Here is a 234,715-nt window from a genome sequence, read left to right as displayed (position 1 = left end):
ACTTCAATTAAATCATATCATGAATTGATACGCATAGTTACTGCACTTACGGAGTGATCACAATGAAGAAATAAACGGGCGCCGCCTGAGGCAACTCGAAAATGAAGTGAGAGAAATGAAAATGCCGTTGTTTATGAAAAAGTGATTGATTGCGCATGCTCATCAGCCTTTGTTGGTAGTACTAATAAACAACTTAAAGTTATTATTTGTTCCAACTTTCAATATCAATTTGGTCAAACAAATTGATCTTACATTTCTATTTTACTTACTTTTCTGTGTTATCTCAACTTTTTTAATGTTAAGTAGTTGAATTTACTTAAAAAACTGAGTTTGTAATACAAATTGTAAGTTGGATATTTTACAGTGTAGTAGTAGTAATAATAATAATAATAATAATAATAATAAATGTTTTCTCAAACAGCCAAAAGATCAGATATCAGATCAGATTAATTTGAGATATGATACATTTGCTTTGAACTATTTTTACTGTTATATCAGTTTGATTATTTTGATGGTACCCTTAGACAGCTGTTGAGTAACTCTTCCAACTATATCAACTAGTGGTCATTACAATATTAGTATGTCTGCAACTGTAAATATATGCTAACACTTTATTTTGATGGTCAACCAACAGATAAATTGACATAGGTGTCTTTGCAAGTACGTCATCTTATTCTACCATAATAGATTATACCATTCTTGAGCATACTGATACTCTAATGAGAGTTAGTTGGGATGTAGTGGCAAAGTTGCTTATAATTGATTGTAAGTGGACCATCAAAATAAAACCTAACCATGTAAAAGTTTGCTTTTTTTTTCAGTTGGAGTATTAATCTCACATTAATTAACATTATCTCCAAAGGAAACACTCAAGTATCACTCAACATCTAACCACTCACAAGCTTCGGGTTCTGGTTCCGATTCTGCCTAACGATTCCTGTTCCATTAAAATTATTTAACAACTAATAAACAAATAGTGGTAAGTAAAAATGCACAATACTTAAACAATCTTTTTTGTGTTTATTACTTACTGTCAAATGAATTTGCAGTTGGCAATTAAAAAAAATTAATTACATTCTGCTTTTCAGTGTCATAACCAAGCAGGAATAAGCTGGTTGGCTAAACAGTCCTTAGAGGGTGGGTGGTATTTGGGGTTAAGAAAAATTTGTATTAGTATGTAGTAGTATATAGTAGTATTAGTTATATTTATAGTATATTAATTTACAAGTAATAAATAGTAATTCAGTTAACTTTGTAATAAATGGTAGTTCAGCTGCATGTATGTACCTTAAAACACTTTCCTAAACCATGGGGACTCAAAGGTGGAAAAAGGATGTAAACATTTTACTACATTTTGGGGAAGTCGTGGCCTAATGGTTAGAAGGTTGGACTCCCAATCGAAGGGTTGTGAGTTCTAGTCTCGGGCCGGATGGAATTGTGGGTGGGGGGAGTGCATGTACAGTTCTCTTTCCCCACCTTCAATACCACGACTTAGGTGCCCTTGAGCAAGGCATCGAACCCCCAACTGCTCCCCGGGCGCCGCAGCATAAATGGCTGCCCACTGCTCCGGGTGTGTGCTCACAGTGTGTGTGTGTTCACTGCTCTGTGTGTGTGCATTTCGGATGGGTTAAATGCAGAGCACAAATTCTGAGTATGGGTCACCATACTTGGCTGAATGTCACTTCACTTCACTACTATAAATCGTGTAACAGCCCTGTGGCATTCATTTATTCTCTCTGTCATCATTTTCCCTTTACTCGCTAAAGTAAACAGAGTTACATTCTCTGACGTTCCAGGACCAGGTGTGTTTGCATTGCGTGGTTATCCGCGCTTGGCGCACTATGTTTAACATCTGGCAAAAAAAGTAAATAAAAGTAAATAATATTGATATGGTATAGTTTATTACTACTGAAATAATACATTTACCCATGTATGAATTCCTACCTGGCCATGGGGACATGCAAGGTGCAGTTGTCTTCCTTAAACAGTCGAAACATTGCATGTTTAGTCATATTGCTAGTCAATGTTAGGAAGGTTACTTTGGAAATGTAATAGGTTACAGATTACAAGTTACCTGATTTAAAATGTAATAGTAGTGTAACTTTTTAAATTACTTTAATAAAGTAATGTAACTAATTACTTTTGAGTACTTTTTGATTACTTTTCTAAATTTCTAATGAATGTTAATTTGCAACTGTTAATAATTATGTCTTAGTGCAATTTGGGAAAGAAATAAGCTGAATGTGGTTGTGAGTCAATATTCAAATGTAATCCCCTTTGTAATTGTTAAAATTTTCACAAGTAACTGTAATTTAATTACTAATTTTTTCTTCGCAATTGTAACTGATTACAGTTACATTTATTTTGTAATTAAACACGTAATGCCGTTACATGTAACTAGTTACTCCCCAACACTGTTGCTAGTACAGCCTGCATTGCATGTAATTAGCTTGTCACATGTGTACATTTTGCTTCATCATCATTTAACCTTTCGAAATGAAGCCAGACTTTTGACTTTCTCTTTGCCATGCTAGTCAACATCAACAAGAAAATATCTCACGCAAGAAGTAAATGAGTACACAGCAAAAAAATCGGAGTGAAATTAACTCTGCTAGGAGTACATGTGAGACCACACTCAAGAGTGTGAAAGTGTTAAAATAGGAGTGTTAAATTAACACTGAAGCAGAGTTAGAGTTAATTAGATAATTAAGTGATTAATTGAGTGATGATTGACCATTATTGATGAGACCTGATGTTAACATGCAGAATCACAAAGACGAAAATCACTATTTTTAATGGTGTCACCATTATAGTGGTCAGTGTTTGCTTTAGTTGGGCTCTTGACCCCTAAAATGTTAAAGTCAGATTTAACTGACAGTTATAACTAAGTTATAAATCTGATGGACAAGCAAAGACTCCTTATTCCTGAATTGCTGAGTTACAGTTACAGCGTTGATTATTGCAGCCCTGTGATTCTTCAACAACGTATTTCCAGCATTTTAAACACAATCTGAGAAATTTTTTTAAAGTTGTTTGCTCAAAAATCTTTCAAAAGAGTCACTTAGTTAGACATGCAAACATCAAGAATCAACCTGTGAATCTCAACAATGGTGAAAATCCAAAAAGCACGTTGTAGTGCATTCTGGGTGCCACCTATCAATATTCATCCATGACTCCCATGATGCATTGCGGCATGAATAAATTATTAGCAGAATTGTTTCAGTAATTTTCTTTATTCTTACTATTCTATTTTTGTTTTTATGTTACTTTTAGTAGTTTGTTTTCTAATGTTTAGAGTTGTTTCTGTTTTTCTGAATATGCTGTTTGTCACCGTTGTTGAGATTCCTACACTAATCTTTGATGTATGTCTGTGCCTAAAACAAGATTTTTTTTTAAATTATCAGAACAACTTTCAAGAAATCATTTTAATTAGCGCATACTGTACAATCACAGGGTTGTTATAATCAATGAAGTCAATTAAATCTGTTTAGGCTTTAGGTGAGTTTTGTGATTCAGGTCAAATGCCCATGTTTAGATTTTTTTTTTCTTGTCTGTTTGTTACAATTCAGTTGTAACAGCCAAACCAAATCTCACTTTAAAATTGTAAGGCTCAAGAGCCCAACTAAACCAAACACTGACCACTATAATGGTGACATAAAAAATAGTGATTTTCATCTTTGTTGATTCTGCATGTTAACATCAGGTCTCGTCAATAATGGTCAATCATCACTCAATTAATCACTTAATTATCTCATTAACTTTAACTCAGCTTCAGTGTTAATTGAACACTCCTATTTTAACACTTTAACACTCCCGCGTGTGGTCTCACATGTACTCCCAGCAGAGTTAATTTCACTCAGGATTTTTTGCTGTGTAGTGTTATGTTTGAGTGAGCGTTGTGAGTTTGTTTGTGTGTGTGTGAGTGTTTGTTTGAGTGAGTGCGTGCATTAATTGGTTGTGCTTCTGGAAGCGGCGGACAACATAATTAATATTCATGAGGTGAGACATCGCTATTAAAGGATACACTCCCAGTGGTTCGCAGTTCGCACACACATCGCACAAGAATCGTTTTCAATTCAATAAATTCAAGTTTATTTGTATAGCGCTTTTTACAATACAAATCGTTACAAAGCAACTTTACAGAAATTATGTTTCTACAATATTTAGTAATAGCTTATAAGTGGTGACTGTCAGTTTGTAGACGTATGACAGGATTTGTAGAAAAATGTATACAAGTAGTCAGATGATGAACATTATTAATATTATTAATAATTAATATATGATTCAGTCACACTTGTAGCAATATTTGTTAGTTCTGTTGTTGATTCAGGTTAGCATCATCTGGGGTCCTCTGAGGGTCAGCATCATCTCTTCTCAGGTGTTCTGGATCCAGACTGGACCTTGTGTAAATCCCGTGGCAAACATAGAAACAAATAGAGACATCATTAGCATAGCTGCTGTTCCAACAAAGTAAAATTTATTATTTTAACCCAAGCTAAAGAATAAGAATCCAAGATGGCAGCCGAGCCACACCTATGTGTTGACCTCAGTGTTTGAGATCTCAAGGTTTTAGTTTTTTTTGTGATGTTTTATGTCTTTTTTATGTCTTTTAAACTCAAATGAGTATACTCTTGAGAAACAGGACATTCTCTTCCATACTGGGATTATTTTAATAGCGGATAAGGCTGAATTTTGAACTTAAAACCTGGACATTGACCACCTGGTAGCCCTGTTTGCTAGCCACCACCTGGATGCCCTGCTAGCAGCCTGCTACAGGTAGCCCTGCTTGTTAGCCTGCTGCAACTAGCCCTGCAGCTAGTTACCACCTGCATGATCTATTGCTACCTTGCTGCTGGAATTACTGCTGCTTGCTTGCTAGCCGGTTCTTGGATGCCCTGCTGCTACCCTGCTACTGGTAGCTCTGCTGCTAGCCTGCTGTTGGTGGCCTTGCTTCATAGCCTGCTGCTGGTGGCTTTGTCTGCTAGCCATCACCTGGATGCTCTGTTGTTAGCCTGTTGCTGGTAGCTACCACCTGGATGCCTTGCTGCTAGCTGCCCTTGCTAGCTACCACCAGGATTCTGCTACTAGCTCCACTTGCTAGCCACCTTTCGGATGCCTTGTTGCTGGCCCCACTAGCTAGCCACCACCTGGATGCCCTGCTGCTAGCTTTGTTGCTGATAACCCTACTCCTAGCCTGCTACCTATTAGCCTTGCTTGCGAGCTATCACTTGGAAGCTTCCCTGCTAGCCTCCATCCTATAGCCCTGACTTTTTGACTCCAAGCTACTGTTCACCCATTAAAATGCTATATCAATGTTGGAATGCTTAAAAAAAGACAGATTAGAGAACAGATTCACTATTAACTAACAGTTTTACTGTTTACTGGCAATAATAAACAGCCAATATGCTAGTAATATTATGTTTATAAACAGCTAGTTAACAGTGAATATGGGTTCCCTACATTCTTTCAAAAAATATATATATCGATCACTGTTATTTTAGTATTATTTATATACTTTTATAGAATTTATTAATATTTATTTTTCATTTTTCATTTTAAGTCTAGGTTTTTGTCAATCTTTACATGCTTTTTTCTATTTAACTGCAATTTTTATATTTCTTTTATTATTCTTTAAGTTTAGCATTTTCATCTTATGTTTATATTTTATTTAATTTCAGATTTAATTGAAATAAAAATGACACTTAACAGTTTGTGTGTGTGTGTGTGTGTGTGTGTGTGTGTGTATGTGTGTATGTGTGTGTTTAAGAGAAAGACTGATGAAATTCAGTTCTCACCACCTTACAGTCTTTTTTCAAAAATAAAAAATAAAAACTTCTTAACAGGTTGAAACAAAAAACTAAATCACTCAGCAAACCTTGTGGGTATTTTGACTGGGCTGCTTTTGAGTTTCGTTTCAGTTGTAAGAGGTGTGTTTTTAAAGAGGTTGTTCTGAAATATGGTCCCCAACACAACACAGGATATCTAAAACTCGGATTCATGTGCCAGAATGAGTGTGTGCGGACTTGAGATCATCTGATGAATAGAAACAACTAGAAACATTCCTCCCTTCACTCCTGTCCCATTCCCTGTATCCCTCTCTTTCCCTGACCACAGCCATTTCCTCAGGAAGACCTGAGGGTGACCATACAATTGTGAGACTTTCTCACCAACACAATTCATTTTCTCTCGCTCTTTCTCCAACACTCAGTGACTTAAAAGTCAAAGTTCAGAAAAAAAAAACAAAAAAAAAAACATGTAGGCTATTGCCAAGTTTTGAGAGCCGAACAGATTTTCCTGGATACTCATCTTGGTGGGAATGTCCTGAGCTAGGAAAAGTTACAGATAGTGATATAAACCTACCCAGTGTTCTGGGTCCCAGAGATGTCAAAGGAGAACGATTCAACCCTGGGACTGTCAGAGGGAAGACTCTTCACAAATTCAGTGTAACAGAGACCTGGTTCGTACAGTTTAGCACTCTCGCATAGCGACTGGAAATTGACAGGCAGGGAAACCACCTGCGCCTGCTGCATCTGAAACCAGTTCACCGTCACCTGCGAACAAGAAATCAGACCTATGACACAAACACCTCATCCTAACTGCACAAAATATGAGCAGCTTAAAAGATATGGGATTTATTGCTTGAACACTGCATACATTGTGTAATATAATCTGTAGCCTGAGGTCAAAAGTGAGGTCAACCAATTACACTCCACCCTGAGGAGTTCAGGTGTGCCTGTTTTCTCTGAATGACCAGTAATAAGTTAGATTCTATCTATACATTATTACTCACTGCTTTCAGGGTCAGGTCGCACTGAAACACAAGCTCTCGTATCTGAGTGAGAATCTCACTCTTGGGGTTGGCCAAAGTCCACTCTTTTGACCCCGACATCTGTGATGCACTGCTTATAATGTTCTTGGGCTTCCTCTGCCTAGAAACAGACGAACACATTTATAATTAGACCAGGATACTTCCAGTTCCTCTCATTTCTGGAGCTTTTTTTTTGGTTTCATTTTTTTTCATATATAAAACAACATAATATTTATTGCAGACTTGGGGAAAGGTGTATTAGAAACTAGTATGTTTACTAAGAGATTCATTTATAGTTAAATTTATAGTTGTGACTAAAGTAGCATAGTTTAGGAAAAGTAGCTATACTTACTACAAAAGATAAAAAAAATGGCAGTACTTAATACTATATGTAAATTATATTACCAACCATTTTTAGAATTTTTTTTTAATAGAGCTGTATCTAATAACAAGAAAAAAAAATCTTAATGTTACCAAAAAGGTGAAAACATAAATGAGATTCAGCATTTTTATACATTTGAAGACTATTAAATTAAAAAGCTATATAAATATACAAACAAAAAGTGCTGATAACTAAATAAAATTGTGATTTATTTCATTTAACTAAAACATTTAAATTGCATTACTAAAGTACTGAAAATGAAAAAAAAAACTAAAGCTATATAGAAATAAACTAATAAAAATGACAAAAGCATAACAAAATTACTATAATTAAAATACAATAAATGTACAACTCCCTAATTCACATAAATTAATTAAACTTATCATTAAAGCAGAGCTACAACAAAAAAAAAAAAAGTTTCAAACTTCTTTCATGCAATCACTAAATATTTCGGAAGCAACTGTAAAAATGGTTTATTTCAGTTAAATGATTCACTCAATAAAATGAACTGGACTTCCCAGTAATACAACGTGGCACATTACACCACTATTCGATGAAAAAATGGCTTGTAAGTGGAAGAGTTAAGCTATTTTCAGAACAGCCAAGACACTTCTACACTTCTGAAGCAGAAATTCAATTGCATCATACTTTTATCAAGTTACTCCTTAACACAGATTTAGATATGCATGACAGTAAAATGTGCAATACAGTATCCATCCATTTTGCAATCATCGAGTCTTGAATAAAGTAACGATTGTGTTGAGGAATGTGCTGTGCGTCTCATCGGTGTCTGACCTTCTGCAGAGCCTCCTCCTCCAGTTTGCGTCTCTTCTCCAGCTGTTTTCCTCCCGCCGTTCCGATCTGTTCCTCCTCAACTCGACTGGTGGAGCAGCGGGCTTTCTCGTACTCTTCCTGCCTCTGTGCCTGCAGAAGCCGGGCCTTCTTCAGCGCACTGTCTGCTTCATTCTGGAAATACCCAACATAAACACATCCGCATGAGCAGCCAATCATAACAAGCAGTTCTTTAACAGGGAACTCTTAAAAGAATGTCTGTTTAATGTTAGAAAACCATCAAGCTAAATCCATAAAATGAAATATTTGTTACCTGGATTATAACAAAATATGAAAAAATTACATGTATTTTATTTCAGATAGTTCGCGTCACACTTAAAAATCTGCAAATCTGTAAATCATACAAATACACACTAGAGAAGTCATGCTTTGGTGCTAAACGGCTGCTTATAAATACCTCACACAAAGACACGTCTGTAAACCAACAGAATAAGTCCCTATTAGATTAGCAGAGGACTCTGAACAACAAACAGCTCAGCCAGTTCGGAGACCTTTTGGTGAACGACATATTTAGCAAATACTGCTTTTGACAGACTGCATTCAAAACCACCCACCATTTTCTTCTGCTCTCTCTGCCATTGTTCCTTTACCTCCTTCCTCAACTTATCCAGCTCATTCTTTCGAGTTTGCAGAGGCTAGAAAGCAAACACGGAAAGCAGACACACTTTTAAAGAAGTACTACATTTCCTCTTGATCAGTTACACAAAGAACGCTTAAGTTTAGAATCAAAACGTGGAATAGTGGTCATACCTGCATGAATTTGTTGGCCTGTAGAGCGGCTGTGGTTTGCATGATCAACTGGCTGTATTCGATATCGTTCTTGAAGGCAGAAAAGTAAATATCCCGGAATGGCATGTGCTCCTGAAATAAACCACATGGCATTGAATACACAGATAAAAAGCTATGAAAGCACAACAAATTTTACAGCCTGAGAATGGAAATGTGTGGGTTGCATTGTACTTTTATGAAGTGCATGTCATAGCAGAAATGTTCACCTGTTGAGACGCCAGCGCCTTTGCGGATTCAGCCATCTTAGTGTAGCTCTTTGCACACTCAATGTCTTGGAATTAAAGTGAAGAATATGATTAATATGGAGCTGTCAGGGCAATTATACAGTCATCCAACCAACAAAGTATTTAATATTTTAAGTTTCTAATTATGAATGGATATAACATTTTGTGTAAAATATATCTCAGTAATTTGTGTATGTTATATATGTCTGCATTTTATACAGTGGTTACTTTTCATTGGCTGAAAGAACTTCATATTGCTATTTGGGGTCTGGGGCAAATAATATTTAGTTTTTTTTACAGGAATTAAAAACTTTTATTCAGCCTGGATGCATAACATTGATTATAATAGACAGTAAAGACTTAAACATTGTTACAAAGATATTTCATTTCAAATAAATGCTGCTTTTGAAAGATTAAAATAATTTTTTAAAAATCACAGTTTTCATAAAATTAGTAAGCAGCAGAACTATTTTTAACATTGATAATAATAAGAAATTTCTTGAGCACCAGATCAGCATATTTTTATGAATTCTGAAGGATCACATGACACTGATGACTGTACTGCAGAGCCTGATTGCAGAGCTTATACCCAACTCAAATATTCAATTATACATTTTATACCACATTTTCAACAGTCACTGAAAAGCCCATAACTTGACCACTAAAACTGAAAAATAAAATAAAAAATAAAAACACGAATCGAATTTGAAGGCAACTAAATGCAATTCCCTCAACAAGCTCTAGTCACCCATATTAAGTCGTTTGTCCACCCAGGCCAGGAGTTCCTTGGTGTATTTTGACCAGGCTTTGGCATAGAGCAGCGCCGACTCCACCCCGCTGTCACTGCGGAGCAAAGCTCCGTCCATCTCCTCCACCCGGGCGGGTGGAGAGGGACCTGCAAAGAGGACAGACACACAGCCAAACACATCAGTAAGGGTGAGCGGCAGGGGCTGGCGAATGGATCCCAGCAAGCCCACCCCAGACATGAGTGTTTTTACACCAAGGGAGGGGTGCTTGCGTATGTGTGAGTGTGTGTATGAGTGACAGAAGGAAAGTGTTTACTGACCTTGGGGCTGTATTAGAGTGGATTGGCATTAAGCAGCCCTGCCAGGATTTAAAGTGACAGTGAATGTGTGAGCCGAGAGCTTATTCACACATGCTGAGAACGACCAATGATCTGATCTAAGAACGGCTGTTTGATATGTGTATCTATGTGGGTGTGATCTGTATAAAAAGTGCCGATAAAATCACTTTTTTCATTTTTTTTGTTTTCCTGTAATGTGACATTTTCCCAATATAAAGAGGATACTGAATTAAAAAAAAAATAATAATAATAATTTTATCCATCAGAAATCAATTGGACAATGAAAAGTGGGCTGGACAGGAGGTGTTCAAGAAAACTTGGTAACGTCAGTTTAAAAATGATTTTGTTTTGTGGCAGAGAAATAATAAATAAAATAAAATAAAATAGTTTTAAAGGAAGGCAAGTAAAGGAAGGTTTAGTGTAACTTGTGTATAAATACTCAAAGTAAAATGGATTGACTCTCACCTGGAGGGTCATCTTTTTCCGGTCCACATCCACTGGACTCCACTGTCAGATTTTCAAAAGACTAAAATAAAAGACACAGAAGACAATTGAAAGACGGTCGAACGGAAAAACAATCCAAGACAGTAAAGGAAACACGTTTTATCTTCCACATCTGCTTTATCTGAGAGCACTCAGTCAAATCACAATGGCAAAATGTCACTGGCTTTTTCCATGAGACATATCACACGGGTGGTCCAAACAGGAAGAGCGCTCTTCTCCAAAACAGACCTTTCTTTACTGAGCTTCGCACTCTTTGACCCCCATCTCTACAGCACAGAAACAGGCCACAGCCTTCAGATTCTGACATGGATTTCAACCACCTGTTTATCAAACTAATTTAAAGTGTATGAGGAGGAGGAAATGGCGGGAAATCTCACCCTGCTCCTGCGGGCCTGAGGAAGCCCCGAGGCTGAGCCGCTCTCTACATCTCCCATAAGGAAGTCAGACACTCTGAGGAAGACAAGACAAAAACGTACTCAGCATTAAAACAACACATACGCAGCAAAAACAGCTCAGTTCCAAAATCTATTGGGATACTCTGCTAACTTCTGCTCACATAGGTTACAGTACATAGCTGCCTTCTAATGAAGCATCCTAACAGTCAAGGAACCTTGTAAGTGAGTGATTTGTAACATTCTTCAAAAGCAGCAGCTTAATACAATTAGCATTTGTTTTGATATTAGCATGTAGCTAAGCTAACACTGCAATAGTCTTACTCTTCAATACAGACCTACTAAAATATTCAGAAAAAAAAACAGCAGATATGTGTTTTATAATAGTCAAGCTACTTTTAACTTGAGTGCCGTGTTTTAGAATGCTTTGATATGCACAAGACACTGCAAAAGAAGAGTATTGTGAACAGAACTAACCATCATGAAACCTCACAAATATTTTGGAATTTGGATTTGGAATACTTTACATACACAGCGATTTAGCAATAAAATTGGTACATAACTTAATTCTAACAGGGTTTGCTTGTTAGCATGTTGCTAAGCTAACAGTACAGTACTTCTATTGCCATAAAAATACATAGTAAACAAATACTCTGCACAACAATAAATTTTTTTTGACCCTGAATTATTTGCGGGAATCTTTTCAGTGCTGAATGAAATAATAAGCAACATTAATAATCACTTTGCAAACAATGCAATGCTCTCTTGGATTTAAAAAAAAGTTATCTTGGAGGTTGTGTCATTAAGTTTCCATTTGAAACAGCTTTTGTCTATGATGCATTAAATGCTGAAGTTCAGGGTTTGGAACAATGCTTATGACTCACACACCTTCATGCACACTCCTGATGTTAAAAACAACAAGCAACACCTAAAACACATTGAGTCGGTGTTATCTTATAAAACAGACATGAGCTATACACACATTCAGCTTGCTGACTCAGGGAGGTCACTATCCTGTGTGCAGATGTTTCAGATGTTTTTTTTTAATGACTAATCCGATTATGTTTCATGACAAAGAAATTAATTTACAATGACATAATGAAACGACTGTACCACACTTACACATTGCCAAATGTGAAGGCCAATGTATCTATGGAGGTGTAGATCTCGGAGAATAGTGTCTGCTTATTGTCTTCATTCACTTCCTTGAAGTTCACACCTGTAAAAATTTGAGAACATAAGAAAAAAAAGGTTTAATATGAAAATATTAAAATACATTTTCTTGCTTATTACAGGATTGCTACAACAAATTCATATACATTGATTATATAATGTATTGATTGTATTATGTATAACCTCTATATGCATGTAGTTACTATTTATTACAGATGCTGCAATTATAATAATATAAACAAAATTAATCATATTCATTAATAAACCCTTAAACATTCAACAATTATTAGCTAAATTATACTCTGTTTCCATCAACTTTTCAGGCACTTTCTACACAAAAATATAAAAATCAAATTCTACTTAAAGACTGGTAGTAAGAGTGAAGTTCAGTCTGCAATCTAAAGAAAACATGGCTTCCTGAGTCTAAACACTGGACTGGTAAAGATGGGGCGGAACTAAACAGTAGTGTAAATAAGCTACAATCAGCTCCAATAATAAACATTGTGAAAATAAACAAGTATCAGACCTCGCCAAAACCACTGACGCCATTCCTATTTCAACACCCTGCCCCCTCGACTCCAAATCCACCCCAACTCCCTCCAAAAGTAGGAGAACAAAGATTTATGAAGAGAAAGAAGGCCAGGAGATGTCCAGGTACCTTGTTCAAGCAGATTTCAACCGGATATTTACCTCGTTTTCCTTATTATCTGGTCACCACTGGTTTAAACTCTACTAACTTACCACTCGCCGAATCATAACAGTCTTAGTTTGACATTCTGGTCCCATACAACTGAAAAGCTTCAGGAACTTTCGAAAACCATTAATAGAATCGCAGTGTGGCTAAAAAGCAAATGAAGAACCTCTCTTTAAAGACACAGTTCCTCGAAGCGAACACTTACCGACCACCACACTTCCCATCCAGTTAGCACACACCAGGAAAAGACAGATGAAAAGTCAAGATCTAATAGTTTCCGGGAAACTTTTTAGGGTCTTTCCTCAAAATTCTCCAACAAACTTTGCTTGAAGACAATCCTGGACCAAATGGAAAAACCGAGGCAGTCAAGTCGACCTTCTTGATTTTTGAGATCTTCCAAAAACGGTTTTAGTTTCCCAAGCGTACATGTCGTGATGCGGATCAGAAGCTCCTTCTACCACCGTTTACGAAGTTCTGTCTGGTCCTCACGTCCTCTTGTCCCTCCACATACCCCTCCCCAACAGGACATCCTGAAGCTCGCAAGAACACAATGGCAGCCCTCGCCATCCACACACAATCCAAACGTGGAAGTTACATCATCAAGCAAAAATGGCATTGTTTTTTTACGTTTTTTCCCCCTTCTCTCTGGGAAATCAGGCACCAGTGAGGCTTGCTAATCAATTTTGCCTCTAAATCTAGAGGGAGGAACTGATAAAACATGGATGAGACCAAACATTTGAGCCCCTGGAGACCCAGTTTGGATGTTTCCCACAGAAGATACCAGACCTATCTGTTCAGATAAGGATGACACTGACACGTCCTCACATTAGAGGTGGTTAAAATGCACCTAACTGGGTGTGAAGAAGAATTCGATGGATTCATCTCTGTAGGGTCTGGGAAGTAGGAGAGCAGCACTTAGTCAAAAGCTCCCAATGGAGGGGGTTTAAAGCTTCCCTGAGGGATGTAGGTGATGAAAGGTAAAGAAGCACAGGGCTGATGGGAACAAACACACCCCCTTTCCAATACGTGCTTGAGAAAGCCTGAAAGTTCTTGCGTAACAGCGATGCGGGGCGAAAAGAGGAAGGCGGCAAACCTCCTCGTGGCTGTTGTTCAAGAAAACAAGCTTTATTTTTATTCCTCAGAACAGGACGGTATGCTGAGTGCTAAGATCGTCAAGGACACGATGCACAAGGATTGTCAACATCAGCACATATCTTCGCATCAGGATATTCGGCTGGGGAGTTTGTATTGCGATATTCACATAACATTCTGGACCGCAGTCCTCCCTGGAGTCTCTGTGAAGGTTTGCCTAAACTCCTGCTGGTCCCTATCTAATCCTGAGGCCCAGCCAGGAGGATCAGTGTCACATTTCTGCAGCGGACGCATGTGCCGGGCTGAACATGAGAGACTCAGGCCTGTTCAAACTCCACAAGTGAAGTTCTTATCATGCTTGGAGCTCCCCGATCCGGATATTCAACTTTCTCTTATTCTAATCTCCGAGCCACAGAGCTAGAACACTGATTATTCAAGCGTCACATTACAAAGGTTTCAGTGTATGAGTGTGTGTGCGTGTGTGTGTGTGTGTGTGTCTGTGTCTGAGAGAGAGAGACGGGAAAGAGAAAGCAATATTATAAGCATTTTGCCCCTCTAGTGGTAGAAGCTGGATTTGTGCATTGATTTAGAAAAGTATTTTTCTCAGTATTTTATGTGAATAAATAAAGAAACATAAAATATGAATGTGTACAAAAAATATAATATAATATAATATAATATAATATAATATAATATAATATAATATAATATAATATAATAATATAATATAATATAATATAATATAATATAATATAATATAATATAGACCGGATTTTCAAAAACAAACTTCCACAACATTTTTATATCAGTAAATTTTATCCGTGAAATACTGAGACTGAGGGTTATAATTTATAATATAATATAATATAATATAATATAATATAATATAATATAATATAATATAATATAATATAACATTTTAACTCTTATAATTTATTATACCACATACAAAATGTGTGTATGCTAGACCTAACAAAACTTAAGTGAAATTCAACTACACAGAGAAAACTCTCTAGCTGCACAGAAAGAGGAACCCAAAAGGTACGCATAGCAACATAACTTTTTAGAAATAGGAAACCAAAAGGTTTGGAGATGTTTATACAGAAACATCACATGACCCGCTATGAGCCCAACTGTCAAAACAAAGCTAGGCATTTAGCTTCAGTTCCCAATAACAGCGCAAGTAAAGTGACCACATAATAAACCAAGACCCGTCATTTACCAAGTCCTGCTTCTGTTTGTGTTAACAAGTGGGAACCTGCAGCCAATTCAACACTGAAAATATTGACATCTCTGACGCTACACATACCACAAATTATGGTTAGATGAATATTTGTCTATGAAATTAATACTGACACATATGCATGTGCTCAAAAAGTACTCGAACACTTAAGCAACACTTAAAGTGTCTTTGATTTGGATAATAAAATATCCAACTAAGTAGCTTCTAAGACAGCACAATCAAAACACTTACACAAAAAAAGTTAAAATAATCTGCAGATACTTCTGATTTTCTTGTCCACAAGCCAAGTGAATCATCGCCATGCATGGAGGTGCTAATCTTTTACCATGGAACCAAGTGAAACGGGATTCCTCTATCATTACTAATAACATTTTTGATTTAATCTGGAGTACAAAATGAGGGTGGGAGGTTTGTGAGTGGGAGTCTGAGGAACAAGATTTCAAACGAATAAGTGTCTATCCCTCATTCTTCTATGCTGTGTCATATTAAAGTCAAAGGTGGCGAGTGAGACAATACTTTACCTTTGACCTTTGCGATGAGGGTCCCGGCTGCGCTGAGGATCTCCACTGAATTCAGGGAGTGATGTTTGGAAATCACCGCTTTTAATAAACGCAACAGCTCTCCTAGACGCTCATGAACCACTTGGTGCAGACATTCCTGGTGCTCTGAAACACAAAGATGGATGGACCAGAGTCAGGAAAAAACAAAACAAAAATCACACTAAACTTTTACTTTTTTTTTATTCACACAATTTGTGGCATTGGTCATGTCTGCAAGCGTAGGACGATTACCTACTATAGTTTCATATTTGAAAGCCATTTGGAGAGTATCCATTGAACGTAAACAACGTACGCTGTTCTGTGTCAGCAGCCCCATGTGGATACATTGTTTATGTTGTTTATGCTTCGATCTGAACGAAAACAACGTATCCTTCAAAATGCCACCAGGGTGACGCGGAGGAGACAAATTGCTGAATAAAGTCGTTATTTTTATTTGCTTTGCACACAAAAAGTATTCTCATAGCTTTGTAAAATTACGGTTGACACATGGAATATTTGAATGAAGTCTTTGCTACATTTCTGGACCTTGACCGTGGTAGTATCCTTTCTGTCTATGGGAGGGTCAGAGAGCTCTCGGAATTCATAAAAAATATCTTAATTTGTGTTCCGAAGATGAATGGAGGTCTTAAAGGTTTAAAACAAAACAAGGGTGAGTAATTAATAACAGGATTTTCATTATAGGGTGAACTAGCCCTTTAAAGTTTGTTCGGTAACACTTTAGATAAGAGAACACTATTCGCCATCAACTAGTTGCTTATTGGCATGCATATTACAAGCATATTGGCTGTTTATTAGAACTTATAAAGCACATATTAATGCCTTATTCTGCACAACCATATTCTAAATCCATCAAAGGGATATTTCACCAAATAATTTTCATTTTTGTCATAATTTACTCACTCTCATTTTGTTCCAAACCTGTATGAGTGTCTTTTTCTGCTGAACATAAAAGAAGATATTTTGAAAAATGTTGGTAGCTAAACAGTTGCTAGTAGCTACTGACATTCATAGCACTGAAAAACAAATAGTATGCAAGTCAGTGGCTATCAGCAACTGTTTCTTCAAATTATCTTTTTGTGTTCAACAGAAGAAAGAAACTCATACAGGTTGGGCAAGACATGAGAGTATATGATGACAGAAATTAAATTTTTTGGTGAGCAATTCCTTTAAACCCCTACTTATTAATATTTTAGCTACCGTAAATTGAGGGAAACTCTTAGTTAATAGTAAATGTGTTCCCTACAGACTTACTATTTGTTCAAATTCATAACTTTTAAATATGAACGATACTAATAATAATGTTTTTTAGCTAACAAAATGCTCTGAAAGGACACACTAGTCAAACAAATGCAAAGCCAAATAATAGACATCTAAGTTCAGCTTAAGTAACACAACAGTCATTATCGTACCATTTCACACCTGATGCCAACAAACACGTCATCAAACACTGAACATGACCTGACAGAGGAAGAGCTTAAACTCATTCTGAATGAATCTTTTGTTTAGATTAGGAACCTGCGGTCTGCATCAACACAATAGCATGAACCTGTCTGATCACTACATCAATGTCACCACATCTCATTTCCTCAGACTTAATCGGGGCTTGAAATATAACCATTTCTGATTCATCTGCTTTCATTATGTCATTTCGGCTTGCTGTCTGGTCAGTCCAAGCACTCACAGGACAACCAAACCCGAGTGCTGTCTACTTTCCAGACACATTGAAACTGAACTTCCCACATGGGGCCTTCTTTCGATACAGCATCTTTTGACCCGTTTCCCCCTAGATTTGCAACTATACACAAACACAAACACACACACTCGCTTACCCATAAACACATTCAGGGGCACCGTGTTCAGTCGCACCCTCTCCCAGCTCTCAAAGCCACATTTGTGCTGACGGAGGCCTCTGGATTACCCGGCGCATGGAAAAGGGGATCAGGGAGACTTTACCCCCTCTACCCTCTTTTTTCGCTCCATCTCTTTTCGGTAAAGCAACAAAAAGAGCCCGCGGTGGAACTAATGCTGCCGTGGATGGTGACTACCATGGAAATGACAGCTGCTTTCTGGCCTCAGAGACCCAACACTGTCTGACCACATTATAGTTATGCAAGGGGAGTCACAGGAAAACTATTTTATCATCATACATTAGTGATGCACTGCTATTGAAATAAGGGGTGAACCTTTTCCTGTTACAGCCAACAATCATCGAATGGTCAGTAATATCTGCTATTTCTACAACATCATGTAAAAGAAACACAAATAAATAAAAAAAAAGAAGCTACAAGACAGGTTAGGCAGCACAACATGATAATATACATAGTGAAGGACTGAAGAATCTTTTAAAAATATATATAAATCTGCTAAAGAAAAGAGAATACAGTTTAAAATACCCCCCCCCCCCTCAAAAAAAAACAACAACAACACTAATAATTTCCTAACATTAGTTACTAGGATAGTTTTATATATATATATATATATATATATATATATATATATATATATATATATATATATATTTTTTTTTTTTTTTTTTACTATTAACTATACTATACTATTATATGTTTATATGATAGCATAGTATGTACTATTATATACTAGTATATATTAGTATATACTATACTATTATACATTTTACAGTTCCTCATACTGTAAATGTGAACCATGAAGTAGTGTAACAAAAAATAAACGAATCATAGGTTTTCAAACAAAACAAACAAACAAACAAACAAAAAAATAAATAAATAAATAAATAAAAAACAACAACAAAAAAACAAAAAAAACAAAAACAAAACAAAACAAAATAATTTGTTAATGTTTAGCAGCCAATATATTTCATTTAGGGGGGTCTTTGGCATCAAAGCATTTGAAAAACCCCTTTTCTCAATAACTAATCACTCCACAAGTCAATATACCAAGCTCATAAAGTGGCATATCTACATAGCACTGACATTCACCCCTGCTGCTCTTACCAGCATGAACAGCAGGTCTGCCACTGTCATGTTGCTTTTGCAGTCATTCATCTTCATCATGTGTCATGCATAACCACTTCCTGATGAGATAACCCGGTGCTCTCTTATGAGAACTCAACCAAGCTTTTGTTTCAGTCTTCTGCAGCCAATCTTCACCAGCTCCCCTCCTGTTTGAGAGAGGCCAACACTGCGCTCCTGACCCAGAGACCCCTCGCCGTGAGTGCTATTACACATCTGATGAGGTTATTGCATGTGGGAGTGTGCAGGATGTGTTCTGTTACAGCTATATGTCTTACTCCGAGCTGTGGGAGAGCGGTTACTCTAGGCGATGCTGAAGTCACCATGCTTTCCGAGTTAAATCATCTACAGTTCAATGAGTCAATGAGGTCTCTATAGAGACGCTTTTATGTGTGTATCTGAAGAACAATAATATTTATACTGAAAATGTCTGAAGACATTTTTGGAATTTTATAAATTTAGATAATTTTGACCTCAGGAAATTGAATTAAAATGACAGAAAGCTGAATTGACCTAATTTCAGTCAGAGATTCAGAGAAATCTATTGATCTATCTATAAAAATCTATCTATCCATATAAAATGTAAATGACACTTCTAGACATTGTACATCCCTGTTTTGATCAAGAGCGAAAACTCAAGACTTCAGAGTTAAGTATGGGACGAACTAGCCGACTAAGTATAATCTTAATCATAATCACCACAATGCTGTAACAGCTCTACTAGTCTGCAAAATTTGTGACCCTGAAAGTTCCTTGCTATATAAGGCTTGCGGTCAGACTGAGAACATTAACCAATAGAAATCCTCCATCAGTTTGTCGACAATGATCTTTTTTGCTCAACTATCAAGAGAAACAATCTTGTGAAGAGAGAATGAGAGCGGACAGGGAGATATATACGGAGAAAGAGAAGGAGCACGAGAGGATTTCACACCATGATGTGAAGACGCAGAGTATAAAAAGCAGGTGGGTCAAAGGTGACCGCCGGCCAGCCCAAGCCTAAATCTCTTAATTGGTGGGGGTCAAATTAAAAATCCTCTTTTTTAAAGACATTTCATTTTGAATGACAATAACACAAACACAAAGCACGGCCCCATCCCCACACAGTGCTCCCATTCACATGCACACACGGTCACGTATCCTGAATGGACGGGGGGTTCAGTTCTGCTCGGTTTGGCTGAACAGAGAGAATAGAGGCCACAAGACCCAGGGCCATCAAACACTTTAAATGGCTCCCTGCTCGTTTGGGCCGGTCCTAAAAAACAACCAATTAGCACAACTGAGCGCTGGAACAGTGGGAAGGATGGGAAGTTGATCATTTTAACCGTGTGCGTCCCTGTTTGGGATGGTTACAATAGCACTGAGTTGGTTTTCACCAGGGCCAAACACGATCACTCACCAACAGATTGATACAGCAGGGAAAAGACCCCTCACCGGTGATGACGGGAAACCTTGTTTAACCAAGAGTGAGCTTTCAGCGGGACAAGAAAAGCCCTTCTGATTGGGGGAACTTCCTTTTGTCTCCGGGGCCCATTTGCAAACAGTGGAGCTGTCTTCTTTGGGGCCTGTGGCATGAGGCATTCTTGGAACAATAAATCTGTGAGGCTTATAGAAGCGAAAGATGGGACTATGGACCCTACAGGGCACAGAAGAGCGAAGGAAGAGGGAAGTTGGGAATGTTTTCCTGGATCTAAACACCTTGGTTAAGACCTGGACGATGTGTGTTTTGCAGAATAAAACCACCCTGCAAACTCACGCTGGACACACTGGCACATTTTGATCCCGTTTGCGTCATGGAAACCCAGCATTCCAGGATCAAGTGTAGGAGTGGGAAAAGAGGGGCCACACATGTAAACACATGAACACACATAAAAACTACCAAATAAGTACAGCAGCCAAGGATACTTCCTGAGAAGGCGAATGTGATGACGAATATGTTCTTCAAAACCTACTAGGAAGCCTAATAAAAAGCACATAATGAATAGCATGGACATTTTACAATTAGGTTCTTGCTGTTAATTAAAAATTTTAATTCTGGCTGTTACTGATAATTATTTACATTTTATGGCCAATAACTGATGAATGGTTTATATATATAAAAAAAATGAAATCTTGACATTTACCGGCATCTTTGGTTGCCAGAACTTAAGCTATACATATTTATGTCAATGAATAAACATCAAATGTAAATGTGAAGTGTCATGCAGGGAATACTAAGAATGTCAATTTATGTTTTTTCACTGTAAATTATACAATGACTTGTTCTTTTGCACTTCCAGAAAGCCTTTCGAATTTTAAAAGTATTTTACTGTAAAGTTACATTAAATGCAATAACTTATATTTTACATACTGTTAACATACTATTAATCAGTTAACATGTTTCTACTGTAGCATGTTTACCCTTTTTTCTTATAAAATCATGTTTTTTTTGTTTTTTTGTTTGTTTGTTTTTTTATTTAAAAAAAATTCATTAAAAAAATCATTGAAAACTGAAATTACCGGTAATTGCTTTAAAAATCTACAATTGCATTTAGCATTATGAAAATGTAATATAAAATATAAAGAAGCAAATTTTATTATTTTAAGATTTGCTAAGAATTTTATGGAACATTTTTTTTTATTAATTTATTTATTTTAAAAACTGATTATTAAATTACGGCAAATTAAATCCAAATGTTTAAATTAATTTTTTACAGTTAATTATTTTTTAATTAAAGTATAATAATATATTTTAATGTAAAATATAATCAAACAAAAATCAATAATCTGATAAAACATACTGAATATTAGCCAATATTGAATGATAAATGTAAAAATCTAAATGTGCATGCACAATTAAATTAAAAATTTCATATTAAAAAAATAATGTATTAACCAATACTGATAATCGAATGATAGTAACAATAATGTAAAAAAAAAAGTGCATTACAATGCTGAAATGAATAAAAAAAGAAAAATAGATGAAGAAAATATGAACTTGCAACATTCTTGTGACCCTAACCCTGCTCAATCATGCATGACTTATTGTGAGAACACCGTAATAATAAAGCTTCAGAATATAAGAGATGGCTGGCAGGGCTTTCTGGTCCAGGTCCCGTGTAAAATCACTAAACATGTCACAATTGAGTCTGCTGAGGCCCAATCAAATGATAAAGAGCTTATAGTCTTTCACAAAAGATTATAAAATAAAGACTAGCAAGAAGACTCATTATGGCAATAGTCTGCATCATCTGATCAGGGGTCAACAGCATTACAACCAGAGTGTAAGAGTCAATAATTTGGTGATCAACATCTTTGGTTACGTGCCTTCTTTATGTCTTAAAGTCAAAGGACTTGGTAAAAATCTGACTACTTAGCCTTTAACATGCCCTTTTGACCAGAACTGCCAGGGTGGATGGTCTAAATGCGTTCCTCAGCGCTTACGGCCCACCCCGGGGCACTTTCTGTTGATGTAGGTGGGCCAGGTCCTCCCCTGTGACAGGGAAGCTCCTGGGATCAGGATATTACATGCTCCACGGTAAAGGGGCTTTTTGCGTTTTGCATCTCCCCCTGCCTCAAAGTACCCTGCTGATCCACCTTTCATCCACTCTTTCTCACTGCACACAAAGGGCCAACGTTAAAAAGAGCCACTTGCATGCACACACACATAGACATGCCACGGAGGTTTGCTCTGCAGGTAGACCATTCGCCATTGTGAATGAAATATCTCACAAATTAATAAGCAAATAAATCAGCCTTAATCTCGTCAAGAAAATTACTGGTGATTTTGTTGAGGATAATGAGTCGAAAAATGTGCATCATATATATTAAGAAAAAAGATAATGATAATTCAATTAAGTTTTATGAATAAGAAAAAGCTATAAATAGTGTAATTGTTCAAATAATCTAATCATAGTTTATAATGTCAAGAACTGACCTAATTAAGCTGCGTGAGCTGAAGATAAACGGTCAGTGATAACCGATAAACCGATAACCGAACAAAAATACAAATATAAATATACACACACACAAATGTTAGAACATTTGTTCTAATTTTGCACACTTACACACTAAAAAGTTATTTTTATTGATTAAAAGTACAATACAACTGACTAAAATGAATGCATACAACATGACAGAGTCATATGGACTAAATTTAAAGGATGATTTTGTCAAAACACAAAAACTATGACTAAAACAAAAAGCTGTGTAAAAATGTACACGGTCTTGCATCAATGTGATGGTAAGGTCACATTATTCATCAAGGGTCATTAGTAATCAGGGAACAGATATGTCTTGATTGTTGAGGAGCCTTACACACTCCACTTTGAGATTTTGAATCTCAACAGCTGATTCTGAATCACTTATAGAAGGACTGAAGGATAGCTGATTGGGTAAAAGGAAAATGTTATTTGCTAAATCCATTCATTTTGGCAACCCATAATATCTTTGCTCCTATTAAATATTCCAAGTAGTTATCCTCCAAAGTTTCCTGGTGCATATAAATCAGGAGCTTCGCTGGAGACAGGAATGCGCTTGTTTCTTTCATTCGTCCACACAGCTGTCGATCACTCAGAGAGCGGGAAAAAAAAAACAGCCACCACTCACTCCCTCCTGTTCCCCACATTTAAGAGAAGAACTGAACCCCAGCATTCCAGCTATGCATCATTCAATATGACTAAAAATCTCCCACAGAGCAACGCTGACCAGAACACAGAGAGAGTCCAGCGCTCTACACGTGGATTCCCACGACCAGCTCATCTCAGGCCGGTCAAACCTGACATCCCGAAGGTAGAGAACAGAAAAAATGAAGGAGACCGGGCTTTATCAAAAGTCAAGCAGAGTAAAAAAAGCTTCACAGAAGTCCTTATTAACATAATCTATAGAAATCTGCCAGAAAAAAAACCTAATAAAAATAATAGTTTGCATACTTCATCCTCTAAAAATGGCACATAATAAGTACAACTGCTTGAGGTTTAGAGTGTACAGACAGAATGTTTACAGTGTATATGAACCTTGTGTTTGCTATCAATTGGCGATTTATATCTGGAATGACAGGTCTGGAAGGTCATAGTAGTAGATCATCCGGCAAATTTGAATTCGCATTACTTTTTCATGTTTTTAACAGGTTCCAAGTGCACATTATGGAAATATTATTTGCATCTTGCTGTATTCATCCAGCATTTTTATGCAATGAGCCAGATTTGGCTAGAAAGCTAGACAAGGATATTAAATGCCATTTCTGTTATGTGTCTATTACCTAAATGTGCACTATATGTGTGCGCAAACATCAATGCATTTAAAGTGATAGTTCACCCAAAAATGAATTTTCTGTCACCATTTACTCCTCTCATGACATTTTATGCATTTTCTTTTTTCTGTCTCAACACCAATGGTGCAATTAGCCATCAAGTTCGTGAGAAAAACCAGACAGCCGTTGCTCGGCCAAGGATAAGCCTTGGACAGGGTTTCCCCTCTCAACATGAAGCTGTGTCTCTTTGATGGGCTTTCTAGAGCTCAGGCCTCAGATGCAAAAGAGGGGCCAATTAATCTTCAACCACTCATCTTGTACCAGGAACCCATTGCTCGAAAACAGGATTTGAGTCAGATCAAGTGGACTGGCCTATATGGTCTTGCAAAGCTATGCTAGAACCCCTCACGATGTGTGTGCGCTTGTGTAGGAGAGCGGAGGAGAATAATCCAATCCTGACGTTATTGAGGATAAGGAGTTGAGGGGCACATTAAATCTACCGCTTTCCAGACTATTTTAATCCAGGGCCACTTTAATCTAATCTACAGGATGAATTTGCCATTTTGGATAGAAGCTGCTTATCCTGAGTGGTGGGCTTGATTGGGGGTTGCATAGTATTAAGGTTAATCTGTAGAGCATATTTGCTAAATTGGTTTGAAGATAAAAGACAAAGCTACTGGGACCCTCAGGTGTGGTGTCTTTTTACCACTGACCAACATTACAATTGTCTTACATTCTTTTGTGCCCTATGTTTGACTAGGTTACAGTTCTCTCCAAACGTGACTTCCTGTTGTAAACTTCCCTCATTTTAGAGCTCCTTATGTTTAAGACTTTGGGGTTGCACTTTATTTTACAGTACGTGTACTAGCATGTACTTATAGTGTACTTACAATGTATATATCTAAGAAAGTTCCCTAACTACATGGGGTAGGGTTAGGTTTAGGGGTAGGTTCAGGGTTAGTACCTAGTTATTACATAGTTATTGTAATTACTATAATAAGTACATAGTATGTACATGAGAAACAGGACTGTAAAATAAAGTGCTACCGACTTTGGATTAATCGAACACCTCAGCGGTTAACTGTCTCAGGAGCTTCTGTTTTAAGACTACTTTAACTACAAAAACGCATTTAGCCTGGAGACTACTGGTTTTTAGTTTTTACTGTGTTTTTCATTCCTTAAATTGTGTTGACGGTTTGGTTAATGAATTATTCATTTTGAGAAATTTACATCGTTATGATGAGGAAGTGGTCATAAGTGGAAGTGGCCAATGGAGGCCGACAAATAGGTTAAAAATAATAATAATTATCTTAAAATGCCAAAATATGTGCTGTATTTGAATGCAATGCCTAAAATAAAATAAAATAAACCAGCTCAGGCAGGAGCAGATATCACAGAATAGGCAGTAAGCAGCTATCCGCAGCTCACACATGTAGACTGGTACAGCCAGCTCTGAAAACGCACACTTGTGTCTTATCTATTACTCTCTGTGTTTTGCTCAGGGTAGGAATGAATATGTCACCTTGCCCTACATTCAACTCTCCTTACAGGCCGTAATCTCTACTCCATGCCCACATTCTGAACGGGATCCACTATAGATAAGCATTGAAGTCTAGAAGAAACTGAACAAAAGAGTTGGGACTAATGTTTTAAACGGTTGTATGTGTATGTATATGGAATGGAACATCTTCTAAACATGATTCCTAGCACTAACTCTACTTTTAATGAAACAAGAAAGTGTAATGTGATCTTCAAAGATGATCTGGACTAATTTACGAGTGCCTTTGAAGAAGAATTTCTTCAAAGCGACCCTTAAAGGGATTCTTTATTAGAGAACTGACTGGTGGCTACAGGATCACAGCTGCATTAAAATGCCAGAACGAGCCACTGAAATGAGGCTGGGCGGCTAAATTTAGGCTGGAATTTCACAATGGATGATCTCTGAACAGCATATTGGTTTTCTCAGAGGCCCTGGTGCATGGCCATTTTCCCATAAAACTTCACAGAGGGACATAGAGAAGTTTTATTTCTCATTGTTTTTAAAAAAAAAACATGGATGAAATGGATGCAACTTAAGTGTAGCTGTAAGAAAGAAAGTGTAATCCATGGCTCGATACCAAGAATTACTCAGGGTGACGTCTGACAAATGATTGGTGCTGTGAAACACCTGGTGAGAAGCTCTCAGCACCCAACAAGTTACACATTACCAAACACAGCACAGGGATACTGTGAAAATGACCATTTTGCTCACCTTTTAATGTTCAGCCAAGCAATAAAGTCAACCCATACCAATGACTCATTGAGAATACTGAAAGATTTATGCAGCCAAACACTTAAAATGCAGATATGACTCACTTTAAATGTAAAAAGCACTCACTCTCGTGACTCACGACATAAAAACAGCTGTGCTATAATAACTAATCATCATTGACTCTGACTGTATGAAGGGTTGAGCTATGTCTCCTAGAACTACTCTTCATATCTATAAAAATCTGAAATCTCTTTTGGATCAAAGCAGCACATGTGTATAATGCATATGGACCATACCCATGTGTTTGAAGGTCGACGTTCACAGGGCAAACGGTGTCGGCCACCAGCCCACAAATCACCTCACAACAGGGGCCAGAAAATCAGTTTTAGCCGATCAGAGGAAGCCCCCCATTGCACAGCAGGCTGGAGCACAATGTGGTGCTGCTGGGGATGAAGAGGGGTCTAATCCCACTCCCGCATCCCACTGCGAGGGCAGCTTGGACCCTCCACAAACTCCACAGCAACAATTTGAGACCTTTCCAAGCCATTTTGAACAAATTTAGTGTTAAAAATTAAATTACTTCCCTTTTTCCATTACAATAAAAACATTTGGGGACTTTGATCTTACATTGATGGTGTGATAAAAATCCTACTGATTCTATGTATATTAAATAAATAAAAAGTTATTATAAAACACATCAATGTAAAGTCACTGTATAGGAAAGGACAGTAGCACTGTCAATGTTTCACGCCGGTTCTTTTTGTCCAAAGTGTCCGACATTCAGCAACTGTTGATCTAAGGCACTAAAGCAACAAGTGAGCGTTTGTTCTGGAGGAATGCAGAGTATGTGGGGGGGATGGGAGAGGACAGGACTGCGTTTCCCATCCCTATCAAAGTGATGAGCCCAGACTGCGGTAATGGCCGACCTGGAGAGGGTCAATATTGATGTAACAGTTAAAAAAATACACCGGGCTGCTCCTCTCAAGGTTACACCAGCACAATCAAACAGGAACCACACAACACTGTCCTAAAGTTGAGATAACTGTTTACGTTTGGGGAAAACCGGAACAGTTTTAAGACTAAGAAACATCTGTGAGCTATACGGCAACCCAAAGCATTTGAAATATGAGGGAAATTAAATAAGTGACCACTTGATTATTTACCCATCCTGCACTTGGGGGCAATAGAAACAATTTAAGTCCCTTGAGAGCTGCTAATAAACAAATCTCCGCTCTGAGGAGCATTGAGTTCACATAGACATTTGGGCAACTAAAGCAGTTTGTGGATTGATAAACATGTAGTCTATTTTGTGCTTCGGAATAACAGGTTTCACCCGTCAGCCAGCGGATTCTGGTCTGTGTGAGGGTGGCTGTGTCAATTTCCCAGCACACCAGACAGTTGTGTATTATTGAAATATAAGCGGCGCCTTCTAAACCAGTGTCTCAGAGAAATGAAACTTGAAATTGTGTATTCACACAGCGCTTTCAAAGTGATTATCCAAAAGGCAAAAAGCTCGCTGTGGTTCCCGTCAGAAATGAGCAAACGTGAATGGAGGGTCTCTAAAACATCATAAAGAGAGCAGTGAACCTTACACACTTTATTTCCCTCAGTGAATAGGGCCAGTATTCATTACAGGCCATCTTGTTTTTCATCTACCAAATAGCTGACACATGCCAACCATCCTGCTGCTTGAATGAGTTGCCCGTGGGACAAACGCAACACCTGATCACCTCAGCAAATCAAAGACACCGGTCTCAAAATGTAAGACAAGAGGTCAATGCAACAATGGACGCTCTCTCTGTAAATGCCACCTGCCATGCTTTTATAGTTATAGTATACGATGTTTGACACAAATAAACTGTGAAATCCAAAATAGTCCAACTGAGAAGTTTGCCATATTTTAAAAGATGTGTATGGTTTATTTCTAAAATCATGTCAAATAAACAGTCTGTCGGAAACCGATAAACCACTAATTATTTAATTTTGAGGGCTGATAAATGGACAAAATTCAAATGTAATATTTTGTTTTAAATAAATAAGAAATTTTTAAATACATAAAATGCTAAAATATTGGCTATATTTTTGAATTTGCATTTAAATATTATCTGTTAATAATGTTTTGTAATAATTTATTATCAAAGCTCACAGGCACTTCCTTAATTGCGGTCACACACACAAAATAAAAATAAAAAAATAAATTAAAAAAACATATCAACACATCAAGTCAGTATCTAGTTTCTTCATCTTTAAAATAGGTTTTAAAGAAAAAAAAAACTATCCATCACACAATAATCTACATACTTCAATACTGACCTCTGAGATCAGAGCCCAAACTGCCAGTTATGTCCCAGGCCAGCGCAGACCCCAAAATAATCCAATCCAATTACCAACATGTCCATCATGTGTGGCCCCTGGGCAAGGTCATGATCTTTTCAAGATATTCAAAAATCTCTCTCATTGTGAAGACATCTTTACGGAAGCTGTCTAGACATCATAACTGGAAACGATGTGAAAACAAGCCATGTTTGATGTTTCATGTCAAGATGTTTTTCCTTGATTTAAATCCATTAAAACTATTAAAAGCTGATCATAAAATAGAGTGGCAAGCCTCGGTTGAGTAACTGCGCTGTCTATGAGAGCTGCTGCTCAATAATTGCCATTTAAGGTGACATGTTTGATTTCAGATAGAGAAAAAATGAATTCTAGAGCAGACCGCAACTCCCTAAGGAGGGATCTCAAGGTTCTTGCTATTCTTGCATGGGAAAGTCGACTCATTGCCAGAAGCTGCCAGTTTGCTCGAAGAACAAATCTAAGGATGAGAGACAAAGGAATTTGTCCTCACGTCAGCGCATGTGAATGAAGCAGATGTTTTGTAATTGGCCAAAATATTGCACTGCGATAATGGCTCCACGGTTTCTCTTTGAGAAACAAGGGGTGTCTTTCTGCAGCCACGCACTGCGGAGACAATACGGCCATAAACTGAAAGGAACTAAATCACTTTCAATCACACCAGAGCAACTGATTCCCAGCTAGCTCTTTTATGCTCCGCGTCAGCCCCACCCAGTTCACCAGCAACAATTACCACTTTGAAGATGTGTGCTGATGCAAAACACTAATCACCAAGATACCAGCCACATAATGTTCATTTCCTACACACACACCAGTGTAAACAAGGCTCAAGAGCCACTTGTCAATGCAAACTTGGGTATTTCTTTAAAATGGCATCTGATGTGCGATTTTGGAGAAATCAGTGGCTGTGGAAGAAATATGATGAATTGTGAAGATATGTGCTGCTTTTATATGAAAGTAAAGCAGGGTGATGTACAGTATGGATTAGTTACATTATATTCAAAATGATTTTGTTGGTGAATTTCACAGTGATTTGAATGCTTTTGATTCAATAAATATTTGCAAAATAATGATTTACAAGTTTGTTATATTATATTTATCTTTATTATTGCTTTAAAAATTATATATAGTATTAATATATTCATAAATATATATGTGTGTGTGTGTGTGTGTGCTGTAAATATACACATTTGAATATACATATTTATCAAAAGGCTGAAAACATTATGTTATATTATATAATATGATGAAAAAAGGAGGCTGGAGTTCTCAGCACTCTCTCAAATTCAGCTTCCTGTCCAATTACTCTTCTTTCCTGCATTTAGCTGAATGTCAGCCGATTACAGCAAAAGTGCTGCACCATGACTCATATGTTAGTGTGTTACTAAGCGTATTTACATCATTTGGACCGATATGTACCACCAAGGCGGACACACAAAAGGATCTATTCAGAAATGTTGCACACGTGGTTAACCGTTAACATTTCCTCTCTAAAAGTGCAACTGTTTTGGCGGTGGTCTTTTTCTGATCTTTAACAAGGTCACCCACCAGAAAGATTCCACACCCGAGACAGATTTGTAAAGCGCCACACTTTCAGAACTATGACTACAATGTAAGACTGACACATAGTTTGTAAGTCTTGAGGGATTGGGAGAGTAACACCCCCGCTCAGATCTGGTGTTCCTACTGTTCAAGGTCCAAAACTGCGGGAAGGAGAGACCTGGAGGCCAAAAGCACCAGTCACACACTGGCAACTCTTAGAGTAACTCTCCAACCTAGCTGGGGTCAAGGACCCTCCATCACCCCGTCGAACAAAAGCAGAGATTCCTACAGACCCTGGACAACATGGCACAGACACAATGGGAGGCTGGAAACACCCCCAGCCCCCCCTCCATCCCCTCCTTATTAAGGAACTCTCAAGCAAAGGCAAGGATTAGCGCACTGGATCCGATCCAAACGGAACCGATTGACATTGCCTTGGGAATGCAGTAAGCACACATGCAAGAGCAATCATCCCCTTAATCTTCATTCATTCCTCTATTATAAAAACATTTCTTGCTGTTATAAAACACTTCACTTAAGATTACAGAGTACTCCCACAATCAAGGATGTTATGATTTTCAAATTTATTATTTCACAGCCAAGTAGCCCTTTTAATACTTTAAGAAGCCATTATCGATTTCCCCACAACGTTTACAGTATATATTATAAATATTTTTAAATGAAATTTTATTTTTGTGGTTATAACACACTTGGCAACTAATGGCATGAGTTTGGGGGTGGGGCTTATCTGTTTGTCTACAGACACTAATATACGAAACATATATATATATTTCTAAATAAAGAGAAAGTCATTTTCGGCTGTGAATTTATGTTTGTTTAAGCTTGTTGGCATAGTTGAATGAATTCACAGTATTGATGGCAAATAAACTTTCCCTTGCCATTGTCCAAAAAAGATAACGAGAAGTTAGTGACCGTGAGACCAAGGCTAACGCTGACCCCCAACAGGTTGAAACTCTTGACAGCAACAACAAGCTCTTTTCACCAATCCTGTGCGCTCTCATTCTTACCTTTGGTGTTAAAAGCTTCCTTGAGGTGGAGCAGCACATCTGCAAACCTCCGCACATCGTTGACCAGCTGCATGATACAGTCGGGATCGGCACCTGCCATGTCCATGCTGTCCGACCCCGAGCTGACAGAGCTCAAAGAGCCGCTCTTTGCTGATCGGCCCAAACCCCACGACCCTGAGCCCGAAGAGAGGGGGAAAAAGTGGGAGTTGGGAAGCAGTGCCATTCCCAGCGATCGCTTGTTCAGTCCTCCGCTGCTCTGCTGCAGCATCCCGGCAGCAAACATCCCAGCTGCAGCCAGTTTGAATGGATCCCAGCGCAACGTTCCCTGGAGACTCTCAGATTCCAAGAGTTTCCTCACCACTTACAGTTGGTCCTGTGTGCACAGTGCAATCAACGTATGGTTAAACCTCTAATGTTTAAAGACAAGAACAATTCTATTTGCTGGACTTTACTGCACATACACACAGGGGGAAATTTAAGCTGTGCTCTAATAGGGATGTCTTACACACCATATTGGTTTAGCCTTCACTAAGCCTCAACAGAGATATACATCGCAAATAAAGAAACCTTGAAATAGACTTAAAGGGATATGGATATACTTTGTAATGGGGATATTAGTTACAAGCAAACCAGGAATTCAAAGCAATAATTTGACTGTGACCTGAGGCTTAGAAAAAGCTTGGGAAAGTCTTCATGTCACTTTAAACCTCTAACCTCTAACTATCATCTCTCCCTCAGACAGTATTGTTTCACATATAAGACTTGTGTTGTTCATATCAAGTGCTTGTTTTATGACTTAAAAATGCAGGTAAACAAAACTAATTTTTTTTTTAGGAAAGCCAAGATACTAAACTCAGATTAAAGATGAAATAATTTTTCAAAGAACTCACTGTGGATTGTAAATAAAGCTGTCCCTTGTTGTTATTCATAAGAAAAGAGAGCTAAAATAAAGCTTGTAGAACAAGTTATCCAAATATCTATTTTTTTCCATCAAACCACAAGTTCAGCCGAGCAATGACAAGTCATTCTATATTAAGAAAGTCCAATATCAAAAACATTCCTATACATATATAATGAAAATAAAGTTAGAACTTCGCAGAGACATAGTAACTGTGGCATTTACCCAGACAAAAGAAAACTTAATTACCTCACATCAGTGATGGAAATGAGAATTCAAAGAGTAGAATGACCTTTTAAAGATCAGAAAAGTCATTAATATTAAGTTGATTCATGTCATTGCCAAAAGCAGTTTGAGAATTTATATTTATAAACAATATATTTATTTTAAGAGAAACATTAATTGACTGGTAGATAACTTGCTGTTATAACAAGCCTGAAGCATCTTCTCCATGACATCAAACACAGAATGACAAATCCACATCACCACAATTTGTACCAAATCCACCCCTTAAGTAAAATAATAATAATAATACGAATAAAAAACACTGAAGTTGAAATACCACAGTCTAAGTGAAATAATGATGAAAGAGTAAAGCAAACACCTCAAACGAGTGTTAATTCTTCCACAGACTGAACCCAATGTCAAATGGCTCATATTAAGTTCATTCCCAAACAAAACATTTCTTAAATAGACCTGAAATAAATGTTGGGTGGAAACGTTTATAAAACTAACCACAAACTATCTCGTAAAACGAAACTTTACGTTTGTAGAACTTTTTCTGAGATGTTTTAATGCGACGTCGCGTCATTTTCTATTTAAATTCGCCGTGAAGTAATTCACCAACAGAAGTAGGCTTGTTCTTCAAACAAATGGAGATTTAGCCCACAATCCCACCAGTTAAGCAGTTCAGCCATAGATCAAATATGAAATTAAAACATGCAAACTCACTTGAGGAGCATATCTCGCTCATTGCACAGAGATGCATGTACACTGGAAACCACAATATATCCGAAATACCGTTAAATCCCAGGTCCGTTCTACCATTTCTGTCCCGTAAACCGAAATAATGCCGTGTATGTTCGCTTCACGTTCCGCTTGGCTTCGCCCCGCCCTCTAGTGGGTATCTAACTTCCGATTGGCCCCGGTGGGAAGAGAGGAGGGGCCTCCGTCTCCACCCACTAACAACAGGTGTACGGCCACTTTGGGTGATATATTAATATATACGTCTTCTATTCTTTTAGAATATATTAAATAATGCATTAAAATTAATTTTCCCGAACTTACTTGTCATATTCAGTTCATTTCATGCCATCACGAATCACTAGCGAACTTAAAATCTGATTTGGAAAGGGATTGTGTGTGTGTCTGTGTGTGTGTGTGTTAGTTCAAGTTTTAATTTTTTGTGTGTTTTTGTCATTTTTATTATCTTAATGTCTATTTAGTTTTGGTTCATTTATTTTTTGTTATTTTAGAAACCAACTTTATATTTTAAGTTAATGTTTATATAATTGAAACAAATGAAAATGTTTTTATGGTTTTAGTTTTAGTTAACATTAATAAATAATGAAATGAACCATGCTTAAATACAAGAATAAGAAGAAGAAATAGAAGCAATGCAGGAGACAGAAAAGTTTAAATGGTTTTTCCTGCTCACAACTCAAGTAGAAGTATAATAATATTTACTCCCTTATTTATAGTCAATATAGTTACACTAATGATGTAATTCCCCCAAGCATTAGTGGTGGTGGTTTACATAAAGCATCACACATCATATCCAGTCAACCAGTCAATCCGGCCTGACAGCCAGTTTCACAGAACATAACAAAAACCATGGAATTTATAAGTTCATAATATATAAACTTTTATGCAGAAATAAACCCACTGTACTAGATGTTGGGCAATTCAGAGGATGTGGCACAGTAATGCTGAGCCATACTGCCTGATCTAATTTTCTTCCTCTGGGAAAATATATGCATTCACAACCTTCCTGTTAGAGCTAATGATCCATCAGGCCTGACAGCACTCAAGCAACAGCAGTAAATCATGCAGAAAACAGAATGAAAGATGCATAACCAAGATAAAACATATTCTATAGGCCTACAACATCAGAGAATTTCAGTAAATCTTATCTTTTTTAAAATGTAAAAAATAAATTACATCATTAAACCTTGCCATCTAAAGCCACTAAATAACCCTGAAGGTTTAATAATAGTTAATAATTAATAATGGGCCATTTGGGAAGTAAAATAATTACAAATCCCAACTGCTGTTTTTCTGAGAAATAGGATGAAGGCATGTATTACATAAGCCATGAATGTGGATTTTTTTTTTTTTTCTAATAAACTGAACCTCAGCTATTATGTTTATGTGAGTTGAACTCTCTTTTATTCATTTGACATATTAAATCAGGCCATACTAGTATAATAGATCAAACGGCGCTCTCTGGTGGTCTTTCCTGTAACGTCGTATTTCCCCTCCCTTGCATACGTAGTCAACTGCCGAGGTCCTTGAAGAAGTGTAGAATTCAAAATAAGAATGGTATTGATTCATTTCCGCGTTTTTTTTTTTAAACAAATCGTTTCAACGAACAGTTAAAAAAATTAACTATAACTTCAAATAATTTAAAACTTAAGTAAAATTTGAAAGTTATAGTCATATAATTTTTTTAAATAAAATTTCATATAAAACATTTCCTGCTAACCTTATTAATTTTTTTTTTTTTTTTTTTTTTTGGCTAAATTACCTTTCCATCCATTGGTCAAATCCTCGGTTCACTCCAAGTGGTTCTCTCATCGGTTCATGTTAACCTGGAACGCTACGAGTCGAACATGTTCAAAAGAGTCAAATCAACGAATCATAGAGGCGAGAAGCGCTCGCACCCATAGATATATGGCTCGCACCAATGAATCATTCAGACCGGATTTGTGGACCAGTTCAATCCGACTCACAAGAACGATTCATTCACGAACCATCATTAATGTGAAACAGAAACAGAAAGAGTAGCACGTTTGCTGCTTTACAACGTGTTATATATTATATTTAATTTATTATATATTTATTTATAAAGCGAGTCAATTAAATGATATACTTTCATACAATCCATTCTGATTACCGAGCTCGGATTTGTTCGCCGCACGCCGTCCAGGACCTTTACAATAGTCACATAGCTTGGATTTTGATCCATTTGGCCGCAACGGCAATAACATCGGGAGATGTGTCAGACGAACGCGCTTCACAGGGCCGCGGTGGGGTTCTGACCCGCTGTGCGATCAGGCTGTGCAGTTGTAAAAACGGTTGCGTTCAGCGGAGGAGTTTGACATGTCTGGCGCAGGGGCCGGTGGAGGGGCGCAGTCTGCGGGGCTGGGCGCTGCCGCCGCGGGCTGCTGCTCCTCCTCGTCTGGCGCCGGTTCTGCCGCATTATCAGGCGGAGGGTCGGGCATCGCAGGCCGGTTACCCAGCCGAGTTCTCGAGCATATATTCTCCTATCTGGAGCTGGCGGACCTCATGAACTGCTCGCACGTTTGCTGGCACTGGTACAACTGTCTGGCGGATGAAAACAGCGAGGTGTGGCGGAGTCTGTGCGCCCGCTTGCTCAGTGAAGAGGCGATGCGCTCTGATATCCTCTGCAATCTGTCTTCGTATAAAGGAAAAGTAAGATTATTAAAAATAGTTAATGTTAATACGTTATCCATTTAACTACTATAATCGACAATGCAGTTACAATCATGCATCGTTGTCATATTAAAATGTTTATTATTATTCAATAGGCTAGATTTTGAACTGGAATTATTCGCTTTTATGTTTCGAGTAATAAACACAACACATTTCTTTTATTAATCGTATTTTTTAAAACAGTCATGTGAGTAGGTGACCGTCAGAATAGTGCTAATGGGCTCCCTTGTATGACGTCATTTGTAAATACTGGACCTAAATACTGCTTGCCTGCAATTTCTGGACACAAAGATACAGAAAATTGCTCTTTTCAAATACAAATTACTGACTTATTAAAGTCCTGTATTGACTGGTCGTAACAAAATTAAAGATTTATCATCACACTTGCAAAAACTATCAAGGTACTACAGTGTTTTCTTGAACATTTCCAGTGCGATCACCATGGTGTTTTGAACATGTAACACGGTAATGTTAAATGTGTTTAATATTTATTTACATATGTTTATGTCGTTTTACCCTGTTTGTGATACTATAGATACGGATATGGCACAAAACAACCAAATAATTTGTGGACCACAAAATCAGTCATAAAGGGTCCATTTTTTGAAAATCTGAGATTCATACATCTGAAAGCTGATTAAATAAGCTTTACATTTATGTGTGGTTTGTTAGGATAGTACAATATTTGGCCTGAGGGACAACTAATTGAAAATCGCAAATCTAAATGCTGAGAAAATTGCCTTTAAAATTGTCAGAATGAAGTCCTTAACAATGCATATTATTAATCAAAAATTAAGTTTTAATATATTCATGGTAGGAAATTTTCTAAAATATCTTCATGTAACATGACCTTTACTGAATATCCTAATGATTTTTGGCATAAAAGAAAAATCTTTAATTTTGACTGGTTAAGACTGGTTTTGTGGCCCAAGGTCACATATGTATGTGTTTTGTATGTACATCAAAGAAAGAAAGTTATTGGAAATTGTAAACATATTGGAAAAAAAATATGTTATTTAAATTTAAGTTCTTAAGTTGAGTGTATTGTTGAACCCCAGTGTGTGTGTGTGTGTGTGTGTGTGTATATATATATATATATATATATATATAATATTACCATCTCATGCTAAATGAAATTTTGTTAGACGTAAGTTTGGGGTAACTTTAATTTTCTTTCTGTCCTCAGCTGAAGTCTTTCCAGCATGCTCTGAGCTCCCATGACTGCTCCAGGAATGTATACATCAAGAAAAACGGGTTCACTCTGCACCGCAACCCCATCGCCCAAAGCACCGATGGTGCCCGTGGGAAGATCGGCTTCTCTGAGGGCCGGCATGCCTGGGAGATCTGGTGGGAAGGTCCTCTTGGCACGGTGGCGGTGATTGGCATCGCGACCAAGAGGGCTCCCATGCAGTGCCAAGGCTATGTGGGGCTTCTAGGCAGCGATGACCAGAGCTGGGGATGGAATCTAGTAGACAACAACCTGCTTCACAACGGAGAGGTCAATGGCAACTTCCCACAGTGCAACAACGCACCAAAATACCAGGTAGCAGACCTTGAGAATGTACTATATGTAAAAATCTTGCCATTCCAAACTTATTAAGAGACCTTCATGTAATTTCTAACCTGTATGACTGACTTTTTTTCTGTAAAACACAAAAGAAAATGCTTTAGGGTTATCGCCTTTTTCATATAGCCTTTAGGTAGATCCTAATTTGCCTGTTTATGCACTATTCCAATGGTGTAATTGTTCTTACTGAAACTTTTTACAAGAAACAGGCATTTAAAAAAACTGAAAAGACTAAATGAGAAATGTTGGACACTCAGCTGTCAAAGTTTCAAACCTCACAATATCAGACTCTTATGATCAATGACAAAATGTCCTTGGAAAATCCATACACTACAATAGAAAACACATAGTCTATAGTGTCACAATTTTACTTGAAATTGATAAAAGGCTTACAATTCTGTTTATCATACAAAGTGACTTACAATATGTCAGCCAAGTCATATAGCCATATTAATTAGCCTAGTTTCACGCTACCTTTATAGATTATTTTTGGATTATTTTTGTCCCAAGTAGATCGAAAACAGCAGAAACGTTTTTACATTTCAAAGAAGAAAGTGCGATGACATGAAGCTGAGTAACTTGGTGTTTGACTTACATTTTTAAGGGGGAACTATTCATTTAAAGAACAAATTTTCCTCAAAAATTTGATTTGTTCTCACTCTCATTTTCTAAACCTGTTATTTTTGCTCTTATCTTTTTAGTTAAAGGAGACATTTTTCATCATCTTGGTGCAGCTCTATGTGCATTCCATACAATATTTATAGTGACCACAGTTTTCAAGCTCCAAAAAAAAAACCACACCATAAAAGCAGTTGTAATATGACTCATGCACTATATTCCAAGTTTTTCAAAGCTGTTCTTTAAATGTATGTCAGAAACAGAAAATTATGAAATGACAATTATTATGGCTGAAAAATTCATGATTTGCTGAGAATCTCCACCAAAGCTCTAATCTAAAATGACAAATTGTTGTTTGTACAAAGGTATTGTGCTGCAGAAGATTTAGAAAAAAACCTATAAAGGCTAGAATTCACCACACTACTTAAATTCAAAATAGATTTTAAAACACTGGGTATCACTTACCAACTTTGTATATGGTTACAGAGATGAACTAGATATACACTTAATCTCACACAACATTTTATATGACTTTTCAAGTCATTCCGAAAATGACACATTCACACAGAAACGGGAAAAGATGTGTTCTAAAATTGACTCATAATTGTAAATCATGTTTGATTTCCATCTGTGTGTGTGTGTGTGTGTGTGTGTGTGTGTGTGGTTTAAAATCTTGTTTGGGGAAAAACAGTTTGAAGACTCAAAATAATTCCTTTTGTGTCTGCTTTTCTCATCTCCTTCTGATGGAAAAATACTAGCATGTAAGTTTGGAACGACAGGGGGAAAGGGTAAATGATGACGTTTTCCTTAAAAAAAGATGTAGCTGTGATATGTTTGTATTTGTTTTCCAGATCGGGGAGAGAATCCGTGTAATCCTGGACATGGATGATAAGACTCTAGCCTTCGAGCGAGGTTTTGAGTTCCTTGGAGTGGCGTTCCGAGGGCTGCCCAAAGCATGCCTGTTTCCAGCTGTGTCAGCCGTCTATGGGAACACTGAAGTGACTATGGTCTATCTGGGAAGACCCCTGGATGGATAAGTAGGATCTTGATGCCACTATTAGAACCAGAGAGCATCATGGGCACTGCTGCTTGACATAGATAAGACTCTTGGCTTTTCACATCTGGACTAAAAAATGGCGAAACTGGTGGTTGGTTGCGGGCTCGTTGATGGATGTCCAACACACATCTCCGGATTTCAGTTGAACATCAATTTGCTTTTAATCCTTTACGAAGACCTGGGACATTTTTTTAAAATCTGGTTTTAATCTAATTTATGAAATCGCACAGGGAGCAGCTGTTCTATTTTATGAAATGCTAAAACATGAAGCCAAACTAGAAGAGACGAGTGGCAAAGTTTTCTAATTCATTACCAACATTTTATAGCACAACGCATGGGATGAGAAGCTAATGTATGAGTACGAGGAAGGCTCAAGCTTCCACACACAAAAACAAATGTATGTGTAGGTAAATGACATGAAGTAAACATGCCAAAATGATGTACTGATATCTTACCGTTGCTTTCTCCAGAGCAGTTATCCGCATGCAGTATACAAGTCTCTTCCTCTGTTTTTATTTTTATTTTTCAGGACAGGCAAAGGTAGTATGTCGTTATTCCGTTTGTTACTGTACATCTTAACTGTGATGTAGAAGTGTATAGTATTTATTTATTGAGGTCTATCTTTGCTATACCTGAGGTTATGGAGACTCCAAATAAACTCTAAATTGTGCCAGACTGTGAACGTATCTCAGCCTGTTCTATTGTTGACCTTAATGTGGATTCATTTAGTCTGGTGATGTAATGGTCTATCATATTGGGATCTAGAAATTCATGAAAAGCCCGTAGTTGTTCTTATTTCACCACAAGGTGGCATCCGTCATCATAAGTTCCTCCAGTGGTTGACATCACTCGCCCTGTGGGTGTTTATTTTGTGCACTGCAATTTCTTTATTTAGATAGCTTAAATTCTTTTAAAATTAGATAATACAAATAAAAATGAAGAATTGTTTTTATTTATTTTTTTTGAAGAACCAGAGTTCCCACTGTCTTTCAAGAATATGTTAAGTAGCATAATTATAAAATTGAGATTGACAGACCTGGAAAAGTAAATTAAAAAAACGTATATAAATATATATAATATACATACATACATACATTTTATGAATAAAACAATTTCCTAGTCATTTTAAGTTGGAAAACATTTATTCATGTAGAAATTCTGGGTTAAAAATATGAAATATTAAAAAGGAATTCTTGTCCTTAAGCCTTATCCAGTAAATCATGAACAATTGGATGCATCATTGGGCCTTTGATGATCACTGTCGACAATACTGTGGCCATGGAGTCCAATCCAAATCCATGGTGTCCAAACCTGCTCCTGGAGGGCCACTGTCCTGCAGAGTTGTGCTCCAACCCCAACACACCTGAACCAGCTAGTCTAACGGTGCGTTCCAAACGGGATATATCGCCCTCCGAAGGGTACTTTGGAGTGAAAACGATCATGGCTGCCATATTGAAGGGTCGTTTCAAACCAAAGTTGTCCAAACTGTCCACTTCAAAGAGCCCTTCGGAATGAAGGATTTCGAAGGGTACAACTGATGGACAGTTCGTGCTCCCATGATCCTTTTTCTCAGATTATTTGCACGATGACGGCGCCTCCATGTGGGCAGGTGATGATGACACAGAAGGGCGTTTCAAGAAACAGTTTTTTGGTCCCCTACACGCTTCAACCCTTCAATGCTCTCACTCCGGAGGGTAAACCCTTTGAAGGGATTAGGGCATAGGGATGAACCCTTCTGCATGGAACGCAAGGAAGGTCTTACTTAGGGTGTATTCACACCAGGAAAATCAACTAGTTCACTTGCTTTGGTCCGGAAGAAAATCAATGTTGAATTTTGTTTTTTGTTAGCTTCATATTGAAGATTATTTGTCACATACAACGTTATATAACATACAACAAGCAGTGAAATGTAGGTCTGGCATACTCCTTTTCTGGGGGTGGTTCACTTTCACACTCCCCTTTTTGCAAGTGAACCAGAAACTAAACAAAACCACACGTGTGATTTAGGTCATCCATTCATTGGTTCATGCATTCAACCGTACCAGAATTCGATTGGAGGTGGATCGAGAACACTTCAGCAGGGTCTCGTTACAGTTGTTTGGTCTGCACCAGAGTGCGATTGCTGTATTCACACCTGTCCAAATGATCTGCACCAAAGGGGAAAATTAACTTGACAGATGTGAAACCAAACAAGACAGGTGTGAATGCACCCTTATTCTCAGCCTCAGACATCATGCCCACTGACTGAACATCTCCTGCATATGGCAGTACTCACAATTGGAAACACTTCAGGAGATTCAAAGTCGTCATCGGATTGGTAGAAGTATACAGTATTTCCGGGAAATGTGTGTATTGCATTTTTAACATTCCAGCTGGAAACAAAGATGCCCGACTGCCGCCAAACCCCCTCATGGAAGAAGAAATTTGGCTTGTTTACACCTGTGTCAATGAGTGCTTATCGGGATCAACTAAAAAATGGATTTTCAAAAGTAAAGTTCTTGCGGCATAGTCAATTTAAGATTCATCCAAGAATTGTACACACCGTCGTGTTATTGTGGCAACATTTCCATGCCCCTAAACATGATGAAATGCACAAGATGAAACACGATTGGTTGCTTTACCTTTCAGTCACATGGCCTCTTGAGCAGTCCTTGGCCATTCAAAGCAGCCAAGGTTCCCAGACTTCTGCCGTCAGTCTGAAGGTCTGGCTACACGAGACATAATAAAAAGCTTCCAGAAAGGTTTGTCGAAGCAACTGGAGCTAAACTCTGCAGTATAGTAGCCCTCTAGGTCCAAGTTTAGACACTCCAGACCTAGATAATCCCTAGCAACTGCATAGACCCACATAATGAAACTTGAAACACTTTAGCAACTGTGAAAATGACCAGGATCACCTCAGCAACACACGAAAAACACAACTGCACTAAGAAAGGTGCAACACCTTAGCAATCACGTAGAAATGCACTAAAAACCACCTGGAAATCGCCATGGTGTGGGAACCACGTACAGCACGCTAGCATCTAGTTTTGCACGAGCAAAATGTCATTATTTTCAGCTCTTGCTATGTCTTATGTATGTGAACCTAAGGTTTTAGTGCATGCAGCACTAAACATCTGTAAAACAGGTCACAAAATATTTGTTTTCGTGCACAAACCGGATCACTTTCAGGTAGCTGAATATCAGCAGACATGCTTGTAAATGCAGCAATGTGGTACGGATGAACGTTTTCACACCTTTCACAATAGCACGGCTTGTGAGAAGAATGCGACAGTTTCAACGAGCAGAAGTGATGGGCCTGCATCTTTCTAGCAGGAAGGGTGTGAGCTCTTGGTGGTTTCCTCTCGAATAGTATCTGATGAGTGAAACCAGTAGTGGGTACTTTGGGTGTGTTCACTTGGTAGGTTTGTGGTCTACTGAACAAGACAGAAATAAGGTCGAAATGTATGTTGCACAAACATTTACATGAACCTCAGGTGCGACGGTTATCATGTCAATAATTTCCCCCATGTTTTTTTGTTGTTGTTGTTTGTTTGTTTTTATGTAAGAACCATTAGATGTCCTTTATACGCATTCTCCTTCTCTGCTAGTGTACTGAAACTGAAATACTTTTGCTGTTGTGGGATGTGGTAGATTTTTACATATTTAATGTGCATATTTCTGACCCTGCAGCGTGCGTGTGAAAATGTATGATCTTGGCTGCCTTCATGTGACTGCGTTTCCGTTGCTTGCTTGCTTCCGCAATTACTAAAGACATTGCAGAGATGCAGATGTCAAGCACTTTGCATCTCCGGAGAGACCAAGCCAGCAGAACCTCCCCGCAAACCGATGTAATGGTCTTCTGTGAACTTCACAGAGGAGTGGAGGGCGCGATCCTGGCCACTGGGGTAAGTGTGCACGCTTTATACCCATGTGAGATTGTGTGTAAATATGAAACGGACAGGGTGAACGTTTAATAGCAGCTTGTCTTTTGTCATTTATCTTTCATTCAAGATGACTTTCAGTACTGTACACTCATTTACAAGGATAATCACCTGTGCTATCTTACTCAAGGGTGTAATATCAATTTTGTGGTGATCAAACTTTAAAGTTCTTGCAAGATTTTGATGCATTTGTCTACACAGTGGATCCAAAAGTATTTTGACTTGTAGGTTACAAAAAAAAAAGAAAAAAAAAGCTAATTAGGTATCAAACCAACTTGCACCTACAAGCAAATCTCTTTTTAGATCTCGCAAATGATGACCTTTTAGACTTAACTTCAGTTCTGTGCTCTATATACTGTTTTTTATATTATTAAAAACTTATATTTGGAAAAAGTATTTACTATTTTTTTTACTATTAAAATACATAATTATTATCAAATTCTTGAATTTAAGTTCAAAGGGAATTTTTATTTTTGATAAATGCCATTTGGTTTTGGTATTTTGGTAATGCAGTGACAATTAATAAATTGTTTAAGTTTGCTATAAGTGTCCAAATGTTTTTGGGGCCAGAGTGTATAGATTATATAGATTTGGCGGCCTTATGTCCCACGTGGGATGAAGAGGATTAAGATAAAATAAGAAGATATAGATATAGATTCATGACTTTTGCAGGATCTGATTTCTAACCTTTATCACAGTTGGCACAAGTAGATTCATTTTAGAAGCAGCCAAATTTCCGCTGTCCCTGCCACACGTAGACCGCTTGGTGTCAAAGTTATATATATTTCATAACAGATATTTATGAAACTTGTAAACAGGAAAAGTGTGAAGAAGTGAAGAAGTGTCTTAAGGAACAATTTTAGTGTCTAAAAGATTTGAGATTAACTTTATATTCCATATATGTAAACTCATATGTTACAAAAATGAAATGAAACTGCAAAAGCAATGTGTGATTGCGAGTGGAGCTACAAAATAATTTTTTAAGAACTTCAAAAAATAATTATATAAATACATACACCTTTACATGGACACTGTAATTGTTCTTTTAACAGTGCATTTATAGAAAAAGTAAACATAAATAAAAAGTGATTATATATATATATATATATATATATATATATATATATATATATATATATATATATATATATATATATATATATATATTATATATATACATACATACATAAAATATCTAAATATTAATTTACATTTGTTTGATTACTTCATCACAGTGATCATGTTAAGATGCTGGTGTTCGATCGCCTGTCCATCGTGCTCAGTCACGCAGTGGTGCCGCTACTGGTGGTCCTGCTTTCAGTCTCAGGACATCCGCAGATCTTCCCCTGCAGGCTGGTATGTGAGAAAAAGGAAGATCGTACAAATACATCTAGATGAACACTGATGCGTATGATAATTCTCTGAAAGGGAAATAAGAATATTGCTTAAGCATATTACATTACACCAAATCTCAAAGTATGATGTTACAGTTGTTACCTTAGTAAGCTGATGTATTCAGATAGATTACGTTATTTTAAATAAAATAAAAGTATTTCATTTAGATGTTACCATATGAAGGACATTTTTAAGTTACTTAACATTTTTACCAATACTATTATGAAGTTTAATCAGCAAACGACATGGGCTAAATTTGCTTGTTTGTCTATTTTTGTTGTTCTCCGTGGGCTTTGCAAGTGAAACGGCATTTAGTGGAAATTATTAAGCGCATTATGATACTATTTATACAAAATTTCCATGGTGTGTAAGAATAATCTAAATCAGTCTTTCCTTCTCTTTTTTTTTGTCTCTCTCCACATCTCAAGATCCAAAGCACGGCTCTGTGCAACAGCTGTCAGCTCTCTGCCGTACCAGATCATTTACCACATCAAATTGAGGAGATCTTCTTAGACAAGAACCGTCTGTTAAATCTGCAAGATGGTTGTCTCTCCAGATACCCTCTTCTGAGGACGTTCAGCTGTGCAAACAATCGGCTGAAGATGGTGGAAGAGAGGGTGTTCTCTGAATTGCCTCTTTTAGAAAACCTTAATTTAGCTAACAATGAGCTTTACTATGGACACAAGCAGGTGGCCCAGTCCTTGAGCACTCTGTCCCAACTAAAGACCCTTGATCTTTCAGGTAATGGCCTCTCGGAGGACATGGTGTCTCTGCTGGTACAGAATCTGTCCTCACTTGAGTCCCTATACTTGTCCCAGAATGCCATGCTGAGGCTGGATGAGTCAACATTCAGAAACCTTCATCAGCTTAGGGAGTTGAACGTCGAGAGAAACTTGCTGTTTGAGATCGATGGAGCGTTCGATCATATGAAAAGACTCCAGAGGTTAAACCTGGCCTTAAACTGCCTACCATGTTTGGTCAACTTTGAAATGACCCAACTGCTGGTCCTAAACGCCAGCCACAATTCCATTGAATGGTTCATTACCAATCAAAATATGACTGAGACTTTTCAGCTGGAGACGTTGGATCTGTCTGACAACCATTTGATCTTCTTTCCATTCCTTCCAACAAATAACCGAATACGAACTTTGCTGTTATCCAATAATCGAGTCGGTTTTTATCAACACTTGTCAAATGACACATCTTTAAACTGGACCACTAGTGTTGAGTACTACAACTTGGGGCAAAATGTAAGCAGCATCACAGTAGAGCTCTGGAATGAGAACCTTCACGGTGATCTTTCCTCAGTAGAGCTCCTGGACCTGAGTGAAAACAAGGTGAACTACTTCCCCAAGGGATTCATTCAACAGATGCCGTCTCTTTACTGGCTGAGGCTGAGAAGTAACTGTTTACAGTCCTTCAGTTTGACGCCTGAAGATCTACCAGTCACCCTTTATGAACTGGACGTTAGTCGAAACAGGTTAACTGAGCTGAAAGCAAGCCAACGCTCCATTAGCGAGCTGAACAATCTCACGCATCTCAATCTGAGTACAAATGACCTTCAGAACCTTCCAACTAGGATTTTTGCTAGTCTACCGAAACTCCGCACACTAGATCTCAGTCACAACACTGTGGATGTGTGTTACTTGCCAAGTTCGTCAGGATGTGTTGTGTGGTCCGACATCGTTTCCCTAAAACAACTCTATCTTGACGGCTGTAGCATTCAGAACATCCCGTCTTTAGCGTTCAAGGGCACACCTCTAACCCATCTCGAACTTTCAAACAATCCAGACCTAAACCTCAAACAGGAATCTCTGGATGGTCTCGCAAACACTTTGCAGCATTTGGGACTTGGTAATACTGGTCTTCAAGCTTTTGACTTCTCTCCGTATAGCCATTTGAAGTCTTTAAACATCTGTAGAAACTCACTACCAAATGTTCCCGAATCTCTAGTGGCATTAAACCTAAAGCTTCTGGACTTGAGGGATAACATGTTGACAACCATCCCGTCCCAACATGCTGGCATGTTAGCTCAAAGACTGCAGACTGTTTATATGAATGGAAATGCCTTCAACTGTTGCCATTTGGACTGGTACAAGACCTTCGTGGAGAATAAAGGCATCAGTATTGTAGATCTCTCAGAAATTACATGTTTGGACTTAAACCACAGGCGTCACAAAGTTGTGCTTTTTGACGCCATCCACTGTGGTGGTTCCAGCAATGAGGAGTCTGTTGTTTGGTACATTCTTCTCTTTGTAACAGTCAGTGTTTCTATCATGGGTATATCCATAATTTACATGCTCACATTTAAGCCAAGAATGTTGCCTCGTGCTATTAAAAAGAGATGCTGGAGACCAGCTCCTTATTGAGAAGCATGCTATTGTAAATCTAATTAATACCTCTGTAATATAAGGGGCAAACATGGTAAATATGCTTTTAAAGGTTGCTACTTTACATACCGGAAGATAATTATGATATTAATGTGAAAAATTTAGGCCACATTGGTCTGTAAACATGAATGTATTTAATTCTATCATCATTAAACTGCATAAAAAGTGTTTGGCTGCTGGATGGTTTGTAAATGTGAAAGATATGCTCCCTTTCTGAACAAAAGTTGCAATTATACTTTCAGTCTTGCGTTAATTCATTTGGCAAAAGCTTGATCCAAAGCAATTTCAATATCATAGGTAATTAAAAGTTAACCTAATTAAGTTAGGTTATAAAAATATTGAGGGGACATAATATTTTTAATGTTTCTAAAACGTCGAAATATCCAGTTACAGAAATGCTTCAGAACATACAAGTACGAAAAACATCATAAGAACATTTAGAGAATGTTGTTCTCTGACCCTCCCATAGACCGCAAGGTTACTACTATGATCAAGTTCCAGAAACGTAGTGAGGACATCATTAAAATAGTCAATATGACATCAGCGGTTCAACCATAATTTTACACCATTGTAGAGAGTATAATGATGCATGTGCTTATTTCCGCTTCATGTAAACAACATGCATATTGCGCTGCTGATTACATGCATTGTTTACATGAACCGGAAACAAGCGTCAACTATGCGTCATGATACTCTTATCTACACTGGCGCACCACTGCTGGCGGAAAGAGCAGGAGAAGAATTATTGAATAAAGTTATTATTTTTGTTTTCTTTTCATACAAAAAGTATTTTCATAGTTTCGTAAAAATTACAGTTAAACCACTGATGTCACATGGACTATTTTAACAATGTCCTTGCTACGACCTTGATCATGGTAGTTCCCTTGCTGTCTATGCAGGGTCTTAAGAGTTCCTGAGCTCAATTGGTAGAGCATTGCGCTATCAAGTGCAAGGTTGGGGGTTCAATTCCCCGGGAACACATCAAAGGTAAAAATTGATAGCCTGAATGCACTGTAAGTCACTTTGGATAAAAGCATCTGCTAAATGCATAAATTTAATTTAATTTAATTTAATTTTAGAGCTCATGGATTTGATCAAAAATATTGTAATTTGTGTTCCGAAACTGAACAGAGGTCTTATGGGTTTGGAACGACATTAGGCTGAGTAATTAATAACAGGATTTGTATTTTTGGGTGAACTAACCCTTTAGTATGACTTAAAAAAAATAAAAAAAATTGTGAGAATATTCCATTTTAGCTGGGTTAGTGGTTTTATGGGGGAAGTCGTGGCCTAATGGTTAGAGAGTCGCACTCGCAATCGAAAGGTTGTGAGTTCGAGTCTCGGGCCGGAAGGGATTGTGGGAGTGCATGTACAGTTCTCTCTCCACCTTCAACACCATGACTGAGGTGCCCTTGAGCAAGACATTGAACCCCCAACTGCTCTTTGGGTGCCACAGCATAAATGGCTGCCCACTGCATGAATTCTAAGTATGGGTAACCATACTTGGCAGAATGTCACTTCACTTCACTTTTATTTGTTATATTTTACCCTGGACCACAAAACCAGTCATAAGGGTAGATTTTTTTAAATTATGATTTATGCACCATCTGAAAGCTGAATGAATAAACTTTCCATTGATGTATGGGTTGTTATGATAGGGTAATATCTGGACTGAGATGCAACTATTTGAAAATCGGGAATCTAAGGGCGCAAAAAAATCGAAATATTTAGAAAATCACCTTTAAATTTGTCCAAATTAAGTTCTTAGCAACACATATCACTAATCAAAAATTGATTTTTTATATATTTACAGTAGAAAATTTACAAACATAATCTTTACTTAATATCCTAATGATTTTTGGCATTAAAGAAAAATCGATAATTTTGACCCATAACAATATTTTTGGCTATTGCTATACCCATGCTACTTATAGTATGACTGGTTTTGTGCTCCAGGATCAAATATGTGTTCCTTGACATTCAAACTCATGTGCTTATTCTTTAATTTAGTATTTGTTGGCTTGTTGCAGAGCTTTTTAAATCAAATATATATATATTATTTGACAAAACAAGTTCCCCAGTCAAATATGTGTGAGATGAGGTTAAAATACAAATCAGTAACCAGATTATTATCAACAAAGAAATTGTTGGTGGCCAGTGAACATTGGTTTTCCCTGCCAGATCATCAAACGTTTAAATTTGGTTATCCTGAATATTTTATTACATCCAAAATACATAAACCTTTCACCTAAAATGCCTTTAAAATGGCCATACTGGACTACTGACAAGAATTTAACATGGTCATATTGATTGAATTGGGGTTCACCTGCTACAAGTGTTTTTATTATCTTCATATATTGAATTGAATGTCAGTCCCAGTCAGTCGTTTACTTGCGTGATTGCTTTTCTGTAGCTTCACAGAAGTTGTGCGTTAAAAGCAGTCACTAAAAGTAGCAAAGGAAACATGAAATTTCCTGTTTTGCTAAGACCTGTAGCAACTGCCCAGCTCTCGGTATCATAGAGGGGGGTGGAGGTGGTGTGGTTTTGCTCCATGCCGAGTTCTCAGAGGCAGTTGCGGCAGGACGTAAAGGATTGCTATCATATTTATCTTTCATCTGAAAAATGCTTGAGCAGTTCACAACCAGTATTTATGCGATTAGGTTATTCCAATGAAACTCTAAATCCATGTGTGTGTATGTACTTAAATGTCTCTACATATTGATTTATTATTGTATTTAATATCAGTATTGAATTATGAATATTATCCTTTCAAATGCACAATATACAACATTAATTGCATAACCCTAATATATGAATCTTAAGTACAAAGGTGATTATGTGGACACAGTAAGCATCCACACTGACCAATGCAAGGATTCATTGACAGACCTCTCACTGTAGGGATCATCAGGGTTAGACCACTAAACCTAAACCACGCTGACTAGCACCTCAGCCTACGTGGGATTTCTCATGATTTTGTGGCACAAAGTGTGTGACAAGAAGACAAAAGGAAAGCTTCATGTCTGTGAGGCAGTGAGTGAGGATGGGAACCTGGCAGTGTGTGTCAAGTGTACGAGTGTGTTGTTTACACTGAGAGCCAAGTGTGCATGTTAAACCATAGTGTAACCAGAATACCGCTGTGGTGTTTCTCTAGGTCATGGCGGTTTGAACAGAGAAAGAGAGAGAAATAGAGAAGCTAGGGAGTGCAGTCACAGGCGTGGGCTCAGAGGCACATGTGACATAGTTTGGAACATATTCAGTGCTGAAAAGACTGTTTAAAACGGGTTGGGGATGTAGGGGTTTTATGGGTAGGCCTTCAGATAACTCTCAGTATTCAAGCTTCAACTGAACCATGAGAATGACATTGAGAAGTAGGAATAAAAGTTGAATTATTGTCAACAACATTCTCCTAAGAAGAAATGTGCTTTTAAAAACACTTAAAGCAGAGTTATGTCCAACCAAAATCATATTTTTTATCTTTATGACAGGAAAAAAGAAAAATAAATTAACCAGTGTGCAGTTTTCTTCTTTGAGAATTTGTGACTACTTGGATTGTAGTTTATATGCGAAAACAGACGTATGTTATTGCTTCATTTAATTTTTTTTCCATTTTTCCATTTTTAGCAAGCACTGGTTTTGTATTTACTTTTCATTATGAATCATTTTATTTATACCATGGGAAATCTCGTGATGTGGTTAAATGTGTGGTATGGTGATGTGTCCAATAAAACCAACACTGAAAGAACTTTGAATGATTTGATATTTGAGTGAGGAACTAGATTGTGAATTAAAATCAGGTGGAAAAACAATATCCACATTTGTTAACACTTTCACTATCTTGTTAACACTATCTATCTATCTATCTATCTATCTATCTATCTATCTATCTATCTATCTATCTATCTATCTTTCTATCTATCTATCTATCTATCTATCATGGTAGCATTGTAATACTGCATTTTACATTTATAAATAATATAATATGAGGTATGTTGGAGTACAATCGAAATATTTTAATGATAATTAGGCTATTCACACTCATGTCAAGTTTTGAGCCCAAAGACTAATTATTAAAACTATATATAAGTATTTTCAAATTATAGTTAGAAATGTAATTAATTTTTATTTAAATGTTTAAAATGAATGATATTTTGAACTGACGTTTTTATTAAAATTTTAATGTCTACATGTATTTTTAATTTTATTGTGTATTTTACGAATGTGTAGTTTAAATGTTAAAATTAAAATGAATGACATTTAGAAAATGACGTGTATGTGTGTGTGTTGGCTATACTGTGTATATATATATATATATATATATATATATATATATATATATATATATATATATACACACACACACACACACACACACACACACACACACACACAAGTATATATATATAAATATTTTTTTTAGTGTAGATTTTTTAGATTTAGAATCATAGATATTTGTGTAGTCTTCAGAGCTATATAAACATTTTAAAGTCTCACTGTTCATCAGTGTGAGTTTTTTTGCAGAAGCAGAAAGGAGCAGTTCGCAGGTCGGTTCTCACATTGCTGTTTTCGGGAAGGAACTGAGCATTGCCCTCTCGGCATGTGAGGCTGAGTAACGGACAGCAAGATTGAACGTCAGTGCCACAACAGCACAGGAAGTCAACAGCCTGTTGAGCACAACTTCCTCTTAACCCTCCCCTCACTGACCGTCCACGCACTGTTTACACAAGAGTAACAGCAACACGAGCCTGTCACCTGCACCGTGCATAAACAACAGCATGTTACATTGAACGCATGATTCATATTTAACAATGAAGGGGAATCAGTGACTCTTAATCTGTTCAATGAAGAGAGGTAGGCTATGTTCGTGAAATGACCTATATTTCATAATACTAATATACGAATTATTGCATATTATGTGTAACTTTAAGGTACTTTCCGATTCCACGATTAATTTAGAAACCAAAAATGACTAACAAGTGAAACGCCTGACCTCTGCTGACATTTGAGAGAACAATCAGGTTTATTCATATTTCGACAACGATGTTGAGTGCAAAATACTAACACACTGCTTACCGTTTTTACAGAAAATAGTATGGGAAACAGTACTCATTATGCAACTCTATAGTAGTATTCTATTTGGTTTCCAATTTACCTAATATTTAATAAAATGGTGTCCAGTCGTGGTCTTTGAAATGAAACGGTTTTATTTAGTTAGTGCCTTAAATTTCTTAAAGGAATAGTTCATCCAAAAATGAGTTTCTTTCTTCCTCAGAACAGATTTGGGGAAATTTGGCATTTAATTAAACCAATGGGCCCCTGCAGTGAATGGGTGCCGTCAGAATGGGAGTTCAAACAGTGGATAAAAACATCACAAGTACTCAACACGACTCCGGTCCATCAATTAATGACTTGTGAAGTGATAATCTGTGTATTTGTAAGAAAAAAATAAAAATCCATCAGGGTATTTTAACTTTAAACTCAGACTGGGGAAAGTAATGTTATGGACCAGGGACCTGTATTTTAGCCAGAGCCAGTATAGTATACTGCAGAAATAATTAAGTATATATTCTGAACAGCGGATGAAATAAGACGAGAGAGTTCAAAATCAAAGCTCAAGGGTAAAACCTCAAAATTTTTATTATGTAAAAAAAACACTGTTTATAAATCTATGGCAGTTATCACAGAATTTAAGCAGTTAGATAACCTGTGCTTTCGTAGTTATACTGTAAATATCAGTTTTGTTTTTTTTTACTAGAGGATGGCACAATATGCATAAAATCATCACTCATCTCTCTACAATGTCTTTCTTTTTTAACAGTTTAAAAAACAAACTCCAAGACAAATGTAAGGCACATAGGTATATAAAAAAGTACAGTTATCTGTAAAATGGAATTTGTTTTTATCATGATATGAATAACTGGATGTATGCTTAATGTGGTTTATGAAGACTGCATGTATATAAAAGGGTTTCATCATGCATAAGAGGAAAGGTTGTTTGCGTGCAAATAAAGCATTTTCTTTGTGTGCTCAACCTTTTAACGCAATAAAGAGAAATTTAGAGATACGAAGAAAATAGTTGAGGCACATGTCAGCTATGATGGGGCCGTATATGAGACCCTGAAAATAATTTATGGCATATTTACGTCTCCACCTATTCAGAAATTCCTCTGAAATGTTCTAGAACCTGAAGTGAGTTAAATGTGCAGAATGGAAACCAATCTAAAATTTATAAAAATGACAATCAGTCTTAACACTTGCTTGTTGTAAACACATACTCAATGCTTGGTTTTTGCTTGGCATGTCACATCAAAAGCACAAAAAAAAATTCATTTTAAAAATTCATTTGTAAACTCGTCCGGTTAGAACCTCTTCCCATTCTGGGACTGCAAGACGTCACATCCGATAAAATACTGTTGCATGCGAGCAGCACTAGATGTCAAGGTTGCATATACGGTATGCAGCACAGCTGGACTACACTTTACGTTTCACTTTTGGTTCCAACAACACTTGTTTTTTTCTCTTAATTTAGCAGCTCCAAATAAGTAATAGGCACTTTTCCCTTCTGATTCCCACGTTCACCCATCAGCCAATCAGAGTCCATGCCTGGGATGCTGCTCACCATTATCACCTGAAATAAAAGACAAGTTGGTTTGTGCATTCAAACCAAGAGACGGTTTTACAAATTAAATATGGGCCACTCACCTCATCAGCCAATAAAGAGAGCTCGTTGCTCCCCGCGGCATCGTAATCATACAGCACCTGAGCTTTACGGCTCCCGCTGAAGTTTTGCAGCTCGGTGAAACCTGAAGACGCATTGGCTGTGCTGGCAGGAAGAGGGCCTGAGAGTGGCAGGATGGGTACAGAGATGCTGGCCGCACCGCTGGCCGTCGACTGGTTGTTGTTGGAAGAGAAAGCTGAAGGGAAGCTGGAGGGGAAAAGAAAGTCAGAATGAGTTATATAATCATATTAATTATAAATATATAAAATGTCTTACTTTCCCAATTTCCTATAAAAATGTCTTACTTTCCCAACTGCTTTTGGAGGTCGACCATGTACTGGTAACACTGGGCGTAATATGTCATCTGAGCCTCCACAAAGTCATTTAGACAGTGGAGATGATGGGCCTGGGACAAAAAGAGATGATATGGTTTGTTATGGATCAGATCTTGGGATCGCAGAGGAAAACTGAAGGGTTGTGTGGTTCAATGGGCAGCAGGTTTTCAGATGTGCTCACATGCGTACTGTTGATTCCTTCCAGAAGAAGCCTGGTGATCTCTGCCTGTCTGTCAAACTCGCTCTGCGTCATCTTCAGGTCCTGCTCGGCCTGAAAGAGAGAGAGAGAGAGAGAGAGATGGTCAGGGAAGATTCATCACAACTAGTGCACTTAAAAGGCCTCACACTGTTCAAAAGGGACAAAGCAACTGGGGACTGAAAAAATAGTCTGTGTGTTTTCAAAGAGATATTGTTGACGGGTTTAAAAGAGAAAAGTCTTCAGGAGTCTGCTAATGATGTGCAAAAACGACACATTTCAAAATCAACTAGTTGACAGATGAGCAGTCAGCATTTAGGTATTAAGGAAGCTCTGTATAAATCCTCTTAGAGAAGTTATATTTCTAACCCGTGTCCAAATATGTGTACTTCCTTAGTATGTGAAGAAGCAGTGTGTCAAAATGAGTAGTAGTTAAATACGCATTTTAAGTAAGTGGAAAATGCGTGGATGATGCGTTGCTTTCGCTGAGATGATTAATTGAATGCAGTATAAGGGAAATGTTTGGATGTTGGATGCAGTATGTTGTTAACTAAAAGAAAGTAATAAAGTAAAGCTGAAAAAAATATTAGATAAAAACTAAAACAACAACAACAACAAAAACAATGAAAATCAGAAATGCTGAATGACAACTAAATGAAATAAGTTATAACTTCAGTACTAAAGTCATTAAAATGGAAAACATAACAAATACTCATCAAATACTAAAAAAACGAATTAAAATGACCTCAAAAATTACTGAAAACATACAGACACTCTAATTAAAAATATATATATTAAATAAGAGACTACTAAAATAATACTGTTAAAAGTAATTAAATAATAAACTAATAAAAATGACAGAAGAAATATGAACAAATTACAATAAAAACCAAAAGATATAGAAAAGCAAATAAAATTAATACTTCTAATTTGAATTATTATGAATTAAAATAATACTGGTGTGGTATTTAAAGCTAAGATTAATTTAAAAAAATCTAATAAAAAATGTACAAAAAAAAAATGAAAAAGAAAACCGAAACTATACATAAAACCTGTAAGGACTGCTCTAATTTCGCTGACTTGTACAGCTTAGCACATTGCAATTTTTTTAAACAAATGTTCTTTTGATCAGCTAGAATAGGAAATTTTGCTGTTTTTGATCATGCACTGAGGAATCTTGTATGACACCAGAAAATTAAAATGATGTTGGAAATTACAGACACAGAAGTAAACAAAACGTTGAAACAGAAACATAAGGCAATGAAGTCCAACTGTTCTATTTCCAATTTTCCACTGAAGAGAGAAACTAATCATGTCCCAGTTATTAGTTTTCACATAAGCGCCAAGATTCACAGCTGATCCAAAATGGCAGAACATTCTTCTTACCTTTGTCACTTCCTCTGCCCACATCTGCACAGCATTTGAAAACAGCGATAGTACATTAAGAGAAAGGCCTGAGTGTTAACACTAAACATCCAATAGCAGCTAACATCAAGGTAACCCATGTTTCTAACAAAATACCATGTTATTGTGATAAAAAAAATAATGTGATGTCTTTCAAAAAGACACTTTCTGCATCATTTAAATTTCTTATTTTTATAACAGTGATGCTAATGCCAAGTTAACCCAATTTTGTCACAGTAATAATAATTCAAATATGGTATTTTGTCAAAAACTGTGGTTGGCATGATTAGGGATTCAAAACATGGATTATTTCTAATTTACTTGCACAACTCACAGCGAATAAAAGCAAACTAAACACTTCCCATTTTGGGAGAGGGCAGCTGTTTGTTATGGTACTGATGTGTTTAAGTGGTGTATATATGTGTGTGTGTGTGTGTGTGTGTGTGTGTGTGTGTGTGTGCGCGTAGGTTTAGTGCTGCTCATGAGGAGATCTTGAAGCACTTCTTTACTTCTCTTCTGAAACTGGGGCCAAGGGCGAAGAGCAGTTTTGAAATGTCATCACGATGTTGAGCAAACATAGATATCCTCTTTCCAAACTCTATATCCACAACAAAAAAAAGGAACCTTGGAACACACACACTGCTAATATCCGGGACAAAAGAGCTTAATCAACAGCTTAAAGAGGAACTAGCGTGTCTTAAAGGAGGCTCTTCTAAAGCAGAACACTGCTTGGCACTCGACTGAAAGACACACAGACCAACCTTCAGCCACTTCACATGGAGGAAATTCACCATGAAGGAGAAATTGGCAACATAGCCAGCGTCCCCTGGTGGAGGGGTAGTTCTGAGGGGCTTCCGTTTGCCGACGCAAAAACAAGAGACAGTGAAGAGCTGCATTTAGGCAAGATGGCCAGTGCTTGTTGTCTAGGCTGTAGCTTATATTTGGAAAGACGTTCCAATAGGAAACTCATTGACGTTAAGACATACTTAAGGTGAAATTATAATTCTAAATCACATAAAAAAATCATAACTCACCAGAGCTCTGGCATCAGCCATTTTGGCTTTCTTTAGCTTGGTCTTTGCAGCATCAAGGTCCAGTCGTTTGTTCTGAAGCAGTTTGCGCTCTTTCTGTAGAGGAGCAGACGAGTTTGGTTTGTTCAGTTTTTCATTGTTAAAAACTCTCTTTTTAAAGTTAAACTTGTTGCAGCTTCACACACGTTTGAATGGAATGGACCATAGGTTTTATTCAGACAGATTGCAAAATTGGTCTCGTCTTTTTCAGTGTATCTGATACAAATTAATTTAGTTTAGCTTGAATGCCAAAAAAAACCCCACTCATTAAATCATATATTTACAAAACTGATCCATGTGGTTTAAAATCGAATCAAAATCTGATTTTTTTGTCAGTTTAAATTTAACAAGTTTAATTTCAGTATGACTTGTGATTTTAAAAAGTCTCTTATGCAGAAAAAAAACAGTCATGTTGTGAAATATTAGTTTAAAATTACAATTTTATTATTTTCAAGTATTTCAAAATGTAATTTATTCCAGGGATGGCAGAGCTGAATCTTCATTGTCACATGATCCTTAAAAAAATCATTTTTATGTACTTTTTTTGGTACTGAAAAACATTTATCATTAAAGTTTAAAACAGTTGTACTACTTTTTTAGTAAAAACAAAACAGTATTCGTTTAAAATAGATGCTTATAACAATGTCCTTTTTTTATTTATGCACTGTTGCTGAATAAATTTTTTTTTTTTTACTCCATGACTTTTGAAAGCAAGCTTACATGGCAACATTAGGGCAGGGTATTGTACAAAATCTTTCGATCCGATGCCAATTTCGATACATCAGTTTCGATACCGATTCCTAACGATACTTTTTATCGATACCATATGTTTTAAAATCCATTTCAACATCAACACAAATACATTAAACACAAAACCTATTTTTCACCTTATTTAAAACAAATTCTGGTAACACTTCACACTCAGGATAACATTCTTAATACAACTGGTTGTGCTTTTTGGATAGGGGTGCGCCATTCAGGGGCGGACTGGTACCAAAAAGTGGCCCTGGACTTTCTGGCCCACAGCAGCCCACCACATCATAACGCAAACGCCCCTGTTTGATGTCATTTATTAATTTAATATTTAAGTAAACAGTTTGGGGATTTTAACCAATAGGGCAACTGATCCTCTGTAAAAATAAAAATAAAAAGAACAGCAGCTGTTCATTTAGCGACTCCTAGTGAGCGATACATGCTCATCAAGACACAAACATTCTTCTAGAACGCACACTTTGCATTCAGTTAGCAGATCCATACGAATCATGCATGAAATAGAAGTTTATAAACTCAAACGATAGCTTTATGTGTTTTACAGATGAACTTGAAGTCTTTATTCATTCGAGATGTTCAATAATAGATAATCTTTGGCTCGGTAAAACAAGTTCATGATCCGATTAGTGAACCGATGATTCTTTTGAGTCAATCTTTTAAAATAATTATTTATTTTGTTTATCGAAACCAGTGTGGAAACCAGTGTTTCACAAACTGGATAGATCTGAGCTGCTTGGCTCGTCCACGTCCCGGGGCTATTGTGTTTTCCAGTCTGATGGGCTATTGTGAATAGTGATGTAAAATTCCTAACTTGATTCGCGTTGTTCACTCGCTTGAAGGGGTGAAACGGATCGTAGCTGATTGATTGCACTTGTTTCTAAATATTGCTGATTATATAAATAAAAATGGCTGATTCAATCATTTTAAACAATTCGCATGTGTTTGGAGCTTGCGCTCACTCATTCCAAGCACGCACTGCAAGCAGCATTTCAGACAATGCGGGTACAGAGAATGAATTCATCTTTCGCGTATCGTAACTTCTGAATGAACACATACACACAAAATTATATCAAAATAATTGTCTCTGCAAGTATTCTCGTAAACACAGTCGGTTATGTTTTAAGTGAATGTATACAGTGGCCTGCTGCTCAGAGAAATTCACTGTACCGGATAAATCTGTCTCTCTCTCTCTGTTTTTAAATGACGTGAAAGGGGGCGTGTTTCAAGATACGCAATAGAGTAGACCAAACTAAACAGGGAAGGAGGGCAAAACACTAATCCAAACAAATGCTTCATTAAATTGTTGGTATTGCCGGCTTTGGTTGCAATACTCTTATCGCATATGTTGCACTTTGCTGACTCAGCATCCACTTTTATAAAGTGTAGCCACACTTTAGACCTCTTTGGCATTGCAAAACGGAAACGTTTTGAGAAAAAACCACTACACTTGTGTTGTGTGACTGCGAGTATCTTCAGAAATCCTCCCAGTCACATGGTGGTGGACAGCCAATCAGTGAATTTAGGTCCTTACATGCACGTATGCTACAAGCTCACACAGACACAGCCGCTTGGCAAAAAAATAAAAATAAAATGGCCACTTGGCTTTTGGAACTGAAATTTGGCACCGAAAGATAAATAATTTTTCAATACTCATAGTATCGAAGTTTTTCATTCGATACCATAAAGGCATCAAAGTTCAGTACCCAGCCCTAGGCAACATTTCCGAATAATTTTTCACAAAAAAACACAAATAACATTATTTATTAAGGTTGCCTCTCACCAATATAGTCTTGAAGTCTCCTTCTAAAAAGTTGCGGAAAGGTGTGAGGAAATTGATGGCAGAGCTTTGAATTAATTCTCGCTCTGCTCCTCCGATCTGCTGTTCCGTCTCGCCGCACTTTATTAGAGCGTTTCCTGTGAAAAGACACAGACTGAATCAATATTTTAACAATTTTATTTTTATTTTATTTTAAATGTCTAGAAGCTGTTCTCTTAAAAGGGTTATATAATGAAATGCATATTAGCAGTGTGTGTACACAACCACCCTATAATGATAAAAATCCATCACGTGTTTCTTTTGTAATCTCGTTAAATGTTTTCTTCTTTCTCAAATCGAGCCGTCTGACCGTGTGACGTCACACGGTCGGAGGCCCCTCCCACGACTGTTTGATTGACAGCAGCGTTTCAGCACAGACTGGACTTGTGTCTTACCTCAGACCCGCAGTGAGCCATCATCAGTCCGTGACGCAGACAAGCATGACTCCTTCATAATTGAGGTGTTTTGTTATTGGATGTAATAATGAACATAGCAGTAGTCATTTAGTCCAGACATCTGAGTGACTGAAATCGCAGAGGATTAACTTGGATCTAAAAGAAATGCACCCTTGATCTACTAAGATGCGTTTATTACCAAATCATTCATGATCCAGCCTCACCTACAGAAGCAGTGAGTATAATGTATTTTAATGAATCATTGCAAATTGCCTTTCCTAATAATGTGCTAATTAGCAAGTTTCATTATGAATGTGGCTAAAGTAAACACTCTCTCAGAGAACAGATCAGAAGAGGAGGCGGAGTCAGCAGAGCTCATTAGCATTAAAGGAGAGAACACAAACCAGGGTGTTTTGAAAAGAGCTGTTTTTAAAAGGGTAAAAAAATTGTTTTTTACACTACCATTGAGGAATTTTAAACAAACTATGTTACAGACTTTTCATCAAGACCATAAATAATCATATCAACTTGTGGAAAATTGGCATTATATGACCCGATTTGGTCCGAACCAAGGGCAAACAATAATACATTGTAGTATTTTTCAGCTTTTTTTGGTTCCTTTTCACACCACACTGATTGCTTTGGTCCGAACCAGTTTAAACAAACCAAAATGCAGTCACATGACAACATCCACATCACTCATTGGCCATGGCCTATTACCCCTATTAACTGCTTTTCGATTGGTCAGAATTTACGTGCGGGAAAATGCCAACATAAGAGGAAAAGCCAGCAAACAACACGGAGAAAACACAACTATGGAGAGACGTCTGTGCGGGCTGGTTTTGTCCCTAGCCATATTCTAGTACATTGTTTGTATACACCACAATATGCAAACAATACATTTCTATAAGGACGCGCAGATGCGGCTTGAAAACAACGTTCTAATGCACTGCAAACGGCGAGCGGGCATCGCTTGTAACTTCAAGCGGAGGTGTGCATTAATTCTTCTTAACTCTGACATGCTCATGGTCATCAGACCAAATTTCTGAGGCTCCGCACCTCCTCACTACTCCAAGTTTGTCCACGGGCTGCCATGCTAAAGTGCAAACTGTCAAGAAACACTTCCACATTCCATAATGCAAAGCGCTGCTGATTACGGCAGCTTGTTTAGTCCAAAAATGATCAGTACTTTTTGCAGTTGGGTCTGTTCGAGGTCGGATCACGTTCTCACCACAAACGAACCGCTCCAGAGTTTGTTTGAAAACTTTGTTTGGACCAAACAAGCGTACTGAGACCTGCTTGAAGAGGTGGTCTCAGCACGCTTGTTTGGTCCACCTTTGGTGCGCACCCGAGTGCGATTGCTGCTTTCATACCTGCCCAAACGAACTGCACCAAAGGGGGAAACTAACTCTGGTATGATTCAACCGAACTAAATGAGGCAGGTGTGAAAGCACTCTAGGACACTATGCTGCCCTTGTATTTGATGCTCACCGTAGGCTGTTCCAGGCCCAAACTCAGTCCCAGAGTCAATCATGGACAGACCCAGAAGCTCATGGTTGTTCATCCGTGTGGGCACCTTTTTGTCCAGTTTTTCATACAGGAATTCTTCTATTCTGACATCTGAAATTGCAGATAGTAACAATAACATTACAATGCAAACCTATGTTTGTACAACTATGGATCAATGCCATATACAGTAAAACTCCTTAAATCTTTAATTTTGTTCATATATGAAGCTTTTGGTGTTCCAAAAGTATAAGTATTTAGACAGATTCGGTGTTGTTCAATAATAATATTAATTTATTTTTATTCAAATTTTTTTTCAATAGTTAAAATACTCAAAGCATCATGGTGTCGTCTTTGCAAAGCAATTTCTAAACGCAAAAAGAAGAGACAAGGAACATGATTTTTTTGGGATGTGATTGAGTAGACCAGTGTATGTGCTTGTTATGTGTTTTAATCAGCTGTTTGTTCGCTCCTGTTCAGTTTGTTCTCCATCCTGCAGTTTTTTGTTTTGTTTTTTAAGTGTTGTGGCACCATAGTGAGGATAGCAGCTGTAGTTATAGTTACACACATTTCTGTGAGATTTGAACACCATGAGGACAAGAAAAAACTAATGAATGTCCAAGGAAGAGAGAGGAAAAAAAGCTAATTAAACCATACCATCAAAACATACAAATACCACTAAGCCCTGGAAACTTAACTAATTAGATCCAGATGTAGACAGTAATGAATCATTTAGCCACTGAATGAATCTTACTTGGGTTTGGTTGCAGTAACACTTCTGTCTGCTTCAAAATCTTCTCTGTCCAGTGTTTAGTGGTTTCAGCTCTGGTGAGGAGAGTCTCCAAATGTGCGTCCAACTCGGTCTTCTCAGCCTGGCCCAATTTTTCTTCTGTGAACTGTTTTATAAAGAAGTCAGAACATACATTTACATTTGGGGCTGTAATATTAGCACACTTATGCTCCTCAAATTCTATATAATTTGAGGAGCATAAGTGTGCTAATATTACAGCCCCAAATCTTAAAGAAGGTAAATTCAGAGAACTTTATAGTGTTGTCAGAGTCTAACATGTTCTAATGTTCAGATGAAGTTACATACAAAATAAAAGTATCTAGAAAAACATTAAAGTATTCCTGACAGATTTAAGTGAAGGGAAATGTCCAACCATTTAACCAATTAAAAAAAAATACTCTTTCAATAGCATGCATATGAGCTGTTTGACCCTTGATAAACACATAAAGGCGTTTGTTTGTTTTGCAGTGTTATGTGGGTGGTTGTGTCTCAATTTCCTTGTGAGCAGCGTTTTGGGGCATCATATCCGCATTTATTTCTTTATTATTTCCACGTCGTCAGCAAATATGACCGTTTCTGTGCCGATGGCTAAAAATACTGTCTAGCTAGACAGCTCGGTAGGTATTAGCACATAGCCTTGATGTGTTGAGTAATTACGTGAACAGATTAAACTCCGCTTTAGCTAGTTAGCGTTAGCCCCACAAACCTGGACAAAAAGTGAAAATGTCATTGTATTTTGGCCACATAACAAAGTTTACAATGCTTAAAGACATAACCGAACGTTTAATGTTTGCTGTTGAAGTAAAAAAATAGAAAAGAAAGAAAGAAACTATGTACTGCGAAGTCACTGAACGAAACAGATTTACAGCACGAGAAAGAGAGGCCCTGAATAATAGAAAGAAAAAGATACGTGACAGAAATGACGGCATATGATGTAAGTTACATTACAATTCGTTAGAAGCGCCTTAAAGGCCAAAAATGCAGGCGTTTAGGATAAATGTGTGAAAATAAAACTTGTTTATAGCGAATCTGAATGTACACTTACTTGCACAGCCCGACTGAATAAAGTACCAGCGTCTGCTGCCAGTCTCTTCACGTTAAAATCCATCTTGAACTTTTCTATATAGGACTAATTATTAAATATAAGTGCGAACGACTAAATGGTGTAAATAAATGTGATGGCATCAATTTTATCTTTACGACGGACGGATTTTTTTTTTCTTCTTTTTTTTGTGTGAAAGTATGACTGAAGCAACAGCCGGCGGAGAAGAGGAAGATCCTCCCACAGATCTGATTACTGCGAGCATAGAACCGGACCTGGACCACGACAAGTGTCCGGAATCAACATGTGGGGTCTAATATCATTAAAATGCTTTCGGCACTTTCCACTGAACCATTTTCATGAATATTCTGTCGCGCTGAACAGAGATGCAGGGTATTACTTAGTGTTTTAAGGTCTAGACTTTCACAGCAAATCAGACTTGTTGCTTCAATTTGTAGCATGTTTTTAATTTTGTTAACTTTCATGCTGAGCCTTTTTTGTCTTAATAGTTTGTTAAATTTGAATCAGTGTGTATGTGTCTCATACACTCATTGTGTCTTTGTTTTTATGTGTATAGCGCCCTCTACATGCCAACAGAGGAGAATGCAAGAGGATCATTGGTTGTTTACATCTATCTATCTATCTATCTATCTATCTATCTATCTATCTATCTATCTATCTATCTATCTATCTATCTATCTATCTATCTATCTATCTATCTATCTATCTATCTATCTATCTATCTATCTATCTATCTATCTGACATCAACTACTTTTATTAACATGAATGGCGTGAAGCAACAAAAACAAACAAACAAACAAACAAACAAAAAAAAAATAGAAAAATTGTGTACTAATACTTAAATACTGACTTTTAAATGAACTTGTATTTTGTTGTGAAAAGCAATATTTCCTATGTGGGATAAATTTCATCTCACAGCATAGTTATCATCGCTAGATGGCAGCATGTGACAGCAGCACTGTTCCTAATGTGTCTGAATTCTGCCCACCTGCCTGTCATTTAGAGATAAGAGTTTACTAAGAGGAGACATGAAAAGATCAGGGAGGGTTCTGACTTTGGGCATACTTCAAAGAAAACAAATCACACCATAATGTCAAATGTATTTATAGGTGTTAATATTCAACCAAACATTTGTTGTTTAAATAAGCGTTTCATATATATATATATATATATATAATTTTTTTTTTTTTTTTTACCCCTCCGCGCTTGTAACCGTAGTAACTGAATATATTAATCCTAGCCCTGCCCCCTGGGTGCACCGTCATTTGATTGACAGGAGGATGCGGCGCGGGTTTTGCCAAGCTCGATACACACGCGCACTGATGCTTCCACACAGAGAACTGGAGAGCATCTCATCCTCTTCACCTTTTCTTTTCGGGCGAAAGTGTTTTTTTCAGACACCAACAGAAATTAATCCAATATTATTTTGTACGACAGCCTGATTAAATAAAAATAAATATATATATATTTTTAATACCATTTAAAAATAAAATTATGTTGCTCTCATAAAGGAGCAATGGATATTGTTCTCGTTGCCAGCGCTAAATAAGCTTTTGCCAAAGAGCGACACATTATTTTTGGGAAATGGGCAGCACTGCAATGGATCCTAAGAAGAAAGATGAGAAGAAAAATTCAAGAAAAAGGAGATCGCTTCGGATAAACATGCCTGTAAGTTCATATCTGACGATACTGATGTTCTTCTCCCACAGATTCAAAGCCAGAAGTTGTGGACATGGACCAGTTCATGATCAAAATCGTATTGTCTTTGCTCACTCGAATTTTACCGAATTGTTTAATGAATATATTCGTATTTAAAGGTGTTTGCAAAAAATGTAATATTATGAGATCCTGCAAAAGTGTATTTACATTTTATTTATATTTATTAAATTAAGGTTTCATTATTATTATTATTATTATTATTGCTACAGTCCCAGATATTTACCTTCATAAGTCCATGATATCATAGACCAGGTATACAGTAGTCAACATATGAAGTGGATCAATACCTTTTATCAAAGTTATCCTAAAAACTTAAACCAAAATGCCATCTTGTCCTGGGCAACTTTGATTAACAAACTTTTGTTTGTTGACCACTGGCATGTGTGGCTGCAGCCATATCACCCTGCAGCCCAAAACTGGTCACCCACTGAAGGTAAGCAGGGTTGAGCTGGTGAGGACCTGGATGGGCGACCTCCTCAGACAACTTCAGAACCGGATTTTACCAAGTGAGACATGTTGCTGGGACAACATCTTTGTTGTCCCTGGAACAACATTGTGATTAACCAATCAGATTTGAAGAACCAGTTTATAGATTTTGGGAAGTTTATGCTTAAAATCAGTGTTTGGTGCTTGTACATCAGTGTCATTCATCTATAATTTCCTCTGATTTTAGGGATTACTCATGGTTAAGGTTAGGTGTAGGTGTAGGGATATGGTCAAGAATATATTTTTGGAGTAAAATGTTGTTCCAGGGTCAACAAAATATGTTGACCTAGGAACACATCTAACTCAGCAAAATCAGGATGTGTTGGGAAAACTATAGGTTGCTGCTGGAAGAGGTGTTAGTGATGCCAGCAGGGGGTGCTCTCCCTATGGTCCGTGTGGGTTCTAACACCCCAGTGTACTGATGGGGCTCTATACTGACAAAAAGCACCGTCTTTCGGATGAGACATTACAACTTCGGTCCTGAATCTCTGTGGTCCCAGGAGGTTGTCCTTCGAAAAATAGTAGGGGTGTAACCCCAGAATCCTTGACAAATTCGCCCATTGGCGTCTGACCATCATGGCCTCTTAATCATCCCCATAGTCTGATTGGCTAAAAATAGCAAACAATGAGGTCACATGACACAATCCAACCAATGAGGAACAAGACACATGAATGATTAGGAAAACCAATCAGAATATGACACATACACTAGGCTGGGGCAAGTTCAAACTCAAACCAGTGTGAAACATTTTGCTACGGTTTCCAGTTTGAACAGGGGTGCAGGGTTTCATATTTTATTGAAGCATCCCTGGGCGCCGCCATTGGCTAGCGGACCCCCTTCTGCTGTTAGCATTCCATTGACTTCTATTCATTTTGGCGTCACTTTGACAGCGAATAAATTTACATCTGAGGCGTTTAAAGACTCCATTTGTCAATTCATAATTTCTAAAGATACATGAAAATGTATAAAAGGCCCCATTACCTTGTATCTTATACGTTGTGGCCCCGTAGAAGCAGTTTTTGTAAAAATAGGCTAACGATTGAGTCATAACCTGCGACTCCCCGTCGCACAGTAGAGAAATTACAATATGGACAGGAGGAGAAGCTCGCAGACAATCTTTTAATGTCTATGAGGCTATCGGGGAGACGTGGAGGCATAAAGTCAAGGGAGAAGTCCATAGAGAGTCCATAAAACCAACAAGGAAAAAAATATTCAACAACGTCTGCAAGATTCGGTTGGTGATTCAGATTTCTCTTGGCACAGCGATTAGAAGACTTACAATTGTCAGACAGGTTGCTCACGTGACATCTATGTCATCAAGCTCAGTTTGAGTCTGCGCAGTACGCTCGACCCCCAGGAAGTGAGTGCTTCTAATTGACTTTATTTGTCTCTGTTGAATCCAATGGGGTCGCTGTGTCCATTTCTTTTACTGTCTATGGGTTTGAACAACATGTTTCCTGGAAACGTGTGCAACAGAGTTTCTTGTTTGGTGGGTGTGTCAAAAATGTCAGCCCAATAAGCACATGTATATAAACCATGCAATGTTAAAGAGACAGCTCACACAATGTAATTAACATCAAAATAAATTCACATGAGCAAGTACAGTATTGTTCAAAATAATAGCAGTACAATGTGACTAACCAGAATAATCAAGGTTTTTAGTATATTTTTTTTTGCTACGTGGCAAACAAGTTACCAGTAGGTTCAGTAGATTCTCAGAAAACAAACAAGACCCAGCATTCATGATATGACGCTCTTAAGGCTGTGCAATTGGGCAATTAGTTGAAAGGGGTGTGTTCAAAAAATAGCAGTGTCTACCTTTGACTGTACAAACTCAAAACTATTTTGTACAAACATTTTTTTTTCTGGGATTTAGCAATCCTGTGAATCACTAAACTAATATTTAGTTGTATGACCACAGTTTTTTAAAACTGCTTGACATCTGTGTGGCATGGAGTCAACCAACTTGTGGCACCTCTCAGCTGTTATTCCACTCCATGATTCTTTAACAACATTCCACAATTCATTCACATTTCTTGGTTTTGCTTCAGAAACAGCATTTTTGATATCACCCCACAAGTTCTCAATTGGATTAAGGTCTGGAGATTGGGCTGGCCACTCCATAACATTAATTTTGTTGGTTTGGAACCAAGACTTTGCCCGTTTACTAGTGTGTTTTGGATCATTGTCTTGTTGAAACAACCATTTCAAGGGCATGTCCTCTTCAGCATAGGGCAACATGACCTCTTCAAGTATTTTAACATATGCAAACTGATCCATGATCCCTGGTATGCGATAAATAGGCCCAACACCATAGGAGGAGAAACATGCCCATATCATGATGCTTGCACCTCCATGCTTCACTGTCTTCACTGTGTACTGTGGCTTGAATTCAGAGTTTGGGGGTCGTCTCACAAACTGCCTGTGGCCCTTGGACCCAAAAATAACAATTTTACTCTCATCAGTCCACAAAATGTTCCTCCATTTCTCTTTAGGCCAGTTGATGTGTTCTTTGGCAAATTGTAACCTCTTCTGCACATGCCTTTTTTTTAACAGAGGGACTTTGCGGGGGATTCTTGAAAATAGATTAGCTTCACACAGACGTCTTCTAACTGTCACAGTACTTACAGGTAACTCCAGACTGTCTTTGATCATCCTGGAGGTGATCATTGGCTGAGCCTTTGCCATTCTGGTTATTCTTCTATCCATTTTGATGGTTGTCTTCCGTTTTCTTCCACGTCTCTCTGGTTTTGCTCTCCATTTTAAGGCATTGGAGATCATTTTAGCTGAACAGCCTATCATTTTTTGCACCTCTTTATAGGTTTTCCCCTCTCTAATCAACTTTTTAATCAAAGTACGCTGTTCTTCTGAACAATGTCTTGAACGACCCATTTTCCTCAGCTTTCAAATGCATGTTCAACAAGTGTTGGCTTCATCCTTAAATAGGGGCCACCTGATTCACACCTGTTTCTTCACAAAATTGATGACCTCAGTGATTGAATGCCACACTGCTATTTTTTTGAACACACCCCTTTCAACTAATTCAACTAATTGCCCAATTGCACAGCCTTAAGAGCGTGCATATCATGAATGCTGGGTCTTGTTTGTTTTCTGAGAATCTACTGAACCTACTGGTAACTTGTTTGCCACGTAGCAATAAAAAAATATACGAAAAACCTTGATTATTCTGGTTAGTCACATTGTACTGCTATTATTTTGAACAATACTGTATATTGTTTGCACATTTATTTACATTAAAAGCAAAATAACTGAAATAATAAGAGCACAAGTATAGATCTGTAACTTCTTTACGTCTGTCATAAAATAAATATCATTTATTTAACGCTAAATATCATTTAGGAAATGCAATGTCCTCTGGTCCTTTCCTAAGGAAGGTGTGCGTTAGACACTGATTAATGTAACATAAAAATACTATATTTATTTATATATTTTGCTATATTTTATATATAAACAAGTTACATTTTATAAACATTTCATAAATGTTTCTACACTCCTCTTTATAATGGTAAATTGATAAGTAATCATAAGCCTAATACTCAGAATAAAAATAATAAGGTCATATAGATCATAACAGGTCTCGGAGGTAAGAAGTGGATTATCCTTCACTGAAATGGTTGACTTTTCATCCTGAAATGCCAGGCACATGTTGAATCACAATAATTAGGAACCACAGTTTCCACAAATCCCTTAACTCGATTGGGATGTTCTCTTTTATTCTGGACGGCAAGGGCAGTGAGTGTAACATCAAGTGTATTTTGCAGTTTTAATCACATATTTATTCAATTTATACATTTCATCAGGCTCTGAAAATTCTTCAAAAAGAAGTGTTCAACGCTCCACCGTTTCCATAAAAAAAAAAGAAAAGAAATCCATTTAAATCCATTCCCTCCTCCGGCACTACAGGTGTGCCCCAGGGCTCTGTCCCCTACTTTTCATAATTTACCTTCTTCCACTCTGCAATATCTCCCGCAAATTGAACAGTGACTTCCACTGTTATGCTGATGACACCCAGCTCTACCTCTCCACTAGACCCTCGTCCACTCTCTCACCCACTTATCTTATTGATTGCATCTCTGAAATAAAAATCTGGTTCACCCAAAACTCTAAAATATTAGCCGCATTAATGAATAAAGCTTCCTGGTTTTGGGGAGAATTAATGTTAGCACTTGCGACTCCTAATCAGCATTATCATATTCAAATCAACCACCTCCTCCTCACATAATAGCACTGAAGGTTTTGACCAGGTGTGGACCATATTTCAATTGGCCACACCTGACTGAGTTAAACATGGAGTCAGTCGTCCTCTCGAATGGCTTGAAGAACCACAGATGACAGTCAGTTAATGTGTGGTTTTCCTAAATGAATGTTTAGAGAGACACAAATGCTTTTAATGAACTAATGATGCTTAGTACTGATCCTGTATAGACACAGGTATATAGTGAGAGTGACAGATGATACATTTTTCACAATGTCAGGTTTCTAGCTTATTATTTTGCTAATAAAATACTCAAAAGTAAGTATAATTATTATGTAAAAAAGTAATCCCTTTACAGTAAGCAGTGTTTTGGTTCAGGCAGCTCAAGCTATAATGAAATTGTAAGTCTCTGTTTCTTCCAGTGCTGAAGCCACTGAGTAATCACCGGCTAATTAGCTGTTTACTGTCATTATAAGATCAGTGTCATTACTGAGTAATCCTATGAATATATAAACAATATTTATCAGTAGGGAATACAGGCTCTGCAACGGACCTTCAAGCATAATTTGTTACACTGTGGCATTTTTGCCAGTTTCCTGACATTTTAACAGGTTTATGTGAAATATGCATGATGGTAAACAATCTTGAGCCATGGAGATGAACACTTTGAAAAAAATGTCCAGATGTTGATAAAGCTCTTTATAATATGCATTCGTGAACAGAATTTAGGTTGTAATGTTTTATGAATCTTGTATCAAGGATTAATTTGAAAATTAGGGTTGGGACTTCTGATCACTCATCCAGAATTAACTAACATTTTTGGACATTCAAGTTTAAATCAGTAAACTATTTAGAGTATAAAACCACATTTACTGCTTAAAATGTTGGTAAATAAATGATTGAAGTAAAGGTCAGAAAGCCAGCATTGTTACTATGTAAACACATACTTTTGCATGTAATCAACCCGGATGAACCCGCACGCACTTTTGTGTACATAAGCAATAGGTTCAGTGATTTCCCTATATTTTGAATTAATACAAAAATAGACACAAATATATCTTTATATATTTAAATATAGTGCTTTTAAATATAGTGCTTTTTGAAGTTTAATTTGTTTGTGACACTTTCAGTGTTGTAAACTGAGATTCTTGCAATGATCGACTATACAGGTTTGTTAAAAAGAAGTGTGCATTATATTGAATGTGCACTTATTCAATCTTAAAGTATATTTACTGATTGCAGATAATATATTATTAATGAAATAAAAGACCACTCAAGTGTACTTAGAGTACACTATTTAACACTTTAGTATTTTTAAAAAGTACATTTTGTATTAATGTTGAATTAAATAAAAAGTACTAAATCCTTTGTGGTACTTTAAAGTTAACATTATAAATTGTAATTATGTTTTTTTTTTTTTTGCTTATTTTAATTTACAGTGTAGACATATTTACGTAATATCTACATTAAATTTACAGTAAAAAAACAACAGCTGTGGTTGCCAGAATTCTACCATTAAAAAAATACAGTAATAACATTTTAGGTTTTACAGTTTTACCTTAAATTTACAGTTGAATACCATAATTTATAATGATATTCATATTGATATAACTGATATAATGTTAATATACCAACCTATTAAAGTACTGAAATCTGTTTTGTACCTTTGTGATGAGAAAGTAACATGTGAACCAAAGCCCATCATAAGCAGCTTTTAAATGATAACATCTTTTCAAGTGGGTCCGAAAGCACTAATTGAATCTAATACATTTAAACTAACACTTTTTTATGTAATTCTAAATAATAGAAATTAAGCATCTGAAAACATTCAGTTAATTTTTTTTTATATGTTATTTATAACAAAGTATTATATAATAAGTGCTCTTTCATGCTAAATAGTGTAGGTCTACCACATTTTCACAATGGTTCCCACGTTTTGGAGACCACATGGTTGAATTATGATCCTTTGCTGTGCACTTTGACCTTTGAAGGGCCCCAGAGTTTGCTGATCTTGACTTCCAAAGGTAAAAAAAACTTTTTTTTGGAAAAGTTAAGTCTCAAATATTGTACTTCAATCTGTGCACAAACTGCTGTCAGTTTAAACATTACCATTTTATGTCTATGATTCACGTATGCTGTTACATTGTGTCTTTTGTGACTCATGGCAACAGTGAGATGCTGAATGATTGCCTTGGACATGCCTGATGTCATTTGTTCAAGTTTTGAAATGCTTTGCCGACCCCTGCAAGGCTGAATGAAGCTCTCCCTCAGTCATTATCTGTCCTGTATTTTTCTCTGTTTATCCATACACAAACAGACAGAGCTGCAAGCCAGCTTGTTACCTTCCTGTATTTAAGTTTCTTTAGGTATAAACACACGAATCCCCAGACCTGCCCCACTGACCTCCATGTTACTGAAGGGAGGCGCTGTATCATGTCGGTGAGTTATGACTGTCCTTGCTCCTTTGAGCAAACTTGCATTCGTCTAATGGGATTTCCGAATGCTCGTACCTCGATGCAAGAATGCTACTGCTGTAACTCTGTGAATCTGAGGGGGTGTTGTTTTATTTGATCGCTCTCCAGTGCTTGTTTACAGAGGTAATGTTTTGTACTGATCTCTAGCCTGCAAATATGGGTTTGTAATTGGGTTTTGGGATCCAAAAATATGGAGGCGGGGTGCCTTGAGCTCCCCGTCTACAGGACAGATGGCTTTTCCACTTTGGCTGTGGTCCTTCTTTTCTAGATAAGGAAACTGACTCGGATCTTTGTTTTTATTATTGATCGGTTTGTACATTAGGAGATGAGATATGATGAATGGTATGTGGCGATTGACAATACATCTGGCCAACTTGCTGAGAAAATAAAGCAGTTTTAGTACGTGTACTTGTTGATTCTCATGTTGCAAACAAATCTTGTGAAACATTTTCAAGGACGTTGATTTGAATTCTAACTCATGGGTTTGATTTTTCTTGGCTTTTTCTCACGTTTCTATCAGTTGGGAGCTGAACAGCTGTCTCAGGCTTTGAAAGTCAATCCTGTTTCCATGGATATGATTGACCCCTTGTGAAATGAGAAGATTTGCATGTGGAGAGTAACATGAGTCAGGCCGTAATGGATGGTTGTAATGAAGGAATAACAAATACATCGAATATAGGAATAAAAGCAGGTTCTAGGTACAGTATCATTGGCTGTGGTTGACATAAATTATATCATTCACTTATTAAATTAATTAAATGCTTCATAATTATCACTTTTCTTCAGCTTTGTTACTATATTCAGTGTGTTTTACTGTATGCTAGTGAACCGCACTGAATATAGTAACAAATCTGGATAAAACTGATAATTCAGCATTTAATAAATATAGTGACTCATACAGTTGTTTTTAATACAGTTTTATTAACTGATTTATAGAAGCAAGTTTATTGTAATTAGCATACTAACTAGGATGCACAGATACAATATTTAAAATCTATACTATTTTGTCCAAATCCATTGAACCTACTATTAAAACCTACTGTTTAGTTTCGACCCCTAATGCTTATATTAGTATTGATTTCATTAAGAAAAGTGCATTCGAAAAATGTCACGAACAGTGGTGCCTTTTAATGTGTCACCGGTTACAGTAATTCTCTGTAAAGTGGGTAACAGGTCAGGCCAGCAAAGAGTTTTTAAACTGCATGGTACAGATCACACTAATGCATCTCAAATAGGCTATATGGAGGGACTGCTAAACAATCACACCCTCTGTGTAGCTACAATAGCGGATTGTGTAATGAGGATAAAGTTAATGCACTTCAGTGACTCTGTGGTTTGTGCTGTTGTTTGAAATGTCACTGCGTCACATTTTCAGATTCTGAGCATTTTAGTGTGATCTAGGTTGCTGAGTGTAGTGACTAGTCTTTGTAGGTGCAAGGTCCTAGCAAACAGAAGCAAAATGGATGAAGAATCGAAGAACCTGTGTGTAAGTTTGCAAGCTGCTGTACTGTGCTTAGTTACTTCATTTAGCTGTGAAAATGTTTTTAATATTGTTCGAGAATTTTCCCAGCTGGGAAGGTCCTCTCAAAATTATAAACAAATGTTCTTTAATTAACATTAAGAGAATGTTCGCTCAAAGTTATCTAATCATGTTACTAAAACATTTGAGTCCAGGATTCTTGTATGTGTTTTGTTTGTCCTATCAAAATGCTTGCGAAGGATGCATAAAACTGAACCTAATCCGAATTTTTAAAGACAGTTTGTAAATGTGATTGACACGAGAGCTTGTATTTATTTTTTAACGTTTAAAAATTTCATTGCGTTAAGAATTTCAGAATCAAGTGTTCAAAAACTTTTAGTCTAATGATTTAAAAAAAACAATGCTACCACTTACTAATGGTTTCAGATGGTTCAGAGAAAGTAACATTCCCATAAAGCTTGCAAAATGCAAAAATTAGATATACAGTACCTTATGCATTTTTCGAATGTTCATATCAAGTTCAGTTCAGAAAGCATATAACTTTTTCAAAACTTAATGAGAATGTTAGTAAAATGTTTTTAGAATATATTGTGCTCAGAAGGGATAATGGTTGTACAATTTTTTATAAACTGACCACGTTTATCTCATTTCAACCCCCACGCAATGCATCATGCTGGTTTTGAGCATTTTTCTTAAAACTTGCCTGGTAAAATAGAACAAACATTTAATGAGATCCCATTGGAGATTCTTGGAAAATTATCGTCCGATATCCAGCAGTGAAAGTCTATTGTGAAGTTACGTGATGCCTGATTTACCAGGTTTTACATGCATTCGCACAAACCAGGAAAAAATTGCTGGGCGGTCACATGAGATCATGTTACTTTAAAAACCGGTTTAAATGACAGACGCGGTGTGTCAGTGTTTTTAGTTATCATTTCATGGCGGTGATTATGTGTTGTGTGTAAGAAGTAGAGACAAAGCTGCAGTGACTGATGTTGATAAAAGTCGGTGGCTTTTTGAGAAGGAGAACAGTGGAGACGTTTTGGATCTGCTTGTGAGTTCTTCCAAATTGTTCTTGTATAACTGGCTGCGCAGTTAGACGGATCACCCACCGAGTGTCCATCTGTCTTATGTGATGTGCTTCTGTTTAACTGTCCAAACCGTTTATACTTTTTCCTCTGTGCCTGTTATTTGTATAATGCCTTGTGATTTGGGTATAGAGCTTAACCTCTGATCCATTTAGAAGAAAGCCACAGTAGATCTGTGAATTGTTCATTATGGTATTTTTCTGGAGTAAATGAGAGGTGCCACAGTCATGAAAGTGATTTAATGAGCTCAATCATTGTGTTTGTTTGTTCTCCGCAGGACTTGAGCTCCTTCGCCATGCCGTTCCTAGAAGGAGATGCAGAAAATGCCAAGGACGGCGTGTGCAAGGTAACACAACCCAAACACACACAAGGCTGTGCCAAACCAACTGTTTTAGTTGGTTGTGAAAAAAAGCATTAGAGTGTGTTCTGAGTGACTAACAAATAATTGGTTTTTGTGTTATCAGATATTATGTAATGTTGTAATGAAAAAAGTCATTTAAAAAGCTGTTGACAGTAGCATATTCTTCCAAAGAATGTGTATATCACACATTTATTTTGTTTGAATTATGCAATTTCCTTAGTCATCACTGGCCCTGTGATATATATTCCACCCCAAAAAACTACACATTTGGTTCAACTTTAGTTACGATTAAAAGCTAACAATCCCATTACTTTATGACAGTTATTTCGAAATGTTCTCTGAATGTTCAAACTATTTATGTTTTCAAAATATTATGTTATGTGGACATTATGGGAACATCTGAACATTCTGAAACAAGTAATAACTCGTCAAAAATGTTAAACTAAAACTTTTCAGCAAACATGAAGAATGTATAAAGGTTTTGGTGCCGCTGTTTTGAGAACGTTATTAAACACTTGGAACGAACATTCCATAAATGTTTTTAGAACAACTTTTGTTTGTTCATAACCTTGAACCAAATGTCAAGAACGTTCCGTTTGCTGGATGCATCAATTCAAGGAAAGAGGAGTGTGAAACTGAAATCAAATCAGTAGATATTTGTAGATCAGTATTATTCTGAGTCATTCAAATACAAAAGGTTGTTAAAATTTGAATAGCAGTGTAAAATGCAGATTAATTCCATTTGTGTCGGCAGTCTGAAAGTTGCCATATCCTCAATACCCTCAATCTCTGCTGTCACTCTCATGGGATATGACATGAGTCTGCTCTAATAACCTGATTTGTAATTATGTCTACCATGGTACTTTTTGCATGTACTCACCTCTCATTTGATGCACAATTAACCACAGCTGTGCAGCTTAATATTTTTGTGGAAATTCTTATAAAACATTTTTTTTCCAGGATTCTTTGGTGAATAGAAAGTTCAAAAGAACAGCATTTATTTTAAATAGACATGTAACATAAATGTCTAACTGTCAATTTTAATGCTTTTTGTTTAATAAAAGTATTAATTCCTTAAAAAAGCCGGACAGACATGCTTTCAGAAATTGAATTTAGCTTACGTTTCCAAATACCTTTCGGTGCCACTGTTATTGTAGTCATTGAGCTTAACTCATATTGTTAGAAGCTCAGGATCTGCTCTTCAGTTGTTACCTTTGTAAACATTCCCGAGGAATTCTGGGAAATCATCATATCTGACGACTAATCACTCATAGAGGCCAGCAAGGCAAGGGTAGAGAGCAGATAAATCACCTGATAGCTGTCAGGGTGGTGTTTCTGTGGAAGGTGAAGGAGAGTCACTGAATCTGAAGGGCTCTTTTGATGCTTTAGGAGGTTTTGGAGGATACATATTATGACCAGATGTAATCTTATCTTGCTAGGGCTCAGGATTTTAGCTTATATATCTCCTTGTTGAACAGATGTTTTATTAACCCTTGACAAGGTCAATGCAGAAGCTCCGGTGTGAATGAACATTTGTGTGCAAATGAAATGCATGCTTGCCAGATGAATGGCTTAGATTCTGGATCAGAACCAAAATAAGGGCAGTGTGAATTGGAAGGTTGTAAATTGCTGCGTCAGTGTGTTTCACTTATCTCATGATCAGAGGTGCAGGACGGTGAAAACTCAGTGTCAGTGTAGACTTTTTTCCATCAGCTCTACAACACAGAAACAGTCAAATGCTTCCATGGCAACTGAGGGACTCAGAATAATAAAATATGCCATTGCTTCTTTTGTTTAGTGTACAAAGGAAAGGGTTTCTTTCATCTTAGTCTTTTCAGACTTGTGAAGGGATAGATATAAAAAATTATTTACTCACCTTCATGTCTTTCTAAACTGGTAGGACATTGTGGTTGTGTGTGTGTGTGTGTGTGTGAGAGAGAGAGAGAGAGAGAGAGAATGAGTGAGTGTGGTTGTGTTTTTGTGACATATCTGGACACAACTTTGTATAATGACATGGGTATGACTCAGGTATTACAAGGAGAGGGTGACTTATGAGGACATAACCCATGTCCCCATTTTTCAAAACGTTTATAAACCATACAGAATTATATATATATATATATTTTTTTTTTTTTGGAGAAATTAATAATGCACAGAGTTTTCTGTGAGGGTTAGGGTTAGGTGTAGGGTTGGTGAAGGGCGATAGAATATATAGTTTCTACAATATAAAAACCATTACGCCTATTGGATGTCCCCACTTTTCACAAAAACAAACATTAAGTTAAACTTAAAGATTATGAAATGTCTGTGTTTGGAGCAAACAAGGAGTGAGCTATCCCTTTAACTTCAGTCATAAATCCCACTTTGTATTCTGAGAGTAAGTGAGTGAGATAGATGGGATAGTAATGTAGTGTTTTTAGGTATACACTGAGGTATTTATGCCACTGTGTGAGCCTCTCTGGTTTAACAAAAGCCTCTTGACAAAACGAGGCCATCTGTTCTTTTGGCTTTCTAAACAGTTTTCGGTGGCTTTGTCTGGTTGTTTTGCTGTGTGAAATTCCCATGTGACTGAGCGGTGGAAACATCAAGGACTTCCTGAATTATCTGAATGTTATGACGTCTCTTCATTCAGTATCTCAGTGTCTGTCTGTCCGTGTCCTTCAAACATGCGGTCAATGGTCAGCTTCATGTAACAGCAACAGAAAATATGCTTCGTCTGTAAGATTATTAATTGTATACATTTCTGACATTGCTGTATGTATTAAAATCTCAAGGATCAATATTTCTATCGATATATACTCAAAAGTGCAATGTTTCATTCATTATATTGTGCATATACTATTTTATTTTTCGGACTATAAGTCGCACATGGGTTTTTTTAGAACAAAGAATCAAGAGAAAACATTACCGTTTACAGCCGCGAGAGGGCGCTCTATGCTGCTCAGTGTAGGTTACAGGAACACTGAGCAGCATCTCTGGCAGTATAGAGCGCCCTCTCGCGGCTGTAAACGGTAATGTTTTCTCTTGGTTCATGCAGGCGGCAAGGAAGTCGACCGGAAGTTGAAGTCGGCTGCGTGCTGCCATCTTGTAGCAGAACTTCACTTGCGTTAGCATTCCCATTGACTCCCATTCATTTTGGCGTCACTTTGACAGCGAATAACTTTACATCTGAGGCGTTTAAAGACTCCGTTTGTCCATTATTTATTTCTAAAGATACACGACAATGTATAAAGGGCTCCATTACCTTCTATGTTACATTATGGCCCCGTAGAAACAGTTTTCGTAAAAAATAGGCTAACGATTGCGTCATAACCACTCGACTCTCTGTCGCATTACCGTACAGACAGGAGGAGAAGCTCGCAGGCAATTAACTTAATATGGCGTACTGGTGTTTCATTTTAAAATACTATACAAAATAATTTATCAGAATACTTACTCCTGCTCACTCACGACAAAGAACTCCCCGCTCAAGCTCGCCGTCTCTGCAAGATTAACGATGGCAGTTTTCACGCACAGCCACTTAGAAGATTTACTTCTGTCAGACAGGTTGCTGACGTCGTCAAGCTTCGTTTGAGTCTGCGCGTCAGAAACGGAAGTGCTAAAAAAATGCTAAAAATGGGCTTCAATTGTCTCAGTTGAGTTCCAATGGGGTCGCTGTGTCCATTTCTTTTACTGTCTATGGGTTCATGTCTCTTAGTTCATTTCTCTTGGTTCATGTCAAATTAATTTTGATAAATAAGTCACACCTGACTATAAAAGTCGCAGGACCAGCCAAACTATGAAAAAAAGTGCGACTTAAAGTCCGGAAAATATGGTAATATAATATAATATAGTATTGTATGTGATTGTATTTTCTCTTCAGGGGGAGCTTAGCTGCCGTTCAGCCAGCCCGAGCAAAAACTTCTTCAGCCGGGGGCCGTTTAGTCGGCCCTCTAGCCCCATGTCCGCTCCGGCCCGATTCCGAAACAGCCCTGGATCTCCCAAACCCATCTTCCCCTACTCCTCCACCCACGACTCGTCGCCCAAGTGTTCACGTCGCCGCAGCTTCACCGGAATCTTTCGCTCGTCCTCCAAAGACTCCACGAATCCCTCCACGTCTCCTGTCAGCATCAAACTTTTCTCTCGGGCCAGGAAAGGTAAGAGACATTGTATCCTCAATCTCCTAAACAGCTGCCAGGATGCTTTACAATCTGAAAAAGCAGGAAAAGCTCAACATTTCAATGGGTCATCATGACTAATCACATCTCCCTTCCTCTTTTGGAAATACTTTTGATAACTGACTTTTACAGTAGAACTTAAAAATCCTTATACCAAGATTATTTATCGAAACTACTAAAAGTACACTACCATTCAAAAATCAATCAGTAAAAAAGAAAGAAAGAAAGTAAAAATAAATTAATTAATTAATACTTTATTTAGCATGGGTGCATTAAATTGATCAAAAGTGGTGGTAGAGATTTTTACATTGTTACAAAATATTTTTATTTAAAATGAATGCTGTTCTTTTAAACTTTCTATTAATCAAAAAATGCTGAAAAAATATTAAGTATCATGTGACATTGAAAACTGACGTAATAATTCTGAAAATTCAGCTTTGCCATTACAGAAATTAATTAAATTTTAAAATATACAAAAGTAGGAAACGGCTAATTTAAATTGTAATAATATTCCATAAAATTACTGTGTGTTTGTTCAAATAAATGCAGCCTTGGTGAGCAAGAGAGACTTCTTTCAAAAAGTTTGACCCCAAACTTTTGAATGGTAAATGTGTCAATTTGGCCAATTTTTTACATTTTAATTACATTTTTAAAATACATTTTAAAGCAAAAACCCTAACCAACTGTATCATTGGACTAGGAAAATATTTTAATTATTAAAAAATATGCAGGAGATGGATGTGAACAATTACTATTTTAGGTATGTTTTATGTGTACTGCTCTTCAATTAGTTATGGTTAATGGGTCAGTGATCATCTGTAAATGTAGTCTTGATTTCTTGTGATATTAATTCTATGACTTAACTTATACTTAACCTCTTATTTTGAGTATGAACCTAACATTCAGTCAGACTAAAACACTGTTTAATGTTATATATTATACCAGTATCCAGATACAAGCAGCCATAGTCTCTAAAATATGCAGTAAAAGATCAGCAAGCTTCAGAATATGAATTGGCTTTGCTGAGATGAGATGCTATGAATGCCATTATCACATCAGTGTGTGGAGTGAGTCAGCGTTTAGTGAAACCTTTCACAGGTTTTCTGGGTCCAGCTCAGCCCGGGGTGTGCAGTGATTTGGATAATTGCGCTGTGTGCTGATTTAATGGAAGCGTGGGTGTTTCTTAATGCATAAGACCCTGATAATGAATTCAGCTGTTACATATGTTATCCACAGGAGTCTCATTTAACTATCAGGACCAAGAAGAGGGAGAGTGGTCTATAAAGGCTGCTTTTTATACTTTTTGATGTTTACTCGGTTTATATTTTTATATTATTATATACATTTAATTAGTTACATTTAATATATAGGGTTGGGTTTTTATGAGATATGGTTACTGGATGCTATAGGTTTGTGGTCATATTTCTAGATTAAAGTATGTTATTGAAATGCAGCGTCGATGACTAATCACTTTGTGTTTTCTGGACTCCTGACAATTTCAACTTTCTTGGTTTTGGTTAAAATGGCACTGAGAGACAAAGATGTTGAAGCATAGTGAAGATATTTAAGAAAGCATGCAGTTATTTTACTGCAGCAGTTTTTTTAATCTATCCATGTGAGGTGACATTTTAAATGACTGTTATTTAAAAGGAAAACAATAACACTGTAGAGACGTAGAATTCGGCTGTTGTCTTTGGGTAATCTGTTTAACAAGGAAAATATAAATCAGCTGAATTCTCCGTCGTTCCCACACACTGAAAGTGCAATCAATAATTATCAAATTAAAGCCTGTCTTGGAAGACGCATGAGAACAGAGTGACCTATAATTAGATGATTAAGAGTAATGTAAGTGTTTGCTTGAGTTTGGATATGTAGGTGGAATTGGTCTCTCTGTTGTACTACTGTATACTGGTGAAAGTAGGTTAAAGGTCATGGGTCTTATATTCAAAAATAAAATTTATACTTCAGATAATAAATAAATAAAATTATATAGAAAATAAAAACAAAAATATATTATTTGATAATATATATATTTTTTTATTTAATTATACATACATACATATATATATATATATATATATATACAGTATAATTTTTATTAAAACAAAATTATTGCTTTATTGAAAATTTTCAAATAATAATACATATTTTTATTATTTATCTATAATTTAAAATTATATATGAAATCATATAAAATAATTATTATTAAAAGTATTTTTATAAATTATTATTTTTTAAATAAGTCTATGACTGTGCAAATAAGTTTATGAATGTGTGTGTGTGTGTGTGTGTGTGTATCCTTTGTAAAAAAAACAAATAACATTAAAAAAATAAAAAAATAGAAATAAAAAAAATTAAAACACCCCTGAAAAGACAAACCCAGTAGGAATTTTTTATTTTTTACCAATCGATTTTTTTAATACCAAACTTTGAATAAAGATTATTTTCAACTATGTTGTGAAAGATATCACAGATTAATTTGATTTAACGTGTTTAAAATCGCATAAACTACATAAATAGGTTTACGATGATATATAACGTATCTGTTTACTGTATCTAATTTGCATATTCATGAATTTTAGGAAACTTTTTTTGTGCAGCTGACAGTAGTAAGAAATGTCTTACTGAAAAAAGTTCTGATCTAAATGCAGCGAAAACAAAATGTAGTGCAAATGTGTATTTTGTAGTGTGTGGGCGAGTGTTATGTGTGTGTGTTTGACCCACAGCTTCAATACACACAGTTGGGAATGTTTTTCTTCATACACATACACACTTATATAACAGCACTACTATGCTTCTCTGACAATCCATTAGTTGCTCTGGCTGGCAGACTTTCCTGTCAGCCGAAAACAACACTATTGATTTATTATTCAATACAGAATTGGAGCAGTGATTTGGACGCCTCTGTCTGATCATAAGGCAGAGCTGGAAAGATTAAAACACATCGAGGGAGACAATTAAACATTAGAGACATCTGAGAGAAAAGGAAGATGTGTTTCTCAGCAATTTTTTTAATACTTAATTATATTGATCGTTATAATGCGGTTTTTATCTACTGAGTGCATCTGGTGCCTTTGCACACAAATACACACTTCTCTACAAGTGCATAGATATGAGTTGTAGATCCATTTCTGTATTGATACAATCCTGGTTATTCACCAGTCTGAGGGCCAGACGATGTGATTCTGTGGTGTTTTCTGGGATGGATGTGGTTGTGGCAGTGACACTGAGCTTGATGAACACTGATGGACAGCAGGTTCTGTTCAAGCAGTGTTTATCCTTCAGGAAATGACACTCAGAACTTGCCGGAGAAATTCGAAATCATATTATGTCCGGGAATTGGGTTGCACCCAGACAGTGACATCAGAATGCAGAAAGCCCATAATTCAATCACGCTTGCTTCCATGCAAATGATATTAACTGAAATGAATCCTTGGCTCTAAGACGTCCTCCGAGCTCCTCAGCACAGGCAGCCGGAGAAGAGGACGCTCGTATGTCTCTAATATTACAGATATTCAGTTTTCACCTCAAGAAAACTGTGAGGAGGAAGAACTGATGCTGTGTCATCCTTCTGTGTTCCAAAATATGATTCTTTGGTTGCATTGCCACCTACTGGACGAAATATATATGTTTCATTATTGATGAATTGATAGCAAGATGAGAATTTAATTTGAACCGTCTGGTATTTACATGTTATTTTGCTGTCTGGATATATTATATTATATTATATTATATTATATTATATTATATTATATTATATTATATTATATTATATTATATTATATTATATTATATTATATTATATTATTCAAATCCTTTCAGTTTATAAAATTAATAATTTATGTTCAATAAGTCTTCATTTATGTGACAATAGTGTTTATACTATTACAAAGTATTGTTTATATAATAAAAAAATCATACAATTTTATTGCAATTTATAATTTAAAAAAGGTTTTAATATATTTTGTAATATAATTAATCAACTCATCTTTACTGTCACATGATCCTTTAGATATTATATTAATATGAACTGATTAAAAAAAATCATTAGTATTTATTATTCTGAAAACAGTTAATATTTAAGTGGAAATTGTAATCTTTTTTCTTTTCAAAGAACAACATATAGAAATCTTTTTTTACAATATGAATGTTTTACTGTCACTTTTGATCAATTTAATGTGTCCTTTCTGAATATTATTATTATTGTTATTATTATTTTTAAATACATTTTTAATGATCCCAAAATTTTTCAACGTTAAAGTGGTTTTTAATTTCACAATCCTCTGTGACCACTAGATGGAGATAAAGTAAAAACAATTATTGAAATTATTATTTTCGAACGTCTGTATTCACCATTGGTTTTGCAGCAGTAGGTCTATTATAAATGTTTTATAAATGTTATATATTATTCTAAATATATTTTAAAATATTTGAAATATACAAGTGTGACCCTGGAGCACAAAACCAGTCATAAGAGTACATTTGATGAAATTGAGGTTTATACATCATCTGAAAGCTGAATAAATAAGCTTTCCATTGATGTATGGTTTGAAAGACAATACTTGACTGAGATACATCTATTTGAAAATCTGGAATCTGATGGTGCAAAAACACACACACACACACACACACACACACACACACACACACACACACACACTATATATGTGTGTGTGTGTGTATATATATGTATATATATATATATATATATATATATAGAGAGAGAGAGAGAGAGAGAGAGAGAGAGAGAGAGAGAGAGAGATTGCATTTAAAGTTGTCCAAATGAAGTTCTAAGTAATGTAATTACAATTTTACAGTATATTTAGGGTAGGAAATTTAAAAAATATCTTCATGTAACATGATCTTTACTTAATATCCTAATGATTTTTGGCATAAAAGAAAAATCTATAATTTTGACCCATAAATAGTATTGTTGGCTATTGCTACAAATATACATGTGCAATTTATGACTGGTTTTGTGCTCCAGGGTCACATGTTTAATTGAAAGCCACAGTCAGCCTGTGTTCTCAGGAGGAAAAGAAAAAGACAATGAGAATGATATCAAGCATTTAGTCCTTGAGGGAAAGGTGGCTCTTTTCTCCTCGATGCATCTTCACTATCTTCACCTCATGAGCTCTGAGCCCCTGGAGCTCATGCTTAGACTCACAGCTCTTTTTCCATGCAACGGTTAAATGTGTTCAGCAGCTGACAGGTGACCGCGATGAAGCACAGTGTGGCGGCACGCAGAGGCCTTATCTCAGCAGTGACTGACTATATATACGGTCACACACACGTTTGTGTTCATCTGTGGGACAGTGCTCTATATAGTGACCAAATAAGGTTATTTCCTTTTTTATCACCATCTATGGGGCAAAACAGGAAGTGCATGTTATGAATATCTGTGACCAGAATTTTTTGTTTAATATTTCATATAAACTGAAAAAAAATGATACTAATTGTTTTTAGATTATACTTTTTATTTAGGTAAGTGGTTGCAACAATTTATTTTAGCTACTTTTACATTCAACATATATATATGAGTGTATATATATATATATATATATATATGTGTGTGTGTGAGTGTGTGTGTGTGTGTTGAACGTTAATCAACTAAATTTGTTTATTATACTTTATTTAAGCTATTTCCCCCATCTTTGCTTTCAGTAAATCAATTAAAATGATAACAATAATAGTTTTACTTTTAGCTTCCAAGAATAAAAATACATGATACACTATGATAGGCCTATATATTAAAATCCCGGTATAACCATTTGATTCTTTAAAGTACATTATAATACCATGCATGGAATATTATTATGGTTATCATAAAATACCATGCTATTATCTGATACCATCACTGGAATATATATTTGCGTAGGAAAGTTATATATAATTAGGTAATATTCTCCTTATATACTGTAAATGGCTGGCCACTGTCGTGTAGTTTAGATGTTTTTAAAGCAGCACATAACCCACAGGTTTCAGCAGCAGCTCCTGTGATGATATGAACACAGCTCTGCAGTTATGTAATCTTAGTCTGTGAGAGACAAGAGTTTATTTTAGTTCGGGATGTGTGGAGTGCAGGGTTTGGTCCTGTCAGCGCAGAGAGAGTGATAAGAACCCTTTAACAATCATCTGACCCTGCTGAAATATTCAGGCTCCTGCCTTTGTGTCTCTTTTTTCCATCTACACACACACACACACACACACACACACACACACACACACACACACACACACACACACACACACAGAGAATCTTCCGTAGGCCTTCCTGTACTAATGCATTTCTAGTATTTGTATTTGTAAATGAAAAAATAAAAAAATATTAGTCAAAAATACCCTTACATATATTATGTAAAAAAATTGTTTTTTATTTTGGATGCAATTAATCGTGAATAATCATTTGACAGCTCTAATATATATATATATATATATATATATATATATATATATATATATATATATATATATATATGTGTGTGTGTGTGTGTGTGTGTGTGTATTATAATAATTTTGCATGTGAATTTATATATTTTTAATATTAAATTAAAACTTTAAACACATTTTAATTAAGGTACTACCCTACAGACAGCTGATTAAAAAGTCAATTATGGTTGTCAAAAGCACAATGTGGCATTTTTAGCTTTCTAACATTTCCCCAAACATCTGCAATGTTGCAGTGCATTCCTCACCCTCATCCAGGCCTTATCTGGGAATATTGTCCATCACTGGATCTGTGGTTGCAGAGAGCCCCTGTGTATTTAAAGAAAACTGCCATGTTTGCACATCATTTCATGTCAAAAGATATAGCATGGGCATATCCTTATTAGGGAAGAGTCTACAGACTGGCCGTGAACGTGTCTTTTCTGTGGCAATATTTCTAGAACATTCTCAATGAGAGAAACAGCGAAAAAGCATCTCTGATGCATTTACTCACTCTCAAGTCCTGTAAAACTTTCAATCAGGACCCTAAATGTGGTCTATATGACCACTGATTTTCTCTGCCATTCATAGGGCGCCACCTTCTTTTTTCTAAGAGACTGACTGAAAAAGTAAACCTGGCTTGACTCCAAAAGTACAAGGTGACCTGCAGTAGAAAGCGGCCCACTCTTAGATATCCAGTGACTTGGCACGGCTCACTCTCACATGAAAGCTTATTAAATCAGGCAAATGGAATAGGAAGGCTTTTCCAGCTCTGACACCAGAAGAGCAGGTCAGTACTTGTGAGCGGCCTTGCTGTCTCCTGACTACACAAGCAGCCTGTCGCAGCTGATACAGAACCTCAGAAGTGACGGATTTGGAACGCTCTACATACGCAGCAGCTCACAATGAATTCTAATGTTAGCGTGTTGCTAAGCTACATGGGTTGAGTTCTGAATTGTATTGGATTTTCCACAGAAGTCCACAAAAGTTCATTTATTAAATATGATGCACAACTGTGATTAATAGTTTGTGTTTCTGTCAACAACATGGATGTATTTGTCACTGAGAGTGTTGCAAAGCATTCTGGGATTGCTACCTAGGATTTGGCAAAAACAAAGTATTCTGTTTTGCAGCATAGGCCAACGTTCCCAACTAATTTTAAGAACAGTTTTAAAATGTAGTCTTGGTAGACAGCTCACTAAGTTTAAGGACACACAACACCTAAAAACTATGACTTTTACATGACTGTCCAAACAAAGAAAGTTTCATTTGTGGTTCCTGGCTGCATTTTTGTCCTAAAAACCGACCCTGTCCTTTCTAGTGTTTTGTGGACCCTGGGCCTTTGAAAATGTCCGGAAGCACATTGGATTTGGAAGGGATTAGCTGTTCACTTATCACCAAAGATACTTTTTGATCCCAAATGAGCGTCTTTAGAAGTGCCCCTGACAAGGAATGAAAGCAGAGAGTTTGGAAAATGAGAGGTGATTACTCAAAGCCCATCTAATTCTGCTTACACTCCTACAGTCTCTTGGCGTGGAGCCTGGCAGTGTGACTTTACCCATTATTAAGTGATTTAATTTGGTGCCTTGAGTGCACAGACAGAGAATGATTTGTTTATGCATTCATGCATTCATGAATCATGCATTCATTAGCTAAAGAGATTGTCACCGAGATTGTTTTTCCTCCTTGAACGGAATACCCTTCATGACCCAGATATTGGATTTAACCAGGGTATTATTTTTGAGACTTCCAGATTTGCTGTGTTACAGGGCAAGATACAGATTTGTGCATTGATTCTAAGCTATGTCAGTTTATAATACTGCCAGAGTAAAGCAGACAAACTTACAAAGCAGATAAATAATGCAGGAACATGTTCAAAGCTTAATGAAGTTTCATTACTTACAAGTGTAAGTGCCAGCAACAGTGAGCCATTAATAAAACACAAACACACACACACACACACACACACACACACACACACACACACACACACACACACACACACACACACACACACACACACACACACACACACACACACACACACACACACATTATGGTTTAAAAAATAGTTTTCTTTGTATTATATATATACATATATAAGCCTGGCACTATTTTTCAACAATTTTTTAAATGGATGCAATTATTATTATTAATGTAATACATGTAATTGTTATTTTTTAGTGAAAAAAAAAAACTAAATTGTATTGCAATTTAGAACACATGTTTTTGTAAGCTGCAATATACATTATTACATATATTAAAATATATTTTATTTAAGTATAATTTAAAATTTATTTCATTTTCTGCATCATTACTGCAGTTTTCAGTGTCACCTGATCCTTGAGAAATCATTCTAATATGCTGATTTGGTGCATTATTTCTAATTATCATAAATGTTGAAACCAGCTGTGCTGCCTAATATTTTTGTGGAAACTGAATGAAATTATTAATTTCTTTATAATAGTAGTAATACTTGTCTTGTCTAGCACCACTAATAAGAAAAAATAAATTAGATTTCACCTGGCATTAAACTGGAATGTTCTCCCATGGTGCTGCATTCATTTCAGTTTGGCAAGGTATTTGGAAAGGTTAAATCCTATTTTATGGTTCCCTGATTATTTTTTGTATTCTCCTTAATGAGATTTTTTGACGAGGTCAGAGACTACAAGAAATTAGAGGTTTCTTTCATATTAACAAAGTTCAGTTGCACACTGGATGGTGAATTATCTTTCTAACTCACACAGAGAGACTTTATAGAGAATATATGTGAAAGGACTTGAAATATTAATGAGAGGGCGGAGTTAACTGCTGTTTGGCCACTCACCAGCAATTCCAAAGCAAGCATGGGTTGGTTTCCTTTTACAGTCTCCCTGTTACACATGCTGTTTTGAAGGCATGAATTCACACACATACACACACACACACACACACACACGCTGGCATACACACAGCTGCACTTGACAATCTGCTGCAGGCTTGACAGCCAGCCGTCCGGCCACTGATTCAGAGCTGTAAAACAGAAACAAGAGTCTGTGAGAGAAAGGAGCTTGAAAAAGAAGCTGAAGAACTCTGAAGGAAGCAACTTTGGTTAAAGAGCATGGAATAATCCTTGAAGAGCATCTGTCACTGGCTCAATGATTGGGTGATACGCATCCAAAGCCTGGAAGTAACTGAAGAGATCCAACTTCTTCCAGCACTGTCTATGGGTACGGAATGACCTGTTGCACCGTCCACAGCTACTCCGAACTTCCTCACCACCCATGAAACGCTTTAGCAGCCTGAGAGGGATCAAAAAACGCAAGGACCAAGAGGGGCGGACAGGGAGACGACAGTCAGAGCCCCATGGCCTCCTGGGAACCAGTAAGATGACAGTTAAGGCTTAATCTGCAGCATTGTTTTTTTTTACATGACTTTGTTATATATAATGTATGTTAAATATCAACCAAGCAGTGAGCAGTTTCTTTAGTAAAACTTTTAAAAGTATATATATTTTTTTTATTAACATTTTAAGTTTTTACATTTAGGTAACAACCCTGATATTACCCATAAAATCATCTTCAAACATGAATGAGAAAAGTTTATTTGTTTGCATACAGTAAAATGGTTTTATTTTGTTATCTAATTTTTAAGAGTATAAGGCCACTGAATTTCAGGAACTTTCAGTCTTACACTTTACACTCAAACATAAGTAGACGGATGCATTCAGATCTCAGACCTTGAAGAGTCTCGTTTTTTTCTTGTGTGTTGATAGATTCTCACAATAAGAGTGTGAGCAGAAGAACCCGTTACCTGTACATTTTTTACAACCTCTAAAAGTAATTTCTCAGTGCATCCTGCCAATTAAACATCCTGCAAGATGATTCCCAGAACCCTGAAAACTAGACTTCGTTGTCTCAAGATTTGTATTATGTAATGCTTCCAAATAGGTGATTTTGGTCACAATGCGCCAAGTTTTAAAAATTAAGCTGGTCTGCAATGTGGATTAAAAAAAGCTGTTAAGATTTGCATGACTTTTTCTAAATGGGATGTTTTCTCTGGGTATTATGATTGTGAAGGGCTAATCCTGTGATGGGAGATGTTATTTATAGTCTACTGAGAGTGAGTTTCAGTGGGACTCATTAAAATATAAAAATGACATCGTAATACTGGGAGGAAATAACAAGGGCTAACAGGGGTTTGCCGCTGCCAATTGGGTTTCACGTACAAAACATACAAATTAAATGACATTTTTTTTGTGTCAACCTCAAACAGCCTGTCGAAATAGTGTCTGCTGCAGTGAACATCTGTAATGTTTTAATTGTGTCATGTTCATATTTTGTCTCCTATGGAAGCCAATTTCTGCCTCAGAGAAAAGGGTACAGTAAATGTGAGACAAAGTTTAAAATAATAATCAATCAAATATAAATTGACACATGAGATATCGTGAGGTTGACGTATAAGGCTTCTAGTCTCTCCATCACTTAAGACTTTCTGTATTTTATGTGAGCATGCATTATCTTTTAACCATCTGTGCTTTAGTGAAACAATAATTAAGAGATGTCAAAATGACTGATTGTTTGGCCACCCAGATTTAATTATACCTATTAATAGAGATTTCATAAAATTTTGCCATTAACCCAACCCATTAGAAAGAAAGTGCTTATAAATTCTTATATCACATTCTGAATAATATTATACAAATATATCTACCATTGTATAAATCAAATCTTGCTTCTGTAAAAGCAGTAGTGTGCTGAAAATGAGAGCAGCAAGCGTTAAAGTGTTGTGAATGTCACACACACTGCATTAGAAAATGCAGTCCTATTGGTCGGTTGAATGGATTTTGACAGGCATCACTATGACATGGAGATGGTGCCTGCTGGGAGAACATCCTGGACTTTGAGACACATGGATGCATGTCACCAGGCAGAGACACAATCCAAAGCAACGGTTATTGTAGCTTGTGTTCTCATCGGCCATATTTAAACTGAGTATGCACTTTAATTCACAAGACATATTACCGATGTTCAGAATTAAACACTCCTGTAGCATACTGTGAATATGTTGTAGTATACAGTTATAATAGTAGTATATGTGCATTTAATTAATTATTTAATAAAATCTGGATTCATTACGTAAAATTGTATATTTAAAATATCTTTAGATTAATAAATGTAAAAAAAAAAGTGTGAAATGCATTCTACAACATTGTACTTTATTTGATTTATTCATTGGGTTTATTATTTATCTAAAAATGCATTCATATCCAAAAATCACAGGTGATTTTGAGTCTGGCAGAAATGGAAAAGGAAAGTCAAAATATCTTTGAATGCGGTGCAATTTTTCCAAGCGATATTCTGAAAAATTGCTATCCACTGCCATGCAAACTGCATATTGCACAAATGTGCTATTCTGAACTTAGCCATCTTCGTGTTCTCAAGCCAGATGCCTAGAAAAAAAAAAAAGCTTGATGGCCTGCTTATACATTACGAAAACAGGCTATATTTATATTCATGTCTACCATAAAGCTGTCCCAGTTTTTAATCATATGCAATTCAGCATAAATAGCTTTAGGGGGCGCTGCTCAGCTTACTGTGTCTTTATAGATCCAGAAATGCCCTTGGAATTTTGATAAGATTCACATCTCTGTCTTTATTATGTTTTAAAGAAAGCTTTACTATCCTTTCCTTAGAGGATTTTAAGCTATTTTTACCTTTAGAGAACGTGCTTTTTCTATCTTCTCATAGACAGCCATACCCACATGTGAAATCAACACATATAAATACATAGCACAACGTTCTTATGAAAGATTTTATCTAGTTTTATGCCATTAAAAGCACATCAGTTCCAAATGGCACATAATGCATGTGCATTTAATCAGCTGACACATGTAAAATACTTTGGCTGCTCATCAATCAGTCAGAGCAAAAGAGAGACAGACAGACGAAAAGGCAAATGAAGAGGTCAGTGTTGGTTGATTTGACTGAGCTGAGGCCTTTTGTGAAGTTAGTTGTGTTGTTACTTTTATATAACAAAATATGAGCATATAGCTGCATAACGCTGAAAATTTAATCATGGAGGGTTTATTTTTGGATTATTGGTTTGCCTGTCATGGCTCATTGAATAGTAAGTGTTCTGCCTGTGAGCGGGGTTAATAGCATGTGGCTTTGGGTTAACTTATCTTACACTGGGTCAAGGGTCATCTGTCGCTGAAGATGAAGTTTGTTAACCTCTGTCTGCAAGGTAAACATCAAAAGACGTCATGATGACAGGAAGCTGTATTTACAGAGTGAAGTTCACTGCACAGAGTTCAAACAACATCAAAAACAATAATGTATAATACACACTCTTGGTCTATTTAATTATCAATCAATTATTAATAATTATTATTTAATTATTACAAAGAAATGCAGACCATTTTATATGGGAGAAATGTTATGTTTCAGTCTTTTTTAAATGGGTTTTCCCAACATGAACTGTATGGATGTATTCCTTTTTATTCAGACTTTAATGTGTAAACTCAAAGCAGTATTTATTAAATAAAGTGTAAATGTGTTTTGTAGGACGATGAATGGCTGGGATTCCACTAGCTAAGCTAAAAGCCGGCACGCATTTCTCAAAATGAATTTCTTCCTCAATTTAGCCATTAAAGAGCCTCAGAGGCTTTAAATGTGATTTGAAATCCTGGCAATTTATGAAAAGCGTACGTCAGCCTAATGATACAATGGAGACAACGCGTCTATAATGAGCAATCACCTTTGAGGAACATCACCTTTTACCCGCTTAAATGTGTTTGAATTGAACACAACAAGGCTTTGGATGTCTTACATTACACAATATCAAAGATACATGGAGCCTTTGGACTAGACTGGAGCCTGGTTTTGATTTGATTATGTTCTGTAATTATATTAAAATGATTTGATAGTAATATGGCTTCATAAATATGCCACTTGTATTGCTCATTGAGGACAGTTTAATTTGATAAGCACTGCAAGTATGGCCTGTGGGTGTGTTCTGTTCAGCTCTGAATTACGTATGTCTGGGATGTGTCATTTATATCCAGGACTGCTGCAATGATCATGTGACTCCGTGGTCCTGATGGTAGATGATCCCTGGGAAATAGAGTGAAAGATGAGAATATAAACTCCCTGTGGAATGATTCGGTGGGGTGAGGGGCTATTGCCATCCTGATGACATCATCACAGAGAGCCGCTTTTTCAGCTCCCTCTAAGTTCCTCCTTCCCTGCTGTCTATTTTCTTTTATGTGCAGTGTTTACTGGGCCGATGGCTGACTGCTGTAAAAGAAGCTCTTTCAGCAGCCATTGTCATGCAGTCTCGGCTGAGGGAAGATGGCTAGGTGCAGTGAGCTGAGGTAGTGGGAATGCCCACCTGTAATGGATAACTTGGTCGCTCTTTCACACTTGATAAATGCTTATGATTATTGTCAAATATGCTCATCAGCCAACTTTGCCTGCCATCTTTGCACCCACAACATAGATAGATAGATAGATAGATAGATAGATAGATAGATAGATAGATAGATAGATAGATAGATAGATAGATAGATAGATGGATGGATGGATGGATGGATGGACGGACGGATAGATAGATAGATAGAAAGGCAGACAGACAGACAGATAGATAGAAAGACAGAAAGGCAGACAGACAGACAGACAGACAGACAGAAAGATAGATGACAGACAGAAAGATAGATGACACATACAGACAGACAGACAGACAGACAGACAGACAGACAGATAGATAGATAGATAGATAGATAGATAGATAGATAGATAGATAGATAGATAGATAGATAGATAGATAGATAGATAGATAGATAGATAGACACACAGACAGATGAAAGACAGACAGACAGACCGACAGACCGACAGATAGATAGATAGATAGATAGATAGATAGATAGATAGACACACAGACAGACAGACAGACCGATGGACGAATGATAAATAGATAGATATAGACAGACAGACAGACAGACAGACAGATAGATAGATAGATAGATAGATACACAGACAGACAGATGGACGAATGATAGATAGATAGATAGATAGACAGACAGACAGACAGACAGACAGACAGATAGATAGATAGATAGATAGATAGATAGATAGATAGATAGATAGATAGATAGATAGATAGATACAGAGACAGGTGAATGGATGGATGGATGGAAGGACAAATAAATAGACGGAGAGAAAGAGAGAGAGAGACAGAGAGAGAGAGAGAGAGAGAGAGAGAGAGAGAGATGGATGGATGGATGGAATCTTGGCTGTTCTCTTGGAAATATATTCTTACCTCATTGGCTTGCTGATGGTATCTTGGACTCTGCAGGCAGTGCTACATTTCACTCTCCTCTTATCGACTCATCAAAGCAGAAACTCAATAAGTTTCCTCCACAAACCACTCTGGGAGAGCAAGCTGCTTCCTTAAGGCTTTGCAACCGAATCTAGCCAGGGTAGAGGACGGCACTCAGAAGTGGGTCACGTTCAAACAACAGGGAGCTGAAGCGATCACAAAAATGCAATTAGAGGGCCCACAATGAGATTGATTTTCTCATTTAACGGGCAACTAATGTGCAGCACGAATCCAAAACGGACAGGCCAATTACTAAGGCGATTGGCGTGATAAACACTTAGGGGAAATTTGACAAATGTGGCACGTTTGGGCCTTTGCCATGTATTGGAAGAATCGTGTAGCCTCAGTAACTGAATAAACACATCCAGAGCGGTGTTGTTTATGCTGGTCTTTTACTGTGATCTGACTGCAGTATGGAGGGCAGAGCCTGGAGGAATCACAGCATGAAATCTGCAGCCTGCAACAGTAGATGAAGTGTAAAATGAGGTGATAAAACTCTGCTCTCCACACTGCCTGCGGTTCAGACCTTATGGCCCCTTCTATTTCTGTAGGCATGGATCAGAATTACGACAGGTACAGCCTATAACCTTTAAGTGACAGGTGGATCTAAATCTTCCTTCGTGGGCAGAGAATGGAATACAGTAAGACACTGTGGCACAGTACACGGTCATAAAGTCTTAAAGGCACAGTGTATCAGTTCTGTATTAGTAACTACATTTGAATTCCATATAGATAGATAGAAAGATAGACAATATCTGATGTGTCTTATCTTCTGTCTTTTTTTATAGCCTCTGGTATCTCCTCATCACCCACCACTCCAACACAAGTGACCAAGCAGACTTCGGCGTTTATTCTGGAAGCCAGTCGGAATGACACTGTGCATCGTTCCTCCTCCTCCCCCCTCGACACGGGACAGCACCACAGCCCGCCTGCTACAAAACCACCACCCTGTCCCTGCTCAGCACCTATATCTACCTCACATATGGTAAGTGATCTGCCGCGAGACATTGATGCATCAGAGTCATTTTTGGCATCATCCATTTTCAAGTGATGATCCAATTAATGTTTTGATTACCAAATACAAGCAAAAATGTTTTTATTTTTTCTGTACAAGAAAAAGCTCATGATCCTTGAAAATATGTTTTAGGCAAAAGAAAAATAAAATAAAATAAACGCTGCTTGTAATGGCTTTAGACATTGTATTACTTGCATAATATATATATATGTATTATGTAATAATAGATTAAGATTAACAATTTAAATTTTAGAAGAAATATAATGTGTATATATATATATAATATATATATATATATATATATATATATATATATATATATATATATATATATATATATATATATATATAAAAATTGCTAAATTATTAATTATGAAGTTTTAAATTATATTTACACACACATATATAATTTATTTATCTAAAGAGTCACATGAGTCCTTAATGTCTTTACACATATTTATTCTTAAAAAACTGTCAAAAACGTTGACCAAAAAATATTGACAGTATATGTACTTATTTATATTGAAATATATATTTAAAAATTTAATATATATTCAACATTCCTAAATCTACAGGACTCCTTCAGGCACACAATACTGTCACAACTCACCAGTTCCTGTCAGTGGATCTAATCTGATTTTTACGATTCAGCCCACTGACCGTTCATCACGTTCACAAGCCAAAATCAATACAGCAGTCACCATCTGCAATGCTGTTGTCCTTGCCTCCCGCCTGGTAATCTAAGCAGAGGTCCAAGGATGCACTCAGCAGATGTGTAATCAACTTCACGTGCATTTCCTTTACTCCTTCTCTCACACTTTGAGTCTCATTCACCTACGGCACATACAGTGTCTGTTCATGAAGTTTTAATACAAATATAATAATGGATCAATAAGGTCCTATAATCAGCCATATTTAAATACTCACTTTGCTGTAGTGTTTCAGCAGTATAGAAAAAAATACAAAAGTAGCGCAAGTTTTGTGAATTTGTCCCTAAAATTCTGCTACTCAATGCAGTGCAGTAATGTCTCTTTATCTTTAACAACCCCTGAAAATCCACTCTCAGCGATTCTCATTTTATGAACTATTGATCCACTGACGTGCTGAGTGCAGGTCTCAAATGGGTCAATGCGGATGGACAGAATCACTGCTGCTCGGACACCTTCACTGTTCACTGCCGTCTTAAAATAAACCCAATGCCTCTCGCTCTCTGTCAATGTCTGACACTTTCCCAGTACTTGTAATTCCCCAGATTTGTGAACTAACATTTTTCTCGTGGCCGCCCCTTATGTGTTTGTTTACTTCTGTTGTATATTCATGGGGTTTTTCTCACAAGGGCTCAGATTCGTTCAGACAGCCACACCCACTGATTCATCAGGCAGGAATTTGGGTACAGTTCATTTTAATTACCCTCCATGCCAGATGTTTCCCTGGGAAAGGCCAAAAACAGTTGTGTGAAATATCTTAGGAGCCGGATGACCTCTATAGTTTTTCGTTAAATTGATTCTGTCCTATATAGGTCTAAGGAGGGCCATTAAGGGGAGAGAGATGGAAAAAGACACAGGAGGTCAAGAAAGAGTTTCACGGCCAGATGGGCATGACATAAACAGCAGCGCCGCACTAACAGCTTTATTTGCACAGGCTTTCTGTACATTGCAGATAAAACTCATTTAAATTTGGACGCATATATGTGCAAATGTATTTTTAAGACATGAAAGAGTAAGAACTTCATCTTGGAAAACCACTAAGTTCAACCAAGGAGAGAAAATCACAAATTTCCACTAATAAGACACAATGTTCAGAATCTGAACAATCCTGGCAACATTTTAAGGTTAATCTTTCACATACAAACACATCACACATTTTGTCTATGTAAATAAGTCATACGAATAAGTCATATGAATAAGAAAAAAAGGGGGATTCCCTATTATGATTAAAAAAGATTTGGTAGTGAGGAAAAGGAGGGAAACTCTACATATGTATTTTGACGTTTATTGATGTTGAGCCCTTGCATCTTTTGTTGTCTATTGTGTAATGTAAAGTACTTACAAATTCCCTGCAGGTTTAAGCAACTAGAGTTTCATTTATGAGTGAATCACTGTTGTTGAACAAATCTTTTATTTCAGTGAATCATTCTTCTGTGCACTGACTCATATTAGATGTCCACTGATTACAAGTCTGCAACTGACTGATTATATCAAGAACAAATAGCTTTTAAGAACCAGTTGTGACAGGGCGTTTCCTTGGTTGGACGTATTGAACAAATTTAGCCGCTGCTGTACTGAACAAATCAATGTTTTTAGAACTTGTGTGTAAACTGAATCCAGTTCTACAACAAAATGAATTAAACAAGACATCTGATTTGAGAAAACTGAATTAATTAGAACTTTTCGGCATGGTGTGTTGCCCTAGGGAATGCAATTATATTTGTAGCCACAGCAGTTATGTCGTCTGTATCTTTAAATACTCAGATTCAGGTGGATTATGATTGGCTCCCAGTGTTTTAATTGTTTATCAGAAAATAATCGCTCTGAAAGTGATTCCAACTACATAATCCCCTCTGCAGTTATTGTCATAGATTTGATGTGGACGTATTCTCATGGAATTATAACAAAATTTCGATGATGAAATCCAGTAATTCCAATAGGAATCCACTATCAGTCATCTCACAAATTCAATATCAGTCATCAGTCACCGTTATCAGTCTCTCACAATTTTTTTTTATTCAATTGGATTGAAAGTCGTCATAACACTACAATGGAGTTTTTATTTTGCTATTTGAGCAAATGGGAATGTAAAAAAATGTACAGCCTATGGTAGGTTTACACTAAATTTAACCAATTATGACGACTTCCGCTGATAAGAATCCAGGAAATGTGAAAAGGTGTATATATATATATATATATATATATATATATATATATATATATATATATATATATTGCTGTAATTTCGCTACTGTGAACGCACCTCTTACCTGCAGAAAGAGTCATTGAATCAGTGAACGATTCATTTTGTGAACAGATTCAAAGATTCGATTCACCGGGATGAATCAAAATCCCCACCCACCTCCGGCCAGTTTCGACAAGCTGACTCCGCTCTCTTTTATGTATTCGCAGATTGACTCATACTAAGAAAAATAAATTAGTTAGCGGAATAGTTGATTTAAAACACTCCATATCAGACCGTTGACGGCTCGCGACTGCAGCAAACTGGAACAGTCCATTTGCAAAAAGCCGGTGGGGGAAGGTCTCTCATGACTGACTTCACATTGGATGCAAGGGTACACAACCGGAGCACGCCTGCAAACACTGACTGTCCCTACAAGGACCGATGGACATAAAATCATGAGCACTTAGTCCGTTGGTTTTTTTCTGCTCCGAACCAGTTCCAGTTGCGCTACCGCCGCTTAGTCTACTGTTTCTTTATTAAACTCTGTCAGCCAACTTCCGATCTAACCGGTCTCCTCACCGCCTGTCTCTCTCTCTCTCTCTCTCTGTCTGTGTGTGTGTGTGTGTGTTGTGTGGACGGCGAGGGGAGGGCAGCCTGAGATCGCTTCCTCTGTGCTTGACACTGTCCACTCTGTCCCCAGGTCCACGGTTTTTCTGAAGACATGCTGGAGAAACTCGATCTCGAGGATGAAGGTAAGCCTCTTTTGGAAATTACGTTATATGTCTCTCACGTCGTGATTGTAACGATTTTTCTCGTCTTCTGCACCGGCTGCCTCAGCAGCTTCGCTGTCTTGACATTGTGATGTTCTTTGCTGATTTATTTAGTCCACACAGGGATAGTCTTATTTTAATCTCTTTCATAATCTAACCAGGGTATAATCACACGATGCGGCTTTTCCTCGGTCGTTTTGGGGCACAGTGGCATGACGTTTTTATTCAACGTGTCGATTTCACATCAAGCTGTTTGGTAGGAATCACTGGATATCCCAGTAATGGATCGGGATCCCCATTCTCTTTTCGTCATTTCTAACCTGTTGGGTGTACAGTATATGCGTCAGATGATGCTATTGGCTGGAGAGCGTCTCACCCACGTCAAGGAGTCCCTCAGGGGTGAGGGTAATGCCCAATTATCTTTAATCTGTTTGCAGTTGTAGATATTGATCCCATATTGATCACTTAAACGATGAACAATGAAAATGTTTATAGTGGGGAACTCAGTCAGTGTTAAATTATGTATAACTTTTAATCTGATGCAGGATATGATATGAAATTAGCTTTTTATGTTTTTTGCTCACCAGTCAATATTTTTGTAACCAAACATTTTGTTTAATTCTGAACTACAAAAAAAAATACAAATTAAAAAAATAATTATATACACACACACACACACACACACACACACACACACACAGATATATATGTATATATATGTATATATACTTTCACAATATTTAATAAGTTTACAAAGTTTTTGCATTTAACATAAAATATAGTAGAACAGTAAAACTGATATATTATTAAAAAGGATTAAAAAATAAATATATATATATATATATATATATATATATATATATATATATATATATATATATATATATATATATATTTAATGAGTTAAAAGTTTATTTAAATAGATACCTGCTGTAAGAATATAAAAGTTCATGTAAAAGTATATTTATATTCCTTTTGGTTTAATTTAAAGCATTAATGCAGAATATGGTTTATTAATATCCCATAATTATAACTAGACTAAACAAGGAATGTTGTGCGACAGAGTAAGACCCAGCCCTCAAATGGTTTTCAGTGCGGACATTTTCCTCTGAAGTGCTTTCGCCTCCGGCAAGGTTTTCCCAGCAATTTGAGGCGAGCATACCACACTGATCTGGCAGTACAAGTCTTGCCATTATTAATAAAGGCTTTTGCTGCTTCTGCTCTAACTGTTGTACCTTTAAGGGGAAACAGAGAGCAGGTCATGCAGTCTGCAGATCTGCACTCTCATGCTGAGGTGGAGGGTTTTCCCCAAGGCACCGGTGATGGTGAAGTCCTCAAAACCCTCTCTCACACTTCTGAAAAGATATCTATCTCTGAACCGTAAGACCACAGCCTGGTGTTTTAGGATAGGCTGACAGTGGCTGGTTGGAAGAGACCTAAAATATTCTCTCAGTAAAATGATAAATGTTGAGTGATTTTTAGATAAATTTGTGTTGGCTGGCATGCTCTATTCTTTACTGACACACCGACTTAAAGGAATAATTCACAGACCAACATATTTTAAGATATCATACATTGAAAATTTGTGAATGGTGCAGGCTAATGTAATAATGAATAATATCCTACAATTTGCAACCAATCTGATGTAATGTGAAGAGCAGAGCAGTGCGCTTTCTGAAGTATTAATAGCATGTGCTAGTTTTTGAAGCTCCATCATTAAATGATGTCTGAAGGCATTGGTTTGAAGTATGCGGTTGTGAAGCATTCCAGCGCGGCTTGGTTTGTCGATCTAATAGCATTTGAAAACCAACAAACAAAAGATTCATTCTGCTGTAATTCAGTTCTTTGAATAGCCACGGTGGACATCGGCCAAAATGTCATGCCTCTGGTTGTGGTAGATCCAAACATCCAGACTTTCTGAGTGGCTTTCTTTTGTCATTTGTTTGGGCTTATTTGAAGATTATATATATATATGTATATATTAGCGCAAATCCCACACTAGAATGGGTGTATTGTTGCTCTCATAGTGAAGTGTGGAAAAAAGAATGACCATTTTCAACAGCCCATATCAATTGTATGCTTCTGTTGAAGCCATCAGCCCACATTATTTCAAACTTATTTTTTTAAATAATCGTAATTAACAGTGAAATTGCTAGTGAAAAAAATACATTACCCATGATTCTACAAAAATCTCGGCCAATCAGAGAATCTAAACAAATAACGGCTAAATAACTCTTTATCCCACTAAAGGGGTTGTGAACTGCCTTTTTAAAAATTCATTTGTACTGTTCTCTGAGGTAACCCTTATAATGTTATCAAGATTTAAAAACAAAACAAACAAACATTAAAATTATATGAAGTAATAGGCTATTTTCTTTCCTATTTTGACCCACTTAATCAGACCACTCTGTTTGAATAGACGTGGCGGATTGCAGACTCAAAAGTAAACTCACTGCTATGATTTGCTAACAGTTGTGTATGTTTGACAGGCTACATCCGACACAGATGGACACTGCTGTGCTAGATTTAAAATGCATAAATACTCCGTACATATCAAACGATCTGTAATAAGAGACATAGCAATAGTGACCATGTAATTTAAACAGCTGCTCACACTTGTGTGTTGCGACATTCAGGGTTCGAGCTTTCAATCGCATTTGTGACTAAAAATAGATGTGTACGAACTGGAAAATGTATTTAGGAGCATGAGTGCGAATACAATTTCTTAAACAGCCCAACAAGTAGCCTATAATTTCTTCAATTTATTTATGGGAAAACAGCGATACAGCCTTGTATGATTATTGAACTTAAAAAAAAAAGCAATGATTTAATTTAAAATAGCACAGATGAGAAGAAAAGCGGAATGAGGGAAGGCGATGCGCTGAATGAAAACGCAGATTAAGCAGTATAGGGCGCTGACACCCTTGTGAACATGTGAATGTTTCAAACAGTCATTGAGATATTTATATCTGCTTTAGTCTTCACCATAGCACCACATAATTCATACTTAAAGATAGGGCTCTACGATTAATTGAAATGGAATCGAAATCGCGATTCTACAGAAGTTGCTATTGTCATGCGTATCTTTCTGTGAAGCACGATTCTGTGATCAGCAGTAAATCTCCATCTGAAGGCCAGAGGACTACAACAATGTCTGGTTTATCTGAGGTCTTTTTATTATTATTTTATATAAAAATAAAGTATATTTATAATGCAATGCCGTTATCACTACTTAGATTACTATGAAATATGTTCCTTGCCTTATTCTGTGTAAGAAGTCACATCATCGCACAGAAAAATTTATTTCAAACACTCGACTGACGTTATGAAGTAAGTTTGGAGTAAAAATACGTTATTAAATGTGGTATTTAGTTCACTGACGTAGTTCACTGACAAGCTACACAAACAGTTGTCATTATTGCAAATGATTTCTTCGATTTCATCGATTTCAAAATCGAAATTAAACCATAGGCTATCTATATACTGACTGATTTGTCATTGTTTGGTAACACTTACCAGGTTCCATTAACATTAGTTAACTACATTAGTTAACATGAAATAACAATGACTGCATTTATTAGTTCATGTTCATTTCAAACTTTAATACATTATAAAATCAAAAGTTGTGACTGCTAATATTATTCGATATAGCTAACATTAATTAACAATAAATGGTTGCATTTTGATTAATCAACATTAACAAATAATATTAGCTACTGCAACAATTAGCTATTGCTCATTGATAGTTAATGTTAACCTGCTTTAACTAATGTTAACTAATGGGACATTATTGTAGTGTTACCTATTGTTCTTTCGTTCATTCGAAATAAAATTTCTTCAAACACTTGTTTACTTTATATTTTTGTGTATTTAAAAAAAAAACAAGTATTTCTTTAGTAAAAGATTTTTAATAAAGTTATTTAACCTTTTAGGAGGAAAACACTTTTTTTTACTTACTAAATTATATAATGTGATAAAAACCATATACAGGGACAAAAGCTTCAACGACTATTGTGAAAATTTGATAGTGTCACTAATGTAAGTATAATTTAATAGGACTATAAATAATTACATAATTTGTTAATTAAATAGAGTCTGAAACCTTTCTGTACATTCTGTATTCTGATAAATTAAATAATTGTGCTTGTAAATGTCTTCTTATATCCCCTTATTAAGCTGAAACACATAATTAGAAAAATTTGCATTGTGCCCCTAAATTTTTTCAACTTAGGAGCACATGTGCTAATTGGGTGAAAAAAGGGAAGCGTCAAGCCCTGACATCACAAGTGAACAAAGGATCGAGTTCTTACTGATGACGCGGTCTGGACCTTATTTATAAAATAAAATAAAAATAAAGTTAATCCACTCTTTCCTAACGTCGGGTTCAGAAGAAAGGGGTTGCAAAAACCACAACTTGGCACTGTAGTTGTTTTCAGAGCCAACTTTATAGTTTGGTTTCTGCATAGAACTTTGTTCGCCTCTCTCATTATTTAAACTAGACATGCGAATCGGTGGGCGGGGCTAAACAGGCAGTGATGTAAAAGCAGGCATTTATCTTCTTCTGTAGAGGTGGTGCTTATCCACAGTATTTCATCATAGAGCCATGTTTTGGAAAATTGGCTTCAATATGCTGTTTTTAGACTAACAAGAAAGATTTGAGTTCTGAAACCTACAAGATGCTTTTATAGTACAATGAGCTCTTATAGGTCAAAAGATCAAGAGAATTTTGATTTCTCAGTTCATGACCCCTTTAAGCACTTTGAATTACATACATGGTCCCGCCCACAAGCTCATGTCATTGGTTGAGCCTGTTGCTATGCCAGACAAGTCTGGATGTTCAAAGACTTTTTGTTATTTTAAAGCACCACAGTGTTTTCACTCTTTGCAGAGTTGTTTTGCATACACTTTACATTGTTTTAGCATATTAAAAGTATGCTAACTTCTCACAAAGTACATATTGTTTCAGCTGCAAGCTTTTCAGCGTCTATTTTTTTGAAACCCCTCAGTAAATGATCCTCGAGCAACAGCAGCTGGACTGTCCTATTTTAATCGTTTCCATGAGCTAATACTAGACCTACTGCAGGACTATTCTTTGACAATAGCCAGTAGTGTTAAACAGCGCTGAGCTGAAGCAATGGTGAGAAATACTTTGAACACCAGGCTTTTATTAACCTCATCGCACTGAATGCTTTTTGTGGCCTAGCATAATAAAATAAATTTTATGGTCAATCACTTACTGAAAATTCATTGTAGTGTGGACAGGGTTGTGAGTCAGATGTTAAGTTTCTCAAAGCAGTGGTTCAACACAGATTCTGAGTAGAAACTGTCAATCAAGTGTGTATGAACACAAAGCAGTGCATTTTGCTGTCAGTAAGAGCTGCTTTCTCCACTAGGTCTTTTGATCAATGTTTGTGGAAACAAACATTGGGGAGATGCACCGGAGTCCTAGACTGCACATTCAGCCATGCGACAAAAGATTTCAGTGGTGTTTTCAGTCTAGACAGCTTCTGAAGAAGCAGTTCAGTGTCTAAGAATACTACTGTAAGAATTACCATGGCAACTGGGGACATTAGGCAGGATGCTGCTGAAAGGAACAACAAAAGAGACATCAGAGTTCACAGTTCAGTGAGTTTGTGTCACCCATTTGTGTCATGCTGCCAGATCTACTAGAGTGGGGTTTTATTATAAAAAAAAAATTTCTTGATTGCTAGGGATTTTCTAGATAGTATTTTAATAATTTGTTTTTGTTTTTAGTACACAATGGAAAAGCCCCGATAAATTTATAATATTTATAAATAATATTTTTTCTTAATATTTCTAAATATTTATATATATTTTTATTATATTTGTTTCACTTTATATTTTTTTACATTATATAAGTTGATTAAATATAAGTATCATATTATAAGATAATTTACATAAAAGAATGAAATTATTATTATTATTATTGTTATAAACTTATACTGTAGTACGTTATATTTTAACATGACTCATATTATCATACAATCATAATCATATTAATAATAATAATATCTATAATAAATTATATTATTTTTAATACAAGTACAATAATGTATATAGAGTGATTAATATAAAATAGTCTTAATATTTAGACTATAAATGTATTAAGAATGATCAATTATCGTTGTGTAACAATATTTCATGTACATGTTAAAATCTGACTTAACATTTATCTACACAGTATAAATGTATTATATTATCAAATTAATATGAAAATTGATAATAAGAATAATACTTTATTATTACTATTATTATACATTATTATTATTACATTATTATTATATTTAATGTACTTTTTATAATATTACAGTTAATATTTTCTTCACACAGTATAAATCTTTACACATTTTACACATTAAATTCTATAGCTGCTAGGATAGGGCCGAAAGACGATGCCATCATCCATCGCCTATGGCTGGCATTGTGACCCCCCCCCCCCCATTCCGTTTTTGAATGCACAAAAAAAAAATCGCTTTTTAATTTCACTTTCACTCTCGATATTTGCGATCGCACATTCTCCATTTATACGGAGCCCCGGCGGCAGTACTTACCACACATTTTATAATATTAGGGGCCCTATCTTGCACCCAGCGCAATTGACTTTGTACACCGACGCATGTGTCATTCCTATTTTGCACCCGCGCAAAGCGCGCTTTTCCCTCCACAGAAGCACGTCGCTAAACTAGTGAATGAACTTGCGCTCCCTGGGCAGTTCAGCGCAAAAAAGTAGGCGTGTTCCGGCGCAAACAATCCCTGGTGCTATTTTGCTGTTCCATTAAACAATTGCGCAACTGACCAGAAAAAACCTAGTCTAAAGTCAGTGGCGCGTTGCGCGTTGTTCATTATGCTATTTTAAGGGCGCATGCTTGACCATAATGTATAGCGTGCACAACGCGCATACACTTTGCTCATGTTATCTACACAGATGCAACAGTTATTTTTGCAAATCATAAATTGTTACACTAAAAAAATATTAACACATGAGATGACGGAAATCATTGTGGTGTGACACGAAGATGTGAAAAAATAGGCATAAATCTAGCTTACAAATTATTCAGGCTAATTATTCTCCCATCCCCATACAACACAACTTCTCTGTCTTTCACTGCTCTTACAAAAACATCAGTCTTCTAGGCTGTGAACCGCTCCTGGCGTGCGCCTGGTAAATACGCCATTATAATAGCAATCCATAATGGAACTTGCGCACCTGCTTTTAAAGGGAATGTTGGATGACGCTCTGATTGGTTTATTTCACGTTACGCCCAAACCACACCTATGAATAATGAAGCTACTTCAGACCAACCCATTTTAGATTTGCGCCGGGCGCAAGAGCCATTTATCCCGCCGGGAAAATAGCAACAGCGCCGAGACCCGCCCACAAAGTTACTTGCGCTTCGCGCTTTGACACTTGCGTTTCAGATCGTTAAAATAGTGCCCCAGATGTTTGTCAGTGGTACTGAGGATCTGCAATTTGCCATCGGTTCTCAATTCCAGTCCTCGCGACCCCCTGCTCTGCACATATTGTATGTTTCTTTGTTAACACACCTGATTCCGATAATCTGCTCGTTAGAAGTGAGCTCCGTGCATGAACTGTGTTCTGATTGGCATGGTCTCTACACAGTGTTCATTGCTCCCTACCTACTCCCTGAGCATGGGAAATCTGAAGAAGCATACTTCACTGCAACATCTTTACACACGGAAAAGTGTGACATCGTATACCTCCGTAAATAAATACAATTTAAATTGATGTCTCGCACACTTCAAAGCACTTTGAATGGAACATATCAAACATATCCTGTAGCTCAAGTGGTAGAGCATTGCGTCAGCAAGCGCAAGGTTGGGGGTTCCATTCCCAGGGAACACATGTAAGGAGAAAAAAATTGTTAGCTTGAATACAATGTAAGTCGCTTTGGATAAAAGCGTCTGCTAAATGCATTCATTAATTTACGTTAAACATACAATATGTGCAGAGCAGAGGGTGCGTGGACTGGAATTGACAAACGCTGCACACCATGTCTGCTCCACATCAGCTAAAGACTATCTACACCAGACGTGACAAAGCGACCATTGAAAATCATTTGAAATCTGTGTCAGCATGTTATGAATAAAACACGGCAGCAGTTTATTTTCAGGGAATTTGTCGCGCCGCATCCAGTGTAGACAGCATCACTGATTATAATGAGTTCTATTGACTGATCTATACATAAATCTGTATTATAGATCAGTGATTCTATAGTATTTTGTTGCGCCACGCCACTTGCATTCGGTTTAGACAGGGAGTAAGGATTCCTTGTTTTTCCTTATAATTTACGCTTCGGGCACCATCCCCCCGACCCAGCCTTCTAGCAGGCAGTGTGCTGTTTATGCTTAACAACTTATTGACTTGTACTTATGTCTCACTTTACTTTTTATATTGACTTGTTTTCGTTTATTGCTGTCTTTACAGCTGTCGAACAATCTGAGAGTGACATTTACATGCGGTTTATGAAGTCACATAAGTGCTATGACATCGTCCCTACCAGCTCCAAGCTCGTGGTCTTTGACACAACGCTGCAGGTAAGAGCTGTGTTGATGAGTTTATGTCACTGATAACAAATCTGTGTCAGACATGTTTACCATGACTTACAAAATACTCGCTCTGCAAAATTAGTAAATGAAAAACCATGTTTTGTGTGTGTGTGTGTGTGTGTGCTGGGGGGGTTATTGATTAAAGTTCATTGTGTTTTACAAAAAATACAGTTTCATTTTTTCTGCTTAAATTTTTTTAATTTAATGTTATTGGCATTTTTTTTATTTTATTTTTTATTTACTAGCAATTTCTGAGTTTCTACACCAGTGTATTACACTTCTGTAACATGTCCCTTTTTTATCTAAATAAATAAACAAAAAAAATTCTACAAGTGATTTTAGACAATTATATTATAATTAACAGTATATTGTGGTATGAAAATAAGTATTCATTTTGAAATTTTATGAAGATTATATTTAATAATTGTATTAAATGTATTCATTTTTATTAAGTGTATTATAGTGAATTAGTATATTAAAGTGAATGTTAGATGACGGCAAAGGTTAAATAAATGTAAAACTAGGGAAAAATGAGCATGCACTGTTAAATATTCCAAATAAATAAATATATTAAAAATAAATGTAAAACACTCTATTATACACAGAAAACCAATATGATATGAATATATTGTGCATAACTACTTAGTATCTTTTTCATTTGTAAGTGTATTAATGTTTACAAAATCATCCATATGCTGTTATCTTCAGCTGATCACATGACTTCTCAGTCAGAATGCTGCAGTTTTTAGAAAGGAGGCAGTTTCATAACCTCTCATCTATATTCACTTGTCCCGTTTGTCTCTTACGGTCTCTTCATCTGTATCTTTTCCTGGTGGCTTGTTATACCACATATTGATGTTTTCATCTGCTGTTCTCACGTAACACATATCACATACTGTGTGATCAGCATATGTTTCCAGTCTAATCCGGTATTGCACGTTCAATACTCGGGCTCGGGAACCCGCGAAGTCACTGCTCCAATGTTGATACGTGTAAATATTTGATAAATCCTAGATGAATGGTCTTCTTGCTGCCGGCGGGATTGTTTTGGACAGAAGATCCAAGCCTGTGTTCCTGATCACTGACTCACAGCAGTGATGTACTAGCCGTCAGTCTCATCGCCCAGTTCACAACAGCTTCTATACAGCAGAAAGGCCAACCTTTGCGTCAGCATTATGTCCCATCATGTTCCTTGCTATGACTCGATTAATGTTTAATAATCTCAGATTGGGCTGGAACATCACCCAAGAAAAGAGGCTTGCATGATTTATTTAAGACGCCATGATTAATGCTTTGTTTGGCTCCATGGCAGTATTGACGGTGTTTGAAGGATCGGCTTGCCCAAATCCTCCTTGGTGGAATTTATTCCAAGACGATGAATGCTTTGTGCTCAACTTTAGCTGGTACTAACAATTACAACATTTTAAGAATTCCACAAGATTATGCATGGTTTCCATTAATTGGATTTGCATTTGTGCCTGTTGTAACCAATGACATGCCAGCCAAAGTGAAGAACAGAGTTTTTTAAAGGCTTGGGAAGATATACTCATTCTACAGGTTCATACAGGCCCACCTCAGGTTATTTGCTTGCTTTGAGTGAGTCATCATAGAAGCACTTTGTGAGGAGATATTTATGCTTAAAGATAATGGAATTCCTTGTTTTTGTCTTCCTTTTTTTTTCTTTCTTTTTTTTCTAAATTTTTTTTTTATTTGCTTTTCATAGAGGTAATCGGTTAAGCTATATATTTATATTCGTGCTGGGCAACGATTTACATTTTAAATCGTGATTAATCGCATCATTGTTTGCGTTTAATTGCAATTAATCACATTGTTATGCGCAAAACTAATAATGCATTCAAAAGTAGAGTATTGTGCACTTTTTTCATTTAAAAGTAGGCCTATTTGGGATTTTCTTTAGTTGTCAGTTATAATCATCGAAATAAACATTTAAAATATATCAGTCTATGTGCAATGAATGAATATAATATACAAGTTTGACTTTTTGAATGGAATTAGTGAAATCAACTTTTTGATGATATTTTAATGATATGATATTTTGAAATGAAATGAAAAAATATATTTTTTATATGACCAGCACCTGTGTGTGTGTGTGTGTGTGTGTGTGTGTGTGTGTGTGTATATATATATATATATATATATATATAATATATATATATATATATATATATATATATATATATTTTTTACAGATATGCCTATTTTTTTCAAGTAACAGTTAATGATTTATTTACATATATATATATATATATATATATATATATATATATATATATATATATATATATATATATAATATATATTATGCATATAAATGCATAATTAAAATTGTCTAATTATTTCCCATGGTAAAGGTATTTTGCTTGTGACAGAATGCTTAAACAAGTGTGGACATGGGTTTTGTTGTAATTATGTAATTATACTTCATATTTGTATACATACCGTATATTTGGATACACCTTTTTGGCTGTAAAGAATAATAATTTCATGTAATCTTAGATGCTTGGAGTAAACAACGCCCTCTTCCTGTCACTGATGGTGCAAAAAAATTGGTGTGAAATGTGACATGACATAAATATTTTTGTCCTTTTCTTTTTAGGTAAAAAAGGCCTTTTTTGCCTTGGTGGCCAATGGGGTCCGAGCTGCCCCTCTGTGGGAGACCAAGAAACAGAGTTTTGTGGGTGAGTATGTTCTGATAATGAATACAAAATCAGGTACTGTTTGAGATGTGTGACAAGGACCCATTTTTAAAGTACAAGCACCTCATCGTTGACAGTAGAAGTTGTTATAAGTATTGAAATACTTCGTACCCTTTGGTCACCGACGTCTTATCAGTTTCCAAGAAAGTTTTACTTATCTGATGCTTTTTAAACCAAGGCTTGTAAGTGGAGCTGCTCTTTGGCAGGCTCTTGAAGAGAGCGTAACATATACGTCCAGATCTCTGTGGCCTAGAAGAGATTCAGACTGGAGATGATACTTCCTGTCACCCTCTACAGCACTCAGCAGTCCTCTGATACAGAGTCTTATCTGTTACCATGACAAAACCTGCTTAAAATAGAAGCGTGTGCTGACTGGAGTCGCATCATTTGCCTTAGGCTCCACTACAGTTGGAGTAAAGATTTCTGTAAAGTTAAGCAAATTTAGCTTTATTTTTTTTTTTTTATAATAAATAACAAAAAAGAAAGCAGACAGAATAGAGCAAGCTAGTGTTAGAGGCCTTTTTGCTTTTGTTAAAGGGATAGTTCACTTTGAAATTAAATTTTGGTATGTTTAAGCTTACCTCAAGGGCATCCAAGATGTAGGTGTCTTTGTTTCCACAGTAGTTTCAATTTTGATATTTTTAGGTCAAACCGTTCTTTCTTGTCTGTCAGTCATACAATGCAGGTCTATGGTCACCACCTCAAAGAACATGCACAGAGAAGTACAAATTAAACAATTCCCCATCGTAACAACACATTTATGGCCTAAGACATGAAACGAGCGGTTTGTGTGAGAAAACGAACAGTATTTCTATAGTTTTTACTGAATGTACTGAATAACAGAGCCTAGTGATACCATGTAAACAGAGAAGAGAAGTGGTCCAGGAACTGAACCCTGAGGCACTCCAGTAGTTAGATGTTGTGACTTGGACACCTCACTTCTCCAAGATACCTTGAAAGACCTATCTGAGAGGTAAGACTCAAACCAATGGAGTGTGGCTCCTGAGATGCCCTTTGCCAATAGGGTTGACAGGAGCATCTGGTGGTTAACCATGTCAATGGGTATTTGTTTTTAAATCTTATAATAATATTAAGTGGCTTCACCTTATAAAACTCGTCCTTTCATTATGAAGGTGCCATGCTGGGGTACCCTTTCAACACCAACCACAGAGACCGAATGAGTCCCCGGAGAGAAAACTCATGAGCGTCCTGAGAGAGTGACTCAGAGACTGATCCACTGAATATCAAATATCTAACTGTAAATAGACGTCCTCTGAGGCATCCAGACACAGTATCTGTCCTCTCAAGAGAGATAATAAAATTATAACTGACAATCTACAGGATACAGTCTTTAACAAGCCCCTGTAAACACTGTGTCACATATCTGATCAATAAAATGCAGTTATAAATGTAATATCACCCTCATAAAGCCTCCTATTTCCTGCTTTATGTGGACAGCTGTGGCTGTTTTGGTAGATTTGCTTGTTCTCCCCAGGCTGCTGATCTGAGCTGGTCTACCATAAGCCTCTCAGCGTTGATAAAGGTCCATATGAGTGTGTCTGAAGTGCTGAGTCACTCAGACCCAAATAAAGCACTTATTAAAGAGATAGTTCACTAAAAATAAAATTCTGTCATCGTTTACTCCCCCTCATGCCATTAGTAGAAGTTTTTAATGTTAAATGGAGCTTTGTGTGTTTGTCAGAGGGAAGGAGAGCAGGTGGAGGTGTGGGTGGTGATATTAATTAGCGGGTTTTGAAACCTCTCACCTTTGAGAGCTCCGTTAGGAGTCTCTGTCAGTTTAACTCTTAAATCACCACGACGGGTCCAGTACTTGCTTATTAATAGCTTTTCAGCTGAAAAATTTATAATTTGCTGTTTGATCGGGGCATGTGATGCTGTTCTGTACATTTACACTGTCAAAATATATATATTTATATAATATAATAAATATATATAAAATATAATTTTTTTTTCAAATAAATTAAACCAAATGTTGAAATTAAATTAACCCAATGTTTAATATATAGTTAAATTATATGTGTATATATTTTTAAAATAAATATTAGATATAATATTTAAATATGATTAATAACAAATATTTATTATTTTCAAATAAGGTATGTAACAATATTGTTAAATAAGCTAAATAAACATTTACTTAAATATATTTAAATTAGTTAACACCTGATTATGATAGAGTTCTGTAAAATATATTATGAACTGTAAAACTAAAAGGTTGGTGAAATGCTAAAATCATAAACAATATTTCATATAATCTATTGGTCAGAAACGTAAGAAAAACACTATTCATAGTATATAAATTAAGTAATTTAGTAATTTATTATTATCATGTATTAATAATTAGACATAAAATATTAACTAATATATTTATAATTTAAAATTAAATTAATTATAATATATAAATAATATAAAAATACTTATTTTGTAAATAAAATAAAATTGTATACCTATAGTATGAACATAAATTGACATAAAATGTAATTATATCATTATTGTATGTTATCATAATCATATTATATATCCTAATATATCAATAATAAATGGTCACATAAATTAAAAATAATAGTGATAGTAACAGTAATATTATTGAAGCAAAATAAACATTTCCTTAAATATTTTAAATAAGTTACTTTTTTGTAAAATACATTATGATCTTATGAAGGATCTTACAAGTGACTAATTTGAATTTGAATTTTGAAATCAATTTGTTTACCAATCAAACAACACTAAATAATTCAGCAAGTTTAAAAATGGAGTATGTTTTTGTAGACTGAGACCATCTAAACCATGTCTGAAGCACCACACCACAGTCCCTCATTTCTCCTCTTGCTGATTAAGACTGAGGCCATAATGTCGGTCTGCTTGAGGAACAGATATAAATACGCCTGCACCCTTCATCACTTTTTAATCAAGCGAGTGATTACGCCGTGGCAGTAACTCTGTCTGCTTTCCTCCGGCACTGATTTAGACTGTCCACTAGACTGCTGCCAGGCTTTATGTAATGTTGTAAATACTGCCCTCTCAGATAACACTCATCGCTCCTGTGAGTCTCCTCTAGGACACTGCAGTGATGCTGACCTACTGTCTCTAACCAGTATCATGTTCATCTGTGTGGTTGAAGTCTGTTAAGATTATATATTGAGATCAGTTTTGATTTTCTTTAGATCACGGCTGGCAAAGCGCCACATCCCGTAAAAACCTCCCTTCTCAAAGAGATCCATTGTACTAGGAGAAGGAAAACTGTTATCTGAGACCCATGTTCTTTCACTGATTTTTTTTTTTTTCTGGTTTACAGGTGGTCCAAGAAAGACTTAAGAGTTAATGTGTGTTTCTTGTTTCTCTGCAGGCATGCTAACCATCACAGACTTCATCAACATACTTCACAGATACTACAAATCACCCATGGTATGTAATGGATTCTCCTTTTTCTAGTTTTCAGAAGAAATGCTGTACTCCTTGGCCAGAAACTTACTCTCAATTTCAGACTCTATTGTGTTAAATGTCATATTATTTTTATTTGTTCATTTAGTCATTGATTATTTTATTATTAGTTTATTTATTTTCCAGTTTTTTATATAACAGAGGATTTTTTATGGCATTTCTTATGATATTTTTTCTCGTTTAAGCAGAAATGTCCTAGGTCTGAAACATAATCTTGATTTCATGCACCATTTTTTTAGAAATTTAATTTAATTGTATATATGTATATATATATATATATATATATATATATATATATATATATATATATATATATATATATATATATATATATATATATATATATATCTGTGTGTGTGTGTGTGTGTGTGTATAAATATATATATATATATATCTATATCAGCAGAAATTTCATTGTTTTTAGTACATTTTATAGTATTTTTATTCATGTAAATAGCTATATATATTTATTATTTTTCACTTTTTTTTATTTATTTTTTCGTATTGTTTTTTTTTTCTTATTTTATTAAAGTTAAAAGTTATGGCCATTTCTTTTGTTTATTTTTTTCCCCTAGTTTTCAGCCAAAATTCTGAACTTTTAGGCCTGAAACAGTTACGTTTAGTTTAGTTTAGTTTTGTCACTGGTAGTGAATGTAGATGTATACAGTGAAAGTGCTGTGTTTAGCTTTGCTGCCTGGCAGACGGACGGTTTATAGCCATGAGTCTTTCTTGAACCTCATGTCCTTTATAATAACATACAGCGCTCTGCAATTACTGTGTTCAGATCACACTGAGCTCAGGAATCAAACGTTCCAGAAACACTACAGCATCTGTTGTGTTTTGTGCCAATGATTGCTCCTGCAAAACAATTAAATTGGTGTGGATTGTAAATAAAGTGCTTGTTTTCTCACAAGGGCTATGAAGTTATACTGCTGTAATTTAATATTATCTTTAATTTTCAATATAGAGTTGCTAGTTATTATATAATTCACACCCTCAAATTCACTGTCAAAACTTCTCTTCCTGCTCATCATTATTTATAAGCTCGTATCCTTGTTTTTGCACTTTGTTCTTAAATACGGATTCATGTGAATTTATCTATGCAATAGAAAAGAAACCACTAATCACTCTGAGTAAAAGCAACATCCTCTAATTTTTTCACACCCCACTATTTCTTTTATGCAGACACAGGAAGTAGTTGAAAATGCTGTAAAGCTTCTACCTGCGTTTAGGGGAAAGGCACAGCTGTGGCTTACTTATTTATATTCATACGCGTATACAACATACTGACAATAATCTCCACTAGACTAACACAAAAACTTCAGAAATCATTCTAACATGATGAACAGAATTTGATTAAAATGGTAATCTTTTGTAATATTATAAATGTATTTAGCATCACTTTTGATTATTTAATGCATTCTCTCTGGATAAAAATATCGCCCTAAACTTTTATATCCTTTATGTTTTGCATAAAAAGAAAGAGAGCTGCAAAATAGCTCATGATTTAGATATCAACACCTGTACAGTTTTTAGAAATTTAGCCTGACCTAATAAATGATCCAGCAAACTATAAAACTATTCGAAAGGAGTAACCAGTTCTTACAGAAATCATTTACACCCAGAAGTCTTAAATGTACAACATTCTGTGTAAGTGGACTTCATATCTACTGAATCTTTATATAGAATTTGGTAACACTTTAGAATAAGGTTCCATTAGTTAATGTTAGTTAATGTATTAATTAACATGAACAAACAATGAATAATACATTTATTACTGTATTTATTCATCTTCGTTAATGTTAGTTAATGAAAATAGAGTTATTCATTGTTAGTTCATGGTAATTCACAGTGCATTAACTAATGTTAACAAGCACAACTTTTGATTTGAATAATGCATTAGTAAATGTTGAAATTAACATGAACTAAGACTTATAAATGCTGTAGAAGGATTGTTCTTGCTTAGTTCATGTTAACGAAAGTAGTTAAGTAACATTAACTAATGGAACCTTATTCTAAAGTGTTACCTAGAATTTATATCTCCAATAAAGCATATGTCCCCTTTAAGCTCTGTCACACGCTCCCAAGCGCTCTCTTCCCATCATTCCCCTCCAGAGCCTTCAAGAAATCATGAGCTTCAGCATTAACCCATTTTCCTATCCCATCGGTCTTATCACGCACTGAAAGGCGCACACACGCATGCAAGTGCTCATGTCCACAGTAATCATTAGCTAACATATGGAAGCAGGAGGCTGTGCATCCTCTGATCAGCCGTGCTTTTATGATAAGTCATGTGGGTTTAGACGTTAGCCTGCATCAGTAGTGCAGTGCGGCTCTTTAATTGGTGCCGCTGTGGGATGTGCGTCTCACTTTCCCTCAGTCAGCATTACCGTTTCCAAGGGTCGGGACTACAATCCTGCATCACTTTTTACTAGTTCCAGAAATCAGTGCTTAAAGCTGTTCTTAGTTTTTTAACACACACCTGCACCACGTCTGTCTTAAATTCTCACTACTCAACAGATGCTTGTGTCGCATTGTGTTGCAGGAAGTCTTTATTTATTTATTTATTTTAAATACACCGAACAAAATTATAAATGCAACACTTTTGTTTTTGCCCCCATTTTTCATGAGCTGAACTCAAAGATCTAGGACTTTTATCTATGTACACAAAAAGCCTATTTCTCTCAAATATTGTTCACAAATCTGTCTAAATCTGTGTTAGTGAGCACTTCTCCTTTGCCGAGAAAATCCATCCACCTCACAGGTGTGGCATATCAAGATGCCGATTAGACAGCATGATTATTGTGCCTGACGCCATCGAATGCAGGAATGCTTATATTAAATTAAGTTCAATAAAAAATTCGTACAAAATTATTTTATATTATTCTATTACTGTATTGTATTTATAGTATTTCATAATATTATTGTATTGATTTTGATTCATAAAATTATTATTGATTATTGAAAAGCATTTTCGGTTTCGTTTTTTGGCCCAGAATTTTCATTCTGGTGTATCACTAATAAAATATGTTAATTTACATAAGTCACATACAGTTACATAAGTTTAAACTTGTTATTATAAACATAAATGTCTATTTATAATGCTAACAACAACTAATAATAATAATAATATATAATAATTATTATAGTTACTATAAATAAATGTGGATTTTCAATAAGTTACAAATTGCTTTTAAGTTACATAATATTGTAAATGTATTTTTATATAATGATAATGATCATAATCATAGTCTTATAATATTTTTATTAGTATGATGATAATTATTGTTAATATTATAAGTGTGATTTGTTAATAAGTTGCATATTGCTATTTTGTTACATAATTTCGATTTTCATTTTTTTATATTTAAAACAATATAATTGATCACAATAACTTTATTATAATAAAAATATATAAATTATACTAATATTATATATATATTTATACTTGCATATAAATGTAATTATACTACTACTAACTTCTACCATTACAACTATACTACTACTAATAATAATAATAAACTACTACTACTTATTATTATTATTATTCTAAGTATTATTATTATTACTGTATACTTTGAGAATTTCATTAAAATGTGAATATGTTTGCAATCTGAGTAACAATCTCTTGTTTTGTTTTAGGTACAAATCTATGAGCTTGAGGAGCATAAAATTGAGACGTGGAGAGGTAAGAAATCCTCACAGGTGGTTCTTTCTAGTGCTTTGTGTTTTGTGCTTTTCTAGACGTTTTTCATGTATCTTGTTTTTTTTTTTTTTTTTTTTTTTTTTTTTTTTTTTTTTTTTTTTTTTTACAACAGAGCTCTATCTACAGGAAACATTTAAGCCTTTAGTGAACATATTTCCAGATGCAAGGTAAGAACAATTCATTTCTGTGTTGGCATGTATGTCATATATTGCCTTACTATAGAAAGTTGCATGCTGTAGGGTGATCTTATACATAGAGGACATGAGTGTAGTTAACCACTAGAGTTCCTTTAGTAAACCACAAACTCTTTCCCTCTCACATATTGCCTCACACATAAGTCACCCGTCTGTTCCTCAGGTCACCGCAGTGAAATTGACTTTCTCTGTCTCTGTATGTTTTGTGTTGCAGCATATTTGATGCGGTGTATTCACTGATCAAAAACAAGATCCACCGGTTACCCGTCATCGACCCTGTCAGTGGAAATGCACTTTACATTTTGACGCACAAAAGGATCCTGAAATTCCTTCAGCTGTTTGTAAGTTCAGCAGTATGTTCTATGTGTATCACTTGTGCATTCAGGTCGATTTTACCTGGCTGTTTTTGGCAGGGGTTTGAGGTTTAACCGATGCTGTTACACAGTCATTTCCTCTAGAGTGACAAAGAATGAGGAAGGAATTGAATGAATAGGATAAAAAAAGTGCAAAGGAAGGGAGGAGTAGAGCAGATGAAGTGGAAGAGACAGTCCCTAGATTAATGTCATCTATCTGATAACAATTCCATGGCCTTTTATATACTGTACTTACGCAGTGTAAACCACTTCCATCTCTCACAAAGTATTTAAAAGACAGGTTAGTTAAAGTCTCAGCAGTATATCTTGCATAGAACTGAAAGTAAAAAGTACTTTATATACTGACAAATAGGGCAGACAGCCAAAATAATTACTAAAATTATTCATGTTCTTATGTTGCTTGAATTATAAAATATTCAAACGCTGACAAAGTAGCTTGTGCTTATGTGTCTCAGGTGTGTGAGATGCCAAAGCCCGCCTTTATGAAGCAGACACTGGAAGAGCTGAGCATCGGGACCTACAGCAACATCGCCTTCATCCACCCTGACACGCCAATCATCAAAGCACTCAGCATCTTTGTGGAGAGGAGGGTGTCAGCACTGCCTGTGGTGGACGAGTCAGGTATGATTCGAAAGAAAAAAGACGAATTTTGTTTATTCCAATACACTTACACTCATCAAATTACTTATTTTCTGTGTATCTTTGCCTTTTAGGAAAAGTTGTAGATATTTATTCCAAATTTGATGTCATTGTAAGTATATGCATTTATTTAATTGTTGAATGCGTAAAACGTTTGACCTGTATTACAGACGTTAATTGTCTTTGTGCGTTTGTAGAATCTTGCTGCTGAAAAGACGTACAACAACCTGGACATTAGCGTGACACAGGCACTGATGCACAGGTCACAGTACTTTGAAGGGGTCATGAAATGCAACCGACTTGAGACACTGGAAACAATAGTAGATCGGATAGTCAAGGCTGAGGTGAGCTTTCCCATTGTTGTCTTTCTGTTCTCATAAATCTGCAAAAAAAAAAATATTATGCTTCAGTCCACTATTGAGGAAATATGCTAGACTAGCTCTTTATAGTATATATTCTGCATCTGCCTTTTTTTGAGTTGTTCTTGGTAATTTATTCTAAAACGGCTCTTTGTAATAGGTATTATACATCTGCTATTGGTAACAGTCAGCAGTTGCTTTAGCTCTTTATAGAGGAAATAGAGTTGCTCTTGGTGATATATTCTAGAGCAGATCTTGTTTATAGATAGGCAGGTCTTCATGGTCTTTTTTAGATATATTCTATCGTTTCTCTAGTTCAGTACAGATGAGATATGCTGGAGCTGTGATAGATATTGTGCAAATGCTCTTGCTTTTTATAGTGGAAAGTCACTCAATATTATAGAGCAGCGCTTGGTAAGGTATTTTATACAGTGATTGAAAACAGTCAACAGTTGCTCTTGTTTTTTGTACAGGAAATATTTTAGATTTGCTCTTGGTAATATACTCTAGAGCAGATCTTGCTAATAGTATTATGCAGCTGCTCTTTTTTGTAATGTATTCTAGAGATAAAAGCAATATTCTAGATAGAGCAGCTCTTTGGTAATATTCTTGTCACACTTGGTTCTATATATTCTTTAACTGTTCTCATTCACTATAGAAAATGTATTATATAGTGATATAGATGGGTGCTCTAGAGCTGCTTTTAGCCTTTATTGTGATCATATTCTTCAAGAGCTTCTCTAATTCACTATAGACGAGATATGCTTGAGTTGTTCTTGGTCTTTGCTTTTGGTTATGTTGCTCTAGATGGTATATTGTAGATCATCTGGGTAATAGATGCTCCAGAACTGCACTTAGTTGTTACAGAGGTGTTATTCTAGTCACTCTTGTTTCTAGATATTATAGACCAGCTCTAGTTCACTATAGACGTGATATTCTAGACCAACTGAGTAAATAGATGCTCTAGAGCTGCTCTTAGACATTATAGAGCTGTCATACTTATCACTCGTTTCTAGATGTTATAGAGCTGCAATAGCTCACTAAAGAGGGTATATTCTAGATCAACTAGGTAACAGATACTCTAGAGCTGCTCTTTATTGAGATCATATTTTAGTGTGGCTCTTGTTTGTAGATATTCAAGAGCTTTTCTAATTCACTATAAGGGAGATATGCTCTTTAACTAAGCTTTAGGTTCTCAATATTTTATAGCTACTCTAGGTCACAAAAGTGGAGAAATTCTAGAGCTGTTCTTTTCCCTAGATTCTCTAAAACTGCTCTAGATGCTTACTGTATGTGTATCTGTCCTTGCTCAGGTGCACAGACTGGTGGTGGTGGATGAGAATGGCAGCATCGTGGGCATCGTCTCTCTGTCGGACATCCTCCAGGCACTTGTTCTCAACCCCGCAGGTATCAATGCTCAGCATTCCTAAAGCACATTTCCAGCAGGACCCTCCTCCTCCCATCCTCTCTCGTCCGAGCCACAGGTACTACTGCCAATCCTGAGGTCAAGGAGACGGTGCATGTCCGCTGCCTGGCTCATGATGTGTGCGAGGATGGCATGTGCGAACTGATACTTTCTGTTTCCACCAGTGAGCCAGACAGGATTGACTTTGATTTTAGAGGGCTGTGTGTGTGTGTGTGTGTGTGTGTGTATATGTGTGCACGACCACATTTCACCGCATATGATTTTGATTAATGAGGCACTTGCAGTACATCAGAGCCCCTCCCACTGCTGGGCTTCCCATCTGCTGATGGATAGTGTCCTGCAGTAACTCAACCACACGCTCTGTCCTCTCAACACATGCATACACATAATGTCGTAGGTCTTGCCACTATGACCACTAATCATTTCTGCTCATAAATTTACATACCCTTACAAAATATGGAAAATGTTAATTGTTTTAACAAAATAAGAGGATCATATTATTTGAATTCTGTCCTGGATGAGCTGTTTGTATAACAAATGTTTACATATGGTGCACAAGACAAAATAATAATTGGATGTAGATAAATGAACCAAAAGTTTACAGACCCTTAAATTTACTAATAATTGAATGTCATTACCTGGATGATCAACAGCTGTTCTTGTTCTGAGCCGTTAAACTGCTCATTTTTCTTTCAAAAATTTTTTTTAGCATCTTCTGCATATTTGAACCCTTCCAACAGTGACTGTATGATTTTGAAATCCATCTTACACTTAATACAACATAAAACTATTACAAAAGGTGCAAACACTTACTGATGCTTAAGAAGGAAACACGATTCATTAAGAGCAGGGATTGTCATTTTTTTTATTTAAAATTGTCCTTCAGAAGGACACATGTATGTTTCCCAGATTTACAATTTTGTTACAATTTTGAACACTTTGCAACGGGAATGTAAACTTATAAACAGAACTGCATAACCAATAGATATGATGTACATCTACAACAGACACCTTAAATCAAAATCAGAAGATTGGACACAATACACATCTCTCTATTTAACTCAAACTTTCTGGATTTCATTCTGAGAGGTCAGTGTGTGCTGGGTGTCTGCCTTGTTGGCTGTGAATTTATAACACTGCATATTAACTGCTTCTGTGAAGAGTGTTATGAATCCTAAGAGGCAGATGTGATGTTGCTAATATTGCAAATATAGTTTGCGCAGATCAGAAGACCTTCCTGCAAAGTCAAGTTTCAGCTTATATAAAACACTCTCTAAATCAGATGTTTTTGCGGACCACTGCAGTGATGTTGTGTTTTTGTAGACCATCCCAAGAATTAGCATCACCCTGGATCCCTTGACAAAATCCCAACAGGATTTTCCATTGGTTTTTGGATTATTGCAGAAAAATGATCCACGACCAGTAAAAAAAAGAAAAGTTTACAGACCCTTGAATTTACTAATAATTGAATGTCATTACCTGGATGATCAACAGCTGTTCTTGTTCTGAGCCGTTAAACTGCTCATTTTTGGATTATTGCAGAAAAATTATCCACGACCAGTAAAAAAAAGAAAAAAGAAAAAAAAATATATATATATAGATATATAGATATGTTTTGTTTATCTTCACAAGTGAACACAACTTTAATTAATTTTAAATTAAAATGTCACCACCATGAAGCTTCTATCAACTCTTTCAGTCCTTTCCACTGAATGTGTGAGTTAGAATAGTTTGCAAGAGTATGATTAAAAACAAAGGGCACTAATTGAGTTAAATGCTCATTTCCGGAGTTTGGCCTACAAAAACACTTCATCCTTATTACAAGCAGCTGGATTAAAGGCTGTCTAGAACCAAAATCGGCAGGAATCCAGATTTCTGAACCGTTGAAAATACATGTTCGCAAGCTACTAGTGGTTGTAAGCAGTATTGCAGCTAAAAAAAAGACCTCTCTTATTGTCTACTCTTTTGCAGGTATGACCAGGAAAGAGAGCGAAGCAGAGACAGAGTGATGCTTCTTGTGGAGATTACTGGGTCATGTGACGTTGCAGTAAGAGACTGACATGGAAGCAGAGACCACATGTTTGGGCCTCATCTCAGAATGAAAGAGTGGAACCAGGGAACTTGACCTAGATGTGTGCTGTCAGGGAGCAAAGGAAGAGTTATTTGGTCTGTTATCTGATTTCTAGATGGCTGTATGGGGCGATGAAGGTGTATCATCTCTTATTCAGAAGGATACTGTGAACTCTTCCTATTATATCACACTAAGCTTCTGCACGCACACTATGATAACTATACCTTTAGCTAGACCTAAATCTACGCCATCTGGTGTTTGAATAGTGTCTGCACACAGACTACGGACTGTACCATAATCGCCTCTGTTGGAGGGGGGTGTCTGTGCGTTTGCAGGACATTCAGTAATAATCTCAGTATTCAGTGCATGTTATGACTGTTTGTTCCTTGTGTATATACGATTTTCGGCTTGTGGCGTATGAGCCAGTTCACATATTTGTACTTTTGACTACTCCTCCTGCATTTAGGAATTCGTTTAATCTTTCTCCGCCACAGTCCCTTTGTAAATGCAGACAGAAATGGTTTCCTCTGTATCTGTCTTTGGTGCCTTCTGTCCAGCAGTTATCGCCCACTACTGGTTGCCAATAGAACAAGATTAATCGAATGTTTAAATATATCAAAGTGAATGTTACAGTTGTTTAAAAAAAAAAAAAACCAAAAGGCCCATTTTGCTGTTTTAGTGTGTGTCACTGATTTTATTTATTGCAGAGCTCTACATTTCTTCACTTTGGGTGTTGATTATTTACTTGATGTTTTTGAAATGATGCTGTAAAGGAAAATGAAAATGTTTATTTATTTATATTTAACACTTTTGTAATTTGAAAAGCGATATCTAAGTGTGAGATGGAAAGATCTATGAAGCCCCTATGCAGTAAAACCACGTGCTGATGATCAGTGACTTGATGTTCAATGCAATTCAACCTTAAAATCCTACGCTTTTTTTTTTTTCCTGTCCATGAGGTGACTGACCTCTTGTTTGTACTGTACACGCACGCAGAGCTTCTGTCTGAGGAATATACAAGTGCCAGAGAAAGGTCTATTTTTCTGTGTGTTCGATGAGTGGAATACTTCACATTTTTAGTTTTCGGCATTTGTTTTGCAGATATGTTAATGTTGTTGATATGAAAGAGTAATGTCCAGAGATAAATGCACATCACTGGCATGTGACTGCTAAAGGATAATCATGCTTTAGATTCGTTTTTTATTTACAGTTAAATAAAAAAGAATAAACAAAGTCTCTGAAATTTTTGTGTTAATCTTTGGCAAGCCATTTCTACAACATAAAGCACACACACACACGTGTGTATATATATATACATATACATATATATATATATACATATATATATATATATATATATATATATATATATATATATATATTAGTGCTGTAATTTGATTAATCTCATCCAAAATAAAAGTTATTGTTCACATAATATGTTTGTGTGCTGAGTATATTTATTACGTCTAATATATATATATATATATATATATATATATACACATAATTTGAAAATATTTATATTTATATATTTATTTTCATATAATTTATATTATATATTAATATATTTAACACATTAACTTTTTTTTTAAATATTCACATTCATGTGTGTATATACTGTAGAGAGGCGTGTCTGGTCACGTGACCTGCCAGTTGCGCCTAAAACCTGACAGGACGGAAACATCATGTGTGACTTCTACGAAATTGCATTGCTGCTCTTAAGTGCTAAAAGTGAAAGTTTGCAAACTTAACAAAGTATACTTTATTCACCTCGAAAATGCCTTACTTGTTGCTCCTGGATGCAATTTCACTTAACAAGCTGCCTGGCTTCTTCCGTGTCTTCAATCCAGGAAATAGTCCGAAAATCAAATTTTATTAAATTGAACTGTTTATTGAACTTATACACATTTTTAACTGTATTTGTCTTATGTTTTGTATCATATTAGATACATAAGGCTTTTATGGATTGTATTTTATGATAGACCTAAAGTGAAAATACAGAGCTACTTCTCAAAATCGCGCAGAAAAACTACAAATCAGTTTTATACAGAGCACCATACAATTAGGTGATGTTGCTGTTTTTTTATGGCCAAACGTAAGATTAAATTCTGAAACATTGTACTCTAAATAAATGCTCTTAAAAATGATAAACCATCTATAGCAGGAGAGTGTAGTTTTAGCAAAGTTGTGAAGCCATTATTCATGTATTAAACATTGCATGGCTTTATAAAGTTAAATTACTATTATTTCCTTCCCGTTTAGTAACGTGTAACATATTAGTAGCCTAAAGAGAAGTCAAAAGTATATGTGGAGATTACCAAAACCTGCCTGACGAAATAATGTGCCAGATTTCTAGATGTGAGTAGAAACACCATTTAGGACATTGTTGATGAATTACAATTCTGTCTCCAAGAAAAAAACTGTCAGTCATAACCAACCTGTAGCTTAATCTTAAATGTCCCCTCGAGCGTTTGGTGCGCGCGCTGTGGAGCGCTGTGCGCCTCTGGCGAGCTGGTTCCTGCCTCGCGCTCATTGGTTCATTTGGCTGATAGCGACAGACACCTGACTTACAATCCACCCGCTACTAACTGATCCATGAAACCATAAAGAAAGAGCACGTAGGCAACTTCTTGTCGACAAGCTCGGACCTTCATATCTCAAGGTAAATTCATATGGATGTGGTGTTATTGAGCACTAAATAAATAGTTGGTATTTATAAAATATAAATATCAGTGATGATATTTTGCAAACGCTCCATTGCAGATGGGCGTGTGAGATTAATGTAACACTTTAAAAAAAAGTTCCTCTCGAACGAGGGCATTCTATTTCCTTAACTGAAACCACGTATTTATATTCAAATGTATTTATTTTATTCATTTATTTTAAATATTTTGCTAAATTGTAAAAAATGTTCACTTTTTAATATTTTTGGATTTTATTTATTTATTTATTTTTTTTTTTACAATGTTTTGAACTTGAAATAATATTTTGTACATAGACGAATAGCCTAATAACTGGCTATTTAATATTAGCTACTTAATATTAGGCTATTATAATATCTCAGAGTATGTTTGCATGAGCTAGCTATGTATCTTTTCAACAACATTTGTCGTTTGCAAATATTGAAAGAATGCGCGCGTGGTGATTTTATATTTAGATTCGCATTGTTTCACTTCGCTCGATATTGATGTCACGCCCCCCGTAAAGTAATTTGGCTGCAGAATATTCCACAACATTACGTGCCAGAAAGCACACAGTCGCTTTCTCCACTTTAGTTCAATATATGCGCGTTTATATTTAAAACAAGCATATGTGTCAGGTGCACGAGGATGAAATTTGATATTTTAAATCCATCTCCACTATCATAGGCATGTCGCCGCCCCTTTATCATGAGCAAAGACATCTAACGTTTTCCATTTGCATGTATTCAACTTGCAGACGAGCTACATTCACGGTCACTGCCTGGATACTTTCACTGCAGCATCATAAGCAAAGGTCGTCTAGTCAGTCACTCGTGTCATTTAAAATGCTCTTTATGTACAGTAGGCAGCCCCTAGCATTCACCATGGTAACCACAGTTACTCCAATACTACTGTGGTATTCTCTATAAAAGTAACATTTCTTGCATGCAAATTAATGTTAAAGAAGATATTTTGAAGAATAGTCACCATTGTTTCAGTGCCTATTGACTTCCATTGATGAAATGGTATGGTAAGTCAAAGGGAATCATACCTGTTTGATTACCAACATTCTTCTAACCTTCACAGAAGAAAGAAATGCACACAGGTTGGGATTGACATGAGGGAATAAATGATGACAAACATTTCATGTTGGGGGAGCTATCCCTTTAAAAGTTTCTTAAGAAGAAAGAGTATAAAAGAAGGTTTTTGAAGAATGTGTGTAACCAAATAGTTGACGGTAGCCATCGACTCCCACAGCATGGAGCAAAAAACTATGGAAGTTAATTGCTTCCGTCAATTGTGTGGTTCCAAACGTTCTTCAAACAAACAAATCAACAGAGGATGGAAACTTATAGTTTGGATCAACTTGAGGTGTAGTAAATGATGACAGAATTACATTTGTTTGGGTGGTCTTCATTCTAAACTTGTATAGCATGCAATTAGACAGTTAGGTCATATTTGGTATTATCAGTGCACCATTGTAGCACCAATTTTTTTTTTGTAAGGGACTTGGTGAAAACTGTCAGCTTGGTCAAAGTGCAGAAAGTCACCTCCTTTGGTTTTAGACCCAGTTTTTGTCATGTTAGTCCTGGTGTGACTTACCTGAAAGCTCAATAAGTTGTCCATGAGTCTGGCCAATACATGTTGTCATTTTTTTTAGATGCTGGCTTCTCGTGCACTTGTGCGGGGACTTCAGTCCGGATTCTGGAGGAGGGTGTCAACTTCATCTGCTGCCTGGGCTGCACACACTCACGGTGACAGCACTCTCTCAAGGAACAATCTATTTGGACAGATGCGTTCACATTTTGACTGTTGTTGTAATTGCGCATTTGTTCTCAGATATTGATGTGGTTGACTGCTCCATTCCTCAGTACAACAACCGTCTGGATACACCACTGCCCGATGTTCCATTTGTCCGAAATCTCAGTGCTGAACAGAAGAAACTCAAAGAGAAAGAGAAGGGATCATGGACCCAGCTCACCAAGGAGGAGAAACTCGCCTGTAAATCTGAATCTAACTTAGGCTAACGTTTAGCTTTTTTCATCTACTGCTTAAAAAGCATATAAATCAGTCATAAAATTTCCTGTTGTTATAAGAACAGGTTAGACTTTGACCCAGGGTGTGGAGGAAACTGTTACTCACTCACAGGGCTCCCGAATAACCAGATTTGTCTTTACAATAGCTGTAGCTATAAACATGCTCATATGTAATTTTTTACTGAAAGTAGGTACTGTAAGGAAAATATGACTGTAACAATATTCTTTCGTGAGAAGAAGGAGGGGGGAACCAGCGGACAATCAAATGAAGCTTTTAATAATAAAATAAAGACAAAACAGACAAAACCAAAACACAAAATAAATCCAGGCCTGGTCCTCTCTCGTCCTTCACTGTCGTCGCTCCTCTTTTATATCCTTCCATCTCCTCCGTGGGACTCGAGACCGGTGGGTCGAGCAGGTGTCGCTCATTTCCAATCACTTCACCAGCATCGCTCTGTTCCCCCGGCTCTAAGCCCCGCCCCAATCGCCACAATGACCATTAAGAAGTCTAGGGTAAATAAGATTGTTTTCAACAAAGAAATGAATACTTTTATTCTACAAAGACACGTCAAATTGATCAACAATGCCAGTAAAGATTTTTAGATTTTGTATAATTTAAATAAATGCTCATTAAAGAATTCAATATAAATATTAAGCAGCACAGCTGGTTTTAACATTGATAGCAATAATACAATTAAGCTTTTCACTAGGAATCAATTACATTTTAAGATACATTTAAAATAGAAAATGTATTGTAAATTGTAATAATATTTTACAAAATTAGTGTTTTTACTGTATTCATAATCAACCAAATACAGCCATGGTGAGCATAAAATTTACTTATTTGAAAAACATTAAAAAAAAATTTTTTTAATCGTATAACCCACTAAACTTTTAAATGGTAGTGCATATTATAATTTTATATTTTATTTAATAATTTTTTATATGATATATATATATATATATATATATATATATATATATATATATATATATATATATATATATATATATATATTCTGGGTATATAATGTAGCCAGTATTGCTCTTGGCTTTTTAGCTGGACAGTTATGAAGAACAGCCTTTTTGACCCCATTGCCACGTTGCATTCAATTCAGCTACCAATATAAATGATTAAAATATTTGGGTCTTAATGCTTTCAATGCTGACTGAACACTTGGCAGAAACTGATCAATTTCTTGAGTGGCTATTAGAGCTATTTGCTTCTTAAGTTGCGAGGATTCAGCAGGATTTTTCCAATTCCAGTATAAGCTTAATGTCACAAATCACTCCTTAGTTATCAGTACAGCCTGGTATATGAATATATAAAAATATATTTTTATATTTTGTATGTGTACATTTTCTGTATTAAAATATATTTTGATAATTTATTATTATGTTTTTATATTTATTTCAGTGTTATAGTCCTTTGTGATGTATAATAGATTATTTTACCTGAGTAAGATCCCTTAAGGCTAAATTATTAATATAGTAAATGGGTCATGGATCTTGGGAATCATAATGATAATGGCAGATATGTTAATGACTTCACGTTTATTTGGCCTCAGGTTTTAAAAGTTCTTTCCCACCAGATGGCAGCCTTGTTTAACTGTTTCACTTGAATGGCAGCCAGCCACCTTGCCTTCCAAATGTGCATGCAAGCAGGGCAAGCTCCTAAATCCAACAATTACTATTCAGATCATCTGTGGTGTGTTTCTCTTTCTTTCTTTTTTTTCTCCAGTGTACAGACTCACCCATGAGCTGTCGTACGCAGAGATGAGGCAAGGTTCCAAAGAGTGGATGACTGTCCTCGGGGGCGTCTTCATCTTCCTTGGCTTCACAGGGCTGCTGGTGTGGTGGCAGCGTGTCTATGGTGGGTGTATATATGAAGATATTCATATGTATACATCCTCTAAATGATGCATAATGGTTTTTGATTACCAGATTATCATGGCAGGAAAGCCTTAAATGCTTGAATTTCAGGCATTTCATCATTCCGGACACGCTCCGTTGCTTTGATGTGAGATTTAGCTGGGTTTAATTGTGTTGATGATTTATTTATTCATCCAATCTGAAATCAGAAACCGTTGTCAAATCCAAAATCAACAGATTGGCTTCTGCTAAATTAAAGGTATAGTCCATGCAAAAACATTTGCTCACCCTTATTCCGAACCTGTATAAATTTCTTTCTTATGTGGAGCACAAAAGATAGTTTGAAGAATGTTGGGAAACATAGGCTCCATTGACTTCCATATTATAGTATTTTTGTCCATATACTATGAACGTCGGTGGGATTTAAAACCATTTGATTGCCAATATTCTTAACAATTGTGCCCATAACTTCTGTAATATTTTATTTATTATGTCTTTACTTTGGATGTCAGTTTTTTATCATTGCTTGGCCCTAATCCTCTCCCATACAACTGGACTCAAAACTGTTTGGTTGCCAATACTCTTCAAAATATTTTCTTTGTATCCCATTGACTTCCATAGTATTTTTTTTGTCCATATCATGTAAATCAGTGGGTCCCGAAACGGTTTGGTTGCCAATATTATATTTTCTGTTCCATGGAAGAAAGTCATACAGGCTTGAAACAACATGATAGGGGGTAAATGATGACAGAATTTATGTTTTTGAGTGGGCTATAAATTTAAGGCATAGAATTCTTGCTTAAAATTCATTTTAAATTGGATTTTGTTCTTTGGGACTTTTATTACTTTTCCTCTAATGTGACCATCAGTTCTCATAGCAAGGATCGCTCTGATTTCTCATGTCAGATGGAAGAATCGGCATGGCCTTTTAACCTGCAGCACACACTCCCGCTGAAATAATTGGACTGGGTTGTGCTTTGCAGCCAACGGTTTAAAGAAGCGGAAAAGAGGGTAAAGATTTACTTGTTTGAGCCACGGCTTCAGTTCAAGAATCCCTTTAGACCCAGCTGAACTTCTTTACAAACGATAAGAAGATTTCTAAGGCTGTGTGTGTGCCTAAGACGGATGGAAATCAGTTTACATGTTTAAAACAGAATGAGTGTGCATTGTGTGCCTGTGTGTGTGTGTGTTTGTATAAGTGTGTAAGCGGGATCTTGTCGGAAGCAGATGAGTCTTCTCCATCTCTGTCTCAGAGGCCTGGTTCTTTGAGGAAGGAAGTCAATGCTACATCACCTCAGGAGAGATACAGTAGAGGAAAATAACGCAAGGAGGGAGGAATACAGAGAAACTGTGAAAACAAAAGTTTGGTGAGGATCCTTGTGGGGGAGAAAGAGGGGTGTAGCCGCATCAAAGCAAGGAAGGTACAGAAGTCCAAATGTCAGTTGTCAGTTGAGCGCTGGGTATTTCCCACAATGTCTGGCTCATGTCATGACTTGAAAAACTCGCTCTGGGCTGCTGTTCTTCAAACTCATTAGGGTTAGGTATTAAGAGTCGTCTGAGGTTGACTTTAGCAATTGTTGGGATTTAAAGAGGAGATGAAAGAAATTATTTTTTTTGGAAAGCCACCTGGGATAGAGTCACACCTACAGGTTCTTATTCTGGGGTTTGCAAGCATCTCTGCCTCACAACTCACTGAAAACTGAACTAAATTTCCTGTACATACCTCAGGGCAGGTGTACCGACTCCAACTGGCAAAAAAAACGTGTTTGTGTGACAGAAACTATACCCTTGAAAAAAATGACAATATAAACCAAATACCAGATATACAGTCTGAGTCCAGATTGAGAATCTGAGATTCGAAATCTAAACCTGGAAATAAAGAGAATAGAAAATCTGTGAAAAAAAGAAATTAATGCAGTCATCTATTTGTTTATAAATAATGCATTGATTTTGAAATATCTGCATAATTTTGCATTTCTATTTTAATATATTTTAAAGTGTAATTTATTCCTGCGAAGGCAAAGCTGAATTTTCAGCATTATTAGGCCAGTCTTCAGTGTCACATGATCCTTCAGATCATACATAATTCTAATATACTGACTTGCTGCTAAAATTATTAATGTTGAAAACAGTTAATAGTTAAACAGTTAACTATTTAATATTTTTGTGGAAACAGGGATACACTACTTTTCAAAAGTTTATATATATATATATATATATATATATATATATATATATATATATATATATATATATATATACACACAAACTGTGTACGCCATAAAAAATAATAAAACAACATATATTAATAATTGGTCATTAGTTGAGCAACAAATTAGAGTATTACAATAATTTCTGAAGGATCATAAAACTGGAGAAATGGCTGGTGAAAATGTGTTTAAATCTTTTTCAATTCAAATGTATGCTGTTATGCTGATAATATAAAACTATTTAATAAAAAAAGATACTATAATTATATTTTTAATGATAGTAGAAGCGCGTGGATTTTTGAACACTGCTATTTCAGTGCTTCATTCTTATGATTTAGTTAAGAAATAATATAGGACCCTCCACTGAAACCTTTTTTAGACCGAGTACATTTGCATGTTTATTATCTCTATTTTTACATGAACCAGGTCTGCGATATTAGCAGACGGGTTTGTGCATGCTGTGCAGACGCAAATGTTTTCTCTAATTTGTTTATTTTATTTTTTTGTCACCTGTTCTTTGCCTGGAGGATATAACTCCACAGAAGAGTGATCTGTTAGGTGCTGCCCTCTGTTAGGACTCTTAATTTTTTGCTGTGTGCTATTGTTCACTTTTTTTCCGACAGGTCTGCAGTTCCTCTTAGGAGAAAAATATACGGGGATTTTGCACAATTAACTGTTTTTCACACCTGACACCCCCATTGTTTTCTTTAACACATTTTTTTTATTACGGAGTTTCATCTTAAGCTTTTTGAACCCTTAATAAATAATTTGTTATTCTGTGAAACAAACAAATAACATTTAAATAAAGCTAAATTAAAATTCAAATGAAAGATGGAGAATAACTTATGACCAAATGTAAAATTTGGAAGAACAACTTGTATTTAAACTAAGAATATTACTTCTTTATGTCAACCATTCTCTCTCTCTCTCTCTCTCTCTCTCTCTCTCTCTCTCACTCTCTCTCTCTGCAGTGTATGGTGATGTTCCGCACACTTTGTCTGAAGAGTCGGTTGCCCAGCAGACGCAGAGGATGATAGATATGAGAGTGAACCCCGTCCATGGATTCTCTCATAAGTGGGACTATGAAAAGAAACAGTGGAAATAAATACGTAATTAATGCATTCCACCGTAATGACTAAAAATGTATCAGGATTGAATTAATGAGAAGTTCCAAACTCAATAATGCTGTGCAACCGACAGCCTTAAAAATATATTCCAGTGTGAATCTAAATAAATGCACTGAATTAAACCCTGAGCTGCTCCAGTATTCTGGCTTTGTACTGTTTGTACTGAGAACAAAGCATGTGTTGGTACATTTAACCTGATACCTGACTACCATGGAGGTGAATATGTGTTAACGTGATTGGCTAGGGCAGGTTCTGAGAGAGTGTGTTATAGTGTAGGCTGAGGTGTCTGAGTTAATCCAATCACTTTCCATCTGCCTAAAATGACTTTATGAGTGTGTTTCTGTATAAAAGAGGTGGTGTATATCTTTCACTATTTTGAAAACCTTTACAGTTCACACAAATAGCTCTGTATGACAAATACATTTTTTTGTAGTTTCACAGAGTTTAAAACAGTTTTAGATGAAGTCACACAGCTGTCACTGCTTGTGAACTATAAGTGTGAATTTAACATCAGTGAACTTTTATAGAAAGTAGAACTTCTGACTTTTTTAATAGCATCATTTATTATTTGAATGGTTTATTATTAACTACTCAAAAAGTATTATTTGTATGAGTATATATATATATATATATATATATATATATATATATATATATATATATATATATATACACATTATATATATATATATTTTGCAAAAAGGCATGGAAAGCCAAGACACCAGCATAAATCTATACTGATGGCATTGGTAACAGAATAAGGATTTCAATACTTCTGAATGTTTCAGTGAGCACTGTAATCTGGAAGTGGAAAGAACATTATTTCACTATAAAACAGCCAAAACCAGGTGCTCCTCACAAGATTTCTGACAGACGAGTGAAAATAATTATCAGAAGAGGTGTCTAAGAGCCTGTATGCACACTTGATGCTCATGTAAAGCTTGCTGCAGAACATTTAGACAAGCCTGTGAAATACAGATTGAATGTCTACATGATTGACCAAACTGTGTTATGACACTCCCTGGTTCCCCTAATATAAATTTATTTGTCAAAATGTGAGAACCTTGTTAAAAACTCGCCTGAAGTACGGAGTCCTGTGGGAATAATGAAAAGCAGCTTTGACCAAACTGAAAGGAATGAAAAGAAGTACACTTCAACACAACGAACCCAGACACCATAAATACACTTCATCTGGAGAGTACTACGCCAAAAGCAATGAATGGGTGTGACGTAAAGGAAGTGAAGTGATGTGAAGTGTCCGCCCCCGTGAGCGAGTATCTTCAGTATTCAGTTTCAAGAGCGTTCTAGCGTCGCTTCAATGAACGCGCAAGCCTCGATGTCATTCGTCGGCGGTGACGGAGCACGCTTAATTTCTGCACGAACCGTGCCGCGCGTTGGAGAAACTGCATCTTGCCAAAGAGCGTGGAAATCTACATGTAAATTTTACACACAGCAAAAGTGCTTTTTCGTGCGCTGACTTGGTTGCTATTTTCTCTTCCGTCTTTCTGGGACCTCGTTTGTCAGTAAAATTGTTAGAAATACAGCGTTTGCTTTAACTCTCTTCTTCGTTCTTGTAACGTCAACGACGTCGCGTTTTTTCTTCTTGCTCTTGGCTGGAGGTTCATTGGAATATAAGCGCATTGAGTTTGAGCAGTGAAGGGCATTCCTCGCGCAGCGCTCGAGAGGCGTTTGGATCTTGACCGCGCTGCAGCAACGGCCAATCCGGTCTATATACATCCATCCATCCATCACCGTGCAGGTTTGCTGACAGTTCTGGTTATAAAGTAAAAAAATACCGTATTTATGAGTCATAACCAATGCATGTGATACTAAATAATATAATTTTCCTCAAAAATTGCGTTTTAATAAGAGAACTCACGTCAACGTGATGTGAATTTGACATTTTTTGGAGCTTTTCTCTGTGAGAGAACGTTTTCCTTTACGATGTACATCGAGTAACCGACTTATTCCCGCTCTCGCCTGTTTTTTTTTTTTTTTCGTTTTTAATAACGATGGCCAACGAAATTCGCTATGACAATCGGAATATTGTGGAGAAATACCTCAATCACAAACTTTTAAAGAAAGGATATGAGTGGAAATTTCAATCTTCCGGGGAGGACACCATCAATACGGGAGTGGAGGACTCCTCTCCAAACTCTGACCGGAGGCTCCAAGCTCCCTCAGCCGGAGGGGGGAACAACTCTGAATGCCTGATGGCAAACCGGGTCACACGTTCAGACCCTTATTCGAGGATCTACCGGGCGATACGCGAGGCTGGTGACCAGATAGAAAGGATGTACCAGCGTGAATTTGAGGAGATGTCCCACCAGATGACATTCAGTGCCAATGCAGCACAACGTAGCTTCTTAGCTGTGGCTGAAGAACTCTTCAGAGACGGAGTGAATTGGGGGCGGATCGTCGCTTTCTTTGAGTTTGGTGGGACCATGTGTGTGGAGAGCTTGAACCGGGAGATGGCGTCCCAGGTAGATAATATTGCACACTGGATGACAGACTACCTGAACGGGCCACTGGAAAACTGGATCGAGGAAAATGGAGGCTGGGTAAGTTTATGGTCAGATGGTCGTGACCTTTGCCCAGTTGTTTATAACTGCATTTCTGCAGCTGAAGCTTGCAATCATTAACACAATCTTTTTAAGCAGCCAAGACCCATCAGTGTTGTTAACGACACCTGTGATTAAGTAAACAAACTATTTTTACTTAATTAGTAGAAATTAATTCTGATTAGGTCATTGTGTAAAAGACTACATTACATCAAAATTAAAGTTTTTGTGTTTTTGAGTCCAGGTCTTTTCGCCTCTTAAATGGCAAATATAGTCAGAAAATGAAAAGTTGTTCTCCTGGAAAAGAGAAAAAAAAAGAAGAAAAAAAGAAGGATTATTTATCCTGTAATATAAAGACTTTGTCCCATCTTTTATTAGAATTTCCTTCCTCCTATAGAACCTGCAGCTGACTAGCCGGAAGCAATGGTTTATGGCTGTGGTCTAGCTAAAGGCTATCAGATATTTAAAATATGTCTAACACTTCCCGTTTTAGTAGGAAGTATGTCATCACTAGACTAAAAAAAATAAAAAAGGACACTCGTAAAAGCGATTCATAGGGGCATTATGGTATGCAAGTTGAGTAGTAAGTCTTTAACAGTATAAGGCAATGAAATGAATTCATCTCATTGTGTCTGCAGTGCTTTTAGTAGAATGGTTTAGTTGTTGGAGTTGGAATGGTTTGAGTTTAGTCAGCTTGGGTTTTAAAAGATCAATCAATTTGAAAGTGACAGTTCAATCAAGGTAAGCCACACCCCATTATGTCATGTAAAACATTCTCTCTCTCTCTCTCTCTCTCTCTCGTCGTCACTGTGAGGTAGAGATTAGTTTTCTCAAGGAAATATACAAACGTACATGATGGATCATTATGAATTCAAAATGATTGTTTGGTAGTAAATAATTTCAGCACAGATGCATTATGTTTCCTTCTGGAGCGTCAGTGAATGTTTGAACCTTTTTTAATAGTTGTGTTTGAGTCCCTCAACCGTCCTCAGTGTGAAAAGATGGATCTCAAAATCATACAGTCACTGCTGGAAAGGGTTCGAATATGCAAAAGATGCTGGAAAACTGAAGAATCTGCAGGACATGGATGATTTTTCTGAAGAACAGTGTTCAGTTTAACTGTTCAGAACGAACAAGGGACTCATGAACATGATCATGATCATAGATCAACCAGGTAACCACACACAATATTATGAATCAAGGGTTCCCAAACTTTGGAGGGGGGGTATTTTAATAATTTAACTTAATTAAATTTTTTTGGTCTTGTGGACTTTTTGTAAACATATTTTATGTGAAATATCTTAGGACAATACTAAATAAAAAATATGCATTTGGGTTGATCTCTCTTATTTTGTTATGTATATATGTATGTGTATATATACAGTAGGTGGACAGCCTAGAGGCCCTTTTTACTGCTGCACGTACCGCCGCCACGGCGTTTGTAAAGTGAATTTGCAGCTTTTGACCATTGAGTGGCGCTTTAACCACAAGTTATCAAACAAGCGCATCACAGCACATTTTCGCAAATAGACGTCAGTTTTGCCTCGCTGATGTGTTACATTTGACGGCTTCAGTCATGGAAAATGAAAGAAAAACACTATTGTTAAAATATTAAATATATTTACTATATTTAATATGCAATATTCACAGATGAAAGTTTGGTACTTATGAAGTTATGTGCATTTCTTAGAACGAATTCAAGCAGGATAGATGCCATGCCTGTGCCTGAGCCTGAGCCTGAGCCTGTGCTTATATTTTCTCTAAACTACATGGTATTAAACCATATTTTAGATTTGATACATTTAAAAGGTGTGCAGTATTATTTATATTATGAATTATGTGTTATATTATTCTAAAGAAATTGTCGTTTACTTTGCATTGGCGCATTAAAAGTGGTAGCCTATTTTAGGGTGGTAGCCTACATGTATTAATATGCAATGTCAATATTTTCATATATTATGCCTATATTTTAATTTATATTTTAAAATTCCTTTAATAAAACAACATGCATTTTTGTTATTCGTTACATGTCCTCTATTTTGACAGATAACGTCTTGGGAAAAAGACATTTGTCTGTAAACATGAAGCACTGTATCATTTCTTTCACATTATTTATGCATATATATATAAAATAAGCCAAACATTTTAATTACAATAATTATGTTTCTATTAAACATTTATTTATAATTCTAGAAAAGTTTTATTATAAAATATATAAATAATAGTAAAGAACAAATATATTGTTAAATACTCTTAAAATTTTTCAGTTTTATGTATTAAATTATAAACAAAAACATGTTTTCTTACATTTATATATAAAACTGGATACAGTATAGGCCTAGGTGTGTAAAACAAACAAGCAAAAAAGTTAAGTTTAGAACAAAAACATTTTACCGTTTTATTTTTTTTCCAGATTGAAGCCTCTCAGGTAAAACATGAGCTGTATGGCACCACTGGCCTGCAATTTTAATTCCAATTATCATTCCTGGTTGCAGACTTTCATTCAAATTTAATAGTGCAACAGTCAGATATTGTGAAGTGTATGTTTTCCCACTTATGCTACCCCTACTCTAAGTTTTTACTTACAAACATGACTGGTGCAGCTGGCCCCAGGTGGGTTGTCTTTAAAAAGAAATGAAATCTGGCACGTGTAAAAACTGAGAATATCCATGAATGCCCAACTCCCTAGTCAAAACAAGTAAACACGTTTTATTCCTTCTTTTTTCTAAAGAACCCTTGTTTTAACACTATCCTCCACTCTCACTGCAGTGCTTCTGTGCTGAATTATTTACGGTATAAATTGGAGCAGCCCATCACGGTTGTGTTGCTCCTGTATGGGTGAACTGACTCCACCCTATTCATACACAGTGCAGCATCTCAGAACCCCCATGAGAAGAGGAGACCATCTGTGTCCTCCAAATCAAGAACTGAACTACATTATGAATAGTGGTCGACTGATATGTGTTTTTTGACAGCCAATGCCGATATCTTGGAAAACAGGTGGGCCGATAGCCGATATGTTTTTTTTAATTATTATTATTAATATTTAAGAAATTTGAAATAATTTGTCAATGGATTAAAAAATAAATGTGTAAAGGAAACGTGCTTATACTTTAGATGAGAGTATTTTTCACAAATGAATAAATGTTTAATAAAAAATATAATTAAGTAAACACTGAAACCAAGAGGGCACTCAGTATTCTGGGAAGTTTGTGTGCACTGGGAATTTTTCAATATTTTCATATTTTTCAAACCCTCATTTAACATAAAGCACACAGTGAAAATGACATGAATATGACTCTGAGCAAATTCATAAAGCGCAGCACGAGTTTAAAGTTTAAACCATTCAATTCACACGGACCGACTGCCACACTGAGAACACGCGATCATGCTGGATAAAAATGCACACTTCACAAGATCTTACAGCTGGATTTGACTAAGTTTCCAAGGTTTGTGAAATTGAATGTTCATTAGTCATTCAAAGATTTGTTTAAATAATATAAATGCGAACTTGCTTAATGCTGACGGCAAACAAGAAAGTATTATAATGTTTGCCTTTCTATTACTAATAGGACTAATATAAAAGCAATCGTTATAATACTTTTTGTATACATTAATTCCTTTGTTTAACTGTTCTATCTGATTATTAGACAGAATTCTGTCTGTATTAGACAGAACTGTTAACGACAAACAAGAGAGAAAGTGTGAGCACTGTGTGTGCTCAGGCGCTGCCGCTCTCAGTGCTGTCAAAATAAAAGTCCCGCCTCGAACAAATCGGCCAGGAAGAAAGATTTATCTGCCAATGCAGATATTTGAAAAATGCGAAATATCGGCCCTGTCGATATATCGATCGACCACTAGTTATAAATGTGTATTGGTGAAATAGTGTTAAATTGCAGTTTGGGAATCTTTTCTATTTATATTCAAACAAACAACCATGTGAGCATGGTATATTAAGAGATGGTACAGTCAACTTCAGACTGAATACTAGAGGTTAGCCTAGTTTCTCCGCTGTCTGCTACAGCTGTGCAGGTGGCCCAGCAGATCCATTATTCCTGTCTGGACGAAAGGTGTGCTGGGGCTGAATTAATGATGGTCATTACTCACCACATCTGCTGCAGGTTAGACTGACTCAAATGGCTTTTGATAAAGTGAGGTACAGGAAGAGCATTTCAGAGAGACGGCCGTGCACAAACACTCTCCAGATGCAATCCTTATTTCATTATTTTAAAGGTCAGTTGTAATGACTAGATGCTTGACTAACAGTATTATAGCTATATTGTGATGCATGACTGTATCAAGTCCATCATGTGAAGAGATACAATGCAATTAGGACACAATTAGCAGCATTTTAATAAGCCTTTAACATGTGCCTGCATTATTCACAACGCTCAGCACTTTTGTCCAGAGGCGATGAATGATTTATTTATTTCATTTTGTCATGAAAAGCACATTTAGAGATTGCATTAAGACTATTATTGCTGAGAGAATAGGCTTGCTCTTGAGAGTTATTTATTACACCGAGTCTGTCATTAACAGCTTCTTTAAATGTAGGATTTGTTTTGAAGTATCTGACAGTGAAATATTCTTGCACAGGGGGATGTTTCTCGCTTGATTTCCTCAGTAGTTAGTTATTTTAGGGGAATCTTTATTAAGTTACTGATAATGTCCCAATAGCTTACCATCGGAGTGCTGGTGGTGTTTAAGCTTGTTCGTTTGCGTACATTTCTTATGAAGAATGCATTTAAAACCTCACTGTGTGGAGATTTATAGGGCTTTCATCTGAAGAACAGAAGCATCAGTGGGGTATGCAGCCAGTAAAAACACTACTATAAGCTGTACTTGAATGTAACCGTGCTCAGTTACTCTGTATAAAGTTCAAGTGACTCAGGTAATGGAAGAAGAACTCCTCAGCCAAGTACATCACAATTAAGTAGTCAAGTGTTTTGTGGTATTTCCTAGGGATGCACCGATCATGATTTTTCATGGCCGTTTCCCATACCGATTTTTTGCAAACAAACTGGCCGATTCCGATACAGATTTCAGATTTTTTATTTATTTTTTTAATCTTTAAGCAACAAACAAGAAAGAAGGAAAGTGTGCATAAACGATGTTTATTTGGTATTTAATAGGCCAAACTGGCTTTTGGCTATTGAAAACAATAACTGCAACCATCTGAAATTAATGGCAGTATATGCACAATAAGTAGCCTACATTCAATACAAACATGGATGTTACAGACATCAGCATTTAGCTTTTGTTTTTGAATTGGGTTGAAACTACATAGAGCTGGCCTTAAATTTAAAGATTAGCTGTAACCATGTGAAATTAAAGAAAACAACTGCATACATATTCAATAAGATGTTTCTTGATCAGCATTCAGTAGTTTAGTTTTTAAATTTGGTTTTAAATAAAAAAAGGTATTTACCAGTGTCTTTATTTACAGACTAAATAAAAGTATGCTATATAAATAGATTATTCCAAAATGTTAAAATCAAATAACGTTGGTGCGAATAAAACAAAGATGCAAAGTGTTTTCATTCATCCAATAAAAATGATTACATCTATATTTTTTTAACTTGAGCCAATGAGAAATAAATAACTATTCTCTCAAGTAAAAAAATATAGATGAGAATCATTACCCTAAAATTTTTTAATTGGACGAATGAAACACTTTTTCCCAGTGTGTTACAGCAGGTGATTTTTAAATCAAATTAAGTCGATGTAAATTTAAGGTAAAATAAAAATAATCATCCTATACAGAACTGTCGTTTACTTCAGGCTTTTCAAACGTTTATGCTAGTTCCACTTTACGAAAAAAAAAAAAAAAGTTTTGTCACCGTTTAGTCCGTTTCGTTTCTCATCCAACAAGTGAGAAGTTGATCTCAACATCTCTTCACGGTCTACTCATGTTCAGGGCTCGGACCGGTAACAGTAAGCTCGTGCAGCTTTAGTGCCGGCAGGAAAGGGGCTCTTATTTGTGCGCCAGAACACCAACGGCTGATCGCTTCTTGCTATCTGTGCCTCAGACATGTAGCTCTGCACTTCCAGTGCTGATCGGCTGCCCGTGTCCTATGGACAGATTTCTAAATACTTCCACACAAATCACATAGCGAACGATTACAATGTAGTCTGTGCACGCGAGCGCACTTCCGGAAAAATCGGCCAGAAAAAGACCAAAAACCGGCCGATTGCCGACATTTTAAGCAAAAACTGTCCGGTTCCGATTTATGGCCGGTGAACCGGTGCATCCCTAGTATTTCCCTAATTAGAAGGTCCTCCAATGTGTCAAAAAGGCTTCCCATTTGCCTTAAATTGGTCAGATGGCTTTACTTCTCTACCAGAAAGAAATGTCCTCTCCATCCATAGTTAATCCTAACTTATTATCCTCCTTTTCAATTAATGTGATTCATTAATCCTTGGATAAAGCCTGTCTGTGGAGAATACATGATTCAGCGGTACTATAGTGCTCAGTCTTATTATTTATTTTTTTCAGGCCCCCTGCAGGAATACCGCATTTACCCAGCATGCCTTTGAGGCCATTGTCTTACTGTACTTCAGTCACTGTCACAAGTTAAAATGGACTTTTGAAAACATGTTCTGTCCATGTGGATAGTCAGTTGTTTACACAATTATAAACTGTTGACAAGGGACATAAATAATTTGGTTCTGTCAGATTGGCAAATTAATGTAATCCTTCTAAATGACGGAAGTTAAACATACCGTGCGTCATACCTGATGTAAAATAATCATTGTTGCAGCTAAATAGGAGTGTGGAAACTGAGTTAACATAGTCGTGTGCGGCTTGGAAAGTTTTCCATAATCCATTTTGGCCTCTTGTGACCCTTAACTAAAAATAGCCACCTGTAGAGGTGTTTTAGAGGTGAACGCAACAATAGACTCTCAGCTACTTTACCTGTCCTTATCCCTTTTCCAAGAAAACAAAAAATGAATGTCCTATAGACATTACTCATATTTCATTCTGTATGTAAACACCTTTTCCAGAACTCTGTCAGCCTATTGAATGTGTGCACATACAATATTACACACTCTGTAATAGGGCTCTGCGATATGGGGAAAATATCTAATTGTGAATTTATTGTATTATTTATTTATTTTTTAAGACAGATATTGCGATTGTGATTTGATTTGCGATTTTAATTTTGCAAAGTCAAGCTTCAGCATGATATTGTCAATAGTGTGCAGCTCCGTAACTTATGGGTATAGTTACCCTGCTGGAAAAAAAACCCAATAGAAACCATCACATAAATTCTTATGGTTTCCTTTTAAAACTATTACAAAATTCCTTTTTGTAGTGTTTATTGGCCTTTATTCCAATAGGAATTACTGTTGTTCTGTTCTTTCCCATCTGCCAAATTACATCCCACCAATAGAATCCATCAAATACCAGTAGACACCATTATAGTTTACATTAAAGCCAATATAATTCCTATTATTCCCCCTTAAATCTATAAAATTTTCTATTGTGTTTTGGGAGGGGTTTTATAGATTTTTTTTTTTTTTTTTGCAGGGAATATTACAATTATATTACTATGTTTACATAATTTACTTAATTATTGAATTTTACAGGAAATATTAGTTTATTTTGTGTCAGTAAAGAACTGTATTACTTTAGTCAATTATTAAAGCATTACATAGGTTACTTAGGCTCATTTATTCATTTTTAAGTATTTGGGATTCTAAGAACAAGTGGAAAATGTGATGAATGTTTCATTTCATTCAAGTGAAATTGGCAAAGTAGTTAAACTGATTTTAGACTCGTTTTAAACGTGGAGCCTGGCGCGAGTTAACACAGGTTGTGTGCGTTCGTTTAGCCTCTTCCATTTTGCGAGATGCCCTCGTGGAGACATTCAGTGCAGAGCTGAATTGGGAATAGTGAACATGCATTATAAACTTCTTTCAAATTAGAATCTGTTGAGAAGATAAAATGTGCAAGATAATGTTTATGTTTCAGTTAATCGCACAGCCCTACTCTGTAAGGTCTGCATCATGTAATTTTCACAACTCAGCCCTCTCAAAGCTGTATTATAGATTTTTTGTTTACCATTTAAGAAAGACATTTCAGCAGTTACACAATTGAAACAACAGTACAATCAATTGAACAAACTGTACTTCTGTCTGTCATACTTTTTATTCCTGTCAAAAAAGAAAATATGCGCTACCTTGACTAATGTCTACAATGCATGCGGTTTCACATGTAGAGAGAAGAATCTGTTGAGAATTTTCAATTTAAGAAACTTTTTGAAACTGTTTAATGGCTTGTTTAATGTGTTTAACAGAAGCTGTAGGAGTGTAAAATAGGTCCATTGCCTCCTTCTAAAATTTGACAGCATTACACATGGCAAAACAGAGCAGATGCTCAGCATTTAGGACTTCTGGATTGCAAAATGCTTAATGAGCTTTCTCATTACTGTGTAACCGCTTTGAGCTAGCTAATTTAGCATACCCTTTTTTTTTTCGCCCCCTCAACAAATTGATGTTTACTGTTATCTTAATTGCCATGTTAGTGTTGAGGAGGTGTAGGTAAAGATGGAGCTCTGTTGGTTTGGTGAACTGAGGTCAAGTGCAATGCTGAGATCAAGTGCAATGTGTCCCAATGCACAACATTTGCTTAATAATCTCCCACTTATTGTTGAGATTGAATAGCGCCATTAACAAAAAGTCAGTCAGCAGTTTATTAAAGGTTCAGCATAAACATTCGTACCTTATTATAGTCTTACTATCCTCGTGACTTCCGGAGGGGAACCTGGAGTATTATGTGCATTGTTTAACTATGGCCCATTCAGATAATGAAATCAGTCCATGACACGTGTAAGTTTGTTTAGACAGACTACAATTGCGCAGGTGCTCACCCACACACCACATACCTGCGGTTCATTACAGTTTTCTGGCTGTGTACAGTATGCTGCTGATTCTGATGCCTTAGAGGCGTGTTTGACCCCACCTGGGTCTTTTGTTAGTGGGTGTTGCATTGTAGGGCATTTTACAGTTGGAGTCAAAGAACTTCAAACGCTCTAGCATCGCTCTGGTATTCCAACATGTGCCTCATACAGCCCTTTCAAGTGACATTGTTTATGAAAGTGATATCGACACGAAAGGCAGACCATGGAAAGAAAAAAAAAACAGTGAAGAGAAAAGAATAGAGTGTCTCTTTTTGACATTCAGTGATAATGCCTTCAAACAAGCCTTCGTCGTATTTTACCGTTGCAATGTACATCTGTGCCTGTGAAGGTGCCAAGAAAGGTTTCAAAAGAAAAGAAGTGCAAGATAAAAAAGAGGAAATGTAGAAGGCAGATGAAGAGCAATAAAAGAAAGCAGGAAGGATGAAGAACTGTAGAATAGGTGGCTGTTTTGTTATTGCACCTTCCTGCCCAGCTGCTATCAGGTGGGTGAGGTTGTGGCTCCTGCTCCTGGGGGGCTAGTTAGGGCTCCAAGGGCGTTTCTAATTGGCTGCCAGAGTGCTGCATGGTGCCTTTGACCTCAAGGCGAAACCCTCAGCTGGGTGTGTCTGGAAAACAAGCCTGCTGGAGATGCTAGGGTTTATTTTGGGAAAATGGTGGTGGGAAAATAAGGATTCCCTTGCAGGTGTGGTCTCCTTGGTTGAGAAGCCAGATTCTATGCACAAAGATGCACAAAAGTCATTAAGTAAGACAAGGGTAATCTCTCAAATCATAAAAGAGAGTTTGCAGACGAAATTACTCATCATAAAACCACTTGGAAAAAGTAGGTTATCCCATTTTTCCTCCCCTCAGCATCTTTATAAGTTCTGAGGATTACAAACAAGAGAACAAATTGGATGTGAAAGGTGAGTTCAGCAGTGAAAGAACATACCGGGTAAGCACCCAAAACGATCTATGTTAAAGACCAGCAAAACATTGTGTTGTCCCTCATCGATCTCTCGATATTAATCACTGAAACTTGCAGTGAGTCATTAGAAGAAAACTTGGCGAAGTTGAAATGTTTCAGACACATTTATGTTTTTAGTTATTGGTTTCCCTGAAGAGGTGAGAGACTCTCAGAGAAAGTTATAGGGACATTCCCTATATATACACAGTGTACTTGATGTTCTATTTTGTAATGACATGATATAGATAATATTGCGAATGATTCATTTTTTTTTTTTTTTTTTTTTTTTTATCTCATAATCAAAATGTCATTATTTTATCTTCCAGTAAAATGTCAGACTTCTCTCTGTAGATGTATGTCGGACTCTTCCAGTCATTTTGTCATCTAACAGGTCCCGTTCTTCGTGATCTCATGTTTTAAACTTTAGTTAGTGTGTAATGTTGTTGTTATAGTATAAATAATATCTGTAAAATTATAAAGCTCAAAGTTCAATGCCAAGCGAGATATTTTATGTAACAGAATTCGCCTACAACGAACAACCCGTTTGGACTACATCCCTCTAGTTCCTGCAGTAATGACTTCACTAAAACAGTTTTTTGACTAACCTCCCCCACATGAATACACAAAAAAAGGGGGCGTGGTCTTGGTGCGCTCCAACGGAGAAGAGGAAGAGTTGCATTTGTGTTTGTCCCCATGTCGTCGAAATGCTGTTATTTTCATCTTGGGAGTCCAATCACCTTTGTTTGGGCTTCCCAGGGACGCTGTATTTAGAGATCAATGGTTACAATTTATGTTTAACTCGGTTCCCGAAAAATATAATCCACATGTAAAACTATGTGCAGCACATTTTGCTGAGGATAGCTTCTTCAATCTCAATCAGTTTAATGCTGGTTTGCACAAAGATTATTCTTTAAAGATGGAGCAGTTCCCTCTTTGTCTGGAGAAGGCGTTGTTTATGGACCAGAACCGGTAAGTGTATTTTATTATTTAAGTTGGTGCGTTTAACAGTTTCTGTGACTTATTACACAAAGGGAAATGCTGTTTAGCTTTGTTAAATACATGGTAGGCATGTGCAAAAAAATCGAATGCGATTTTCATGCGCATCTCGTCAGTAAAAACGCTCCTGTGATTATAAGTACATCTCCAGCAGTTTTCAAAACAAATCCTGCCCACTTGCTTCTCCAAACTAGCCCAATCGCGTTTCCAGGAGGGCAGCGTGCTCTAAGCTGCTGTCGAATCACAAAGACAGTGAAAACGGCGGTATACAGATAGGTGAATTGTTTGAAAAATACTGTGTTTTTTTACATGCGAAACATGAACACATGTTATATTGCACACTGTAAACACAATCAAAAGCTTCAGAAAAGCACGAAAAAACGGAACCTTTAAAACTGCCCCTCTCCACAATCGACTGCAAGCTCGCATTCATTTTTAAGTGCAACGTCCAAATCACAACATCCTGATGGTCAACAGCTGATGGATAATACCAAATCCCTGCCTTAAAATTTTCCCTGATAATTTGGTAATGTATTTTGTACATAGTATGAAAGAAAAAAAAACTGTCGATACCGCCGTTTCATTGTGCCTTTTGAAAAGATTTTGGTTAATGAATAGCAAACAGTCAACAAAAATCAAATTTAACCGTATTTAGAGCTAAAATGTAAATCACAGATAATTGTTTTCCATGTCTGTAACTGGCTTGCTTTCATCCTAGTTTTGGATGCACTCTAAACTCGGCTGTTTGTGATTGTGGATGCCTAGTTATTTGGATAAGTTGACTTGTGATTGATCAAAGTGACTGCTTGCTGATCAGACAGGCTTTGTATTGGTTTTGAGTTTTGTCTGGCTTTGATGCTGCAATTTTGATTTTGACTTTCCTCACCCTTTGATATGTGCCTTGTGATTTCAAAATTTCTTTTCCACAGACCTTTTTTCCTTTGCACCTGTTCACTGTGAAATATAGAAACAGAGACAAAGGAGGAGGGCGACATGCTCATGGATGTTTGCCAACATATATGGTCCTAATTCATGGTTTGGGGCATCTGTCTGGCCTGGTGGACTCAGTGGCCCCTCACCCCCAACACATTAGATTAATGATTATTTTTTTCAGAAAGCAGTAGATATATACACAAAAATGGGGGCACACTGTAGGAGAGCTCGCTCACTTGGGATCGCTCACATACATCAGTAAACACTCACTGTTTGGTGTGTAGGTCATGCTCCACAAGCTCATTGATAAGTGAAAATTTTGTTATGAGTTTACTTGCTCACAGTCAGGAACTCTGTTGCCTCCTCTGGCTATCAGATTGGAAGTAAACATTGTCACCTGCTTGTCTACAAAAAGCTTTCTTCCTTATGTTGAATTGGAATCGTCTGCTGGGCGCACAAATCGGATTACATTTCAGAGGAAAACAACTCGTTCCTCTCTCGATCACAACTGATTCAACCTCCCACACATAAGGTGTCAGCTTTGACAGTTGGCTCATAGGAGCCCTTTGCAGTAAATCCACATCTGTCTGTGTATCTGCCCCCTAAAAGAAGCCATACACTCTCACAAACATGTGACATACGCTGTGCAATAAAACCCAGACAAAGGCTCAAGGATGATTAACAAAAGGGACCGTTCGCTATGAGCTGTAGATGTTGCGAACACAGGAATCTGTGCGATGAGATGGGCTCGTATACTGCAGAGCTTTTGCTAGCATATTAAAGAGTTTGGGTAGATTTGGATTTTGTTAATGGAATAAGAGCAAGTGCAGAGTACAGTATGGGTTTTTTTAATTTCATGTCATGCCTCTAGTGCTTTCAGTTTTCTGTAATTTGTTGTCAATGGGTACTCTTTGTCTATCAGTGCTTGACTGGCAAAAGCGTGGCTCAGCATGTCCAACAATTCACTGCTCTTGTCTTTTCTTTTGTCTGGAGGGAACAACTTTCTTGGTGGCTTTTAAGCAGTTCAGAGATGAAGCCAAGTATTTCCCCCTTTGGGTGCCTCAGGGTCAGCCCTGTCAGTCGCTTGCCATCTGCTTTTCGGTTTGCTTCGGGCACCGCAGGCCCTGTTGATCTCCTCCTTATCCCCCAAAAACCTTTTCTACCAACCGTCCAGCACGAGCCAACAGAAGTTTCCAAAACCACGCTCTCCTTGTACAATATGCTTCCTCACTTAACTGCTCTCCCAGGGCATTGAACTGAAAATGGCAGAACATTCACATACTTGGTCCCAGTGTGGATGTAAAAGATCTGCCGTTACTTCCAATTCATTGCAGCTTTTTTCATCAACATCCTCTAATTTCTGGTTTACAGAATGTGGAGTTATTCGCACAATGCTTTACCACGGAACCCCTGCTGAATGCTAATAAGATGTTATTTCAGATAGCACAAAGTTTGAGCACTGCTGGGTCCAGATATGGCAGAATTAAAGCTAAGATAAGTCAAATAGTAATTATGTGTTTTAGGTTCATCCAACGGAGCTTGAATAATTCATGTATATTGGGAAAGAGGCTGTCTCTGCCTGTTAATGTTATACATAGCCTGCCTTTAAGTTTAAGACTCTCATTAAGGCATGTTGAACTAGATCCTTTTTGGTTAATGTCATTGTGTGGAGTGGACCTAGTTTGAAAATACATCTCCTTTGCCATTTAGCAGAGTGGAGGTGAAATCTACACGCAGTGCAGGGCTTCACGTGTTACAGCTTGAACATGTGACTATGAGCTGCCGCTCTAAAATGCATTAGCACTGCTTCTCTCCACACTTGTCAGCAGAGAACCTGTGCTCATTCATATTTGATAGGGCGGGTAACCTCAACACTAAATGTTTTTTCCTCACAACACACCCTATTATATATTCATTATGGTCCAATCAGATGTCAGGCAAAAGATGAGACATTCTTTCTAGTCATGCAATGACAGAACAGGCATGCTGGGAATGCAGAACCCTTTGGTTGTTCTGGCCTGCATGATTTATCAAGCTGCTAGATAACATTTAATGCTGATATCTAACATCTGAAAACTTAAGTTCTTTGAGTCAGAGATAAGCTGATTTGGTGCTCGAGAAACATTTCTTATTATCAGTGTTGGAAATAGTTGCTAAATATTTTTGTGTAAACTCTGATACTTTTCTTCAGGTTTTTTGATGAATAGAAAGTCAGAAACAGTATATATTTAAAATATTATTCTATTTATTATAGACATCTTCATTTTTGATCAATTTAATGTGCCCTCACTGAATTAAAGTATTATTATTTTTCAAAATAAGAAGCTTACCTTAATTTTGACTTCCTATTGGTATAATTATATTACTGTGGTGAACATTACACTGCTAATAGACAATGGTAATTTAATACTATATAGTGAATAACAACAGTGATACCGCCTCCTTGCTTTTATTTTGTTTTAGCTATCCCATCTGTTCCAGTGACTCTGATACTCTGAGACGGTGCTGCTGGACAGCCTGCTGTTGGGGGAATTTCCTTGCTGACAGAGTGCTGTTTATTTCGATTAGGGATTGAGCTAATACAAAAAGACATCAGTTTTCCCATTCATCTTGCACACAAAGTCAGTCCTGTTAAAAACTGTACTGTTAGACATTCTGAACAGGAAGTGTGGGACACAACCCCCTGGCTTGGATGAGGATGGGGATGTGTGGGTTAGTTATGAGGGAGCCAAAAGCACATTCCCAGCAGGCTGAACACAGCTGGGGAGCTGAATGCTTGAACAGCAGAGCTTTGAGAGCCAACTAGCCATCAGGCGCATGTTGTAATTCCAGCCTTGTGATTTCCCTGCACATTGACCACTTGTGGCTACATTTCAATATGGATTACATCACTGTAACGATTACCGGAATTGATGCTTGTTCCAAAGTCTGGATGTATTTATTGTCAGCAACAGTGCTCAAATGAATCTACAGGTTTAAAATGACCATTCTCTAGTCAAGGTAGGGAAGAAGACCCGTGAAGCCAAACTAAAACAAGTAGCAAGAACACCTAAATCTGACTGAGTTCTGAGTTCTGAGATGAGAAAGGATGCTTTACTTTTTTACTCAAACTGTTCTCAGGTGGAAGTATCAGAAGGGCTTTCAGAGTGCATTCATGCTGAAAAAACAAAGCAAGTGTTATGCTGCAATGAAATCATATCAGAAAGATCATATTTAGAAGTTGAACAGGCATGAACCTCACCACAGTGTCTTGCATGGGGAAATTCTGGACTTTCTTTAAATCAGTTTTGCTACCTTGAAATATCTGTTTCAAAATCATTCTGATGGTACACAGACTTGTAATAAGGTGAATCGCTGTTCCATGCCATCTTGCACCGAAATGATTTGAACGCATCTAACATTGTAATTACGACTTCCCAACTTGTAAATATGAAATTCCCAAGAGGACTTGAATGCACTACTAGCTCAGATAGCATGGCCAGATAAACATCTGAAGTGTAAAATAGGTGGCACTGGTGATACTAGAGGCAGAGACAGCTTGGTTTTGGGGCGGAGGGTGATTCTATCATCCCTTGTGGGTTGGATGGGTCCTTTGATGATGGCAGGTGGGACTGAAGCACCTTTCTGATGGTGTAGATGAAAGCAAGGAGCTCTGTCACTTTCCAGTGTAATGCGATGTGGAAAACTCTCATGCTCTCTATTCAGACTCTCACATATGGCTCACGTAGTCTTCTCATGTTCTTTCCAAATGGTAACGTGAGTATGTGTTCACCTCAAACACACAAGATTCATTGTACTGTGAATGTAGCACACATAACATGTAACTTTAAAACAATTCTACTAGGGTTGTATGTATTGGATCTATACATCTCCAGCATTTTTTTTTTTTTTTTGCATTATTAACACACTATTTTCCTATTTAATACTGTAAAGTGCTTTGACACAATCTGTATTGTTAAAAGCACTATATAAATAAAGGTGACTTGACAGGCCTTAGGTATCAAGCATGCCCGACCTGTGTAGGTGAATGCTTCTGAGCTCAACTGTGCCATATTAATTGGCTTCAGTGTGTTCAAAAGGGTGTTCGGCTCACAGTCAATACTGAAGCAATTTTCCCCATTTTCTCACTGATGGGAGAAATTAGATGTCTAGACATGGTTCATGGCTGCAATAATCAACTTGCGCAAACAGTGCAGGAAATCCACCAAAGAGTCACATTTTTTTCACCCTCTGCTGAAACTGAATGGTTCTCATGCTTGTGTAATTTGAGAAATTTTTGAGGGTTATTAAATTCTGCTTTAAGAACAAGAAGAAAAGAGGTGCTGTTAGTTGCTAGGTAACATAACAGCAGTGACTACAACATGTATGGTGGATTTATTTACAGCGGTTGTGCAGATTACTTTGGTTTTTCTGCTGCTGACCCGAAGGCAGAACTCCAATTTATACTTGAGTGATTTTACTGGTTCAGTGGCGAGTGCAAACACAGTTGTTGTTTTAAATACTGTGTGAAATGGAAAATCACCTTATCTATCCTAAATGCATGTTTGTGTGCTTGTTGTGTACATTTCATCCGTACAAATATTTCAGTGTTCTACTTTTTCTTTTTTTTGTTGACATTTTAAAGTCATAACTGGAACCAAGTTTTTAGTTTCTTCTTTTTCAATCTGTTTCAGTCAGACATGGAAGAAATGATTTGTCGCTACATCCATTACATTGTGATTTTAATCACAGTTTTTATTTTTTAATGAAAATGTAGTCAGTTTTTCAGTGGAACAGATAAGTGAAACCAAATATTCAAGCTTTTCTATATTCATTTAAATGTATTTAACAAAAGCCAATAAACATTCTTAGTTCTTTGCTGAACACAACATAGTAGAGCATCCCATCAAAGAGTCGTCTGGAAGACCACACAAGTACACAGAGAAGTAAAGTCATTCACACACACAAACAGGGCTCCAATGGAAGAATGGGGGTTTGGCACCAGGGACAGAGGTGGCAGATGGGTGATTTAGATTGCAGGCAGCCTGCAGGGAGACCCTCCATCTCCCCTTCTTATGCATGCTTTATCAGGAGGAGGAGCAGGAGGGCGAAGACTTGGGAACAGAGAGAGAAGCATAGCAACACACTCAAGAGCTCGACTGCCCCATCTGACTGTCTACTGGCTCCTTTCTTCCTTCACTCTTCTCGGAGGCTCGCACTGTTGTTTGCTTTCTCACACAGCTGTTTGATATTTAGGGGTGAGACCCCGCGGGCCCTCTCCGTCGCGGCGCTGTGCATAACTCCAGCATGCCTCTCATTCTCTTGGGTTTCTTTAGAGACATTTACAAAGTGTTAACAAAGATGGCTAATTGATGACTGAAGTTCAGAGTTTCTCAGTGTGTTTATGACTAATGATCTTGTGTCCCATGAACAGTGATGTCCTGCAGGCTGACTAGACAAAAGAATGATGCTTGCTTGCTAACTGGGGATCCAAGAAAAGACGCAAGGCTTCTAAAGCACATGCTTGTTATGCCGAGAGAGGAAACCGCAGAATGGAGACTCAGCCATGGAATCTTGACCTCCATCATGTGGCTTCCATTTACAGACAGGATTCACACACCCGCCTGACCAAAGCTGTATTTCCTTCCATTCAACTCAATAGTGGGATCGTTGTGGCCCAGAGTGGGACTTTTTCAGTTTGACCTCCGTCACGTTCTTTAGCACAATGCCCTGGACATATCCGAGACCCACTCCCATTCCTGCTCTGAATGGGTCTCGTATGATGTAATGCATGCAGTGATGTTTCGCTGGTGGGAAGGGAAGTCGGTTAATGTAATGATTAATGGTCAGCTATTTGAAAGTGGCACTTTGCTAAGGTTAACCTGAATGGAATGCTAGTCCTGTTTAAGGATGGAAAGCATTTCCATTTTATCATTAACCACAACAAGTTGTTGTGATCAAAGTTTGCCCTTTTTTTTCCATTCGAAATCTTTGCGGCGCTCAACACTCATTATGAAAGCAAGAGCGAACTCCCACAGCGTCTGTTTGGCGATTTCGATGTACATTTCAAAGGTTTCAAAACTCGATTTTTAGCCAAATGAAAAAAGGACCAAAATACTGTTTTGACGCGAATGCAAATGAATGCAAAAGTAAAAAATCCCCCTTTCTGCAGAGCTCTCTCTGTTCTGTTTACCTACTAGCTGAAGATTGAGAGATTGAAAGTCCCCTTTTGGTATTCCCCTGCAAAAGGAGAACAAAATCAGCTATCCAAACTAACTGTAAGGGTCTCAGTGGGGCACGTTTGAGCACTAAAACCCCTCCTTTCAATCGATTAACAGTAAATGAACGACTTCGGTCACGTTCAGTTGGTTATCTTGCTTTTGGGTGGGAGGAAAAGTAATTATTTTAATCTTTAAAATATCCTCTGAATGATCATGATATGACTAGTTTGTGATAAAAGCATATGCTGGTTACAAAGTTTTTTTTTTAAACATTAGCATTTAATAATATAATAAATGTTAAATTAACAATAAAGTTTCACTGAAAACAGGCAGTAAAGAGTGTTAGATTATGCCTGTTAGGTATGTGAGAAATGTTTTCTCAGATCTTAGGAGTGTGGAAAAATTGCCTGTATAAATACGACCCAGCTTGTTAAGGAAAATAGTTTGTTCCGTACCTTTTTCTTTGATGTGGTCACCAACCTCTTTGTGTTGGCGTTAAAAAACATCTTTATCAAGGATCACACTCACTGTCTCTATCCGCACAACACCCTGAAACAGGGACTTTGTGTAAGAAAGTGCAAGTAAACGCCTTATTATTCGGTTTGGACAGAGAACTTTCTTGCTAATTAGCCTTCCTGGCACCACAATATCTCTAGTGAAAGACTTCTAGATAGGTTAAGATGACACAGTTTTGTCAATGTTTTGATGCAGTCCACAGATGGGCCATGAAGGACTGATTCCGAACAGTGACACTGCTGTGACCTTAAAGTGACCTTAACTTTGTTTTACAGTTGTGAAGTCTAAATGTCTCATTCTGCTTCTCAGGAGGATTTTTGAGCTCCTCTGCTCCTAAAATGTTCCCCTACGTGATTCCCACAATAACAAAGCCAGATTGTCTTTATGCCCACATCAATGCATTCCTTTCATTCTTTTCTTGGAGGCCAGGCGAAGATCAGCTGATAGACAGAGAGGCGAAAAGTGAACGAGAGAAAAAGAGAGGTCGTTGAACCTTTCCAACAGAGGAAGAGGGGGGGAAATGGTTGGGAGGCGTGTGCGTGGGTGGTAGATCTGTGTTGGATGGGGTGTGGGTGTCGAGGGAAGCGGGTGGCGGAGGAAGAGAGGGCTGATTAGAGAGCAACTGGGGGAGAAGAAAAGGGGGAGACGGAAAAAGAACTTCCAGAAGGCCTCCAGCCCATGAGCTAATGCTGTAAAAATCTTTCCTTTTGTCTGCTGTTTATAGGACTGAGGTTGGGGGCAGTCTTTGCATCTGAACCTCCCACGGTCATCACCCACACTGTCTCCGTGGGCAGAGGTTTGACTTTCTCTGGTTGATCACTTCTTGTTCTTTAACAGCATTTCTCTTTATAGACTCTGTCTATCCCAGAAGAGAATATTATTGCTCAAAGGTTGCTCAGCAGGCTAAATAGGGCTTCAACAATAAGGATTTTTTTTATTCTGCCTTGCCATTTGGGCCAGTAGTCCAGATTATACTTACTCTGCCAATGTTTTCACTGGTCCAAAACTAAATTTTTTTCATTTATTGTCAAAATAAAGATATATTTTCAGTGGATTATTTCTTTCTTCAAAGACATTTTGCAAGATAGATAACCATTGAACAGCTTGATGGGACAGCAGAAAGGAGAACTTTCTCTCTACTTTCATGTGGCGGCTCCAGCCACTGTCCTTTGTGACAACTGGCATCAATCTTATCCCTGTGCCCACAGTTTTATCACCTTCAGTTCGTTTCTCACCCGGATCCTGTACAAACAATGATTACCACCACTGTTGCCAAGCAGAATTCAAATTATGCTCATACGCTAATGCGCCAACCAGATGCCAACATGCGGCAGACTTGTTAAGGTCTTGGTACCTTCCGGTTGAAGCTAAATGGCCCCAGCTTATGCAGTCTGTCTACTCGTCAGATCATATCGAACCCATTTGTGTAATCCCCTTTTTTCTAGACAGCAGGAGGCTGAATTGCATTGGTTAATAAGAGTTCATGCAGGTCACTGGCACTTATATAAATCTCTAGGAAATGAAAACAGCACACATTAAGCTGTCTAGAACACATATTATGTAATGATCTTCCAGAATCTGTGTTCATGAAATATGCATTTCTGTGTGCACCTCTTTGCATCATGACAAATTTAATATCTTTATTGCCAGCTGTGGATCCATAATATACATGGAACTTTTAATTGAACAAAATGTTTTTTACAATGGTAAAAACGTAATTTGAAATGATTCAAATGTCCTTCAAATTAAGAATTTTATTTTACTGTTCAGTGAAAGGTCCTTTGCGGAACCAAAAATGATAATTCTATTTTGTATGTTTTTATGTGACGTGTAACTGGAACGGAAAGAGTTAAGATTTTTTAACTGCATGACCGATGATTCATTTGTGATACAAAAATAAACACAAGCCTTCAAAAAATGTGTCCCTCTGCTCTGAGGCCATGAAGGGACGTTTCCCTTCATTTGCACAGACTGAGTCAAACAGATGTGTGGGGCAGAGCCAGGGGCGATAGTATAGGTCCTTTTTAAAGCTGTAAATAAGGACAGAAAAAAAAAAAAGAAGATTTGCGTTCAGCACGAACCAGTGTTTTGTGTGGTTGTATAGTATGTGCATTGAGGTATCCAAATTACTCACTTCTGTCAAATGTGTCGTGATACACCTATAAAGTTTGCCAACCTGTGGTTGATGTGCCTACATTGTTGATGTCTGGAGAATCAGTTTCCCCTTCGACTAGGGTGTTAAGATTTAAATATGAAACAATGCATTCAGAGGCTGTTGATGATATCAAAAAGCAGAAGTGCAGACAATGCTCTGCCTCGCCAAATGCAGATGCAGCAGAAATACAAAGATGCAAGTTTGATGTCATAACACAGTGAAGGTCATCAACTGAACACATGACTTTTTCCTGAGTGGATTATGTTTTCTTGATTCTAGTTGTGTAAAATTTTTACAACTTTAGTTTCTAAATACAGGAGCTCACTTCTCAGTCTGAACCGTACTGATCATTGTGACTGGGAAATGTATATCTAATAATAACAGTTTATTTCTTTATGATACAAGATCTTTTTATACAATGTGTATAAAATGGCATTTTTATAATAATATAAACTTAAAAAATCTAAATCTAAATTAAATATTGCAGTCTTTAATTTATGATCAAATTGTTTGCGTTGAACTCAAAGCATTTTAGCTACTATATGCTAGTTAGATACTATATATATATATGTGTGTGTGTGTGTGTGTGTGTGTTTATACAATTTCCTCTTTTTATTGTCATTTTAGTTACATTTATTTTAGGTTTTGCCATTTTATTTTTTTATTATGTCTGTATAGTTCTTATAATTTTTTTTATTTCAGTTTTAATGATTTTTGTACTAAAACTAAATAAACTTAAAAAAAGCATTTAGCCATAGATTTTTAGTTTTATAATATGTTGGATAAAAGAACTGTAAATAAATTTGAAGTCTCCTGAGCCTTGAAATCAAAGATATTAATTTATTTATTTATATTTGTATTTATTTCTTTAAAGGTGCCATCTGTAATGTTTGGCAAAAAAAATCAAGTCATACTCCAGTATGCCTCAATAAAGTGAATTGGTCTACTCTAGAGTAACAAACGAGAAACGGCATAGTCTCTATGCTCTGCCCCTACCTTCACAACAACACTACAGCCATAGCCGAAGCCTAACTGTGCGTTCACACCGCCGGCGTCTAGAGCATCGAAAATCGCTCTTGCCGCTCTACTCACGACGCTGCAGAAATATTTGTGAGCGCTCAGACGCTCTAACATAGATCGAATGCTTATTTATGAATTTAAAGCAGCCGCAAAGCAAACAAGCTTGTTGATCTCGTGCAGACTAACCACAAGGAGTTATAAGTTAACCTCATTAAATATTGTTGTGGACGAAATATTAGGATCCTTTACTTAAAATGGACATTCTCAGACACCTTGGTCCACAGATTACTTTTAATTTATTTTTTTATGTCCCTGTACGCAAACAGGGACACATCATAGATTAATACAAACGCTAAACAGCAATAATCAACCTGTCATTTATTCTGCTTGGGAACTGATGTGCCAACTCTCAAGCATTCACCGTGAGACACACACAATTTACTCTTTTCACACGCTTTCACGCCACACATCAATTTTTTCACGCACAGAAAAACCACGAAGCAAAGAGGACACGGAGACCAACATACTAAACAGAGCAGGTTAGTTATGATATAATAAAATGGGTAACGTTAAGTTATAGCTAGCTACTTATCAAATGCAGCTACGGTTAGCCATCGCTAACATTAGCATGTTTATCGAACAGCCTTCGATACATTGCTATGTTAAAACTTCCCGAAAACAAATACACAAACATATAAAACAAACTTCTAGCGAAATACTAACAGCATCTAACTTACTGTTAGAAATGTTGCAAGTTCGGAGTCAAGCCTCATTTCTTTATGGTCCATCAGTTGTCTCCAGCGATTGAAAGCAGTGCCGATGTTTACTCTTATTCAGCTCCTTTTCTTATCGGATTTGATTTGTGATTCCGAGCGCGGTTGTTTCCCTGTAGCGGGTGGTGGTGGTAGGGGTCTCTTGCCAAGGGCTTGAGACATCATTTCTCTCTCTTCCCTGAACTGAAATGAAGTAGGGGGCTGTACTTTCCACACGAATAACATCAGGTTCAAGTACAAGCCCACAAGCCATGTGAGTTATTGCAGGTTGGCTGGTGGTTATGTTGCCCGCATACCGCCTCTCATGGACGAAACTGGTATTACGACACTTGTCGGGCCGGGGCTGGTAATGCTAATTAAGGTTGATATCTCTGCAGCACTATAACTTGACATTTTTTTTATGACATCATTGCCCTTATTTCTTCTCATTCTTTTGATGCGTGTAGGTCATGTTATGGATATTTTTACCTCAATTTTTGCATATGGCACCTTTAATGCAGTGCTGAAAAAGTACTTAATTTAATCAGATGCTGTTCTATGATCGTTTTAAAGCAAAGTTTAATAGTAGGTTTAAAGTAGTTCTTCTACTTTAATATATCTAATGATATATTATTGGTTTATTGTGCTGCATAATTACATTCCATAGAAAGAATGAGTAACATCAAATATGACATATATCTAAATATACATGCTCTGTGTTCTAGAGATATGCAATGCATGTCAGGCAACTTTTGCTTTCATACTTTTTTTGGGTTTAGCGGGTTCAGCATCCCTTTTATCTGGCATTTAATTAGAACTGTAGGCTGTTGTACGAAGAAAAGCCTTTCCAAGTACTAGGTCGGCTTCCTGCCTCAGTCAGCTGATTCGAGACGTGTCTCTTTAAACCTTCGGTCACTTGCCTTTCAAGCCACAGTGAAGCAGTTCTTGAGAAACTCAAATATAATCCTGTTGCTTTCAACAGGAAATCATTACCTCAGCTGTGCAATTGAGTTTTGCTCAATGACAAAGACAAAAGGAGTTTTTCTTCAGGGTTTAATTGTTGTTTATTGAAAGGTCATTTGAATGAAACGACTCACCATTGATGAAGTTTGAGCATGCAGAAGTAAGAATGTCTTCGTCAGCTTTGTGAAAGAGAAATTTGGGACATAGAGAAGTTGGGGGAGGCAGCGTGCATGAGGGGGCGTGTGCGTGTGCGCACCAGTGTGTTGCGTATGACATCATGCACCAATAAAAAGTGGAACTTGACAGAGTGAGGATTAAGTAGAAGATGTAATGATTTCAAATGTTGATTTGTGTTTGTGTGCATGTATTTATTTATTTTTTGTTTGAATTAGTTTTTTTTTTTTTTTAGGCAGGCATGTGTGAGTTTCTTAGTCTGTGCTTGCACACGTGTTAAAGTCTTCCATTGTTATAGTGTTAAACCAAACCCTGAAGAAGCTCATCAGATGTTCTTCAGAAATGATTACGCCATACCAACAGAGTTCTCACATGGCTGGTTTATCATAGAGCTGCTCATGCACACATTGCCAAAGTTGAAATGCATATGGTTAAAGATTTTAACTATTAAAAAAAGCCTCAATGCAAGTTTTTATTTTTTTTTATTTATTTTTTATTTTTTTTAGTAAAAAGAAAGAGCTATAACCTAATTGTTTTTTGTTTTTTAATGTAGCATTTTCAAGTCAAATTAGACCTATCAAAACATAAATATGCATTATTTTATTGCCGGAATTCGAAAAACAAGCTTTTTATGACTTGATTTTTTTTTTATGAGATGATTTCTTAGATTTTGTCTTAATGAATGTTCATTAACTCTAAAGTAAATTGACAATATAGTGAAAAGATCATCAAAGCAAAGTGTGAAAGGTTTTAAATATAATTTTGCCCTTAAGTCTTTTTTAGAGAGAATATTTAATACAGCCCTGACATGAGCCTTAGCCTTTAAGAATACCGGTTGTGGTGAGACATTCTAAGAACTAGGCTGAGGTTTCCAGTGATACAACATTCAGTAGATTAAAAAGAAATCAGCAGACTCCGAGAGATTGTCTCATATAGCAGTGCCAAGGAGAAGCCAGTGTCAAAATCAACCTCAGACTTTAAAAACAATTCCAGGAGGTTTGCGAAGTTCATTTTTCATTCTAAAAAGATTTTCAAAAGGCAATCTTTGTGAATTTTAGAATATTTTTGAAAACTCAACCTTGTTTTAACTGTCTGTTAAAAGCTTAAGGCCATTTTTTTACTTAAGTTTGGTTATAAAATCTCAGGTGTGTGTGTGTGTGTGTGTGTGAAGAAATGTGCAGCATTCATCTTTGGTACAACACCTCCGAGTGGAGAATGGGTGCTTCTGTGTGGCCATACTTGACCTTATTTCTCTCCATCTGCTTAGAATTACTTGCAGGGCTGTATTATTAAGCTCTACAGTGTTGCAATAATTGTGTCGCAATGGCAGGTCCACAGGGACATGGATGCTGATGCCTCGCAGCTTTCTTTGGAGTAGTAAGCATTGTGTTTATCTAAATAATTCAGCCTGAGTAATCCGTTGTAAACTTTAATATCTCACCAACACCACATTCTTTCTTTCTTCCCAACTTTCTCCTCAAAACCTTTTCCATAATATTTGTGTTCTAGACTCGCCAGTCCTTCCGGTTTGATTTAATCCATTCTCTTTTTATATAAGGTATCGAATGCATACCTTCAGTTGGAACGCCCATAAATCATAAGTTCTTCCAATTTTTTACCCCATGCATGCTCATTCATTGTAAAAAATCTAATTTCATTAAGCCATTTAAACGAATATAGTGCTTTCAGCTCTGTTCAAAACATATTCTACAGATATTCTCCTCAAAATCCATGCAGAAAATGTCTGTAGATTCCATCTGAGCCTATAGTTATTAAACAGGTTAAAAACTTTTAGATCTTGAAGTACACAGAAAGTGTCTCCCTTCATCTACTACTTCATATTTTTTTATTAATTTTTTTTGTTTCATATCCAATGACATAACATATTTAATGGAAGTGTATTATTGCTAGCCAATGACTGTTGAGCTTGTTTAAGGTTACATCATGTCGTCATTTGCTTGATGGATGAGGAGCATTGCACATGGCGAGAAGAGGCAGCATGTGTGTGTGGAAAAGTGTCGTCATTTTGGAGACTGTTTATTCTTTGTAATTTAAGGCCCAAAGTGTTTTGCTTTACTTTTTCTTGCTTAAAGTAATTTTTACATTTCCTTGCTATTTTATTTGTAATGGTTCGAGTCATTCTGTGTGTGCTGATGGTGTGGAAGCCAGAGATATTCACCATTGATGAAGTTTGTGGTGGACCTGTGAATTAGTTTGGAGCTGGACAGATTGTGTGTTTCATCATTGGGCTCAGATCGACTGGACTCATAATCGGATTCAATCAAGTCTGGACACAGTGAGTTTGGGCCATGAGTGGTTTCAACATTGCCGCATTATCCGGGAATGTCGTAAGTGACGACTACGAATGTGCACCAACTAAGGCTTTCTCGGTTAAGACAAAATTTAAATTAACCACTAAGTTTATTAAACGGGTTACATAAGCAATCGTGTATACTGTATATGTAGGTTTTTCATAAAAATGACATCTGTAATTATTTGTGCATGAAAAACAATGCTCATTTATTTTTCCATTGGCTTGTTTTTCCATTCTTTTTGTAGGCTGTTTTTGAGTTACAGTTAGTCTGGGGACTTAAACACGGGGAACTACCTAAAAACATCCCGACAATACTGCAATCACCACCTTGTGATATAAACTTTCCAACACCTCAGTCTTTCAGCATTGCCAAAAACACAACAGAAACCTGCAGCAACTCATTTGTAGCATTTATGAAGATGAAAGAGTGCTGAGCGCAGGCTGAAATCAAAATGTAAACTCTCAGTGGTGTTGGGGGAAACTGTTTATCTACGTATTTACACGTTTCAGGTCTTTTCTAGTGAACTCTTACCCCGCTGAGACAAACACAGCTCTTAGATGCTTGCCATTGTGCTAAAAATCATTATACTGATTCGCTGGAATAGGATCGGAAAGATATCGTAAACTGCACTCCAGATCACATGAACGGCGGAAAACGGCTAACTAACGCCAGTGCTAACTGGTGCACGATGTGCTGACCCACACAGCAAGTGACTGGAAACTAATGAGCCCTTTCTGAAGACATAGCTCAGATGGAAATGTTTTGATCTGCGCCTATGTGTGGGCCCGTACCTTTTTCTGCCCATGACATCTTTAATGTGGAACCGAAAGGAATGGCGCATGAGATCAGCGTAATGGTCATTAGCCATGAAGCCATTAGACAGTTTGACTTATGTAGAAGGCACTTTTGATTTTAAAGTTTTGCAAATGGAAATTGTTAAAGATGGTTCAATTTGTTAAACAGTTTGTGAATATACAGTGAATAGCAAGCAGTTTTAGAATGCAGAGGCTTCAGAGGTCAGATCCCCACCCAATCCCAGCATGGCCACAGGGCAAACTCCATTTGCTATTTCCACAGCTGCAAGAACATCTCGACAAAGAGGCCCAGAAAAGGGACACCAACCAGGCCTCTCGTACTCTTTCAGGCGAAAAGTACCTAAACAAATCCCCCTAAGCTAAGCCTGAAGATTCCCTTCAGCATATGATTTTGAAGAACCACCATTAGGGCTTTGTAAAACAGTTGTTCTCTTGCTTTTCTTCAACATAGATTAGCCTTATAGCTTGTGATACTTGGCAATTTGCTCAACCCACAGCAACACTTTGCATCCGTGGTGCAATGGCTCACTCCCTTAAGAAATATGCAAGATTTTTTGCTGTTCTTTTTCAAACTGCAGTTCAGTTGGAATTTAGTCTACTTTGCCACTATTTGGCACAATTGTATATAAAGGTTTTTTATATTATAACATTTAAATATTAATATATAATTTTATATAAAATATGTTTTTGTATCATATTTTTATCATTTAAATATTTAATTATGATTTAAATAACTATGTATATACTATGATATATATATCATGTAAATATATTTATACAGATAGATAGATGGATTTTAAATTACATTATTTTAAATAATTATGTATTTAGATTTTTTTATGTTTTCGATTTTTGTAAATTAATAGACAATTTATTTGTTAAATAAAGACTTAATTAAACATTTTAGCCTTTTTTTTAAATAAATAATAATTACATTATTACTACAATATTTAATTTATTTATTATTGTTTTACATTTATAATTAATTGCTAATATTTTAATTTAATGTTTCCCCATTATATTTAATGTATAATCTGTGGGTATAAAAATAGATTGATGTAAGCATGGACCTGTCCTGAAATATGAGTTAAGTGACGTCACTCTAATGATCAATTACAGTACGTTTCGTTTATCAGTCAGTTTGAGACCTTGCTGGTGAGTTGATCAAAAAATAAATCGAAAATTTTCTCCCATCATCCTAAGACAAGCCCTCGCGAGCTACATGCACAAAGACCTTTTTCCGAGCAGATGAGTAGGACTAGTTTGGAATTTCATTAAACAAGAAAGAATGAGCACAGACATGGTGACTTATCTGTTATCCTGTCGGGGGGAGGGATGTGTTTGACAGGGTGCGTGGTATCTATCGTGGGAAGCAGCGCCGCAAGCTCTTTGATGCCTCAATGTACAAGATCTGTACTGGGGCCAATCCTATTCTCCGTCCCTGCAGCACCTAAGCCAAGCTCGCCCCCTCTCTCTTCCCACAGCCGGCTAGAGCATCACATTCTCTCCCACCACACACTCCTCTCCAAAAACACACACTGCGAATGCCATTCTTGAGGTGTCCCGCTGTTGTCCTCAAACCCAGGAATGGAGCCATAGTTCGCCAGCCCTGTAAATACTCTGTTGCTGTTGGATTCCTTTTTGATGGCATGTCAGAATTCAACTGAGGCCATTTGTTGGATTTTGTACCCAGTTGAAATGTAAGATGTGTAATGAGAAACATAAGCATGGGATAAGACAAACAAAAATCAGCAGAGCAGCGTACATCAATCACCAGGCGACTCTTGGTCTCACGTAAGTTGAGATACACAAAATGGTCTGGGGAGGAGTGTCGTTTCCCTTTGTACATAGATGATTTAGACTACCGAGCACAGTGTGATATTAACTAGAAGAATGATTGAACTTGAGCATGGATTGCACAACAGTAGACTGAGAAAACAACATGAAATATACCCACATTACATTATTTAACTGAAAAACAGCACCAGCTCTGCGGGTCTGTTCCAGGATTGTGTGTCATGTGCACCAGCTGCTGCTGTTTTTCTAAGTGTGTGTTCTTGTCCGTTTGCTGTGTATGAGAAAGAGGTCAATCATGGGTAATAGGCCGCTGTGAAGTGATCGGTGTGTGTGTGTGTTTCCGGTCAGCTTGTTTTTCCAGTAACACACTCTGAACCCCTCATCTGCCTCTCATTTCTGGGCAGTCAGTGCTGTCATGATCATTATCACACTGAATCATCAGTGTGAATGCTGGCTACCATAATCAGCGAATGATTGACTAGCTAATAAATATTTAATCGGCAAGGAGTACTTTCTTTTTTTTTTAAATAAACAACTTAATATATCCATTCAAACCTTATTAAAAACTTCTAAATCTTCCAAAGGCAAACATATTAGTCAATCATCATGTATGGGTTTTGCAAGTCAGAGTCACATAGCAAGCAGAAGGTAGAAAAGCTTCAAGAATGATAAAATTAGGTAATTTAGGTGTTTCGAATAAATAAATAAATAAATTAATATTAATTATTTTCTTTTCTTTTTTTTCTTTTTTTTGAAAATTACCCCACTTAAGATTAATGTAATTTAGTGTTTATCTACTGATCCTAAATATTAGGAAAATGATTTAGATTATTTATTAAATGTATTAATTTTTTTTTTTTATTATTAAAAATCATATTATATATCCTCATACCCTATAAAGACAAGATACTCATCTCACCATTATTTACTAGCAATTAAACAATATACAAAATATCATTAACCAATGTACTGTATATTAAAATAGTTTGATTTTAGACACCTAAATGAAGGGTTTTAAGGCCAGATAATGATCTTTAACAATAAACATATAATTTTAAAAAATCATTCTAAATATAAAAGAATAGCAGCATCATCTACAACAATAACAACGTCAGAATCACATTTAAAACTTTTCTCCAGCTGATCAGAATCAGTGTCCATCCTGCTTTAAAGAGCTAAAGCATTTAAAGCAGCACACAACCAGACCAAAGTGCATATGTATAATAAACATGTTGTGTGTTTAAATAGATGCTAAGATATTTTTCATTATTTGTATCTTTACTGTTGTATCATGACATCTCTTTGAAGATTTTAGCATGGTAATGGATATGACAATGTTAATGTATTGGTTGGTCTTGGTGGAATAGATCTGCTACGCTGCTGCTATTGCAAAGCAAGTACAGGAACTTGCTACTGCCAATACAGATGCTGATATGGTGCTGTGAGTGTTCAAGACATACTGTTGATTCACAAGTAGAATATGTAATAACCCATTGCAGATCTTTACAGGTGGAGCTGGAGAAGGTGGAGGGTTTCAGAGGAACTCTGAAAGTGTGCTGTGAACTGCTCTCATGAATACCAACCAGCCATTTAAATGTAAAGCAGTAAGCTCCTTGGCTCCGTGTGCAACATGAACCAATCAGCTTGTGCAATCTAGAGTGTCATGACAGAACTCGGCATTTATCATCCTTGGCGTGAACGGGCCTTTAGACTTGGGCAATTCCTCTTTGTCTTTAGCAAAATTAATGTTTAGACTGAACATAAAAGTATTAAGAGGAATTGCTTAGCTAAGGCCTTCACATTGACTTGTGTTTGTGACCCTTGATGCCACAATAGACTTGAGGTAACATCTCCACCATCAACCATGACGTGCAATGCATTTAAGCACATTTATATGTTTTGACATTACATATTTATGGACATTTACGCAAACCCTTAGCTCCCACAATCAGGGTGTGCACCTGATTATTACATGCCTAGACTATTAAGCTGGCATTTCCTAATGGCACACTAATGTAATTGGCCCTTTTCCTTGAGCTGGTTGATCTAGCCAGGTGTCCATGTTCAGCACATTCTGAGCTGGATGGAAAATGACAACGTGCGTGCATGCAGAGTCTCTGTGATTATATATACAGAATTCCTAACTAGCTCAACTCAGCAAGAGTATTTAACCAAACTAACTCTACCATTGCACCGGAAAATACAAGAAGCTCAGAAGTCATTTTTGAGGCTTCTCATGTTCTGAAGCATCCTAAATTCAGGAAGTGTGTACTCTGTTTACAGGAAGCTTGGCCCTGAGGTGGTCAACTTAGACACATTTGATTTATTGCATGAAACAGCATCTTAATCCCAGGTTAGATAAATATTTAATGCCCTAGTTTTAGCAATAAGGGAGGATATATTTACAACAGCCAAGGAGCTATTCAATTATGCATGATCGCCACTGATGAACATCAGTTTTTTGTTTCATGAATGGGCCATTTCAACAGCAAGAAAGTTTCAAGTAGCTTCAAGACAAATACCACTTATTTTAACCAAGCTAATTTAGCATTCAGAGAGCAAGTGAAGGAGACTCTTAGAATGCAGATTGAACTAGAACAAGTTGTTAATTTGTAGTTATGGGCGCCTTTGAAAATTACCTTGCAAATCTCCCTCGTGAGTCCGCTCTTAAAGCTTCTTATTAGATGCTGTTTCTGCAGTCCAACTGCTCTCTAGGCTGCCAGTTAATGAATCCTGTTGGTAAGGGTAACAGGATAATGGAAACCTTGAAAAAAGAAGAATCAATAAATGGCACAAAGCAGGATATTGAATAATTGAATCGTTCAATCATGTTATGAAGGCCTCGGTACAAAAGACTGAATGGGTATTTGATTTCAAAGGGTCCATTATGGCTGTGTTAGGAAGTGAGCACTGCTTATCCCTCAACCATTCATATAACTAACAACTAAATACGCTTATAGAAATGTAACAAAGTCTGAATAGACAGGTGGCATGTGAAATTTTGTTTTTATTGTGTAGATGTTTTAAAGGATGCACTCTTAAAAAAGTTCTTTATTGGCATTGAAGTTTCCATGAAGCACATTTAACATCCATGGAACATACTGCACAAAAGAAGGAGATACTTTATAGTGGAAAAAGGTTATTTTAGGAACTGTTCATTGAAAGGTTCCTCTTTAGCATTGCTGCAAAAAAATACCCTATGGAACCTTTATTTGTAAAATTGCATTCTATAAAAATAATACAATGAATGCATCAGTTCTCCATCCTTTCTCAGTTTGTCTCCTTGTGTTCTGGTTTAAGGAACCCAAGTTAGGCTCCACTGCTGCTGGGAATGAAACCAGCGAGGCGTAGGCTCACGAAACTCCAAAATTCCCCTTCTGACTTTACAGTGACGTTGAACCTTAGCTATTTGACCAGCCATTGTATGTCTGCTTTCTGACAGCATACTGAAAATATTTCTATCCTGTTCAGTTTCTTTTGCCCTTTCTTTCCGACTCTTTCCGCCTTGGGGGAAGGATTGAGTTGCCAATCTTATGAGTTTGGAACCTGAGAGGTGCTGGTAACTCCAATGTGGTGTAAAGCCAAGACCCAAAAATCTGTGGTTCAGACTTCAAACAAGACTCTGCACTATTGTGTCTATCCCTTTCCCCTTCTAACCAGGCAACCCTCCCTTCTGTGTTCCCATTGCACCCGAAAGATGACACCAAATACTCCTCCTTTTCAAAGGCCAGCTGCATGCGACTGACATAAGAGGTAGTGAGAGAAAAGAGCTGATGAAGAGAACCTTATGTATATTGCACTGCATAAACTCTATAGAGCAAGAAAGATACATAGGGCGGGGAGGTGGAGAAGCTTGTTTGAGAAAGACGAGGAAAAGGAGAGTTGTTAGGGGATTCTTCATTGATTTGTTTGTGAAGTCAAATTTGAAAGCTCGGGTAGCTAGAGAAGAAATATGATTCATGCATCTGACAATTCTTCGCCTCCATCAGCTGCACCCGACATATGAGGGCGAACGCTGGCTAGCTTCATTAGGAGAGCAGACGGTTCAGAACTGTGCTTCGGCTGTCAGCATTTAACACCTCACCCAGATGAGCGCCGTCAGCCCGTCTGCTCGCTTGCAGGGTGCTGCTAGAACGTAGCGCTCTGGCGAGGAGTAGTCTGTGAATGTTCTCCCCGTTCTGCTGCATCTGTCAGCATATCGCTGCCTGCTTAGGGATTTCACCTCATGCAAATGAAGAGCCCGTCCATGGCATGACTCAGAGTCTCCACTTAAACCCCACACCCAAACACGCACAAATAAACCTCTATAGAAAGCCCTGACGCGAACTTAAACCACCGGTGTACATGCTTATGTAAAGTCAAGTATGATGCCATGCTTTGCTGATTACAGTTAAACTCTTCACATGTCTGGTAAAAAATATGGGGGAAAGGATTTTACTGTTTGAGATTTCCCCTTAGACTTCTTATAGATGATTACTATGTTACTTTATGAGTGATGGATGAAGTAGTCATTTTGAGTTATCGTTATCATAGTTTCTGTTTTGTAATATGCAAGTATAAACTCTGTGTAATTTTACTGTTAATGGAGTATTTAATGCTTTCTGGGATACAGAATTTGGCTTGAGAATATTTAACTGCTCTTAATTACAATGTTTGTGTATATATATATATATATATATATATATATATATATATATATATATATATATATATATATATATATATATATATATATATATATATATATATATATATAGTTATTTTTCCCAGTATGTTAATAATAATAGTTTTTTTCACTTTCACACAATAAACCCTCAGGCTTTTATGCTTAGTTTTTTAATGCTTCACTCAGAACACATAGCAAATGCAGGCTTAATACATTTTATATTTCAGTTTTAGTTTCATTTTGATTGTTTGTGCAGCTCTTCATTCAGGTTTATCCTTAACATGACTTCCGTTCCTGGATCAGCGTCATTGTTAGTCCAGGAACAACATTCCTGCTAACCAGTCAAATTTTAGACGTCTAGGTTACGGTTTAGTGTAGGGCTTGTTTGTTAATAATATTGTTTCAGGACCAACCACGAAAGTTGATCCAGGAACATGTTCTACTTGGCTGAATCATGGCATGCTTTAGGTTTACCATGTATTTGTGCAGATTTTCACAAGCTCATGGATGCATCCTTAGCTGATGCATAATGAGTCTCTACTCCCACCACATTAACTAATAATGGCTCGATCAGATCGTTAATCCAAACGGATTTACCAAATGGATGGGATTTAATGAATTTGCAAAGGTTGCTGATTACTTCCAAGCAGGAAAAATAATTAATCAGGGGAATTCAGCATTGGGTCAGCACAATAACCCAGACCAAACATCTCTATAAACACACCTCAAATGCACCTATCCTCCCTTTCTACTTTGAAACAAAACATCATAGTTATGATTCTCCACCTTTCTTTGTGCTCTTTCAGATGCATGATTCTCCAGTAGTCATATCACTTCACAGTTGGAGGCTGTATTGGTTTTCCTGTTGATTATTTTTTACATCAAAATGCCATATCTTTATCATGACCTACCCAGCACCCTCCCGTTTGATTTAGTACCTGCTTCTTTATGTTTACAAAACACCTGGAAATCCCCCTCCGTAACTGCCGGGTGTCACGGTGTTTTCTCAGTGGTGAGGGTAAAAGTTTTAATCATAAGCTAATTATGTTTGTCTTGCAGCGTTTATGTATTTGGTGCGTCATACCCGGTTTTCTCAAGACGTAAACCCTTACATCACCTGCTGGTTTTTCCATACTAACAGAGATGATATTTGATCAATGTTATAGTCCGCTGGATGAGGTATCTGGAAAGAGTAAGACATTATACTGACTTCTTTCTCCTATGCAATCATGTGTTATGATTGGTAACTGACGACGGACAAACACTGTATGTTAAAGAAGGAAACGGCCCACTTTTGAGTTTAGGTGGGTGTAAGAGGAGGGGGCAAGGAAGGAGGCACACCTGGTTGTCACATGTTGGCAATGTTCGGAGGCCATCTTAATCGGTGGTCTGCTCCCACATCCCCTAACGCCCACTACCCTGCATGTTATTCAACTGAGCATGGCTTTTATCATTTTTTTGCAATAGAACAGAATACTGTGGGAACCCTATTTTTATTCTGTGTTGGCCACACATAGCTAACTTATCTCTCTGGGTTTTCTTCTCATTGATCATATTTGTTAATAGAAGACATTTGACACAATATAGTGGAGGAGAAATTAAAGGGTGAAGAAAGAAGTGTTATATGTAGATTTATACATTCAGCAGGCATTTTTATCTGTGACTTGCAGAAAATTTTTGCTATTTGCCATAGAGCCAGATATTTATACTGTACAATGCCAGAAGTATTTAGTAAGTACCTTATAAACCTTATACTGTATCATATTTGATATACACATTTCTAAGGCCTGGAAATGATCAACATGATCAAAATTTGCTGATATAACGGTTGTACCCAATCTACTACATGCCTTCTGTCACCGAATTGATAGTTTATAGATTTTTAGAAAGGCATCTTTACTGATTTTGAGTAAGCGTGAGAATAACTGAAGAATAAAATGTTCCAGATTTTTCTAAGCTTTTTGATATGTCAGGTTTTACAGGGTTATGGTTGCAAGCAAGATTGAAACTCTCATGGCTCACATGAACACTACTGCTTAATGTTAGTGCATGCTTGCACAAACCACTAGTTTATAGAGGTTCAACATGTACTGTACATGTTAATAAAATGTGAAATATGTCAGAATTACCCTAGCATGTAAAACAGTTATATTTTTTGCATATGTTGAGTAATTTCAGCAGCATGTTCGTTGATGTGTCAGCATGATGTGTTGTCTGTTTTTATGAGTAAAAACATGTTCTCATTGAATACTTCTGTAAAAACAAATGCTAATTACTCACATTCTCATTCCCCCAATGATTTTGCCTCAACCTTCACAACTTGCTCTGCTGCATGGAACATACACTTGACTGCAAAATATAACTGTTTATTTTGTGGTGGATTATATCAGACCTCAAATTTTGCATATGAAGCCTTTAAATTCTTATGTGAACCACGGGCAAGTGCTATAGAATAGCAAACCCTAATCTTTCATCAATTATCAAATTTAAAAGCACCACCATTCAGTTTTTGGTGATGGAATTAGTATGCTAGCTGGAATTAGTTTATCATTCATAATCTCTTTTTAACATCATATCTGACGTCTATCCTGTCAACCAATTGTTTCTTTCTTTCTTTTTTTCTTTCTTTTTCATGAAGCATGAGAGTGGATGAATTAGCAGTCTTTAGATATGAAAACAGCCTGGGAAAACGAAGATCACTCAGTTCACACAAGAGAGGCTGTTTATGATAGGAGAATGCCAGAAAACACCACACAGCCTAAATAAGCAAGTAAAACAAGCCCTTCTGAGGGATCACAGATGACTTGCGTTTGCTAGATGCTACATTACTTTTTTTTATCTGAAGAGATAAGAAATGATATACAGCAACTGGACAGAGCTGAACGTCGCTCCTAGAATCACGTAGATATAATGCGTCAAATCGTATATCATTGTAATTTAGCTATCATCAATCTATCAGATTCATATATCTGGTATAGAGCTGGTTACTTTTGCTTTTCCCTGTTATATTACAGTATTTGTTTGGCTGCCAGCCCTATGTCATTATACATCTAAAAGTGACTCAAAAAAATAAAATATATATATATAAAAATACAGAGGGATTTGTTAAAAATATTACTTGCGGCTCATCCAATCAATTGAGAGGTGGAGCTGTATTACCTTTTGGTTTGATCAAACTCCAAATAAATCAGGAAAATATTTAAATGACAAGCAGAACTTTGGTATTTTACAGTATTCTAAGTAATAGTAGTACTAAAATACTAAAGTTGTTCATCACATTTAATTATTTTCTATTTTTAAATGGAACTTGAGCGAACCAAAAGATAAGATAAAGCAGACGTTCTAAACTCCAATTATATAATCATGTTAATATAGTTATTTTGCCGGAAATGCAACACAAATGATGTGTCTAAGATAATATTTAGGCTATTTTTAACAGTTGCTCATAAGGTTAGGTAAGATCTTATTCATACTCTTATCTGTAGTATGCAAAACCTTCCCAATACATTTCCTTTGTGATAACATAAGATATTAAATTAAGTATAGTACTGTGCCATATAAACAAGACACGGTCCACCAATTTTCCACCTGACCTGAGCTAAAAAGAGACATGTGGTCTGTCTAATTAGTTACATTGGGGCTGTTTTTAGACAGTAATATGCAGTCATTAGGAGAACAGAGAGTAGGTAAGTTTCACCACTCATCACAGTTGGGTTGGACCAGCAGTGACTGCAGGGGCCCTTGTGGTCCTGTTCAGCGGTCCAGTCCTCAGGGTGCCACATCACACAGACAGAATCAGACAGAGAATTAAGGAACGCAGAACCGCAAGCTTGCGTGTGTGTAGACCAGAGGCTTCACTTTGATGTGGAAGCCATGGGGCCCAAGCTCTGAATCCCAGTGTACCTCACTCTTCTCAAACCCCCGCTGGCTTTGAAGAGCACTGGGAAAAAAGAGGAAATGTTTTGTCCTGGATAAGCAGTTTGAAATGGATACAGCGAATTCACTTGTGTTTTTGTCGCAACGGAACAGGTTTTCAGCAACATGTGGAAAGCATCTATGCTGGGAGGAACTAGCAACCCGTTGTTTCCCCCAGCGAAATCAAAAAATAGATCTGTAGTTAGTGAAAATCAATAAAGGCAGCACTTTTACTGCTTATGGCAAGTGTATTTATGAACAGATCTAAGCACCTAACCAGAATTTATAACAGATGTGCGTGTTTTTGTTCAGTTCAGACGAAATCTAAAAGTTCTGTTATTATTTACTGAACCCTGTTGTTCCAAACCTGTATGACTTCTGTGGAACACAAATGTGGATTTGGAACATTTGTATGCTCTTTTTTTTCACCAATGACAAAAGTTTCAAAACATAAAAAGTTGTCCATATGTCTTATGTGCAATATATATATAAGTCATATTGTAGATTTGGTTTTGGACTAGAATTTAGATAATTACTCAAAAAATAATAATAAATAAAAAAATAATAAAAATGATTATTTACCACTTTTAATTGGCATGTTTATAAGAGAAGTAGCCAAATCCAATTCATGAATTAATTGTTCTTTAGATTCTTTTCATGCCAAGTTCTGTCTTAAAATATCTAGATGGTGCAGGCTAAATGTTCATTAATGCAAACTGATGATATTCACAGCGTTAAACTACTTGGCACAAGCTGAACGTACTGCTTTACACTTAAATGGCTGGATAGCATTTCCTCTGAGAGCATATCCTCTGAAAGTTCCTCTGAAACCCTTCACCTTCCCCAGCTCCACCTGTGTAGATCTGCTATGGGATATTACATATGCTACTTGTGCAGCAGCAGTCTTAAATACTCACAGAATGTATCTGCATTGCAGCACAAGTTCCTGTACTTGCTTTGCAGCTACAGCAGCAATAATCTACAACAACAGCAGAAGCAATTCAGCAGTGTAGCAGATCTATTCTGTCAAGGCCAAATACATTATCATTGTCGTATCCATCATTATTACCATGCTAAAATCTTGTCACAATAGAAAATTATTTGAATTAGTTGACAACTTGATTCATTCTCAGTTTCAACTGCATTCAACTTTTATTTGCGCATTCAGAAGAAAATTAGCAATAGTCAAATTCATGAACTAATTGTTCCTTTAAATGAATCTTTTCAGTTAATTATTTGAATCTGTTTACAAATTGAATCACTCTGTTTCAAGTCATTTAGTCTTCAATTATTGTAATTCCACACAAAAAGTAAAAAGTACACTTCTTTAAAAAATATTTTTGTGTGTTCTTTGTGTTTGTTGTTTACCTTTCTAACTTTCCATTGACACACCCGTGAATAGCAATATTCAGTTTTTATGAGTCAAATATTTTCAATGAATTAGCTGATGAGTTACAACTCATTCAGTCTGAATTTTAGTAAATGCATGTTGAGTGGAACCAGTAATGTTCCACAGAAGAATGTTATACGGGTTTGAAATGACATCAGGGTGTGTAAATAATGACATCATTTTCCATTTTAGGTACTGATCCTAAGCCCATTACATTGTACTGTTATTGCAACGCCTTTTCCTTGAAATTACCATAGTTGTCTACATTTTATGTTTACAATCATAACATTTATCAGGTGTATTTATTATTATACATCAGTATCAGGTAGTTTTATATCTTACTCCGCCTGCTTGTTTATTTTTTGTTCTGCCAAAAAAATACAAAAATCATTATTCTCTTTTTGGTTGCAATAGATTTAACCAGATAAGATGTAAAAAGTGAATGATGAAACCTGCTCAAGGCACTGTATATGAAATAATTTGATGGCGGATGTCTGGTAGAGTGAGAATATGTAAACGAGAGAGAGGGAGAAAGAGGGGGGGCATGAATAATGCTGTTAAATATAGGAGGCCCAGAGCCTGGAGTCATAGTCTTGTCTTCTTCAGTGCAATGTCAGTTTAATGGAGAGCTTTACCTTTCTTCGGATGCGTCAGATTACAGGTCAAGGTGCAATCTTCCTCCCTGGCTCCACGTTGGCGCCGTTTCTCAGACCGGATGGCTTTGACCCGATGAGCTCTGGAGGATGGCCACACGCTAGCTCCTGGGCTTTGGTCAGGGTCAGATGCTATTTCAGCACTGACCGCTGTGTCTAACAAGGAACTGAGTTGGCAGAGAGTCCCATCAGCATCTTATCTGTGTCTCCACTAGGTTTTGCGGTAATGGTTTTTCCTCCTCTTACTGCTAAGTTTTGCGATTTCAGCCGCTCATAGCTTCTTGATCCTGTTACAAAATAGCCACGGTCTGTTCGGGAAGAATGAGATGCTCTTTGGGCGATTCTGTTGTTCATAACCATAGTCTCATTCATAATGAATATAAAGATGTGTGGGTCTCATCACCATCTGCAGCAGACGGCAGGTTCATCCCTTTAGTAAGACGGGATTTGTTTTTCTAGTCTGATGATTTATCAAGTCTATACTGTTATGATTGAAAAGTCTGACAAACATGGCTGATTCACATTCACGGGTCAGTTCCCCAGTGCCTGTTTAATATGCATTTAAATTAAGATGATTCCTGTTGCGATTCCTGTGTGTGTGTGTATGTGAGTGACAACGGCAAAATATTATTTGTTCCTTCACTATATTTTTGCAGTGACTACATAACAGCCGTAGCAATGAAAAAATGAGTCGGTGATAAATTTGATGTGGGGAAATGAGAAGAAGCCACAAAAAGGACACAGTGACCTTCAATAAAATATTAAGCAGCTTAATGTTTTCGACATTTCAACATTGATGATAATAGCAAATGTTTCTTTAGGAGCAAATCAGCATATTTGAATTATTTCTAAAGGATAAGGTGACACTGAAAACTAAAGTAATTGCTGCTAAAAATTCCACTTTGCCCAGTGATTTACATTTTAAAATATAATTAAATACAAAAGTGAAATGTACTTTTTAATAATAATTTACAGTGTTACTGTTTTTGCTGTTTTAATAAAAAACTATTTTGGTTTTGTAAGCATACACAATTTCTTTCAAAAACTTTTTAATGGTAGTGTAAAACAAATCAGTAGAATATTTTTTTTTTTTCAACTTGTTGAATTTTGTAAAGATTTTTTTTTGTCAAACCTAAAAGCCACAAACATCCAATATGACCCTGTTTGACCCATTTCAGTGTCTGCTAATACAAAGTTATGTTGGTTATTTATTCTATGTAAAAAAAATCCTGTCATACGTGCACAAACTGACAGTCACCACTTATAAGCTACTACTAAATATTGATGAAACGTAATTTTCTGTAAAGTTGCTTTGTAATGATTTGTATCGAAAAAAGCGCTATACAAATAAACTTGAATTGAATTGAATTATTACTTGAATACAAACCGCATAATGAAATTTCACTTGTCATCCTGCTGTCCATGAAAACTTCCTGTAGTTATCCCTGTTGTGATCTCCAGTTGTCCTGTGGTTTATTTCATTGCTAGCATGACAGACACAAACACTTGTGTCATTGAATGATGTACAAGCATTGGTGCTTAGCTGACTGAAGAGGCTCTATTTCAAAACTCATGAGATCAGATTTTTATTCTGAGCACAGAAGTCACAGCAAAGTTCCTTAGCGACAAGACAATTATCAGAACTCATGCATACTTTCTTAAAAGAGGTGATGCAACTCTATCTCTTCCTTCTTTAAGGTGAAGAGGGTCAGCTGTTTCTGCATTAGCTCATCTCTTAGCCTCAATCTGAGGATGTGATGACACCGGCTCACTTGATGCGGAACTTAGTCCCAAGCAACTGCCGCTTGCCTTACAAGGCTGTAAAAGCTGCCCGCTTGCAAACCAACACTCCATTCATGCATTCAGCCAGACCTGTTTGTCCACACTTTTCATATCTGTGCTCATTAACTGACTTTCATTTCCATCCTCAAATTGCAACATGCCTCTCCAAACCTCCTCCACCACAGGAAGTGTTGCAGGGTTCTGTTAGACCGTTGGCTTTGTGCCTTTCCTATGACATTAGGGGCCACTAAGGTGCTTTGGTTTAGACAGAGTGCCAAGATACGGTTGCGTCTGACCGACACTCCACAGGAAGGACAGAAATAGAGATGGAGGACGAGGCAGGCTATAGAGTGAATTCTGCGTGAGCCGTTGGACACCGTTTGCGCATTTTCTGCTCTTTGATCGTACGATTACCAAGCTAGCTATAATCGCATCTGCTCGCGTCTGCCAGTACCTGTGTGTGTGCAAGGGGCCGCTTTTCGAAGCCATTAACAAAGGCCTTGGGCAAACAGACAAGAGTCTGTTCAAACACAGGGCGGAAGCTCGTCTAATGAGGATGTTTACCAATGCGGGAGAAAAACCGAGAGCAAACAGGGATGTGGACACGTGGCCGTCAACACCTCCCAGCTTGGTCCTGTCACCTCCGCCACTGATGGGGCATCCGGGGGCTCTCGTTTTTGCCCTCATCATGTCGGCAGCAGTCAGACATGCCCGCTATGACATCTCGTCCCGAGCAAGCCGCTCGGTTTTGACATCTCCGCTGGCACTAATTCCTGTGGCTCTTATTAGGATGTATTGTGAGCTCATTTTGTGCTATTGTTACAGCCCTCTTTTAGTCATATCTGTCACCTCCCTCCCTCCTTTCCTCTTCTCTCCCTCTTCATTGCTCTGTGCCAGGTGCTCTTATAACCTGCGCAGAAAGACAGACAGAAACCGAAAGAGAGAGAAAAGCGGATAAGGTAGATAGATAAATAGAAAGAGAGAAAGGAGCGGAAATGTCTTAAGAGATAGCAAGGAGCTTTTCTCCTGATAATAAGGCTGGAAGCCATTGTTAGTGGTGCAAACAAATAGCAAGCCTGGCTTTTGTGTCATGGTTAAATATACTTAACTCGCTACATGGTGTAAAGTGGAATAAAGCGTGACCTCGGTGCAGCTAGGGAATAAAGAGTTGTTTCTCCTCTAGCTATTGGATCATTGCAGGTTTGATCATTGGTGATTTGCTCAGATTGCAGGAGGATGTGCACACCTGCAGCTCTGTACCTCCCTTGTGGGAGCAGATGGCATCAGGTTTGATTGTTTGGTCCAAACCCAAGTTTGATTCCACCTTTCTCTTCACATTGTGTTTTAGCTGCAAATCATGTTACGTTGTACGAGGGATGTGCAAATATCTAAAAATCGATTTTGGTAAGATTTTGTATTATTCATGAAAGTCTCCTGTGCTCACCAAGGCTGCATTTATCATTTATTTATTTGACCAAAAATACTGTAAAAACAGTAATATAGTGAAATATTATTACCATTTAAAATTTTAAATACTTTTTCAAATGGATCAGTTTGTCTGTGATAGCATTACTCCAATCTTCAGTGTCACATGATCCTTTTAGAAATCATTCTAATAATTTGCTTTTATTATTATTATTATTTATTATTTTATTATTTATTATTATTTAAACATTATAAATGTGTAACTTTTGATCAATTTAATGCATCCTTGCTGGATTAAAGTAATAAATTCATTACAAATATCTTACTGACCCGAAGCTTTTAAATGGTAAATGAGTTTTTTCATTGGCTTTTTCTGTAGGTTACATTTTTATGTCTTTATTAAATCGCTTATTTTTCCAGAGAGTCAATTAATTATTAATTCAACCATATCTTTCAAAACACTTATTCATTCAGGAATGAATCACCAGAGGTAATTATTAAAAATTGGGTGAAAATTTAAATGAACTTATTTATTGTATAAAACAATATCACTTTTTATACAACATTCTTTCGTGATGTCGCATAATTTTTCTCATGTTTTAGACTCTTTGGTAAAACCCAAGACTAAAATTAATAGCAGTTGGACAAATGACAGTTTGTTGTATATGGCTCTAATTAATGGAGTGTAACACAGTTTGCTTCTTTATGTTGCATCAGCATATTTTAATTTTAAAGCTCTCAGAAAGCCGCTCACCATGTCATATTCTATCCCAGTATACCTGTCAAGTCATGGCCAGTTTTATCTGATGTTTGTGGATTCAAATGCTCTGTGTCCCAGCATGTGCTGGAAATTCTCACAGGCCGTGTTGCGCCACTTTCTCTCTCTCTCTCTTCGATTGAAGTTCTCTTGCCCGTGAAACACAGAATAATGTTATTCAAACATTGGGCGTAGAGCGGCCCCCTCGCTGGGTCAGCCTGGGCCCAAGCATTGCTTGCAGGATGATCACGCACCGCCGTCAGCCACAATAAAACCACCACTTTACTTATTGAGTAGGGAACTGCATGCTGCATGGGGATCTGGAGATCATGAATGAGAAATGATACAGTACACACACACACACACACACACAGTTTTAGTTAGAGATGGGAATCAAAAAGAATTTAATATTCTGGTTCTGGTTCTGGTTCCGATTCCGCTTAATGATTCTGGTTGCTTAACTGTTAAAGTGTATTTTTTCAGAGTTTTTAGGAAATGTTTGAAAATTCACTAAAATTTGACTTTTGATTCACTAAACTGAACCAGCTCATAAGGGACATTTGTTAGGGAACCAGGCAGTACTGGTTGAGTTATTTGTGGCAAGAGCCGTTATTTTAGGATATCGGATGACACCAGTCAAACTACATGTGTTTAATTCACTAAAATGTACCTGCTCATTAGAGTCATTTGTTATTAAATCAGACTACAAACTGGATAAGCTTTAGCTGTTTGATCACTAAAATGAACCAGCTCATAAGAATCTTTTGTTAGTGAATCAGATTGATTCACTAAAACGAACTGGCTCAAGAGAGTCGTTTGTTTTTGAATCAGCCTACACACTGGTTGAACTACAGAATGTGTTTGATTCACTAAAATGAACAGACTCACAAGAGTCATTAATTTGGGAATCAAAGCACACCATGTTTGACACTGTGGTTTCAGTTGATTCAGCGAACAGCAGAGCACTAAACTCTATTAGTGTTTTGGCTATTTTTATTTCTAACTATTGACTTTTGATTCCAATATTTGTTTAAAAAAGAAAGTGGTTCTTGATTCCTATTTGTAGTTTCAGCACACATTTTCTCCCAGCACACATTCCTCAAAAATTTCAAACAGGAGTGCATGGGTGGATGCTGCTGGGGGTCTTGTGATTAAACCCAAAAACCCCAACCGAGACAAACTCACACCTACGTGCACGTGAATGCAAACATACATTCACACGTTCACAAACACCTACTTGTTTACGCAGGGGGCCACTGCCTCACGCGGCTTTGCCAACATCCTGAAGATCGAGAGACATCGATGCTATCATTTGATTGCATCAGCGATGTTTTGTCGCTTTCGTGACCTACGGCTATGAATTCTCCTGGAAGTTTATTTAGAAAGGGGCTGTCCCTCATTTTAACCGTACACTATTCATTTACGCTGTCTGCTCTAGGGGAAAGAACCTAATTATTTCCTTATAAATGGCCCTGTAAACAGGAGGGGGATGAACTCTGTCATTTCCTTGTGCCAAATGCAGAGAAGTATTTATGTTTGAGTGTACGATTTTGGCTACACAGATGCGTGAAAGACGCTTTAGTTAGTCTGCAGTGAGTCTGGCTGGAGAAGGAAACAGCAGACGCCGCTGTGCGTAGGAGTGATGAGACACTGGAAGCCCTGGCACAGAGACCCTGTCTTATATGCTCTTCTTCCTTTATTTCCCTATTTCCTCCTTCTCTTCCTCTGTGAGTGGGCTCACAGGGAGCCAAGCTCAATGTTATGGATTTGAGCTGTCTTCTTTGTACCTGCCCCCTCTTTCTCTCTATCATTCGATGCGTTTCTCTCTCTGGGCTGGACGCTGTCCCGGAGGAATTTGGCTACACAGATGTGGAGTGTCTAATGAAGAGGAGGGATGTGCTCATCTCAAATCCCGCAGCGAAAACACAGCATTTCCCTATACATGGCAATTAGACATGCTACATATTACAGACCTTCTATCAGACACTAAATATGTGAGCTTTAGATCGGTTGCTGCTTTGTTTTTTGCCAAAATTAGGGCTGCAACTAATGATTAATTTGGTAACTGATAATCCAATGATTATCCAGTCATTTTACTGAAATATATACCTATGCATAAACAACACATGGATTACATTTTTGGTATTATAGTATTTTACTGTTTTCATACTGTATATTCTTGTCATCACAGGAAGGTCAAATACAGCCTCAAAGAAAAACATCAAAGAGCATCTTTCAAAAACATTAACATTTGAATTTAAAATAGCAGTTTGACTTTATCACTACATATTTGAATCTTCCATATTCCAATTCTGTAATGCAGATTTTATTTTGGAATTTACTATTTCTCCCATCCTCACAGCCCTGGTATATTATTCATATCTGACAAATATTTGCTTTTATCAGTATAGTTTTGGCTAGTCAACTAGCTGTACATTATTTTATAATATCAAGTTTGTCTTGGTTAAACCCTTAGAATTTCCTGTTTGAATATTGTTCCTTAGAATACATTGAATTTACCTGAGGCTGACCTTGGCTAACCTGATCAAAGTAAACTGCAGAAGTCAAAAGTACAACCGTCTCCCAGATTGCTCTATTGTGCAGCGATCTCTTTTTTTTTCTCTCTCTCTCTCTCTGATATTGCTGTTTAGGTCAACAATGTGCATAGTACACCACAGTGGGACATAAGAGGCATAAACTAGATACAGATATCTAGAAAATTGTCTGCCTGTTTCAGCTGCCAATTATACAGTTAAATGCTGCAATTGACCAATCAGAAACATATATGCCAAGTAAACCGCTCCCAAAATTTTGAGTCTAGTTGTTCCATTTAATGTCTATGTTTTTCCCATTAAAGTTGAACAATGGAGAATGTGACTTTTAATTGAGTATGTTTGCAATCATTTAAACTCTAAGTCTGTTCCTAATGTTCTGCTTTCTTTTCCTCTTTTTTTCAGGATGCCTTTGTGGAGTTGTACGGTCAGCAGAGAGACTCTATGTTCCACCCATTGTCGTACCTAACAAAAGTGCTGGGATTGGCAGCACTAGGCTTGGCAGGAGTGACCATCGGAGCCTTTTTCGCTCAGAAGTGACGGCTCTGCGGGTTTCTTCACCAAACTATCTCACTTTCTCTGCCTGTCTCTCCTCTTCAGCTTATCAAAGCATCTTTCAGCGCGCACTGCCCCGCTAAGCCCAGCACCAGTGCCCTTCAAAGGCCACCGCTGATCCGACGCCCCTCCAGCCACGGGAGCTGTGGCACTCACGCTCTTTCACCCTCTCTGGAGTGAAGAAATCGCAAAGAAAAAGAATACAGAATGAGGACTCACAGGAACGCTCTCACACTTTGACTATGATGCTCGTCATGCCATGTACAGTTGCACTCGCACGGAGATTGACACACAAAACACGTGCACACACGAACACTTGCTCACATACTTCATACGTATGCAAAAATACAACAAAAAAAAGAACGTTTTATCTTTGAAGTTTGTTTCTTTTGTACGAAACTAGTACAAAGATATTTTTAAACTTAAGATTGTGCTTTTTGACATTTTGATATCAGGTTTTTTGGCATTTTGTAGCATGAACAAAAAAATTAAAAAAAAAAAAAAAAAAGAGAGAGGAAGGTAAGAAAGTTTGCCGGCGTGAATGTTAATAACTTCTCCACTATCTGCATGTGTGGAGAAAGAGACTCTTTAAGCTACTTTTTTATTGCATGATGGCATTTTGAACTTGACCACCCACCCTTACTGTTTTGATTCAGGATGTTTTTTTGTTTTTTTTCTGTCTTTCACTCCATTGGATGGACCTCTTGAGATCTCCCGTCAAACCAACAGATGTTGAGCATTCCACATTAAAAAGTTCCTCTTTGATTTGCTATGTGTCTTGGTGAGCAACCAAACCAAAGCAGCTATCATGATGTAATCGGGTCATGGAGTTGTTTGACCCAAATCGCCCCTCTTGAATGTAAAGACATTTGGAAATTTGGCTTCTGAAAGGTTTCCCATTGTATATTGTAATTCATTTGCTTTTTTCTTCTTTGTATATATTTTTTCTATTATATGTGCAAAATGAGTTAAAAGAGCAATTTTGAGGGTATTGTGTATGTATAATGTCCGTGTACATTTAATGTGAGTTTGTGTACATCTGTAAATAGATTGTGTTGAGAGAGCTGAACTTTGCTGTGTTCTGGTGGAGAACACGGGCAGCCCGCCACTTCTGTCCAGCCCAGCCAGGTGTGTGTGTGTGCGTCTTCAGATGAAACAGGCAGGTGGCAGCTGGGAACAGAAGTGTATTCTGGCTGGTATGATAGGCATGCAGGCCAGCAGGGCTTTGAAAAGACTTTGTACACAACGGACTATGTAATACACGGCCCATGTGTATCACTTTTCCCTCCTCGCCGCTCCCAATGTTATCTTTCTGGCATGGTAAATTACAGATGCCTTGTGAGCTATAGATTTTTGGATGCCCCCACAACCAAAGAAATCCAATCCGTCTGCTGTAACTTCCGCCCCAGAGAAAGTCTCATCTAGTGCTATCTCTCAACTTCCGTGTTATGTTCCTCTGGGAGAGTAGATTTCTCATTCACAGGAAGATACTGAGACACCAGCTTGTCCTAATGTCTTTTTTCCTCCCTCGGATGTTCATTAAAGTCGTTGATATAGATTTAGCACTCTGCATCTCCATGTCAGGGCAAAAGCCCACTGAGACCAAACAAAGATTATGACCAACAATGTTCTGCGTTTAGTAAAATTTGTTTCAATAGTTTGTTAATATATGAGCCATATGCTGGAATCTTGATAAAATAAGAATAATTTATAGCGAGTGCAAGGTTGTGCAAAAGGTGACATTGGAATTAAGTTTGTGAGTGTGAATTGGATTTGAATTTTCTAAATTGTCCCAGCAAGCATTCCTTTTTCTTATTAAAAGATATACTCATAAGAATTTCTTTGAATTTCTGTTTATTTGAATTCTACTTTGTTTCATTTCAAATTCCGAAATGACATTAAAAACATGCTAAATTCAATTTTAAATGGCGCACAACTGGTACAGTGTTTAGACTTCAGTCAAAGTGGACAGCATATTTAATGTGGCATGAAGAGTACGACATAAACAAACTGTACTTCTTTCCATCACAGTCTCATTTTTATTCAAGTCAATACTCTTAACTAAGAAACCATGTCAGGATCGACTTTATCTAGTCTATCTCGAGTGTGTAGCGGTACAGATTAAACATTCACTATCTAATAGTGTACTATATTGCTGCACCCTTTATCGGGTGGTGCAGGACTGTATTAGAATATGTTAAAGGGAGTTTTTAGGACTCACACTGTAAGATCATTTTACGTTAGCTGCTAAAGATCTAGCAATTTAAGACGATAGGGTGTGAAGTTGAGCTTCGCCCTGTTGCTGCACCATATGAAGCTGCTCGTGGATGAACCAGCGTATAACTGCCACTGCTGGAGCGGAACTAGTCCATCCACTCCTTAGGTCTCGCTTTCCCTCTGGTTAGGAGAAGCTGAGAAGTCTATTACAATCAGACTCTAGATGCACCTACTTGAGTCTAAGAGGCCTTTTGTATTCGATTAAATAGCATCAATCGCTTGAAAAAAGCGATTTTCAGTTTCAGTTTGCGTCAAATTGTTCTGCACCTTTAAAAAAGCAATGCCTCTTCAACAAGTGTAATAGAGCAGTGATTGTTTGTCGGGGAAATTGTTTTATTTGGAAAAAGAGACTAAGAAGTCGGATGTGTGTATGACTCACAAGTTTCTTATGTAGCGGTGTGTGTATACATAAAAATATTTCGCATTGTAAAGTGCCATTCAAACAGAATGCATTTTTGCGTTTAAAAACACAAGACAAAGGAAAGTGGAATGGAAAAATCACAATGTACAGAACTTCTTTTAGGATGTCATATAATGAACGAGACACGAACGCAACAATCAAATGCATTTGTCTAGTGTTTGTCTAGGCTGCTCTAGTTTACATAGAAGACAATTAAAAAAAATAAAAATTAATTCGTTTATTGCAATGCAAAGATGTGTTCTGTGTGAATGGCCCTTAAAACTGTGTCTTAACCATGATAAAGCAAAATCCCACTCCATATAACTGCACATGAAAGCTGAAGTGTGTCATTCGCTAGACTGAGTTGACTGTTTTTAAACAGGTTTCCCAAGCACTCTGCCTGGAAACAAATCAATAGCCCCGCCCCCAAACACACCCATTGGCTGAACCAGTGTTGTTGGGCAGGTCAAGATGTTCAAACAAACAGATCAATATTTTGAAAACACCACAGAGCTGCTGTGTTTCACTTTTTAGAGAACTCAAAGTATGATTGTCTTCCTAATAATTGTTTAACATTAAAGAGTCACACATTTCAGCTTTAAAAATGAAAAAGGGTCTGGCCGGATCTGGCATTACACAGAATTTTCCTGAATTAAATGATGCTGGAAAAGTCATGTCAGGTTAGGACACGGTGTGAGAGAAGGCAGGGAAAAACAGTAGGTGAAACTGGGTTTAACCCCAGTGTCAATATTAAATTAAATTTAAAGTAATTAACTTTTTTTAAATATAAATTATCTTTTATCTATGTACAGAAAAATGATCAGAATTCTGAATGTAAAAATAGGATCAGCTCTGATCAGCTAAAGCACTCACTTTCAAAGTCAAATGCAAAAATGGAAAAACTCCCTCTGACAGTTCATTCATTTTCGTCATACAGATGGAAAGAGGATGGGCCTTTGTTTCAGCTCACGTTCTGTCTGATAAATATGGAAGTGATATTTAAACTGCAACATGAGGGGTTTTCCCTTCCTCCATCTGGAATAGTGGTGTTCCAGTGATCTGTTAAAAGTTCAATTGCAGACACTGCCTCCATGGTTGCACTGGTTTGCTGTTTAACCAAGTTATTTACATTTTGCATGAGTGCATTCTTTCATCTCCAGCGATACAGCTTCATTTTGCTCGAGTTTCTGTGCGATTTTCATATTGTGTTCAATATAAATGACTCATTTTGGTGTCTATTCTGAAATAAACCCCCGTGCCCCATCACTTCAAATGGAAAAGATTATCAAAATGTTTTTTTTTTCTTCTTCTTCTTTGGCAGCTACTATACTATATGCATTATTACAATACCACTTTCCTTTAAGAAAAAAAAAATCGATTTTCTGCTCCGATTTCTTTGCTTTCTTTCATTTTAATGACTTTGCTGCCATACCTTCCCTCATATATCATATAACCATTAAAATGTAGCAAAATATCCAGAGGATTTTAATATAGAGACAGGAGTTTATATTTGATTTCCAAATTCTCATTTTTCCACCATTATCCTTTTTGTCTTTTTATGTTGTACATTCTGTCTTGTAAGCCCTCAGCATGTAGCATTCAGAAGCAATTGTTCATGATTTTTCTTTCTCTTTTTAATTTATCGTCATAGCACTTGTGTGTTTTAAATGTGTCAATATATTTTTTTTTTGTACGTATCCATGTCATAAGCTAACAGTTATGTGTCCTAATTAAATAAACCTTGCCTTATCATCTGAGAAGAGCTGTCACGGTTTGCATCATTGAGCCGGAAACTCCAATATGCCGCTACAGATTCTGTCACGTTCTGCTGTACTCCAAATTGAAGGCAGCTAGGGAATCGTTTTAACAGGCCAGCTGTATATCAGGAGTGTTTAAAACAAGAATAGGGGAAGGTTGGCAACGGTGTCTCGTGGGAGACGAGGATTTAACCAATCAACAAGGGCCATGTGTACATCCTTCTGTTTAACCTGGGAGTCTTTCTTGAGACACTGTTGTTTTACATCCATCCCTTACTAAAACATTCTGTTTTTTGTATCAGGTGGTAATCGGGCATAAATAGAATCTGCAGAATGTTTGGCATTTTCTGCACTGGTTTTGGGGGGGAAGTCTGTGAACTTGTATGTTTTAGCATGATAAAATATGTTATGCCGTGTTCATAGTACTGTACAAAAAAAAATTGAATACATTCAGAAGACGTTATTAACACAGTACTAAGTAACAAAAAAACAAAACAAAACAAAAAAACCTTTGGTAACACCTCTAGGTAAAAAAATGAAATAAAAACTTCCAATTTATCTCCCTCTTTATTTGAACATGTAAACTGGTGCAGACTCATATTACTATGGAGCCCCACACATGACATGCAGGGAAAAAAAAGTAGGCTAAATCGTGGGCACAATTTACTCACCCGTTCCCTCGATTTCTAAATTGTACGCACGATTTACTAATTTGTTCCCTCGATTTGCTAAATCGTGTATACGATTTATAAATCAAAAGAATGAATTAGCAAATTGAGGGAATAAAATAGTAATCGTGTGTACATTTTAGTACATCGAAGGAACGAATTAGTAAATCGTGCGCAGGATTTTTTTCTTGCATGTCATGTGCTGGGCTCCGTATATTAGCCATATCTTTTAAAAGAATTTAAAACTACATGCACAGTTGGTTTAGTATGAGACCAAACAAGTTTTTAGAGGGTCAAAAACATATAACGCGACCAGTGTTAAAAATAAAAAAATGTAGTGTGATCTGTTTAGAAAATCAAACACCCAGCAAGACAAATGTAGTCCGATTAAAGAAAAATGACTCTTATAAGTCTAATCTTTTAACAGAATTAAATATACAGTGTAGTTAAATCTGAATAAAATAAAAATAAAAATGTCTCTTATGAGGCAAATCAAATGTTTACATACAGAGGAAAGCACTTGCACTTGTGTTGTATTACTCTCCTTTTTGGTTGAACTCTCCCTTTTAGTACAATTCCTTCTACTTAAAGACTAAAATTTCTAAATCTGTGTCGAGATTTAGAAATTTAGAAAGTTTAGAAAGTTTCTTCCCTTCAGTTTTCTTTACAAGAGGTTTGTCTCCAAGAAGTGTTTTTTGGAACCTAGATGTTCTGTACCATCTTGAACCTCAAACGCAAGGACACACGTGCAAACACTTTAAAACAGTAGCTAGTACACCATATGATTCTCAAGGGCTTCCTGTGCTAAAGCTTCCTGAGAAAAAGAATGCACACCAAGAAAGAGAAAAGAAAGTAAAGCTGTATGGATCCGTCAGCCACAAGAGGCCACCACTGATGTGCGGTTCAAAAGTTAACCTCTACTTCTGGCCAGGGGGATTCGACTGATGAGGAAAACCTTGATGACAGTGATGATGCAGATGATGAATGATATGACTCCACTACGACAATGATGATGAGCACCGTGAATTATAGTCTGGGACTTGTTTTGTGTGTGTTGTGTGCTGCAGGGTGTAAACATAACGCCGTTTCCTTTGAGATTTCGCTCATGTGATATTAGATTAACCTCCTACAGCATCCAAAACCCCCCACAGCTACATCTCCAGCACCTCCACCCGCACAAAACTACGAGGCAGCATAGAGAAAGAGAGCCGAGCCTCCACGGGCCGCACCCGGGGGAAGAGGAAGGTTAAATTAACTTGAGCCCAGAGTTCTTTGTGAATAAAATACTCTCTCAGCGGATGAAATATTTCACATACATGGAAGAAGGAGAATTTTAAATGATATCAGTTTTAGAGCTCGTACATGCTCGGAGTTCTCGTAATTGCTGGCGATTGAGGGTGTTCTGGTAACTTCTGGGGGATATGAACCTGATGATGATGGCAAAATTTACCCCAGCTTCAGATTTCTAAACGCAAAACAGAAGAAAGTATGCATGCATGATACGTCCCAGATCAAAGCAGTCGCTTTGCGTCCAAGGGGATGCATATTAACTTCTAAGGCTGAAGTAAAGCAACTAAATCTTTGATATCAAATGAATCCTACCTTTGTAAGTCTGCAACAATGGTTACGTATAGATTTATCTGTTTTTGTTTTTAATAGGAGATCTCACTTCATGTAAGATAAGGCAACCTGAACAGAAAAACAGAAAAGCTGCTGGTAAACTGATAAGAATATTATCAGTTATGCTTACGGACATTTCCTTTAACCCTGAAAATACAGCAAAATACAGGTAAAACAAAATTCCATAAATTCCAATTTCATTCATTGGAAATTTTATTAAACCCAGGTTCAAGTGTTTTATTATTATTATTATTATTATTATTGAAGTAAAATTGCTCCTGACTTGACAGTAAGTAATCAATATGCATTTTTGTTCATTGGAAATTATAATCTTGTCTATTTTAATACCTCATGTGTTCCACATGATCAAAGTCAGATGAGATGGAGAGGCTTTCACTTTTATGAAAAAGGTGCAACTTGACTGGCCTAATCAAATTTAGACATGTAAATGGAAGATTTTTGACACATTTTATTTTCATAGATTTTGAGGCAGTTTGAATTAGTTTGTTCTTTAGGAGTTTAATTTCACCAAACAGACATCTTGCCTTATTTGGCCAAAATCAATATTCAACGATAACTTAGGGGATTTCTTGAATGATGAATAACTCCAATCCTCTGCCTTCCTCTTTTAGGCTGCTCTGGCTTTTTTCATTTCTGCGATCCCTGACACACATCACTCACCTCTTTCTATCCTCCACTGGCTCTGCCATTCTGAGCTACGGACTGAAACTCTTGACATGAAAGACTAGTCTCTCAAACAGAATTTTTATACGCACAACACACATCTCATACAGATCTTATTTGGAACCAGACTGGGTAATAATCAGGCCTCCTTACCAGCCATATTGCCAGCCAATTAGAAGTGTTTTTCTTTATTTATTTGTGTGTTGAGTGTTTATTTCTCTATAAAACTTTTTTAAATATTAATGTTGCAATCTCATTCAGTATTGACGTCAAAATAGATTTTTACATTTAGATTTTTACATTTGATGTGCTTGTTCAGTTCCCACCATGACAGTGTTGCTGTGGATGGTTGCTATGGTGTAGCCAAGGTGTTGGTTACTAGTCAAAAGAGCCCATATTGTGGTCAAAGAAATGCCATTTAAGAACCAAGGAAGATATAATTTACTTAAAATACAGACATTTTAATAGGAATCCACATGACGTGGACATAGACTGTAAAAAAGATGGTTGACGAATCTGTATTTCCTTCCATTATATAAGAGTGAAGTCAAAATATCCCAGATTTGCTGTCATCTTGTGCCGATGACGTCATTCGAAACCTGAGTCTGCGCAGACCCAATCACCCCATTTTTATAGCATCAAATAATTTATGACCTATACTGCAACGTATACTCCACCAGGGGGCAAAATGTTTTGGCTTCACTTTTCAGAACTTTATTGCCTACAAAATTTCAATAATGTGACCACAACTTTTGCTTGGCGAAATTTTGAAGGGGAAATGCAGTAATTTCAGTAAAAATACACGTAACTTTGAGATTAACATGAGGGCAAAAAACTTCTCCTTATCCGGTTATTGCTTATCTTTAAGTTTTCGCACAAATTTGCAGTGCTGACCAACAGAAATTTGCTTGGTTTTAGTGATTATATGTGAGCAGTTCCTTAAGCGTCTATTGACAACACACATTTTTGCCTGTGATGTTTCATTAAATTGATCGCACCATAATTGTGGTTTCACAAATTTATGACATTTAAAGGCACAACATGTAATTCTTCGGCGCTAGAGGACACATATTCAAGACAAACAAAGAAACAAAGGCGTAGAATGATGAAGCCATGACTGAGTATGGAATCATCGGAGTTGTCATCTTCGTCCCCACAGTCGATGCAATCCGAAAGGACTCAGAAATCATGTTCATGGAGGAGCTAATGACTTATTAACGTAGTAGGATAAAGCAGGGTGAGGCTGAAAGCTGTCGAAGCGAAACAAGGCTTTTGAACGAGCGTGACACACAAGCTCGAAAGCAGTGGAGCTTTATTATGCCACAGTCAAACTCTTTTGCTCATTCCAGTCATTTGTATGTGGGGGGAGAAAGCTGCGCTTTTTTATCATACTAAATACATTTAAAAATCTGTTATAATGCTACTCGGTGCGGTCGTCACCGGTCTATTAAAACGCATAACATATTAAAACGTCTTTGATGTTTCCATATTTTCTACAAAACTAAAACAGAAATCGAGGGGTTATGACGTCACTGGGCAGGCTACACAAAGACACTATGGACATGGTCAGTGTCACTAGTTAAATTGCTTATTTTTTTCTGGATTTAAACATTCTTTGAAACATTAGGGATAATGGAGAACACAATTTCTGTTTTTTGGATATTTTAATAAAAGAAATCATACATAGGCTATTGTGCCTTTGAGTTCCAACATATGTTAAATTTTAGCTATTTTTGTGAACTACTGTAGGTTAGCATAGTAGCTGGAGATGGAGTTAATACAGCTTAGGACAAAGACAAACACTTGGTGTACATTGAAAATAACTGCTCTGACTAATGAGTTTGTGTGTGTGTAGAGAACTGTTACTGTGGGCCTCTTTCTGCCGCTCTGACACAATGAGCACAAGCCTGGCCGGCTGTTAGTTTTACTAGGTCACCAACAGACACATTTATCCTTGAAGTGAGCCGGGTGCTTCAGGGAGAGCAAAAACAATGGCGATCCTGTCAGCGCAGTGTTAGACCAGAGACCCAGACGTGGCGGAAGTATCGTGGGAATCCGCGGGAAAGAAGCGCGCCTCACGAAATGTTTACAAAGGCTTTCGGTGCACTTCCACAAACCTGCTGCCACAGCAAAAACCACCCTGGCTGAAGGATTTGTTCATGTTTGGAAGTTTGAATGACTGGTGTTGCTAATCAAACACACTTGATGTGAAGAGCTCTCCACAGAGACAGAATAAACATATTTAAATCTGTTAGTTGCGGTCACTGGCGGCATGACCCTGAAAATTGATAATTACTTTCTTCTTATTGTTTGCTATTACTTACAAAAAACCTTAAGTGACTTAACGTTAAATGCCATTTCGTGCAACTGGCTGTGACCAAACGGAAGGATTTAAAAATAAATAGGCCTATGTTAAATCAAAATTAACCTCATTTAGGCCTACATCTGTAATGCACATTCATGCTAATGATATTTAAAATATAATATAATATTTTAAATATAATTTCATACAACTTTATTTTATAACACGTATTCAAATATCAATAAAGAACAACATAATTCATATTTTCTGAACGTTCACCTACTGCCCTCTAGTGGACTAACTTTAAAACATCTCATACTTTAACATTTTATTGAGGAAAATAAATAAAAGCAACCTTTCTAAGTCTATTTGGAATTTATGTTCTATAGCTTTATAAAACATTCACTTTCTCATGCAATTATATAATATTTAATGCACACATTTGCATAACACCACAATCAAAGATTGTTTCTTTTTTAACTAACTCCTAGCAATAATACAACAAAGAAAGAGATAGTGGCATTTTTATGTCTACCTTTATTGGTTTCATATTTACATAAGAAAACACCAATAAAGAAAGCTGTACTGCATTAACAGCAAAAACACAAGCTTGTGATTCCAAGAAAAAGATCGTATGACAGAAGAAAAGAGAAGCAGCAAATAATAAAATGCCCTGAAACAATGCTGTAACAATAAACGGAAGCTTTCAGAACCTGGTTGACATGTTACGTATTTATCTTTGGAGTGGCATGGACATGTGACAGCACATCAGTCTAGCTTCATCCATCATGTTCAGAGAGCCAGTATTGGAGGTCCACAGGCAGTGAGCCGTGTAAAGACGAGGAGTCAGGCAGAGCTGATTAACATTCAGGTGCTGGTCTTCTCTTGCATATTTAGCACTGCAGCTCAGAAAGAGATTTAGCAATGACCCTGTCAAGGACACAAGCATGAGCGTGTGTTTGAGTGGGTGAATGAGCCCATGTAAGAGCATTTTGGGGATGATGATTGAGATTCCTGCTTTAAGATTTCCTCTTGGATGCATTTTGCATGATGCAGATAGATGTTGTATTTTCTCAGGCTTGCTACAAAATAAATAAATAAATAATAATAAAAAAGATTATTCATGTAAATCCTGTATTTTCTGCTATTAAACGCATGTAGTTTGATCAGACTGTCCTCTGAGAAATCGTGCATCGGTCTGGCAGCTCGTCCTCACTGGCATGAGGAAACTGGCTTTGTGTCTTGACCTTTGAATTACAGTTAGAAAAGATGGCTAGAAAATCACAATATTAAAAATGTTTGAAATTTTCTTAGTTTTATATTACACACATAGCCTATATACTGTGTACATTACCACTTGAAGTTTTTAAATACTAAATTTTTAAATGAAGTTATTTATGTTTACCTACTCTGCATTTACTGAACAAAAATACAGTAAAATAATGAAATATTATAATTTAAAACTGCTGTTTCCTATTTTAATATATTTTAAAATGTAATTTATTCCTTTCAGCAGCATATTTACTTCAGTAAACATATTTACTTCAGACCTTATTATACTATGCTTTGGTGCTCCATTATTATCAGTTATTATTGATTAATAATAATTATTAATAACATTTCTTATTGTCATCCATTTTATATACTGTAACATACTGCCATTCAAAAGTTTGGTGTAATATTAAAAAAAGAAATAAATTAATTGGTGGTATCAAACGATTGATTGCATCCAAAATAATTTTTATTATTATTTATTGATTATGTATTTATAAATACACACAAATACAGTAAATATTTTGAAACTATTTACGTTTATACATTTATATTCATATTTTTTATTACGCTATATATATATATATACTTAGTAAACAAACAACATATCTATATCTATATCTATATCTATATATATATATATACATATATATATATATATATATATATATATATATATATACACACACACACACACACACATGCATGTGTTTGTATTTTTTATATATACTTAATAAATATAACCAGTATACACACATTTATTATGTAAACAAAAACGTATATTATGGATGCAATTAATCTCAAATAATAATTTGACAGCACTAAAATTAATATTTTTATTCAACAAGGATGCAAAAATTGATCAAAAGTGCAGCAAATACAATAAAACCAGTTATATTGTGAAATATTATTACAATTCAAATAATAATCTGCTATAATTATGTATTTTATTCCTGTGATGCAAAGCTGAATTTTCAGCATCATTACTCCAGTCTTCAGTGTCACATGATCCAGAAATCATTCTAATATACTGGTTTGCTGCTTAGGTATTATCAATTATAACTGGTGCTCTTAATAATGGTTCTTTTCATAAAAAACTGCTGCTGGTTTCCACAAAAATCTTTTTGTTGATTAATATTTTTGTGGAAACTGTGATAGAATTTTTTTTTTCAGGATTCTTTGATGAATAAAAAGTTCAATTAGCAGCATTTATTTGAAATCTTTTGTAATTTGATGTCTTTACTGGCAGTTTAGATCCATTTAATGCATCTTTGCAGGATACAAGTTTGAATTTCTTCTTCTAATGTTTTAAATCTTACCCAAAACTTTTGAATGTTAGTGTATCGTATCGTATATATATATGGGCCATTCTACAAAATTGGTCCAAAGTCAGATTTGGAAACGTCTAGGGAAAACGTCCTTTCCCCAAAAATGTGTATGTACAGTATGCAAATTGTAGAATTTCCATGGTACACATTTCTAGTAATTGTGCAGTTAATTCTCATATTGTATTTTCATAAAGTTTAGAAATATTTGTCCTCCCCCCAAATTTGTCAAACCAGAACACGGTAATAGTAATTTAATTAGATGCGTTATATTGACCTATTAAGATTTTGCTAAAATCTTATTAAAATGTCCCATGTTTATGTAGTGACTGAACATTTTCGGTTGTGACAGGGATGCTTTAGTAGCAACCACATCACATTACAGAATTTTAAATTACATACTAAAACACTATATACACACATCAACAAAAAATGCATAATTGTACTAAACTTTTATTTATTTCCTTAAATATGAGGATTATAAGTTCCTTTTTGTCACTACCGAAACAATTATAATGTTTCGGTGGTGACATTTTGCAGATTCTGCTAGGTGTATCTATACTTTTGACTTTAAATGTAGTGAATGAATATGAAATACTTTTCTTTTAACACCTGGAAGGCGCCCTAATCATGGCCCTTATCCTTCCGCTCAGAGCTAAGATATCTGCAGTTTGTCGCGTTATGTATTTTCGTGGCTGTCTGGTCTACAGGAGCTGTGGGATCATTGGCAGGGGCTGCTGGAACATTCTGGGGGACGTCTGGTTGTTCCTCAGATTTGTTGCTCATTTGCACATCCAGGCTTGTCAGCATTGGTGGATATAGATATGAGGCAAGGAGTTCCTGCACCTTTGGTTGTTTGGCACGTTTTAGTTGTGCCTGACAGTCCACAGCCTGACAAACAGAACATACTCTAAGATGTACTGACATATATTCATATGAGAATGCAATTACGTAAAATAAACAACTTATACTCAGGTTGTGGAAGAAAGTGAAATGTTTATCCAGGCGAACCAGAGACTTGTCACAATGAGGGCATTTCAATGTGCTGTTAATGCTAAAAATAAATGAAAATATGTACTTTTCATTAACATTTCATACATGTATAATTAAACAATTAAACAATAATGCTTATACATTTGAAAAATTACAGCCCAGAGCTGTAAAGAACGATGAGGCGGAGCTCCTCATGGTTTGCCAAGTGGTGTGATTTTTTAAGATGCTGCTGAAGGTAGACATACTCCTTCTTACAAAGTGGACATATGTAAATGCAGATAATGGCAAACAAAATCTTTGTTTATGTTAATGAGTTATGGAGGACAAAATAATTTTAAATAACATTCAATTACCTATAGATAAAGGATCATACTATAAATGAAAACTTGCTTTCAGAAACAAATTTCTGTTTTTAAGAAATACCTGGTAAAATATCTGGTTGTGTTGGAAATGACACCACGATTCAGGGAAAGTCTTAAGTCATGTACAAATTTCACAAAATAAATATTTAAATTGTTTGTTTACTCCATAATTTGTAAATATTATCATAGTTAAATAATTTAATATAGTTAAATTAAATAACTTAATAAATAATATTATATTTAAGTTGGAAGTATAGGCCTAAAGTAACACAATAAAATCAATAGTTGTTTGGTGGGCTGACCAAACAAGAACGTTCTAGGAACGTTCCCTGTATGTTATTGTTAGGTTTAATTTGATAACTTTAGGAGAATGTTCTGGGAACCTTAGCTGTAGGTTATATTTTTATAACTTTAAGGGTACGTTCCGAGTAGAATAATTGTTAGCTGGGTATTTCTAATACAGATAGATAGATAGATAGATAGATAGATAGATAGATAGATAGATAGATAGATAGATAGATAGATAGATAGATAGATAGATATTAGTATGAGCACTAACATAGCTACTACAAAATGTATAAAAAATAGTTCAAGTTCTGCATGTTTACCAAAGTTTCAGAATGTTTAAACGTAGATTACCCCAAAAAAGTACTTCGAAAGTGCTTCGAATCTGTTTCGAATTTTCAAAAACACCTGGCTACAGTGAATACGGCAGATTGCTATAATGAGTGTATTGCATATTTTGATTCCCAATGTTGATGAAACTATTCGATTATTTTCGGAATCTCTTCTGAGCTCCACATATTGAGCTGGTTGAGGGGACGAGGAATAAAATAAAATAAAACCTTAGGTCATTACAAACCCTTATCTGTGAGAAAAAAAAAATAATCCTATAATGGTTGTTGGTATGGTGGTTAAATAATAATTAAAAAGAGCATGGCAAAGCAGGTACGTTCGTGCACGTTGATATAGAGTCAAATGTAATCGCAAGGTTTGATCAGTAGAGGGCACTGTTGCATCTCTTACTGCTTTATCAGTCAGAACAGAGATTTTATTGCAAAAATAGATTATAATTAATGACAAGAGTGAACAATACTTTGACAGCATTTATTAATCTAGTTTAATATTAATTTTCAAAGATGCCTTTATATTTTTATAAATTAACAATAGGCTACACATAAAATAACGCATGATGTAAAAGTGATTGTTCATTGTTGGTTCACAATACCTATTTTATACAATGCATTATAATAAAAAAAGAGTCTGATTCAGCCTCCTCCGTTTACAGAGCTGTGGCTGAAGAATTGAGAAGAAGAAAATTGTAATCTTGTTATCTCTTTCACAGCATTGAGAATCAGACTGGATACTTTGGCAACCATATTCACAGAGCTGATTATTCCAAAAACTACGACATTTTTTTTATTTTTTTATTTAAGTATCTTGTGATACTTAGATGCATGTCTGAGTATTAAACACATCTTTTGCTCTATATGGACAGACGAGGTAATTGACCTAACAGAGAGAAATAGGAGCTCATTATAAGGCTTTCTTTAGTATCAGAGCTTGGTTTTATGATCTGTTTAATACAATTCACATATCAGTTTGGCAGGACATGCTGTCTGGTTTAATGAAAAGATTTACATGCTGCTGCATTGAGCGCAACAGTCTGATAAGTTGCATCACCTGGGCTTTTGTTAAATGAATGCTTCTCAACAAGGAGAACTTGGGTTATGAAAAGAAAAAGATACAAACACAACTACATGCTATAACCAATTAAATCAGTTATGACATTTTCAGTGCTCTCTATCAGCTTTTCAGAGAAACTATAATGAATCTAAAGCTTGCTGGCTTCTTATCTCAGTGGTGGCCTTGGATCTGTCAAATGTTCTCTCTTTTCAAAGATCACTCAATCATCAGGGCCCAGATCTCCAGCTGTGGCCTGTTAATAGGGATCCCATTGTGTCTGCAAATCAGTAGGACACAAATGTAATGTGACTGCTCCCAATGAAAAAAAAAAAAAAAAAAAAAAAAAATCAGGATGTCAGCCCTGTCCTTTCTAGTACGCCACAGATTATCCTCTGGTTTAGGGCTGGGAAGAGAGGCTTATAAATTAACACCCACAATTATTAACCATAATAGCAGCTATGTTTTAAATAATTCTGGCCGATATGGGACATTACATGGAATGATCGGATGTCTTTTGAATATAATATGTAGTTAATATATGTCATATAGATGACATCTAAAACACTGGCTCTAAACTGGTTTTGCTTCAGGACTCGAAAAGTCACACGAAAAGGAACCAAATTCTTTATTTTTTGTACTATTTAAAAATGATAATAAAAAATAATTATAGCAACAGTGGTAATGGTATTTAATAAAAAAGAAACAAAAATGGTCAAATGTAATATTAAACAAATATATATTTTTTAAAAATAGAAAAATTATTCATAACATTGAAAGCAAACTAATTTCCTTATGTTTAATATTAAATAAAAGCTAGTTAAATATATGTAGTCAGTAATCATTTATTTTTTATTTTTTATCTGAACTTCTATTTAATGCATTCATAAAACTTCTTTTTAATGCATTTAATTTTCTTTTTTTTGGGGGGGGGGGGGGGTGACGTCATATCATAAAACCTATCCAAGTTGACATTTGATTAGTGGGGCTTCTCAATTATGGCAAATAATTTTGATCGATACTAAGACAACAGTTACATGATTACTCACAGAATTAAAGAAAAAAAAAACTTTAAAAAATCATAAAAAAAAGCTTCAAATATAATTCAGCTGCATACGAAATTTAAAATGTAAAATAAATGCATCAGAATAATAATTTGATCCCAGTTGTCTTGTTTTCATGATTGTTGCAAGCCAAAATCATAACTGGAAATAAATTTAGATTAACTGTCCAGCCCTAACACACAGTCTATGTCATTTTCTTTTCACTTTTAAAAGTATACTCTACTTTATTCTATATGCAGTATACATACAATGTACGTAATAGTTATGGTATATATATATATATATATATATATATATACACACACCATATATACAGTTCAGACCAAAGGTTTGGACACACCTTCTCATTCAAAGGGTTTTCTTTATTTTCATGACTATGAAAATTGTAGATTCACACTGAAGGCATCAAAACTATGAATGAACACATGTGGAATTATATACATAAAAAAGTGTGAAACAACTGAAAATATGTCATATTCTATGTTCTTCACAGTAGCCACCGTTTGTTTGATTACTGCTTTGCTCACTCTTGGCTTTCTCTTGATGAGCTTCAAGAGGTAGTCACCTGAAATGCTCTTCCAACAGTCTTGAAGGAGTTCCCCGAGGGATGCTTAGCACTTGTTGACCCTTTTGCCTTCTGTCTGCGGTCCAGCTCACCCCAAAACCATCTCGATTGGGTTCAGGTCCGGTGACTGTGGAGGCCAGGTCATCTGGCGCAGCACCCCATCACTCTCCTTCTTGGTCACATACCCCTTACACAGCCTGGAGGTATGTTTGGGGTCATTGTCCTATTGAAAAATTAATGATGGTCCAACTAAATGCAAACCGGATGGAATAGCATGCCGCTGCAAGATGCTGTGGTAGCCATGCTGGTTCAGTATGCCTTCAGTTTTGAATAAATCCCCAACAGTGTCACCAGCAAAGCACCCCCACACTATCACACCTCCTCCTCCATGCTTCACGGTGGGAACCAGGCATGTAGAGTCCATCCGTTCACCTTTTCTGTGTCACACAAAGACACGGTGGTTGCAACCAAAGAACTCAAATTTGGACTCATCAGACCAAAGCACAGATTTCCACTGGTCTAACGTCCATTCCTTGTTTTCTTTAGCCGAAATGAGTCTCTTCTGCTTGTTGCCTTTCTTTAGCAGTGGTTTCCTAGCAGATATTCTACCATGAAGGCCTGAAACAGTTGTTCTAGAGATGTGTCTTCTGCTAGAACTCAGTGTGCCATTGACCTGGTCTCTAATCTGAGCTGCTGTTAACCTGCGGTTTCTGAGGCTGGTGACTCGGATGAATTTATCCTCCGCAGCAGAGGTGACTCTTGGTCTTCCTTTCCTGGGGCGGTCCGCATGTGAGTCAGTTTCTTTGTAGCGCTTGATGGTTTTTGTGACTGTACTTGGGGACACTTTCAAAGTTTAGTTAAGTTTACTGCTTTTTTTTTTCATGGCATAATACAAATTACAAAATACTATCAGCGGTGTATCCACCTGACTTCTGCACAACACAACTGATGGTCCCAACCCCATTTATAAGGCAAGAAATCACACTTATTAAACCTGACAGGGCACACCTGTGAAGTGAAAACCATTTCAGGTGACTACCTCTTGAAGCTTATCAAGAAAATGCCAAGAGTGTGCAAAGCAGTAATCAAAGCAAAAGGTGGCTACTTTGAAGAACCTAGAATATGACATATTTTCAGTTGTTTCACACTTTTTTGTTATCATATAAAATGTATAGTACTGTATATTTATATTGACAGTCATTCTTTTTTGTTAATGTATATGAAATATCCAATTTATATTGTTGCATTTTTACATATTTTCCACTGTGAAGAGAAAAGTATCTTGCTATGAGGCCACAGAGACCCGGGTTCAACTCTTGGCTGATTAGACTAAAGCTGCGGGGACAAATTAGTTTGCATTTATTTTGTGATTTTACAGACTTGATAAACTTGACCTGTATGTATGATGCTATAAATATAACATCCATCCTCCCACCATGTTTGGCTTCTGGCAGGTGATGAGACTCATGGGCAAACAAACCGCAGCAGATGTAGGATGGAGCGACAAGGAGGAAGTAGTACAGGAAAAAGTTATCCATCTTTGGGTCGTGACCCTCCAGTTGAGAACCACAATCTAAAGATACAGTAAGTTAAACCTTTCCTGAATCATGAATGTTGCGCAAAGTCCCTGAAATATTTTCAGCATCAACGTTGATCTGTTCCACCATCTCTGGCCTGCGTGGGAAAAATACCACAGTCAATACTGGCACATAACAAGTCAAAGGGATGTTTTAGAGGACTGAAATCTCATGGAAACTAAACAGTGCTTCGTTTAAGGCCAAACCATTATTGAACAGTCTATTGAATGAATCACTTTGTCTGAGAGCCTGTGAGAGAATCAAAGGAAAGGATCTATTGAGGCCTGTGCTGTGAAATGGATAGAAAGAATCATGGAAAACTCAAAACTGCTGGTACTTTATAATAGAGTTTATTGCCTGCAGGCTGCAGTGACAGACTAACAGCCAAATGCTGATCTTTCTGTCCAGCTTGACTAAAAACCATGACAGATTGGGTGCTGCATAAGCTGCAGGTACTTCAGTGCTAAAATATCAATCTCACAATTTTTTAAACTAGAACTCATATTAGTTTTCTTATATCACAATCCATTGGCTATAAGAGTGCATTTTAAGTAATATAATTTAGAGTTTATGTTGTCATTTTACCATCTTAAAGGATTCTACTTGAACGTTCTTAAAATATGGCAGTAAATATAAGGCATAAGCAACCTAAAAATGTCATGCCTGTCCGAAGCTCTTTGACTTTATTTCTTCTGCAGAAGGTAAAAGAAGATATTTTGAGGAACCTTTTTATGTTCCATTGTATGAATGAAAAAAAAAGATACATTTCTGTTCTTTTATATTCTGCAGGAGAAGAAATAATAAATAATGTCATTCAGGTTTGGAACAACACAGTGACATTTTCATTTTTGGATGAATTAACCCTTTAGTGTTCCTGTGGCTCAAGTGGTAGAGCATTGTGTTAGCAGTGCAATGTTGTGGGTTCAATTCCCAGGGAATATATTTTAGGTAAAAAATGTTAGCCTGAATGCACTATAACTTGCTTTGGATAAATTCGTCTGATAAATGCATCATTTTTTTTTTTTTTAGGACTCATTTCAGGTGTTTTTCTCCTCTTTTTACATCTTGAAACTTTACACTTTCTTTGGAAATATGTCCTCAATATTCATTTCAATCCCCGTTAGTTTTATAATATAACAAAAACCAGTTCTTTAGTGACATCATCTTTGAGGAAGTTACATTTGGTGGGTAACCAGCAGCAGAAATGTTAAGTATGGAGTGAGGGAACTATGACGTCAGAAGCAGGAAGTGTAATTCGCCGAGATTTTCCTATGGGGTTTTAAAACATTTTTATTTATTTATTTATGACTAAAATAAAGCCTGTGGTATATATAACTTGACGTTACTTTTGCGTTTTTGTTCCACATTGTAAACTGCACACACTCAATGAACGCAAACATTCTTATCAAGTTACTTATTAAAAACGTTCATCAAAATGAACATTACTGCTTCAAAATTTGTGTTTTGTTTATGGATGTGCATAATTTACATTGTAGAAAAAAACATAAAAGTATCATCAAGTTAGGTTACCAAAGGCTTTATTTTACTCATAAACTGTTGTATTGCGCCCTGTCCCGTAACAGCTAAAATATACTCTTGCTGATAAACACAGACCAAGCCTCACTAAAGTCATTACATTTGCTTCTGAAAATCATTTTTTTGTCTTTTTTCCCTTGCATTTTAAAACCTACCTCATTGACACTGAAAAGGGAAAAAAACAGACTTGTGGGATCAGAGCGTTCTGCTTAGCTTGCATTACTGACTTGAATTTGATGTGCTACATTAGACAACGGGATTGCACAGCTCCCTAGGGTTTGGTCCGAGTACAAGAAGAGAATACACAAGTACTCCGCTTTTCCCTCTCCTTCTGTTTTTCTGGAGGTCTTCTCAGGGTCTCTCAGATCCAGACCTCCGAATAATGCTCCCATAGTGAGGCGCTGCTTGTTGGAACTTGGAGGCTCTTTCATGTCTTCTGACTCTCAATCTCACGTTGAGTTTCATTCATATTGCACATTGAAACTTTTTTTTATAAGCCTTTGTAAGAGCACCACCAAACTTTCTTCTACGAGCCCCATGATGGGTTCCCCGCTCCAGGTAACAAGTCCACTTAGAGAACCAGAGAGAAAGAGAAAGTGTTTGTCTGCATGTGCACAAAAACACTAACACATACTTAATGAATCATTCAAACCGCCCTGGATTGTCCATTAAGTGTGTTTCTCTCTTTCCAATACTGGCATTAATATTTAATGTGTTTTTGTGTGGGTATGTCTGTATACCCTGATGATGAGGGCAGGCTGAGCGATGCTGTGTCTACATTTTTTGAGATGTGTTGTGATGCCCAGGCTGTTTATTCTAGAACGGGAAGATTTAACCGGATTGGCTGTTTGCATTAACAGTAACAGACAGTTTTGGGCCTGGGAGAGCGGGGCTACAGACTCAGCTCAGATTTGAAGAGTTATTTGCGTTGATGCATCCTCCACTTCACACCGTGTGCTACCCTGAGGTTTATACATCGCCTCAGGTATATCAAACACACATTAGATCCGTTCCTCTTCCAACACCTCCAGGTTTAGCCTCTGCATCATCCACATCTTTTTGACTTCAAGTCTCATTCTTTCCTTACTTGCCTTCTTCGGTACTGACAACTTAAAGCAAATATCTTTCTCTTTTGAAGTATTTTTACTTACCTGAGTTGATACAAGTATACATAAGCAAATGCTTTGGAAGCAAGGCGATGTGAGATATTTAATAAAATGCATATGTACATGATTGCTTTAGGCACAATAACTAAATTGGATCCATCATTAACTTCTCATCACAAACTGTAAACGATTGGAGGCCATAAAGGATGTGACTGTGTGGATAATGTGCCAATAGTCAGGCAGAAATCTTTTTTCTCCACTGATGGCCATTCAAAAGTAGCCATGTCATCTGTAAATAAAAGTTTTGCAACATAAACTGCAATACTTATATACAAGACTGAGATATATTTTTAATTGCTAGGTCATAAGGATGCTAAATCCTATTCTGGCTTCTAAAGCTAAAAGCATATTCTATTCTATTCTATTCTATTCTATTCTATTCTAAAGCTGAAGCTTATCCCAGCATTTCGAGCTAATATTATATTATATTATAAATTTACGTTGCAAAATCTAATTTTAAAGTTGCATACTTGAAGTATATTTGAAGTTGCATATTTGAAGTATGAATATATTTCAAATGCAAGAAGACTGTCCAAAACACACACACACACACACATATATACATATATATATATATATATATATATATATATATATATATTGACTGTATGTTTAAAGAGACATGTTGCTGATCAAAATGATGTTTTCAGTGCAGATGTTTTTTCATCATCTCTTGGGTCAAAATCACACAGAGAGTCAGTTTATGGCTTGCTATTGACCAGCTCTTAGTGGGCATGCAGCAAATAACTCATTTTATCAATCACAGTATGAGGTCAACTTTAACGAGACGATTGCAATGATGGTGTGTTTTAGTAAATGTATATGTTTTTAAAGCATTTAGAGAGACCAATTAAAGTGTTTATCCAGTTTTCTCCCTCTCTAAAAACTATTACCTTAACACTATGTGAGCGTGTGCGTCTCTTTCCCTGCTAATGCACAATGTGTCTTCATTTGCATTTTTATTTAGCCTGTAGGCTCTAATAGATGGGAAAGGAACGATGAGGGAATCCCAATGCACACATGAATGCTGTTATTTAAGCTTGGTAAGATATGAGCCTCTGTTATTATTTAGCCAGGAAGATAATTTTTACAGAGAGGAAATAAAAAGCTGCCAAAGAAAAAAGGGTAATGAATATAGATATAGCAGATTAAAAATGGTATAATGACTATATTAAGATAACAAATGAACAGATTCAGATTGAAGGAATGTAGCATTACATGGCTTGTTTACTAATGGATCTTCTGCAGTGAATGGGTGCCATCAGAATGAGAGTCCAAACAGCTTATGAAAACGTCACAATAATCCACAAGTAAAGGACATGTCTCCATTCCATCAGTTAACGTCTTGTGAAGGAAACAAAAACTTTAAAGGACCCTTAACTTTAAACCACTTATAACTACTTCTTTTCGGAGCTTTTTGGACTGTTTTCGCTGGTAAATGTTGCTTGATCTGTGCATATTTCTCTCCTGATTCGGACAAGAGGACATTTTCACTGGAGAAAGCAATATAGATAGAGGAAGCAGCATTTGCTCTATACAAGGCATCAATGTTGGATTGGAGATGTGTCACTTAATTGTGGATTATTGTGATGTTTTTATCAGCAGTTTGAACTCTCATTCTGACGGCACCCATTCACTGCAGGAGATCTATTAGTGAGCAAGTGAAACAATTTGAAGTGTTACAATAATAATTAAGCAATTTGTACTGAATATCAGATATATTTGTTATGTATATAAATAATTAAACCCAATAAATGCATTAAGATGTATGCATTTTATCCAACACTGATAAATAATGAGATGGTAGAACATACTTTGATAACAGTGCATATATGTATGAAGGCCTATCAGTGAGTTATCGCTCAATAAGAAATGGAAGCGAGTGCTGACTCCCTGGCAAGTCTTGATGATCAAAAAAGTGGCTGCCATAACTCAGGAATAGCACATCGCCAAAGGCCTTCCTGCTGTTCCGGCCTGATCCCTCATGCTTTAAATATACCTGCTCTCCATTCCCACCTGCTGCTATCTCTTGTTCCCTCCTCGCTTTCTTCTACAAGGACAGATAGGACTCGTCTTGTTCTTCCTGATAGAGCAATCTACAGTGTTTCACCTCAAACCAAGCACAAAATCCTCAAAATAGCATAATATCAATGGGAAACATATTACTGGTGGATGTTTTTTAAAACGCAAGCATACTGGATGAATTATAATAGCACAGAATGGTCCGGAGAACCTCAAATGTTGTCTGAAATAACAGACAGATGTATGCAGGGACAGATTCAGTTGATATCACGTCATATCCAGCTGAATGTTATGGAACATCTGAAATCTATACAGCTGCCTGCAGTTTTCTTGCGATGGCATGCAACTCTTGTGCATTTTCTTTCCAAAGCACGCACAGTACACATACCGAACTTCTTTATTGATGAGATCAGTGGAGAATATGAAAAAGCATGATATTCTGTGATGGATCCATCTCCATGATAGCCTGTGTACTCTTGAAACAGAAAGGTTTGTGGTATATAAACATCCATTGTGTGTTGTTCATTTGATCATGTTTTGAGATACAAATAATATCGTGGTGATCTCATTTTACCAATTTTAAATCAATCCCACAGGACTCATCCCTCAAATCAATGCAGAAAACAGAAAACCCATAGATTCCATCTGTGCATATACTTACAGGACATACAAATGTGCCCTTTAAAGTAAAAATGTATCCTGATATGATTTCTTCATGAAAAATTCATCTATAATACTATGATGTGGTTTTTATAAAGAAGCACCTTTTTGAGTGGTTTTGAGCATGTTAATGCAAATGTAAGATTTAAAAATATTTGTATTGGTATAAAATACAGTAAAAAGAGTTGTTCTGCTAAATATTTTGTGGACTAATTGTATTTTATTCTTTGATTGATTGCATTTAAAAAATATATACATTTTTAAATTGAGAACCACATAAAAAAAATTGAAATACTTTGTAAAATTATAAAAGCCTTTAATGTCTTTAATGTTTTTATTATGCATCTTTGCTGAATGAAAGCATTAATTTCCTTCAGAGAACTTACTGATTCAAATATTTGAACATTAGTGATTTTAAGAAAATACTGATATGATAAATCAATGAGATTTCTGGGAAAATGCCTCCATTTTCCAAAGCCCATTTTTGGAGTTTCATGCATGCAACCCAAGCAAACTGGCACTGACTCAAATTGCATATTGCTGTCTTTCATGGTCACTGCATCCTGGTAGCAGAAACACAGGCATTCTTCTGTATCATAATTCCCTGCTAATTATAGTGCTGGTTTCTATTAATTAAAATATCAGAGAGACTTGAGACTCTATTGACTCTGACCAGCAAGCAACCACCCAGAACACTGTAGCAACTGCAAAACAACACCCATTTTCTTCAGAAAATGGAAAAATCTTGCTGTCTTAATGATGCATTCGAGTCATGTCAGAAAGATCATATTTAAAAGTAGAAAGCACATGAACAAGATCATGAGTGAGAAAGTCAGAACTTTACCCTGTAAACCCTCAAGTCTTTGAGTTGGTGTGAGAAAACATGTTACAAAATCTGTATTGATAGTAAATGTGTTTAAATAATGTTATGTACAAAATAAAATATTATAAACAATATATGTAGGCTAACAATTAAATGTACAGCACCTTCAAACATTGAATGAAAACATAAAAAGCAAAGTTTTTATAGTGTTTAAAAATCTTTCAAAAATGTTTGCAGAAAGGGTACATCACCATCTTGCTTGGACCAAATTGACATGAATGCACCTGACATCCTAACAACATCTTTCTAACTCATAAATACAAACTTTCCGGGAGCATACTTTTAAGTCAATGGGTGTTTAATCATTGGTTATACTGTATAAAAATCACAAGTAGTTCCAGAAATGAATAAGTGATTAATAGCTGAAGCAAAATGAATGGTCTCTTTTTGGATAGTCCTTACTCGTTGTCCTCTGGCTTGGCTTCATACTTTCAGATCTGAAGGTCTCAATTCTATCCAAACTGCCTTTTATGTCTCCAGGGTTCAATATCCCTCTAATCCATTCTTTCTGTTCTGTTCATTATGAGTCTGTCTGTATCAGAAAATCATGTGGTAAGCTCAATTCCACAGGCCTAAACTCATCTCCTGTCCAAATGCTATGCCGGACTGACCCTGCATTGGACTGCTGGATTTCGATGGAGAGCTTCATCACGAACGCAGCACACCTGCTAAATCCGAGTCTCATCCCAATCATCTAGCTCGCATTGCGACATTCCTTTGCTTTCCAGCAGATTTATTAATCTCTCTCTGGTGGAAACTGTTGTTATCAGCACTGCAGCAAAACAGTAACACTCTCCAAGTCACGGTGGCAGTATTTGCATGTGCTCCCCTGTGTGTGTCTATCCTTCCTCTTCCTGGCTCCGTAAAATTCCGTGCAAGTGAAAAATGGGAACGGATGGGATCATTGGCCGTGCATCACAGAGCATTCCTTTTTTCTTTCTTTTTTTTTCACTGGCTGAGCGTCCTCATCTGTAGATAGCAAACAATGGAATGTGCAGAAAGCTCTCTGGTGAACAATAGGTCAGTTAGGACAGCTGATTAATCCTTGAACATAAATCCAGTGCTCAGGGTCAGCCTAGGTCTCATATGATGGATGTGATCATTCTGTGTGATAGTGTGCAGAAGGGTGATCTATAATGCCTGCTGGATCACTAAGCTTGACTGGACATATGGAAACCTGCATGTAGTAGTTTCAAAGACCTGTAGGCTGCACTGTTTCACTTGCTGCACAGTGTATCTCAGAATCAAACAGTGAGGTTGGTTGATGATTGCTGTGGTGAACTGAAAGCAAGAGGACAAACAATCCTGTGTGTCTCAAATAGATTCATACACTTGCTCTGCTGAATAATTCTAGCACCTGATTTCCAAATGTGTGATTTGAGCAATGCGCCTGTATGTATGTGAAATGACAACGTGTAATTTCCCACTGGTAGTGGAAGTTTGTGGATATGTGTGTGTGTGTGTGTGTGTGTCTGCCTTGTCCTTTCCTGAAATGCCACTGGCAGTGCAGTGGTCATGTCAGCACCCATTAAAACATCCATTCATCTCTATCAGCTCTCACCTACTCTGCTTTGCCTGCCACTTTGGTGAATCGTGTGTGATTGTGTGGAACTAAAGAGAATTAAGCTGGATATTTACTTTAAAGGAATGTTCCGGGTTCAGTAGTTAAACTCAATCGACAGCTTTTGTTGCATGCCGCCAGGTTTCAAAGAAAAAAGGTAATTTGTTGTAATTATAATCAATAATAAGTAACATAAAAAATTATTAATAATAATAATAATAAATAATCATTGATGTAATATGTTTATATAGGCTACTTTTTTTCAGTGCTTGCTAATTTCGAGGCATCGCCAAAAATATTGCTTCAGTAATCACTCTGACCGATTCAGTGAGTTAATTCACCAAACGATTCCTCAGACTGATTCAAACCGGTATAGCTTTTAAAAGGTTCATCAAAAGAACCGAGTGATGAGTCATTTGTTAGTGAATCGAACGCTGTATGTTTGTTTTGTGCTTTTTGCGAGTACAGTCCAACAGTAAGATGAATTATCTTCACATTTTTTTTACGGTAAGATAATTTTTTATATATTATCACATATATTCATGATGATTAATTTTACGTGCCATCGTGTCATAATCGCAATAGAGATGTACTCGGAAATGTTTATTGATTAGCATATATAATAGGTTTGGCAGTCGATGTGCATTTGTTCAAACAACATTATTTCTTGGATGAGTAAAAAAAAACAAAAAAAAACTAAAGGACAAAGCGAGATTATTTTCTGTTTTATTCAAAACTATGCTTCACTGAGAACTTGTCTGTATGTTATACAACTTTGACTTTATTTTAAAAAGACTAGCCTAATTATCTTGAGTTTCCCACCTGCATGCTCACATAAAGTCTCTCTGCACGTTTCTCTATTTTTGTCTCCTTCTGTAAGATGTTGGTTTTTATTTATTCCCTCTGTTAAGGAAGGTTTTACAGGCATAGATTGCAAGCTGCAGAGATGTGTGTGTGTGTGTGTGTGACAACAAAAAAGCTACAGTAAAAGACGACACCTATCCAACACCCCACATCCTGTACCTTACACAGTTCATAAGAATAGACTAGACAGCTTTTCACTGCTTTGTTTTTGTAAATTGTAATTGTCAGGGACAGTTTTTACACTGTTTTGTTAATAGCATAAAACCCCCTGAAGGGAGGAACAGCCATAGGACCAATTACAGAGCTGCCTGGCCTTGAAGTAATCAAAATTATTATATGAAAACAGCTCATTCCCCTGTGTATTATTCAGTGTGTGTGTTTACGGAGGAAAGTGGGTCATGTTGTGTTAGAGAATGGGATGTAATAAATTGCTTTCAGAAGTCTGGTGGCATGAGTTCATGAAGTTCATCTTTTCTGTGTGTTGCTGAAGGTAAATGTTAGGTATACAGTGTTAAAGGACAGCAGATTCACAATTTTTAATTAACTCCTACTTTAAAGTTGTTTTGAATAGGCTTATGTATTTTAGTACAATTTTGATATAGGAAATTGCATTATACTTGTTACATATGGTAAATGAAAACACCGCAGATCTTTTTTTCAATTGGGGTCTTAAGGTGTTTTCTGTTTATAATTGAGCATTAAAACTACAAATGCTTGTTCTTGCTTTATTATTTATGATTTGTTATGAATTTTTAAATGTAATTTTGCTTGCATTGCTGATGGTGCTTGTCATTCACACATGCTCTTTTAAATGCATTGCTTGTTTTGAGGGCTTGATGTATATGTTAAGAAAACTGCTGTGCGAACCAGGTGTATTTATGCAGAATAACCAATTCAGAGATCCTCAGGGCCACTTCAGAGCTAATTTGTTGCATTGACACAGATTTCTCTTTTCTGTTACTTCGTCACAGTAACATGCATTGCTTTAGGCAGCCAGCAATCCAGCTTATATCTGTATACTGTAGTTGAGGAAAAGGGACAGTTTGTGTGTGTCTTCTCATGAGAGAACGTTACAGATAGTAATTGTCTTTATTTAAGAACCCGTAGTCAAGCAAAATACAAATGGAGACAGCAGTGGTAATGCATTGGCTTTCTATTTCCATTGCCTTGAGTAACTGTATGTACTGTATAAATGCAGTTATAGATGGTTAATGTGGTTTTGGCATCTTTATAGTCAATGTTTGTCTTTTTAATAGGCTAAACTGTAAAGCTTGGACTGAAAAAATAAACCAGGGCAGGAGTATATAAAGTGTTTTCCTCCTGCTGTTGTACGCTGTTAACAAATGGTTCTTCTAGCACTCTGACAAATGGTTCCTGGTGGAACCATTAGTTTGCCATTTAAAGACTATTCTGCAAGCAAGGCTCAAAAGTTTCTGGTGTACAAAAAGATTCTTTGCTAAAATGTGAAGCAGTGATGAAACAGCAGTATGTTTGACAGCTAATTCCAGGTTCAGTTTTTTATTTTTTATTTTGCATACTTTATGTATATATCAATATGTACATTGCCTTTCAAAAGTTTGGACACCGTTTTTGATAGAAGTCTCTTTTGCTTACCAAAGCTGCATTCATTTGATTAAAAAATATAGTAAAAAGAGTAATATTGTAAAATGTAACTAGTACAATAATAATATTTTTAAAAATTTATTTTATTCCTTTGATGCTAAGGTGATTTTTAAGTAGTCATTATTTCAGTCTTTATAGTCACATGATTCCTCAGAAGTCATTATAATATGCTGATTCTGTGCTCAAGAAATATATATATAAAATATTTTATAAAAGCTTAAAAGGACAGCATTTATTTTTCGCCTTTTATCAATTAAATTCTTGTTGAATGAATAAATATTATTTTTGTTGTTGTTGTTTTACTTGTATAATAGTATAAACTTGCATATTTTTGGCAGACATTCATAGCTGTCTGCCTCGTTGTCAAAATAGCCTAAATACAGTATGTACACTGTCCAATATCGACAGGGCCTGTCTGCACTAAAAGATGTACTTTAAAGTCTGTCTACCCACATCAGTGCAAAGCATTTCCTGTTATTTACTGAGTCAGCAATATTTTGCTAATCTTGCCTAAAAATGCTGAATCCTTCTGCTTGCATTTATTATTGTTGAACTATATTTCGGATTATACATTAATGCTTTAGAATAATTGTCCCCTTGCCAGGCTCTTCTATAGCAGATCAGTGCAGAAAATGTGTGCATTCTTCTGTCTGACAAGCTGTCTGTAAATCCGTGTCACCCGTTAAGGAAGCCACGCTGTCACTCAAACTCAGGTGTGTGTGTAATTTGAGGTGGAGTCTACAACAAATAACAAGCATGCCATCCAAAGCTGATATGTTGCAGAGATACGCTGTGAGCTGTTTTTAATGAGTTGTATGTATCTTCTTCAAGATGTTTGTCCCAGAGGAGATATCTAACTGTCAAAAATGTGTCTCTTTCTTTCTGCTTTTCTCTCTCAAACTCACAAAGCATTGTACAGTGCTGTTTCTCCAAAGATGGATGACGTCGTTTCAGATTTTGTATTTTTTAGATTTGCTGTTTACGAGTGGTGGTGCTCCTGCACCTCCACCAGCACCAGCCGGGTGTTAGAAACCTCCATGGCAAAACCTGCACCGATTATTCTTGCATGACAGTGTTTTAAAGCAGGGGAGCAGAGTATTAGTCCTGAAGACGGCAGGAGAGCTGAGACAAATTAAAATCATCTGCTGATTAGAGAAATACGGCACCCACTTCCATCTTCGACAAATGGAAATCAAAGTGCTCATTACTCACACGCTGTTAGGATCCATTTTAGAAGCTAATCTTTTAAAAGAGGACAGTCATTTCAGGAAATTATGTCATGCTTTGTGAGGCCCCAGCAGTTTTTTTTTCTTCCCCTTATTGGAAATTCTGCTTCTTCTGAAAACAAACGGATATAAGGTTGGCCGATAAAACTGTAGATTTTTTTTTCTTCTACACTATTGATTTCTGAATAACGAGCTGCCTAAAACTGGCCAGATGCTCCGAGCTCAGCGTTTAGCGGATCCATTAAATCTCCGCTGGCACAGATCTGCTCTAAGGGTGGAGGGGTCTGTTTCTTGAAAATGATCTGTGTGTGTTTGGCCCGCTCTTCGCCTTCCTCTCTAGTTATTTTCTTAACTTGTATTGTTAAAATCAAAGCTAGATGCTTTAACTTACATTCAAATACATGTCCATATACCTGTATAAAGTAGGGTATGTTGATTAGGGATCTTCTAATCCAGAAGGTCCGTTGAGTCCTGATCTGCAGGTTATCAGTTTACCATGTAGTCCACACTGGAGGACAGAGCTGCAGCCAGAGATAAAAACACAATCAGAGACACAACTAATTCCTCAAAATCCCCTAATTCAAGTCATACCCCCTCATAACCCCCAATATAACTCTTACAGTAGTGTGATTCTAGTGGAAAAACACCAAATAAAATGGTTAAATCTGACACCACTGTATATAAGTTTTACCTGAATGTTAAGTTTTGTCTTAATGCTGCAGTGCAGACCACATTCGTAAGTGAACTGAGAGTTGTGTGTGTGTTGATTTCTGTATAAAAGAGCATTTGTGTGAGATTATGGTTTTGGGCTTGCCTGTGTGTTATCTAGGATTTCTTCTGTGTCCTGCGTTGTATTTGAGATTTGCACTCTTAATTCGATCGTGTGAAAAGACAGATTAGGACCGTCTAATTTGAACACATCCAGAGTTAATGAACCTAAAAATCTGAATTCTGATCAACTTCATTTTGCAGTGTGTTGGTACATAACCAACTCTCTTTTTAATTTGTTGCTGGATTAAAATATGGCTCACACTTACAAAACCTGTGTGGATAACGTCTGGATCGTTTTTTTCAAATAAATGTACAACGATCAATTTGGCATTCATTATATACATTTATTTAATGTTCACAAATGAAGCTTTTGCCTTTTCGCAATCCTCAGCCTTAGTCATTGCTGGAAAATGTGTTTGAAGGTCACTGCAGACTGCAGTAAAGCTTTTACCACCAAAAGTCTTTCAGTCTGGTCTCAGTGGTGCAATTCCATCTCTGTTACACAAAAGTTATGTCGAGCACAAGCTGGCAGATGACAACATTCTGTGTGACTTGAAGCTCTTTGAAAGATTTGTTTCTTTTTATGGGGGAAGGCTGAGCTGGTTAATGAACATTAAAGTAGAGAATGTGCTTTTAAATGATCTGTGTGCTTTAAATGGCCTCCGTGAACTCATTTTATTTCTTTATCTTCTGTCTCGTAAGAGGGGAAGAGAATCTGTGGTACCTTTGTGAAGTTATCTACGCATCTGATGCATACCGCACACATACTGTACAGTGTTCAGAAAACAGCAAATTGATTGGCTTAACATAATTTTCATAATGCGTGTGTTAAGAAACTACCAGGCTTCTACAAAAAAAAAAAAAAAGAAAAACTTTTAAAATGTTAAAATGGCCAACTTTTGAGTTTTATTTCCCATACTGATACATGGTATACTGATGCAATAAGAGTTTCAACAGGCAAAAGTGATTATGGAAGGAGAAATGTTTGCCTTATTATGTCGCTTGCCAATTACTGGGATATCTTTTCAGTTTATAACCGTGTGTGTTTGTGTTGATGTGGCATCAGACAGGTGTCATCCTCTTCATCAGGGAGATGCCTCAGAGCCGAGCTATGGAGATGCCTGCTTATGTGCTGTGGATGAGAAAAGCACAGGATAACAAGGTCCCTGAAGCCCTATTATTTGGGCTGATATTAGAAGCATTTGTGAATGTGTGTGGAGTCTGTGTTCCCTTGTGTGTTTGTGTGTGTGCATTGCATGTGAAATCTGTGTTTGTCGCTGTCAATTCAGATGAGCTTTGTGTTTATTTGATGATTAAACCATCTCTCTGTTCACTTCCTTTCGCGGCTGTTACGGTCAAGTAATGATCACGCGTTTCTGTTCTCCTCGGTTAATACTCCATCCATCAATATGTTTTTGATTTGGGACTCAAAATCAGTATTAACAGACTGTTGCTTAAAGGGATAGTTCATCAAAAAAATTTTATTGTGTCATTACTTACCTGTCCGATTTCAATTAATTTGATAAATGCTTGAGTATTTATGTCGTAAAAGGATACCATAAAAGCATCACCAGATGACAGAAAGTGAGTTTTTTTTTGGATAAACTATTCCTTTATCCTCCATGTAGCATCAACTAGACATTTTAATGGACTAAAATTTGTATTTTAAGATTTTTTAAAGAGTTTTCTGCTAATATAATACTTTTTTTTTCTTTAAATGGGTTGTTCTCGACCAAAACTAGCTGCAAAGTAGACCAGGGAGACAAAAATAGACCTGAACAGAAAAAGGTCTAGTCTACATTTCAGCTTTTTCTGGCAAAGAACCACCTATTTAGAGAGGACGAAATGAAAAATGAACAACTGCTGTTGGTTTTTACATTCCATCTGATAAAGGTTTATCTGAAATAGTTCATGTACCACAGCAACAAACCAAACTATAAATACACTACTGGGGTCAGAATACTTTTATTCAGCAAGGATGCATTCAGAATGGTTTGTAAGTGACAGTAATGATATTTATTATGTTACAAAATAAATAAATAAATAAATATTGTCCTTTTTAACTTTCTGTTGATCAAATAATTAATATATTTAAAGAGAGACTGGAATAATGGCTACTGAAAATTCACCTCTGCAATCAAAGGAATTAATAACATTGTAAAATATATTCGAATAGAAAACATTTATTTTAAATTGTTATTATTTTCCACAGCATTACTTTATTTACTGTATTTCTGATCGAATAATGTAGTCCTGGTGAGCATAAAAGTCTTTAGCGACCTCAAATTGTGTGGTGATGTCATACTCTTATGACCATATTGTGATTACAGGCAAGATCAAATTGAATTGGCTGAAACACCCTGGAATATGCAAATGTTCATCGCCCTATAGGTACAGTAGATTATACCCTACATGAAGTGCATATCTCTGTATCCCCCACAGAGCTGTTCTGTTAGGATCTGACCTTTTGCCGAGATCTTTTGTACTGATTTGACCTTACAAAGTAAAGAGAGATGGTTTTGCCTCACTGGAGCTGTTCTTCCAGTATGCAGTTTTTTAACCTTCATAATAGTAACTTAATGTGACCCATCTTGAATATCAATCTCTCACGTGCTTCCTTTAGAGAAAGCACCCATCCTTTCTCCCTAAAAATCGATAAATATGAAAAAAACTAACAAAAACCAAACAAATCAAGCTTTGCAACATCGCCTGAACATGTTAAGCAACACAAAACATTTCACGTTTGAAATACAGCTGTACTTGAGCTGTCCAGTCAGTAGAACAGTTCTTGGGCACTCATCGTGATGTCCCTGAGGACCTTTGGCTGGCCCTGCAGTGCACCTACACGTCTTTAGTCATGTTCTTCCTGTTTGAACACAGTTTTCTGATTCCTAGGGAAGCAGAGAAAGGTCATTGGCTCACTCGTAACCCATGTTTCCAGTTCTCGTGCGCTGTCTGCACAACTACACTCAGAAGCTATTGACCTTTCAGGGCGATGGAACAACTTTGATGTAAGAATGAGTTTCCAGAAAATATGTTTTCCACCCCACCCTTCATCTCTCAGCCTTTTTCTCGCCTTCTATATTCTGTCCTTCATAGTTCCTTGTCTGCTTTTAATTTAAGAACTGTATTTTTACACAAAAGAGCACATAAATACACCAATTGAGTGTGCTCATAAATTATACATAAACTCCAACTCTAGGATTTTCAACCAGGGCTCTGCAGACTATTTAGAAGATGCATAAAAACACTGACATTTTTAAATCATTTTCTAACCAGTCTGTTGAAATTGTTGAAATAAAATAACTTATTTTTTCCTATTTATTTTTTTTTTTACTTCAAAGAAGAAAGCACGAATGCTGCTTTTAAAAGGAAACCAGTGAGCATTATAACAATAGTTAATGTTAAAACTGAGAATCTGAGTGTAAGATAAAAAAAAAAAAAACCTGCTTAAACCGCCATAGACCTGGGTTTTCTGGTATTAGATGGTCTCCAAGCCTGGTCAGACTGATCTTAATGAGGTTTTGGACTTTCTATAGCAAACCAGCTGGTTTTTATACAGTTTTTTTTTTAGTAGCCAGCAGGCTACTCTAAATAAAAAGTCTTGAGTTCATGCAGAAACTTATGATATATTGATATATTGGTTTCTAGATTCTTTAAATCACCAGATTAACAAAAAAACTAATGAACTAGAAAATGTGTGGGACACATATCAGGTTCTTCTCTGGCAAATGAGTACTAATAGTTGACTATTTTATCAGGTGATTTGGTCTTCATGTTGGCAAAAGACCTTCAACTGTCTTAAAGCACACTTTCTGACATTATGTAAAGTACTTGTAGCCTAAGGGAGCATAACCAAGGCCAGGGCCATTTAGCAATAAAGAGGATTAGACAGTGAAGAAAAATGGATTAGGATTAGAAATATTTCTTGTCGTATTTTGTTTTGAAGGGAAGAAATGACAGCGATTATAACAGAGAGTTCATTTAAATCCTCCCTCAAACAAGAATGAAGAGGTGACCTTCAGATGGAGTTTCTTTGCAGAAAACTCCCCTCACGTATTGTTTAGATGCTTTATAAACTGTGTAATGCTTTCTGATGAGAGTGGAAGGCACTTTGATATAAAAGTAAATGTGATAAAAGCATGATGTCAGCTAGGGGAACGTATATCACTGAAACAAATACTCCAGCAGGTCTGTTAATGCCTTTTTATCTGTATTTGTTTTCTTTACATCACATCCGCAGAGTCGCTCTCTCACTTTCTACAGTTCAGTCAGGCTATCACTAAATTATGATGCAGAAAATGAAGCTCTTGACATTTGGCGAAAAGCCTTTCATGAGATTTCAAGCGGATGACCTCCGAGATCGTTGTAACGGGTCTGAGAGACGGCTTAAATCTTTAAAGAGTTCGGTATCTGCTTTGCTGCTAATCATAGAGGCTTGTGTGAAAGTCCTTCTAATCTTTTTCTTCCATCTTTCTCCTTTTTTCCAGTTTTTTTCCCACCCCTTTACTCAAAGATTTACTCCACTTCTAACATTATACCAGTATTATTTAATGATCTTTTCTTTTTGTCGCAGTTCTTCCTGTTTCCTTTAAGACTGACACCGCTTGTTTGCAGGCAACTTGAGGACATCTCTTCAAGACCGATGCTTGAACTAATTCAAGACCGATGCTTCTCATGTTTCGAGATTCTGAATGGTTCAACTCTGGATTTGTGATTTGATAACTAGTTACACTGGCCTGTGTCTTAATTAACTCAGCAAACTCTATCCCAGGCAGGTAGAGAAAAATGTAGCAGATAGACACAATTTTGAGAATATAGTACATTTTCAGACAAAGATTATGGCCTGAATTTGGGAAATTAATAAAAATTTTAAACTATTCCTCACATAACATTAATCTCAATGATTATATACCTGTCATATTTCACTCACGAATAAAATGAACACCTCAGATACAGATACAGATACAGATACATTTTACATTATTTTCATGGCACTTAAGATCAATTTACTCTAAAAATGATCACTACTGAGATGCTAAATAAGTAAATAAATAAATAAATAAATAACAATTAAATATTATTTACCCAAATTTGGCTGTATGTTTTATATATATATATATATATATATATATCTATATATATATATATCATTATTAGTGGAGTAAAAAAAAAAGTGATTATTATTTGCAATGCATTTTATTACTGACCCAAAAAGTAAGTTTCAGTATCTGTTTTGTAAGGTAACATAAGTTTATGTGGTTCAGTTTTAGTTTTTAGTGAAATATGACCTCATAACCTTTTTTTTTTTTTTTTTCCTATAACCTGCTGGGAGTAGCTTCACCAATTCTCAATGTTTTATTTGTGACCGAACATCACTGACATTGTTTGGCAGTTCTATTAACACTTCAGTTTTCTGTGTGATCTACTGCAAACATGATATCTGTAAGGCTTCCATTCTTGCATTGGACTAGGCTTGATTTAACGCTCCATAACCGTCGATACGGCCCAGTAACAACCCAGAGACACCAGAGCCAGTAAAAATAACTGCTCTTAGTAGAACTATAGAAATCAATAGCACATTGAGAGCTGTGACTCCTAAGACTTCTCCGAACTTCTCCAAGTGAATCATTGGGTTTGCAGCCGACAGTGACATTCTTAAAATTGCATTTGAAACATATTTTTCTACAGATGAGTCATTAGCTTTACATAAGTCAACTCTGTAATGCACTGGACTGCAGGTTAACAGTAAGGACAGACCAAAGCTACAAGTATTTATCACTGAAAGTAAACTAAAGGTGACCTAAAGGTGCTGTTCTTAACGCTGGAGATATTTCAGTGATCAAAATTAGAACAGGAGTGACCTTGAATGGAGCCTGTGGTAAAGCGTGGACAAGCACACGCTCTTTTTTTGCCTCCCCAGGGGAACGCCGCAGGGAGACTGTGCTCTTCCTCATTAACTTTGGTGTGCACCCATCATGCATTTAATGTTCTTGTCTCAGCCCACTGCACTCCTCCATGGTTTAATGAGAAACCGAAAGCAATCTGCCAGAGAGGAAGCTGTGTTTTATAAGTATTTCATCAGAATCACGACAAAAACTGCTTAAATTTTCTTTTTACTTTCTACAGACATCAGGACAGAGGAAGAATCTGTTCGTGTTGTCTAGGAAACCACCATGTCTGGATCTGTGAGGAGGAAATAATACCCAAAATTACAGATCCAGTATTAGAGAACGTGAGTGTGTGAAAAGCAAGAAACATTATCAGTCTTTTTCAGGACCATTTAGGGTAATAAAAACATGATGCAAATTTTTATTCACTGTGATTGTAGATAAAAAAGTTCACTTATGCATTTTTTTTTTACTTAATTATTGCAGTTTTGCATCTGTTTTGTTTTCTTTTTGTCTCAATTTCATTATCATTAGTTTAGTTTACTTTCAGAATAAACATTTCCTGATGATTTACTCCGCCCCATGCCATGCAAGATGTTCGTCTTTCTTTCTTCAGTCAAAAATCAATTTAAAGGGATAGTTCACCCAAAAATTATGTTTTTTTCTTCTTAATTAATTACTCACCCTCATGTTGTTCCAAACCCATTCAAACCCATTTATTCAACAGATCTTGTCCTCCGCATCACTCTGGTGGCATTTTGGAGAGAATCACAATGCATGCACATGATTTCCTTTAAAAATAATGTGTTGTTTGCATGCAGAATAAAGCATGCTCTCCAATATAGCAACAGAGTGATGTGGGGGAGAAGAATAGTTGAATAAAGTTGTAATTTTTGTTTTCTTTGCACACAAAATGTATTCTCGTAGCTTTGTAAAATTACGCTTGAAACACTGATGTCACATGGACTATTTTACCAATGTCCTTGCTATGTTTCTGTGCCTTGATCGTGGTAGTAACCTTGCTGTCTGTGGAGGCTCAGACAGATCTCTCTAATTTCATAAAAAATATCTTAACTTGGTGTTTAGAAGATGAAAAAAGGTCTTACGGGTTTGGAACAACATGAAGGTGATTAATTAAAGACAGAATATTTTGGGTGAACTTTCCCTTTTAGTTTAAAAAAAAAAAACATTCCAGAATTTTTCTCCAGATAGTGGACTTCAATGGGAGCCGATTAAAGGTCCAAATTGCTTCAGTTTCTATGCAGCTTCAAAGGGCTCTACATGATCCCAACAGAGAAGTAGGGGTCTTATCTAGCCAAACAATCAGTCACTTTCTAAAAAAAAAGAAAATAAATAATAATATACTTTTTAACCAAAAATGCTTGTCTTGTATAGCTCAACTTACAGTAACTTGTTCTAACACCCTTTACAAAAAAAGGTAAAACAACAAAGTATAAAAAATTTTAAGTTGGAGGGAAAAATGCTGGAATGTTTTCACCCAAAAAACTAAATTTATTTTTGACTGAATAAAGAAAGACATCTTGTATGACATGGGGGTGAGTAAATTATCAGGAAATGTTTATTCTAGAAGTGATTAAATCAGCATTAAACACTGTTGGGAACGTTACTTTAAAAAAGTCATTAGTTATAGTTACTCACTACTTGTTCCAAAAAGTAACTGCGTTAGTAACTGAATTACTCTCTAATAAAAGTAACTTGTTACCAGGGAAAGTAACTATTTGCGTTACTGTAAAAAAAAAAAAAAAAAAAAAAAACATGCTATATATCAGAGATTTTTTTTTTTGCAGTTTTCACAAGTCAGTTGAAATGAATAGAACAGTGTAAGTGCAAGAATTCAAATGTTTAACCCTAATTAAAGTTATATTTTATTTCGTTACACACATTGCACATGAACGTCAGAACCAGCTGCCTCACAAACGACCTGCGTTTTGTTCGACGACGCCCAGCTTCTTCACTCCTCAACTTGGTAGAAGAACAAATTGTAAAATGTATTGTGAAAAAAAATGATGAGAAAAAAAGATGGGAATAGTAAATAAAATTGTATTGGACATAAAGAATGAATGAAACGTTAACAGTTGTGGTGTGCGTAACTAGGCAAACGTTATCCTTCACGTTGCATGATGTCATCGAAGTATGTCCCAGAACGTGCATACTCTTTTGCTACACACTCAAAAGTATGTAGTTTTTCCTCACAAAAAAAGTACATACTTTTAGGTCGTAGTATAAGTAGGCGAATTGGGACTCAGCGTCGGTGTAGCTGTTGCGTGTGTGTGTGTGTGTTTGGCGCCGCTGCCGCATTTGCCGGCATGTGTGTAAAAACACTGGCTCTGATTGGCTACCATGAAACACACGACTCTGCCTTAGCAAATCATAATCGCTTATCGTTATTAAGCCACCTGCTCACTCGATGTGTGAGCCAGGGGTGCGTTCGGATTGCATAGTTTATTAAATCAATGCATAGTAACGGACTGCATTTAACGTTCAGTAACGTTAATGGCGTTGTAACGACGGGAAAAGTAATTAGTTAGATTACCCCGTTACTGAAAAAATAAAGTCGTTACCTAACGCCGTTCTTTTAAACGCCGTTATTCCAATACTGGCATTAAATCACTTGCTCACCACCAATCGATCCTTTGCTGTAAATGGGTGCTGTCAGAATGAGTCCAAACAGCTGCTAAAAACATCTCAATAATCCACACGACTCAAATTCATCGATTAACATCTTTGTTTGCTAAAATAGTTCATATCCGTAATATTGCTTGCAGTGAAAAAGTCGTCTCGCCAGAATCAGGAGAGAAATATGCACCGATTTTACAAGTGGAAACAGTCCAAAACAGTTCTGAACAAACATGTTGGTGGAATTTGATGTGAGAGGACAACGGAGGATGGACTTTTTTCACTGTAGACTATGGATTATGTACTTGTATTTTTGCCAGAAGTGATAAAAACATGGATGGAAATTTTTTATTATAAACACAGTTTTTCATTTAACAAGATGTTAATTAGTAGACTGTAGTTGTTTGGATTACTTGTGTTTTGCTGACTAAACTTACACTATATGCCGTTTAGGTCCAAATAAACTGGACTAATATGAGTTCTTTAAACCCTGAAATTAGATTCTCAGGCTTTCTCTGGACAGCCTCATTTGTCTTTTTGCTTATCTCAGCAATATGGAACATCCCGAGTTCCTTGTCAGGTGAGAAAATCTATGCTAGCCTAAACCAGGCCAAATCGCCCCTCAGGACGTCTTCACTCTGGCGGACTGTATTGAGGCTGAAATTCCCCTTTAAGATTAAAGCACTTCTTACTGCACTAGCAAAAACATATTTACTAAACTCTTCCTATATACTTCTCTGCATCGATACCCAAAACATATGGGCTGCACGTCAAGCATACAATTAAGTGATTACATTTCCAAATCGAATTACACAGGGGAATGATTCATAAAATGACCAATTGCCCATGTACAATCACATTAATGCGATAACACTTTTTACTGCCGCAATTAAATTTGGTCATGGAGGTCCGCTTTCAAAACCGCCCTCGGAGCATATCAGAGCTAAATCTGAACCGCTTTTAGCTGAAACGGCTTCGTTAGAGCAAGACGGGTTCGCACTCTTGTTAGAAAGATCTATGATCCCCTCACAGGAAGACATGACTTTCTTTTTCTTTGACACACCACCTTGAAAACTGTAATGAATTGCCTTTGAATTACATTTTTGCTTGAAGGTGAGTTGACAGCAGATGATTCAGTGAGGTGAGGGATGCATGCATAAAGCCCAAGGAGCAGAATGAAGGAATCAGTTTGTGGCTTTTATTTGTGTGAGCCATACTCGTCCCTTCACCATGCCGTTCCTTTCTAATTGGGCTGCTGTATTTATTTGTCCTCAGAAGTTAAAAGATGACATCATGGTGCGGCCATCACAGCAAGCACCCTCTACAAGGTCACTGCAACAAAACAGCCCGCTGTAGCCCTCAAAGAAAAAGAATGACACCAACTCACCAAGATGTGTGTCTTTTGATGCTGATGAAAGTTTGACAATTTTCTTTGATGGTCAGAAAATGTCTTGTCATGTCTGAAGGTCTTTGCAGCTCAAAAGAGATCTTGGTCGTGGTGGTTTTTTGAGACAGACAAACACCTTTGAGTCTGTTGCTTTCTGCACTCTTGTAGCTTCGAGTGACATTCAAGAGCATTTGATGGGAATCATTTCTGAGCACTAAATGTTTGCGGAATAAAGTGCAACTGCTCTGAATATACTGTACATTTCAATATTTTTTAAACTAGATATCTGATAGATGACAGAAAAACAGGTTGACGATGCAGTCGTTGCACATTAAGTGGGTTATGACTGGTGATCGATACTGGATGGTGCATTTAATGAGTGACGGTTATCACATTAAGTGTGCTTAGAAATATTGCCAAATAACTTGCTTGTTCCTCTAAAGCGCCTTTTGGCTCAGTGCGTGTCCTGCTGCCTGCTGGGAAAATCCCATTGATCGATAATCCATAGAGACGGAGTGCTCCGATATGACTAGAAGCATTGAGTTTTGTTTCGAAAATTACAGTGAAAGATTTTTTTGTTTTGTCCGTGCCGCACTGCACTATAATTTAAAGAAAGACCACATGGTGTGTCAAAGAAACTGGACAGCAGCAGATATATAACGCAAAATAATATTCATTGAACGTGACGTGTTTCATATCCTCTTGGGTTGAATGTCAATATCTCATGAATGTTAAAATGAAGCGATCTGCAGCCTGTAATCTATGACTCCCTGAACTGGACAGCCTGTGTTTATACGCAGTAATTGCATTTTCTTCTTGCACATTTTCAAAGCATAAACATTCCCCATCAGAGCATTGGAGAAAAGCATGTGCTATGGCTTCGGCCTAATTAAACTCACACTGTATGCTCACTTGCGCTCTGTTTATTATGAGCGAGATGGCTGGTGAGCGCGGCATGCTGTCAGTTTAAAAAGGTTCCTGTTATTCCTGTTGAATTAATTCTCAGGACTCTGAAGGCTGATCAATACCTCCTGAATGACTGCAGATCTCTCTCTGACTGTGGCATTTAAAGGCAATCACCATGTCCTGGCTGGTCCCAAATGGAAGAGTGCGATTCTGCACCTCGTTTTATGCCTTTTTCATTGTTGCTTTATCGGAATGCATCTGTATCGATTCTGATATTATGCACAAAGAAAATGTGAAAAGATTAATAATGAACATGGTAACAGCTTGAACTCAAATGCTCCAAACCACAGTTTACCACTTACAGAGTTCTGAAATAATCATACTGTAGATAGTATGAATTTAATTTTGTAAATTTAGGTTAATCTGGCCAAAGATCACCGAATTACATGTCAAGAATCCACTTAGCTGACAGTTAAACCGGCATTCTACAGTAAGCTTTTTAATGTGTTGTTTATGTGAATAAATATGAAAATGATACAACAATATTAAACACTGTTTAAATGTATTTTTACCAATTATATTACTACAGTAAACTAGAATTGTGCCACCTTTAAGAATTGAACAATGCATTTTAAATTCAAACTTAATTCCTCAATTTTAATTAAATGTAAGTAATTTAGCAAATTATTTTAAATACTATAAAGAATTTAATTGCTCTCGTCTTCAGTGTCACATGATCATCAGAAATCATTTTAATATGCCGTTTGGTGCTTAAGAAAAGACATTATACATGTCTTTACTCCCACTTTTGATCAATTTGATGTATTTTTGTGAAATAAAAGTATTAATTTCTTTTTTTTTTTTACATTTGAACATTCAGTTCTCTCATACAGCGTCCCAGGGCATGTCAGTCTACAACTTTAGATATCGCCAGCCTACTAAAAGAAACTTGGATGCTTTCGAGCCGTCTAAGTACCTGCAGGGATTGTGATGCTCAGCTTAATGTTCTTTTGTTGTACATCCCTGTGCTGCTTTTCTGCCGTGTGTTATTGTTGCTTCACAGTTTGATGATTTGCCTTTGGCAGAGCTTTGTCTGTGAGAAGAGCTCAGAGGATCTTACTTATCTCCAACACAACAATGAGAAAGAGAGGACGATATTACAGTCGTCCATCACAGCAATCCTGTGCAGTTTACCGTCCAGTTTGTCTGGGAACAGCACAGAAAATCCCTGAAAGGGCTCTTTTGAGCTGATCAAATGGACAGGAAGTGGGTCACGAACCAGGGGACTTTTCTAATGCCTATTTATCTACCGAAACAATTAGAGAAAGAGACCGAAAATTCTCTCAGCTCAGTTTGTCACAGTTCATCAAAATCAATAGCCCCTTAAATACATAATAATACAAAAATAAATAAATAAATAAAAAAGGTTAAATAATATATAAGTATATTCCAAATGTAAACTTCTGTATGCGATGGAAAGTGTTTATGTTACTGTTTCTGCTATATGGCAGGTTTACATCTTTATTAATGGAAGTTAATATGCATCAGAATAGTGAGATATAAAATCTGAATTGTGAGAAAAAAAGTCCAAAATGTGATATAAAAAGGCACACTTACCTTTGTTTTTTAATTAACATTTTTTTTTTTTTTTTTTATCAGAGCTGGAAAAAAGGTACACTCAGAATCCAGAGAAAAAAATAATATTTGAGTGGTATGAAGTTGCAATTAAAAAAACATAAATTAAGTCACATTTTTTAGATTAAAAAAAAAACCTTAATTGCAAGGTGTGAACTCAGAATTCATAGGGGGAAAAAAGTCCTAATTGTGGCATGTAAATTCATAATTATGAGAAAAAATAAGTCTAAATTCTATCTTTGAATTAGTCTGTTTTGGGGGGTTTGCCGTGGATTAGAAAAATACCATTGTGACTTTTTATTTGAGTTGCATGGAAAAAAGTCAGAAATAAAAATTGAGAAATGTTTATTCCTTTGCGGAAAATGGACTTCTATTGTTATCTTAAACAGTTATTTGCATTGCAAAATGTCTGTATGTATAGAAGGATGCTGTTTGTAATATTTGCATGGATGTGTGATCAGCAACTTGCTGTTTATATGCTGGTGCAAGCATGCAGTCATTACTCACTGCTTATTAATTTCACATGCTATGCAGACACAGCTTACATCATGGTCAAAATGTTAAAGAATGCTGAAGTTGGCCCAGGGTCGTTTAAGTCCAGAGAGCAAATCTGTCAGGGCTCTTTTCCAGGATAACCTCTGCACCTTGCAAATTGTAAAATTTTATCCTTAAAATAAGCATTTCTTGGTTCACTTATTTTGCCTTGCCTCAGCAACTTCGTTGGCTTTTAGAGGCGAGCCAATGTGCTTTGTCAGCAGGGCCGAGGCTGTAGAGTCACGCTAGGGGCAGTAGGTTTAGTTAGAGCCCACAGGTCATGCATCTGTACCTCTGCACGGCCTGTTCTCCAGTGCCCTTGGGAAAGAATCATTACATTACAGAGTGCAGCACTACCTCCGCTGTCAGGGTTAATCAAGTTTTAAATTTATAGTTCAACACCTTGTCCCGAGTGTATTATCGCCCTGCCACTGAGTCTGAGATAGTGAAGCAGAAAAAAATACAATTATGGTGAGTTTTCACCTGTAAATGAAAGATGTGAAATTAAAATAGACTTAGTTTTTGTAATAAATGTCTTTGATCTTATGGTGCAACCTTGAGGAAAAACCTGTTTGTTTTCATAGTATTTGTCCAAAATGCATTTGACTCAAAAATGAGTCTTTCTGCACCTTTGAAAGATTTCATTTTACCCATGCTGCTTGGAGAAAGAAGAAATATATCATCCAATAATATCATTAATACTACGGGGCCGCTGAATGCTTGAATCTGATTGGCTGATGAACGTTGAAGGTGTGCAATTATTTTCAGGGAAATGCACGGCAAACGTAGTTCCAGGAAGCTCTCTTGACCGCATTACAGTTTCATATCACTTCACAAAGTTAACTGTAATAACGATCACGCAGTTTGCACAGAATAGCGTTGTCAGTGCTGGCCTAAAGATTTCAACAGTTAGCCTATATAGTCTAGCATTTTAAAGGCAACACATGACATTTCTCATTAGCGAGGAGACAGCGCTGTTTAGAGACACTGCTGCAGAGCACTGTTGAGGGACGCACAGAGGTAGCCTAATTTACACAAGCGCTCTCTCTCTCTCTCTCTCTCTCTCTTTCTCTGTTTCTCTTGCTCTCTTTCTAATAACTTCATTAATAACTTCATTAGAATGCTATCAACGGCTCAAGGCTCCATTACCAGCTTTAAAATTATGTTTTGTAACTAGCAAAAGAGGCGTTGGATGAGATGCGGAAGAAATAGTTCTACTCACAACAGCGATTTAAGTGCAAAAACTGGACGAATCCCTTTAAATATATAATCTGATCGATGTTTTGAAGTGTGGTAACCATAGTATTAGCGGGATAATTGACTCCGGGCTGTTGATTTATTCGAAAAAATAATGTAACCTCGGGTGTGCATTATTTTTCTAATAATTCAACCGCCTGTCGTCATTTATTCCTTACATATACACAGGCCTGTCAAATTATAATGGATAAATGTATATTTCAGAAATTAAAACCTCAAGGAATCACTGACTTGGATCTCTGAAATTTGGTCAAGACATATTGAAGAGTGTTTAAAAAAAAAAAAAAAAAATAGGCTTTTGAACACCAAAATTAATTTAAACATTTTTTGTTTATTTTTAATTTAATTAAAAATAATTAGCAGTGAAATATATATATATATTTCACTGCTAAGATCTATTTCAGTGATTAGTACACCGCAAAAACTGTTACACTGTCTTTATCCACTATCATACATTTTTCTTTAAGATTAAATAAACTATCACTGCTTCAAAAAAAAAAAAAAAAAAAAAAATGCACCACAACTGTTTTCAGTTATTAATAATAAGAACTATTAAACTCCAAATCAGAATATTATCATAATATTGATTTCTGAATGATGGTAAAAATTCAATTTTGCCATCACAGGAATAAATGACATTTTATATTGATGTATAGAAAAATATTTTAGAATATAACATTTTACAATATTACTGTTTTTTACTGTATTTTGATCAAATAAATGCAGCCTTGATAAGGACAAGAGGCGTCTTTCAAAAACATAAAAAAAATCTAATTATTCCAAACTTTTGAACAGTAGTGTACATAAAATAGTAGCAAATACATTGTTTCAATCCTTACAGCTGCTAAAAATAACAGCTATTCTGCTGTATTTTCTATCAAGCCACCAAGCCTTCACACTCCTAGTGTAAAGGTTTTTTTTCCAGCCTTTTTTTCAGGCCATGGTCACCATTCAAGCAACTGAGGTTGCCATGGAGACTATTGGTCCTGTTTAAAAGCAGTGGTGGAGGATGACCTCATGCAAGATCTTCTGCTCTTTCAATTAAACCTCCAGCCCTCACCATGTCTCAGTCCCGCTTTGAGAGGGCCGGACTAGGCCTTTGTTAGAGAGAAAAAGGTGAACACAGGGCATTCAGTCTGTACAGTGTGTGTGCTAGACTGCATCAATAAGAAACACACACACAGTGACAGCAATTACCTTTCAGAACATTTCAACTTCCCATGCTTTCTTCACATCTCCTGGTGGATTGTTTTGTTGGGATGCTCAGATATATACTCTATTCCAAAACCTTCTGAGCTGCTTATGCTGGCAGTGTTTTAAAGCACCACTCTTGATGTAAAACACCTATTTTAAAAAGTAGTTTGTCTAAAAATGAAAATTTGCACAAAATTTACTCAGGCAATCCAAAATGTAGATGAGCTTGTTTCTAAAATAAGAATAGATTTGGAGAAATTTAATCACTTACTATGGATTCTCTGCAGTGAATGGGTGCCGTCAGAATGAGAGTTCAAACAGCTTATGAAAACATCACAATAATCTACATATCTATCATTAAGATTTTAACTTCAAACCATTGCTTTCGGCTGCAATACGAGTCTTCTTTCCATAATATTACTTATTCCAATGAAAAAGTTGTCTTGTCTGAATAAGGAGAGAAATATGTACAAATCAAGTCCTGTTAACATGATGAGATGACCTTAAAGGGTTAGTTCACCCAAAAATGTATGTTATGTCATTATTGACTCACCCTCATGTCATTCCAAATCCGTGAGACCTCCGTTCATCTTCGGAACACAGTTTAAGATATTTTAGTTCACAACAATGCAGTGATGCTGCTGACGTACGATGCTGCTGACGTGTTATCTTTGTTTTTAGGGCGCACCAGAAAACACGTCAGCAGCATCGTACATCAGCAGCATCGTGAACACGCTCACAACAGACCCGGAAGAGAAGACAATGCTGAATAAAGTCATCATTTTTGTTATTTTTGGACAAAAATTTATTTTCGATGCTTCAACAAATTCTAACTGACCCTCTGATGTCACTTGGACTACTCTGATGATGTTTTTCTTACCTTTCTGGACATGGACAGTATACCGTTCACACAGTTTCAATGGTGGGACTGAGAACTCTCAGACTAAATCTAAAATATCTTAAACTGTGTTCCGAAGATGAACGGAGGTCTTACAGGTTTGGAACGACATGAGGGTGAGTCAATAATGACGACATTTTCATTTTTGGGTGAACTAACCCTTTAATGATGGATTTTTTTTGTTACAAACCTATAGATTTTCACTTCACAAACTGTTAACTGACTGGACTCATGTGGATTGGTTGTGGATTATTCTGATGTTTTTATCAGCTGTTTGGACCCTTATTCTGTTGGCACCCATTCACTGCAGAGGATCCGTTGATCAGTGATTTAATGATACATTTTTACAATTCTCTGTTCTGATAAAGAAACAAACTCATCTTGCACGGTCTAAAGGTGACAAAATTCTCAGCAAGTTTTTAATGAATTAGCTTGCTTTCAGCAAATTTTATGAATACATCTTTCTCAAAAAAGGTGATCCCATAATGCACTAAGGCAAGTTTAGAGCCAAAATAATCCAAGATGGCGAACAAAGCAAGAAAAAGGTCAATGTATATATTAAAATGTTTTTATTTAACTGTTAAAAATATTAGAATACAGTAATGTTATAATGAAATTATAATATCTTTGAAAACACAAATTTAAAATATACAAAAAATAAATAAAATAAATTAAATTGTGTTACTTCCTAAGTGGAGTGTTCTAAAAGAGTCTCTTCATGACAGTTAGTGTGCTAAAAGTGCGTCTCGCTCAGTTTGGAGCAGACCTGTAATGTCTGCAGACAGGATCTGGTACTTCACAGAAGAAATGAGGGAAGAACTACTAAATCTGATGGCTTGTGTTGTGCTGTCTGTCAGTGATAGATGTGAACGTATGTAAAGAGATGCGGTTTCAGTGTAAATGTTGTGCGAAACCGTGGTTTCCAGCAAGATTTGTGTTGCATTCGAAAACAATCATAACTGGTAAAACAATGGATGCACATAAACCACGAAATCAGTTCCATATTTTAGAGTAAATCTGGTGCTTTGAATGTGAGACGGTGCTGTGAGACAGTGCTATAAATAACGTTGAGATTCGTCTGTTTTTCAGCACACCACACGCCGATGATTGCCTGAATGTTCTGATAAAATATCTCTTCAGAAACATACTGTGAATGGAACCCATTAAATCAGACACAAAGGCACGATCATCATTAGCCTGGACTGGATGATTGACAGACTGGAAGGCTTCATTGTCCGTGGGAAAGGGAACGTCCAGAGAAGCAATGCAGGGGCCAATACAGTTTGATCTAAAGGAACAGACAGGATAAGGACATGCGAACAGCAGGGTGTGATTAGACAGGAACAAAAAGCCCCCTTTAGCCGACCAGTGGCTCTTTGCTTCGCTCTTCTGAAGCTGACAGAAAATCACATTGACATTTCTTTTATTTGTCTGGGCCCAATTTAAAACTGAAAACTACATCCAAATGTGAAAATATGGCCTGGATTTTATTCTTGGGCTCATGAAAAAAAAAAAAAAAACATATTTGTTACAGTATGTCCTTTCTAAAAAGTGGCCAAGAAATTTAGAGCGGTGGCTTTATGCAGACGTGAAGGCTTATAAATGATGAATTTTAATTAGGTTGTGCACATACATTTTTACTGTTTTAATAACTAAACTATGTACTTTTGGTGTCGTTAAGTTTTTTTTTTTTTTTTAAGAAATTGATTATCTTATTCAACAAATAGTTCAATTGAATAAGTTACAGTAAAACATTGAAAATTGCATAAAAGTATTTCAAATTAATACAGTTTTTTTGAAACTTAATGGAGTTCATTTATCAGAGAATCCTGAAAAAGTATCTCCATTTCCACATTAAGCAACACGACTGTTTTCAATATTAATTATTGATCAATATTGATCATGTGGCACTGATGACTCCTAAACATTCATCTTTGCATTACAGGAAAAATGTACATTTTAAAATATATTAACATTGAAAACATTTATTTCAATTGTTTTAAAAATTCACATTATTACTTCTTTGTTATTGTATTTTTAATCAAATAAATGCAGCCTTGGGGAACGGAAGAGACTTCTGACAAAAATGCATTTTCTAAATCAGGTCTGTAATAGAATATGTGCTAATTTTCTTAATAAAAACTGAAATGTAAGCAATAAAATTAGTTAAAATTTTGAAAATTGATTGTAATACACACAAATTCATATAATTTTGAGTACTAAATTGTCTTTCTAGACCTTCATCTCCAGAAATGGCAGAAGAAATCACTTTGACTCACTGCTTTTTTACTCTTTTGTACTGAGGATTTATTTCCCAGAGTCATGTTCCAGTATTTCACTCTGTGGATGAGCTGTTGGGAAATGTGCCAGTGAGAGAAAATGTAGATGTCTGTCCTCTGCGTTATCTACAAATGAAAATTGTAATGAGCAGATTATGGACTTTCAACTTCATTTGTGTGGATTATAGGAGACGTTCTACTGAATCGCAGGGAACATAACAGAGATCCTAATGACTGGCAAACAGAGCAAAACATAGATATCTTTAAATCTCAGTATTATTCTTCCTCTCACTCCTACGTGGAGCTAGATGTGGTAAAGATTGAGATTTTGGAAATTCAGTGGCACTGAATGTTTTTGCTGTATATTTATAAAAGGTTTTAATGAGATTTGATTGTTGTAAAACAAGCTGAATGTTCAACATTTGTGTTTTCTCAGACAATAGTAGATGTTTCTGATTCACTATTCTAAGTTTGTGATTATATTTAAACCACTTCATCACTTACTGACTCTTTGCATTAAAAGTTTTTTTTTTTTCTGTAAAGGAATGGTAATTTTTATTATTATTATTATTATTAAATGTGCACACATTTTTTAATGTAATAGTCTCAAATGGTTTTAGGGTGACTCAGAGGAGATGAATTGTTGTAATAATAAATAATAATAAAGTCGTTGTTTTGTTTTGTTTGCACACAAAAAATATTCTCGTAGCTTTGTAAAATTACGGATGAACCACTGATGTCACATGGATTATTTTATGATATATATATAGATATAGATATGATATGATATAGAGCTCTCGGAATGCATCAAAAATATCTTAATTTCTTAATATTGTCTTAATTTGGAACGACATGAGTGGGAGTTATTAATGACAGAACTTTAATTTCAGTCCTCTCTGAAGCAAAAACTTTAATTTAATTTCAGTCTTTGTATAACGTTTTGGCTGATGTGAAGTGTTGGTTGGCAAACAACTTTCTCCAATTAAATGAGGACAAGTCAGAGTTTATTGTTTTTGGCCAGAATGGATGTGGTATGGATTCTAATGACAATCTGTTATGGCTTTCTGGGAATAAAGTTTCCTTTGTGATGAAAAGCCTTGGGTTTAATTCTGCCCCCAGCTTAAATCCGAACGCCAAAATGCTGTTGTTAACAATAGTATTTAAATTTTTTTTATCTTGGATCTATAGCTAAGTTGAAGTCCATCCTCTCTTTCAGTAATTTGGAGAAGGTTGTTCGTGCCTTTGTTTTATTGTTTGGATTACTGCAACGCTTTGTATCTGGGTGTTAGTCAGACCTCCCTCTCTCACCTGCAGCTGGTTCAGAACTCAGCTGCTAGGCTTTTTAACTGTTACCCCTGGATTGGTTTCATTGCACTGGTTACCAATTCCATACAGAATCCAGTATAAAGTGCTGTTATGTTTTTAAATCTCTCCATGGCTTGGCACCAGAGTATGTTTCTGATTTAAATAGTCTACATCAACCTTTGACATATCATCACTCCAAGGATCAGCTGTGTCTGACGGTTCCTTGATCGCTCTTTAAATATAGAGGAGATAGAGCTTTTTTCTGTGGCAGGTCATGGAATGAGCATCCACTGTCCTTAAAAAAATATCCTACTCTAGGGTCATTTCAGAGGACGTTAAAAACATATTTATTTTCTTTGGCTTTTAAAAATGTGTTGTAAATTCTATGTATTTGGGTTGTTTGTATTTGTTTGTACTTTAGTTTTTTTTCATGTACAGCACTTAGTTGCCCTTTGTGGTTTTTGAAAGTGCTTTAGAAATAAAGCTGAGTTGTGTTGAGTTGAATTTCAGGTGAACTATCCCTTTAAGGTGCTTTTTGTCCTTTTTAGCGCTTGACAGAATGTGGTCCCCATATTATATGATCAAGAGAATCTGCTAAAGTTCTCAGTTTGTGTTTATGGGAGAAAGTCAGTCATACAGTTTTAGAATGGACAAAATTTTTATATTTGGGTGCACTTTCTCTTTCTGCACTTTCTAAGTGCATGTAAGTGCATTGCATTCTTTCAGACAATGGGAACAGGAAACTTATTTTCCTGTTCTCATTTTCTGCTTAATTTTCTCCTCAATTCTTTCATTCTCCCTTTTTTCTCCTTCACCCGGTAGATTCACAGCTTCTCACTCTGTCAAAAGTGCACTGAACACAGGTCACCCAGAAGATCTTTCCTCACTTTAACCACCCTTTCCTAAACTGGCTGGAGGTGACACATGATCTGCGTCTGGTCTGAGAGGAGGAAGCTGTGTTGTTTTACCCCCCGTCACTCTGTCCCCTTTGCTGTCTGCCTCTTTGCCCTGAGTTGTCATGTCAGATGCCGGAGTGGTAAAGAGATGGACGGCTGAGACACTGAGGGTGGCACCTGTGGGCACCTGCCTGCTTGTGATGCCTCGGCCTTCCTGCGTCACTTTCACTTGGCAGGGCCAGATGGGGCGTCCTGCCAGACTGGGGCTCTGTGTGCAGTCTAACTGCTCTACAGGATGACGTTAGCTGCTTGGATAGTGTGTTTCTCACAAGGGCAAGCACAGCAATGTCAAATTATTTACTGAACTCAAATCAAACGACAATTTCAGGCCTTTTTGCTTGTAATATTTTTTTTTTAATCCCCATTATAATTTAAATTCACTTCTTGCCCAATATGTAAATGTGCAATACACAAAACAAACAAAAAATCATGTACAATGTACTCTATTAATATGAAGTAATAGGTTGAAGGTGTTTTTATTTTTTTTTAACAGGTGTTCTGCCTTAACTTAGAATTTTGCACTGCAATGCATTGTTTTTTAGAGTTAACGGTCCATTGTCCATTGCAGAAAAAACAGAATATTTATTTATTTATTATTTTATTTATAAATGCGGTGTACTATGAAAAATTTGGGGTCAGTGCCTTTTTTAGCAAAGATTTTGATTACAAAATCAATAATATGAGACTTCTTTCAAAAACATTACAAAATATTGCTGACCCTAAAATTCTAGTTTAATTCTAGTTCAACTCATTTATGTGGTTTTGCAGACTAGTTTTCAATTCGAGAGGCGGGCATTATTGCATCGACAGGGTAATAAGCCAATCACAGTGCATGAACGCTTTACGTCATCTGACTTGTCTCCTGCATTTGCCAGTATTTACCCTCATGTTCATGAGAACAACAGAAACATTCTTCTTTTGAAACATTATCCATGCATATAACTGTTTTACAGTATTGCTTTAAGAATCAGTGCTTTTAAATGCTGTGTGATCTTTCATTTTTTATTTCCGTACTCTATTTTTGATTTTTTAAATTTTTTATCTGAATATTTTGGACGCCTTGCCTCATCGTGATCATGTTTTTCTTTGGAGTGGCTTGTCTGTTCCTCTCTTGATTTTAGGAGAGTGACTCAAAATCTCTATTTTTTGTGGGCAGCACTACAACAATGCCTAGCCTCCAAAAAGCCCTTAACTTAGAAATTGGATTCAGTGATGTGTATAATTCAGAAGCCTGGCCCTGACAAACGCCCAGGGATTGACGCAGGTTTATTTTAGCCTGCTCTGTATTTTAGGCCAGGGTGGATGGCTGTGTATTAGACAGAAGAGACATAAACCCGTGGACTTGTGGAAATCAGGCCTGGCTGCAGGCAGAGTCAGTAATCACACTAGCCAATGAAACCGCACAGACACTTAGGCTAAATTATTTTCGTCACCCGCTGCAGTGTAATTGCCGTACTGAAGAAAAGACAGAGGAGGCGATGAGAAAGAATGAGAGAGAAAGAGAGAGAGAGAGAGAGAGAGAGAGAGGCTGGGGGGTGAGTAATAAATCGCATCTCATTCGTTCACTCCACCAGCTCATAATGCACAGACAAATTGCTCTCAATTGCTAAACAGGGATTTGAAGTGCAACGTTCTGAATGTTGATTGGTTGCCTGAAATTAAGGGCATTTTTTCACTATAACTTGCAGCGTGAAGTCTATTTGACGTCAGAGTTTGGATCACTTTGTTGTTTTCCTTGCTCCTGGGTCCACTTAAAAAGACAAAACACAAGTTGAAATGTCAAAAGTCAAACCTGGTCCAAAATTCAACTTCCAGTATCTGCCAAAAAAGCTGATTCGAGTGGTTTTAAATATTTTTACTGGCCTTTAAACTGTCATTTGTATTTCATCAGATGAATTTGTACTTGTCACAAAAACGTCAAGACATTGCACTAGTGTTCATTAGTCATATTGTTGTGAATGTAAAGAATATTTACATTGTTATTAATGTTAATGTGAAGAATAATATGAAACTTAAGATGATTGATTTCCACTGAGAAAATTGCCCCGAGAGGAGGTTTGTGTGTATTAACTTTAATTTGGGACCCAAAACCATTGTTTTTACAATTTGATTTAAACCAAGTAATGTTGCAGTTGAAATAAAGCTATATAGCAAATGGTGAGTAACCTTATAGGGTCACTTTTTGAAATTAAAACTTTCATTCACCAAGGATGCATTCAATAAAAAAATAAATAAAAAATGTTTCAGAAAGGATGTATAAAGTTTTATGAAAGATTTCTATTTTAAAAATTATGTTCTTTTGAACTGTTTATCAACAGTTTAACCATTAAATTAATGGATATTGTCCATGGCAGAAAAAAAAAAAAAAAATTATTTATAAATACAGTGTACTATGTAAAATTTGGGGTCAGAAAGATTTTTTTTTTTTGATTGTTACAAATTGTTTTTTTTTTATTCTGTTGTTTTGAGCATTGTATTTTTTTTTTTTAAACCTGAAAGTAAATATCACAGCACAGCTGTTTTCAACATCTAATAAGAAGA

General features: G+C 36.5%; 7 protein-coding genes and 1 long non-coding RNA gene across 18 annotated transcripts; 6 read left to right on the top strand and 2 right to left on the bottom strand.

Annotated features, from left to right (window-relative positions):
• Positions 1-6,364: 6,364 nt before the first annotated feature.
• LOC113042503 (rho GTPase-activating protein 29-like) lies at positions 6,365-33,158 on the bottom strand. Of its 2 annotated transcripts, XM_026201402.1 has the most exons (13): positions 33,034-33,158; positions 31,185-31,557; positions 15,759-15,902; positions 12,158-12,254; positions 11,021-11,093; positions 10,605-10,665; positions 9,804-9,950; positions 9,038-9,102; positions 8,793-8,903; positions 8,597-8,677; positions 7,986-8,156; positions 6,791-6,929; positions 6,365-6,551 (listed from the first exon to the last, which is right to left on the bottom strand). In XM_026201402.1, exons 2-12 carry the CDS (start codon positions 31,465-31,467, stop codon positions 6,846-6,848), a joined length of 1,317 nt encoding a protein of 438 aa, XP_026057187.1. In that variant the 5' UTR covers positions 31,468-31,557; positions 33,034-33,158; the 3' UTR covers positions 6,365-6,551; positions 6,791-6,845. The 2 variants fall into 2 exon arrangements, with proteins under 2 accessions (XP_026057187.1, XP_026057188.1); XM_026201403.1 differs by lacking the exons at positions 15,759-15,902; positions 31,185-31,557; positions 33,034-33,158 and adding an exon at positions 13,108-13,470.
• Positions 33,159-35,071: 1,913 nt separating this feature from the next.
• fbxo45 (F-box protein 45) lies at positions 35,072-39,683 on the top strand. The gene is made up of 3 exons (XM_026201401.1): positions 35,072-35,736; positions 36,944-37,300; positions 38,794-39,683. The coding sequence occupies exons 1-3, from the start codon at positions 35,404-35,406 to the stop codon at positions 38,977-38,979; spliced, it is 876 nt and encodes a 291-aa protein (XP_026057186.1). The 5' UTR covers positions 35,072-35,403; the 3' UTR covers positions 38,980-39,683.
• Positions 39,684-42,661: 2,978 nt separating this feature from the next.
• On the top strand, positions 42,662-46,872 carry LOC113042501 (negative regulator of reactive oxygen species-like). Its single transcript, XM_026201399.1, has 3 exons — positions 42,662-42,883; positions 44,155-44,275; positions 44,743-46,872. Exons 2-3 carry the CDS (start codon positions 44,168-44,170, stop codon positions 46,681-46,683), a joined length of 2,049 nt encoding a protein of 682 aa, XP_026057184.1. The 5' UTR covers positions 42,662-42,883; positions 44,155-44,167; the 3' UTR covers positions 46,684-46,872.
• Positions 46,873-52,309: 5,437 nt separating this feature from the next.
• LOC113042499 (endophilin-B1-like) lies at positions 52,310-63,053 on the bottom strand. 2 transcript variants are annotated; one of them, XM_026201398.1, is made up of 10 exons: positions 62,751-63,053; positions 61,670-61,811; positions 60,901-61,029; positions 58,979-59,112; positions 56,392-56,484; positions 56,119-56,208; positions 53,939-54,028; positions 53,728-53,828; positions 53,407-53,629; positions 52,310-53,332 (listed from the first exon to the last, which is right to left on the bottom strand). In XM_026201398.1, the coding sequence occupies exons 1-10, from the start codon at positions 62,811-62,813 to the stop codon at positions 53,225-53,227; spliced, it is 1,173 nt and encodes a 390-aa protein (XP_026057183.1). In that variant the 5' UTR covers positions 62,814-63,053; the 3' UTR covers positions 52,310-53,224. The 2 variants fall into 2 exon arrangements, with proteins under 2 accessions (XP_026057183.1, XP_026057182.1); XM_026201397.1 differs by lacking the exon at positions 56,119-56,208.
• Positions 62,329-63,570, top strand: LOC113042500 (uncharacterized). The gene is made up of 2 exons (XR_003275585.1): positions 62,329-62,639; positions 62,947-63,570. It is a non-coding gene; the product is annotated as an uncharacterized LOC113042500 (long non-coding RNA).
• Positions 63,571-64,116: 546 nt separating this feature from the next.
• Positions 64,117-122,985, top strand: LOC113042496 (5'-AMP-activated protein kinase subunit gamma-2-like). 8 transcript variants are annotated; one of them, XM_026201390.1, is made up of 16 exons: positions 64,117-64,437; positions 74,511-74,579; positions 78,457-78,730; positions 94,324-94,520; positions 98,143-98,194; positions 106,680-106,789; positions 109,419-109,500; positions 112,886-112,944; positions 116,623-116,668; positions 116,799-116,853; positions 117,095-117,221; positions 117,710-117,875; positions 117,968-118,005; positions 118,091-118,237; positions 119,566-119,659; positions 121,650-122,985. In XM_026201390.1, the coding sequence occupies exons 1-16, from the start codon at positions 64,354-64,356 to the stop codon at positions 121,685-121,687; spliced, it is 1,638 nt and encodes a 545-aa protein (XP_026057175.1). In that variant the 5' UTR covers positions 64,117-64,353; the 3' UTR covers positions 121,688-122,985. The 8 variants fall into 8 exon arrangements, 7 of the variants coding, with proteins under 7 accessions (XP_026057175.1, XP_026057177.1, XP_026057176.1 ...); XR_003275584.1 differs by having other exon boundaries at positions 64,354-64,437; positions 119,566-119,736; XM_026201392.1 differs by lacking the exon at positions 64,117-64,437 and adding an exon at positions 71,668-71,788.
• A 1,296-nt stretch (positions 122,986-124,281) lies between these two features.
• On the top strand, positions 124,282-131,812 carry LOC113042495 (cytochrome c oxidase subunit 4 isoform 1, mitochondrial). The gene is made up of 5 exons (XM_026201389.1): positions 124,282-124,411; positions 126,091-126,184; positions 126,270-126,431; positions 128,208-128,339; positions 131,520-131,812. The coding sequence occupies exons 2-5, from the start codon at positions 126,091-126,093 to the stop codon at positions 131,651-131,653; spliced, it is 522 nt and encodes a 173-aa protein (XP_026057174.1). The 5' UTR covers positions 124,282-124,411; the 3' UTR covers positions 131,654-131,812.
• A 1,843-nt stretch (positions 131,813-133,655) lies between these two features.
• On the top strand, positions 133,656-184,871 carry LOC113042494 (apoptosis regulator Bcl-2-like). 2 transcript variants are annotated; one of them, XM_026201388.1, is made up of 2 exons: positions 133,656-134,236; positions 180,285-184,871. In XM_026201388.1, exons 1-2 carry the CDS (start codon positions 133,688-133,690, stop codon positions 180,417-180,419), a joined length of 684 nt encoding a protein of 227 aa, XP_026057173.1. In that variant the 5' UTR covers positions 133,656-133,687; the 3' UTR covers positions 180,420-184,871. The 2 variants fall into 2 exon arrangements, with proteins under 2 accessions (XP_026057173.1, XP_026057171.1); XM_026201386.1 differs by lacking the exon at positions 180,285-184,871 and adding an exon at positions 135,200-135,760.
• Positions 184,872-234,715: the final 49,844 nt, after the last annotated feature.

The sequence above is a fragment of the Carassius auratus genome, chromosome 24, assembly GCF_003368295.1.
Source record: "Carassius auratus strain Wakin chromosome 24, ASM336829v1, whole genome shotgun sequence".
Taxonomy (NCBI): Eukaryota; Metazoa; Chordata; class Actinopteri; order Cypriniformes; family Cyprinidae; genus Carassius; species Carassius auratus.
The sequence above is the reverse complement of the archived record's forward strand: the minus strand, read 5'-3'. Positions and strand labels throughout refer to the sequence as shown.

What these genes read in the sequence shown, in the direction of transcription:
- fbxo45 (XM_026201401.1), top strand. Translation starts at nt 35,404, where the DNA reads ATGTCTGGCGCAGGGGCCGGTGGAGGGGCGCAGTCTGCGGGGCTGGGC. An exon ending in TGTCTTCGTATAAAGGAAAA is followed by an intron (nt 35,737 to 36,943) that starts GTAAGATTATTA and finishes TTCTGTCCTCAG; the next exon opens with CTGAAGTCTTTCCAGCATGC. An exon ending in ACAACGCACCAAAATACCAG is followed by an intron (nt 37,301 to 38,793) that starts GTAGCAGACCTT and finishes TTTGTTTTCCAG; the next exon opens with ATCGGGGAGAGAATCCGTGT.
- LOC113042496 (XM_026201390.1), top strand. Translation starts at nt 64,354, where the DNA reads ATGGGCAGCACTGCAATGGATCCTAAGAAGAAAGATGAGAAGAAAAAT. An exon ending in TCTTTGACACAACGCTGCAG is followed by an intron (nt 106,790 to 109,418) that starts GTAAGAGCTGTG and finishes TTTTCTTTTTAG; the next exon opens with GTAAAAAAGGCCTTTTTTGC. An exon ending in ATCGGATAGTCAAGGCTGAG is followed by an intron (nt 118,238 to 119,565) that starts GTGAGCTTTCCC and finishes GTCCTTGCTCAG; the next exon opens with GTGCACAGACTGGTGGTGGT.
- LOC113042499 (XM_026201398.1), bottom strand. Translation starts at nt 62,813, where the DNA reads ATGGATTTTAACGTGAAGAGACTGGCAGCAGACGCTGGTACTTTATTC. An exon ending in GAGACTTCAAGACTATATTG is followed by an intron (nt 56,485 to 58,978) that starts GTGAGAGGCAAC and finishes GCTCCTCTACAG; the next exon opens with AAAGAGCGCAAACTGCTTCA. An exon ending in CTCCAAAAGCAGTTGGGAAA is followed by an intron (nt 53,630 to 53,727) that starts GTAAGACATTTT and finishes TTTCCCCTCCAG; the next exon opens with CTTCCCTTCAGCTTTCTCTT.
- LOC113042503 (XM_026201402.1), bottom strand. Translation starts at nt 31,467, where the DNA reads ATGTTTGCTGCCGGGATGCTGCAGCAGAGCAGCGGAGGACTGAACAAG. An exon ending in GGAAGCTTTTAACACCAAAG is followed by an intron (nt 15,903 to 31,184) that starts GTAAGAATGAGA and finishes TTTGTGTTTCAG; the next exon opens with AGCACCAGGAATGTCTGCAC. An exon ending in GGAAAAAGATGACCCTCCAG is followed by an intron (nt 9,951 to 10,604) that starts GTGAGAGTCAAT and finishes TCCTCTTTGCAG; the next exon opens with GTCCCTCTCCACCCGCCCGG.
- LOC113042501 (XM_026201399.1), top strand. Translation starts at nt 44,168, where the DNA reads ATGCTGGTGTTCGATCGCCTGTCCATCGTGCTCAGTCACGCAGTGGTG. An exon ending in AGATCTTCCCCTGCAGGCTG is followed by an intron (nt 44,276 to 44,742) that starts GTATGTGAGAAA and finishes CCACATCTCAAG; the next exon opens with ATCCAAAGCACGGCTCTGTG.
- LOC113042494 (XM_026201386.1), top strand. Translation starts at nt 133,688, where the DNA reads ATGGCCAACGAAATTCGCTATGACAATCGGAATATTGTGGAGAAATAC. An exon ending in TCGAGGAAAATGGAGGCTGG is followed by an intron (nt 134,237 to 135,199) that starts GTAAGTTTATGG and finishes CTTTTTTAATAG; the next exon opens with TTGTGTTTGAGTCCCTCAAC.
- LOC113042495 (XM_026201389.1), top strand. Translation starts at nt 126,091, where the DNA reads ATGCTGGCTTCTCGTGCACTTGTGCGGGGACTTCAGTCCGGATTCTGG. An exon ending in CAAGGAGGAGAAACTCGCCT is followed by an intron (nt 126,432 to 128,207) that starts GTAAATCTGAAT and finishes TTTTTTCTCCAG; the next exon opens with TGTACAGACTCACCCATGAG. An exon ending in GTGGTGGCAGCGTGTCTATG is followed by an intron (nt 128,340 to 131,519) that starts GTGGGTGTATAT and finishes CTCTCTCTGCAG; the next exon opens with TGTATGGTGATGTTCCGCAC.